General features: G+C 42.3%; 3 protein-coding genes, 1 long non-coding RNA gene, 1 other non-coding gene and 6 pseudogenes across 6 annotated transcripts; 8 read left to right on the plus strand and 3 right to left on the minus strand.

Annotated features, from left to right (window-relative positions):
- Positions 1–34,949: 34,949 nt before the first annotated feature.
- Positions 34,950–46,159, plus strand: EPCAM (epithelial cell adhesion molecule). Its single transcript, XM_016142182.2, has 9 exons — positions 34,950–35,227; positions 37,285–37,392; positions 37,664–37,904; positions 38,768–38,833; positions 39,922–39,985; positions 40,872–40,973; positions 41,658–41,858; positions 43,437–43,481; positions 44,724–46,159. Exons 1-9 carry the CDS (start codon positions 35,152–35,154, stop codon positions 44,763–44,765), a joined length of 945 nt encoding a protein of 314 aa, XP_015997668.2. The 5' UTR covers positions 34,950–35,151; the 3' UTR covers positions 44,766–46,159.
- A 2,595-nt stretch (positions 46,160–48,754) lies between these two features.
- Positions 48,755–111,206, plus strand: MSH2 (mutS homolog 2). Its single transcript, XM_016142181.2, has 16 exons — positions 48,755–49,033; positions 53,097–53,251; positions 55,832–56,110; positions 57,069–57,215; positions 60,401–60,550; positions 61,043–61,176; positions 71,965–72,164; positions 85,746–85,855; positions 96,631–96,754; positions 98,274–98,424; positions 100,576–100,673; positions 103,842–104,087; positions 105,155–105,359; positions 106,491–106,738; positions 108,522–108,697; positions 110,753–111,206. The coding sequence occupies exons 1-16, from the start codon at positions 48,823–48,825 to the stop codon at positions 110,921–110,923; spliced, it is 2,805 nt and encodes a 934-aa protein (XP_015997667.1). The 5' UTR covers positions 48,755–48,822; the 3' UTR covers positions 110,924–111,206.
- On the minus strand, positions 61,898–62,016 carry LOC118606030 (annotated as a pseudogene).
- On the plus strand, positions 75,802–75,920 carry LOC118605787 (annotated as a pseudogene).
- Positions 82,543–82,658, plus strand: LOC118606026 (annotated as a pseudogene).
- Positions 111,207–118,003: 6,797 nt separating the features above from the next.
- On the plus strand, positions 118,004–118,130 carry LOC118606349 (annotated as a pseudogene).
- Positions 118,131–130,309: 12,179 nt separating this feature from the next.
- On the minus strand, positions 130,310–178,076 carry KCNK12 (potassium two pore domain channel subfamily K member 12). Its single transcript, XM_016142180.2, has 2 exons — positions 177,664–178,076; positions 130,310–134,986 (listed from the first exon to the last, which is right to left on the minus strand). The coding sequence occupies exons 1-2, from the start codon at positions 178,052–178,054 to the stop codon at positions 134,088–134,090; spliced, it is 1,290 nt and encodes a 429-aa protein (XP_015997666.1). The 5' UTR covers positions 178,055–178,076; the 3' UTR covers positions 130,310–134,087.
- Positions 144,561–144,679, plus strand: LOC118605962. Its single transcript, XR_004952289.1, has one exon. It is a non-coding gene; the product is annotated as a 5S ribosomal RNA (ribosomal RNA).
- On the plus strand, positions 177,863–192,041 carry LOC107509553. 2 transcript variants are annotated; one of them, XR_001596551.2, is made up of 3 exons: positions 177,863–177,961; positions 186,996–187,297; positions 190,417–192,041. It is a non-coding gene; the product is annotated as an uncharacterized LOC107509553 (long non-coding RNA). The 2 variants fall into 2 exon arrangements; XR_001596552.2 differs by lacking the exon at positions 177,863–177,961 and adding an exon at positions 178,768–179,528.
- A 3,154-nt stretch (positions 192,042–195,195) lies between these two features.
- Positions 195,196–195,314, minus strand: LOC118606065 (annotated as a pseudogene).
- An 85,175-nt stretch (positions 195,315–280,489) lies between these two features.
- LOC118606167 lies at positions 280,490–280,608 on the plus strand (annotated as a pseudogene).
- Positions 280,609–282,403: the final 1,795 nt, after the last annotated feature.

A 282,403-nucleotide genomic window follows, 5' to 3' on the forward strand; every position in this document is an offset into this window, starting at 1 on the left:
CATCGGACACTCAATAAATATGAGCTGTAATCATTATATAATTTTACCACCCAGCTCCAGCTCACCAGGTCACAGTTGCGTGTGCCAAGTTTTAAGCCATATGCCCTTTCTTCACCTTCAAGGCCTTTCCAGATCTGCCGGTAGGGGCCAAAAAGCCATTGGCTTCTCCTGCAAAGTCTTTGGAAGGAAAACATATAGGACTGTTCCTAATAAGCAAAAGAAGAGGGGTTTTAACTGTGCTTTTCTTTTTCATCTAAAAATCTGCCCACTGATTTGCAAATGAGAAATTGCTTCCAGGTTCTCAGCAGTCATTTGCCACCACTAAGCCAGGAAGTGAACTTGGAAGTGGAGACCTTGGGAGAAGTACCTGTTCGGCAGAGGCCAGATGTTTCAGTTTATTTGTTTATTTAAAGGAACTTTCTACTTCAATGTTTCTATTTCTAGATACAGACTTACAACCCCTTCCACTCGTGCACATATGTGTGTTCTCAGCCATTTGCCAAGATGACATGGTAGCTTTTGTTTCTTTTGTGATTACAAGAGTGCAGGGAGCTGGAATGCACATGAGCCTCGACAGCTTTCCTTCCAATAAGAGAGAACTCACAGCTGGCCCCGCGTTGGACCAGCCCATCCAGGTTTTAGCATGAGAAGACAAGATGCACAGTCTTGGACTTCTGGAACAAGCCGAGAATGCCAGCTAGCACCCAACTCCCTGCTCCTGGGCGTGAGCCCCTGGAGAGACGGGATGAGGTAAGTGCTTTTGCTCTTCCTTAGGGCGTGCAGTATCTGTCACAATGCGAAATCGGAAGTTTGTAAGCAAAGGAGTTCCCATTTTCTTTTACACTTTGAACAACATAAATACTGAACATCTTAGTTGGGTTTTATTGCTGCTGTTTTGTCAGACTGTATTTTCATCCCTAAGTGCCCTAAAAAGCGTGCAGACAGTTTCGCCTATCAGGGTTGCTTTAATCCTCCCTTCACCTGTGGTTCCCTAGGTTTTATCCTCCTTCCTGCGCTGTCTGTAACCCCAGCCTGGTGGCCAGATGGCGCAGTTAGGCCATCAATGTCCCTAGGAAAAAGAAGAAACAGGCCTAGTCCAACATTATAAACAAGAGCCCTGAAGGTCACCCTGATTGGACAGCTCTTCTCACCTGTAATGTTCTTCCTGCAGTCAGTCTTCTCATAATGAAACGCTCCCCTTAAAGCTGAGCCCACCTAAAAGCCCCACAAAGAGGGGGCCTGTCCTCTGAAGCACATGGCTCCCTCCCTCGAGTGCCACGCCCTGGTTGTAGGGGTCTCCAGCTTGCTCAGGAGCAGAAAGCAGACCTGCTTGTTCCCTGATTCCTTCTCAGTCTCATCGGGAGGTCGTTACACAGTTATCGAAGGAGAGGAAAAATGAGCAAAAGTCCGCATGTGCACGACTCCCTCCTCTCTCCTCTCGGTTTGTCTCCACTTTCCCGTTCTGTTTCCCCTGTGCCCTGGCTGGACCGTGGAACCGAGCCAAGTGGCATGACTCACACAGGGAAGAGGCATGTGACTCTGGCTTCCCCAGTATGGGCCCTAATAGCTAAACTAACAGGGCCTGGAGCATGTAAGTGCAGTGGTCATGCTGACTATGTGTCTTTTTTACTCTCCAGGAGTTGAAATACATAACCGATTGAATTAATTATTAGATAGAAATGATTCCTTATCCCTCAAGTCACTCCTTTGGGGACCCTGACAGGGGCGCAGCCTTCAAGAGTCACACACCAGGTGGTGAGACTTCAACTGAAATAAATAAGAACCTGTCAAATGTGTCTTTTGTTGAATTCAACGCATATTGTTTGAGCCTCTGCTGTGTGCCAGGGAATGTTCTAGATGTATCAGCAAACAAACCAATGAAGTCGCCATCCTTATGGAATGTCCTTTCTAGAGGGGAAAGGCAGACAATAAATAAATGAGTCTATTATTTAGAATGCCTGATGGCGATAGTACTTTGGAGAAAAGTAAAGTTGAGGAATGGGATAGGGGATGAAGGGAGTAAAAGAAGGTTTAGAATGTTCAGCAGGGTGGTGAGAAAATGATTCATTGATGAGGCGACATCTGAGCAAAGGCTTGAAAGAGAAGAGGGATCATGTGCAGATAGCTGGGGGAAGAGCTTTCTAGGCAGGGAGCGAGTACGTGCAAAGTGCCTGGGGTGAGGACAGGGCCAGGTGATAGAGGAACAGCGGGGAGGACTCAGCAGCTGGAGCAGAGTCGGAGTACTTGGTGCCCAGGCCTGTGCTTTGGCCTTCAGAACAATTTGAGAGAAGAGAACAATGCAATCCTTGGCCTCAAAGAAGCAATGAGCATTTAAAGCCCACATGGCACATGCTGAAACAGCACTCCTAGGAAAGGTGGAGGCTGTGCTATGCACGTTCAGAAGAGAAAACTCAGAGTGCTGGAGCAGGCAGGGAGGTCTTCAAGGAGAAGTTCGACAGCGGTTGGAGAGGCGCTGACAGGCAGGGAGGAAGGGGGTGAGGACACAGTGCTCACGGTGGGGTATTCTGTTTAAATGTCAGCCACATTCTCTGTGCCCCGAGCAACTTGGAATCATTGCAGCTTTTGGAGACAAATTAACAGAGGTTCATAAAACTCAAGCATTTCCTCCCAGGAGGAGAAATTCTACATCAAGGCTTCTGTCCTTCCTATTACTAAGGTACAGTGAGCTTCTTCTAGACATCAGTATGAAAGCAGTGAGTGTGAGCCGTGGTAGATAAGAAAGACTGACCATCAGAGGAGGCAGGACTACCCAGGGCAGCCTCTGCTGGGAGGTTCAGAAGCTGCTCTCCGCCCTAAGACCCTGGAAGGCTTCCCATGCCACAAATTTTTTCTGCTTCGCCTTTGCCTCCTGTCCTAATGCAAATAACCCTAGGAGAATTATATTTTGAGTCCATCACACATTTATGCCTTGTGGTTTTCCTTAGTTTATTGTTGTATGTATTTATTCATTTTTTCATCATTTTATTCAGTAAATATTTATTCTCACTCTTCTCAGGTTGTCAGTGGCTACCTATGTGACCCCCACTCCAGAGAAGTTCATCTGTACCTATGAAAGCTTGATAAATCATCTTTAATAAGAGCGAGTAACTTGAAATGCTATATAGACAGAACCAGAAAGATGTTCCCTACCCTCTGCTATAACCAGGGATAGCTCCCTAACTTATGAGTGTTTGAACAAAAATAAAATAAAAATACAGAGTCCCTGGTTCAAAAGCAAGATAAAAGTGCCATTAAGGCTCTAAAATATGAAATTTTGTCCTTTCTTCGTGGTCTCTCTCACCCCCTTATGGTGTTTCTCATTTGCTATCTAATGTTATGCTTCCTCAGGCCCAGCAATATTTGCAGGATGAGTGTAGACCGTCACAGGTACTAGGGTGAGGGTGGGCTGCCCCCTGACTGCACAGCCCGCCGGCTCTGGGGGTCCTCCTCTGGCCAGCCACCACACTGACAGCATGGTGGAACCCATGGTGGATGGGAGAGCCCCCAAAGGATTCAACCTCTATGCCAGGACATATTCGGCACCTGGACTGGGAGTAGATGGGAGCCTCGTCTCTGCTGCTACCTGCCGAATGCACCGTGGCACAGCCAGCCCGGGGGAGGGACAGCTGCCACCATGCTGCCGCCCGAGGTGCTGCAGGGCACACGCGCTCAACCGCAATTCTGCCTGTGCCCAGACCCAGACCCCCAACAGGGGTCAAGGGTGGCGGCAGTGTGGGGCTGGGAGCAGGCAAGGGAAGCCAGGTGGGGCCAGGGCAGCCAGAAAGCAGGGACCCATCCCAGGGCGGCAAGGAGACGGTGAGAGGCAGACCAGGCATGAGCGAGGCTCCAAGGCCCTTCATTGTCCCATCACACTTCGCTTAGGAAATAAATTCAAAGGTAACATTAGGAATGGTAAAATTATTCTTAAAATTATCTTCTTTGATGATTTTTAAATAATTCCGACAATGATTAAAGGTAAAAGTAGCAAGACAATGCCCACAGAGCATTAACCCCCAGTGCAGGACCCTGTCGAGCAGGGAGCCCTTCAAAGTAAGCGCCTGTGTGACCACAATGATTGCACACCCACAGCTACAACTTCCAACGCACACATCTTCCAGCTTAGGTTCTCCGCAAAGTCTCTTGCCCCTAGTTGCTCCCATCAGAGCTGAGGGGCGTCCTCAGACAGCATTAGGAGAAGCGTGATGCTCCCCATGGTAGTAATGAAAACATGGAAGAAGGCCCGCGGAGTAGCGGTTGAACATCTTCAGATTCATATTACTGCCACGTTCTCAGCTTCTTCTAGGTGCTAAAAAGCACTTCAGGGTCTTGGGGGCTGGTTGGTTTGTGTCCGCAGTACCAGCTTACATTTTAATTTGCTTTGGAAAACTGGATATGCTGCTATTTGCCAGCCTCCAAAATCAGACTGATGTTTCAAGTTTCCCAGTGTGCTTTGAGAAAGGTCCATAAACCCATAAACTCTTTCTTTTCTCCCCAAGGCGAATTTTGGCCCTAATACTTAATATCACTGATTCCTGGAGAGTTGTACTGAGAATAGCTCCTTTAGGCTCCATTTCTCATCCTAAGAGACTGGATAAATATACACTCACACTTCATTATGGAAGGTTTTGAAGGGATCTGAAAAAATAAATAAATAAAAGCAGATTTTGCATTAAACATTATCTTTAAAAAGAAAAAAATACTAGTAAAGTTATCCCTTCAATTTCAGAATCAGTTTGTGGATATCCAGTTTCACAGAAATGAAAAAAACAAAAAATCTCCTAAGCATGGTAGCTCATTTTAATATCCAAATAAAGCTAGGCAACCAAAAGCATGAACTTCAGTTATCTGGTCATATAAGTGTATCTGAATAAATATCTAATCTGTGCTGGAATTTTTTTCCCCATGTTTGCACAGCAACTGGCACCCACGGGACTGGCAACTGTGGCAGAGGCCATTAGGAGTGCCAGGGCCACAGTCAGCAGTGTAGTGAGGACGTTTCTGCAAAGGATTTTTTGGCCAAGAGACACTGCAGGGCCAGGAGGCAGAAAGATGAGTGTGATCGACTCTCTTGGCGCCTACAGCCCCAGAGCTCGAGCCTCCACCCCTGAGAGCACTGCAGAGCCTCTGAAGGAGGCTGTGGGAGGGGGTCAAGATCCTGCAGCCAGGTGGGTGGGCTCAGAGCCATTGTTCTTTGAACATTTGTGCCAAGGTGACCTAATTTTCTAAGCACCGGCTGGAGAAGCTAGATATACCTGTTTAAAATCAAAGCCAAAGAAACTAAGGGGAGTTTTCTGAGGGGGCGAGGTCATTGGAAAATTGTTCCACCTATGACTTGCCTCTCATCTCATGCTGAGAGTCAGTGCCTCAGTCTTTCCCAGATACGGAAAAAGGACTTGGGAGTCATCCTTGTCTTTGATTAGCGATACCACACTATAGCCAGCAGAGGGCAGTACTACATTTCAGAGGGGGCAGTTTGAGCGCTACAAAAGAATTTAAATACATAAAGAATTTGAGCCCCCTTGTCACGCCCCACCCACTCCATATTCTCAGTTACTTGCCTAGAAGAAAGACCTTGTTTTCTTCTGTTTCCTAATTCTGGGAAACCATAAGGCCATTTTGAAATGACTGTTGCTCTTACAAGGGGGGGGGGGGGCGGGGAACCAGATGTCCATATTGGGATGGCCTTGAGCAAAATTATACCATCCTAGATGCCCTGCCCCAGGCCAAGCCAACTGGATTTTCTTTGCCTCCTTCAATATCACGTGTATGTAGTCAGTCTCTCTGTCTCTCTCTCCACCCTCCCACCCCCATGGTATTTTAGGCTTGCTCTTTAGTTTTGTAATGCAAGGCTTTGCTCCCCATTAAAAGGAATGTCAGGCATCGGTGAGCAGTGAACTAGGGAAAACATTTCAGGAGGTGGGGAGCCTTCCCAGCATACCTGACATCAATTGTACCTTGAAGGCAGGTCAAGCCAGGAGCCAGAATCTGAATCTTCGTCCCTGAAACACCAGCGTTTCTAACTTGAAGTCCTGCCTCCCAGCTCTGGACCCAGCTCTCTGTGGTGTTGGCGGTCATGGCTTCCAAACTGTTTGCTAATCACACCTATAACTAAACCCAATATAAATTTGCCTTATGAGTGCCAGAGAATTTCCTCTGCAGGACATGTCTTCCTTCGCCCCATTCCAGTTCACAATTAGCCAAATCTTGGCTCAAGCTAGATGTTGGTGTTTAGGTTTGAGAGCCCTCCTTGCCCCTTCACCTGCCTTCTGGGCTCCTTCTGGACACCAATGTCTTTTCACAGGCTCAGACAGAAGTAAACAGTATGGTTTCCTCCCAGTGTGCCTTCCTCAGATTTCACCTCTGCATCTCTCATCTGGTAGGGTGTGGATATCTAGAAACCCTACTGGGGAAAAAGAAAACTCATTCACCATTCATGACAAGGTATTCACATTTTAACAAGGGGAAAATAAATACCCAAAGGAACTGAATTCTAAAGGTGGGAATCCTGGGTTTGGGGGTAAACATTTAAGTGGAGGAGACTAGAAGACCACCACCACATAAACAGCTCACTGAAGTCAGCCTTGACACTAACCAGATAACACAGGACCAAACACACCCAGCCAGGTTTAGTAAGCAACTACCTCAGCCAAGTGCTGTTTCTCTCACAGAGCATCAGGTGACTTCATCACAGAGTCTGCATTCTCTGTCATCTGTTCCAAGCACAGACTCACGTCTGATAACCTTTGCAGGTGATAATCAGTTCATCCTGAGTGGCTCCTATATATGTGGATTCCATGCTGGGCTGAGCTCTGAAGAAGATACAGTTAAAGGACCCATGATCCCTCATAGAGTTTTCCTCCCCACTCCTCCCTAGAGCTACCCTCCCTCTCCATGTTTTTCTCATGGACTTTTCATGGGTCATTTCAATAGTCCCACTCCATTGAGCAACACTGCATTCTTAGAATGATGACATCAGACTTTATTACACACTCCCAATACAAACTCAGGCATGTAATATTAACCTATGTACTAGCTCTCACCGAGAAACTCAAAGCCATTTATGGGCCCTGTCTCATTAGCTTCCATGGGAGCCCTGAAGATAGAGAAGATGTGGAGCCATCATTCTCTCTGGGAACAGACGGGAAGAAACTTCCAGGCGTTCTCTGGTATAAGAAAAGAGTTGTCCAAGGTTAGTCATGGCCACCAATCTGTGCTTTATAGACAGCGATTTGAGTTGATAATCCTTGGGCCATTTTGTGAAACTCGCATGTACAGGATGATAATCCTCATTCAGGAGCCAGTGTTTTCCTGTTGCATTGAGGCAAATTAAGACATTGTGAATTCTGCGGCAGGGAGTCAGTATAAGGACTAAGGTCCTTATAGTGTGAGGGGGAAAAAACAGATTTCCTCGTTGAGATGGCTTCGAGCAAAATTATTCCATCCTAGACACATTCCCCACCCCACCCCTTCGGCTAGTAATAACCAGCCTGGATGGCCGTCCAGATCCAAGTCTTCGGCAAATTCCGGGGGATTAACACAGGGCCTCGGATTAAAAACAGAGATTAGAAGAACCTGGACAATTTTTTTTTTTTTAATGGTAAGAACCCAAATGTGTGACAGCATGCTTGAGGAAATGATCACAGGCCATGAGTTGCTGGGATACCAAAGGCAGGTACAGTGTGAGAAGCTGCTGGAGAACCAGGTGGGGGCCACCCCACACAGAGCCTGTGGACAAGGAGGTTTCTAGACTTAATTCTAATGGTTCTGCGAAAGGTTTAAAGAGGAAAGACACCTGGTTAGATTTTCTCTTTGAAAGAATTACTTAGGCTGAGATGAGGAGAACAAGAGAGGAAGGAGTAGGCAAAGGGAGTCCAGGCAGGGGACAGTCGCCTGGCACTTAGAAGGGTGGCAGTGGAGACAAAGAAAGTCAATGGATTCCAGAGCTATTTAAGAGAGAAAATCCCAAGGGAGTTGCAAAGAGAAAGGAATTGGGGAAAGGGTGAAGAAGGGGGGGCGTTCAGAACGAAACAATTTCCCAGTAGAAACTCTGGCATCTACTACAATTCGATATCCTTTGAGCTGCCAAGTATCAAGGAGGGAAATGGAGTAAAGGAGAGTCTAACATTTGAACTCTCAAATTCCTCCTATAAGCCAGGTACTGTCTCGAGTGCTTATAATGCATAGGTTAACATGGGCTTCGGAATAAGGGCAGCTCTGCATTTATCAGCTATTTGACCTTGGATGAGTTACTTAAACTTTGTCATCTATATAATGGGATTAATAATACCTTTCATTCAGAGTTGTCGTGACGTTCAAATATTTATGAGATAGTTAATATAAAGTACTGGGGATGAGGCCTGGCTCATACAAAGTTCTCAGCAAATGGTAGCTACTACTATAAGTATACATTATCTCATTTGAACCTCACATTATCCCTGGGATATAGAAATTACTAGTTCCATTTGACAAATGAAGAAACGGAGACTCAGAGAGCTTAAATAATTTGCCCAGGATTTTTACTTCTGGCCCATGATGGAGTAATAGGAATCAGATTTACTGTCTCACCATAAACAACCAGAAAACTAGACAAAAATATATGAAACAAATGTTATTAGGCATTGGACATCAGGCAGCACAAGTCTGTGATGCCAAGAGAAGGGAAACAAATGAAGTGGCACCTGCGATCGCCCTGGGTTCCTGCTCAAGGCGCATTCCAGTCTATGGCAAGGGAGAGCCCAGGGGTCTTGCTGGGTTCCTGCCTCAAGGCACATTCCAGACTATGGCAAGGGAGAGCTCAGGGGTCTTGCTGGGTTCCTGCCTCAAGGCACATTCCAGACTATGGCAAGGGAGAGCTCAGGGGTCTTGCTGAGTTGAGGAGGGAGGGAGATTAGAATTCAGGAGTAAAGAGTACAAGGCAGGTGGAATTTGTAGGGCAGAATTCCAGAGAGGATGGGGTTACAAAAGAGAAAGAGCTTAGGGGGTCCTCCTGAATCTTCGGTGTACCCAAATGGAGTGAAACTCCATGAAAACACCAACACAGTGAGAAGAAACATGAAAGATATATATATATTTTTTAATTTCTAGAGATGGAATTAACATTAAACTAAATACTGCAAAAGAAAAGATTATTGAACTTGAAACAAGCAAGCAAAACCAGCCAAAGGAAAGCAGCGAAAAAAAAAAAAAAAAGACTTTTACAAATGAACAGAGTCTCAGTGATCTGTGGGACAATGTCAAGTGACCTAACATAATTGGAGCTCCCCCAAAAAATGAGGGAGGGAAGGGAAAAATATTTGAAGAAATAATAACCGAAACATTTCCAAATTTGATACTGTTTAAAAATTTTAATTATAACAATGTATTATGGGGTTTATAATATACATAGAAGTAAAAATATGTGATCACAGTAGCCCAAAGGATGGTAGAGAAGAAATGGAAATATATTGTTAAAAGGTACCTAAATTTTATGTGAAGGGGAATAATAACATTTGAAAGTATTCTGGGATATATAGTTTAACCAAGGTTGCACATATGGTGGAGCTGGGATTCAGATCAAGTATTGCAGATTGTAGTGCCTTACTTGGAGAGAGAACAGGAGAACAGGCTTGCACAGCCTTAGAGCCTTGCATGCTCACGACGGAGATGTGCCAAAGGCTGTGGGAGTTAAGCTCTTTCATCCCTGTAGTGGGTAGAATTGTGTCCCCTCAAAAGATTAGTCTTAAGCCCCTGTACCTGTGACTGTAATCTTATTTGGAAATGGCATTTTCGCAGATATAGTCAACTTAAGATGCGGTCTGACTGCATTGGGTGGGCCCTAACACAATGACTGACGTTCTTACAAAAAGAGGGAAATTTGGACACAGAGAGAGAAGACACACTGGAGAAAAGGCCATATGACAGTGGTGGCAGAGATGGGAAAAATATAGTTATAAGCCAAGGAACACTAAAGACTGCAACAGCTACCAGAAGGAAGGACCTCCCCTATGGCCCTGGGAGGGAGCATGGCCCTGCCCACACCTTGATTTTGGACCTCTACCCTCCAGGACCATGAGAGAATACATTTCTAATATATTAAGTCACCAAGTCTGTGGCATTTTGTTACAGCAGCCCTAGGAAACTAATACAATTCCTAAAACTTACTTTTCCCTGATGTTCCCTGTCTTTACAAGTTAAAAAAAAAAAAAAGCAACTGAGGTGGTGCGGGGCCCAGGTGTGAAGTGAATGTTGATAGCAGGTCTATAAGTTGACAAAATAAGGCAGCCTCAGGATCTAAGAGCCATGAAGGAGGAAACTGGTTGGACCGGTTTTCACACAAAACTCAGTGACTTCAATCACAACCAGGTCGAACTTTAAAGTTAATTGATTCAGTGAGTAAGCCCCAGCAGCCACCTGGTGTGTGAGGCCCTGTGCTAAGCCCACTGGGGAAAATCAGATGAGTCAGAGGCCCTTCTCCTGTCTTTGAGGAGCTCTTCCTAAGACCGCCTCAGTGCCAGGTGTAATGGAATAGGTAAGTGATTAGTTAAGGTGTGAGTAACAGGCTGTAGGGGCTCAAAATCAAGAGAGCTATTCATTCTGCTTAGAGGAGAATCACAGACCTCTCCACAGAGGAGGCGCCAGAGACATTCACCAAATAATGCCTGATTGTGGAGTCCACAGCCCAGAAGACTGGTTTCTACCAGTCCTGTGTGTTGATTATAGAGACAAGCAGAGGAACGCAAATATGCCAGCAATCCTGGTGCTTTTCTGGGGAGTATTTCACAGATAATTAATAGTGCTCTCTGCTCAGCGGAGAGGTATAAAGCTGTGTAGCCCCTACTTGAGCAGGGGCCAATTCTCTAGAGGGTTCTCAGAGTCTCCTCTTTTTACTTCTGGTTCTCCAGCTGGAGCCAGTAGTTACCACTACCTTCTGCAGAGGGTGAGGAAGGCAGAGAAGGTCAGAGAGGATTTGGAACTGCTGATGATCTTGTATCTGCTGCATTTGGTTAGCAAGTTGATGGTGTAAGAAGGAGGAGGAGGCCCTTGTCTAACATTTGCAGGATCCAAGTAAGGGCATAGCCTGCATGGCCAAGCTCCATTCATGTAGCCAAAAAAGACCCCCCTGATCCCATGTGGGCCTCCCCAATGGTAGGATAGGACCCATAGTCTGGAAAGGGGACCCAAAGAAGAGGCCATGTCAGCACTGAAAACAGACTTGACCCTTTTGAGCAAGAAATTTTCGTGTCTAAGCACCGAGAATGGGATCGAGAAGGGAGGTAAGGGCTCGGATGGGCATATTTTCTTGGCCCTGTTGATTTTTACCCCCATGGGAAGGGACATGGCTGGAGCAGGCCTAGAGCAGGACCCACTAATGCCTGGGACCCTGAGCTTATGACCCTTAGATTTATTCAAGTCTAAGGTAGAACTGGGCAAAAGCACTCTTAAACTTAACATGAATGAGTTTCTTGGTTTTGTTCCAGTAGCTTGATGAACTTATACCAATTCTCACAATAGCTATGTGAAGAATTTTATAGAAAGTACCTAAGGCAGTGGTTCTCAACTGGGGTGATTTTGCCATCCAGAGACATTTGGCAATGTCTAGAGATATTTTAGTGGTAACATCTGAAGGATGCTATTGCCATTGAGTAGATGATAGAGGATGTTACAAAATATACTGTGATGTTGTTCTACAAGACAGCCCCCTACCACAATGAGCCAGCCCCAAATATCACTAGTGCTGAGGTTTGATAGTAAATTTTTAGTATCTTGAGCATGTGCATGTGGACTTGCTTGCTGCAGGATGCTGAGCCTGGAAAGTATAAAGGTCACAAGCATGCAGGGCTCCTAAAGGAAGACTGAGAATGATTGTTTCCAGAAAAATGAGTCAGTATCAACAGAGAAACAACTTGATGGAGAACTTGGGACTGTACTATTTGCCTCAGCAAAGGACTTGGGGCCCAGCAATTGTCCGTGCCAAGCTCCCGCATGACCAACGAACCCTGACCCGTTCACCCCTTTTTCCTGTGCAACTTTGCTGCCCACCACCCCTACCATCCTGCGGCTTTGGTTTTCACAGGGGCAGCTAGCTCTCCATTCAGGGAAATCTCCGATGCTTAGGTTCATTGTCTGAGTCTCTTTACAGCTGAATAACATGCTTCACAGTGTCTGGTTTTCTTTTATCAGTCTACACACCTCAGCACACTAAATTTGAACTTAAGTCTATAAGGTCAACTGAGCAATGAATACCACTTCCCTGGAACAGCCAGGGGTCTGGGAGGGATGCTTTGGGCAACATTTACCAAATGTTTCTGGCCTCCCTCTAGCCCAGAACAGAAAGCGGTGGTTGGGACACCGGAAACACCAAGCCACCTCCACTCTTTCCTCAGTTCATGACAACTTTTTAAGCTAAACATTCTGCAATCACTTAATTTTTCTAGGTATAAAATAACTAGTAGTTGCGTCCACTATGAGCCTGTGAGCAAGAAGAGTTACTTAACTATATAATACTACCCAGACTGACTCCAAGATTTAACAGCTCAGTTAGGAAAGGGAGAAAAGTGTTAATGAAATATTTGCTGTGCAATTTCACCAGAGTAAAAACAATGTCCCGGGGAAATAACTCTTTATATTTCAGTTATTTGGGTAGTATGTGAAGGAGGTTTTAAGAAAGTGGTGTTGATGCAGGATGTGGCAAGTTCTCTCGAGTGGGGACTCAAGTCCTACACACACACACAGAGAGAGAGAAAGAGAGAGAGAGAGAGAGAGAGAGAGAGAGAGAGAGAGAGAGAGACCTTGACTGTGCAGAAAAGAATTCATTCAACCACAGGCCAGAATTAGAGACAAAAGAAAAGTTTAGTTGAGAAGGAATAATGCTCCACGGACAGCCCTCCTCTCAAAGGCAGAATGAGAGAGACCCAAGTGTTTGAGGAATTCAGTTTAAATCTGTTTTCCTTTCCTGTTATGGGGTACAGGTATGCAGTGTGAAAGACAAGGGGGAGCAATTGTTAGTAATCTCAGCAGGGATCCTCCAGTCAGTTCCCTGTGGTCTGGCTATATGCATATCAACCAGGTTCCCGTGTCTAGGAGCACATAGTAGGCTCTGAATACAACCTGGTTTAATGTTTAGTCAATTTGTGTAGTTCTCATGCCAATTTCCTACATTAGTATCATCAGAGAAAGGGACGGGAAAGATTCTGGTGGCTGGTTGTTTTTAAAAGCACTTCTATTTGGTGCATTTCCTACAAATAGTATGCATATCTTTCGAGATCTGAGAAGTGCTAGTCAGCATTAGTTTTGAGGAGAAATAGAATAAAGCTTGATTTATGCGGTAAGAATATATTAGCTTAATGTTGCTTTTTGAAAAAGTTTCCACTGATCTTAAAAACACGAAATCTAAGAAATTGGATTCTGGAGTTTGAAGTTAGGGGAATCCCAGGGTCGTGGACACACAGCCTCAACAACAAAAGAAACAAAAGGAAAAAGGAAAAATGGGTCAGCTACCTGAAATACTAGGAATCCTTGTTCCAGGAGACTGCCTGAAACTCAGCCCCATTCGTGCCACGTGACCATTCTCTCGGCCTTCCCTGGCACCCTGAAACAAAGGAGAGGGGAGGAGACTTGGGGACAAAGAGCAAGAGCTGTAGAAATTAGCCCTGGGCGAGGATGTACTGTTACCGGGTCTGAGTTTCCGCCTTTGTTTTTTATCTGACACCAGGAAAGTTAAAAATCAACCCACGCTTGTAAAAAGACTCCTAAGTAAGCAAAGGGACCTGTGAGGACCTTTAGGGGCCATCCTCCAGATGAAGTAAGGCGAGCAGACTGCTCGGCATACTGAGAGCCGAGGGCGCAGGGTAACACTTTCCCGACGAGCTCCGGCCCCCAGCCTTCCCCGTCAGCTCTCCTTCCTCCCTTTCGGGGTCATCCCTCCCACCCCCTGCTCGGACCTCTGGGCAAACCTCCTCCCTCTGCCTGCATCTTGGCATTTACGCCTTAGGTTGCTATCCCTACGCCTGGGCTAAACGCGTTGTGGAGGAGAAAACTGCGCTCCCTGGCAAACGAGTGTCACCACACAGCAAAATGGTGTAAAAGGAAATCTTTTTTGTTGTTACTTGATGTTGTTTGGAAAACTGCGAACATCATAATAATGAGGCCAGTCTAAAAGACGTTTGGAAAGCAGAAGAGATTTAACTCCCTGCACAACCACGGAACCCATTCCCTCTGGGTACAGCGAAACGATATTCTCTAGCTTCACATTTATGATAACTTCTATTATTTATAATGATTGTGAGTCTCTCTCTCTCTCTCTCTCTCTCTCTCTCTCTCTCTCTCTCTCTCTCTCTCTCTCTCACACACACACACACACACACACACACACACAGAGCTAGAAGCAGTTTAAAAATCTAACCTCTATTGGACAAACTATGAATACACATTTTAGAGAAAAGGAATGAAAATCCCTGTTCTACAGTTCAAAGTTGAGTTCATCTGCCTAGGCTTTGTATTAGTTGTTTTGGTTTGGGCTCCTACTTGTTTTTCTTCCCCTCTGATTTCTCTTGTGGCTGAAGGAGAGCAACCTTGGAGTTTTTGCTCCTTTTCCTGTCTTAGAGTGAGGATGCCCATGGATCAGGCCAGCTTCTTAAAAGTGCCCAGTAGGCAGATGCAAGGAAACGACATGTAATATGTGTTCTTTGACTGCTTATTGGTCTGTTATTAGCTCTAAGGATACCGTTTTCCCTTACTTTCAATATTTTTTTTGAAATTGAGATACAGTTTACATACAGTAAACTACATAGATCTTAGGGGTACAGTTCAGGGAGTTTTAACAAATGCATATACTTGTGTTACACCTCTATCAGAACAAAGAACATTTCCATTACCTGCCCACCCCCAATTTCTTGTGCCCTTTCCCGGTTCCAACCCAATCCCTGTCCCAGGCAACTCTGTCCTGAGTCCTATCACTTTAGACTAGCTTTGCCTGTGGTAGAATTCCATACAAATGGAATCATAGAGCATGCACTTTTTATCTGGCTTTTATTGCTGAGCATAATGTTCTTGAGCTTCACCTATGTTGCTGCAGGAATCTGTCGTTTGGTTTAAGGGTACTTTTGATAACAAAACCCCACAGTTTATTAGGCATCCTCTATATAGGGGCTGATCTTAGGCACTGTGCTTGGTGCTGAGAGCTTGTGGAGGCTTTGCTCTGTATTAGCTTAGCTGAGCTGGAACTATGTGCCCCAGAATTCCCTTCCCTACATAGCCCACGTAAGTGTTGGCTATGAGAGAAATTTGTGTGGTATTTGGAAGATGTAAATGTAGCTACCACCATGTTTTCAATGCTCTGAAGATAGGTGCACTGAGGCAGTTCACATGCTCTGCTAGTTCAAGGGCTGAGGCAACACCGGGAACTGCAACTCTTTTAGCTTCCACCAAAACTCATTTAGCTTCTCCACAGTCTGGGTCAAGTGTATGTGGCTCCAGATGAAGGGTGCTAGCGTCCCTTGCAGGGCCCCCATGGCATCCAGGTTGGAAGAGGTGAAAATCAGACTTGAGTTTTAGTTTGTCTTCGTGAGTTTCTCTTTGTCCTCTCTTTCATTTAAGCCCAGCTTTCTTTTTTGACTGCTTGTATAATGATTTCTGGTGGCTGGAGGCTAAACACTAGATATAGAGGCAACAAACAGTCCTGCTGTCTTCTACTAGTTTCAACGATTCTGTAATTCTATATAATCTCTATGATAAATCCTTTATTCTATATCCTTCATGAAGTTTCTGCTTCTCTGGTCAAGTCCTAACTGAGTCAGGAAAGACTAGAAGTCAACATCCATGTAGACAATGCATCCTCCATGAAGCCGAGCCTCCTAGCTCCTTGGATTCGGAACCCAACATTCCCCCTGAGCAGTCCTGCTAGGGACTCTGAGAACCCCTAGAACTGCTTCCCCTCTCCCTCCTAGTACAAATTCTTGTTTTGCAGATCTTTTTACTCCCTTTCCCTCACTACACCTGTTCCTAGACACCATCTAGACTGCTTGACCTTGACTTTTCCCTTTTATCTCAGTCCATCACCTCCTTCTGGCCTCCCTTTATCTTTCCTGCAGTTTGCACCTCATAGAATTTACCTGCCAGCAGTTTCAGTATCTTTAGGAAAAATATTCAAACTTGGAAACAAAACAAGAGAATGACTACATGTACTCTCTCTCTCTTTTTTTTTTTTGTATTTATTTTTATTTTTTAATTTTTCGATTACAGTTGACATTCGGTATTATTTTATATTAGTTTCAAGTGCACAGCATAGTGGTTAAAATTTTATATAATTTACCAAGTGACCCACCCTATAAATCTAATACCTACTCAGCATCATACATAGTTTTTACAACATTATTGACTATATTCCCTATGCCGTACTTTACATCCTCACAACTATTTTGTAACTACTAATTTGTACTTCCTAATCCCTTCACCTTTTCCACCCAGCCCCAACTGCATGTACTTTCGATCTTTAGCATGGCTTAACAGGCTCACCCAAGATTATTTTGTTATCTAGAAAAAGAACCGAAGTTTGACTTTGTTATTTGCTATTGATTATAGTCCAGGCACTCTAAAGTTATGTGTTAGCATACAGATTTTTGTTTACTAGAAATGTAAATGATTTTTGTCCAGTGGGGAAGATAAACTATGGTTTTGTTGCCTTGTAGGACATCATCCAGTTTTGTATCTTAGCAAACATATTCTAACCATTCCTTTTTGTTTTTTTGTTTGAGAAACCCAGTTCCTCAATGTTCTTGGAACAAGCTTCATCATCTTACTGGTTCACTCATTAACTAATGAATCTTTAAAGCATGTTCATTTTATATTTGTATCAGAATCACATTTAAATTTTTGAAAATAATACTTGGACAATACCTTCACTCCCTGTTCATTTGGACATCAGCTCCGCAAGCCGCCAACACTTTATGCCTCCAGCCATTTGTACCAAACTGTTCTGTGATGTACTTTTCCTTCAACAGTGTCCAGCAAAGCCAGATTTGGATAAGGCTGATTATGGTTGTTCTTCAGAAGCTTCATTGACTACCTCTCTTTCTTATATCTTCACATTCTTCTTTGACTTCTTCTCCTCGACCACCAAGTGTGCTCAAATTTTGTCCATTTGAAACTATCTCACTCTTGACCTGAGAACATCCAAACGAAGAAGTAAACATCCTGGTTATTGTTTGGGTTTTCACACTCTTAAATCACTAGACTTTCCTCACTGGAATAGGAAGAGCCAAGATTTAGGAGGAGGAGGAAGAAGAAGAAGGAGAAGAAGAAGAAGAAGAAGAAGAAGAAGAAGAAGAAGAAGAAGAAGAAGAAGAAGAAGAAGAAGAAGAAGAAGAAGAAGAAAAGAAGAGAAACAGGATGAGGAGGAGGATGAGGAGGAGGAGGAGGAGGAGGTGGAGGAGAAGAGGTAGATTTGTTTTGATTCTTGACTTTAGGACACCATACCTCAAGTAAAAGTAGTTCCTCTTATTTTCTTTCTTTGTTTACCGGATTCTCCTAGAACCTGAGTTTTGAAGCCAAAACCTCACTTATAAAATTGTATTTTTTCGCTAGCCATATACCTCTGTGTATAGATCTTTTATGAGGACCTTCATTCATTTAATTGTTTATTTATGCATCACATTCATTGTCTACATAAACAATACCTTGCATTAATTGCTGAAGATATAATGGACAACAAAGACCTGGTCCTTGTTCGCAGAACTCAGTCTGGTGTGAGAGGTGAACATTATTCATCTCATACCATTTATTCCCACATACCTTCATTCTTTTCTCTGTTCCTCCTTGGTGTTCTCAAAATACCCTACATATACCTCTACTCCAACATGCATTTTAGTATATTATTATTGTCTCTTTCATTGGCATGAGCACTTCTCAAAGTGTCCTTCATTTCTCTCCCTTCCTCATCCCCACCCCCGAGTGTGTTTAGTTAGTCTAATACATAATAGGTTCTCAAATAAATGTTCATAAACCTGAAGTGTATCTTCTTTCAATATTACTCCAGGGTTAGGGAAAGGCCGTGCTCATTGCCGCTACCTCCTCATCTCCCATTCATTCCCACCTACTCTATATTCTGCCCCCCAACACTCCACTGAATCTTCTCTTGCTAAAATCACTACAACCGCCTCATGGCCAACCATGATGGACAATTTTACTTCTTGCCTCAGCTTGAACTCTGCCCATCAGTTTCTTTGAATTGTTCTCTCCTTTTTGAAAACTTCTCTGACCTAGTATACACAACCCTACTCTCTTATGGTACTTTAATCCTCTAATTGTTCCTTCTCGATATCCTTTAAGGACTCTAGTTCCTCTATCTGTCCCTTAAATATTGGTATTCCCAGAGATCCAGCCTCAGCCTTTTTGTCTTCACTTCCTGGGTAATTAATTCACACACACTTACAATTTCAATTATGACCTTCAATACTAATGACTCTAATATCTATCCATATATTCACCTGAAAACTTTTTCTTAGCTTTAGATGTGTTTTCAACAGTGCACTAAATATCTGTACTCATATGTACAACAAGCACCTCAGACTCAAATACGAAGTCATTTTCTCCTTGGAATCCACTGCCCAACCTGCCTCCTGCACTTTTCTCTTTGTTTTGGCAAATGGTACAACGATTTACCATTACCATGTCCAGAAAACTAGAGTCCTCCAAAATTGCTCCCTTTTCTTATCTCCTACATACTGCTGACTCTGCAGCCCAAGCACCCCTTAGGTCTGTGTCCTCTTCTCCGAGACCTCATTCCCACCAGTGTCAGTTCAGGCCCTTGTTTGTTCTCTGCTTTCGTGTGGTCTCCCTGCCTCAGTCTTCTGCCCCTCCAATCAGTCCTCTGTAGCACTTCCAAAGGAAATTGTCCACACACCTGACCATGTCACTCCCTGGATTACTTATTACTTGGATAAAATCCAAACTCTCTTATCATCCGGCCTTTACCTTCAGCCTATCTCCCATCATCTTCCCATATGTGCCCTATCATCTCATTGGATTCAACTACTTTTGGTTTCCTAAACTTGTCACACAGTTTCCCCACCTTTAGACCTATATATAAGCTGTGGCTTCTGGTTCAAATGCTCTTTCCTCACCTACTGTTCATCCTCAGGATAATTTGGGCATCTCCGCTTTCGGAGCACCTTCACATTTCTCCACCTTACCACTTACCTTCTCCTGCAGTCACTTCAGCCTGCCTGAGTCCTATGCAGATTGACCCCTCCTTGCCTTTTTTATCTTAAGACCCCCAGCGCACAACACTGTGGATATTTCAGTAAACGTTGATTGGAAAGACAGATGATTAAGTGAAAAGAAAGCCTCTTTTGTCAAGAAATTTATTATTGGGTAAATAAAACTAATATATAAATAAAAATGGAAAAAGAATGTATGGCCATACGTAAGTGAATGAAAATAATAAAATGCCATTCAATTAAGACCAGGACTGACTGATAAGACAGGCATCATAAATCTGTTGAAAAAGATGGATAATTCATTGAACGATGTTGAAAAATTGATTATTTTTAATGCACTAAAGTCCCGACCTCATGCCATGCCCAAGGTTAATTAAGTCCATATTAATTAAAGAACTGTTGTAAATAATAAGATCATTTTTTAGTCAGAAGAAACATTTACTGAGTAGTTGTTTGCTTTCTAATTGGGAAATCTCTAAGCATAATAAAAATGAAAGAAAAAATTTTTTAAAGGCTGATAGATTGACTATATGAAAATATAAAACTTCAAAAATATCATAAAAGTACAAGTCAAACAAACTAGAAAAAACACATCTATAAATACAACAAAAAGTTTTTACATAAGTGCTTATAAAAATTGATTTTAAAAACCACTAAGATTTTAATAGAAAATAAGCAAAGGACACTATACATAATTTAAAGAAAAGAAAGTGTAATGGTTAATAAACACATTAACATCAGTACTTATCAAAGAAATACAAATCAAAATGATGCTTAGATACTATTTTTTGGCCCATCAAATCGATAAAGATTTAAAAAATACTAATAGTCAATATAAATAAGGGTTCAGGAGCCACAGGCTCATGCCCAGCAGGGGAAAGCTCACACAATAACTTCCAGGAAAGCAATTTGTAAATAGGTATCAAGAGGCTAAAAGTGCTGACATTTCTTTTTACCAATTAATTCCTTTTCAAGAATCTACTTCTTTCTAAGGCTATGCTATCCTGAACAAGCCCGATCCGGTCTGATCTTGGAAGCTAACTAAGCAGAGTCGGCCCTGGTTAGTACTTAGATTGAAGACCACCTAGGAAGACCAGGTGCTGTAGGCATAAAAAATAAATACATAAAATAAGGAATTGTCAACTGACAAGGTCCTTGCAATCTGTGAGAGCAACCAAGGACTGCCTTGTCTAAAAAAAAAGAAAAGATAAAAAAAAAAATCCACTTTATGAAGAGAAATAGGTAAAAGTTTACATGCAAATGCAGTTATCTTGTCATCTTCTAGAATAGTGAAAAAGTAGAAGCAATCTAAATGTCCAAGAATAAGGAAATTACTGCTTAATTATGACAAATTCATACAATAGAATACTATGCAATATTTTTTTTAAATCATGTTTCTGAAGAATAAATAATGGCATGGAAAGTATTTCTGATATAATGTAAATTAAATAATTGGTGTATAAAACTCATACCATGTGTTCTAAATTTTCTTGAAAATAAATGTTCATATAACTTTTAAATATAAATGTGAACAAATATTCTAGAAAAATAAATGAATATATGTGAAACTATGGTCAATTATGGTTTTATTCCTTATGTTTCTAGTTGTTCCTCCAAGCATACGTTACTTTTACAAATCAGTTTTGAGTTTGGTTTCTTTTGTTTTTTGTTTTTGTTTTTTGACACATGTAGGTCCAAGGGAAAGCTGAAGTCCCTGTGGAGATGAGGTCCGTCCAGTAAATCTGACTGCCACACAAGTATTTGTGAGTGATTCTATGTTCACCTCTAGTCTTCTGAACCACTGAAGATTTACAAGTTACCAGCATCAGTTAGAAAACTGTGCCTCTACCAGCTGGGCATATATCTCAGGCAGAGCCAGTTCATGGGGAAATGATGTAGTACCACTTCCAGCCTGGCTCTGCCACTCTCCATCACTCTCTCTACTCTTGAGAAGCCAGTTACTTGATTGCCCTGCATGTATTTATAAAATGAAGTCGGTAATAGTAGCACTTGACCCATGACCTCCTTTTCAAAGAATGAAGGTATCCTGTAAAGATGAGCACCTACTTACATTAAGTCTTCACTTAACATCTCAATAGGTTCTACAATTTTTAAGGAAAACAATATATAATGAAACCAATTTTAGTAATTGACATAAATGAGTTAAGTTCCTACAGCATCTCATCAACATTATAACAGAACGACTTTATTTGAGGACCTGATGTACCAGCTGGAATCAAATGGGAAGTTATTAAGTACCAGAGTTATCTGATACACAAATAAACATTTCTCTCAGTTCTCATGACTTAGAAGTAAACTTTAAGGTTGATAACAGCATTCAGTGATGGAACAAATTATTGAAATATTGTAGCTTGAGCTCGAAATTGTTGCAATTTGTTAAAACTGGACTTGCATGAGAAATTAAAATAGAATAATAATGATGCTTAATTATTAGCCAAAGTACTCAGCTGAAATGCTTACTCATTGGCCTACCATGAATGCGTTAAAATAATAATCACTCTCTTTTTTAGGAGATCAATATTCAAACTGAACTTTGGAACCCTGAAAGAAAAGCAATTAAGTTCCCCTGAAAAATTCTTCTGGAGAATATCTTATGGACTCCCTAGACCCCAGTCTCATGATGGATTTGGGTACCATGATGTATTTTTCTTCTAAAAGGTTCGTTGTTGTACCCTAGTATTATTTTTTGTGTGAATAGGTAGCTCTTTAATTTTTAACTTCACCTGTGTATCTGATCTCTTCCAACTGGGCTGCAGGTTCTTGAGGCCTGTGTCTTTTACTTCCTGGACACCATTAACGCTTAGTACAGCATTGCATAGCTTAAATTAAGTAACTTAAGTGCTTAGTAAATATGTATTAAGTAAACAAGGTACACATTAATTTCATGCCATCTCTGGGATCCAGTGGAATCATTTGATTCCCTACTCTACTGTCTCAGATACTTCCCTCAATGGCATGCTTCTGTGCCTAAGATTCCCACCATCACTTGGCTCTTTTGGAAAAGAAGGCCTGCATTGAAATGTAAATATCTAACCTGGGAGATGTCACCCTCATATTGTCGTTGACAGTTTCCTAGCAGAGAGCTTGGGCCTGGGATTGTGTCCAGGGAAAGAGCCAGAGAACCTAGGGTCCCACTTTGGGGTAGGTGGAGCACTCCAGTGACAGCTATGACGAATGAGGGGTGGTGTATAGAACATGAGTCCACTAGGCTGGGCACCTGTGGGGTGGGGCACAGGAATGCCTAACTGGGCTAGAGTTCACCTTGATACAATCAGAATTGATCTGTCCCATTGAGCCTTTATAAGCTAACCCAGAGCTAACCCAGCACCTTTGGATATGAACCAAGTATTTGAGTGAATGAATTCCCTTCTGACCAAGGTGGACAAATGACTGATTCCAGGTCATACTCACAGTGTTGTCTGAGTGGTGACTAGGAGCTAGGCCGGAACTCCTTGCAATCTGTTCTACATTCAGAGATAACTGCTAATATCATTGCAATTGCAATGAGAACCAAAGCATAGTAGCGAAGAGAAATAATTTCTGGGGTAAGCAGAGGGTTTTATTAACTCGAGTTCTCATCTAGAATTGTCTCTCCCCGCCCCCAAATGATGGGGCGATGGATTGGTGTCATGTGGCCCTTGACCCACCATAAAAGCTTCTGCTTTCTGAATGATCTTTACATAAATATACCTATGCCCACATGTGATATACCTATGCCTAAGTGCCTCTGTGTATATAATTCCAAGATTTATTTCTATAAATTGTTTGGTAACATGATGAGCAGGAGTTAGAAGTCAGCAACATCCCAAAGTGAGTGGAGAGTTCGTGGTCGCCAGTCAGGGTCCTCTCTACAATATCAACCTCTAGCAGGAAATAGACAGAGAAGGTCCCTATGGTTACAAGGGCTTGGCTGCTTTATTACTTTCATTCTTATGGGCGTTTTTACAAGAAGTAAGCAAAGTACGAAATATTTTATAGCCTTTCAGATAGAAAGTAGGATACTACAATTCAAAGAGTCGAGACACCTGTAAAGATGAGCACCTAACTACAAGCTCCTTTGGGAATCAATGGGAAATTATTACATTCCAGAGCTTCTTATACACAAATAAACATTTCTCTAAGTTTTGACTGCTAAGACATAAATTTTCAAGTTGGATGGGGAGAGTTTAGGTTTTGACCTAGAGTCATACCTTGTCACCAGCATTCACCAACCAATAGGATCTTGGGTGTTGCCTAACTTTGCCTAACTAGTTCTCTCATTTGTAAAATGGAAATAAGTAATAAAGTCTCCAGGAAGATTAAATAAGATAATGAGAAGAAAGCACAGTGCGAGTGCTTACGAAGTGTTCATTTACCTTTATTTTCCATTCTAAATGATCAGCTGAATTAATTAACCACTAAGGAAGATTTCTGACCAGTAGCCAAAGAAGGCTTTGAAAAACCTCAAGGGTAAGAAGAGTCTGAAAAATTAGCTGTGAAAAAGAAGGCAGTCTGTTTTATTGACATTTACAACGATCTGGAACCAGGTGGCAGCTGGACCAATCCTGATTTTATTGATTCTATGAACTAGAGTTGCTTATGTGGATATCTGTCTCACCGCAGAAGCTGGAAACTCCCTGAAGGAGTGTGTGGGGACCAAAAACCAGAAGAACCTTGTCTTGTTCAACCTGAATCTCCACAGAACTCTGTGTGGAACCTCACAGTTTGATTGTTGATTAAAATTTCATCATTTGACCTCCCCTCGGCACCAATTAGTCCTGAAATACCATTCTTAGCTAATTTTAGATCTCCTTAAGGCTTACCCATAGGCCAGCTTTCATATTTTTGCCTCCCTGTTCTGCTCAACAGCATGGATCAAATAAATTTACTTGTGTTTTCAGACAGACTGTTTCTACAGGAGTGAGCCAGCCTGAGTGACAAGCCAAACTATGCCTGTGTCCTTATCTATAGTTGCATAATTCCACTGGCTAGCAATCTCTATTCAATACCGTCTATTTTCTCCCACAAAGCCTCTTGTACCTAAGGATAGAAGCAAAATGTGATGTCCTCATGTCAAGATGGCTCACTAACCCTTCCCCAGTCTAAGATATTCTCTGAGCTATTTGGAGCATTTAAACCCACATCCTACTTTTCATGGGCTATCTTTTTAACCAAATTGGTCAAAACTTGGCCCTTAACAGTTCTCCAACTGTGTAAGTGACTCAACACACCACCCATTAGTTGCTAGCTATATCCCGGCAAGTCTGTCAGCTGCAGACCTCGGGGGGAAATGCTTTCTATAAGACTTGATATCAGCATCACCATCATCGCCACTACCACCACTCTTAGGACCCCCTGCTAGTTCACCTAATAAATCCTGCACAGAAATAGAAATGTGGTCATTACCTTATCAGTTCACAAGACTTCCCTACAGACTCCTGGAAGTTCCCCTTCTTCTTTTTTTTTTTTTGCAAACAGGGAACCAAAAAAAGAAGTGACATATCTCCTCCCCCATTCTATATCCACATTCTCTATTTCCTTCTTCTTTCAGTTCCTTCTACCGATTCACAGCAATCATTTTTCCTCTTACTCACTCAATCTTCAGTGACTGCTGATCCTTAGCACCAAGACATGGGATGACCCAGACTCCTAGGAACATTATCAAGTTGGGTACATTCTGAGTCAGTATTGTACATAGTAATGTGTGTCATGCATGGTTCAACAGGACTATGATACTTGATAACTCACTCATCCTGAGTAGGAGTACCAATGACATTAAGTTTGTGACATTTAGGTCATTCTTATCGCACACTCTGATTTTTCTAGAGACATCTCAAGCATCCCTATTGGGACACAAAGATAATTCCAGAAAGGAAAGCGATCTAAGTGTGTGTATTTTTTCTTCGTTGTTCCCTTATCATGCCTTGCAAGCCACCAGTACAAAGTTCCCAACCCGCAACACGAGAACTAACAGGGACAGCCTTGTTTGACTCTGTCCAGTTACCAGGAAAGAGAACTTTCTCACAGTTGTGTAGCATGATTGGTCGCTTCAGAAATATCATTAAACAAGAACACTGGAAAAAAGCTCTCAGGTTTCAGCAGAAATGTTGTCTACACTGTATATGACCCATCATAAAGACCCACCCCTCTCTGATCCTGATAAGGCAAAGATTAAGGTCCACCTCTATTTGCCACATCCTATTTCCTTCTGTCTAAGACGGAACAATTTCTGGAACCAACTGCTTCCTCTCTCTGCTGACCCTAAGAACAATCTTCTTTTTATAGTGTTGAGTGGTTACATCATGTACCAAGTAGGTACCCAATAAATATTTATTAATGATCAACAATTCAGGTAGTCATTGAGCTGTGATTGGTCACCCTGTATCCCCTACTTTACCATATCCTCTCAGAGAGTATTTACACCTCTCCCTAGAAAGTTTGTCACCATCACTACACTCTGAAAGGGAGGGCAGTCATCCTGGAGCTCCTTGACCTTCCTACTAACTTCAGAATCCACTCAGCTCAGGCTCATTTCCCATCTCTCTCCAAGAGCCTGTTAGGCTAATCCTATTGTGCCCATATCCCCATTTACTTCAGTCACTGCCAGAAAAACAAGCTTTCTAGGTCACCCAATGTGACCATTGGATGCTCATCACTTAGTCTGAAGCAATCCGTCCCTGCCTTCCTGAAACTCTTCCATTGTGCCCTTTACAACTCCAGATCTGTCACCATCAAAGGTCCTGGTAACCGCTTCCTTTTCTCTGAACATTCCCTCCACCTCCTGGCAGTAAGTGAACCTGGCTGCCTCTGATTACTGTCTCCTGAAAAGTCCTCTCAGGTGGAAGCTGGTTTTACTTTTCACCTCATAACTTAGGAAACTCAGGGCCTAAGGGTGTAGTAGGTGTTTCCCTTGCCATTTCCAAACTATTTCCTTACTTTTCCTCTCTCTAAATATCCTGCTCCTTTAAAGCCCTGAAGCCCTTCCCCTTTCAATCACCAAATTCTAGTCCCATTGACCTCCTTTATGTACTTCTATCATACTTTGTGCATAGTCCACATTTTTCTATCTTATCTATAGCAGTATTGAATTAGGTCAAATATGTTGCTGGAATCAAGGTATGTTATACTATTATTTAAGGTAGTAGCTCTTAATCAAAAATGTAACTGTGTTCCCCAGAGGGCTGGAAATGTATGGAGGCCTTTTGGGGTTTTTCAAATGATTGAGGGGATTGAATGGGTAGAGGTAATCTCCTTAAAGTGTTTGGAAAAATATTCTACCCAAAATTCTAAGAGTACCCCATGTTGACACACCTAGTCTAAGACATTCTTGTGTCCACAAAAAGACTTGTACAAGAATATATATAGCATCTTCATTCAAAATCTGAAAATATCCCAGGTGTCTATCAATAAGAGAATAGATAAACAAGCTATGGCATATTCATACAATTATAAATTAAATATTGTTTGGCAATAAAAGAGAACAAATTATTGACATATGCAACACGATGAACCTTCAAAACAGTATTAAACATTAAAAATATGCTGAATGAAAGAAGCTTTACAGAAAAAATTGCATATGGTTTGATTCCATTTATATGGCAGTCCTAGCAGGACCAGCTACATAATTTCTAGGACCTAGTAGTACAAAATGAAAAGGTGGGCCCCTTATTAAAATACTTAGAATTTCAAAATTAGTATGGCATAGCATTATATCAAGTGTGAAGCCCTTCAGAAACATGTGGTCCTATGTGACTGAACAGGTCGCATGGCCATGAAGCTGGCCTTGAGCACTAGAATACGCAAACTAATTTATGGTGGGGAAAAAAAAATCAGAATTAGGATTGCATCTGAAGGGAGCAAGGATTGAATGGAAAAGGTAAAATAGAACTTTCTAGAAATGATGGTTATATATATCTTGATAAGAGTCTAGATCACAGATATATGCATTTACCAAACTTATTTAATGTTACACTTTATTATTTTCTTTTTATTGTTTTACTGCAAAAGGAAAAAAATTAAAAACACAGATCTTTAGTTAATGATATTCATGTTGAAGTAGAGAAAATTTTGTCATGAAATTTGTAAACATCTTGGGAATGCTTCAAAATAATTAGATAGATGGGTAAATAGATGAATAGGTATGTGGTAAAGCAAGAGTAGTAAAATGTTAATGGTATAATATAGGTCATAGGCATCTACAACTCAACGAAAAATACCCAAACTGCACACCAGCGCATCCGAGCATGGGATCTGCACATAAGAGCTACCACAGTTGAAGCTGTCATCCTACATTGACATAAAGCTGTGTATTATGATTCAGAATGGACAAGGTGGTTTCAGCAACACTGGGAACTGCTTGGAAAGGCCCTTTCCAGAGTCATGGCTCAGAAAAGGAAACCTGTTTTCCGAAGGACAACACAGAAGATCAGGTAATAGGCAGGTATTTTGTCTTAAGATTAAAGTGATTCTCCCTGGAGAAATAAAGGATCCTCAAATAGCTAGTAAACCCCTTCATTTTCCCCCAGTTTTATTGAGAGATAATTGATATATGACATTGTGTAAGTTTAAGGTTTACAATGTGTCAATTTGATATTTATATATTGCAAAATGATTACCATCCTGTCAAGCCCTCACGTTGTAGATAAGAAAACTGAGTCCAAGGAGATAGAGTTCCTCTGTTCAAAGATCACAAAGTGAATGACCCAAACTCCCAGCTCCTAGTTCGGTTTGGTTCTATTGTCCAACGCTGCCTCCCTAGCATTGAAATAAATGTCTGAGTGTTAAGAAAAAAAAAAAAAATGGGGAAGAGGAGCTTCTGGGTTGGTGAACACCAGGAGATAAAGGGAGAGTGGCACACCTGGAGAGGGCATGGAAGCTCTTCGCCTCTTCTCCATACTCTGCCCTATGCGTATCTTCCAAATGGTTGTTCCTGAGTTATATTCTTTTATAATAAACTGGTGATCTAGTTTTAAAAAGAGGGGGGAAAGTGCAGCAAAAACATTCTGTTTATAAAAATCTAGAGGGGAAACTGCAACTAGAACAGGCCAACACACTAGTTTTTGCAGATGAGGAAAACGGGATCGACAAAATTAGGAACTTTCCCACAGTCCCCCAGCAAGCTGCGGGCTGTTGAGTCCAGGATTCAGGTTCCTTCCCTATCTGGCCACCTCATGCTAGAACACAAGGCAGCCAGAAATCAGTGCTGAAGGCTTGGCTGGTAGGAAGGCTGAACTAAGTGGTGTATTGTTAAGTCTTTGAATTTGCGGCATCGGGTTCTGTTTTCCTTTATAAACCCCAGAGATAAAAGAAAAGATATCTCTATATATTCTACAGATATTAAAAATATATAACAGAATAGTATAAACAACTTTATGCCAATAAATTGAACAATTTTGATGAAATGGAAAAAATTCCTTAAAAGGCACAAATATCAAAACAGACACAAAAAGAAACAAAAATCTGAATTGCTTTCTATTTTTTAAAACATTGAATTTGTAATTGAATATCTTCCTACAAAGAACTTCCAGGCCCAGGTGGCTTCATTGGTGAATGCTAACAAATATTCAAGAAACATAGACAAAGAAACCAGACTTATTATCTGAGGTGAGTAGTGGGGGTGGGGATGGATTGGAGGAAGGCTGTACAAACTACCAGTATTAAAATACGTAAGTACTAGGATGTGATGTGCAACATGGTGACTGCAGTTACCACTGCTGTATCATATATGAGAAAGTTGTGAAGAGAGCAAATCCTTAAAGTTCTTATAAGAAGAAATTTCTTTTTCCCATTTCTTGTTATTGTAGCTACATGAAATGATGGATGTTAAGTAAACGTATTGTGGTAATCATTTCACAGTATAAGTAAGTCAAACCTTTATGCTGTATACCTAAAAATCATACAGGGATATATGTGAATTATATCTCAATAAAACTGGAAAAAAATTTTTCAAAGGAAATAATTAAAAAATCTACAAAAACTTTCAGAAATTAGAGAAAGAAAGAACATTTTCCAACTTATTTTGTGAGGTCAGCATTACCCAAAGCGATTATAATTAAGAAAAAAGAAAAGAAAAGAAAATTGCAGATAAGGATCTCTTGTGAACACAGTTGCAAAACTCTTTAACAAAATATTAGCAAATAGAATCACAATTTATAACAAAAAGAGTATATTAAAAAAATAATATATTAAGACCAAGTGAGATTTTTTCCCCAGGAATACCAGGTTAGTTTAGAATTCAAATAGAATAAAGAAGAAAAACAATATGATTACCTCGATAGAGGTAGAAAAAGCATTTGACAAATGTTAACACTCATTTGTGATTAAAAAAATAAAAAACTCTCAGGAAACTCAAAATAGAAAAAAAAAAAAATCAACCTGAAAAGGGTATCCACAATAAAGCCTGCAGCTAACATAATATTTAATAGTAACAATTGAATGTTTTCTTCTAAGTTCAGGAATAGGGTAAGGGTGTCTACTTTTATCACTTCTGCTCAATATTATACTGGAGATCCTAGTCAATGCAATAAATAAAATTTAAAAGAAAGAAGGAAAATTTTCTTTGAAGATGATATGATTGTGTACATATCAGATCCTAAGGAATCTACAAAATAAAAAAAAAGCTACTAGAACTAATAAATTTAGCAAGGTTGCAAGACATAAAGTCAGTATATAAAAATAAATTGTATTTATATATACTAGTAATAAACTATTGGAAAGTGAATTTACAATAATATTAGATGACATAAAATGTTTATGGTTAAATTTAACAAAATATGTGTAAGAGAGGGTCTTACACATATTTTGAAAATGACAAACATTCTGAGAGAAATTAAAGTGAGATCTAAAGAAATGGAGAGATAGGCCATGACATGAGCCAGAAAATTCAATATTATAAAAATGTCGATTTTCCCTATGTTGATATATAGACTCAATGTTATCCCAATCGAAATCTCAGTAAGCTTTTTTTTTTTGGTATAAATTAACAAGCCTATTCTAAAATTTATATTTAAATACAAAGGACCAAGAAAAACTAAAACAACTTGGGGGAAAACCCACTACACTGGAGAACTTCTACTATTTCATTTCAAGACTACTGTAATCAAGACAGTGTAGTACTAGAACAAAGATAGACAGATAGAGCAACAAAACCATAAAGTTCTGAAATAGACCCGCACACATATATATCAACTGATTTTTGATAGGCATGTTGACCTTTAACAAGCAGATAGCCAGAAATTTCTCCAGCAAAATTAGTTTATTCAGGAACAACACGGAATTGCAATTCTGGACATACAGTCTAATGGTAAATCATAAGAAAGTCCAGAGAAAAAGAAGAAGAACCTCTTTTCTGAATTTGAGGAGGGGCAGTCCATTGAAGGAAACTGGAAATTTGAAGTATAGAGACTTTTTGTTGACTAAGTATGGCAATTGGGCCATAGAGATTCGCGACACTGGGGCACAGACCGCAGGGGTCTGGAGAAGACGGGGTTGGACCCTCTCTTTCAAATAGAGCTGAGAAATTGCGAAGAGCATGAGAAGATTGAGAATGATGGATTCTATTCCCAAAATGGAGAGCTACTGTTTTTGTTGATTGAAACTGTAGATAATATGCTCCAGAGTAGGTAAAATAAATCGAAGTCTTCCATTTAAAAAAACCTTAAATTATGTACTGTACTGAAAGTACATTTTGACAAAGGGAACTCGGGTCTTGAACAAGACTAGTGAAACGATAAAAGGCCATGTATCCCTCTTTGATTTTAAAATTAAATATTTCCTAAAAAATATTCAGTGCAAAGACCCAATGTTTCAATTCATGGTGAAGAGAAATGCTTTTTTTCTTTTTTGCTTCCAATGCAGTAATTTAAAAGGTTCTAATTAGGCTATCTAAATCCTTCAATTCTAGGCATGTGCTTGAAGGAGCTTATGGGTAATATATATAAACACATTTCTATGTTGTGGGTAGCACTTAGCACACTTGGAGAATATTGCAAATTAGGTATGAATGAAAATATGAAAAATGTGAGAGAGAAGAAATGCAAGTATAGATTTCTTCTTTCTCATAAATGGACCCAAAACTATTCAGATTCTAGGTTATTAAAGGTCTATACTTCTGGGGGAAAAAAAAGTGTGGCAATCTCCCATTGGCTCAAATGCTACTGGGCAAAGAAGGAGCTTCTCTTTTTCCTGCGTAGTAGTAATGTAATATCTACTTCTATCCCAGAGAGAAGGTATGTCTCTTCCTGTTGTGGGAAGCAGTGTGGATTTTAAATGAGGTTACTGTTTATTAATTTTAAATGAGTTTACTGCTTATTAATTTTCACAGGTGGCAAAGTAATTCCGTGCAGAAAGGGTCATCTTTTCATCGTATGGTGCTGAAACAACTAGCCAGATATATGGGTTAAAAAACTCCTGACACCTTAACTTCTATGTCATACACAAAAATTAACTTGAAATGGATCATAGATCTAAACTTAAAAGCTAAAACTATAAAAGTTCTAGAAGACAACAGTGAGGAGAAGCCGAGAAGTGGGATGATTTCCACATAAGCAATGATGGGGAGATGTGGAAAAAGACCTTTGTAAGAGAAAAAGAACTGTCTTCTACAGTAGGAAGTGAATAAATATCATGTGGGAGAAATAGCTGAAGAAGTGGTTATCTCTGGAGGAACAGGAATCAAGATGGGGAAGCAAGCTCCCACTTTTTATTTTAAATTTTATGGTATTATTTGCCTTTTATACTATGCACATACATTTCTTTCTTTCTTTTTTGAAGCTTAAAACAACACCCATTTATGATCTCGCAGTTCTGTAGTCAGAAGTCTGGTGGGCTTGGCAAGGAACTCTCCTTCAGATCTGAAAATGTTGAAATCAAGGTGTCATCAGGGCTTTGTTCCTTATTGGAGGCTCTGGAGAAGAAGAATCTGTTAATAAGCTGATTTCGGTTGTTGGTCAAATTCAGATCCTGTGGTTGTAGGGCTGAGGTCCTGGTTCCTTTCTGGCTGTCAGCCTAGATGTACATGCATTTCTAAAAATTACTGTATTATTTTTAATTATAATAGATATTAATAAGCATCTACATATTAATGTACTAAACAGAATACTAAGTGCTTATAATGTAGTGCTTTATATTTTATATAAGAATTTCACATGTAGAAAGATATGAAAAAGGGTTTTCTTATGGTTAAGGGGTTAGAAGCTTTGCTTTTAGAAAGTTAATTTTTAATGGAAGATAAAGTGACACGATAAAAATCACATATATATATTAGGGTGGACCATTTTTAAAACCTAAACCCAAGTAAATAATAGCCCCCACTCTACAGAGAGTACTTCCTATGAAAACAGGTTCTTTAGCATATGAGAAGAATTAATGAACAGGTAGTATGAATATCAAACTGTTAACAATGATTATCTAGGAGACAAAGGGTCTTGTTGGGTAGTAGTCAAGAACTTTCATTCTTCATTCTGTATAAAGTACTTTTACTTTCTACTCATGAAATAATAAACATTTTAAGGACTATTAGCCCATTATAGTAAAGGTTTACACATTACATTTTCCTTTAGCCATCTACAAGAATAACATTCATCCCATTTAAATTTTTATTAAATTTCCACATTCTTCTGTGTCTATCTCTGTCACTATGAAATCTATGTAAAGAAACTGTAATATAGGAGGTTGACTAAGTCATTTTCTTAGATAGAACCCCTAATTGTTTCTTAAGGAACATGATACTAACTTTTCTCCAATACTGTTTATATTTAATGTTATGATTTTGATTTAGAAATATTCCTTAACATTCAAGAGAAAGATCATAACGAAAATCCTTATCCTATCAATTAATGCTTTGCACTACTTATTATATTTTAACTAGTTTCTCTTCTTTCCATCCATTCTTTGGCTTTGGCTTTTTAATTGGGATCTTAATTGATGGGCTGCAAGACTTTGGTCAGAAAAGTTTATAGTTTTTAATCTTGTCATATTTATTAGTCAAATACATATTAAACTTATCAAAATTAAAAAGCAACATCTATAAAATTTGGTGATAATTTTAGGAATATACTTGGTATGTAATCTTACAAAAATATTAAGAAATGTTCTCAAATATAGCACTGAAACTACAAAAGATTCACAATATCATCGCATAAAATAAGAGTAATTTTGAGCAGTGAGTGACAGATGAGTAGGTGTTAAAGAGTTATAAAAATAAATGTCTTGGATGTATACTCAGATACTATGAGTCAGAGCTTAGTGTGGTATTTTGTCATTTAATAATCATGTTACTCAATTCACTTTATTGCAACGAACAATTTAATAAACAGCTTTCAAGTTTATATGAAAATGAAGTTCTTCTTAATTAGGTAACAGATAATGGACCTGGCAATGGAACATCTTGCAGATAAATAACCAGTTAGATCATTCTTGGAAAAAGTATGTGTAGTTTTAGGATGGCTGTGCACAACTTCCTGAAAGCACCCAAAATACAGAAGACATCAACAATCTGGTTGATTACTTGTTCCTGATTTGACAGTATTATTCTTTTCTCTTAAATTGCTGAACAGATCACAAAGTTCCAGAACTAGGTCTAGCAACTCAAATTTACAGATTTAAAGCAGTGATAGGATTTCCTTAAGATGTCAATAAGATAAATTGCTTACTTAACGTCCAGGCAAAATCCAAATTATACAGGGACTTACCATAACAATGTGGCTATTTACAGTAATCAACCCGCAACTGGAGAGTACAGCACACTTAAATGATTGCTCAAGAAAAGCATAATTTTTTACCGGATATATACTTGAAAAAATTAATCAAATTTAGGTAAATCTTAAAATTGCTTTTCCACCTTTCCTCTAATTCTTACTCTAATGGCTTCTTAAGCAGAAAAAAAAGAAGCCTTTTAAAAAGATTATATTACAGCTAAAAATTAGACAATACTGTAAGTTATTAAATGCTTCTAGTTATTACAATTATTTTGACTGTAATAAAAGCGTGGTGTGATTTGAACTCATTGGCACTAAAATAAATTGTCCTTCAGTTCTACTTCCTTATATTTTCGAAACCAGTATTTTTCTCTAATATTAATCAAAACTGGAATAGTCTTAGCTCCCAGCATTTGGCTCAATGGAAACACCTTATATCTTTTGGGGCTAAAAATGCTAATTTTAAAAAGGAGAAAAGAATTATTGAGCATAATTATAAAGAACACAAGAATCTGTCATCCTCTGAAAGCGAGGGGGATTTTCTAGTTTCAAAGGAGTACAATTAAACTGCCAGGTAAAGATCAAAGGTCCCCTTTTTTTTGTGGTTCGACGGTTCTCCGCTTTTCTTTGTTTTCTCTTAACTTCCACGTAACTCTTCCTAGCTGCCTCTTTCCTCCGGGCTCCATTTCTTCAAGGTTTCCGAGTCGTGCTCCCTTCGGTAAAAGAAAGTCTCAGTATTTTCAAACCTTCTCCGTGGCCACCAAAGGGCCCCGCAGGCTGTCACCAGCCCATTGTCCTTCCCGCCCCCAACCGGCCACCGCAGGAAGAAGCACCAGGTGGCCGCTCGGGGCGGGGCGCGCACCTGGGGAGGAGGTAGCGCCCCGGAGGCCGCGCAGGGGTGGGGGAGGGGAACCTGCGCCCTTCCCGCCCTCTCCCCCACCCCCTAACCCTGGGCGGTGACTCATCGCTGAGAACCGGCGGGCAGAGGTGAGCAGCCCCCAGCCGGCGCCGGGAGGCGGGGCCGCCAGGTCCGGCTTGTCCGCTCCGCCCCGCCGCGCGCCCAGAGTGCGCAGTCCTTCGGCGAGCTCGCGTCGTCTGCCTGTCCTCGGAGCATCTTGCCACGGGCCTCTCGACGCGGACTCGCGCGTCCCACGCCTCGCGCCTTCCGGCCCGCCAGCGGGCTCCCGACGCCCCCCTCGTTCCGCGGGCCCTCCCGCGAGCCCCGGCCCGCCTTGCGTCCCCCTCCTCCGCCCGCGCGCAGCATGGCGCCCCCCCAGGTCCTCGCGTTCGGGCTCCTGCTCGCGGCTGCGACGGCGGCGGTGGCCGCGGCTCAGAAAGGTGCAAAACGGAATTGTGGGGTTGGCCATGCCGGGGTGAGGGTTGTGTTGGCCTCCGACGCCGGAGACAGAGATTGGGGGGAAGGGGCGGGCGGCCGCGCTTTCCAACCTGGAGACGGGACGGCGCCGGGGAGGCGGGGGGAAGGCGCGAGTGCCGGAGGCAGCATCCTCGCTTGGCCGCTTTGCACTCCTCTCTAGGGAAATGGCCCGGGTAAGGAGCGGAGGGCCAGACAGTGAACGGAATGGCCACGTCCAGGAAGTCTTCGGTCTCTGAGTGTGCGACGAGGGCCGGAGCGCACTGGGGGTTCCAGAGTGGCCGAAACCAGCTCGCGCTGGGACGGGAGTCTGTGGCGTCGACTTGCTGGCCCGCGCCTCTTGGGGCACCTGCGGCAGGCCGCGGATGTTAGTGTCGGGGCGGCGCTAGTTGGTTGCGGGAGACCGCCGAGGCCCCTACTCACCTGCGCGTGCAAGAAAGCCCTCCTGGACCTTGACTAGAAGGCGTGGGAGTGTTTTCCTTTTTCTAACGATCATATAAGTAATGCCAAATTTATTGCCAGGGGAACCCAGAAACATCGATAACCGGAAAGGGGAAAAAACCCAAAATCCGGCCACTTCGAGAGAATCTTATAATTAATTATACTTGGATATGTTTTTCTTTTAGATATAGATACTGCTCTGAACATTATCCTACGCTTAAGCATATAGTTTTATATTTTGATCCCCCCCCCACCACATCATATCCAGAGTTTTTCCACTTTCTTTAGTCTCGAAAAACAATTTAAATGGTGTCAGAACAAATCTATAAATCAGAAAGTCACACCATTATGCAAGTGTCAGACGTGTAGTTCGATTCCAGTTTTTCTTACTGTGATACACATCTTGGTTGCTAGTGCAATTTGTAAGATGGTGGCTAGAGGTGACATGACAATAGGCGAAAGATTTTTGGAAAGGCTATTATACCCTCACCAGCAGGGCAGGGCCTAATTCATTACACTTTTTAAATAATGCTGTTTAATCCAGTCGTGATTTTCTAGCTTCTGTCTGGGGATAAATACTTAAATGGCTTTAAAGTGATGATAGGTGCTATAGACCTGTGTTCAGAAAGTCTTAACTTGATTGGTCTGTTAAATTTCACATAGGGCATGAAAAAGGTGCTTTGAGCAAGTTTAGTATAGTGCTGCATAAGATTTGAACTTTTTGAGGACAGTCACTGTACTTCCCCTTTTGTGACTCTAGTATCGAGTTCAGTGCTGGTCAGATTATATAGGTGGTTCATATTGATTATAATTTAAACAGGGAAAAATTAAAGCCAACTTGGTACATGAGGGATCAATATTAAAATTCTTTGGTTATACTTGATTTTAATGATTGGACTCTCAGCTCTACAAATAAAAGGAATTAGGAGGGCTTGCCAATTTGAAGTTAAAGTAAACGTGAGATAGTAAAGGGTGTAACTGTTAAATTGACATCAATATTCAGGATGGGCAGCTTAGTATTGCTTTCAAAATTGAGTACCAGAGTTTATTTAGTTTAGTTAGGAAACCCACATACAGAGTGTGCCCCAAAATTCACTTGAAAGTATAATTTTTCTAAGATGCAGTATAGTCCAAGGGTTGAATATGTTCCCATTGAGTCCCAAAGCAAGCATCTCTTATTAAGAAAATGGGGGGCAGGGTGAGCTATTCACAAATCCTAGAATTGGAATTGTTGCTTTTGGGAAAAGACTGAATGACAGGTTTATCTCAGTAGAACGGAGGAGGGAAGGAGCTGACACTGGGAGTATCATAAAGGCAAAGCTGAATATGATGTTTGGAAGGCTGTATTCTTGGTTTAAAAAATCAAAACAATGCGTGCAAATTAGACTATATTTTCATATAATATATACAAACCGTTTAGTGTCAGCCACTCAAATTATAGCTGAAAAATAAAATATCAGTACCACTTTTTAAGACTTTGTAACTTGGAGTTTATTGTCAGAATATAATTTAGGTGGGAAACCAGAGTTGATAGTTGGACGCACATTTTAAAGAGTTTTTTTTTTTTTTTTTAATTTTCTAGAATGTATCTGTGAAAACTACAAATTGACCACAAACTGCTCTGAGAACATACGTGGTCAATGCCAGTGTACTTCACTTGGTACACGACATTCTGTCATCTGCTCAAAACGTGAGTAGAATATCCTCATTGCCTTTAAACTTTATTTTGACATATTTCTTTAACAGGCATGTTTTGAGTTGGGAAGCCTTTTACCAGTTCAAATCTGAATCATGTTATTTTGTCTAAATTACTGATACATGAAGCTTCTTATCTTTAGAAAGTGACTGTGGAACATAAGCCTACAGTAATCTTTGTCCTTGGGAGTTTGGAATTAACATTTTTTTTCCGTAAGCCTAAAACCGCAGTTATTTTTCAGTTTGACATTAAGCTTTCTTTGCAGTGGCTACCAAATGTTTGGTGATGAAGGCAGAAATGTCTCACTCAAAGTCGGGGAGAAGAACAAAACCTGAAGATGCTATCCAAAATAATGACGGGCTCTACGATCCAGACTGTGATGAGAATGGGCTTTTTAAAGCCAAGCAGTGCAATGGCACCACCACGTGCTGGTGTGTGAACACTGCTGGTGTCAGAAGAACGGATAAAGACACTGAAAAATCCTGCTCTGAACGAGTGAGGACCTAGTGAGTTGGGCTGCCTGTATTGTTTTCATGCTTTTCAGATTCGTTTAAACTTATTTTTGAATATAGAATTTGATTTCATGATTTGGAATTCAAAAGAGAAAAGAGTATACAGTGAAAAGTCTCCATCCCACCTTAATCCCCTACCTACCCAGTTTAGCTCCATAGAACTGATGTCACCAGTTTATTCCTTAACCTTCCAGAGATATTTTATAAATTTACTAGCAATATATTTTTAACTTTTTTCTTATGGTAGCATACTGAACATAATTTACTTTTGTATTTTTACTTAACACTCAATATTTTAAAGTTGGATTAATATGAAATATATATGAATGATTTTAACTGTGTTTACTCACCTGTGTTTTAGAGTGAGATGTGGTTGTTTTAGGGATTATGTAATGAAAAGGAACAGAAACACACTCAAGCTAGCATAAGCAAAAAAGAATTTATTAGGAAGGGCTAGAAACTAGAAAGGTATCAAGACCAAAGCAGGCATGAACCAAGGCAGGCACGCTGTATGCTTCTGTCTTTTGGAGCCTCAAGGTGACTTTTCTCTGTTTCTCTCAGTATCTTTCTGTGTCTTCACTTGAACGTAACCCAGTGTGACCAACTAAGCCTCGACTTCACGTGACCTTGTGTGTTGTGGCCAGAGGCCAGAGGGTCAGTGTTAGAGTGTTCTCTCATGGATGAGTTCTTTATGAAAGATGTATGAGGGCCAGGGAAGAAATGAAAGGCATATCTATTACATAAATCCTTTTTGTTAACTCTACAGTTATTCCACTTGGAAATTTTATTATTAACAGGAAAATAACGTAAAAGTCCGAGTTGTTATAATCACTCACTACTGTCTTTTTACTTTACAGCTGGATTATCATTGAACTAAAACACAAAACAAGAGAAAAACCTTATGATATTCAAAGTTTACAGACGTAAGTGCTATTAAATACATTATATTTGTACAGTTGGTGCTGAACTCTTCCATCCTATACTGTTAGAAAAACTAAAACAGTCTCAGTGCTTTCCATATTTCTGAAAAATAAGACATTATACATAATTTTAACCTTATTTTGAAATAGAATTGTGAGAGTAATACAGATTTTTGTAATATTTTTTACTTGGATTCACAAATGAACATTTGCCACATTTTCATTTTTTTATGTGTATATATGTATGCATATGTGTGTTTACTTTCTGTATTTATCTGAGCATGTATAAATATTTTTTTCCAAAACTATTTGAGAGTAAGTTGTAAACACCATGCTCCTTTACCCCTAAATATTTCAGTGTATCTTTTCGTAGAAACAAAAGGCATTTTTTTACATAACCACTATTCAGTTATCAAATTCAGGAAATTTAATGTTACACCATATTGTGCCAGTTTTCCCGATATTACCCTTTGTAACATTTTTTATCGTCTGATCCAGGACCCAGTCTGAGATCACACATTGCGTTTAGTTATAATCGTTTAGTCTCTTTTAATACAGAACAGTTTTGGTCTTTGTCTTTCATGACATTGATATTTTTGAAAAGAATGAACAAGTTGTTTTAGAGAATGTCCATCAAATTTGGATTTGACTGATTCCTCATAATTAAGTACAGGTTATACACTTTTGACAGAGAAACTATTTAAGTGATGTTATGTGCTCCTAAGTACTTCATATCAGGAGGTACGTGATGTCAGCTTGTCCCTTTATTAGTGTTAACTGTGGTTAAGGTGGTGCCTGCCAGGTTTCTCCACTATTTGGTTACCATTTCCTCTTTTTAATTAATAAATATAATCAGTAGGCAGATACTTGATACCCCTATTTTTAATCAAAGTGGAACTCAATAGTTTAACATCAATAGATGATTCTAGCCCAAGTCAATTATTATGATAGTTGAAAAATGGCCTAAAATTTTCAACAAGTTTAGTTAATGACAATTGTAGACATTGAGCCATCTGCTTAAAGAGTAGTGCTTCTTAATGTTGTGTAGTACAACCACTTATTTAAAAAACACAATTTTTAATTATTTACAGTGCACTCAAGAAGATAATCACAACTCGTTATCAACTGGATGCGAAATATATCACAAATATTCTGGTAAGGGTTTTTTTTTTTTTTTTTTTTTTAAAGTAAATGAGCTTTAGCAGAAAGTTGGAGTAGTATGATTTGAGTCTGATATTTGGTAGTGATTAAACTGCATTTGAGTAATAGTTTCAGCCTTGAGTGCTTAATAAAGCAAATTTCCTTTTTTGTTTTTCTTCCATAGCCTCAGTTTACCCTTAAAGAAAATGTAATAGCTCTTAGTATCCCTAACACATGTCAGTCTTCTCACCCTGGAAAACCTTTCTCGATGATTGCTTTTGGCACATACTTACTTGGGGTGATACTGAGCTCCCATCTTCTCTGGTTTAAGGAGCTAGTCCTTAACCAGTTAGTCCTTCCTTAACTTTTCTAATTCTGGTTGAAAATGCTCAAATAGTGTGATGGAACTCTTTTAAGGCAGTATGAATTTATTCTTAAATTCTTCTAGATTAAAATTGTTGTAATTTTTAAAAAGACTTTTTGGAAAGAATATGCTTATTTGCTTCCAAAAAGCAGAACATGATAAATGTGTGCTACATTTTGGATTGAATTTATTCAGCATTTTAGTTTTAAAGTAGTTCTAACCAAATACAGTGCTTTACTATCTTGTTTTAAAATCTTTTCAAGAATATAAAATTCCCTTGAAAAGAAAATATGCATTGTAATTTCCTTTATTTGCATTTCCATCTTATTTCCCTTGGATCAATTTACAGACCTCTCAAAGATTTTGTAATTAGTAAGATAAACTCAATTATCTACTAATGGAAAGGAACACTGACACATGTAGGTTAGAGAAAAACACTGAATGTTCTGATTATTGAACAATGATATTTTCTTATGATTTTGGTTATATTACAATTAATAAATGTATTTTTCAATTCCTTCCCACCCCCTTCCCCAGTATGAGAATGATCTTATCACTATTGATCTGGTGCAGAATTCTTCTCAGAAAGCTCAGAATGATGTGGATATAGCTGATGTGGCTTATTATTTTGAAAAAGATGTGAGTATAATCTACCTTATTTTATTCCTTTGTTTAGAAATGTAATATCTATCATGCCTCAGTGGATTCAAGACCTTTCATCATCTGTTTCTCCACTTACAGATCAACCATATCTCTAACTATTCTCCAAGTGGTACTTATGATGCAGTTAATTTTGTCTTTCCTGTCACTCCATGTACCTTTCTTATACACCTTTCTTACTCATTTGTATATTTATGCCTTTTTATCACATTGTTTTGCCTAAAATATCTTCTCATAATTCTTACCTATTAACTTACTGGTAGTTACTTAGTTTGTGTGTATAGCTTTTCCCTATTATTTCCGTGAGTAAGCAGCTATGTGAGAAATGTTTTCTAACTGTTGCGATGAAATAATTTGTTTATGCTTTAATATATTATTGGGGGAGGGCGGCAGATAGAAGAAAGAAGATAAAATAAGATTGGCCATGTATTTATAATGGTTGAATCTGGTTATAGGTACATGGGACTTCATTATAGTATTCTTTCTGCTTTTGTGTGTTTGGAAATTTCCCATAGGAAAGTTTTTTTTCAAGTTTCAAAGTAAGAGATTGTTACTGAAACCATGAAGATTCTTGGCAACAGTTCTTTTGGTTTATAATTGGCGTGTAATTCCATGTGGCCAGGTTTTCTTAAATATTTTAAATTGCTTTTCTCCTCATTATAGGTTAAAGATGAATCTTTGTTCCAGTCTAAGAGAATGGATCTGAGAGTAGATGGGGAACAGCTGGATCTGGATCCTAGTCGAACTGCAATTTATTATGTTGATGAAAAACCACCTGAATTTTCAATGCAAGGTCTCAAAGCTGGTATTATTGCTGTCATTGTGGTTGTGACAATAGCAGTTATTGCTGGAATCATTGTGCTGGTGCGTATAGAACAAGTAAAATTTCATTTAAGGGCATATTCTTTCAAGAAAAGGTGACAATATGAAAAAGCTACATCCATGTTCCAAAACATTAGTGAAACAAAAATCTCCATCTTTTTATAATTCTCTATAGTGAGTGAATTGGCCCCTTTTTATAAAACACTCACCTTATGATGCAAAGAAGGATACTAATTTGAGAAAAGCTTGCAGCTGAGCATCTCACAGGTCAGTTATGTTGTCATCAATCTGAATTGAAATAACAACACAAATTAAGGTTAGGATAGAAAGGAGTTAGAAGTGATAAATATGAAGCAACGATTCTAAATGCAAGATTAGCATTTAGCTTCACTTCAGAGGAAGAATGTACCACCTGAATAAGCAGGGTTTATTCTAGAAATACAAGAATGCTTTATCAAAAAATCTTAACAAACATAATAGAATACAGAAATAGATTTGAGGATATATGGGAACTTATATTTTCAGGTCACTGGAATTATCACACTTGCTATCCATCTGGAAGAAAACAAAATCCTGTTTCATCCTACCAGGGCTGACCATATTATCCAGCCATGTGTGGATGGCACATCCTGGGGCACAGGAATGTGAAAGGAATTAGGCAGTGCATCCATGTTGTACAAAATCCAGATGAATTGTTGTTAAAAATGTTTTTAAGTGTTAAAAAAGTTTTTAAAATTTCAAAATTAATTTAGGAAATATTTATATAACCTTGTGGTAAAGGAAGCCCACTAAAGCAAGAAATCTTTAATTCGTGAAGGAAAAGATATATATTTGACATCATTGAAATGAAATGTTTTGTACAGTAAGATACACTATAAGGTTAAAAAAAAAACCATTGATAGGCTGGGGGAAAATATTCATGTAAAACAAAAAAAAGTATTAAGCATAATATGTAAAGAATTCTTAATGAGGAAACTAAAGAAAGGATGTCAACTGGTATGGATAGATGATTTACAGAAGAGGAATTCCAGATGGCAAATTAATATGTGAAAGATTAATCATAGAAATCTAATCGTCCTGTATTAATGAAAGCACAGGTACATAAAGAAGCATGGTGAAGGTTACGTATTCCAGTTTTGCTGGTAAGGGTGAATCTGGAAACAACCTGAGCGTACATCAGTAGGAGAGTAGATGAGTAGATTGTGGTATATCTGGGCTGTAGAATAAAGTGGCTATTAAAAAGGATAAGTTCAATCCATAGCTTTTGATCTGATAATTTTCTATGATGATGCCAGTTGTGCAATAATATCGCATAATGTATGTTTATACATGTTTGTATTAGGATGGAACGAGGTAGAAGACTGCAAACCAGGCAGTTAAATTTCATTAAAGACGATTCATGGTTTATGCATTTTTTTGGTTCATTTCACTGGTTGCTGTCAATTTTTTTTTTTTACTTCAGTAGTGAATGTTAATTTAAGAAACAATGTCTATAGATAGTTTTTTAAGTTAAATTTGTTCAGATAGGAATTATGTCCATTAAAAGCATATATGTCAATTCAGACCAACTTTTTGTTTGGGTGGCAATCCTAAAATAGTAATTATTTTTCATCCATCCAGGTTATTTCCAGAAAGAACAGAACGGCGAAGTATGAGAAAGCTGAGGTAAACAGATTATTTAGTACAAAGGCCCTTGTTTAATCTCTTACTCCTAATAATCAGTGTACCTTCCTAGACACTGATAGGTCTCGGTTATACTGGGGTCCATTTATAGTATGGGTCTTAGGGACAATCTTACAATTAATTTTATTTAATGTTTAGTGGAATCTTTTAGAGGCATACTCTAGTGGATCCACATTAGCAAAACTCAGTGTTACTAATGACCTGACATTTTGTCAGTGAAATAACAGTCATCAAAAATGGACTTATCTGTGTCCTAGTAAATCTATTGTATACTAACTAGTTATGTACACTAGTGTGAAATCAGTGAGATTGCTAGTGTGTTTCAGTCACTTGGAATTTGATATGAACACTTGTCCCTGAACCCTATCAATAACATTTTCAGTATACCTACCACTTTTTGTACATTTGTGTGTTTATAACTGTATATGTGCTGTTTACTTGTATTATACCAAATAACAGAAATATAAAACTATTGAAAAAAATCTAATGGAACTAGAAAATCCTAACATTATCTTCCTATATTATAGTCAGTCATCTAGCTTACATGATTTGGTGACCACAGGTTTAGGGAACTGTCCCTGAACTGAATCATAACAGAAAGTCAGAATGACAATATAGTGTTGTGATTTAAGAGCATTGTAGAGCTGAGTTTTGACCACTTATTTGCTGGCCAAGTCATTTAACTTCTTTAAGCCTCCATGTTTCTTTACCTGTAAAGTGGGGATAGTAGTACAGACCTGTTGTGAGGAATAAACAAAGTAATCTGTGTAAAGTGTTGGTCCCATGCTTGCCATAGAGCAAAATGTCTGCTAACTGGTAGTTGTCACCATGTCTCAGTTCTGCCTATAACTAATTGTATGACCCGGAACTACTCACTTAATTCTGAACTTCAATTGCCTCACCTATATAAAGTATAAGATTGAGAGTAGAAAATGAATTGGTTCTTCTTAGATGTAAAAATGGTATACATTTAATAAAAATCTTATCCATTCTTAAAGATCTAACTTACCTGCTGCCTTCCCCTTGTCACATTATCCTACCTCTAAATAGCAATTTGGATCATCCATTCAATGTGTGCTTCCTTGTGATACGGCTTTTTAAAAAAATTTAAATAGTTATGAATATGGAAGAGAGTCATTTTGCTTTCCTCTTTATTTTTTGACTTCAGAATGAACAAAAAATTGGAAAATTATTAATTTTTTTTTTCTTTTTTTTCTATTTCAGATAAAGGAGATGGGTGAGATGCATAGGGAACTCAGTGGATAAATACTGTAATTTGAAAAGTAACTACAAGGAGGGAAATTAACAAATGGACTCAGATTACAAATATATGAGCGTGAGACATCTTTGAGGACTACTTTTGTTAACATATATTTGTAATGGTGATACCTATAGTCAGAATATAAGTAGCTTGAAATTGACTTTACCAATCTTAAAATTTGACCACAAATGTCATATATATGGAGATCTGATATCCCAGAATCTTTTAGTCCCAGAACTTTGCATAGTTAAAATTATTTATACATGACACTGAAGAGTCCATTAAATACGCTTCCACAGTATGTTTCGAATGACTACTATTTCATCCATTAGTGATTAAAACCTGCCTTCCTATTTACTTTAAGTCTTGTACATATACACCTTTTTTATGAACTATAAAATAAAACATTTTTAAAGTTTCCTAATCTCGTTTGAACTATATTGAATCAAATTTCCTAATTATATACATAATATGTAAGAAATGCTTTGAACGCTAACTCCAAATTAATTTTGCATGAGTACTTCTAATTGTGTATATTCAATATAATATGTATAACATGTAACTTCTACACAGAAAAATATGTTTTATTCTGAATGAATCTGAGATTCTGTTTTAGACAGATTGGCATTTTGGCAGACCCTAACACCTTGAGGCAGTTGTAGAAAATGTTGCGAACCATGAATTCTATGGTTGATTGGGTTAGAAGCAAATTTCTAACATCTTATAAAATGAATAATTATAGTATGAATACATTCTATATGAAGTTAAAGAAATATTTTCCTTTTGATAGGAAATTTAAAAAACTGAAAAGAACAACATTAAAAAATATGTAAAAAGTAGATTTAAACATGACTTTTATTCGCTCTATAGTAGACAGAATTCTAGAATGGACCCCAAGATTTTATACTCCTGAACCTCCCCTAGAGTATTTGCAGGGACTGTGAATACGATGGGCTGCCAAAATAAATTCCATTATGTGGCAAAGGTGAAGGGATTTTGCAGATGAAATTAAGAACCCTAATCTGTGGACAAAAGGGAGATTACTGTGCATGGACTTGACCTAATCAGGTGAGTTTTAAGAGTGTCTAAGAGAAAAGAAGTAGGAACAGCAGAAGCTCTCTGTTAGCCTTAAAGCAAATTCCTGTTGTGGACTGGGTTTCCTGTTAGAAGACAGCAGGCCTTCCAACTCTAGATGCTGAGGGCCTCGGTCTCAGATCCCCAGAAACTGAATTCTGCCAACAGCCAGTGAGCTTGGACGAGGACCCCAGTTCCAGATGACATCAAGCCATGGCGGACATCTTTACCAGTGTTGAGATCCCGAGTAAAAGACCCAGTTATGTATGCTATGCTTGGACTCCTAACCCTTGGAAACTGAGATATTAAATGTTTATTGTCTTAAGATGCAAAATTTGTGGTAATTTACACAGTGATAGAAACTACTATAGCCAGTAGAAAGTAATGAGAACTTTAAAGATAATAGGAATAGGTATTAATATGCACATAAATATTAATAAAAATTGTGTGCCTTTTCTCCTGTTAATCTGTCTTGTCAATTTAATTCACAAGCTCCTAGTCATTGAATCTAAGAAGATAAAGTTTTTTTCCTCCCTAACAACAGTTTCAGTAGATATAATCTCACAATTCTTTCCCATCATCTTAAAACATGTCCTGCCCCTACCACCTCTTTAAAGATCCCCACTGACTTATGCCTCTAAACTGCACAAATATTCTACAGGGGGGTGTTTAGCTCATAACCTGAAAGGGATTTTTTTCAACCTTGTTCATCTTTTAAAGTCCAGAATAAAATCCACTGCCCTCACCAAGATTAATAAAATCCCCCTCCTATAAGACCCTCATACCCCACTCTGTAAGCTCTTAAATTGCCTTGAGAAGCTTATGTGTTGACATTTTCTATAGCCCTTCAAATTACTTTATCCTATAGGATACGTGTCTGGGTGCTAGACAGATCTGAATCTTCAGACAGATCAGGGCAAGTATGGGAATTCTATTTTTAGAATTAATAGACTGAATTGATAGGGGGGGAAAAAAGTCTGGCTGGGGTTAGTGATGATAAACAGTATTAAGGGTGTTTACAAAAGGTTAAACAATACTTTGAAAGCTATTAACTCATTTGATCCCCACATGAACCGCAGAAGTAGATATTCTAATTACCATGCTGTCTCCTTCAGAACTTAAATTTAGAATATGAAATAGGGGAGAGACAGAATGACACTGAAGATCAGGTTATAATATAGAAGTGGTTATTGTGATGTACAGCTCATTCATTTACATACATTTCTTGCACACCTAATATGTGCCAGGCCCTATGGCACACAGATGGTTATGCATATAGAATCTGAAACAAGACTGAACTCTAGCTCTCATTAGCTCTGTGATATAAGGCAAGTCACTTCACACCTTCAAGTTTTAGTTTCCTTATTGTAAAATAATAGTTCCTAATTAGAGTTGCAAAGATTAAAACAGTAAATCTGTGAAAATAATGAAAACACCCAGGAGTCTAAATGCTGATGAACATTAGTCATTATTATTAACTAAATATACCCATCCCTGTCCTTTACAAGTGTTTAGTAAGGGAGACTGGTGAACATTTCTAAAACAACGCAGCAAATATGATAGTGATGTGAATAAGATTGTACCCCAGAAGATAATGCAACTAATTATACCTGGGGAGACTGGGCAGGTTTCTCTGAGACCTTTGAGCTGAGGACTGAAGGATGGCTGGGAGTTCGCTACACAAAGGGCCTGGAGAGCCAGGAAGGGCCATTCCAGAGCAGAGGGACAAGTTTGAGTCACACATGTTGAGAGGGAAGAGGAAGTTTATTGCCTTTGATCATAGAGTTTGGATAAGAGGAGGGAACACTGTAGGAGTGCTGATGTAGATGTTGCTGAAAAGGTAGTCAGATAATTTCAAACTTTTTCTGCTTTAGAAGGGATTTGAATTTTAACCTGTAGGCCAATGATTTCTAAACAGCGAATTATGAGGCACACTTAGGAAGCTTTTTAAAAGATCTCAAGACTCCACCTTCAGAAGTTCCAACCCATTGTATGTGCATAGGACCCAGAATTAGTTTGAAAAGCCCCGGGGTTATTCTGCTTGCTGAATCAGGGTTTGGGGCCGCTTCCAAGGGTGAAGGGTGAATCAAAGAGGAAAGTGCAATACTTTCTAAGGCAGGTAACTGCAGGACCTCTTTCAGGTCTTTGCTTAACATTTTTGAAAAGTTTCAACCCCTCTTCCCTTTTCCTATCTTTTTTGTTTGTTTGTTTTACCTAAACGCTTATCATTCTAACATACCATTTAGTTTACTTACTATATTATCCGAACTCAGTTATTAGAATGTAAGATGAACAAACGCAGTGGTTTTTCTTTTCAGTAGTGACCCTTAGATCCTAAAAGAGTCTGGCATATAGCAAGCCATATATGTATTTTCGAATGAATGAATCAATCAAGAAGTGAACTAAATGAGAGATAATTTATATAGTACAGAGCAGTAAGGAGATTGTGGAGAAAAAACCTGCAACCTTGATGTTGGCAGTTTGCTTAAATAGAAAAATGGTGGCAGTTGGGGGAGAAAGGGGCGCAGGTTTTAAAAAATACTGGGATGGAAAAGAAAGCTAGTTTTTCCTTCAAGTTTCTTTCTGATTCCATTCCTACGCTTCCGGGTACGTAATAAACGCGAAACTTGCTTGACCGTCCCACCTGATCGCCTACCCTTGCTACCCATTCACCTGGGTTCCTAGCCTGTGCAACCGAGAAAACGCGGAGAACTGAATCCTTTTAAGGATGGGCATCCGCCAGGGTCGGCGCACGACCTAGGCTCAAGCATGCGCAGTAGACAGTTACCAGAGTGCGCGGGAAGCTGGGCCGCGTCCTATTATGATTGGCTGCGGCGACGGGCTCCCACCCACCGAAGCGTAGCTCTGGACTCTGATTGGGCGGGCCTCAAGGCCCGACGCCGCACGGGGGGCGGGGGAGGGGAGGCGGGAAACAGCTTAGTGGGTGCGGGGTCGTGCAGATCCCAGAGGCTTAGGAGAGATTCTGAAATGGCGGTGCAGCCGAAGGAGACGTTGCAGCTGGAGAGCGCGGCAGAGTTTGGCTTTGTGCGCTTCTTTCAGGGAATGCCGGAGAAGCCGACCACCACGGTGCGCCTCTTCGACCGGGGCGACTTCTACACGGCGCACCGCGAGGACGCGCTGCTGGCCGCCCGGGAGGTATTCAAGACCCAGGGGGTAGTCAAGTATATTGGGCCGGCAGGTGAGGACTGGGACGGCGCGACCCCGGAGGGACTCTGCGGAGTGTGCTCCATAGTGGGGGGGGCGGGGACGTGGGTACCCCGTGGGGAAATTGGCGCTTTCTCAAGCGCTGCCTGGGTTGGATGGGGCGTCATCCGCCCCCTGCCCTGCCTCTTCCCTGAGTCTGTTCCTCTGCAGCTGCTCCAGAGCCGAACTACTAACGGACACGTAGGGTCCGTTCACTACGTGCCAGATGTCGTGCAAGGCGTTTTAATAATTTTTCTATTCAATTTTGTAGTAGTCGCATGGGGTTCTGATCCACGGCCCCGCCTGGGCCCAGGGAATCTCATCACAAACACCGGTTCAGAAGTGGGATTTAGAATAGAAGGGGGTTTGGGAGACCATTTTATATCATTAACTTTTCTCCCACTCTCGATTTATACCGCCGGGCCAGCGCCGGGGGACTTGTAATGGATTTTTGAGAGGCAGTATCGCCAAGCGTCAGGATTGCGTAGTGTGAACCAGATTGCTTGGAGGCAGGTTGCGGCTCTTCAGTTTACTGTGTGACCGTGGTATAGTAGTGTATGTTTGTGCCTCATTTCAGCATTCAGAGCCCTCTGTAATTCAGCCCTCTCTCTCCAAAATCATCTCTCCCTGGAAAGCTGCAAAGTTCTCACCCTACGTGGGTCGGGTGTTCTGGATGTTTTATGTTGCTCTCTCTTCTCCTGGACTCCATTGTGATAGCGGAACGAGCATTCTAGGGGGAGTAAGGAGTTTTGAGTTTCTAGGCATGCCTCTGCCTCGTGCAGATGGGATGTTAATGATAAAAGATGCTTAATTCATTAGATAGAAATTTATCGAGTGTTGCCGTGTCAGGGTTATGCACACTGGGAATACGCAAATGAAAAGGCAGTACCTTGTATAGCTTTCTTTTCCTGTTCCGCTTATTTCACACCAGTATGTCAATCCTACTTGCCATCTAGTTTAACTCAAAGCATATGGTCTAGCTCTTCACCAGAAAGTAGCTACACTTCAGATGCTCCTTGGTAAATATGACTTAACATGCACAGCCACCCAGTGAGTCATGAAAACACCTTCGAAAAATATGGCATCTTGGGGAGGATAACCCCGGAGGTTGGGCACCTACCTGTAGTAATGGAGGTAGGTGAGGCCATGGGAGGGGAAGGGATATCATCTTATTTGTGTTTTCATTCCACCATTACCACTGTTGTGAACTTGAGTTCTGTTTAATGTGTCAATAAAAAGACTGAGCTATTGCTCTGGAAAATTCTAATCAGTTCAGAAGTGGAATTTAGATAATGTTGATATATGGCAGAGTAGTCAAATGGGGTTTATATATCTGAGAGTGCTTGTTCATCCTGTAGGAAGCATTCAAATTCAAATGCTTTAAAACTGCCAGGCTGTTGTGTTGGCTTATCCTACTGGACTGATGATTTAAGAGCTGTTTAAGAATTACGCCAGATTAATGTGTTTTTTTCCCTTTCCCCAGAATTGTTTTTGCTGGGTTGAACTTTTACATTTTGCCTTCTAAATGGAAGGACAATATGAAAAAGTGTTTTGAAGCTCATTGCTGTGTTTATTGGAAGTAGCTGACAGTGTTCACAATGGTATTTATAAGTTTCTGGGAGAATTTCCTGTGATTTTTGTATTAACTCTAATTCAGTGCTTTCCTTGAGCGATTTTTTGTTGTTGTTGATGACAATATCATATAAAAAATAATGTTACATGCAGTTCAGCCAAATGGGCTAATAGGGTTTGCCAGTCATTCTGGTTTGCTTGGGACTGAGGGGGCTTCTGGGATGCTGGACTTTCAGTACAAAAACTGGGAAAATCTTAGGCAAACCAGTATCGTCACCTATGTGCTAGGCAAAACCAGGCTATAATTTAATTGGAGCCTACCATTTCACTCTGAGGTTCTGATCCTGAGAGAGTGTTAGTTGGGAGATGTGAATCTGCTGCAGCTTGGAGAGGTCTTAATTTCTGCACATGCCTATGAGAATATGAGCACATGTATTGCTGAATGGGATTCATTCATGCAACTTGTTTTTTAAATGCAACCTAAAGAAAGAGCAGTCTATTCAAGTCTAAGAAAATGTAACTGTCTTGAACTTACTGAGTTGAAAATTGATAGCCTAAATGGTATTTTGAATTAATTTTAATTTAAAGATTGGGAGATTTCATGAAAAAATTTAGATATTGAGCTTTTGAAAAATCTGCACAATTGGAAACCACAGAAATATTTCTGTGATTCAGCAGTGGGTTGGAGCTGAGTAGTTGCTCCTCCTGACCTAGTGAGTCTAGCTAGAGCCTTTTTTACCTGATGTACTTTCCTCATTTTGTCAGTTTCCACCATTTCATATGGTCTCTTATAAAGTTCTTTGTAATCTGGCAGCTCTTCTATTAGTCTTCCTTTGCTCATTTGTTATGCCTGAACTCAGTAGATAGTTGTTTGCTAGTCCCGGGTTGGATCATGAGGAATGTTCTAGGGAAGAACTTTAGGCAAGATTTGAGCCAGTTTTCACGGTGTCTGTGGCAGTGGGAATTCCTCTCTAACACTTATAACTAATTAACTGATACTGAAAGTGTCATCTGTGTCTCAAGTGCTGTACAAAATCTTATTATGTTATGTAATTAATCTTTATGCTTTTTTGTATTTGATGTGTACTTGGTACAATCTGTTAAATTTAGGTTAAATCTTTCATCAGATGTAGTATTGTTAGAATACTACAAGTATTATTGTCTTTAAGTGAATAATTGGTATATGAAAATTGAGTTTTGATTCCATTTGATGGTGAGGGTGATTTTATTTATTTTTGTAAAGAAATTGGTATTTGCAAATCACAGCTAAACCGAGATAACTATTTTCCATCTAAGATGGGTTCTTTCTCAGTATTGATATTTTGGACTGAATAATTAATCATTTAGAGAGGCTGTCCTGTGCCCGTTTAACAGCATCCCTGGCTCCACCCACTAGATTACATTAGTGTTCTCCCACCCCGCCCCAGTTGTGACATCCCAATTGTCCGCTATGGGAGCAAGATCACCCCTACCTAGTTGAGGACCTGTGATCTAAGATGAAGACCAGAGAGTTTGAAAATTGTTTTGACTAGATAGGGGAAATAAAGTATATGCAGTCATACTTTGTGAATGGTATCGTTAACTGACACAACCAACCAAGTCTGGTAATATTTATCAAAATCACACATATATTTTAATAAAATTAAGTTTTAGGACTTTATCTCACAGATATACTCACATGCTTGGAGAATGAAAAACATATAAGACTGTTATATAGCACTGTTATAATAGCAAAGACTAAAAACAATCTATATGTCCATCAGTAGGATACTAAATTATAGAACATACTTAGAGTCATTGGATTGTTTACAGCTATAAACTGAAAGAAGCTGTGTAAGTACTGCTAGAACAATTTTAACAATTAAAGTTAAAAATATCAAGATACAGAACAGTGTGTATAGTATGCAGTTATTTTTAGAAAAGAAAAAAAGTAATGCTTTATATTTACTGTGTGTGCATAGATTATGTTTGGGCATATATTTTATAAACTGATAACACTAGGGTGGTGAATGGAGCTACTGCTGTACTTTTTTGAACCTTTGAACTTTGAACTATGTGAATATATTACCTGGAACATTTTGTAATGAATAAGGACTAATTCATTTTGTATGGACCTTTTGAAAAAAAATTATACAAATACTATATAGTTATCGTATAAGACTTGTATTCAAACTTGTGAAAAGCAAAATATAAGAAAGAATAAGTAAGATTACTTATATATCTTTAGTCATTCTTCTGTCTTCATATCTTATCGATTTTTTATTCAGCTCATAGGTTCCACAGGAGCCAGGGGGGCTATGTCTGTTCACCATTTTATACTTAAGCGAAAGTCCCTAGGCTATATATATCATAGTGCTTGATAAACTTTATTGAATGAATGAATTACTGAAAGAATAGTTGTGGCTTGGGGAGAAGAACATTGTATTAGGTACTTGCAACACATTACTTTAAATCTGTAAAACATATTTTTAATATTTTATTTTTAGGAGCAAAGACTCTGGAGAGTGTTGTGCTTAGTAAAATGAATTTTGAGTCTTTTGTAAAAGATCTTCTTCTAGTTCGTCAGTATAGAGTTGAAGTTTATAAGAATAGAGCTGGAAATAAGGCCTTCAAGGAGAATGATTGGTATTTGGCATTTAAGGTAATTATCCTTTAAATTTATTTTTTTAAGAATAGATAAAAATTAAAATTCAAGGTAATTATACTGTATGTTTTAATATTTTAACCACGTGTGATAGCAAAACACTTTGAAAAACTTTAATATTCTTTAGCATTTTTTTTTTTTAAATTACAGTTTAATAGCAGCTCAGAAATTTGGTAAATCCTTATTATGAGTGCAAACACGATGATCTTTGTCACTGTTCCTGAAACATAAATGATACATAGCTGTTAAAGTTGAATACCAACATTAGATTTAACTTTACTGTTTTTGAAGTAATTTTATAAATTTACAATATTCTAAATATCCCATTTTTACACATTTATAATGTGTACATGCCTTTCTTTTCCATTAGATTATGATTTTTTGTCAGTCTGGAACTTTAATGGTTTATCGTATTCTGTGGTGTGCCCAGAAAGGCTCATTGACATGCATGCTTCTAATGCCTTCAAGGAGATAATGCTATTTTCTTTTATTTAATATCTGTCTTCCTTATTAGTCTGTAAAAGTCATACTTTCGATAGTTCATACAATACCTGCACGGAATAGGTTCTCAGTAAATACTGGAAGAAATTAATGGTTAAAATATTACTGGGAATGTGAGATTATTCTTAGAGGAAATAAGCGTGTAGTAAGGAGGACAATGCTCTGGGCTGTAGTTAGTGGTTTTCGTTTCTTCTCTGTTGCTCTTTTCATTTCTTCTCTGTTTGAGTGACCTTGGTAAATTTCCCAACCTTTTCCTGTATCTTTTTCTTCATAAACACTAAAATTTGGAGGTTTTTTTTAAAGAACTTTTTTATTATTAATTTAAAATTAGGAGTTTTTAAAGAAACTTTCCCACTTGAAAGTCCTGTGAGTTTTTTCTTGTGCAGTTTAATGCACTATTGAAACATTCGATGTTGGTATTGCTTCAAATATAATATTTTTCCATCTTCATTCCATATCCTCCTCCCCACCCCCCAATTTATAAATATAGACATTTACCGACGATTATATCTGGGAAAATTTAGCATTCTACATTATGGAAATTCTGGGAATTTTCATTGCTACTATACTGAGAAAAGTGGGTCTTTAAAAGTTTTAGCCTATGTCTTGAAAGATTTTAATAGAAAACTGAGGGTACCACGAAGTGGTGTTTTTTGTCTCATTCCTCAGAGAACTCAATTAGTAACAACAACAAAATGTGGACTCATAAGTTCAAATGATTACCATGAATATCAGTCTATCACACCTTGTTCCTTTATGTCATTAGAATCCTTCAAAATGAATTCTTTTTAATTCCTTTTAGGTTAGGGGAAAAAATGTTAAAATACGTATCAGGTTAAAAAGGTGGCATGTTCATCCTGACATTTAAGAAATTCAGATCTAAAACTTAAAATTAATTTCTTTTTACATTTTTTAGCTTATTGGTTCTATTGTAAAGTATTGGTGATACTCGAAATAGTTGATCTCCATGATTGATTTCTTCATGTGTTCACAGCAGGAAAGGACCTCATATACCATCTAGTTCAGGATTACCAGTCGTATCATTTCCAAGGATTCCCAATTTTATAAGCAATTTTCTTACCTACTGGTTCACTTTTGAGTTTTTTTTAAAGGTGTGCTTTATAACCTGTGCATGTAATTCCAAGCATGTATGTGAAAATATGTTTATATTTATGATCAAATCAGTGCTTTTTTTATTTTAATATCAATAATTTCCATTTTACTTTTGATCCAGATTTTAATCAACAATCCATAGTTATAAGAGATTCAGAATCATTGTGAAAAGATAAATTATTTTCATGGTTTTGATGCTAATGACATTTAAGAACTATTGATGGCTACTTGGTTGCTTAAGTTTGGCTGTCACTGTTCTCATTGGACTATTTGTACTATATCATGTTTCATACCATGGTTATCAATTGCCCCAGAATACCTCTTATTAACAGCAACCTATCAGTTGGTCAGGTTGAAATATTTAGTGTCACCTGCCAACTTGTTGAGACAAGAGCAAAGAACTTGACCCTGTTTACAATAGAGATATTTAACCTTTTTGAAATATTGAAAATAGGTCAAGGATCCTTTATTTAGAAATCACTGATTTAGAACAATCTGTATTTTACAGATACATATATTTATACAGAGATGTAACATTTCAAGGTCAGTATTTAAGTTAATAATACTGCTCTCCTATGTGGTATATAGAGCTATGTAGTGATATCTGATATGTGCAACCAATGGATAGTTTGACACAGTGTAAAAATTTAAGCATAGCATTGACAGGATTATTACTTTGGGTTCCTTCATGATTATGTGTGTATAAATCTAGCTGCCATGTTTTCAAACTGAAAATACTTGTGATACCATTATTTTTAGATATGCTCAAGTGTTCTGAAAATAATTGGAAAAGCAGGAAGGGTATTTTATAGAAAATTGATAATTATTGGAATATGTGGTTATAAGCAATTATCTTTTTGTAAGAAAACATTTCGTTAATAAAATCATCATCATTCTTGTTCACTAGTAAAATTTTAAAGTACATTCAACAGTTTCTTAAACTTTTTCTTTGTTTTTGCTTAGGCATCTCCAGGTAATCTTTCTCAGTTTGAAGACATTCTCTTTGGTAATAATGATATGTCAGCTTCTATTGGTGTTGTGGGTGTAAAAATGTCAACAGTCGATGGTCAAAGACAGGTTGGAGTTGGGTATGTTGACTCCATACAGAAGAAACTAGGGCTGTGTGAGTTCCCTGATAATGATCAGTTCTCCAATCTGGAGGCTCTCCTGATTCAAATTGGACCAAAGGAATGTGTTTTACCAGCGGGAGAGACTACTGGAGACGTGGGAAAACTGAGGCAGGTAAGAAAATAAAGTCTAATGATAGAGGAGAAGCCAGGTCTTAGGCTCTTAATTAACATGATACTGTTTTCCTTAAGGGAAAAAATTATTTAAAAGCCAAAAAAAAAAAAAAATCTAATTACAGTAATGTTTTGTTTTGAGGGATGTCTTGATGTTTACCTTTGACAGAAACTTTGTGTCTTTACTATGACTTTAGAATAAGCTCTTTCTTATTTAAGACTTGTTCTACCTCCACTCATTCCTTCTCCCTTCCTCCATTCTTTCCTTCCAGAATCCAGTCATAAAAGGTCTGAATAAAATCGTAATTGATAAAAGAAATGCTTTCACAGTTCAGGGGGCAAAAAGGTGATTTAGGACCTAAAAAAAATAAAACTTACCACGGTAGCATGGATTATTTATCAAATAAATAAGATCCAATTCTTCAGGATTATTTTTAATAGTTTGAGTGGAACTTTAGCCTCATTTTACTGATTCTTTTAACAAAATTCTGATTATGCCATTTGTATAAGTGTATGGTTTATTATTTAGATATTTCTTAAGGAGCCTTGTATTCCCTAAGGATTTTTTTTTTTTTTTTTTTTTTTTTTTGTGGACCTCAAATACCATGAGAACTGCTTGAGAGATAATAAGTCAATGATGGGCATTTTTAGGATAGATAATATCTAAACAACTTTCCAAGACTATTATTATTCCATTAAGAGTTTTTACTATTGTGACTATTTTTTGAAAGCTTTATGTGAACATAATTTTAAATATCCATGAAAATTTAGTTTGTAGATTTTAAAAAATATATGTTAATACATATATGTTTTATCACTGTCTTCAAGCTGTAGAAAACTTTAAGGTAGGTTAAGAATTTGTTATATGTTGTCACTTTATTTTTGTCATTGTTATAGTTTTCTTAATGATTTTCTCATTTTTTTCCTCATAGTAATTTAAAATATTTCTTGTAAAATAGGTTATTCAGAGAGGAGGAATTCTGATCACAGAAAGAAAAAGAGCTGACTTTTCCACAAAAGATGTTTATCAGGACCTCAACCGGTTGCTGAAAGGCAAAAAAGGGGAACAGGTGAATAGTGTTGTCTTGCCAGAAATGGAGAATCAGGTATGTGGATTACAAATGTGAACTTATCTTAAGTTATAATAGTGACTAGTGACTTTTTAAGAATGATGCTCTATCACATATATCTCAAACCTAACTGAGGCTATTATGACTCATGATTTTGCAGTGATTGCTTATCAGTTAATAGTTTGATCCTTAATAATTAAGTTTTTCTGTGATATAATCAGAAGCCAATATAGATGAGCAATAATTCCAGTATTAGAGAAATTTGTCTTACTGATGAAAATCTAAAGAAGCTTTTAGGGTTACTGAAAAGTTTTTATTTGTGCCTCCTGATGACATAGGAAATTCTTGTGACAACCTTATATATTTGGTAGAATTTGGCAAGGTCAGATACATTACTATGTTATTAGTTAGGAAAAATAATGTACATTTACACTGAATCTAGTATCAAGTGTATTTTAATAAGTTTAATTTGTCATTGAGCTGTCAATTTGATATCCTGAACTTCTTTTATATTCAGTACAGGCAGGCATATCTCAGAGATACTGCAGGTTCAGTTCAGACCACCACAGTAAAGCAGATTTCTCAATAAAGCGAGCCATGAATTTTTTGGTTTCCCAGTGCATATAAAAGTTATGTTTACACTATACTGTAGACTATTGAGTGCAATAGCATTATGTCTAAAAAAACAGAGTACATACCTTAAAGATAACTTTATCACTAAAATTCTAACCATCACATGAGCCTTCAATGAGTCATAATCTTTTTGCTAGTAGAAGGTCTTGCCTCAATGGTAATAATAGCTGCTGACTGTGGCAGTTTCTTAAAATAACACATTGAAGTTTGTCACATTGACTTTTTCTTTCACAAACAGTTTCTCTGTACCATGCAATACTGTTTAATAAATAGTGTTTTACCCACAATATAACTTCTTTCAAAATTGGAGTAAATTCTGTCAAACTCTGATGCTTTATTGACAAGTTTATGTAATATTCTAAATCCTTTGTTGTCATTTCAACAATCTGCACAGCATCTTCACTAGGAGTAGATTCTGTCTCAAAGAACCAATTTCTTTGTTCATCTATAAGAAGCAATTCCTCATCTGTTAAAAGTTTTATGAGATTGCAGCAATTGAGTCACATCTTCAGGCTCTACTTCTTAGTTTTCTTGCTATTTCCACCACATCTGTAGTTACTGTCTTCATTGAAGTCTTGAACTTTTCAAAGTCATTCTTGAGGGTTGGAATCATCTTCTTCCAAACTCCTGTTAATGTTGATATTTTCACCTCTCTCCATGAATTAGGAATGTTAATGACATATAAAATGGTGAATCCTTTCCAGAGGATTTTCAATGTACCTTGCCCAGATCCATCAGAGCAATCAATCTATCCATGGCAGTGATAGCTTTAATAAATGTATTTCTTAGATAAGACTTGAAAGTTGAAATTACTCTTTGATCTGTGGGCTGCAGAATGGATGTTGTGTTAACAGGCATGGAACAACATTAATCTTGTCAGTATACTTCTGTCAGAGCTCTTGGATGGCCAGGTGTATTGTCAATGAATAATATTTTGAAAGGAGTCTTTTTTTTCCTGAGCAGTAAGTCCCAATAGTGGGCTTAAAATACTCAGTAATCCATGTCGTAAATAGATCTGCTGTCATCCAGGCTTTGTTCCTTTTATAGAGCACAGGCAGAGTGGATTTAGAATAATTCTTAAGGGCCCTAGGATTTTTGGAGTGGTAAGTGAGCGTTGGCTTCAGCTTAGTCACCAGCCACTTCAGCCCCTAACAAGAGAGTCAGTCTGTCCCTTGAAGCCAAGCATCGACTTCTGTCTAGCTATGAAACTCTTACATGGACTCTTCTTCCAATATAAGGCTGTCTCATCTGCATTGAAAATCGGTTGTTTAGTTAGTCACCTTCATTAATTAATAACATCTTCCAGAAAACTTGTTGCAGATTTTACATCAGCACTTGCTGCTTCACTTTGCACTTTTATATTAAGGAGATGGCTTCTTTCCTTAAACCTTTGCTAGGTTTAGACTTTTCTTCTGCAGTTTCCTGACCCCTCAACCTTTTATAGACTCGAAGAGAATTAGAGCCTTGCTTTGGATTAGGCATTGGCTTAATGGAACGTTCTGGCTGGTTTGTCCAGACCACTAAAACTTTTTCCACATCAGCAATAAGGCTGTTTAATTTTCTTATCATTCTTGCGTTCATTGGAGTAGCACTTTTAATTTCCTTCCAGGACTTTTTCTTTGCATTCACAACTTGGGTTAACTGTTAGGTGCAAGAGGCCTCAGTTTTCAGCCTGCCTTGGCTTCTGACATGCCTTCCTCACTAAGCTTAGTCATTTCTAACTTGTGATTTAAAGTGAGAGACATGTGATTCTTCCTTTCACTTGAACACCTAGAGACCACTGTAGGGTTATTTATTTTTAAAAATTTATTAAGTTTATTGGGGTAACATTGGTTAATAACATTATATAAGCTTCAAGTGTACAGTTCTATAATTAACATCATCTGTATGTTGCATTGTAGGGTTATTAATTGGCTTAATTTCAATATAGTTATGTTTCAGAAAATATACCCCAGGAGACGGTGAGAGACCAGGAAAACAGTTGGTCAGTGGAGCAGTCAGAACACACAATCATAATTTATCTTTATTATTTAAATATACATATAGGAAAGTGCATATATCATAATAAGTATCCATGAAACAAAATAAGCACCTTAAAGACCCTTTTATGCTCCTTTAGTCATTACCCCCAACCCAGGATAATCCCAGTTCTTCTGGCAGTGTAGATTAGTTTATATAAGTGTAATCATATAGTATATATACTCTTTTGTGTCTGGTTTCTTTTTGCTCAATATTATGTTTGTGAGATTTATCCATATTGTTGTACATAGTTGTGGGTTGTTTGTTCCTGTATCTATTGTGTATTATTCCATAGTGTGAACATGGCAGACTATCCACTTTGCTCTTAATGGGCATTCAAGTATTTTTCACTTTTGGCTATTATAAACAGTGCTGCTATTATAATAAATTTTCACTTTGTAAAAATCATTTTTTAACCTAAAGAGATTTATTTAAACTTATTTTTCTTGGTTTGGAAGGGAACAGCAAGGAAAATAATATGTTTGGAATTTATTTTTATTTTGCCATTTATTTTAAAATCTCTAGAATTCTAATGATAGCAATCTTCCATTTTAAATTCTTAATCTTAGGTGGCAGTTTCATCATTGTCTGCAGTAATCAAGTTTTTAGAACTGTTATCAGATGATTCAAACTTTGGACAGTTCGAATTGACGACTTTCGACTTCAGCCAGTACATGAAATTGGATATTGCAGCAGTCAGAGCCCTTAATCTTTTCCAGGTAAAACAACAACAACAACAACAACAACAAAGACAAAAAGTACATGGATTCAAAATATTGAATGGTTAAAAAAAATGTTTTCTCTGATATAGGCTTCAGAATCTTACTAAGGAGCTTAAATGTTTTGAAATATTATCCTCAGATAGATAGTTCTGTATTGTTATATTTTTCTAGTTGTAAGCTATATAAATAGTATTTGTCCTGGCTTTATTAATAATTTTTTATATTAGAGCAGTTTTTAAAAATTACATCCTATTAAGTTTTATGTCTAAAACTACAGTAATTATAAGTAGTTTTGGTTTGGGGGAAAAATACACAGCAGAAAATACAGATTAATGAGTTGAAATTTTTATTTTTGGAAGAAATTTTATGCAAATTTCTCATTTAATTGTTGAAGTATATTAAGTGTTTTTGTTCCCCAAATTATTTTTTATGGCATAGTAAGATTTTCACTAATGAGCATGCTATTCTGTTTTATTTTTTGTTTACTAGGGTTCTGTTGAAGATACCTCTGGCTCTCAGTCTCTGACTGCATTGCTGAATAAATGCAAAACCCCTCAGGGACAAAGACTGGTTAACCAGTGGATTAAGCAACCTCTCATGGATAAGAGCAGAATAGAAGAGAGGTATATAACTAGAGAATACTTTTGTTAGCTTTGATGATACCACTTATTTTAGTACCTATTCCTGCACCTATATTTTAGCATCTATCTGCGTGGAGAGCTACATACGAATAGAGTGTTAATGACTTAGATTGATTAAATAACTTATTTTCTTAGTTATGTTTTTACTATAAAAATGTAAAACATTGGAGAGATGGCATGGGTGATGTTTCAGAGCATGAACTTGGGAGCCAGAGTACCTTGTTTCAGATTATGGCTTTGCCACTTATTATCTGTCTTCTTGGGCAAGCTTCTCAACCTCTGTGTTACAGTTTCTTCAATTTTAAAATGACAGTAATAACATAAACAATTCATAGAGCTGTTATGAGGATTAGATGATTTAATATATGTAAAGTAATTTGAACAAGGTCTGGTACATAGAAAGCACTTAGTCTTCATTATTTTAGAAAGGATTTATTTAAGGCAGCCTAAACATATATTTCAGAAAGTATTTAAAATTTGGAAAATAAAAGAGAGATATAATCCTCCTACCCTAATATGATTAGCATTTGAGTATATTTCATTTTTATTTTTATTTTCGATGAGTTTTAAAACATTTTTTATTTTTTTTAAATTTATTTATTTTTATTTTTAATTTATTTTAGGCAAGGCAACCCTTGGTTGACCTCATAGATTAAAGGACGTTGTCAGTTTACAGTTCTTTATTTTTTTTTTTTATTTTTTATGCCTACAGCACCTGGTCTTCCTAGGTAGTCTCCCATCTAAGTATTAACCAGGCCCGACCCTGCTTAGCTTCTGAAATCAGATGGGATCGGGCTCGTTCAGGGTAGCATGGCTATAGATGAGTTTTAAAACTTTTAAATGAAATGTATACATAGGAGCACAAATCCTAAGTATGCAACTTGATAGATTTTCACAAAGTGGACATAAGTGTAACAACACATAAGTCAGGAAACAACATAAATAGCATCCCAGAAATCCCCTCTTCACTCCAAGAGTAATCACAGATTAATTAATTTTGCCTGCTTTTGAACTCTGTATAAATGTCATGATCTTACATAGTAAATTCTTATGTTAACCAGTCTTTTTTAAAAAGTTATAATCCTAATAGTTTTGTGCCCTAGTTTTTTCCCAGTTTTTTTAGTATTGCTGTTTTATCTTCATATTCAGAAGTACATAATTTTTTATTGATTGAATCCACTTTAAGTTTTCCAATAATTAGGTTATTTCTAATGACCTTATTGTATACCTAGTGTTTCCATTTGGTAAGTTAAGATATTGCCAGAATGGGTAAAAGTTTCAATATTTTTATGGCTTCGATGGCAAATCATTCAGGAAATTTGTTGAATACCTGCAGAATACTGATGGTATATAAAAGCATAATAATCTCATGACCCTTTTGGAAGATGCCAGACAAACATAAAATAGTTGATCAGTATTAGACACCCTGTAAATAATAAGCAAGCTAAGTGTTGATCCTGTGGATTCCAAAAAGCCTTACCACAAAAGTAACTAATGATGTTAGCCAATTGTGGGTATGCTGATATTTTATTGAAAGTGCAGAAGTTGAAATGCTAAGGTAACTTTCTGAAGCCAGGTTTGTTGGGGAAAAAGAGTAGGGTGTAGTGACTTAAATAGGAAGCGTTAGATATTTGCAAGTAATTAAGGCAGTTTATAATTTTTTAGTTTTAATTATTTGAGTAAGTAACTACATTTATAGCTGTCAGTTTAGAACAGGAGTACTTACAGTGATGTTTGCTACCCTGGTCTCCCAGCTCCCCAGACCCTTTCCTCAGGTCCTCTGTGTTGTACTGCAGCTCTAGGGACACTTTTCTTATTGTACTCTATGTGAATTGCCACTACTGCCCTAGGAACAAACAGTCTTATCAGTTCCCTTTAGTACCTTCTAATGGAAAGTCTGGCTAAACAAGCAAAAATTTATGTCTTTCCTTTCATCTTTTAGTTTTTTGTTTGTTTGTTTGTTTGTTTGTTTTGAAGAAATAACAGATAATGTAAATAAGTCTCAAGCTCTGGAAAATTGGTTATATTTTCAACTTTGGGCTTGTGGGAGCAGAGCAATTATCAGTGGATGACCCCTTATGACTTAACAACTAGAGGATGTATGTAATTTATATTTAGACTCTTTAGAAACCTGAGAAGTCACTTATATATTATTACCAGAGTAACAAATGATTTAGGTGGCAAGATACCAAATTAGATTTTCTGTTAGAGGGTAAACAAAAGTTACTTTAACACCACATAACAGTAATCTCCAAAATCTAGTGGCTTTACTAGATTTATTAGAAATTACTTTTGTGAGGATGGCTTTATGAGTCAGAAGATCTTCACCTGTAGGATAAGAAGATATAGTTTCTCCTTTTTATCTTGGTGAGAATTTTCTTACTTTATTTTTATTTTTAAAGCAAGTAAGAAGGCCTGTGGTTTTCAAGGCTAACTGCTGAAATTCCACAGTAGGGAGAAAAAGTTATATAATCCTCATGCAGGCTTTTGTTTGGGCGATCTCTTTGTTTTTATCACCCTTTCTCAACTCTCACCTGCTGTGATAACTCATGTTACCTTCCTGGGGTTTTCAGGGCAAATCTGTGATTTCTTTCTCTTAAGCCTTTAGGGATTGATCTTTTTAAGGGTTACATGTCAAATCAAATTTTTCTGTTTCTTGCTGTCATCATTGTTTTGGGGTGACTTTCCAGAGGAGGATATAGTAGAAATCTCTAAACCCTGAAACTGCGAAGAGTTAATTTTAAAGTATATGGCTGTGGGGTGAATTCCATTAAGGAAAGTAAAGATTGTTCTATTTTTATTAGGGACCGATATGACTAGATGTTTGAGTTTGGTGCATATATCTTATCAAGGACTATAGCCCAGTGATGGATTCAGGAATAATGATGAAAACGGGGTTACAGCTGTCTCTCTGTTTACGCAGTGCTTTTATTATGCAAGTTTTTTATACGTGATAAATATTCCCCCCATTTACACGGACTTTTTATACGCGGTTTCCACTTACATGGTCTCGTTACGTGATTTTTTTTCCTTTCCATTATTGGTGATTATTCTTTCTAAAAAACAATAACTTAGCAATCTACAAAGAACTAATACTAACACAATTATTTGCTTAGAAGCTGAAAATTCTATGAAGGAAAAATGTATTTTAAAATAATTCTACTTTTAGATAATGTATCTGGTCATACACACAATTTAGAACATCCATATATAAAAGTTGTATATTTGCCACCAAGTACAACTTCCTTGATCCAACCTATAGATCGAGGCATCATATCTACCTTTAAGATTAATTATATTAAACAGAATTTTAGTGGTATTTTTAATAAACTTGAAGATAATGAATCACTTTCAGAAACCTGGAATAGATTCACAATTTAAATTGTATCAAGAACATTGCTTTAGCTTAGAGTTCTTTAAAGCTGTCAACTTTAAATGCTTATTGGAAAGCAATATAGCCAGAAGTGGTTGGACCAGGGAATATGGCTCCAAAAACTGAAAAGGGAGTAACTGGCATTATTAATTTATTAAACACATTTCAGGAAGAAGGTTCTGACAATTTGAATGTAGATTTTGACAAATTACTAGTTGATCATGAATTAATTGATAATTAATTCACTTGATATCTGAAGCATATCCCGTCCATGAATACAGCAGTGACCTTGAACCAGTTTCATTTACTGCAGAAAATATTTACAGCTCTTCAATCGGCCACAAAAACTAGAAACTGCAATTCTAGATATTTAGCCAAACATCCAGCAAGCATTAAAATGTCTAACAAATTTTTAAAAATGTTACAGTGGATATCAAGGAATTTATGAAAACTTAGCAAAAGATGGGATTGGAAAAAGAGCATCCAAAAACATAAACATAAATAATAAAACCAAAGTAATACTTCCAGATATTTAGCGTGATGAAGATAGTGACTTTCTGCCAATTAAAAAGAGAAGGTTGATAGCTTTAGATTATAGTGCAGACACTGACAGCAAATAAAAATTATTTTTATTTTTCTGAATTTTCATTAGCATTTTTTGGTGAAAATATGAAATATTTTTTACGATTTATATTGGCTTATTTCTTTAGCACTTTCTTTCATACTGGTAGACTGCACAGTTTTCTTCCATGTAAAAAAAAAATGCATGGAATGGATGGATAATCCGCATAAATCGAGGGAAGTACTTTTAAATAATTGTCAAGTGATTAGAAGGAAGGAGGGCTATAAGACTAGTATTTACTTTATTATGCCTGGCACTTCGCCAAGTATCTGATTTTTATCACCTGTGATATGATTGGGGCTGGATTTAAAACCAGGCCAGCCTGACCCAGAGCCCAAGCCCTTACTTAATTGCTGTACTGTATTTATTGTGTCTGTCTATCGCTTGTATTTAATTTTACCCAAATTGGATTTGGATTTTCATGAGAAATGAAGCTCATTATTTTGGCTTTTATTTAAGTTACGTCTGTGGAGTCACTTTATCTGTTGCACTGCTCCTCTTTCCAGTCACTAAAGCCTATTAGTACTGAGTCTGCTAATACTTTTTAGCTAATGGCTTAAATACTTTTTTCTCTACTGAGAATGTTGTTAGTTTTATGAGTGAGTTTCTAGGTATGTCCTCCTTTTTAGTACTTTATCTGTCAAACTAGAAATTATAGTAACTTTGTTCATAGTACTTTTTTTTTCACTTGTTTTCTGATAGGTCCCAAGAGTCCTCATTGTCTGCAAATACTCTAGGATTGTTGCTTTTAATCTTGTAGGGTAGTTGTGTGTGTGTGTGGTTTGTTTTTTTTGGAGGGGGTCTTTCCTTGGTAATTTACCCACGTTTTTTTCAGAAAATTCTCTAAAGAACATTGAAGGTGTGTTACCATGTGAAATACTTCACTCTTATGAAATTGTTGATGAAATAATTTGCATATATTAAATTTGGTATTATTAGTGCCTTCTATTTTAAAGTCAAATTTATTTTTATTAAATTCAAGCAAAAATTTTTTTGCCTGGCATTTAGATTGGATAAACAAATTACTGGACAGTTTTTGATGTTACTACAACCAACTTTGGCAAAGCTTGACTAGTTTTCAAGTGTTTTAAATTGGGGATAGGATATGGTAAGATGGTAACATAATTTTTAAAAAGGACAGCAAATGATGGCTCTTTTACTATGTGACTAGATAATCAGGATTCTGAATGAACTCATTTGGCATATAACTCCTGAACTCCTTTTGAAGATCAACATTCAGGAGAACTTGGAGAAAGTTCTCACCATCTGTGGAATGGTGAACCACAGTCAGTCCTCAGTCCCACACTAAACAAAATTAGAGCATATCAGATGGAAGAGAACCATGCCAGGAACAGTCTGTTCTTTCTATTCGTTGTTTTGAGTTTTTTAAGTTAAATATTGAATAACTACTATAAAATATTGTTTATGAAGTATGTAGAAGGTATAAAGAACATTACTGTTAACCTCTGTTATTTCCTATATACCCCTCCCTGTTCTTATTACTTTCTTTTCCCTTTTAGAAAGCACTCTCCTGGATTTTGTATTTTGCTCTTTTTTTATAGCTTTATCGCATATGTCTAGAGATTTTTGCATGTTTTTAGACTTTATCCTGTGGAATAGTATTACATGTCTTTTACGACTTGTTTTTGATCTACCTCGTATTCCTTGTAAATGTAATTCATTTTCATTGTTGAACATGTTCCATTAAGATACCATAATTTCTCATATCATTTTACTATTGGTAGACATTTGGATTGTTTTCATTATTACTAACAAAATGATTACTTTCTGTTGCTATTTTGTAGAAACCTAATTTTCATTTAGTTTACTAATATCTTAAAGAATGTTCACATCAGTGTTGAATGTATCTGGCTTATAATTTTCCTATTTTGCAATGACAACTTTAGGTTTGCTATCAAGGTTATTCTTCAAAATAAGTTAGAGAATGTTCCCCCCCTTTTTCATTTCTATAATCTGGACTAGTTTGTGTAACACTGGAATTACTTGTATTCTTGGTAGGTGGTAGGGTTTGTCTGTAAAACCATTTTAGCTTGGTTTTCTTTTTGAGGGAAGATTTCAAACTTCTAACTTGGATTTTTAAACTATTACAGGGTTACATATTCAGTTTTCCTGTTTCTTGTGAACATTTCTTTCTATATAAAATTTAATTTGGATTAATGTAGTGGTCTTATTAGAAACATAAGTCTAAATAAAAGTACGGCTCCTGCAAGTTTAGAGATCGTGGTGGTGCTTATATGATAGTATAACATGTTTTTTGAGCCAGGGTACTTTTGGGGTCTCTAGACTTTCTTGCAGGTTATGTTATCCTTTTGTGCAAGGATATCTTTAGTTAGTTAATTCATATTCTGTGGAAACAGAGAGGTATGGAGGTCATAATAGTGAGTGTAGTTTCTGTGAAACAGTGAGGTATTGCTCTGGCCTTTGAAGAACAAGAGGGTTTTCCGTCCATTGCTTTTCAACTACTATTGTATCTACTTCTAAATCAAGCTTAGTGGAGACTCCCTTATTCTGGTCTCTGGGCTGATCTGCTAGCTTCTTTGAATTTTATTTGCCGTTCTATGTAGCTTACACCACAGAGGCATCTTTTTTTCCCAGTGATTTCATGGGGACCATAAGATTTCTTGCTTCATTGGCCTTGTCATCTTGGCCTTTCTTTCCTTAGCTTTCTTTCCAATTAAATGTTGTTGGAGAAGGTCACGCAATGCTGAGTGGACCCACTGTATTTTCAAGCTATCTAGCTTTCATTGCTATGTGATACTACTTTATAACATGATTTATAGTGACCAACCCAAAATTTTTTACTTTTTCCCCGAAAGCCTTCAGCTGCTTCCTGCCTCTAAGTGATCATGTCCTCCTTAATCCTTACAATCTCAAAATGTATCTGTGTATTTTCAGTCTTTCACTCTTGACTTTCTCAGAAGAAGAAATCATGCTTTTTGCTTTCCAAAGCCAAGGGCCTTTCCGTTTTACCTCTGATTATCGTTTTTTTTTCCTATTTCTTCTCTGCTTCAGTTTTCTTTTCAGTGCATTCTCTGCTTTTCTCCTTTAAAGTCTTTGTTTTTCCCTCCCAAGTGTTCTCTCTAGAATCCTATCAATGTAAATCCTAACTATTCAGAATATAGGCAAATGAAATACCCCCAAATGAAGTTTCTCAGCTCCCATAGGGATTCCTTGCTTTCTTATTCACATCACATCTCATTGCATTTTGTATGTCATTGTTACTCAGCACTAACTATAAGATGGAGCATGTCCTTGTCCTCCACTGGACTGAATATTCCTTGAAAGCATGTTCCTCCAAATTTTTTTTTAATCTTCTCAGACCTTGCAGATTATCTGCTACTTAATGTATTAAATAAGTGGCTCTGATTGCATTAAACTATATGAAGAATAGATAAGAGACTCAGAATCTTGTAATGGCAGGTCTTTAGATACCACATTTGTTCTTAGCCATATTAATATGCTTTCATGAAATTCCAGGCAACTGTTTTTACAATGAGAGGCCAGAAATGCTAGTTTTAAAGAAAGGACGGAATGTTGATTTTTAAAGTATAAAAACATCCATTATTAATTTTATAATTTAATCTGTTAGAATTTTAGAGCTTAACTGACCCAGAACATCTTATTCCAGTCAGCTTGCAAATTCATATATCAAATTGTATGTAGCTGAGTAATTTAATTGGGTAGGATTGAAAGGTATACTGTGTTATGCCAACAGTAACTTTAGTACTTCCAGGATTGTGATGTAAAAGTGGCATTGTCATGGAAACAGCAGAGCAAGCAATCTTTAAAAAAAAGTCTATGTTAGCCAGAACATAAACTGAAACTGTAATTAATTCTGAAATGGCATACTGAATAGAGTTGTGAAACTAGCAATTTATTGTGTTTTAATAATGATAGCCAGACCAAAGACTGAGGGGGCTGTGTATAATGCCCTATTCTATGTGTTTTAGAAGCTTTGTCCTTCTCTTGATGTTTTACTTCTTAATACTCTTATTGGAACTTTAGACCCTTGCACAGTGTTAATTACTTATGATTCATTCTCTAGTCAGTTTGAGAGGGAACAGTGATAATATACCAGGAACAGGAAAGAAGCATATAATCTTGATCAGAAATATCTTTTCTATATCTTTTTACCATTTACCTGAGAGTGGTCTGAAAACTTGAGATTTTAGGGAAAGAAGAGAAAAAGAAAGATAACGGATCCGTCAGCTAGCATCAGGTTTCATCCTTTCTTTATCCCTTGCACCTCTCTTTCCTCTTTACCATGAGAACTCAGGGATTTCTTGTGATTGTTAGGACTCACTCTTTTCTCAAACTTTTGTGTGGATAAGAACCTCTTGAGAAGCTTCACTGAAATTTCACAGCCAGGACCCTCCCCCAGAAATTCTGTGTTATTACTCACTTCCAAGTGATTTTGATGCTGGTGATTTTGGACCATACTTAGAGAAGCCCAAGTAGAGACAGAGACTTAGCTAGGAAGGCCCACATTTGCTTTTTTTGCATTTTGTGACTTGGCTGCATCTGTCTCTCATTTTTGCTTTTTTTTTTTTTTTTTTTTTAAATATAGAGTACATGCCGTAGAAATTTTTTCTGGAGCAGTAAGTGCCTGAGTTATTCTCTATGTTTGTTTATAGCCCCAGTGACTGGTACATAATACAAGCTGGGTAGCAGATTATCTTCCCAATAATTTGGCACTTGCTACAACAGGTATGTCTGCTGCCAGCTGCCTAGATATTATCGTGACATTTTATAGTGTTTTCTCTTTATTTTCATCTTTTAAAAAGTGAATTTTTGATCAAGTTCTTTTAAACCAGTAGTTCCCAACCTAGGGCAGTTTTTCCCTCCAGGGGACATTTGGCAGTATCTTAGAGACATTTTTGGTTGTCACACTGGAGAAAGTATAATAGTGGGCAAGAAGCGAAGGATGCTGTTAAATACTGCACAATAGCTTCTTATAGCAAAGATTTATCTAGTCTAACATTGAGAAATAATTTGCTGGATGAATATTTTGGTGATGCAAGAATTGTAAATGTTGATGGAGAGACCAGTAAATAGTTGAAAGATTTAGAAAGCTGATTTGTTTCCTTGCTTTATTCCTGTGTAACTTGAAAGTTAACTTAGTGCACATAGTTTACAAATATAAGAGAAAGGTTGCTCATCTGATATCCTTTTGTCCATGGCCATTTTCCCTACCTTTGATTGTTAAAATTGACCTTTTAGCTAATTACTTCAGTAACATCTATAACATTATTTTTCCTTTTTTTGGGGGGGGGGAGTCATTTTAATATTTCACAAGGAACAAATGAGCAGAACAAGATTATATCAGCCTGTGTACAGTAGTTGCAGCTTACATACAACATTGTTTTTCAAACTGCAGGTTGTGACCCAGTAGTGGGTCGTGAAATTAATGTAGTGAGTGATAACCAGCATTTTTGAAAAGTTAAATATGAGAAAAATAAAATCACATATGGTATGTGTTGTTTCGTGACACCTATTTTAATAATATTTTTAAGGGAGGAACATTTTTCCTGCTACCCTCCTCAATTTCTCCTGCTACCCTCCTCCTAGGTTATCTGCCTGGGGCCCTGTGGATTGGACTTAAAAAAACAGATTAACAAGAGAAAAGCAAATTTATGCTTACACACAGGAAAACTCAGATGAGTAACTCCAGGGTTGGTTAGAACTTGGGCTTATGTAGCATTTTAGCAAAGGAAAAATAAATTTTTAGAGAAGCTATAAGAAGAGGAAAAGGATTTTGAGTTTTAGGGATGCAAATTATAGGAAGGCAGATATTTGGGAAAATAATGGTAGATAAAGGTTTGTTAGTAAAGTTTGTTATGTGGAATCTTCTGCTGCCATCTTTCAGCTGATAAGGGTCTAAAGTTGTCTGGGGTGTGGTTAACTTTTGTTTTTCCTGGTAAAGAAGGAAAGGGAGGGCACCTTTATAAATCTCTGTCCAGTTTTTATGCAAATAGGGAAAAGGCAAGGCAGAGAGCTTTTCTTTTTTCTGCTTCTTCTCAGTTATCTACAATTGAAAATAGTCCTTAAGACGAAGTGGCTTATTTTGAGATGGTATATTTTGCCCCGTAGAATATCTATGTATGCGTGTGCTGGGTCATGATGTAAAAACAATTCTTGCCGTGTATTACAGTGAAAAATAGAAAGCTATCAGTTCCAATAAATTGCAAAAGCAATATGAGCTGCGTGTGTTATAGTTCTTGAAATAAGCTAGATTTTATTTATTGACTTTGGGAAGCAACAAACTTATTTCAGTTTTTTAATTAGAAAATTTTGGCTTTGTCCTATGGGGGAATTTTAGAATGTATGCTGAAAATTTATATGACTTCCAATGGAATAAGTATTAGATTTTACAAACTTCTTAAACTTGTAATTCTGTTTCATTAAAGATCATTATTTACATGTATAGTATGTATCAGTAACAACAATGTCCCAATAATAAAATTCTTCTAATTAAGCAATATCAGTTTGCTGAAAGACAGACAAATTGGCTATTATTTCAGTATCTTATGATGCTACTTAACTAAACATTAATTTAGTTAATTAATTATCAGAAACTGCTTATATTATAGTGTTAGAGAACTTTCATTTCTATATAAAAGCTAACTTTTCAGAATAGGTTCAAGCTTCTTACTGGAATTTTTGAGTTGATTTAGTTGAGACTTATGTACCTAGTTGGCAAATTTTAATTTTATACTAAAATATTTGAGATTAATTCTAGTGTAATTTATTTCAGACTGAATTTAGTGGAAGCTTTTGTAGAAGATGCAGAATTGAGGCAGACTTTACAAGAAGATTTACTGCGTCGATTCCCAGATCTTAACCGACTTGCCAAGAAATTTCAAAGACAAGCAGCAAACTTACAAGATTGTTACCGGCTATATCAGGGCATAAACCAACTCCCTAGTGTTATAAGTGCTTTGGGAAAATACGAAGGTAATAAAATGATTTTGTTTTTTATTGTCCTTCACACTCTATATAATTAGCAAATGTGCTGTCCTTAAATAGCAAATGTGGTTCTGGTGACTCTAAGTTTTTCTAATAACAGGTTTGTATTGACCTATAGCTACATCACAGAAATCATGAGACAAGTTAGAATTTCTGTTTTTTAGAAATAAATGCTAGGGTTACTGAGTTTATTAATAGGTCTATTGCACTACCAGTGGCAGTTGAACAGGGTTCAGTTGCTAAAGAAGATTCTCAAAATAAATGTTTACCAATCTACAGTTTGTTACAGGAAAAGGATGCAGTCAGCAGCAGCAGGGAAGTAGGGATGTGCATGCCTCACAACAAGGGGGCCTGAGAGGTCAGGTGTAGGTTTCTCCCTAGTGTCCATCCTTTTGAGAAGGCTGTGGTGAGATGCACTTTCTCAGATCAGGGACCACCGGCATGTGCAGAGCTCATTGGAACCAGGGAGCCTAAAATGGAGTCTTGGCTGAGCTTTTTAGTATTTGTTTTACTGGCCTCATGGGCATATTCCTGTCCTATAACTATCTTTTACAAGTAGAGCCCGCTGAGTTTCTCACTGACAGTGGATACAGATCCACAGTCACAATAAACAATGCTGAAAAGCTGAATAAACCACTCTGAATATCTTGGGACCAGTCATTACAAAAGAACACAATCTGTATGTTTGTCGCCTTGACCAGGGTTTGTTGCTGTGCAGGAACTTGTAGAAAACTGCACAGGCTAATTCCAGGCCTGCCAGAATTCACCTTTCAGGCACATCTGTGAAAGAAAGTTAAGAGAAAGGGTCTTCGTGCTCTCTAACAGTTTAAGTCAAAGTGAAATAAGTTATCGGAATTGAGTGAGCAGTTACTTACAGTTAGTTAATAATGATAGTATTGGTAGGTAAAATCAACTTGCTTTGGAAGTGTAGCTCTTAAGTGAACATAAATTTCTATAGCAGATATTTTAGTAATTATAAAGTATATGTTTAATTATTGAGCATTTTAAGTTTCAGAGTTAAAAATCAGCATCTCTTAGAATATGAACTGACCTTGAAACAAACCTTTCAATATTATGCAAAAGCTTTATTCTTTTGCAAATAGACATGAAGAAACAACTTTATGATGATAGGATATAAAATAAGTGTAGATTTAATCTAAATTTAATGGTAACCTTTTATCTCTTAGAGTGTAAAAAGGTAAGTTTATCTTCTCAAAGTACCACTGTATAAAAACTATTCCCGTTCTAGTCAAGGCTCTTCATTAGACTGATGAGACTTAAATACCCATGCATTTAGCTCCACCAAAGTAGAATTAAAGAAAATGAGATTTTTTTTCTGTTTTCATACTTCTTTAGTGTGGCTTAGGATACGATTTACCTTCTTTGTTCCTCAGTTTCCTGATCTTATAAATAAATGTCTTCTACTACTATCTTTTCTGATCCATATCCTCCAGCCCTGTTTCAACAATACCAACCAGAAACACCAGTATTAGAGTTATAATCAGGGCACAGTTATGGAGATTGGCTCTCTGATTCACTCCTAATTATTTACATTGGCTTTTTTGAACCTTTTTTTCATATATCTTTTTCCTTACAGAGTAAATATATGACCTTTTTCTCCCTGAGGAAAGTACTGGCCTTGAATTAGAAACTCCTTTAATTTTCTGTCCTTCGTGACCCCACCCCCACCCCTTTGCTTCTTATCTCTAATTTCCTTTTAATTACTCTCCTGGCTTTTTACCACAAAGTATTTTAAAAATAGTTCATATCTATCCTATTTTTTTAAAAGGAATCTTTGTGCATGTGTCATCTTCTGGGACCACCTATATTTTTCTCTTTCTATTCCCAGGCAGATTTCCAAAGCCTGTATTTTTATCTTTTATTCACTCAACTCGCTTCCAGCCCTGACCACAGTACCGAGTTGGCATTTTCTAAGTGACTAAATCCAGCGAACATGGTCCAGTTCCCATCTTAACCAGATTTCATTGCTGAATGCGATGATCTTTTTTTTCTTCAATTTTTTGAAATGTATTAACGAATAACATATTTGCTTAAAGCGTACAACATAATGATATATTTATTGTGAAATGATTACCACAAAACATTTAGTTAACATCCAGCACCACACATGATTACAAATCTTTTTTCTTGTGATGAAAACTTTTAAGATCCCTTTTAGCAGCTTTCAATTTTTTTTAAATTATAATCACCATGCTGTATATTATGTCTTCAGGACTTATTCTTGTGATTAGAAGTTTATACCTTTTGACCACCTTCATCCATTTCTCCCACCCCCTGCCTTTGGCAACCACCAGTCTCTTCTGTTTCTGTGTGTTTGGTTTTATTAGATTCCACATATGAGTAAGATCATACAGTGTTTGATTTCCGTTATGTATATAGTATAGACACACACACCCCACATATTTTTTATTCATTCATCTGTCGATGGACACTTAAATTGTTTCCATTTCTGGGCTGTTGTATTCGTTTCCTTTGAATGTATATATCCAGAATTGGAATTGCTGGGTCACATTTTCCTATTTTTTGCCTTCTTAAGAAATCACCCCACCTTGCCCCAGTTCCATTTTTGGCCTTCTTTTCACTCAATATCAGGAACTTTAGAGCTGGGATTCTTGAGTGAATTCTTCAAAGTGTCCTGAAATTTTATGTAAAATTTTGGGTATATGTATTTTTTTCTGGGGAAAAGATCTAACTTTCATCAGATACCCCAAAGTATATGTAATCCTTGCCCCCCCCCCCAGAAAAGGTAAGAAAGTGGTGCTCCGCACATTCCTTGGGTAATCTTTCTCATTTCCTGGGATAAACGTGGAAGTTGAGAATTGGAGTTGAGAATGGCTTGGCTCTTTTCCTTAACTTTCCCGAAAATATATGGCCTAATATGTTTGATTAGAGTTTTATAACATGTCAGTAATTCCCTGCTTTTTTTGGTGTAACACTTAAGTTATATAGATCTGTGAGAGATCATAATATTATCTAAATCAAGTGCTTCATATTGCCAGTTTGGCAACTGATGTCCAGTTAAAGTACTTGAAATCACTTAGCCTAGAAAATATTAGAGGGGGAACACTAGACCATTCCAGATGTCATCGTGTTCATTTCTTTCTGTAACACGGAACATTTGAGACCCTAGGTGTACATGCTGGTCATTGGGAACCTAACTGGCCTCTTGAGTTTTTTTAAACAACAAAATGGAATTTTGCAGAGTTCAGCATAACTCCTTAGCCTACTGATTTCATAAAGAAAGCCAAAAGAAAGGGCTAATTTGTGAAGAAAATAAATGGAAGGTACTATCTTTAAAAGCAAAATCATGACTTAAAATTAAAAAATATATTCGTATGCTGCTAGAAATTGACTATGTTCTGATATTTTGTGATGTTTTTGGTTTTCGAGTAAGTCCACATTTAGTGATGTCTTAGTGTTACTCCTGAAAATAATAAATTCATAGACAGCAGAGGGCAGCAACAGTACAGAAAGTAGATTTGCATTGAGTGATGAAAGCTCTACTCTAACTCACCTTCTATCAGAAATAGCTATTTGAAAAATACCCTTGGCCTCCTTATTCCTCATTTCTTTTAAAAAGTTTAAGTAAATTAAAAAGTTGAGGGTCTACGGCCATGCCACCCTCAACAAGCCTGATCCCGTCTGATCTTGGAAGCTAAGCAGGGTCGGACCTGGTTAGTACTTGGATGGGAGACCACCCAGGAAGACCAGGTGCTGTAGGCATAAATGAAAAATAAGGAATTGTAAGCTGACATGGTCCTTGCAACCTGTGAAGTCAACCAAGGGTTGCCTTGCCTAAAAAAAAGTTGGTAAAACCTAAAATAATGGTATTATGTATGGATTTAGGGCAAATTTCTGATAGTGCCTAAAACAACAACTCTTTAAGTATGCACGTTATTTTATTGATGAATTTTATTGTAACAGCTATCATACTAAGGTACGTAAAACTCTTCCCTCTCACTTTATCCAATTAATCATATATTGCTATTTAATATACTTCTTAAATACCTCATATTAGCTATTCTCCCTCTCCTGGTCTGTGCATCCTCCTCAGTGAACTCTTAATAATCTTACTAGCTTATCTGATCATGTAATTTTTACCCATTTCAGTTTGGAACACTTTGTTTCCCATAAGGAAAGAGTCCTTCCTTTCCAGAGCCTGGCTGCTGCTTTCTGTTCAGCCTCCCTGAGAGTACTTCACCTACACCCTCTGCCTCAGTGCAGTAGTTTCAGCCTCCAGACATTCTGTGCCCTTTTATGCTTTTGTGCATGTTTTCTCCATCTTAAATGTTCTTTACTACCATGTCCACATGATGAACCCCTATGAATGATTTCAAGGTTGAGCTCAAATGTTACCTTTTCCATGAAGCTGTCTCCTACAGAGCTGAAAGTTTCTTTCTCTGGTTTTTATACCACCCTGTGCTTATCTCCATTGCTTTTTTAGCACTAGATAACATAATCAGTTAATCTAATAAGTAATCACATTTTTAACTTGGGTAGTTTTCTTCTAGATGGAAGATAATATAAAAGCAATTTATTTGGCATTTCTGGAAAGGAATCTGCGTTACTAATTTAGTATTTAGTGATTTTTTAAACTTCATCCTATGAAGCTGCTATTTGGAGTTGGTCGGAGTTTGTATTTGGGAGATATTTTCTTTAAATTTCATCTTTATCAGTTTATAAAAGCAACATAAATTATAGGTAGTTATTATACCATCCAAAGATAATCATCATCAAAGATAATCATTTTGTTATGTGTTGTTTCATTTTTTTAAACAAAATTATATATAGTCAGTTCTGCTGTAACACTTGCTTTGAAAGCATGGATTTGTTCCGGTGCAATTGGAATATTAGGGAACAATTTGAGCATAATGTAAATTTTGTAGAGCATATGTACACTTTTATCTGTGGGAAACACTAGGTGAAAGCAGAAAATTGCATCCAGTTGAATGGAACAATGTAGAAGTAAAGAAAATGTATACAGAGAGTCATACACATATTCACCTCAAACGTCAGCCAGTGTCCACAATTCTCTGTGTTATGAGCAGCTCTCATTAACATCTGGTGTTATAACTTTGAACCCCAATTCAAACAACTCACCATTTCACAATAGCTCACAAACTAATCCTTCAGATGTCCACCTTCACAAGCAAACCTCAGGTCTTTTGGAGAATAAAGTATAGTATTTATTATAATATTTATGTATTTCTTAACCATTTAGTTTAACATGTGAAACTGCAATTGTTTTTATTAGGTTTCTTTTTTATTTGTCACTAATGAAGTTTCTGAGTGTTTGCACTTAACCCCATTTTCTCAAACTCTGATTTTTATTGCAGGTTTGCATAGTGCTGTGATTTTTTTTAGGGCTACAAACATTGCATTATAACAACTGGCCGTTTGCAAAAAATGTAATGTGATATATCGGTGAGATAGATATGTCTATTGTACTAATTGTCAGTTGCTATAATTTAACCTCTATTGTTTGACATTGTTTTAATTACTAAAAATTATGATTTATATTTAGCTAACCTCTATTGTTATTTTAAAATGATGGGAGGTTATGATGCAGAAACTTTAAAGGTTTGTGTAACTCATTTTGATTTTGTTTTTTTCTGATACTAAATTCCTAAAACTAGAATTTTTTTGGCCATGCTATGCATTTTTTCTTTTAATAATAAAAGTAATAATGTCAAAATGCCAACACCAAGTTTAACTCTAGAAGAGTAACCACTGTTATTTTTTAGTCCTCTTACAGTTTTCCCCTCTGGTCTGCATTTTAGTGGCAGGTACTGACAAAATATTTTTCCAGGGAAGTTGTACTAATTTACAGTTCCATTTATAAGTTTCACAGGAAAATTTCTTACATTTTCACTAACAGAATATGGTGATTAGTACATCTTGTTGGAAATGTTTAGTGGGATCTGGGTGCAGGGTCATTCGAATGCAGTGACAGACACAGGGAAAAATATAACCATTAGCCCAAGAGTATAATTGTAATGTGAAAGTTTTTATCATTGAAGATGAAGATTTAAGATAGTGAAAGTAATGATCTAAGTCGTAAGGAAAGAGAAAGGACATTAAAATTGTGCTCTGTGAAAAAATAAGACGAGGTAATTGCTATAAGTTATAGGTGAAAGGAAGGAAATATCTTACAAAGTCGGGACTGACAAAGTGTAAAATGATACTCAGAAATGATGAATGGAATCAGAAGAAAAAGCATAGAAAAGTACTTTTTCATTAGAATGACAGTAGCAACAAAGGAAAAAGTACTATAGAGAAAGTATTACTTGTAATCTGGGGGAATGAGGCCAAGTGGCTTTGCTTAACAAAAAGGATGGATGTGAATGACCAGAGAATCAAGAAAGAGAAGATGAGTAAAGGAAGAGGGCAAGGATGATGAGGAAAGATGACAGGCCAGTACAGAGTGGCCGCGAAGGCAAATAGAGATGGCCTTGTGTTGAAGGTCATTATTTAGAGTGTACTATTTTGATATTTTACTGTGATTTACCTGCACTTCTGTTGTTGTTTCTATTGTTGGTTTCTTTGCTAATTTAGTAATTTATTGGATCCAGCTTCATATTTGTATGTATACTGTAAACTTTTGTTGATATCTTACCAGCCTTTTCCTCCTGCTTACATGGATTCTAAAAACTATTTTTCTAAGTATATTAAAAAGGTCAGATAAAGTTTAGTTATACTTAATAAAATGTCTAGATTGGAATTGCTATTACAAAGAATTTAGGGAGGATTAGTCAAGGGAACATGGGCATAGAATAAATTGCTTCAGTCTTCGGTAGTTGGAACTCATGTCCTTTACCTATTACCAAAATATTTAATAGAATAAAAAATGTTAATACTAACATCATAATTAATTTAGACTTTAGCTTGATTTTCTCAGTCATATAAACTATTTAGAAATTCAGATTCAACATACCTGTGACTAGTACCAAGTCCTGGATCTGAGGTTAGTGTCAGGAGGGCACCTATAAGGTACTCATATCTACTATCCAGAACTATTTTGTAGCTCGTTTTCATTTTAATGTTACTTGCTCATTTAACTTGATTAAAAAGTCTTAGTGTTTTTTTCCTAATTATTTTGCTAGTCATTTCCAGTTCTCAGTGATTTTAAATAAAATGATTTGAGAGAGGACAGTTACCAATAATTTAAGTGCAGTTACAGACAATTTACCTAGCAACCTCAACTTTGCCAAACAGGTCTAGAAAAGGCTTCTTTGAGGTGGGGAAATTGGGGACCTGTGACATAGTTGGGGGCCTCCTGGTGGATAAGACCAGGCATTTGAAGTACAGTTGTCGAAAGGGGCCCAGCGGTTTACAGATAAATGAAGCAGAATGGTGGACTGATTCTGATGAGCTTAGGAACTCAAGGTCTTAACTAAAGTGGACTGCTGCTTGTTAGACCATATAATTGTCACCATATAGGAATTCTGACTGATGATTTCCCAGATGGCTTCTGTTTCAGTATCTAATCTGAATTCATATCTCTAAACTCCTCTTTTAGAGTTCTCTGTCTCAGTAAACGGCCTCATTATTTACCCAGTTGGCTAAGCCTTACGAATCAGCTTTTACTCCTTTCCTGCTCCCTCGTTCATTGATTCAATCACCAAGTCCTACTGAGATCACATTATAAATATTCTTCATCTTGAACACCTTTCCATCCCCACTGTCAGCACCCGAGTTTAGGCTGCATTCGTTTCTTTCTTGAACAACTGTCAGCCTCCTCTTCTTCTTGCTGTTCCTTGTCTTGGTTCCCTCTAACCCATTCTCTTTGCTCCATTCAACTGTCTTTCTCAAATATACATTAAAAAAGTCATTAATCTGCTTAAAAGGCTTCAGGGATTTTTTTTTTTTTTTCACTGCCTTTAGGATTAAAACTTAAACTGGTTTAGAAGGCCCCTCATACATTGTTGCCCCTGCTTATCTCTGTATCCTTTCCCTCCTAGAACTCACTACCTGTGTTTCTTGGGGTTTTTTTTTTTTTTTTTTTTTTAACCACAACCCACAATAAGAAAGACATTATCATTGTGACTAGTGCGTACCCATGGATATGTGTGTATACATATACACACTGTATATGTAAAAACAAATAATTACACAATAAATTGTATAAAACATACAAAACACTTCTGTGTGCGTTGACACTTTTATTTACTGAAAAATACTAATATTTACTAAATTAATTTTATGATGGAGGAAGGCCTTCACTTTGAAAAGACAAATTGCATTTGTTTTTGCATTAGACCAAATAAACCTGCACGTCCATCAGATATCACATATACTATATACTTTCTTCTCCAGACTCAGACAGCTATCCCTGCTTGTCTTACCTGGATTTGTTCTCATCTTTGGCTTTCACTTTGGGAAAGCTTATCTTGTCCCTACATTTGGGTACACTCCTGTCCTGGTTATGTGTTTCCAAAGCACATATTTCCCTGTTGCTATACTTGCTGCCCTTCTTTGTTATTAGTTGCTGACTGTCATCTCTTAATGTATCCCCCAACGAGTGTACGGCATGTACATAAGGAATAAATGTGTATTCCAGCCCAGATCCTGCATTTAGTAGGCACTCAATACTATCTTTTAGGAGAATGAGGAAGTAGCACTTAATACAGTGGAGAGAGAGTTAATATGTGAGAAGGAAAACTGAAAATTAAGCAGCATAAGAATGGGAAACTAATGATGAATGGTTGTGTCAGGATTTTAAGATGCTTTGTCTTCCCCTTGTTATTTAGGAGATTCTAAAAGCTCGCAGTGTTCCATATTTTAATACTTTATAGTCTCTGTACTGATAAAGGCAAAATTAATTCTTTATTTATATCATAACAAAGGACCAGTATCCGCAGGCTGTTACAAAAGATAAGGAAATAGAAGCAGAAATAGCAAGAAGATTCAGCAAACATTGGAATATTCAACCATGTTCCTGATACTGCTGGTTGCTGAGGCTGTGATAAGGCACCAAAACAGTCTCATCTCTGCCTATAAATAGCAAGGGGAACAGACATAAAACAAGTTACTACACAAAAATAGAATTTTAAAAAGTTGACATATAATTGACATAACATTAGTTTCAGGTGTACAACATAATGATGTGATATTTGTATATGTAGTGAAATGATCGCAATAGTCTAGTTAACATCCATCACCATACTGAATTACAAAAATTTTTTTCTTGTGATGAGAACTTTTAAGATTTGCTCTCAGCAATTTTCAGATATACAATACAGTATTAACTAGTCACCATGCTGTACATTGCATCTTCCAAAAATATAATTTTGATAAATGTTATAAAAAGAAAATTCTGATGTGGTATATCAAGAAAGTACAACATTTTATTTTTTGGTAATGCATGTGCCAAAGTAGTTTTCAATGGTGTTTCACCACTTGGAAATTAGCCTTTATAAAATTCACTAAAGATGGTCTCCTTAGTATTTCTCTCAGTTTATGAATAAGGTACGAACATAGGTAAGATGGGGAAAATAACCTCCAGAATTAGTGTTGATATACCAGTTAAGGTTTAGATTCAGAAGCCGCTCTGGGCAGCATTCCAGGACTATATTTTAATGAACCACGTATTTTCAATAGGCTTATGGGCTTTCAGTTATCCTGAAATACGTTATAATTTTTATCTTAGTAAATGGTGATGAAACATTTAACAGTGATTGAATTATGCTCTAGGTTGTTATAAAGTACTTACGCTTATTGACCTAAACGCTGCAGCATTTGGTGAGGCACACAGCAGCATTCTTCAAACATGAAATCTTCAAGGAGTTATAAATGAATCTAGGGGCTGACAGTGAATCTGGAGTTCTTAGAAAGATTATGTAGCGATTAGATTTCTTGGCATTTCACATTTTAATGCCTTTATGAAGTTAACCATTGTTCTGTGCAATTTTTGGTATCCTTGCTTGATGAGTGACCAGTTCTTGATTTGATTTTCTCCCTTCCTTCGTGAAGTAATCCATTAATGACCAGTTCTTGATTTGATTTGCTCCCTTCCTTCGTGAAGTAATCCATTTAACAAAGTTACCAATGGCATTGTGCTAGTAGGAACAATAGTGGATATGACTTATAAGGTCCTTGTTCTTATGGAGTTTATGAAATAGTGGAAAGGTAGAGGGATACAAAGAAAAAAATGAATAAGAATTTCAGATAATAATAAGTACTGTAAAGAAAGCAGAATATATTGATGTGATAACAGCGACTTGTCTAGGAGCCAGGGAGATACTAGACTAGATCTGGTGGTCAAGAAATTCTCCTTTAAGGAAGCACTGTCTAAGGTAAAATTTGAATGATGAGAAGGAGCCTACTGTTAAGGTCTGTGGGGAAGGTCTATGGCCATGCTACCCTTAAGCCCGATCCCGTCTGATTTCAGAAACTAAGCAGGGTCAGGCCTGGTTAGTACTTGGATGGGAGACCACCTAGGAAGACCAGGTGCTGTAGGCGTAAAAAGTAAAATTAAAAAATAAGGGATTGTAAGCTGACAAGGTCCTTGCAATCTGTGAGATCAACCAACGGTTGCCTCTCCTATGAAAAAAAAAAAAAGATGTGTGGGAGAGGCTAGTGGGACCAGCTAGTGTAAGTACTGAAGGCTGGCACGTGGTCTTGACTTGTTGAAGGAGTGAAAGAAAGCTGGGTGGTCAGGCGTAGAGATAGAGAATAAGGGCGATGTTGGTAGGAGCTGAGGCCAGAGAGGCAAGGCCTGTCTGAGGTTTTTAACTTTTTTTGTGCCATGGACCCTTTTGGCTTCTAATGAGGCTTGTGAACTTCTTCTCAGAATGGTGTTTTTAAATGCATAAAATAAAACATCAGGAGTTGCAAAGGAAACCAATTGTATTGAAATATATTTATAAATATAAAGCAAATTCTTGATGAATATGTCATTTTTATTGACACATTAAATAACATGATCTGAATGGAGTTCTACTAACTTTAATTTTGAACTCATAATTCGTTTAGATGATACTTCATTATCTCCAAACACTATAATATGATATGAAAATATATCTGAGTTATTGATTGTCGACAAAGACACAGTTACTGCAGTACTACTGTGGTTTATTGCCTACATTAATAATGGAAGTAAGTACTAGATTTCAGTTAGAGGTTAGAGAAAATGGAGAATACATTTACCTCTATGTTTATGTACTACTCTGAATTCAGGTGTCTATGGTCCTTGGGTTAAGGGTAAGACCCTGGGGTAGATCGTGTAGGGCACGTGTAGGCTGAAGTAACTAGTGGAAAATGGAGTTTATCAAAACCCAGTTGGTGCCTATCAGTTGATGAAGGGATAAATAATGTGATATATCCATACAATGGAATATTATTTGTCAATAAAAAGGAATGAAGTACTGATGCATGGTGGTACAACGTACATGAATGGACCTTGAAAACATTATAAAAGAAAGCTGTCACAATATCATGTGATCCCTTTATAGGAAGTGTCCAGAATAAGCAAATCTGTAGATACAGAGGTGGACTAGTGGTTGCCTAGGCTTGCAGGAGGGTCAGGAGGTTGGAGACAAATGGAAAGTTACTGCTCATGGGTACAGAGTTCATTGTTCCTGTTGGGAGTGATGATTGTGTTCTAATAGACTGTGGCGATGGTTGTACAAATCTTGGATATACCTAAAACCACTGAAATTTAAAATGGGGAATTTTTGGTTATGTGAATTATAGCCCAATAAAGCTGTTATTTTTAATTTTAAAACCATAATCAATTGAAAAAAAAAACCAGTTGGGAATCGACTAGGATCAGTACACATTAGAGGGAAAGAATTTAAGATGCTAGTGAAAGCTTGCAGGTAAGGAGCAAGTGGGTGAGTGCAGAATGGGCTTTATGGTATCTGAGAAGAGCTGTAGCAAGGTGTGCCACTATGTGAGGGGCTAGAGGACATGTTGAGGATAAGCTCTGAAGCTTATAGTAGGTAGTTCTATAGTAATGCCACATGTGTATTCTTGGAAAATCTTACCTTTAAAATCATGTGATAGACATAACAGCTTATAATAAAAATAGGGTTAAGGTAGACCTCAAAATACATAAATTTTTTTAAAGGAAGCATTTTAAGAAAAATGGCAGCTTATGTAAATCTCCATTGCATTTGCATCCAGCACCAGCATTAGATGACTCTTTGCAACCTTAAAGTCTAGGGCTCTTGTTTCCTCCTTTGAGTTGCCCTTTGAGGGCATTTGCGTCTAATAAAGGTCAGTTTCATCAAAGTAAAAAATCTGAACCGGGGTATAGAATTCAAAGAAATGATTACACACTTGTAAATGTTTTTGCATATCTGAACATATTGGAAAACAGTGGTCATTAAGCCAGCTACTCTGAGGTCTATGTATAAGCTTACTCTTTAATTTTGTGAAAGTTTGCTCTTGATCGCTTCAAAACATGAATGGCCTGGAGAAAAATATTTATGAACTATATTGTACCTCTGTGTTTTGCTGTCATCATTTCCCTATTTACCAATAGCATATGAGCTAATTCAGAGTAAAGAACGAGGCGTAGCACAACAGACATTAGGTGGGCAAAGTGTTGTTTCTAGACTGTCTAAATAATGTTTCACACATATGTACTGTTTTCTAAATATGTGTAGATGCTGTTGTGATTAATAATAAAATGAATTCTTGTAAGATTTGTTGACTTCATAGTATTATTCATCATTTTCTCAATCAAGAGCTACTGATACTTTTGGAAGAGGTTGGGAACTGTTGCTTAAGAGTGAAATGCAGAGTGTTAGAGGTCACTTGCTGAATTCTTCTAAGGGAATTTATTAGAGATAAGAAAAAATCCTTACGGTATAACAATAATACATGGTAACTATTGGGCTTCTGTTAAGTGTCTAGCACTATAGTAAGTGTTGTGTATAGTTATCTCATTTGTCTGTCTTCTGGGTAGCTATTGTTATTAACTCTCATAGTAATAGACAAGGGAAAGGGGGCTCAGAGTAACACACTCCAGATCACAAAAGCCAGGAGGTAGCAGAGCTGGCCAGCCCTTAGGCTTGACTCATGTCTTTCACACTGAAGACTTCCGTTACTTCACTTAATCCTTACATAATTCCCCATTGTGTACTCTTAAATAGCATCAAGCAAAGTTCTAGTGTTAATACTTTGATTTAATCTGCTAACTGGAACATCGTAGTATTATCAATGGAAATTAGGGCTATAAGGTAAGTTAGAGGTGTTTTATTTTCATGACTTTGAGTTACTAAATCTACAAAGAAATGCAGTTTAGTTATAATAACTGTCACATCTCTGCATCTCTAGTACTCCTTATGAGGGATATTACAGGCAGATGGGAGAGGCAGTGTTTTAGAAGGAAGCTTTGGGTTCCAGATCTCCCTTTCTTTTAAATAAGTACTAAACACATTTGAATTAAAATACCTGGGTAAATAGTAACTTTGGAGACCTGCTTGTGCTATTCGTGCTTTTGGATTAAGTGATGCTCATTATCCTAGTCAAATATTTATGATTGTAATTTTGTATCTTTAAAAATAAGACCTATTTATTTATATTTTTTATTTCTTTTAGGAAAACATCAGACATTGTTGTTGGCAGTTTTTGTGACTCCTTTTGTTGATCTTCGTTCTGATTTCTCCAAGTTTCAGGAAATGATAGAAACAACTTTAGATATGGATCAGGTATGCAATATACTCTTTAATTCAAGTGGCAGGATATTTTTTAAAAGTGAAGGCATATCAGAAAACCAGATTTTTCTTTTTAGTATTTAATATTGGCGGGTTTTTTTGGCTTCACATTTTTTTAAAATTAAGTTTATTGGGGGTAACATTGGTTAATACAATTATATAATTTTCAGGTGTACATTATAATTTGAAATTTGTATATTCTATTGTGTGTTTACCACCCAAAGTCCAGTTTCCTTCAACTACCATATATTTGATCCCCTTTACCCACTTCACTCTCCCCCTATCTCCCTATATTTGACTCCCATTACCATGTCTACCTCCCCCATCCTCCCCTACCCCCTACTCTCTGGTAATCAGTAGTCTTTAGTCCACGTCTGTGAGTCTGTTTGTTTGTCCTGTTGAGTCTGTTTGTCCTGTTCATTTGTTCCTTTTAGGTTTATATCTCACATATAAGTGATATCATGTGATTTTCAGCTTTTTCTGTCTGGCTTATTTTGCTTAGCATGATTATCTTGAGGTCCATCCATGTCGTAAATGGCAGTATTTCATCTCTTCTTATGGTTGAGTAATATTCCATTGTATATATGTACCACAGCTTCCTTAGCCAATCATCTATCAGAAGGCACTTTGGTTACTTCCATGTCCTGGCCACTGTGAACAATGCTGCTGTGAACATCGATGTGCAAATATCTTTTCAGATATGGGTATTCAAGTCTTTGGGGTAAAATACCCAGTAGGGAGATTGCTGGATCATATGGTAGATCAATTCTTAGTTTTTTGAGGAACCTCCGTACTGTTTTCCACAGTGGCTGTACCAATTTACAGTCCCACCAGCAGTGTATGAGGGTTCCTTTTTCTCCGCATCCTCTCCAGCATTTATTATTACTTGTCTGTTGATTAATTTTGGCACTTTTGTGAGGGACCTTTGAGGTAGTGTGGATGTCAGATTAAATGATAGATGGGAAAGATTTTTTTAAAAAATAATCATTTCAGTAGGTGAAAATTAAGAAAGATTAGAAGAAGTGAATATCGGGCATAACTGGCTCAGTTAAAGGAAATCTCATGAATAAAAGATTTCGCATATATGCAGGCTGTATTTTGTTTTGTTTAATTCCAACTGAGAAGGGAAATTATAGTCACTGGAAAAGGGAAGAGAGGATAGAGGTAAATATGAAACACGGGGAAAGGCAACTTCTCTTTTGTTTACTTTCCACATAGGAAGTAAGGGCAAAGAGGCTACAGTATATGTATATCTCCTAAATATTTGTTGATATAACTAAAAAGTGAACCATGTCTTTAAATACTGTTTTGTTCCAAATTTCTTGTTAGTTGAGAACAGTTGGGGTTTAACTGATTTATATCCTCAAGTCTTTAATTTATGTATAAATTTATATATAAATATAGGGCAAGAATAGTTTTGAAATAAGTTGAAAATATCCTCTGAAAGTGAATTTGAAAGCAAAATTTATGAAATGGTAAATTTTTTGGTGTCTGTTAAGGATTGTGTATAGAACAAATTTAATATGGGGCCATTGAATAGTATTGTTAAATTATGTGACTTTCAAAATATTTTGAAAATTTTCCATTTTAAGGTTCTTGTTAAAAAATAATCAGGTAGGGACTATGTACTCACATTACTCATATTAAGGTAATAGTTTGCCTTGCTAATTGTTAGATTCTTTGCATTCTTCTTAACAACTAAATTTAAGTTAACATTTGTCCTATGGGATGTTGATTTGTTTTGTTTTTAGTGGATTATTTACTGAGGCTTAAAGTTAAACTTCATTTATTCCGTATTTGGATTTTATTTTATTTTTATTATTTATTTTTACCATTTTTTTTAGGCGAGGCAACCTTTGATTGACCTTACAGATTGCAAGGACCTTGTCAGTTTACAATCCCTTTATCTATCTATCTATCTATCTGTCTGTCTTTCTATCTATCTATTTGTGCGTGCATGTGTGTGTGTGTGTGCATGCCTATAGCACCTGGTCTTCCTAGGTGGTCTCCCTAAGTGGTCTCCCATCAAAGCACTAACCAGCCCCAACCCTGCTTAGCTTCTGAGATCAGATGGAATACGGCTTGTTCGCGGTGGCATGGCCATAAACTGTATTTGGATTTTAGAATTGCACGAGTGTGCATATATTAGTATAAATGCTTCACTTTTCTGATAATTTTTTGTCAGTAATAGGGCAACCTTCCATTTACTTGTAGGTTAAGCAACCAAAAAACTTGACTTGTTCATGTGTTTAAGAGGGCTTTCATTTTAGCTATTGTTTCCTTTGTCATGTTACTATTAGTGGAATAATTTTGGGTACACAACTTTCAGATCCAGGGGAGGCAGAGAAATACTGTTTCATCAGAGACATCTGGACACTGAAACCATCACCACCTCCCTGCATCTGAGGGGGTGGCCTTATCTGTGACTGAGCAGAATTAGATATTTGTAAACACTTCTTTAAATGAAAGCATGTAAAGGCATAGTTTTTAATGGTTAACTAAAACTGACTAAAATAAGGAGGTAAGACTGCAAGAATTGAGCCTTTTAGTGTCACTGCAGCTGTACACACTTAGAAACTTGGAAGCCAGGCAGAGTTCTAAAATGCTGCAGTTGCTTTTATCCTTTGTTCTTTATTCTTCCAGCTTGCTATCTCCTTCCCTTGATATTGTGGTTCTCAAGCTAAGTATTGTATTAGAGTCAGTTACCCGATGGTCTTGTTAATACAAATGTCTGAGCTCCATCCCCAGAATCAGATTCTTATAAGTCTGGGGTGAGGCTGGAGAATTTGTATCTCTAACATGTGCCCCCGTGGTGCTGCTTGTCTGGGGACTGCACTTTTAGAACTACTTGCTTGATAAATTAGGAGTGCAATCGGAAATGAGTTTTTGATTTTTCTTCCCAACAATTTGTTGCCTACCTGAAATACTGCACTCTTGGGCAATTGCTGGGCAATATCTGGCCCAAAACTGGTTTATATAGTGAAGCACATTTAAGAGTTTTAAAAAATGTGTAACCCCTCCATTAGTGTATAGAGTCTCTATTAAAGATCCCCCTGGAGCTATCTTTTTATCTGGGACTTCACATTCACACAATCACAGCCTGCCCAAAAGATGCCCTGCCTTTGAGAATCACCCTTTTCTCCCCATCCCCCACTTATAGACAACAAAGGCTGTCTTCCTGCAATAAACAGTTTGTTTTTATTATGCATAGGATATTAGCCACTATTATGATGATAAAATCTTGGATCCTTTTACTTTATATATCTTTTCATTTTCTTCTTTCCTGTCTCTTTCCCCTCCCTTCCTGTCATTCAGTATTTTGACTGTATAGATCTGACCTTTGGGATATATGTCTGCTTGACAGCAAGTAAACCAAACTTTCCATCACAAATGCTAACCTACCATTAGTGACTTAATGAGTTCCCATATTTAGTTTTCATTTAGTGTGCTTGTGGGTAGTTTTTCAAAATGATACTTAAAATACAAGAATATAAATTTTAAGTGTTTTTCTTTATTGATACTTTTCTACTTATATAATATTAGAACAAGTGATACAATAAAGTATAGAGATAAAGGTGACCATCATTATTAGTATTTCTTCCCTTTTTTCAGATGAACAATGTTAACAGCCTCAATTCTCCAATTCCATTATACTAACTTAACCCTATTGTGGGTTAAGGATTTTTTACTTTGATTTAAAATATTTGACACATATATGTTAAATAAGTATTTATCGTATTATAAAATAGTAGTAAGTATTCTTGAATGGTGCTGTGGGTTTAAAGTGTAAATGTCTGGGTAGAGTATGGATTTTGGGAAGGTAAGCAGTGCAATTAGATGTATTTAGACTATAAAAGAAGAGGTAATTTGTCCTAATTTTATTGCTGTCACTTTAGATATGACAAGCCTCCACTTCTTAATCTGAAAGTAGAACATTGAGTAGTTACCTTTGTAGGGGAGGAAAAACTTCTCTTCTGCTTTCTTAGGCTCAGTGTTTGGGGGCCTGTGAATTAAACTGACAAAAAATAAACAGATTAATAAAGGAACAGACAGATTTTTGAGTTCACAGAAAAATGTTGGTCAAGGAGGCGGTTAGAGTTTAGGGCTTTATGGTGTCTTAATTAGGGGAAGGGGACAGGGAGAACAAATAATTTTTAGGAAAGGTAAATGAGCCTTTTGGAGAATAGATGGGAGATAGGCTAGCTTTGACTTTCCTGGTTACAAAACTCCCTGGGAAGGGATTTATGACAGTTTAGTTCTTTGGGGAGGCTCTACTTGTAGGCAGATAAGAGAGTTAAGAAACAAAGTCTATTCTCAAATGCCTTCATCTGAAATTAATTTTTATTCTACAGTGTCATATTGTGGGCCCTTTACTGTTAAGTACCATGAGAGTTGTGGATTTCCTTTTTTTTTCTGAGTAAGACTGAGGTTAATATCAGGACTCTTTTATTTGGCAGATAATCTAAAACTCAGGTATATATATCATGGGCATGAAATTAAAAGTCTAGAGATAGGATAGATTTTGTTTAGAGTTGCTTGACACCAGGCAGCTCATTGACCCAGCAGCTCAGTGCTGTCTGTCATCCAAAGGACCTAATTCTTTATCGGTTCTATCTTTTGTGATTTTAATTTCGGCCTAAAGCTGGTCCCTCATTTGACCCTAGGATGGCTACCTAACAATAGTAATTCTTAAAATATTCCAAGTAAGAGTCCTGCAGTTTGTCTTGATGGGGGACCATTTAAGCAGTGATTGTAGCCCCTGAAAGAGTGATGATTGGCCTAAGATAAGCAGGGTTGGGTTATCCCTGTAGTTGGAGATAATGAAAAGGGAGGGGGGCGGGATTAACTGTTGGGTAGCTCACCAGCAGTGTCTACTAAGATATTACCCTGTAACTATAGGCTTTTGTGTTTTATGTTAAGATATTGCCTTTTAAAAATCAGATTCCTAGTTAAAACCTGTTCTAGATTCTCTAGGGAGCTGACCTAGTATATAATGTCTTCTTTATTATCAGTTATAAACCTTTAAACTTGTCTCAGGTCATAAGGAGAAGTCAACCCTTCACTGTCATTCTAGATATTTGTAATGAATTTAGGCATTTAAATTACATGACTCAGAACCACTTTGAGAAAATCTCAAGAGGATATCAATTGTTTCACGATTTCTGAAAGCTTCACTCATGTTTTCCAGCTGTGCACTTAGGCATTCATGTAATGAAGGGAGTGGTCATTTACAAGAGTGGTTGGGTTAATTTTTTTTCCTAGGCTTAGCTTTGTGCATTATACTTCAGGTGCTTTAGTGGCTGCTTTACATAAATCTTTCAGAAAGATTTTCTGTTTTTGAAGTAAATGTAGATCAAAACCATCCCAAGACAGTGTTCAAAAAAAAAGCAATGATTTTTTTCACAAAAATGTAAATAATTTCAGTTGCATTGGTTGATGCGGTGAGATTAAATTTTTAAACCTTTCTATATAGTATGTGGACCATTTTATCTTTAAATAATAGTTTTCACATACACTTATTGATTGATATTTTACCTATTGGAAAAGTAGTAACTTTAGATACATTTTTATTGAAAATGCTGGTACAGAAAAGATTAAAAGTTTTTAAAAACTGCAATGCATTATTCTGATACAACTATATCAGTATTGTATGAATATATGTAAGTCGTAAAGATAATGTACAATAAATCTTAGAGATGAAAAAGAAATACAAAAAAGGAAGGATTTGTACTTTTCCACCTAGAATTAACTCTCAAAACATGTCAATAGTTTTGCTTATAGTTACTGCTTTAATAAACAAACAAACAAAACACTGGTGTAAAACTGGTATCTGTATAAAGCTTTTAAACAATGCAGAAAGGTAGAGAGATGAAACTTTAAAATATCTCCCAGAGGTAACTATTAACATTTAGTCTTTTCAAGTATGGGCAATATTGAGGGTTTTGAGGACAGGTGTTGAAATTTTGTGCTTTTATTTCTTACAATTAAGTATTTTCCCAAAGTGCCAGTAGCGTCCCCATTGAAAGACAGCTAATGATCTTTTTATGGTTATATACAGACAGATGAATACATTAATTAGAGAAAGGAGCTTATACTATATAGATATTACTTTTAATTTTGAAAAGATCCAACTTAACGTTTTTTAGTATAACAAAATTTGGAAGGAATTGCTGAGCTTCAAGTGAATGCTTTTCACAAGAAAGAAAGAAAAAAAGATAGGTTAAAGAAACTAAATTAGAAAAAATATGAAGAGATTGGAAATTTGTTTGAATGAAATGTTCTAATTTTGGACAGTATTAATTCCCTGCTATGAAAGTTGAGCACTAACCACACTCATTTATGTGCTTCTACTTCTCCTCATACTTCTTGTTTTTTTAATGGTTATATTTTTACATTGTCCAGGTCTAAAATATGCACAATATGTCTGTAGGGAAAATTCCAATTTCCAGGGTTGTTTAATGTTTACATGTAAATGGATTCAGTGCTCACTAGCAGTTCTTTTACCATATCCTCTCCATTCCTGGGTTTAAAATTTTTTATTACACTTTTATTTGGCTAGGCTTGTTTTTCAGGTGACTTTGTTTTTTTAAAGAAAAGTTGATATATATTATAGTCTTTGAATTATTTCGTATTTGATAAGCGTATCTGGCTTTTAGTTTTATTTTTGAGCAATCTTTATTTACAGTTTTGCTAAACTTAGAGGGTAATGCACCACAATCCCCGGGCATTCGATATTAACGAAATGTCTGTTACCACATTGATTTACCACCACCCCTCCCCACTCCACATTCCAGGTGATTAGCTTTTTCTGCCTGGATGCCTCAAGAATTCTTTATTCTTCTCTTTCCTTCACTCCTTTGCCCTTTTCCCTTCTTTATCTTTCCCCACTTTCATCTTCCCCCGTCCTCTGTCTAGTTCTCTTAGCTTTTATACTCTTCCCCCCCTTTTTCCTTCCTTCTCCCCTTTTTCTTCCTTTTACATCCTTTTCCCCACTGATTTCTTCACTCACTCTTCTCCTTTTTGAGGTATTGAAAGTTTTAAAATTTTGGTCATAAAATACTTGTCATATAATTACTAATATAATTACCATTTGTGTCCTCACTACAGAGTCCTATTTGTACCTGTCCCTGTACAGAAATATATGCTATCCTGAAGTTGACGTTTATTATTATTTTCATGTGTTTCCTTACTATAATATGCACTCTTGGTTATTTCTAAACTTTATAAATAATGTCCTATCAGTATGTTAATTAAAATTGCATTTAATTTCAGAATTAGGGGAGAATATCGTTATAATATTGAGTCTCTTTCCAATGATTCTATTTTTTTAAATTGAAGTGAATTTATATAACATAAAATTAACCATTTTAAAATGTAATATTCACTGGCATTTAGTACATTCACAATGCTGTGCAACCATCAACTGTCTAGTTCCAAAATATTTTCATTGCCGCCAGAATAAAAATTCATATCGGTTAGCAGTCATTCCCTGGCCCTATTTCCCAGATGCTGGCAACCACTACTAATCTGTTGTCTCCGTGGACTTCAGTTCTTTTATTTTTCTTATCGATGGAAGCGTACAATATGTGGCCTTTCGTGACTGACTTCTTTTATTTAGAATAATGTGTTTGAGATTTATCCACATTGTTGCATGTATCAGTGCTTCATTCCCTTTTTATGGCTCATAGTGTGGATATATCACATTTTGTTTATTCACTGGTCAATGGACATTTAGATTGTTTTATCTTTTGGTTATTATGAGTGCTGCTTCTATGAACAGTTATGTACTTACCTATATTCCAGCCAGTGGGAGAGGACAAGAGGAGAGAGGAGGACACGTTCTGGAAATGGCACACATTATTTCTGTACGCCTGTCGGCTAGAATTTACCCATGCCCACACCTAGCTGCAAGGGAAGCTGCAAAATGTATTCTTCTTAGTTATGTGTCCTCTGAAAATCTGTCTGTTCTATCACTATAGAGGAGGAGATAATAGAAATGACCAAAAACTTAGCAGTTTTTTTCACTGCTAACAGATAGCAGACATTTGAAATCTAAACCCAAGTGAAGGGAGGCTTTTAGTCGCATGTTGTCAGGGAGTGGATTCTACCCTGCCTCCGCCTTTTCCCAGGGACCTAGGCTGATAGAGGCAGATTCCCCTTTTGTTTCTGTTTGTCATGAGGTTGGTTTATAAAATAACCCCATTGGCCTGGCTTTATTCTGGGGACTGTCCACTTTGCAGGAGCTCAGTCTTCTGGTTTTCTTTAACTCGGCTGTACATTTATTTTGAGAGGGGAACTTATATTTTATCTAGTATTTCTAGGAGCTTTTTTAAAAAAAGATAAAATAGTATCCTCCATATTTATTTCTCCTCTCTAATTACTTTAATCTCCAACTTTCATGTGAATTCTCTGATTATACTTTCTTCCTATTATATCAGTACAGGTAGTTTGATTCAGGAGCATCTCTTCTTTGCTTTGTTTTATTTATTTGTATTGTAATGCTATTGCTAGGACCTAAATTTCGTTCCTCATTCTTTTTATCTTTTTTCTTGATTTCATTATCCCATTTTGTAGTTCCAAACCTGAGTTTATTTTGTTCTATCTTCTTTATGGAGTCCGATGTAATGGGTGTGTTGGGTGGTATATTTTATTATCTCAGATTGTTCAGGAAGAGTGGTGTATTGCTGAAGGATACTCAGTTTGGTATGTGACCCTTACTTGTTTTGGTTAGTTAGAGCCTAGACATTCACTTTCCCTTGTTTTACTCAGGTCTCCCCAGCAGTGTTTTCAAAACATTATTCCCCCACCCAAAGAAGGAAAATGTAAAGATACCCATTCAGGTTTCTTCTCTCTAGATTTGGAATTATTAGTGAGACTTCTTGGGGTTTTGTTGATTCACCAGTGGGTTTCTGGAAGGTGGGGATGAGGATAGGAACTTAGCCTGGCTCTCTCTCACTTTTCTTAAATTCATTGGAAGAGGCACATTCAGTAACTGTCCATTCCCTACTGTAGTGCTTTTTTTTCCCTGGAATTATCATGTCTTGGTTCTTGTTTCTAGATCGTCTTCATTGTCTGTTTAAATAGCTGTCTAGTATCCTGTTGATGTACCATTGTGCAAATTTTGTGCTGTTTTATTATTCTGGGTTTTGCTGTAACAAATACATCTGCAGAGGTTTTATTCACTCCTGTGTTGTTTTGCTTCTTTTGTATTATTTCCTTAGTTTGAATTCCTAGAAGTAGAATTGCTCTGTCAAATAGCATAACAAATATCTGAGTCTTGTTGTTTATTGCTTTTTTTTTTTAAGGTTATACCAACTTAGATTCTCACCAGAAATGAATGAGTATACTAATTTCACTATAGCCTCAATTTGGTGGTGGGTTCCCCCCACCCCCTTAAAAAATGGCTGTAGAATAACATCAAGATGCTTAAATATTCATATCTTTGATTATTATGGCACTTTACCATTTGCCTTTGGGTTCATTTGCTACCTGTTTTCTCATCTGTGAGTTGTTTGTTTCCGTATTTTCCATTTAATAATGTTGCTGTTTTTCTTATTCAAGTGCTATTATAAAAGAAAATATTAAACTTTGTTTTGCAAAGCTTTTATTATTTTTTTACAAATGTTTCATCTTTTAAAAAGTTAGATTTAACCCAAAACTTAAATTTTAATATATTACCTATTTTTTCATTTTGTCGATTTAAATTGAGAAAGTTATTTTATAAAAGTTTTTTTTTCTTTTGTTGCTAGCTTTCTGTAATTTGATTTTAACTCTTTATTCCTGTGGTGGTCACGTATAGTATGTGTAGGTGTGCTCTGATTAAGTGTATAGTAATTGGGAATATATATATCAGTCCTCCTTACTGAATTTTTAAAAATCTCCTTGTTTGAGAAAACTTCCTTATATTATGCTTTTATATAGAATTCTTTTTAACAGTTATTAATATCTATAAAGATAGGCTTTATTCTTTTTAAAAAATATTCTTTCAGAATTTTGTGTGTTTAAGTTTTAGTCTTTTTTAAAAGCAATTCCTATTGGAGAGTCACTAGGAATATCTTAATATTTGATTGTTTTCTCTTTTCATAGTTTACTTCACTTATCAATTATTTTAAATCTTCTAATAAGCATATATCTTTATAAAAGTTCTGTATAAGTAAAAGTTTGTTTCTAAATATTTTGTGTATATTTTTACCATTGTAATTGAGGTCTGTTTTTCATTATGATTTCTTTCCGGTTATTACTGGTAAATTTAAGGAAACAAAGTACTTAAGAATATGTTTTTAAATTTTGAGATTTTGATGAACTTTCAGTTTGAAGAAGTAAAAGTCCGTAGTTCTTTTTCTTTTTTCTTTTCTTTTCTTTTTTTTTAGGAATGACTTTGAGAATAAAATGGATCCTTGGTTTGGGCATAAACTACACATTCTGTTATAGGCTTTGAATGTTGAACATTGTTCTGTAATGTTTAGGAAAAAATGTTTTGAACATTGTTTAGGGGAAAATGTAAATAAAAATAAATAATGACTATTAGTGTCATTTACCATTAAGCACTGTGATCGTGAATAATTTTTATACATCTAGAACTCTAAGCTCCTAATAAACAGAACTTTACATCTCTTAAAAAATAGTAACTCCTTATAATTGTGGCGGTCGATATTGAATCATTAACGTAAGACAGTGAAATTTAAGTAAGTACAAGAAAATACTTGCTTCATGACTTCTATCTTTATCCATTATTTATAAAATTTAGCCACTCTTTGGTCTGTCTGTAGGTGGAAAACCATGAATTCCTTGTAAAACCTTCATTTGATCCTAATCTGAGTGAATTAAGAGAAATAATGGATGATTTAGAAAAGAAGATGCAATCAACATTAATAAGTACAGCGAGAGATCTAGGTAAGAATTGGCTGTTGGGAGTCTGAATAATTCTTTTAATATCATATAGTATGGTATAATATTTCTACATAGTGTCCATACTGGTGCCAAAATTAACTTTCTGGAAGACAGCTGATCATGCCACTTCTTTGTTTAAAGTACCAGTCCTTTTTCCTACAGACTAAAGTTTTAAACACTTAATAGTCAACATACAGGGTACTTTACATTCAGAGCCTCGCCTCGCCCTCCAGACTCAGGTCTTACTAATTGCCCCCAACCTCGGGATGACTCCACATTCCTGCCAAACGCATCACCCAACAGGCCCTTGCATCCTATCTTTTGAATAAGACCTGTTTTATGTGTCACCTCTTCTATAAGCCTAATTCTACTAGTACTAGTTAATTAATTTGCCTTTGGGGTTCCCAAACATTTCATTAATTCAAGTTTTTTATAGTATCTGCTTTTCTTGCCAAGTTATTAATTCCCAATAGTCTCACTCTATTTACACTGTTCTATTTTGTTCTGAATTTGTAAACCTCTTTGTTCTGATCGTCTCTCACATGTGTGTTGATGAATAAATGAATCTTAGCATCAAAACTAGAAGACCCCTCAAAGCAGTAATACGTAAACTTTTGGAGAATCCAATGCAAATTATGGATCCTCTTCCCAGAAATATGCCTATATCTCCATACTAAGCGTGCACAAACTCTCTATATAGAGTCCACATATGGACTAAATCCTAGATTTAAGAATCTTTGCTTCTGAAGGATATTAAAATTTACCCTCCTCATATCATGGCTCCCTATGGTCTTTCTCCTGTCAAGTGAAGTCTGTCTTTAGTTGTTTGCTGCTACTAACGTTTGATAGCCACACTTCAGCAAATTTATAGATACTATTCTTCTGGGTGGTCTTAAGATCATATTCATGAATGATATTAAGGGGAGAAGACAGACTTACAAAACTCAAAAATCTTTGTTGATTAAGTCTGGCTGATCAGTCATTGCATGTTTTGTAAAGTTTCCTATACTTAACAGAAGATATGTGTCCTCGTTTTTCTAGAGTTTTATTGTTAGAGTCTCAACTTCTTTGGAAACTGTGTTTGTGCACTTTAATTTGCTCTGTCTTCCAGAGAAATGTTCTGGTTAACTAAGGAAGCCCTGTGCAGAACTCCTCAAGGGCAGGGGCCATATCTTGTTCACCCTCATGCCCCCAGCATCTAGAACAGCATGCGTGTTCTGTCTGCTGATGATGCCCTGCAGCCTAGCATGGGGTTACCCAGAACGCGCTTCCGCATCAGAAGCTCACATTGATAAAGGAGTGAAGGATTTTATAGATACCCTCAATTTGTGTAGTTTTTTAGTGACGTGAAATAGGGTTTGCATCTTTCCTTGTTAGATAATACTGATACTTTCCAGTATGCTATCATGTAATAAAAGTATATTTTTCACTCTTGGATTTAATTATTTTAAACATTTACATGGAAAAATGACTGGATATCTGTGACAGACTTTCTTTTTTTTTTCCCCCCCTGATCATGAAGGCTTGGATTCTGGCAAACAGATTAAATTGGATTCCAACTCACAGTTTGGATATTACTTTCGTGTAACGTGTAAGGAAGAAAAAGTCCTTCGTAACAATAAAAACTTCAGTACAGTTGATATTCAGAAGAATGGTGTTAAATTTACTAATAGGTTTGTAAGCTTATATTATATTGCTAAGCCTTCAGTAAGTAGTTCTATACAACTAAATTATTCTCTGATGAAATGTGAATGTTTTATGATAAGGAAGTTTTATTTATTGTTAATTGATATAAGGCATAAAGTAAGATTGAAGCTTTGCTTTCTTACAAGAGGCTAGTTAGGTGTCCCAACACCACTTGTTAAATAATCCCTCTTAATCACTCACCGAAGGGGCACTTTGGGTCTGTTTTTAAGAATATTTTTTTCACCTGCCTGTCTCACTGTTCTTTTATCAATAGAAATTGATTGTATTAAATTTATCTTATGTTTCCATATTATAGTTTCTCCTCACATCTCTGCTTCAGTTATTTTCACATGTTTATTTTTTCTAAGAAAACTTTGCTGTCATTTATTGTGTAAAAACATTCTTTTGGTATAGTAAGTAGCTGAATAAATTAGGGAGACATCTACCATCCTTAATGAGACCACTCATTGGATTACATACAGCTTTATGAAAATTCATGTTCCCTGTTGAAAAAAATCTTACCCAGTTTTTTCCTGCCTTTTCCCTTGCTGATGTTAGGAAGTTCCTGAGGCAGATTATTCATAGGTGAATAATAATTATTTTAATATGAGTCTTCTGTGACTTTGCGAGGAGGGCATTTTTGCTCTCTCCTCTGTACTGTACTAAAACTTACAGCTAGCCTTATTCCCATCTCCTGAATATTCCTAGTATTTTACAGGTAGCTTTTGTATGTATGGTCCCCATTTATCATTTTATTTAAAAGTATTTTGAGTGTTATGTGCAGATATTATTCTAGGTATTCAGACACCCCAGTAATGAGAACAGTCTTTTTTCTTTGTTCCTCATATTAGTTCTCTGAAATAAATAGGTTGGGTATATTTCTCGCATTTTTTAGGTGAAGAAACTGAAATTCCAGTTCCCCAGGGTTAGACAACCAGTAATGCTAGATATTCAGACCTAGATCTGCTGTTGCCAAATTCATAATCATTTTTCTACCATACTGTATCCCTGGTTCGAGAAGTATAGCATATATATTTTGGCTTAGATAAGATAGAACTTTCTGAGTGTTAGAATCATCTTTGAATCACCCATTTGTTAGTTGCAATGTATATAAAAAAAGATTAAGTTGAATGACAGTGATTTCAAAAGTGAAAATTTTATTTATTGATTTTTTCCAGCCGATCAAATGCTTGTTTTGTATCTGACTCTGATCATATAATTTTCCTTCTTAAAATCTTGCAATGTCTATCATCCAGAAAACTTAAAATGTTTATTATGATCTATCCAATCTGATCCCTGCCCCGCTCTGCTTCTATCTCTTACTGCTCTTTCCTTCACATAGCAATCAAACTTTTATAATATCTTTGCCTGTTGCTTTTCTTCCTGTAATTCTTTCCATTTTCCTGTTTCATAAGTCTTTTTTTTTTTTTTTTTTTTTTTTTTTGCTGCTATTTGCCCAGGTACTGTTCTTGAGCTACTAGCTGTATATATGTATTAGGTCATTGGCTAATTCCATCACGTTCACAATTATCATCTTGGTTTACTCTTCTTCAGAATAGTACTTCTCCCTCTTTTTATTCATTGTGTCTTTTCATTTTTAATTTCAACCCCTTCTTTTGATTCCAGTAATTTTTTTCCTTCACTTATTCTCATCTTCAGCATTTTTTTTATTTCAACCTTTGGTTTTGTTTTCTTTTTTAATTCCTCAATACAATTGTAGTGTTAAGAAACATTTTCCTTTGACAGCTTTCAATATCAAAAGACAATTGCACTATAATAATGAGAGAAACTGTGTATGTATATATGTATGTATTTTAAAGGGAGGGTGTGGTCTCCATCCTAACTAAGTATGAAGACTTATTTATATAAATATTTTAGAAGAAGCCACAGATCAGAATTTTATGCAATGGAATAATCGTTGTTATAGGAAGAATTATGCTAATGAGCTGTTGTAAACAGCATAAATGTTAATATATAATGAATTCCAGCCACATCTGCCCCTATGAATTGTTCATTTTCAACCGCTACTTCCATTTTAATTATTGTTTAATGCTTTGTAGGATCTGGCTATATTTTATGTAGTGCATATGACCTTTAATAGATGTTTTAATTTTTTAAATAATTATCTTGACTTGCAGTACATTAACTTCTCTCAATGAAGAGTATACCAAAAATAAAACTGAGTACGAGGAAGCCCAGGATGCCATTGTTAAAGAAATTGTCAATATTTCTTCAGGTAAATTTAATAGAGCCAGTGCATTAAATATTGTGAATATGACCTGATTTTTGGTAATAGAAAAACATCAAGATGTTTGAAGAGTAGTTTTTTAAAAAGATGTTACACACTGTGACTGTTTGTCATTTAGCCTACTTACCAAATAACGCATGCTGAATTGTGGTAGAAAAGTAACATAGTGTAACTTAAGGAATGGGAATACCCTAAAAAACAAAGATTTACAAAAAAAGCACAAAATTTATTGTAGTTATAACAAGGAAAAGAAACGCCAAGGGCTATAAGGCAGCAATATCTTAGATTATCTATGTGCTCATGCTCTAGGTTATGGAAACAAATTCCACTGAAAAGCAAATTGGAATTACTCATGAGACAAGCCTTTTTAAGTTCTTTGTGCCACTTTATAGATTTTCAGAGTCCATTCTAGAAGCATCGAAATGATTATTACAATTAAAGGGACAGCATGATTTGGCACTGTGGTGTTGCCTTTAGCATAGAATGAATGTATGTGTAGTACAGAGTAGGTTGGATGTGTTTAAGCTGGAAGCCTTTGCCTATCGTTATGTGTATATTGACTGTAACTTTTATTGTGACTTGCAAAAATATACCAAAGAAATACTTAAGTGATCAAAGTTGACATCCCCAATAATGGGATAAATGACATTACATGCTTTCTGATATGACACAGAGGGAAGGACACTAGATCACCTCTGTAGTATTCTTGACCAAAATGTTTAACCTGATTATAAACAAACAAACACACAAAAAATCAGATAAATTTAGATTGTGGGGCATTCTTTTTAAGGCCTGAAGAACTCTTTAGAAATGTCAGTTGCCATGGCAGCAAAAAAGAATGGACAGGATCTATTCTAGATTAAAGGAGACAGAGGACCAGATAGTTAAATGTAGTGAACGACCCTTGATTGGATCCAGGACTAGGGGTTGGAGTTGTGGAATAGCAATGACAAATTGGCAAAGTCAAATATGAGATAGTAAGGTATTGGTGTCGCATTTCTTGGATGTGTATTGTGATTAGGAGGATGTCCTTTTCTCAGGATATGCATACTGAATTATTTACAGATAAAAGTTATTTAAAAACTATGTACATGTAATTCGGTAAATTATTTTACTATTATGAATTTTCCTAGTGAATCAGAAACATAAAACTTGAAGGATCTAATACACTTTGTATATCAGTTGAGATGAAGGAGATTTATAAAGATTACATTTTTCCTTGGTGGTTGTCAGATAACCGTAGCATGATAATCTTGTTAAATTATGTTTCTTAGCCTAGATTGCATTTTTTAAGAACCCTATAAACACTATATATTCAAACTATGAGTCTTTCTCTTAAAAACAATATTAACTAATATTTATTAAGCATCTAGTAGGTTAAAGCTACTAGATTTTAACATTTAAATCGAATATTTTGTCTTTGGAGTCACCTTGAATATAAATGAAACCTCCTTGGTCTAACATACACATTTTAAACTATATTTTGAAATGTAATAGATCATTTTTATAGATTTCTGTCTTGCTGTTAAGCAAGAAAAGGTGCTGTTAAGAACAAGATGGTGTGAAATACCACACACCATACCAAGTATAGACTCTTTTAATTAAAAAACTTTAGGTTTTCTTTCTTATTAACCTATCCCTATAGTCTTATGAGTTTTAAAGTAATTATAGTAAGTGCTCCACTAATGTTTAAGTAGCTCTTGCAGGTTCCTATTTGCTACATGATAGGGTAGTCTGAACTCTTTTCCTTTTATTTTAGTGGTGAAACAGTAAGAGAATTATTCATATTTGACCATTCATAGTTAATTTTTTTTATTATCACTTATGAGGAACGGAGGAATCAAAAATGAGTCAAATTTTCTGCCATTTTGAATACTCATAATAATTGTTTTTCTTAAATTGAACACTGTTCTTTTGAATTCCCCTTGAAGCTTTTGACACATTGATGTTTGTGTGACAGTTCAACATGACACATGAGTCTGTTACACCAACTCCTCCAAACTATTAAAATTTTAAAATCTATTCTGAAATTTTAACTTTTTATTGACTAAACATGTTTTGCCTAGCATGTGTCAGTGACTTTTTAATGTACATAAGAGCTTTTAGGGTTTTTTTCATTCTATGTATTAAGATTTTATTTTCTATGGAACAAAAAATAGTTCTAAGGAAGTACTGAGAGTTTCAGCCCAGATAAAACACTGTAAAAAACTTAGGTCAAATCTAGTTCATGGGATCTCAGCTCTATTTACCTATAAGCATAAGAAAGACATGGTCTCTGATCTGCTTTTGTTTTTAGTAAAAAGTTCCCTAACCTTGTAAGCATCAGACTGGTGTCCAATATCAAACACAAACTGATAAATAAAGTCAGAGTTTTATTTACAAGTTCTAAAGAGGCAAATTGTATTTTATCAAGTGAGTATTTGAGTGAAGCTATGAAACATGTCTATTATTATTCTAAGGGACAGTGATACCCATTGATTAATTAGCTTTTAGTTTTAATGCCCTAGAAGAGCAGAATCTTGCTGAAAGTATTTTAAATGACAATTATAGATCTAAATTTATGCTAAAATTAAATTACATGTGATATTGATGGAGAAAAAAGACTCAAGTAAAAGTCTGTCAGGTTTACATGTGCAGGCCTGTTGGTCACATTATATCTTATTACCAGTGCTTGTACGTTTCGTATGATAATTGTGAAATGCCATCCTGGTTTTAGATTCTTGAAAATTTGAGAAAGATGTGTCTTAAAATTGCAGATGTGCCTCAGATATTACTGCTTTTCTTACCTTATCAATATATTACGAAAGCTTTTCCTTGTCAGGATTTTTTTTTCCTTCTTTTTAAATCTCTATTTCTTTATGAGCAGCTGTGCGCTTTTATGTTTTAATGGGTTTTGGTAAGGGAGGGGCATTACATTCCTTGTGTTTTTGAAATCTGTTCATAGCGGAGAGAGATAACAGTAAAACATTTTATCCTCATTAAGTTTTAGGTGCTACTTTAAGGTTTAGTTATGGCAAACATCTAGTAATTTTTAAAAACTATATAAATTAAGGAAATTTAATTCTCAAATGGGTAAGTTAAATTTATTCTTATAGCTGCTTATATGTATTTTTTTATGATTCAATATTCCTGTGGACATTTTCTGTTTTTATATAGGTTATGTAGAACCAATGCAGACACTCAATGATGTGTTAGCTCAGCTAGATGCTGTCGTCAGCTTTGCCCATGTCGCAAATGGAGCACCTATTCCATATGTACGGCCGGTCATTTTGGAGAAAGGGCACGGAAGAATTAAGTTGAAAGCATCCAGACACGCTTGTGTCGAAGTTCAAGATGAAGTTGCATTTATTCCTAATGATGTCGACTTTGAAAAAGATAAACAGATGTTCCACATCATTACTGGTAAATCTAGTTTATGGGCCTTTTTTTTCTTTTTATGTTGGAGTAGAAATATGTTTAAAACTGATGAATAAAATTGTACTTCTTGACATTAGAAAAAGAACATATGCATATTAGTGAGTAACATTTAATTTGGAAGAGGAGGAAAACGCTTATGAGAGAATATTGTATTTATATAAAACTTTGTTCCAGAGGTTCAGTGCATTTAAAAATGAACACCCCTTCATCCTCAAAGCTCACCTTTGAGCCAGACCTTTCAACAATGAGGTCATTGAAGGTCAAGCAGAATGGCTGCTGGACTGATCTCAGGTTAGGGTAGCAGCTCTTTTAAAGACATGACACTAGATTCATGTGAAACTATAAAAAAGTAGACTTGCTTAGAGGCTAATGTGGTGTGTCTTAAACTAAAGTGTTTTTGAGAGATCTTAATCAGATTCTAAGAAACAAAGTAAGGTAGTTAGGAGTCTTTGGGCAAATATATTTGGGAAATGGTCAATGATTATAGTCTGTTTCCCCACATGGATTTTCAGGTCACTCATGTAATTTGACCCAGACATGTAAATTGTACATTTTCCAAAAGGAGAGTTATGTCTTAGAGCTTTATTGTGGAGTTCAGGTGATTTGAAGAATTTGACCATACCAATCTATTCACTAATAGCCCATTTATTAATGAATTACAGTGTTTAGTTAATTAGTCAATTAAGCTTGTACAGCTTTTCTGGATGTCATAAAATTATCTTGCAAGCAGCTCTGTGAGCTGTGGGGGAAATGTCTATATAATCCTTCTAGGCCGTGGTCAAATTACAGGTAAGGTGTATATTTTTATGGGGCCTCTCCATGACGGGAACAGTGAGGTTTGTCTGAGGAGAGAATAGCATTACTTCAGGGAGTAGAGTGGGCAGTAACTTGGTTTGTCCATGTCTTTGGGTAGCTTATGGTTCTCCTTTTTGTATGCCATATCATACGACCTAGGTAATGAGTCACCAATGTGCAATTCAGGACTAACAGTCAATTTATTAGTAGCAGAAATAAATTAATAATCTTGCTTTTTGACACAATTTGTTTTATAGGCCCTAATATGGGAGGTAAATCAACATATATTCGCCAAACTGGGGTGATAGTTCTCATGGCACAAATTGGGTGTTTTGTGCCATGTGAGTCGGCAGAAGTGTCCATTGTGGACTGTATCCTGGCCCGGGTAGGGGCTGGTGACAGTCAGTTGAAAGGAGTCTCCACCTTTATGGCTGAAATGTTAGAAACTGCTTCTATTCTCAGGTGAGTGCATTTCCCAGTGTCCTGAAAATCGAAATGAATGTTCCTTTTCCATGAGAAGTACATTTGTAGATTTATCTGTAAAACATCTGAGAACTTCAATCAAGTTTAATAGTTTTCCTGTGAACTTTATGTAATTTATATTATTTTAAAAGGATGATTGTTGATAGTTGTGGAAAATTTCTTCGATTTTTTAAAGTTTCTGGTAGTTCGCCTTACAAATTTTCCTCACTGCTGTGCTTTTTGCCTGCACTGTTGACACTACCAGGAATGATCTCCTTGCTCTTTACTAAGTCCCTTCCAGTCTTTACAGGCCTTAATGACAGAAATTCTACTTCTCCAGTGATTTGTCATGAGCCTGGGGTCATGGGCGTTTCTTCACTGAACTCTTTGACAAGCCTGTCATTTATTAGGTTTTTAGTTTTGAGGTTACTGAAATCTGTTATTTCAGATATTAGGAGCTTCTTTGAAGGCCAGGGAGGCTATGCCTTCTGATTCTTGGTTGTCCTTAGTAAATTATGTGTTTGTTGATTATCGCTTGTTAATATAATAATTAGTCAACAAGGTGATATTCATAACTTAAAAGATTAAAGAAATAAGCAAAAGATGTCAGTGACGATTCACAGAAAAAAATAAATGACCAATAAGTACATGAAGAACTGTTAAATTCTCTAAAAAAAAATTCTCCTCACATTTAATGAGAGAGGACAAAAGAAAACTGATATCTGACATCGTGACAGACGCAGATTTTCGTGACCATCAGCTGTGTCTCCCAGTGTTTGTATCGTCCCACACAGTCACACCTTCAGGTGGCATTATTTTTGTTTAATCTCGACTGATTCGATTAGCAAGAAACAAATGATAGCTGCTTTATTTGGAAATTCGTTCATTACTACTAGTGTGATTGATAATTTAAAAATATTTATTCATCATTTGTTTCCTCTTCCATCAATTTTTCATGTCCATGCCCACTTTTCTACTGAAGTTTTAGTGCTTTTTATTGACTGTTGAATGCTTTTGTGTGTTAAGATAATGAATCTGTTATGTTTGTTGCACATCTTTTTCATTGTACTTTGTTTTTCACATTATCACATATTATGTCATGTGAAATTTTCACATAATCATGTGTTTCAGGTCTGCGACTAAAGATTCTTTAATAATCATAGATGAATTGGGAAGGGGAACCTCTACCTATGATGGATTCGGGTTGGCATGGGCTATATCAGAGTACATTGCAACAAAAATTGGTGCTTTTTGCATGTTTGCAACTCATTTTCATGAACTTACTGCCTTGGCAAACCAGATACCAACTGTTAATAATCTACATGTCACAGCACTAACTACAGAAGAGACCTTAACTATGCTTTATCAGGTGAAGAAAGGTGAGTGTATACCACTGGTCTGCTTACTGTGAATTCTGGGTGTGATAATGGGAAACTTAACTACCCTTGAAATCTTCAGTTATTACCTTATTCTAAGTTAATATGAATTATTGATGTTTTTATAGAATGCATTTCATAATTCACAGTCTGGGGGCAGGGACATGGTGCATTATATCTATTTCTGTGTCTTATGGTAGCAACAGTTATTCTAAAACAATCACAGAAAGAATAATTTATACTCTTAAACATCTTGACAGAGGGATTTTATACTACCTCTCCTGGCAATATTTTTCTTGTCAAATTCACTTAGAGATAGTAACAAATAAGCTTTGAAGTTCCAAGGCTCTAGCTGTTACCGTTTAATAAACTATTTATTGTAATAATCTTATGTTAAGGATGTGTTATGTAAAGAGGCTCATTCAAAGCTGGGGCTTCCAGAAATCTTGAAATTGTTAGTAGTTATCACATAAGGAATGACTTATTGTATGTTGGCATTTCATCCTTGCAGAAAAGTTTATCATTTATGGGTCTGGCAGCTGATCAGGTACTGAGTCGAGATTAATGTTACTATAAAATTTTTATTAAACATTTCACTAGTCATCAGAATAACTTTTTTATTGGCTTTTTGATTGTCTATGAACATATTTTTCTGCCATTAGTTGGTTGCACATAAATGAGTATTTTTCGTTCTTTTATCCTTTGTTACTTATCCTGCAGTGGGGATCCTTTTGAGCTACTGTATTTGCATTATTATTGACATAAAAAATACTTTTAGTTGGACTTGGCATTTGGCATTAAGTTTAGGTTTTACTTTTAAATCATTGTGTTTTATATGATAAAGAAATAATTCAAAATGTATTAAAAAGACCAGATGAAGTACAGAGAAGATAGAAATAAGAATCCTTCACAGTTAGAAATAAGAATCCTTCACAGTGGATGTTTATCAAACACTTGGCTTCTATTTTTATTTGTTTCTCTTAGTTGTGCAAAGGATCCAGCTCAAGAATGCATGGGATATGTAACCCCCCCCTCCCCCCATTTTACAGTTAATATATAATTGAGGCAAAAATGGAAGCTCCATAATAACTGCATCATTTGTAATAAACATTCAGAAGGAGTGTCTTAAGTCTATCTATTTTCTGCAAATAGGGGTGAAGATCAGCTACCTAGTCTATAAATTTACTAGTGATTTGGGTCAAAAATTCCATTATCATTTGCTTGTAGTAGTTTAGAATCAGAATGAGATTATTTAAGTATGGCAAGTAGCTTTTCTGAAAAAGGTATTGTAAATATTTAAATAGATTTATCCAGCTAGTTTTCCAGAGTTACCATCTCTAGAAGATGATGTAGGCAGATGTAGGCAGATCCAAAGGATAGATAGACCATTCCCTAGTAATAAGTCAGCATGTTTTAGTTACTTACTTAGTGCCTTATAAAATTAGAAAACCTCAGCGAGAGATTAGGTTGGTTAATTTTTCTTCATATTTAGATATTTCTCTAGGCCTTTGAGGATTGTCTGTCAAGGCTTTTCGGTGCTTTTTTTTTTTTTTTTTACTGTATTTGTCAAGGATAAAATACAGCACTGTGTGCCAAGTCAGAATCACTTTTAACTTGAGGTTTAATTAAAAATTTTTAATTTACGCTGAAACATTTGGCGGATATGTTTTAAATAACACAAAATTGAGTTTCTAATGACAAAGGAAGAAGGATAAGTTCCATTTACATAAATTGCTGTCTCTTCCTACCCTGCCTCTTACACTCCCCACCCCCAACTTTCTTATAGGTGTCTGTGATCAGAGTTTCGGGATTCACGTTGCAGAACTTGCTAATTTTCCTAGGCATGTAATAGAGTGTGCTAAACAAAAAGCCCTGGAACTTGAAGAGTTTCAGCATATTGGGGAGTCACAAGAAAATGAGGAAATGGAACCAGCAGCAAAGAGGTGCTATCTGGAAAGAGAGGTTTGTCCGACTGGTTTTGTAGTTATTTAACTTCTGTATTGTTAAATATATAAGGTCACCAAGATGAGTTTTTTTCCTATAAAATTGTAATGTTTACTTACGGATCATTCATTATTGGCTTTCATTTCCGTTTCTTGGCATGGCAAAGAATCTGTATCATTTTGATTTCTGCCCTATACATCTCCATGATCAAAAGATAACATTTTAAATACCAGATTTTAAAAGTAGGGTAGGTATACTAGTTTAGGTTTAAAATAGGTAATTCAGAGGAGTTAATAGGATGTCTAAGCAGATCTTTGATTACTTCATAAATGAATAGGTCAGTTCCAGTTAAGTTGCATATTTACTCAGTAATCAGTTAAGACAATACCAAAGGAATGAAAATAGTTGCTGCACTTCCATTGTTTAGAATCTAGTTGGAGAGGTAAGAATAATGAATATGTCATAGTCATAGAGAATAAAGTGGCATATGACAAATATGTATTCAGGAAAACTCTTTGTGGGCAGGATGTTTCATTTGTCATGGGCTAAATGGGTCTTCTCTGAGTGATGGGTGAAATTTAGAGGTTCACACAGAAAGGTACAAGCCTATGCCCAATATACTTTTTAAAAATCAAAGGATTATTCTCTATGATAATGAAAATAAAAGAATCTTAATTGAGTGCTAGGGCTTGGCAACATTTGCTGTGGTATGCACTGTGACAGCTTACTGGTCATACTTTTACCCTGTGAATTTTTTATTGTTCTTACTGAAGAATGCATGATGATTAAAATAATCAGCGATGTGTATGGTTTTTGAGCTAAAAGTATGGTTTTAGCTGTTGTACCTATGTAAACAGGAGAAATGTTATAACTTGTTAATAGTTTTAGGTATGGAAAATTGCCAACCTAAATATGAGATAGGCTTGGTATCAGCACCACAGCTATCAGTGACCTGGGATTAGGTAGCCTCTTGTATGTAATCCCTGGTCTCCAGTCCTTTTGATAATATTAATTAGAATGTATTTTTTTTTTAATTTTAAGCTTAAGGGAAACAAAAGTGCACTTGTTTAATAGAGAAGTATTTTTTTCTTTTTCTTTTTGATACCTACTTTCACCTTTAAGGTACCTAAAGGTACTTACTGCCAATGAGCTCCCTGTGTGAAAAGCAGACTTTTTAGCTCTGCTTCATATGCAGTGTAGACATTTACGTGGTGCTTACCCTTTGCCAGACACACACTTTACATATATTAACTCTTTAATTCTCAAAACAGTCCTGTGAGGTTGGTAATTATTATCTCCATTTTATGGATGAGGAATGTGGGGAAGGAATCCGGTCACATGGCAAGTAATGAGCATTCTCTAGAATGACAGTAACTGGGCAGTAAAATAAACATCCTGCGTATGAGTATTAAACTTTCAGTTACTGTATATGCCGTATAGTATTTGTAAACCTCGAGTTCTTTTTTTCCCAGAAGACTAAGTTTATATGTATCAGGAAACTGCTAAAGCATTCAGCCCTTTGTCATTAGCAGCTGAAAATATATTTATGAATATCCCTTTATGAATATTCTCAAGAAATATGGTCAACTAAGGGCTTTGCCATACAGTTGACCCTTGTTTGAACAATATGGGTTTGAATTTGTGCAGGTTCACTTACATGCAGATTTTTCTCAATAAGTACTGTGAATGTATTTTCTCATGATTTTTTAAAATAATATTTTCTGTAGCTTTATTTTAGGAATATAGTATATAACATATGTGGCATACAAAATATGTTTTCATTGACTGTTGATGTTATCTATAAGGCTTCTGGTCAAGAGTATGCTACTAGTAATAAAGTTTTGGAGGAGTCAAAGTTATACTTGGATTTGGTGACTGCCTGGGGTGGTCAGGACACCTGCCATCTGCTTTGTTCGGAGATCAACTGAATATTATTGATGGCGCACACTTAAACTTTAAAGAATGTTCTTTAAATATTGGATGGCATGTTTAGATGGAAATTTAATGAAAGAATTTATTACTATTCAATGTAATTTTTAGAAAAGACTAATGGTATGTTCATATGTTTTTCAGCAAGGTGAGAAAATTATTCAAGAGTTTTTATGCAAGGTGAAGCAAATGCCCTTCACTGAAATGTCAGAAGAAAACATCACAATAAAGTTAAAACAGCTGAAAGCTGAGGTGATAGCGAAGAATAATAGGTTTGTAAATGAAATCATTTCACGAATAAAGGTTACTACGTGAGAAATCCTACCAACGGAATGAAGATAAGATTGATAAGCTATTGTCTATCATACTTTTGTATTGTTTTATATTAATCCCTTTTTCCATAGTGTTGGCAATTGATGCCCAAGGGCTATCAACTTAATAAAATATTTAGTAATACTTTGCTCTACCTGAGTACATTTTTGAAGATCTTTATTTTGAAAAATGCTAGGCATAACTGAGGAATACTTAAATGGGCATGGGCAATGGTAGGCAATATGTTGAATTTTATAAATAAAATCATGTAGTTTGTAGCATTTGATATGCATTGTATTTCTTTGTAATAGAACTTCTACACATATTTATTCCCAAATGTTATGGAAGAGGCTTTGTAAAAGTGAAGGATCTTAAAGCTAGAAGAAACCATGGAAATCATTTCCAGTGATTTCCCGAGTGTCCCAGCTGTTGGCAAGAGCCAGGTTGGCTGCATACACATTAGCCAAGGAACTTACATAAGTCTAGAGTCCAGGTGTGATCCTCCACACTCTCTGCCATTCTCCCAGTCCAGTCTGTGGAGCGACTTAGAAATCTGGGTTTTAACAAAACCTTTCATATTGGGAACTCTGATTTAGTCTACTTCTTTTGTTTTAAAGGAAAGAGATAGGTTAAAAGTCAGTGACTGACCCTGCTATAAATATAGGGGGAAAGGGCACTTTTTTCAATAAATGGTGATGGGATGATTGTGTATCCATAGAGAAATAAAACAAAATTGGATTCCTACTCAATATCATATAAAAATCAACTCCAGCGAATGTTTGGCCCAAGTATACAAGATAAAACTTTTAGTGTTTAGTTTTATAGTTCTATAGAAAATAAAACAGGGACATTTTTATGACCTCAGCTTTGAAGGATTTCTAAAGTCACAAACAACATCTATAAAATTCAATACACTTAGCTATATTAAAATTAAGAACTTTTTGTTAAAAAGTGAAAAAACTAGATCCATAATGGGAGAGCATTGGTACTGCATAAAATATCAAAGGATTTATATCCAAACTATATAAAGAATTATAATAAAATCACTAAGAAAATGGACACTTATTAGTTTTAATATGACAGAATAACAAGACAACCCAGTTAAAAGGCAAAGGATCTGAATACGTTTCCAAGGAAGATATACGCATGGATAGGAAGCACATGAGAGGATGTTGGATGTCATCGGGGAAATGCAAGTTCATATTTTACTCTAAAATCAAAAGCTGGGTAACAAGTATTGAGGATGTGGAGAAATTGGAAACCTCACATACTGCTTGCTGGAAATGTAAAATGTTGCCTTTGCTTTGGAAAGTAGTCTGGCATTTCATCTCAGTTACCATATCACTCAGTATTTCCGTTCCTAGGTATGTATCCAAGAGAAAAACATGTTCACACAGAAACTTGTACCCAAATGTTTATAGCAAAAAAGTGGAAACAACCCCAATGTCTATCAGCAGATGGATATATTAGTGCCACACTCTAACCAACTGAACCGGCCATCTGCAACAGATACATATACGAGATGTGGGATAGCCATACAATGGAATATTACTCTGCCATAATAGGTACTGGTACATGCTTGGATGAATCTTGAGAACATTAGTGAAGAATCGAGTCACAAGATTGTGTGATCTATTCATGTCAGAGTCCAAATAGGGAAGTACAAAAACAAAGGTTAGCAGTTGTATAGGACTGGCAGACCGGGAATGGGTGGCTAAGGAGGTGACAGTTAAAGGGTATAGGGTTTCTGTTTGAGATGAAAATGATCTAAAATTGGTGACGGTTGTACATGTTTGTACATATACTAAAAGCCATTGAGTCTTAGACTTTATGTGGGTGCATTGTATGTATGGTATGTGAATTATATCTCAAAGCTTGTTTTTAAAAAAGTTGAGACAGGCATGTTACCCAACAGGAAACCTAAATGGTCCATACACATGAAAAGGCCTTCAATCACCAGTAAGAAAAGTGAAAACTAGGCTAGGTTACCCTGTGGGGCTCCTTCTTCAGGTTGACAATCTTTTAAAGTGCCTACTGTTGCTGAGGATGTGGAACATCTGCTGGGAATAGTTATCTAGCAAAGTGGAAAATACATGTATGACCCAGCAATTCTGTTCCTAGGTGCATATTCTAGAGATGTTTGCACATATATAAAAAATGTTTGTAATAGACCCAAACTGGAAAAAACCCAGCTATGAAAATGAACTACAGCTATATAAAATAACATGAATGGAATCTTAAGAACAGTAAGGAAATGAAGGATAAGGAATAGATGAGTTGCACAGGGCTGACAGGCAGGAAATGGGTAACTAGTCAGAGTGATTGTCTAGGGAGAAGGGGATTCTAGAAGGCTTCTGGAGTACAGCAACATTCTGTTTTTGACCTGAGTCACGGATTTGCAGGTGCTTGCTTTATAATTATTGTTAAACTATATAATTAGGTTTTAAGCACTTAAAGTTTGGTATGAGAAAAAATGAACATTTAAGACCAATGAGCCCTTTAAAATGCTCATCTTAATTTACCATGCTCTTTTTTTTTATCATCATTAGTGAGTTAATCAGTTTTTCCTGGGTATCAAAAGCACAGGAAGAAAACTTAGAGGAAAGATTCAAATATGGACATTTTTATTGATTTACAAAATCCTTAAGACTTTATGTAATTGAGAAAGCAATTTTAAGGTTCCAAAGAAATATTTCATCCCCTGGTTAGCTGTGAAAGTGTTTTTAGATTGCTGCATAAAAGCATGTATAAAATGTAAATTGATCCAGGGTTTTAGTTTTGAGGGCTACAGGAGTTGGGGGAAGGAGGTGTTGCTTCTGAGAAGTCATGTAGTCTTATCAAACTGATAAATCAGGCCACATTCATTTCTCTAAAAGAGACTTTGTTCTAAGATGTTTTTTAAAATGAAAAACATATAATCTGTTTAAGCTGTGCTTATAATGAATATGCTAATGAAGCAACCATGCCTTCAATTAGAGTCTACTTTTGGAATGTGGATGTAAAGCAAAAGATAAACTAATTTCTGATCTGTTAAAAGACAGTTGGATTTTAAATTTTTAATTTTTTTCGTTCAACCATGAATTTGGATAATAGCAGAATAAAGCCAAATATATAAATATCCAAGATTTCTAACTCAACCATACTTTATCATGAAATCTGTTGGCCACATAACCACTTTTTGGAGAAAATACATGATTTTTTTTTTCATTTTTTAAAAGCACTAGGAATCCATCCAAGATGCAATTGTTTTTGTAATTTGATTTTTTTTTTCCTTAAAATACTGTTTTGAGGGTAAAAATTATAAAAGAAGAAAGATGCTTTAGGATACATATATTTAGAGAATAACTTTTTCTCCATAAAATCTCAGTGTTCCACATACTAAGTACATCCTGTTAGACTTCTTGAGTATTAAATGCATCTTCTATCCTTGGTTTTTCTGCATTTAGCTTTTTTGGGAAGTATGTTTTTACCCACAGCATATGGTATGAGCTGCTGATTCAGTATTGAGTGGCTCTTTAAGCTTGTTAGATATATTCTGTTGATTAAAATGGTGTGCAGAAGAAAAACCAGTCCCTGGTCTAAAATAAATTAGCGTTAATCGGCTTATGAGGAAGGACAAGCAAGAGAACTTTCATATACAAAGGAAAGCTCTGTTGCTGCCTTCCTAGGCTCCGTTTGGGTCAAGGAGATGGGGTGTGGCCAGGGAAGATGATGAAAATGCCCAGAACGCTACATATTTTTAGACTAAAACTGGAAGTAGAGCCCCACTTAAAATAATAGTTTTGTGCCTGATGTCCTCTCCACTCTGATATTTGGAGTTGCTGCTTTCTCTGATAGTGCTGCTTCAGAAACTACTTGTTTTGCCGGTTTCCATGTCTGTCAACATTCTGGTGCAGTGCTAGGTTATATCGCAGAGGAAGGTGTCCGGTGTAGAGGGTGCCAGTAGCAGTGCCTGTCTGAGGGGAAGAGGGAGCTCTCGCCTTCGCCATGGCAGCTTCCCCACCTCTCTGGAAGCACAGCGTCCATGGTGTCAGACAACATTCAGAACATGGTCCAAATTCAATGTATGTAAAGCATATTTTTGCTTTGGCATGTGGTTTGTCCAAACAAAAGTGCCCACACATCTTTCATCAAGCTATGTGGGAAATTCAGCAGCGGTATGAATAATATGGGATGTTGGCGGCCCTCACTGGACCATCCTGCTCTTATTTCTAGACCTAGTGAATGGAAGACTACACTGCTGCTGCCTTTGGTTCACCTCAAGGGGGTAAACAAATTATAAGTTCCCTTAAATGGTTAAATTCAGAAGGAAGGGAAATTGTCAGTGGATAAGTTTTTTCTTCGTTTATTTTGTTCATAGATTCCACATATATATGAAATCACATGGTATTTGTCTTTCTCTGACACTTATAAGGCATAACATCCTCTAGGTCTATCGATGTTGCAATGATAAGATTTCATTTTTTTTCTTCTTATGGCTGAGTAATATTCTGTTGTATGTATGTACCATACCTTCTTTATCTAATTGTCTTATCGATGGCCACTTTGGTTGCTTCTATATCTTGGCTGTTGTAAATAGCACTGCAGTTAACGTAGGGGTGCATAAATGTTTTTAAATTAGTGTTTTGATTTTCTTTGGAGAAATACCTAGAATTGCAATTGCTGGGTCATAAGGTAGTTCTGTTTTTAATTTTTTGAGGAAACGCCAAACTTCCATAGGGGCAGTACCAATTTGCAATCCCAGCAACAGTGAACGAAGAAGATTCCCTTTTCTCCACATCTTTGGACACAACATTCTAACAAAAGTGCAATGGACAATGTATTCCTTGGTGTTTAGAATCAATCAGTAAACACGACAGCAGTTAACCTGTGTTAAACACTTGCTATTGTTTATTTCCTGAATTTTGTTGATACGTATCAATTGGTCACTAAGTTTATGAATAATGTCAAATGGGAGATAGCTTAAGACCAACTTAAATATAGTTAAATCTGATTAATACAACTATTTTCAGTTCGGCCACTGATCTGAAATTTTAATATGTATCATCCATCCAACAAGATGTATTTTATCCATTTTATCTTCATATTTGTTATCAATTTTAATGTGATGTTTTATTTCTAAACATTGGCTCAGCCACATCAATCACGAAGATGACTCCATATTGAATCCTTAATACTACAGTGTGGATGAACAGTTTGGCAACATTAAATACTTTGTATCAGAAAATGGCAAGGTAGTATGCTGGGCTCCTCAGAAGTCTCCTCCTCTTAAATGATACTAAAAGGCAGGTGTGTCTAATATTTACATTTCATACATGAGAACCCTTAGGCTCAGGTTAACTAACTTGTCGAGGCCACAGCCAATAAGTGGCAGAGCTGGGACTTGAATCCTAAAAATGAGTCTCTGAGAGCCATCCTTTTTTCCTTTTCACTGTAAGGCTTAAAATATAGTTAGGAATCTGAGATGTACACGTGATAAGTCTTTCTAAATATTGTCAAGACAAGTAGTGTAGGCGATACAACAGGAGTTAAGTAGAGGGGGGTGTGGTACAGATGTTAAGCATTTAATTCAGCTATGGAAGCTGGCACTCCTGAGGAAGGCTTGTCTCTTGGCTGCCATGGACACTGCAAAAGGCATCTACCTGCTGCCCACCTGGAAAACTGAGCAGTTAAGAAGCCGCATCGTTTCAGAGTCCACCAGTCACCAAATACTGACATCTAATCAAGTGATTGCATTGTACTGTGTCTGGACAAAAGATTAAGTTTAAATAAGAGAGCTAGGTGGTCAACCAGAAGCCTGGAAATGAAAGAGAATTAAATGTCAACAGTGTCTGGAACAAGATGTTGAAGCTAGTGCACCCAGATCTAGTCACTTGACTTGAAGGTTATGTATGTTCTGTCTTGAGCCGGGAATGATTTACCCGAACAATGGAGAATAACCCTGGAGGTTTTCTCCATCGCTCTGCTCTGAATGTATGCTTACTGAACCTGCACGGGCCTGGAAATGTGGTGTTAAAGTGAGCAGAAATGTGCTATATCAGAAAGGAAAGCTGTTTGAGTTGGGTTAGTCTTTGCTTTGCCACTTAGCTAGTGTCTCAAAACTACCCCTCCTTGGTTTTTTCCCCCCTCTTCTGTAATTAAAGAGGGTTTGATTGTTAGAGTTCTCAAATGCCACACCTTCAGGGCCAGGCATTTGCAGGATGCAGAGAATAGTGGGGTTAAGGTGAACACCCCAACCTGAAAGCATTGAAAACTTTAATAACACTTCTAGCTAAGAAAATAAGTCTGCAGGTCTGATTTGGTCCAAGGGCCACCGATTTGTGTCCTCTTTGGTGGTAGCTAATATTTCATGATTAGATGATTTTTCCGTACATGCTAATGAAAGAGCTCGAGCCCCTGTTGCAGTCTGTCTATACCAGCATCCAACTGGCCACCCCAAGGTAGTCCCCACCCTCATCCCACCCCTTTTAAGTGCCATGTTAATAATTACCTTGCTGTTCTCTAACCAGCAGCAGAGTATTTTGCTGCTTTATTTTTATTATTAGCTGTGATTTAAATATGTTGAGTCTTGGACATATTCACTGATAATGCTTTTCTCTGAAACCTTTTTCGTGGCCCCTTCACTAGACTCAGACATGGAGGAAAAAAACCCAATGAATTCCAAGCAGATAGAAGGGAGGAGGACCTCTGAGAAAGGCAGGGCGGTCGGTTAGATCAAAGCAGCACTTCCAAGCCTTTTTCAGCTCCATGAGCTTAAGTCTAGGTTGCGGGGAGAGCCTATCTTAATAGGTAGGGGTCTAGAAGTAAAGCAGGCTGTATCTTCCAGAACTGGATATGACTTAAGTAACCTTCAAGACTGAAAAACAGTGGCTTGAAACATCTAGACACCAGCCAGCAGGCGGGCAGGAGCCCCTGGAAGGATGGACGCAAGGAGAAGAGAACGAAAGGACCTGCTGTGTTTGAGTGCAATGAGAGGAGTTTAAGGTTGAGTTAATAAAACCTGCAAAGAAACAGGAATTGCGAAAAATGGGGGGTGGGATTAACTCCAGGAATAGCAAATGTTATTTTTAAAAAGTAAATATTGTTTATGGCCATGCTACTTTGAACAAGCGAACAAGCCCAATCCCATCTGATCTCAGAAGCTAAGCAGGGTCGGGCCTGTTTAGTACTTGGATGGGAGACCCCCTAGGAAGACCAGGTGCTGTAGGTGAAAAAAAATTTTTTTAAAGGGATTGTAAATTGACAAGGTCCTTGCAATCTGTGAAGTCAACCAAGGGTTGCCTCGCCTAAAAAAACAATATGATGGGATACTGCCCACCTCAACTGTGATTTTTACTCATTTAGTTATAATAATTTAAACACCAACAAACGATTTAAGAAAAATATTAAAAAAACAACTATGTATATTGGGATAGGGAAGAGGGTAAGACTAAATCTGCCACTTTCTGTGAGTTAATGTCTAAAGTTAGAAATTAGGAAACAGCAGTATAAGCATGTTATTTTAAGTAAATGCTAGAGGATTCTGAGAGTTGGAAGTGGCTTTCTCTGGGACCGTGGACACGGCAGTGCCGAGAAGGGCTGCTATTTTTCATTATAAACCACATGATACTATAATTAGATTTTTTTAAAATTATGTTTATTGCTTTGATAAAAATCAATATTAAATTGAAAATGAACACAGAAGAAGAAAACTTTCTAAAAGTATATTTAAATAGTGATCTTATTTACTTTGCATGTTCATCCCCAGAGAAAAATTCAACAAACACGTGACAGTTGTGTTCACAGTACTGTATAATATAAGGTCCTACCTGGAGACGATCTAAATCGACAGGGAAAATCTATCTTAAAGCAAAGAGTACCTAATATCACAAAACATTTTTAGTTGTGATGAAAGAGAATTTACTATTTAAAAAAAAAAAAAAAAAACATACCACAGGCTGGAGAAGAGGAAGGAGGAAATAGGGAGTGACTGCTAATGGGTACAGGGCTTTTTGGGTGGATGATAAAAACGTTCTAAAATTAGATTATGGTGAAAATTGCAAAGCCTAATAAATATGCTAGAAACCACTGAATTGTACCCTTTAAATGGGCAAACTGGTATGTAAATAATATTTTAATAAAATTGTTAAAAAATAGTAACTTAAATAAGACAATTATAGCCAACACTTTTATTGTGCTTTGTGTCCGGTACTCACTCAGTTTAATCCCAACAGCCTATTAGGTAGATACTATTATTGTTACTCTGTTTTACAAATGAGGAAACGGGTGCAGAGAAGCTAAGTGACTTGCCTAAGATCTTCATACGTGGGTAGATTACGTAGAAGTTATTTTTCCCTCGTGAAAGAAATCTGGAGGAAGGAGGTCTAGGTAAGGTGGCTCCCCGAGCACTGGGGACCCTGGGTCCTTTGAGCTTGCTTCTCTACTGTGTATGGTTTCTTTACCCAGGATCTCCTCGCGGCCCCAAACAGCTGTTGGGGCTCCAACCAATGCATCTGCATTTTAGGCAGCAGGAAGGAGGAACGTGCAAGGATGCTCTTTCCTGCCTTTAAGAGAACATGAAAGTTGTACACGTTGCTCCCTTTTGCATCCTCTTAGCCAGAACTGAGTCACATAGCTGAAAGACCCTGGGGAATGGAGCCGTTTAGCAGTCCTCCCTACTTCATAAGGGCAATCGACCAAAATGCATTTTGAAAACTGTTTTGGGAATGGTGAGGGATTTTTAATTTTTGGTACTTAGCAAATGCTTTGGGCTGATGATGTTCCTCTTCTACCCACTGTCTTCATAGCCCCATCTATTCTTTACTATTTATTTCTCCTCAAAGCATAACCAAAAAAAAGCTGTTCTTTCCTTCTCTTTCTCTCATAATTAACTTCTTTGGACCCCACTCTGTTTTGTGATCAGTTCCACTGAATTCAAGGCTTGCTCTGTCTCGCCCACAGTTCCTAGCACAGTAGACGTGGCGTATGTTCTTAGCAAACACTGTGACAGAGTGTCACCTCCCCTCAAACCTGGATTATTGACACCTCTGAGTAGGGACTCTGATATGCCCCATTGTATATACTTTTCCCTCTGGGCTGTCATGAAGGGCAGTGGAACACTGGAACATTGGCATGACTGGCACAACAGGTCCCTCCACAGAACAAACTGGTAGAGTCTTGAAGCCAGAATGCAGAGGGTGGGTGACCCGCCCATGTCCCAGGGCAGAGCTGGCCTGGAGAGTGGGCCTCCTGACCCTCAGGCATCTACTCTGGCCACGGAGCTTCTCAAACACTGATTTCCAGGCAGAGCCTCATCACACAAAGCCATTAAAATAGAAACGGGTAATAAATTTGAATGTATTCGGAAGTTGTTTCCTCCCCTCCTCTTGGGATTGATTAACTTAGCTGGAAATAATGAACCTGAACTGATTTTCTGAGCACTAGATCTAAGTGGTAATTACTGAACTTGCACCTTGTTAGAAAGACCATAATACTTACTCAGATGATCCTTTCTCTCATCCCCTCTCCCACTAGTTTTTTCCTTGGTGTGAGAACTGACAAGCCAGAAAATAAAGGAGCTGGAAGGAAGAAGTTTCTTTTTTCTAGGGAGTTGTGTCATATTCTAAAGGGCAGCGCTGTAAGTATCATACTCCTTTTGGAGAAGAAATCGTGCTTCAACGACACATCACCGGAGGAAGAATGACCAGCTCAGGGCTTAAATGGTTATTGGCCAAATTCCTTCCTTTCCAGAATCCTGCTGACAGAGCCTCAAGGTCACCTCAGAAGGTGTGTTTTGGTGCCATTTCTGCTTCTGACTTTTGATATCGAGACTCTTAATAACTTCATTCAGACCACTTAGAAGCAATCCATGTCTGCCTCTTGATTCCTCCTGATGTGAAGTAGACTCCTGTTTGCCTTCACCTGGCCTCACAACCTTCAAAAGCAGCCATTCCTCCGAGTCTCTCATGGGTTAGTGAGCAATTCCATCTACCTGTCTCAGGACACTTAGTGAGCTTGTGAAGACAACATAGTTTCCCTCAGAGCTAGTCTCATAGTGACTCCTGCTCAGATTCTGTGGTCACCAGGGGACCCAGGTGACAACTCAAGAGAGGGCACCACCCCCTGAGAGCCATGGACCCTTGGCTCTTTAAAGGCGTTCTCTCTCATACATCCCACCTGGGCCCTGACAGCTCAGCAGCCACATAATGAAAGGCCTGATCTCCTTGTCCTGAAGCTGAGTTGCTTTCACTCCTCATAGAGCTTTTACTCCCTCTGGTTCCTCTTTGGGGCTTCCAGATCTCTGCCTTCATGCCCCCAGCAAGCCTAAGGACCAGTTCCTAGGACACCCTGACCACTTCGAGTGGTCCGACATCAGTTCTTTCTCACCCAAAAGAAATCTGATCTTCCAGGTACGTCTGGGCCCTGCTGCTTCCTGCCTTTCCCTGAGTGGGCTGGCCTCCTCCGGTCCTGGCTTCAGTCCCTCCCCATGCCTGCCGTTGGCTGGGCCCCACTTTAATACTTCACCTCCACCAAGCTTTCTGCAAACTCTAATCTCCATTGACGGTGAGGTGATATCTAATGTTTTGTCTGTTCACCATCCCCTCCCCACGTTTCTTGGTGAAGCCCCTCTATGCCGATGGAAGCGGCTGCCAGTCACAGGGCCTGTTGTCCCGGCCACAGAGGTGGGCCAATGAGCCGGGCTGTGCCACCAGAGTTTACATGCTCTCCTTCCTCCGAGATTGTTAGATTGGGATGTTGCCTGCCAGGGGCTGTCTGTGGTCAGGCCCCTCACCTCCCTTTCCTTCCTCCGCCCCACCCAGTCATCGGAGGGAGCCACACAGAGCCCTGTATCAGCTGGCAATGACCTTGAAGAAGAAGAGTATCTCTTTGTGCACAGAGAGCTAAAATCTCTAAACTCAGAAAAGCCAGAGTCGGGACAATGATTCTGAAGTCCCGTAAAGGCATGCTGAATTGGAGCATGAATTTGTGGCTGGTGGTGTAGTGAAATGAGAACGGGTTTGGAGAAATTATTTTCTAGAAGGCGGAAGCTACTGAGCCTGAATTGGTTCTCAAGTGGAAATCAGCCTAAGATACCAGAGGCGTTAGCCATGGAGGTGGGCAGCAAACGATACCTGTTTGATCTTAGCTTGGGGATCCAGGGAGATCCTGTGCCTCTGGTCCTGGGCCCAGGGGAGCTCTGCTGAGTGTGATGAGTGAAGCTCTAGGAGGAGGGAACAAAAACCAGTGAGCACCTGCTTTACACCATGCTTCTTCACACATGATCTCACTTAATGCTCAGAACAAACCTGTAATCTATACAGACACGGAAATGGAAGCTCAGGAAAGGGAAGTCACTTGGCCGACCTAGGTCACTGAGCTAAGGAGTGATAGAAGGACTGGCTTCCCACCATGCCTTGCTCCACCTGCGCTCCCAGAGAGAGCAAAGTCACAATCAAACAAGCTGGTTAATGTGGGAAAGGCGGGCGATTTCCCCACTTACAGACTAGTAAGTGGAGATTCAGAGAGCTGAAGGGCCTTGCCCAAACTCATAGGAATGGTAAGTGACAGAGCTGGTTCTTCTGTCTCTAAATCCACAGCACCAAGCAACTCAACCGTCTGCAGCACAGGCAACATTTCCTTGGCAATGTCTCTGTAGGAATCCTGCAGTCAGACTCCTCCTGCAGGGTAAGTAGCAGCCTGGGGAGACTATGCAGTTTCATTCATCACGTTGATGGGTTCTTGTTTCTCACTGTGGCAACAAAATTGGTGGGACTTTCTGTTTGCATTTTATGAGAAATGTGGTTCCCTGCTGTTTATCGGACACTTTTCACAGGGAGATATTTTTTTCCCTAACTCTACTGAGGGTCAACCTAAGTGTGGGCAGGACTCATGGGGGCAAGGAGAGGTGTTTAAGGAGCTGGAGGTTGGTTCCTGATGCTGCAAAACTCTCACTTTACTGAGTCACCTGCACACAGGTCTGGCCAGGGACAGCTGTCTCAGTGTGTACATCATCTCCTCATTTAGCTTATTTTGTTGGCTTCAAAACCCCTCATAAACAGTCCAATTAAAACCTTGGAAGAAATCTGGGCTCTGTACATGGTCCTCAGTGGAGCAACTAAGAGCTAAACACAGTAAAATGGAAGGTGAGACAAAGCCCGGGTTAGGAAAATTAGAATCTGAGGCTTCTTCCTTGTGTAAAAGACATAAGCTTTATCAAATAAAATGTAATCCTGGCAATTTTCTTCTATTGGAGCTTGAAGAGAGGCCTGGGAGTATTTAATCTCCCTACACCTTCTCCGTGCCTCCCTCATGACACTTCTCACTTTCTGCCAGGTTATTTATATCCTGGTCTTGATAATCTTGCTTATAGGTTATATATTTCTCTGTCTAATTCTGTGGACAAGTTGCAGCAGTTTATAAATAGAAGGTACTCAATAAATGATGTAAAATAAATACATGGATGGATGGATGGATGGATGACTAGATGGGTGGATGATTGGATGATGGCTCCTGAGAGTTAGCACAGGAAAAGCAGAACCTGTGGATTGATGGGGGGAGGGAGGAGGGGAACTGATATTCACTGAACAAATGTGGTAGACACTGTGGCACTTCAAAACCATCATTTCAGTCAATCCTCACAGCAATGCAGTAAGGCAGGTTTGTTTTCTCATTTCGCGATGGTGAAACTGGTGCTCAGAGAGGTAAAGGAATTTGCTTAATGGGACCCTCATCTAGGTCAGTCTGAATGGAAAAGCTATACTCTAAAAGTCAACCCAGCACCAAGTGGACACCAAAAGCTGATTTTTATAGTGTTGTTTCCTGAGAAAGCGTGTTGATGCTGGATTAGAGTGGCTTAAAGTAGAGCAGGCTTGGGCGGGACCGAGGGTCTGCAGTAGGAGCTGAGGGAGGAGCTGGCGTCCCCAAGGCCTGGCTAACTTAAGTGTCAGCCTCAGAAGACTGTTCGAGAGGAGTCTGACAACAGGTATGGACACACTCTGAACAGACCCGTCCTAGAATGCTGTGTTCTGAAACAGGTGGGGCCCAGGCCAGACCAGCTGGCCCTGCCTCTCTCAGCCCTTTTCCCTTCCCACGTCCCCACAGGCAACTTCTCAATGTTTATTCCAGAGTGTAAAAGCTGAGAGAGGTGTTACCTGCATGGGGAGGCCTCAGAGGTGAGGAGAGATGAGGTCTCATTGCGGGAGCTGGGGACTGCCCAGGAACAAAGTTTGCCAGGTCCTCAATCTGATGTCGCTATTAGAGGAGACAGGGCTTGGAGCCAGTGGGGGCAAAGGGGTTCGGGAGCCTGGACTGTGGCTTTGATCCTGGAGACTGAATCCGTGTGACTGCCCAGCGTAATCCTGGTCTGTCCTGCTGGCACGTCCTGCTTCCAAGGCCTATCCCCACCCTGGCTGGGAGCCTGTCTCTCACAGAAGCCCTGTCTAGGTGACATGTAGGTTGAGGTTCCCGTCAGCAAGCCCCCCCCGCCCCCCGCCCCGCCACCTTGATGGAATAAGCTGCCATGACTGCTCTGTCCTCTTTGGAGCTGGGCTTCTGAGCTTCTGACAAACCCTACCCCCTCACCGCTAGCCCCCTCTGTCCACCCCCTGAGGTATCAGTGAGGCCTATTATTTCTGCTTTTAGCTTTGTCATAAACAGCCCTCTGCAGGGTTCTGTTGTCAGTCATTTATTTGTATGGCAGTATAAGTGGAAACCGCACTATCTTTTTCTCCCTAGTTATTTACACCTCAAATCATATTGTGGAGAAAAAAGTTTCTGTCAGCAAAAGCATAGTAATCCTCATTTCTATTCATATGGCCTAAATAGTAGATATTATTATTTCGCATGGATTATTATAACCCTGTTTTACTTGTATCCCTTTAGGCTGGACTGGCAGATATTTGTACAGGGAATCTCAGGGGTCCTTGTGACCCTTGGGTACTTGGTGCCTGGAACACAACTCCAAGATGGAGGAGAGAGATTGCCCCTCTCACTCAGCAGTGAGTTGACAAGGTAGAGAGGAAACCCCTTGTAAGGCAAAGACTTAAGGCACTTGCATTGGAGAAGTTGGAGAAGTTGGGACATGGAAGAGAGAGCTCTGTAAAGGTTGGGGTGTTTGGTTAATAGTCTTAGAAGAGGGAGGCAGGGGGAGCAGAGCCCCTGTCACATAAATGTGAGATGGAGAGCACTTGTTAGAAATGTATCAGGGAATGACTAGAAATTTGTTTTTAAGGGAAACAGTGTTAGGGCTTATATTCAGCTTCAGTTCTCTGAAGCCAGAAGTCAACAAAGTTGATTCGTGATGCCCTCAAGTGGCCTTTCCTGTGGCCTATATCTGATTATTGGGGTTCCCATCTTCATTCACCAGGAGCCAAGGCTTTTCCCTCCCTCTACTGCATCAAAACCTGGTCTCAGAAGAGGCTTCGCTGTCAGTCATTTACACTTTAGTGTGAATATGTCATTGTACTCTCTCCCAGAGATGTCTGCATTCCATGACTGAACTTTCTCATGAAAGTTGCTATTGATGTAAAAGGCATTTCAGCTCTCAAGGAGCAAGGATGGAGTTTATTTTGGGTAAAGGCACAGTGTTAGCCCCAATTTTTTCAGTTGCAAGGTAACCTAAGTCGGCTCATAGGCAAAGAAGGAAATTACTGGCTCACACTAGTGGGAAGAAAGCTTAGGAGGCTCCCAGGTTTGGAGGAAGGCCTGCAGGAGCCAGGCCTCAGGGACTGCAGCTGGGCTCAGTCAGTCAGTCAGCTAGGCCTGCCTCTGCTTCCCTTTGCACAGTGGCCTCCTTCTCTTCTTCTGTAGGCAGACGCTCGACACAGCAGAGGGGGACTATGACCTGGATATGAGAAGAAGGACTTTGGGAACCTGATCTGGAGCAATTTTAGGTGGAGGAGCAGAGAGGACGGAGTGTGGGTAGAAGAGATCTGTGAACTCTGGTGTTAACTGGCTACTCAGATTTTGACAAAGAATGGTTCTTATTCTTTGCCAGGTAGAAGGTGGAGGAGGAATGGGGGCAGGGAAGAGTAAAGCTGGGTGAAGTACAGAGCTACCCAGAGCTGTGTGTGGGGTTAAACCTTGCAGCAGCCTCTCTAGAATCTCTCTGATATACTTGCTTCTGCACCTGGCCTGGATGTACCTCCCGCTATGGTCACTTGCCTCCATGTTCTGGCTCCTAGACCACAGAGTGCCAGGTTCATGTCTTATTAACTGTAATCACCACAGGGTCTAGCACAGATTGTGCACACAGTAGTAGGTGCTCACATGCGTTTGTTGAATGAATGAGCACAAGATCAAACAATGGGTAGACAGAGCTGTGAGCTGTCAGGAAGGGTATCTGGCTTCTGCTGAAGATTAGATAGTGAATTTGCTATGTGACCTTCTCCTTGCTGGGCTTCATTTATCTTCATCTGCAGAGTAAAGCAAATGCTCCTTTTTTGTTTTCCTTCTGCCAGAACATTCCACAATTAATGTCTGAGTCAAAGAGAGGAATTCCATGAAGTTTTGCTTCATGTCTTACTTGTAGCAATATCTGGAACTAGGCTTTTAATATAAATGTTTGTGTGCCTCCGTGTGTGTGTGTGTGTGTGTGTGTGTGTGTGTGTGTGTGTGTGTGTTTGAAGCAATGTGTATAGGTGCATATATCCCAAATAAATTTACTCATAGCCCCAACATCTGTGGTGGCCTTGTGGGGGAGTCTCCCTCTCCCCCACTTTACAGGGAGATGCCCACAGAGCATGGAGTTACCCACACTGGTGTCAAGTGCTAAGGGAAGCCCTGGGGATGCGGGGGGAATGGATGCCTCATGACAAACAGCAGCTGGGGGGCTTTCCATAGAGGACCAGGGAGAAAAGGCCGCTTGGAGGCAGAGAAGACCACAGTGGTTCTTCGTGGCTAGGGGAAAGCTTCTGCTTCTACTTCTGCCACATGGCCCCAACTCCCAGCCCAGGTCACCATGGAGTTCGAGATTTCTGGTCCCAGAAATCTCTCTGCAGCAGCACTATGTATGAGATCTTGCTGCAATGACGGAAATGTTCTGTGTCCGTGCTATTCAATATGGTCGCAGTTAGCCCCATGCGGCTATTGAGCACTCGAAGTGTGGTTAGGTTAGTGCAACTAAAGAGCTAAATTTGTAATTTAATTTCAATTTGTTTAGAATTAAATAGCTGTGTCTGGCTAGCGACTACTGCATTGGACAGCACAGCTCTAGAAAATGGATTTTATTTGTCCTGGAGGAAGCAGAGACCAATGAAAGCAGAGACCTGGAGCTCAGGAAGGTTCTAGCAGGGTTGGTATGTGAGCCGAAGCCACAGCTCTCAGTAGGAAGCCTGCTTGTCCTCAGCAGGATGCAAATCCTTCCAGCCTGCATTCAGATGGCTGTTGTGCTCAGCTCAGTCCACAGAAAAAGAACTGGCACAAATTGTCCACGTCAGGTCAGGCACTTGGCAGATGTTTGCTGAGGGTGGTTCTTGATAGGGATCCCTGTGGAACTCTTACATTTCTCCTCCCACCCCAAGCCTCAGAGTGACAGAGCCAAAAGGACAGCCCCTCATTTTGCCGACAAGGGAAAGATGCCTTAGTGAGGGGAAGAGATCTGCTCACAGGCAGAAGCAAGCAGAAGTGAGCTCTCATTACCAAGCATTTGTTGCCTTATGGTTAAGTCTTTCTTTAGCGATTCTACCAACATCCCTTCTGTGAACATTTCTCTTAAAACGGAGTAGGAAGGGGCCAGGAATGTAATTTTCTTTGCCCAGACTCCAGTTCTTAGAATCAAAAAAGCACTGTGCAGGTTTCAGTCCTGTGGAACCCCATGCGGTTCCCCTCCCTAACCTTCTCACTTCCTGTCCCTTGGGCCTGTCCACTGACTGTTCCTATTAGCAAGCTCACTGCAGCCCTTTTTGGGCTCAGTTTGGACAACCTGCCTCTGTGTGCCTTCACTGACTGCCTGGGCAGGGTGGCTGCTTGTCCCTGGGTGCCCGCTTGTCCCTGGGTGCCCCTGACAGCCTAGACTACCCTGCGATATAAGGTAGTCTGAACTCGTCCTGCCGTACTGAGCACCCTGTCTCCTGTTGGCCTCTCAAGAGCCTGGAGTTCAGAATGTTTGTCTGTGTGGCCTTTCTCACTGTATTTCCAGCCCTTAACACTGGCGGGTCTGGCCCCACATTAGACAAGTTACTTACCTTCTCTGATCCACAGCAAAATGGGGGGACAGTACCAAGTTCCTAGGGTCAGTAGAGGACAGTGAGATAAATAATGCAAATCTCTTGTCCAAGGACCTGACTGGTAAATGTAAATTATTTTTTCTTACTTTCTTGTTAGGAAAACAAATACATTCATGAAAGGGAGAGAGTTGGCAGTCCAACCGGGGATGACTGGGAGTCTACAATGTTGTAGGAATCATAGGCCTTAGAATTTAAAAGGAAGGTAAGGACCACTTTGTGCAGCTGAAACACTCACCTCAGCTGATTACACAGCTGGGGCAGGAGAAGGGAAGAGAGAGAAGGGCTGATGGGCAACCAGGGCCCAGACCCACCCCCCTCACAACCCCCTGCCACAAGGGGCTAATGGGTCTTAGCTGGAGACAAGGTAACAGGAAGGTTTCTTTTCAGAAACATTGTAGGCCAGTGTTTTTCAAAGTGCTGGGAGTAATTCATAGGTAGATCATGAAATCAATGTAGTAACTGACTAGTGTTAAAAAGACCAGCCAGATCAGGATGGAAAATAATACACTGCAACAATGAAACCTTTTGGGTTGGGGGAGGCTAGAGAATAATTTTGCAGATTGAGGTAGGAAGTGTGGGGACTTGAGTGACCTGCCAATTACCTCTCATTTCATCATCGTTAGAGCAACCTGAAGGACAAGGATGACCTGGGGAGGGGGCTGTGGAGGGGAGAGAGAGCCTCGGTGGAGTTTGCACTGTTATGCTGATGATTAAGGCTGTGTCAAAAAGGAGAGGTTTACAAAGGCATCGGAGGGAAGCAATCAACTGGAGGAGCCTTCTTGCTCTGCTGGCTCCACAGAGAGAGTCCCTTGTAGAAGCAATAGGGGCTGCTTGGCCTCTTATTATGATGAAATGCCTCTTATAATGGAGACACTTCGCATTTATAAAGCTCTTTATACTCCTAAGAGTTCCCAGCCTCTCATTTATTTTTCTTAAGACTCCTGGGAGGTCGGTGGTGGGGTGGGGCCAGGAGAGACAACATCATGATTTCATTTTGGCAATGGGAAAACTGAGGATCTGAGCGAGAAGAGGGACTGCCAGATGCAGAACTAGGAGATGCTGGCCTCGCGGTTTCTAAGCGGGTGCTCTTTTCACACTGCGGTGTGTGAAAATACTCTGTGTGTAGTGTGTAGGTTCAAGACCTTGGTTGCCCATTAAAATCACCTTGGCATCTTCCAAGAAATTCCAGTGCTTGCCTGCACTCCTCCTCAGACAACCGAAATCGAGACCTGGGGGGTGGGGCCTGGGCATCAGTATCTTTAAAGATGCCTTTAGAGAGTCTAATGCAGATGGTGTTGGAAACCAGTGTCACAGTTGGGACCCATATCCCACCTCCCCAAGCGTGTTTCCTCCCACCTTTGCCTTCTTTCTGCCTCTGGCTATCAGAAGAAACTGGCCTTGACCCAGTCTGGTCAAGCTGCCTCTGAAGTCTAGCTTGGATGGATGCCACTGTCATTTTACAGAGTAATTCCTCTGGGGAGCTGCCCCCTGGGCCCCATCCTCAAAGCTACAGTCTCCTGGGACCCCCTAAGCAGAGGTATGAACAGGGAAGAGGGAGGCAGGCCACTCTGACAGACGGAAAGCAAACAGCTCAAGGGGTGGCAGGCTGCATTTTATTCATTGTTAATTTAAACACCCTTCAAGTCCTCTTTTGGAGTGCTGCTCAGAAAAATAAATATATTGTTTAAGAAACCCTGCTGACGTCCCACCCCCACTCTCCTCCCCACTCCCTACCGCATGCTCTACCCACCCCTCCTGAGAGAACATGTAGCATAGAAAATAAATTGTAAAGCCACAGGGAGCTTCCCTAGGGAGGAAGGGGAGGAGGGAGGAGAAGAGGCTGGAAGAAGGAGAAAGAGGGGCTTGGGCCAGGTCAGTGCAGAAATCTCATCGCTTCTCAACACATAATGTGCGCGGGGCTAGGACACTACACATGCCTGAAGGTGCTCGAACTGCCCCAGGGGCAAGAGTCCAGGCCCCAAGTCCTTGCTGACGAGCTGTCCTGGGGTCAGGAATGGTTTCAGCAGCCCTCCCATCCCTTCCCACCCCACAGAATGGAGCGAGCATATTATCCAACAACGGCGGCCACAAGGAAGCCCCAGCGCCTCTTCTGGACTCAGAAGTGCCCTAAGCAATCATCTGGATGTGCTTTCCAGACAGTGTGCATGTGGAATTGTGCTTTTTGTTTGTTAAGAATGTAAAAAGTTACAGTAAGACGGAACCCCCTGGCCCACAGCTTCTGTGGTCTCCGCCTCTGTGGACTGCCGTCTGCTTTGGTTGCCGAGAAGCTTCTCCTTTGGCAGTGAGGGTTAGTCACCCCTCACCTCAAAGCAGGCAGGAAGAGGGCATCTGTTAGGAGGCCTGACTAAGGGAGACAGGAGCCTGGATAAACATAGCAGCTATTTGCCAGAGTTTGGCTTGGGTTTGGACACTGGCTTCTGGGTAAAACGCAAATTCATGCAAAGTGTACATGAAGCTCCCACAAGGCAGAGAGGAATTTTCCAGGCTCTAGTGGATCCCCAGAGAATTAAAAATGGGAACTCTTTCTTCTTAAAATGGCCCAGACTAGGATTTTTCTTTTGGTAAAGGTAAAGGGGCTAGCCGCTCTTTGTAAGGCTGGTGTGTGTGTGTGCGTGCGTGCGTGTGTGTGTGTGTGTTGCTGTGATGTGATGTGTGACACTCTGGCTGCAGTCAGAGACATGGGGTCTGACCATTTGGCCTTATTAGCAAGGAAAGACCCTACAGGTGGCTTTTTTCACCTGCCTGCTCAGCTCAGAGAGAGCCCAGATGTTTGCCAAGACCCTGGCCTCGGTGTGGTTTGAGCTGGATGGTAAGAGGCTTCTTGAGAGCCCCTGCCATCTTTGCCCCACAGCCCCAGCATTGGAGGGGTGAGTGTGGGCCTAAGGTTAGGAAGTGACTCCTTATGCAGAGGGGAGTTGTAGACTCCAGTGAACAGACAGCTGTGGGTCAAACTGGAGCCCCTCAAACAGTGGGAGAAGCCACAACATCTAAGAGAATGGATCCCTTTCTTACTTAGCCTGAGGTTCCGAAGAACCTGTACCAAAGAAAGGGGTCCCTATCGATGTCACTGTTCCTGAAATGGTAGCAGGACTCCATCGCTGCTTATTAAGGAGTTCTGGTTCTCAATGCCCACCCTCAAGCGTAGTGTCAAATGAGCCCTTTAGGTGTGGGTCTAGGCTCCATTTATTTCTTGACTTTGAGAGCCTGGCTTTTCCCCAGGAGCATTCCCCAGCATCTGGGGCACTGAGCCCTTTGGCCTGAAGTGAAGATGGTGATGTACTCAGATGGGGGTGGGGGACCAGAGGAACATGGGCAAAAATAATACACATGTGTCGCTGCAGCCTGAGCTACCACTGTACACGAGAGAACTGGTGTTACTTTGGGAGGTTGGTGAGAAAGAAGAGTCCCTTCCCTGCTCCCTCAAATCACGCCTGCGGTTCCTTCAGAAACTTGCCCAAGCTGCCTACAGTCACCTCCTTTCAAAAGCAAAGCATAGGAATAGAAGTGAAAATAGCCAAGGCTGCAGCCAGAGCAATTTAGGATAGACTTTATGAAGTACTGTTGCCAGAAAAGACTTCCAAAGAAGGTTTCGAGTTTTCCTTTTTGGAAGGCAGGTCCCATTTTCCTCCTCTGGGGATGGGATTCTGTACGGTCCCGTGTACTGGTCAGCAGGATCACCCGGACAGCTCTTTGGCCTGTCTAGCCAAGGAGCCTCAGTGGCTGGGTCTTAAGCCTACTGTGCTGTTCCTGGGCCTCACTTCCTCTGGGTTGGCTACTATTTTGCTTGCTATTAAGTCCTCATGGTCTAGATGCCTCTGTCATGGGATCTCTACTTCCCCCTCCGGATGGTTCAGATTCTCAAGTTATTTCTCGTTGCCTAGGTGATACCTCTGATAGGAGGCCTTTTACTCTTTCCTTCTTTTAAAGGGATAAACCCGACACTCTATTTCTAGGTCCAGAGAGGGCTCTGGCCTAGAGAATGTGTGCCTCTCTGAGCATGCAGTGCCTTTAGAGTGACCGCAGATGGGGGTGCTTGCAAGCTGGCCTGAGTCGCAGAGGGTCCTGGAAGCGTGGCTCTCTGGAAGCCTACCCTTCAAGATTTAGCAACACTGACCTCTCTCCTGGCTTCACCTCCAGGTTAGGGCCTGTGTTGAAAAATCAATCCCAATCCAAATTAGAAATTACCAAAGTAGCTAAGAGTCACTCAGATCCCAACTCATTTTTTCCTTCCTGCTATGGATTGGAAGGGGAAGGAGGAAGCTGACATTCAAGCATGACTCTTAATGCTGTGTGTGTGTGTGTGTGTGTGTGTGTGTGTGTGTGTGTGTGTTTTCCAGGCACATGTGCTTCCCTCACTGCCAAGGAGGGAGATTTCACGACTTTCAAGGACTCTTGGGCAGACAGTGTGAGGCATCCAGTGCTTTTCTAAGACTTCCTGTCAGAAGCTATATATATTGGTGGGCCACACTGTGTCTGACTAGACTCTGGCATTTGTCCTTGAGAGTATCATCTTTTCAGATGAGGACATGGGCTGAAATGACGGGCATCTGGGTTTCCTCTAGGTCAGTGACCCCTATCTGGCAGAGGGTGAGTCTGAGAGAATCTGTCCCTCAATTTGAGGATCATGCAGAGCAAAACCTGAACCCTAAAACTGCTTCCATCTACACATTCCTCCAGCTCCCTCTCTCCTGCCTTCCTCCACCTCTGATACAGATTGTGCGAGGAGGAAACAAATTTGCTTGATTATAAGTGGGGACCAAACAAGGTTTAGAATGGGACGTGCGCCTCAAACATTATGGGCTCTGGAGCCAAATTCTCTGACATTTGTAGGATGGCTGCTTTGGGTTTTGGGTGCTGCAGACAGGCCCTGGTGCCCCACGGGTGCAGCTGGCACAGCCCTGATTCAGAGAAGGAGTGGGGCTGGAGGCTGCGCTCAGCACTCTCAGGCTCTGTAAAAGGGGAAAACGTTGAACTGATCAATGGGAGTTAGGGGGCGGAAATCCACACCAACAAAGCAAAATCTTGTCTGAGAAGATTCAGACATTCCTGGTTAATGAGGGAAAGCATTCTGGTGGATGATGCTGGTGAAAGAAAGGAGGGTTGGGGGATTCAGAGATGTGCCAGGAGCCTCAAAGAGCAAGCAGCTGAAGCAGAGCAGGGCTCCTGCAGCTCAGGGCTCCCCTCCCTGCAGGCTACTTGGGGTTCTCTCATTAGAAGTAGCTGCCCTACGTGCTGTGCTAAGCAGACTAACTCCAGGCTGAGAAAGGCCAACTAAGCCCCTTACCATTGCAATTTCCAAATCTCAGAGAAATGCCACAGTCCGCAAGTTGGTGCTATGTTTCATCTCATTGCATAATACTACACCATTCTCTGTGTGTAGCGGCTGTTCTATATATACACATATATACATCAGGAGGTAACAGATGGCTCTCCCCACCCCCACCTGTCAAAACTGTGACTATATCACTTCTGACGACCAGAAGGAAGCTGCTAGGCTGGGCCAGGATTCTAAATGCTGCGGAGGTAATTCAGAGCCATGAAAAGTTGCACCATATGTTTTGGGGTTGCCGGCTGCTTATGTGCATGGGGGGCCGAGTTTAATGCCAGTCTGCAAATCCCAGGGCTGGCACTCTCCTCGCTGCGGTGTGCACCGGGGCGAGGGTCTGGGGTGCCACTTTTTCTCTCCTTGGAGAATCTCCTGGGGCCACGGTTCTCCAAGAGGGGACCCACAAGGAAAACAGGCTCCCCCAAAACCTGCCCCTGATAACATCAGGCCTGGCCAAATAGTATTTCTTTAAAAAAAAAAAAAACTTTTTTTGGTTTCATTTTATTGGATAAAGATTAAGAAAGCGCCAGCGTCTGAGAGAAGGAAAGCAAGCCACGCCCAGTGGTGCGCCAGTCTGGCGAGGGTCTCTGGCGCAGCGGGGTGGGCCGCGGGCGATCTACCTGGAGGCGCTGGTCTCCGCCAGGCGGTTGTTCATGATGCCCAGCGCGCCAACCCCGCCCGAAAAGCCGTTCTGGCGCGTGTTAATGCAAACGCTGCGCGGGTAGCCGTTGGCCGTCTCGGACAGCTGCTTCTGCAGCAGCGCCAGCGACACCTTATTGGAGGCCGTGAGGTCACGCATGGAGATGAGCTCGCCCGACAGGCGGCGGCCCTCGGTGTCACTGTCGCCAGCAGGGTCGGCGCCGAGTGCGGCCAGGCGGCGTCGCAGCCGGGAGCCCGGGGTGATGGCGTTGCGCCGGGCCAGGGGCGCGCCGGGCGCCGGACAGCAGCGCGCGCAGCAGCGGCAGCTCAGCTTGCGCAGCATCCAGTTGAGCACCTGCTTGATGAGGATGGAGATGACATTGAAGAGTGAGTAAATGCAGCACACGCCGAGCAAGATGAAGAGGAAGTTGCCCAGGCGGTAGAGCCCCTGGTTCCGGTAGGCGGCGTGCTGACTGCTCACTAGGTCCCCGAAGCCGATGGTGCTGAAGGTGACAAAGCAGAAGTAGAGAGAGTCCACGTAGTCCCAGCCCTCCACACTGGTGTACATGGCTGAGGCGCAGCACGAGAGCAGCACGGCGAACAGGCCCAGGATCAGCAGCACGTGGTACACCGAGGGCTTCCAGCCAGCCAAGCAGTCGGCCTCTGAAAGCGCTGAGCCCCTGCGGAAGGTGGCGGGCAGCAGGCCGCTGCGGCGCAGCTGGCGCTCGCGGCAGGTGCGCATGATGAAAGCCAGCAGCGAGATGATGCGCTCCAGGAAGAGATTGAAGAACAGGATGGTCCCAGCGCAGCCGAACAGCCCGTAGGCGATGAGGAAGGCCTTCCCGCCCACCGTGGCAGGGGTGGTCATGCCGAAACCTGGGAAGACAGGGCAAGGGTCAGCGAGTTCCTGGCGGGGCGCTCGCTCTGTCTATGCAGGTGATGCCCTGGCTCCTATCTTGCGTGGCATCGCTCAGGTAGTGGGGAAACAGTGCTTAGACATGTCTCTCCTTTGGTGGCACTAGACATTGTTCCTGAATTGGTTGCGCCTAAATTGATGGAGGAGACATGGCTCCTCCTGTTGAGGAATCTGTAAATCAAAATGGGTGGGGCAAGATGGTCACTAGGAAGGACCCATCAGGACACACAAAACAATTTCACAGCACAGGTGCAAACCACTTGGATACCTACAAAGCAAGTATCACTTGCTCTCTCAACCCTAGAATTAATTTTTTAATATAACCAGTGGCACACGTGTTGGGTTAGAATTCCATAAAGGCTTCATCTTATGTGGGAATCTCTGGGGACCAGGTAGAGTGTGTTCAGTCCAAGTAGCTATATTTGATGGTCTCTGAAACAGGGTTTATGAAACTGACAAAAGGACTGTTGGAGAATGAGTCCACAACCTTCAGAGTAAATGTGGTTCTACCATTAGGTCTCAGCCCCTTCTTGCCCAAGGACCACCATCACCTTTGCTCACACTTGTGGCCTAGGGAAAGGTTTTGGCCCTGGGGGTCCTGTGCTGCATGTGTCTGGGGTTGCTTTTGTCCTGGGAGGTCTGCTCTGTGCCTGGGCAAATGCTTATTGCTTTGAACTCTTATAATTAAGTCTTAACTTACCTACTTGTTCAATGCACTGTCTTTAAGAGAGATTCTTTATCAATTGATTTCTGCAGAATGTTTGGCTTTCCACCAGTGTGCTCAGCCCATGCCATCCAGGGCAGCACAGAGTGGCAGCTCTGCCCCTCCAAACTGAGCTCAACCTGCAGCTGTCTTTAGTCTCTTTGTGGGACCCATGATTGCCTGACTCTGGTTATGAGAAGGGGTTTAATTTCTGGGTAGGAAGATTTACTGCTGCTTGGAATCTGAGCTGAAATTGGATCATCTGTCTGGGCAGCACTGTGGCACTTTTCAACACTTCTACAGCAAAAGGTCAGGGGCATCTTTGTTTACGTCATAACCAATGTCAAGAGGGCTACCCGTGTGCTATTAGTGGGGTGGAGCCGGCCCTGGGAAGCCTGGGGAGTAGAGTTTTGTCTCCTTTGGTTTACTATTTCCTTAAAAGGAGCAGAGAAAAAAATTTTTTTTCAGAGTAATTCCTTAAACCTACGTGCTAATCATTCTGTCGACTCTCTGGGGAAAATGCCCACTTGCCTGACCATAGTCTTGATCTTATACTGAATGACTCAAGGTAGGAGAAAATTTTATGATGACATGCACATTGAGGAAGACGGATTATATTCCCACATTCAGAATTTGGTCACAAGAAAGTGAAAAACCAAATTAGCACTGTAACTAAGTATTTGATAGAGGGATTTTGCTACACTTTAAAGCGAAATTTAAGTTCTTGAATTATTAAAAAAAAAAATCAGCTCTGAATCTACAGCGTTTCCTCTTTATCTACGGGTTCGCTTTTCATGGTTTTAATTACCCATAGTCAATCATAGCCTGAAAATATTAAATGCAAAATTCCAGAGATAAAATATTCATAAGTTTTAAATTATGTGCTGTTCTGAGTAGTGCGATAAAATTTTGTGCCATTCAGCTTCAGGCGTGAATCATCCCTCTTTACCCATTATTCATACTGTATATGCTACCTACCTGTTAGGCACTTAGTAGCCATCTTGGTTATCAGATCGACTCATGGTATTGCAGTGCTCGTGTTCAAGTAACCCTTATTTTACTTAATAGTGCCAAACTTACATAACTTTTATTACAGTAAACTGTTATAATTGTTATATTTTATCATTAGTTATTGTTGTTAATCTCTACTGTGCCTAATTTATAAATTAAACTTTATCATAGGTATATATGTATAAGAAAAAACATAGTACGTATAGGGTTTGATATTATCTGCAGTTTCAGGCATCCACAGGGAGTCTTGGAATGTATTCCCCATGGAGAAGGAAGGACGACTGTATATGGTTCTATGTGGAGTGGGAGTATTTGTATTTGTGTGTGTGTGTGTGTGTGTGTAAGAGTGCATTTATAAAAAGTCTAGATCAATAACCCATATGTGCTGCAACATAACTTACTCATGGTCTGGTCACACAAGGGAATACTATGTAGCAATGAAAAAGCATGAACAACAGCTACTTGCAACCACACGGATATATCTCACAATAAGAAGCTGGACACAAAAGAATGTATTCTGTGTTATTTCATTTATATAAAATTCAAAACCAGGCAAAACCAAATTGCAGTAATTTTTTTAGGGACGCACACTTGGTTGGTAAAATTATAAGGAAAATCAAGAAAATGATTTCAATAAAAGTCAGAATTGGAGCTTCTTCTGCGGGTGGCAGGGTGCGATGACTGTGAGGGGAAACAGGGGACTCTGGGGTGCTGGAAATATTCTGTTGACCTGGGTGGTAGTTACATAGATGTTATTTGGATAGTCATTTTCAAACTGTGTGTTTTATGATGGTTTTTTTTGGGGGGGGGGGCGGCTACCCTCAAGATAAGAAAAACTTAAAAGAATTACTAGACTGTTAGAACTATATAGGACCTTAATTCTGACCTACCACTCATACGTAGGTGAGGGAGCAGGGGCAGAGCAGACACGACCTACAGCCTGTGGGCGACAGGTGCCATATGTGTATCCTAGCTTCTTGCCTGGTGCTTAGACCGTAATATACAACGCTGCTTCCACTCACGTAGGGAAGACAGCACCTCTGGTAGAGGCATCGCGTTGCTAACTTTCTAAACAAGTAGAAAACCCTGAGCCTAGGAAGTTAATACTTTGCTTAACTAAGAATGTTGAGTGGGATTTTCTATTTTTTAGGGATTTTCAGCTCAAAGCTAAATGGGTATGCTATCTCCCATTATAAAGAGAAGTTCTAGATACCTCTATGTTGGATTACTATAATGGGAAAATGGGTCTGGCAACTAGTAACCCCCACTGCTCACCTCTAGGCTGTACTGAAAGGCTAGAAATTATCCAGGGATAATGGGAGATGGTCATGAAAGTAGGAGAGTTATAGTGGAGGGTGCTGTGGCATCCTCCACCCACCTCCAGGCCAAGCGATGGAGTATGGTCAAAGGAACCTCAGGCTACAGTAAGAGGTGAGTTGGCAGCTCACTTCCCAGTGGATGCTGGTGGAGCTGCAGACATTCACAGGCGCACCCAAGGGCACTGGAGTAGAGCATGGGGAGAGTTCTGGGAGAGCCAGAGGTGGCTCCTGGAGTCTGAGGATGCGCTGGAGGCTGACTGGCACAGCTCACACAGGCAGGGGCGGGGGAGGGCAGTAGCGGGAGCATCTGTACTTCTAAGGCTTGCCGTGTCACAGATGTATGAGAGTGACATGGATCAAGTGGACGCAGCAGAAGGCAGCCAGATCCGTAGAGATTCCGCCCAAAAGAGAGCTGCTCGTTGGATCGAGACGGCCCTAGCAATGAGAGGCTGATGGGTGCAGGGCTGGGGATAGCCTGCAAGTCAGTCACAAAAAAGTACAATGGAGAGGGCACCCCCCACTAAGAGGATGATGCAGGGCAGTGGTCCTTGTGGGTGTCTCCAAAGACCCACAGAGGGGCCCCATGAAAGAGCATGTCTGTCCTAACAGTGGGCATTGCTGTGCCACTAGCAAACACTAAGAAAGGATGATGGTGGTGCCAGTGACGTGAGACCAGGAGCAAAGAAACAGATTACCCTCTGGCACTGCAAGTCGCTGTAGGTCCCTGAACCGTGGGCCAGGCTAGAGCTGGAGGCAGAGGTTGAAGATTTGATTTAGATCGGATTGGACATTTGAAAGAGTCTCGATTTTAGAACTGCTGGTACTTTTAAAAAACACTATTTGGAAAAGCCTAGTTTCTACCCAAGATGTTGTTTAAAAATCCAAAGGAGAGTTCTTTAAGACAGTAGATAAAGAAAAAGCCACTTCTGGCATTGGCCCATTTAATAAACTGGTTCTACCTGGATTTGCTCTGGCTGTGGTGAAGGCCTACCACCTAGCAGTGCCAGCCCCCAGGTATTCCGCTTCATCTCCATAACAACCTGTGAGGGAGGCGCACTCCCCTTCAACAGGTGGGGAAACCACAGGTCAAGGGGTTAGTTAGTTGTCAAGGCCCCACAGCCTAGACATGGTGGGGCTGAGACTGCAAGCCAGGTCTGCTGACGTCTAATGACCATGTTCTTTCCTGTACCCCAGACTGTCTTCCGACAGCACCAAAGGGCCTCTATTCCTCTTAGGAAAACCAAACCGCAGTCTTCCAGGGCTGGCAGCCAGGAGAGCACTTTCGTGTGGCGGGGGATGGGAGGGAGGGAGTAGCTGAGGTTGACTCCTGTCCCCTGAAGTCCTCTGTCCTCTCGTGGCTATCCTTCATGGACCATTGCTGGGAAGAGGGGCCACTACTCCTCCCCGATGTTTGCCAAGGTGGATGCATCACCTCTCCCCCAGCACAGCTAAGAAAGGCACGAATCTTCAAACCAGACTTGACCCAGGGCTTGGGGATGGCAGGAGGAATGAGATGCATAAGGCACCACTGCTTTTGGCTAACAGTCTGGCTGATTGCTCCGAGACAGGGTGCTTACCTGCCCCTTGGCATCTCCATAGGACTGTCCCTGCCTGACCTACCCTCCTGAGTCAAAGGTCATCTTCATCTCCAGGAGCATCCTCAGATTCCTCCAAATTCCTTCATGTCTAGACTTTTGGCTTCTGCCCCAGTATCCTATTTGAAGTCTGGATTTTTTTTTTTTTTTTTTTTTTTTTTTACTGAGGATCTGTCCTCCTGGATGTCCCTGAATGACAGAACCAGAATGAGACCTGTTTCTTCAGCCCCCATTCTCCTTCTCTACAGAGGTGTGGCCTTATGCTAGGGCCTCTACATGGCAGTACCATAAGACATGCAGCTGGAAGATCAAAATCCACCCACTCATTCCTCAGCAAACATTTACTGGACACCAATTTTGCAGGCCTCTTGCTAGGCTCAGGAATATGGTAGAAACCAGACAGACGCAGTTCCTGCCCTCATAGCGTCTCTGGCCTGCCTTCTTAGAGGTTTTGTCTTTCTGCAGCTCATCGCTGGGCCAGGGCACAGCTTTTCCCTGCTTCCCCCACATGACAGCTGGGCCAGCACTTGTCCTAGGGTCTCCTCATGGCTGTGACAGCAGGCCCAAAATGATGCCGAATGCTTGACTTGCTGTGGCACTATCTGCCCAAAATGAAGTGGACAGGCAGGTCACGAGGTTTTCTGACGACACAGAGGGCACCCAGTGCAAGTGCCTCTGTCACTGCTCCTCGATCCCTGAGGTCTGACTCCTGAGCCTGCTTCACCTTCCCTTGCTTCCTAACTGGGGCAGCATGGTCTACCCTCCTTCTCCCACCAGTACGCTTGGCGCTCAGCGGGGTGCTGAGGGGTCAGGCTTCTTACTGAGGGCAGTAAGCCTGGGCTGCTGCCTTAGCCAGATGCTTCCTGGAGTGGAGGAGCTATCCCCCAAGCTCTGACAATCTGTGGGGATCCAGGCTGGTTCTGGAGAGGGGCCTCGAAGCTTCAGGCAGAGAAAAGGCAAACCCAGCCACCCTGAGAATCCCTTCCTTCCCCAATCACACCCTGCAGAGGCGTAATCTGTCCCCGGTTCTCACCAAGCCTGCTATTTTGTTTATGCCACAATTGATCTGCCATCCCAGTTTGCAAAGAGCAGACACTTGGGGGCTTTATTATGCCACTTTGACAAAAGCTGTGAAGCTCGTTCCCACAGCCTGTCTGGTGCCGCCTTCGCAAATGGGGCCCTAGTGACAGGGCCTCCGGAGTTCAGCTCGAAGAGCCTGGAAGCGAGATGGGGAGGCCAGCTGTAATCTCCATCAGGTGGCTCTGGGTGGAGCCGCTGTGCCAGTCCGTGGACACATCACATCCCTCCAGCCACCCTCTGAGAGTGGCATCATCAACCCCAACAATGCAGGCCAGGACATGGGCCAAGCGAAGGGAGGGTACTCGCCCGAGTTATAGTTTATAAGTGGCTAAGCTGACCCTGAAGCCCATCATATGCTGCCAGACAAATGGGAAGTCTTGGCTCATCACCTTGGGGACCTTTTCCGATTATCTCTTCCACGTGAGCTCTGAGGAAGAGAAATGTAATTGATAATCCAATTAGGATATTTTGGGGAGTAAAAGGGCACTACTAATAATTACCCCAGGACAACATGTATAAACCAGGGCTATTACAAACAATTGGGATGTTCGATTAAAATGCAAGGCAGGTGCCACTCCAGAGATTTATTTAGTGGGTCAGGAATCTGCATTTTAACAAATGTCCCCTGGTGATTCTGATGCAAATGAGCTAAAGCCCTTCTTTTAAGAAACAATGTTATAAAGTATCCCTGATGTCTCTTCTGGTTGGAATCTGCCCAGTTTCAAATATTTTGATTTGAATTTCTTTTTTTTTTTAAATTTCAGCTTTATTGATGTATAGTTGACAAAATTGTAAGATATTTAAAGTGTACATTATGATATTTTATTGATTTAAATTTCGAGTGACCTAAAACCCTTGTGGTGGACGTTGTACATGCCTGCCTACTCACCATCACCTCTACCTCTCACTGTGGAGCAGCCAGTCCTCTCAGAGAACTGACCCAACATCAAGGAATGGGCTCTATTAATCTAGGCCAGTCAAGGTTAGCTAGTCCCTTATTATGACTGACTCAAGGATGGATAGGCCTAAGCCAATCAGTGCTGGGTATTTCTGTGGCTACAGAGATTGGCTTAGCAATGGGCATGTGACCCTATTCAGGCCAATTAGATGAGAGAAGAGTTTTTCCGATCCTTTCTAGGTTAAAACCTTCTCCCTCTTAAAAGGAGCAGAAGGTAGCCCCAGGGTGGTTGGCAGCCATCTGTGGCCATGAGAAGGAGCCAGCCTTAAAATGAAGCTGATACTATAAAAGGCCAAGTGGATGTAGCCTGAACGAAATGAGGCCTTGATGACTCTTATGAGCTGTCAAATCAAACTGGCCATGCTGCCCAACCTACCTCTGGACTTCCAGTTGCATGAGCCCATAAATCCATTTTCCTGGTTCAGCCTTCTGTGACTTGTAACCAAACACACACAAACTGGTGCTGATGGCTAAGGGCCTGTTTAAGCAGCCCAGTGTCAAGGAAATAGTACCAGACACGAACTCAAAGGTTTGATTCCTATTGTGGCCTCTATCAGCCAAGTGACTGAAGCAAGTCACTATCGCTAACTCCTCTGAGTCTCGATTTCTTCAAACGTAAAATGTAAACCTCCCAATGTGAACCCTCTTTGTGAATTGTAATACATTCTGCCAAAGTGTGTTCCTTAAGATGAGATAATAGCTGAGATGATAGACCTGATGGGGGGTGGGGAGGAGAATTCCCATGATCTAAAAAAATGAGTTGAAGCGAAACAAGTTTATATATTGCAGGACTTTTCAGAGCACTTACTGTGTTGGTGTGACTTATGAATCCAAGGAGGTTATACTAACACTATCCAGTGTTCCTTAAACCAATTTGACCACAGAATAGTTTTAATCACCTCATGTGACTTGAGTGTTTCAAAGAGTTATTTCTGAGAAAGGCTATACTCTACCCTCATGAAGAATTAAGAATGGGACATTTAAAAACATGCATGAGGATTTCCCACATTTTTAAAAAGTCACTGCGACTCTGCAGTGTCTAGAACAGTGCCTGGAATGGTAGAATGTGCTTGGGCCAAGTTTGTTGTGTGAATGAACAGACTCTCACTCTGCTTGTTTGGAGCAGTAATTTTCAGACTAAACTGCTTACGACCCGCCTGGATATCTTGTTAGATTCTGGGGCGAGGCTCACAGTTCTTCATTTCCAACATTGTCCCAGCTGCTCAGTGAACTTCGAATCACAAGTGTAGATGACTTATTGTATTAATTATCTTTTGGGACCTGTCCAAAAGATAGACATGAGATTGAATACCCCTTGCAACTTAGGGCCACATCCCATTGGCTATTTTGAAGTAGGCTGCCCAGATTTGAATCCTAGCTCCATCACTCCCTAGCTGTGTATTTTTGAGCAAATTAATTAACCTCTCTGTGCCTCAGCGGTCTCATCTGTAAACTAGAGATGATACTATACCTACTTCAATTTTTTTTGTATTAAATTGAGTTAATATATGCAAAACACTTAGAATCATGCCTCACACATTAATAAGCCCTTAATAAAGGTTTACTATTATTATGAATCTACTCTCTACAGTGAATGAGGAAATCTTGTAAAATTAGGCACTGAGAGTTATTTATTGACTGAGTGATTGAAAGTAAAAATGTTAAGAACTTCTAAAGGCTGAGAATTAAATATCAGAGAGCGTGGGAAAGCTGAGGTGTGGCATCAGTGGGTAGGGGATGGGAAGGGACACATTAGAGTTGGCAGGTCACCCAGTTAAATATGCATTTCAGATAATGAATCATATTTTAGTGTAAACGTGTCCCATGTAATGTTTGGGACATTCGTTTTTATCTGTAAAATTTAACTGGGAGTCCTATATTTTTATTTGCTAAACCTGGCCCTCCTACCCATGGGCCCTCTCGTCTGCTAGGCAAGTTCCTCCGAGAATCCTTTCCCAGCATCCCTATCTCATCTGATCTTTCCTGACTGGCTGGAGGAAGGATTAACAGCCTCTTCGTAATAATCAAGAAGCCTGAAGCTCATTCCAGTCTGGGCCTTGCCCAAGGCCAGGCCAGCAGCCAGGCCTTTCAGTGCCCCTCCCTTTCCAAACAGGGGACAGAGAGATGTGGGGTGGGCTGTGAGGTGCTCTGTGGCTGAAGCTGAGACACTGACCGTCCCGGAGAAAGAGGGAGGCTCCTGGAACCCCAGGGCTGCCCATGTCATCTTTATCTAAGTCACTCCCCCAGGGAGGACAACCCGCAGACTGGAAAAGATCCAAACCTTTCGGGAGGGATGGGTCTGGAAGAATGGCTGGGAAAAGTCACTAAGGTATTCAGTGGGGAATGAAAATGTGGAGGGGATAATAATAGCTGACACGTGTTGAGTCCTCACTATTTCCAGGCCCCGTGCCAAGACTTCATATACATCAATGCATTTCGTCCTCACGACAAATCTAGGAGGCACCGGGATTCATTCATTATGAGCTGCAGCCTCTTCCTTTATAACATTCCTGAAATCGGGATTCATCTTACAACAAATGACCTGGATTAGTTTATTTGATAGCATCTTAAATTCTTTTCTTTTTCTCCTCTTTAATTCCCCTCGCCCCGCTTCCATCCCTGACCTCTGGATGTTGCTGTCTCCCCTTAAGAACTGGATCTCTGAAGGCAAGGCGTCTCCTCCCACGTGCTCACTGTGCACACCCGGGGCCTGGCACACCTGGGGCATGGTCTGTGGCTCCGCCTGGGGTGTAAACCCAGGACCTTCTGTGTGTAAAGCAGACGTGCTAACCACTACACTATGGAGCCACCCAGCATCTCAAATTCTTAATGATATGCAATAATGGTGCATTTAAAATTGATGGTGTTGTCTACGGCCATGCCACCCTGAACAAGCCTGATCTTGTCTGATCTCAGAAGCTAAGCAGGGTCGGGCCTGGTTAGTACTTGGATGGGAGACCACCTAGGAAGACCAGGTGCTGTAGGCATAAAAAATAAAAAGTAAGGAATTGTAAGCTGACAAGGTCCTTGCAATCCGTGAGAGATCAACCAAGAGTTTCCTCGCCTAAAATAAAAATAAAATTGATGGTACCTTAGATTTGATAAACAACCATGGGAATTATTATCATCCCCAATTGTGAGATTAATAAACAGAATTACATCTGATAGATAAAAGACACAGGTTAAATAATTTTCCCAGATTCCAGAAGCAGCAAGTGGCAGAACCTAGACTTGAAAGTAGAAGACAGAGCTTGTGATGTTATAAGGGAGAAAGTCAAATGCACAAGAATTTGGAAGAAAAAGAAGTATGTTGCTTCTCACTGGAGCAGCAGTTTTTCACTCCGGTTGCACAAAAGAATCACTTGGGAAACTTAAAACCACCCCCAAGACCCGTGGGCACCCAGGCAATTTAGGTCAGAATCAGGGCAGAGGTCCTCCTGGTGGAGTGACTGGGAAAGACTCATGGTGGAAGAGGTATCCTGCTCAGTCTTGAAGAGTGGGTGGGATTTCAAGAGGAAGGAGAGGCTTGGTTTGAGAAAGGCACGCCCGGTGGGAGAGTGCACAGGACGGGCTGTGGCGGGGTGGGGAGGTCAGCCTGGCTGGTTCCCAAACGTAGCTCAGTGCCTGGCCCACCAGCAGTGTGCAATAACTTGCTAATGGAGTGGGTGAACCTGTGGAAGAAAGAAGAGGCTGGGAGAACTTTCCCTCCATCTCGTACTGGAGCTGAACATACAGGAGCTTTGGAGGAGTGAGAGCATCACCTGGCACCTCTAGAGGCTTCTCCAGCACCTGAGCAAGGCATCTGACAACACGCTCTGTCTTCTAGAAACTGACAAGCTCTGGAAACCTCCAGCTACAGAAGATAAACTCAGCAAGTCTCCATTCCTGCAGCTTGGGAAGGGCTGACATCACCTTTCTTGGAGAGTTGAGAGCAGAAAATGGTGTCAGACTCTGGGACCTCCATTTGCTAGTGGAGTAATGTGGACATATTACTTCTCCCTCTAAAAGTGGCCTGATGACAGCCTTCCTCAGAAGGTTATGAGGAGTAAATGAGGGGGTGGTTCCCGCATGCTTCCCACAGTGCCTAGGACATGGTAAGTGCTCAAAACCCAGCAAGCTTAATTGGGAAACACCACAAGCAAGGTGTGATCCTTGATCCAAGATATAGACAAGTCATGACTAGGAATTTTGGCGGCAAGGAAAAGCTCCCCGGAGACCAACTCTACCGCCGACTTGCCGTCCTTTCACCTTCCTGGGTCTCAGTTTCCTCAGCTGGTCCAGGTGAGTAGCATCACCGCCTCTGGGCTTGGGTAGCGGGGAGGCCTACCAAGAGGGAGGCGCCACCTTTTCCAGTCCCAAAATTGAGTGTGGCAGCTGGGTGGGATACTGGAAATGAAACTGTTGTGGAAAAGTTGAGACTATGGGCTGCTCTCTCTGTTGGCGTTTATGAATTTGTCTAAATTGCAGATTAGATGGACAGACACCCTGAGGGCTGCAAGCCTGGTTTTCCCTGCTCCATAGCCAGCGTGAGGCTGGGCTCATACTGAATGCTCAGTGACTCAGGCCAAAGGGGCGCGGGCCAGCAAGGCGCACGGAAAAAGTGGGCCCCTCCCCATCTTCCTGTTTGCTTTTGGCTTGTTTTGTGGGGGCCTTTTTTTGGGATGATCTTCTATGTTTGATGAGAGCAGGAGGGCTGGTGATTTTTAACATTAGGAAAGTTTTGGTTAGGTATGAGCAATGGGAAGGTGACTCCAAGAATCGGCTTTGAACCATGGCACTGCTTTCCTTGTTGGTGGGGCTGGCTCAAACCTCCCCTCACTCTGCGCTTCGTCTGTGGGATTAAGGTTTTCTCTCCTCACCAGAAATCATTCAGCAAAATGAGTTATTAAAAGCTGGTTAACTACTCCTACCTCCGGGTAGCTCCTGCTTAACAACCTCTCCCGGGGAGCAGCTGTCAAGCTCAGGCCCCATGTAGCTGGCGGGAAGATGACTCATTTGCATAGAGCCTGTCCTCCGTCCTGTTCCCCCCACCCCCAGATCTGTCCCTGTCTCTCTGATGACTAATCCTTTTCAGGGATGAGATCACCACCCTTCCTGCCCCCCACAAAAAAGAGCAGAACCCTAGCCTCAGTCCAGAATTGTGGGAGAAAACTGAATCCAAGACCAAGGAAAGCAGGGACAGTCCCTGAAGGGACACAAGCCTGTCCAACAAGAGCCTAGAGTCAGGGCAGGGAGATGACTGCCTTGGCCCTGTTCCTTGCTCCCCGACCTCAGAATCCCCAAACAGGGCTGTGGTAGGGCACATGCCGCCTCTCAGAAAGGCAGACAGACCTGGCTGTGGGGAGACGGCAAGTCTATCCACCTCTGCTTGGAGGTGTCAGTACAATGTCAAGTGAATCACATTTTACCTCAAAGCATTTGTGGTAGATGAGCAGATTTTCAGAAAGGAAACCTATGGTGGTTCCTGTAAGCAAAGACTCCTGCTCTCACGTGGACAATTCCAACTCTGCTCAGTCAATTCAGTTTTTATACACCTGGAGAAGCACCCCACATCCCTGCCCAGTGGAACGGGGGCCTCTGTGCTCGGGCTGAGGGGAGACATAGGGAAAAGGGCCGAGAGCCTGAGAAGCTAGGTTCCAAGCCCTCTGGACAACTCCCTCAGGCCCGGGGACCAGTCCTCGGGCTCTGGACCTATCAGTCCAAGGAGCTGTCCCAGCACTCGCCTCCTGTCCCCAACCTCTTCTCACAGAAGGTGGCCTGGTTGGCTGTACCGGAGCAGTGATAAAGATGAGAAGGCAGGATGAAAACAAACCCATGCTGTAAAGCTGCAGCCAGGGAGGTACGCTAGAGCATCCATAGAGCCCTGTGTCTGCTCTGCTGGCCGGCTGACATGCCCGCTGCCTGAGGTCAGCGAAGGCTCTCTCTTGTCCTGGCTGGGTCATGAGACCCCTGGACTGAGGCTAAGGGGTGATGCACCCCCTCCTCCAAACCAGGTAGGGGCCAGTTCCTCCTTCACATTCTGCTCTCAGCTGCCTACAAGGAAGCGAGGTTGATCCCTGGCTCACAGGAAGTGAGGGGTGGAGGGGCTGGCTTTATGGAGCCCCTCGCCAGTGCTCAGACTCCGTGGGTGCTTTCACAGACGTATCCCCAGAGTGATTCCTGAAAGTGGGGGCTTATTGTCATTATTCATGTGAGGAAACCCAGGCTCAGAGAAGTAACGAGTAAAAGAACACCAACACGCGGTCTGAACCCCACAACCACATCTCTTTCCGTTGCACCTCGAGGCCTGATTTAGCCTTTGGTTTAGAGAACGCAGCTGTGATTTTGCTCAGAAACATGCAAATTATTGTACCAAGCCAGTGACTTTGCCGAAATGCCTGCCCTGGGTCTGTGGCATGAGTGTACCAGATCCTGAATGACAAGAGGTAGAGGCTGGGGCTCAGTGGTGTCACAGACCTCGTCCAAGGTCACAGAAAATGGCACGACCAGGATTCCTACGCAGGTGTGCCCAGCTCCAAGTTCTACTTCCTTTCAGTCATCACCTTGCCTTTAGCCTCTCCCCCTGTTTGCACAGAGAAGCTCTGATGGCCTTGGACCCAGACTCCCTAGTTTCTCTCTCCTTCTGGTCTGTTCTGCACATTGTTCTAGATCGATTGTATTAAAGCACAGCTCTGCCGGGATTGCTCTCCTGCTCATACCATGCCGAGCTCTTATTTGACAGGAGGATCTAGAATTTCTTAGACTGGCATTCAAGGCCCCGACCCACTTTTCTTGCATCATCTCCCCTCTTTGAAACTTCTTCAGGCCCTCAGGTTCCTTCACTGACTTATTCATACCCCTATACTTATTTCCCAGGCATTTACTAAAAGCCTGCTCTGTGTCAGGCACTGTGGGGATATGAGGTGAGCAAGACGGTCAGAACCCAAGCCCACACAGAACCTAGCATCCAGCAAATGTGCCAGGAACGTTCTCGCGTCCATGCCTGTGCACCCACTGTTCCCCAGCTTTCAAAGTCTGCAACAACTTATACCCTTTTCTCTTGACCTATCTCCATCCAATTCATCCCCTGGCAGCTCTTTCAGCCCCTCAGTCACTTAGCTATGTGCTGCTTGTGACCACTGTTCCAGAGCATTATTTAACCCTTTCAGTTTTTCTGTGTTGTCTTGTCAGTAGGACACAGCCAATGTCTTAGATGTCCTCTCACCCTCTATAATGCGGGTGCTCAGAGGACAGCTGCTAAATTCCTGACAGAACTGCCCGTTTGTCTAGCGGTGACAAGCAGGTGCTGTAAGAGTCATGGTTTCCATCTTAGTTTTAGTTAATTCATCTGACATGTTCCTGAGACCTGCTATGTGCCAGGCATGGAGCTAGGGAAGGAATATGATGATGTGTGATCCTGTCCACACCCTGCAGCCAGAGGCCACCACAAACACACCCACAGTTGGACAAAACTGAGTGTACTGACTCATGGCGACAGGGGAGACCGTACACCATGGGGAGCTGCAGGGCGTCTCAGTCGGCGAATGGCAGAAAGGACTTATTTAGGATTTAAGCTTGAGTTAGGTGATTTGGGGGAGAGCTCAAGAAGCAAGGCTTTGCTCTGGATGGGATGCTGCCAAGGAGCAGGGATAATTCTAGGGCTGGGAGTCTGGATACTTCTCACCTAGATGGGGGGACTAATGGAGCAAGTTTAAAGCTGTGATTGGTAAAGAAGCAGCAATCGGTCACATTAAACCAAGGGAAGCGTCTTGTCATTTTTTGTGGTTTGGATGGTGTTCTTATTTGGTCTATGTTCGGAGATGATTATGGGTGAGTGGTCTTGTTCTCATCTCACTTCATCATGGTCATAAAGTGGCTTTGTCTGATGTAGGCGTCCTGTGAAATGGCTCACATTCCACATCAGGGCGCCCAGTCTAGCTGTGAGTGCCAGGCTAGATCCCTGCTCTCAGGGGCTGCTTTTCTCTTCTCAAAATGGTTCTCCATTCGGCATTCCATCACAGCATTTTATTGGATGCCACCCATTATTTGTTTTTAAAGAAATTCTTTCCAAGGCTTCCAATGTATTTGGCTGTATCTGTACATGTGTATGCGCACACGCATGTATTTAATTTCGTAGGTGATAGACACCCCTAGGTTGTGGGTGGTTTTCATTTTAATTTTCTTCTATATGTTTTTATAAATATTTCGCATTTCCTGTGGTACAAATGGGGCAGTTGCTACTTTTGAAACCATAACTTGTCCCCCAATAAGCATTATTATGTTTAAAAATGTATAAATGAAATGAATAAAATAAGGCCTCTGTTCTCAAAAGAATGATCGTTATGAATAAGAGCCTGGATGATGTTGGGGGACACTGGGAAAGAATAGAAGAGACCTGGGAAGGCTTCCCAGAGGAGGTGCTGCTGGCTGAGTCATAAAGATGCCTTAGCCAGGCAGGTGGAGGTGGTGAGGGAGGGTCTGGGAGGTCCGGGCTGGGATGTGGATTCAGGGGTCATAGGATTAGACTTCCCAGGGGTCACATACAGTATGAGAAGAAGTGCCCCTGGGGTACCCTTTAAAGGGCAGATGAGGAGCCTGTGAAGGATGCTTTCATTCACTTGAAGAATACTTATTTATTTATTTATCTATATCTAACTATCTGGTTAGAAAAACTTATTAAATTTAATTTTCTTTAAATGCCTACCTTCTCCCTCCCTCGCCCACTCCAGCCAAATATTTATTGAGGACCTACTATGTGCAAGGCACTGTGCTAGGCACTTGGGACACAGCAGTGATCCAAATAGATATAGTTCCCTGCCTCACGAGGCTGTATTTCAGCGTGGGAGATGGATAATCTACAAGCATCATACACAAGTAAATGATGGGGTAGGAGTGTTTCAGGTCAGTCAAAAGCTGGAGTAAAGGCCCTCAGGCTAAGAAATGGGGGGATAGAGAATAAGAGAAGAGAGAAAGAGAAAGAACACATTAGACATAGAGATTAGTCAGCGACTCTCTCATGGACACGCTCAGGGCAAAGTTTAACTTACACCAATGCCCTAAAATATGAGAAAATGTAACATTCTCATTTTAATTTTGAATGAGAGATAAACAGATAAACCAGTGGTTTATGAAAAGAGGAAGAAATACAATAAATGATTCAAGTAGATTTCAAGGGGCAATGGAGATGTTAAATATAATTGATAACTGCCTTTCTTCTCTATCAGCAGAATCTCATACCATTCAAGAAGGAATTAAGATTATAAGAACAACCATTAACATTTTAAATAGCCCTGGACAGTACGTAGTGCAATTTTTTTTTGTCTGATTACATTTGGCCCTCACTATAACCCAGGAAAGAGAATGTCATCCTTTTCCCCATTTTATAGACAAGGAAATTGAATTCGTGGGAGGTAATGTGACTTTGAGTCTGAGCGAGAATTTGTACCTCCTGTCTCTCAACCTCATCTCTTAAGCCTAACATCTTTCGCTTGTAACAAAGAAAATATTCGAGGGCACATCAGTTTTATCTTGTATATAGTGTTTACATGCTCTCACTCAATGTTTACCTATTAAAACTTTATATGACAGTAATCATAATAAATAATGTGATAATAATAATAAAGCCAGTCTCTCTGGCTGCTATGTGCAGAGGTGGGATCAGGGAGTCCATTTTGGGGTTGTGGCATCTGACAGGTCCAAGTGGCCCAAAGCAGGGTGGTAACAGAAGGGGACTAAGGAAGGGTGGCCAAAGGAAGGACACAAAAGCAGGAGAGAACAAAGTCACTAAAGCCAGAGGAGACAAGTGGTTTAAAGAAGCAGGAATGAGAGGGCAAGGAAAGTTCTAGAAAGATCTAGTAAGATAGACACCTAACAGTTTCCCTGAGACTTGACAACTAGCTGGTTCTAGGCATGACAGGATGGGGCACAGCCTCGTGGATGGCAGACTGCAGGGGGCTGTAGATTGTGCTGAGGGGGGAAGAAACAGACATCGAGAGTGGAGACGGCCCTTGAAGCAGCTTTACCAGGGAAGGCTAAGCTTACACTCACGCCTGGCAGAGCTCAGGGTCCAGACAGGTGCTTCACTTAACCACAGGGAATGTCATGAATGGTATGTTTGTGTTCCTCCAAAATGTATATGTTGAAATCCTAACCCCCAAGGTGATGGTAATAGGAGGTAGCACCCTTGAGAGGTGATTAGGTCATGAGGGTGCAGCCCCTGTGAATAGGATTAGTGCTCTTATGAAAGGGGCCCAGAGAGCTCTCATTGACTTTCTACCACGTGGGGACACAGTGAGAAGGCAGCTGTCTGGAAACCGGGAAGACGGCTCTCACCAGACACCAAATCTGCTGGCACCTTGATCTTAGATTTCCCAGCATCCAGAGCAGTGAGAAAGAAATGTTGTTTAAGCCACTCAGTCTATGGTATATTTGTTATAGCAGCCTGAGTGGACTAAGACAGGGAGGTCGAGTAACTTGCCCTCGTATCAGAATATGGTGGTTAAAATTCCAGGCCCTGGAGTCAGAGATGTGGGTTGTATTTAGGCCCCACCACTCATTCAGAGCTACTCGCCACACCTCATCTAGCAAATAGAGACAAGTATTACCTCACTGAGTTGCTTTGAGGATCAGATGGGCAGCTTCTGTATTCAGCAGAGTGCTTGGCAGAGTAACTACTCGGTAAACATGCTTTTTATTAAGGTCATAAACCCCACAAACGGCAGAGAAAGAAGGTCTAGCTGGGCAGACCTCCGTCTTGAAGAAAATACAGACGATGGTTTGAAATTTCATAACAGTCTGTCAAGTATCAGATCTTGCTTTAAAGGCATTCACTCTCTGTCTTAGTCTGTTTAGGCTGCTATAACACAATTCCATACACTGGGTGGCTTAGGGTCCCTCTCGTGGGGACTCTAAGTGCCATCTCTATATTAAGTCAGGTCATCAGAAAATAGCAACCATGGACCATATTATCCTTGCTCCCCACAGAAATGCTTTCACTATGATTTAATGTTTCATTTCCTGCCTTTAAAAAGGGATGATGGAAACAACTTTTTGAAGATTATGTCAGGCTTCTGCAAAGCCAAAGGAAAAATATCATTGCCTATGTCCCTTATTTAGAGATGTATGCGATTCATTTCTCCTTGAATTAAGGATTTGAAGTGTTGGTTTCCTGGGGGCCCTTGTGCACTTGCTCCCTTTTCTTGAATGCTGAGCCCCCAGTTTGCCTGTGCAATGGATGCTCAGAGCCAATGTAGTGATCACTTGCTATAGGACTGTCCCAGCGCTTGGTACATTTCTCATCAGTTTTCAATTATCTTTCAGCTTCCATCATCCCTCCCTCCCCCTTCCCTTGTCTCCTTTCTCCTGTCCACAAGATTTGTTGAACACCCACTATGTGCAAGCATTCTGCTAGGACATAGCTCTACCCTCTTAGAGCTTACAGTTCAACTTATACTAGTTTTATCACTTAAAACTTGTTCAAATCCTTTGTGGCAGTAAGCTGGCTTTTAGTCATATTTGATAAGCAACAGCAATTTCTGGAAATCCTCAAGTCACAGCAGTCTCACCAATATATGTATCTCTTTCTCCAAGGTGGTCTTTAAAATGCATACCGACTATCCTTCACCCAGGAAGTTCTGACATGTTTCAGTCTGAAGGCAGGGAATGACCTCATGACCCTTTGTTCTCCCAAATTCATATGTGGAAGCCCTAACTTTCCGGTACTTCAGAATGTGACTATATTTGTTTATAGGGTCTTTAAATAGGTGATTAAGGTAAAATGAAGTCATATAAGTAGCCCCTAAATATGATTGGTGTGCTTATAAGAGGATTAGGACATAGACATGCATGGGAGAAGTCTCTGTGAAGACATAGAGAGAAGGCAGCCACCCTACATGGCAAGGAGAGAGGTCTTGAACTTCTGGCCTCCAGAGCCATGAGAGAAGAAGCCACTCTGTCTTTGGCACTTGGTTACGGCAGCAGAGCTGACCAACACCGCCTGTTTGCTAAGCGGCAGCAGCCTGTGTTGCTGCACCTTGCTTATTCTGTGTTTTGCAGCAGCGTTGGCAGCAGGGAGCTCAGATGCAAAGCTTAGTTGCTGAGCCCTGATCAGGAGGCTGTGTTTATATTTATCCTGCTAACTGCAGGGGACTGTTTATACCCAGAGCAATAACCTCCCAGGCGAGGTAGGGGCAGCGAGGAACCAGCTGCTTCTGTCAGACCTGCTGAGTTCCTCCGGAGGGGCACACTGCCTCAGGCCCTCGGCCCCTGGTTCTCCTCTCATGGGCCACCTCCCTTCAGGCTCTCTCTGGTGCTGGCTCTTCTCACCCCCACACTGGGCTCGGGCTCCAGGGACAGAGTCTAGTCTCCCTGCACAGGGGGATTGCACAGAGGCCTACTGCTCCTGGAATGTGCACAGCCCAAGGACTGGTGCCTTTGCAAATGAGTCACAATTCCAGTCTCACTCAGATCCAACACAATACCAGGTATTTAGTAGGTGCTCAGTAATAAGAAGGAATTTTGGTTTTTAAAAATTACAGTGGTCCACGTTTATCCACGGCTTCACTTTGGGCCGTTTCAGTTACCATGGTCAACCACAGTTTGAAAATATTACATGGAAACTCCCAGAAACAAGCAATTCATATGTTTTCAATTGCATGCCATTCTGAGTAGCATGATGAAATCTCACACCGTCCTGCTCCACCTTGCCCAGGACCTGAATCATCCCTTTGTCCAGCATATCCAGGCTGTATGCACTACCCACCCATTAGTCACTCAGTAGCCATCTCCGTTATCAGGTCAACTGTCCTGATATCGCAGTGCTTGTGTTCGTGTGCCCTTATTTTACTTAACGATGCCCCTCAAGTGCAAGAGTAGTGATGCTAGCAATTCAGGTATGCCAAAGAGAAATGTTAAGTGCTTCCTTTAAATGAAAATGTATGTATGTATAGGAAAAAACAGTATACACAGGGTCAGTATGATTTGCCAGTTTGGGCATCCACTGGGGGTCTTGGACCATATCCCCCAAGGATAAGGGGGGACTGCTGTCGTCTAGACTCATACCTTCATAAATGTAAAGCGACTCTGCTGCTGGTTCTCCCTTCTTGATCTGCTTCTTGGGAGATTTCAGGGGAGGGTCTCCTAGAAGTGGGTGCCAGCCACCGTGGGCTTGTCCTAAGGTTTTGCATCTGGGCTGAGCTTTCTGGAGCCTATGAGAGGTTTCAGCTGGACCCTGGCCACACTGCATAGATTCTCGTGTTATCAGAGAAATCACTGCTGCACAGTGACCCTTGAGGTCCTCAGCAGGGACGTGAGATGAGGGTACCAAAGACAGGTGAAGGTGCCCAGGCTTCTGCTGCCTGCAAAGAACTCAGGTGTGTGGGAAGCCAGTGCATGCCACAGTGAGCAGCCAGGAAAGACACAGAAAAGCTTACAGGTTTTCTGCACTGGCTAGAGAAAAACTTTATACTGGTGGGTGGATAAATACATGGGTCAGCGTACACACTGATACGTAATGTATTCTCTTTAAAGGAATTATTTCGGGTGGGAATTTTAATTTACTTGAGCAGGTGTGTTAATTAACTGAGAGAGCTGCCAGAGCATTACATCACAGACCCTGTCTCAACCACCACCACAGCCACAAAGAGCAACAATCCCCACCACTTTTTAAAACTCTGATCGCTACACTTTGCTTTCCTTACTAGGCTTCTATACTCTAGGACTGATGGTTTTAAAGGTTATTTTCACACATAGTTTATTCACCTTTCCTCCCAACCATCTATGAAGTGGGTGCTATTGTTCTGTTTCCAGATGTACCATCTGAGGCTCTAAAAGGCATGGTTTAAGGCAAGAAAGTTGGGGAGGGGGTGCCAAAACTTGGGTCAGTGACCCTAGGGTGGCTAACTCTCCCCTTGTGGGTCTCTGTTCTCTGACAACACGGTGTCTAGGGATTTCAGAGCAAGAAGCCCATTGGAAGCTCAGCTGTCCCACTAGGTGCTTCTGTCCTGCAGCCAGACAGGCAGCCCAGAAAGCAAGGGGGTGTATTTTCTCAGGCATCTGCTCTATGAGCTCTTAGGGAAAAAGGATAGAGAAAGGATCAGGATGGTTGTGAGGATGCTGCCCATGGACGGGTGTTCTGGGAGCTGGGCCAGCAAGATAGGGCCGTGGGAAGGGTCAGTCCCCACTTCTCCTCTCTGCCGCTGTGTTTCTGGAGGTCCGTAAAAGGATGTGTAACGTCTTTGAAGTCTTTCCCATCTCTCCATGAAGGAATGAAGCATTGTCCACCCAGCTTCAATTCTCATTGCCATTTCTGCCACTGATGGGAGGGGGGCAAGGGTGCTCGTCGCCAAAGAGCCAGGAGGATACCCCATCACTGCTGCTTGGAGCAGGGGATCCCCCGATGTTGTGTCAAGTCCCTAGGGCCTGTCCTCCCTTAGCTCTTGGTGGCAGCAAAGGCTGAGCAACATTCTAGACCCATCACCGTCAGTTTCACCTATCCTTCTTTTAGACTGACCTCCGCCTGGACGGACACACAGACATGCCAGTGCCCTGCCCCCCGCATCGCCCCATCCCCCCCCCCCACCACCCCTTAACTCACACGTGATGTCTGAGGTAAGCTAGGCCAAAGAAGTTCTCATCATATTAGATCTTAGTGAAGCCTCAGCCCATCCTTCAGTGAGGCCTCGCAGCCGGGGGAGCCCTGGCTCTTCTGCCCGGGGCCTCCACCGTGAATGTCATCTCTGAATGACGGATTGTTTACTGAGAACAGCAGCTGGGGAAGCCTTTCTCTTTCGAACCCTACCTTTCCAGGCCCCAGAGATGGCTAGCACCATTGTTCCCAGTGTTCTTACTAAAACACACCAGTCCTGTGTACCTTCCTGAGTAACTCATAGGCTGAGAAAGCTGTAATTTCATGGGATTTGTTTTAAGTGCTCTTTGTTGGCAGACGTGGGCTCAACATGAGCGCTCTGTAATTTTCCAGCCTCCTAATGGTCCCCCTGTGGCTAATACGAACCACGCACCAAACATAACCCACCCCCTTTCCACCCCCTAGGCAACCCAATTACTCACTCACATGGTCTTCACCAGTGCCCTCCTTGGGCGGGGGGCGTCCTGTGGGGGGTGCAGTCATGCTTCTGACAAACTATGGCACATCCTCTCCAAAGAATACTGTGCTTCCCCAAACAGGGATGCTTTAAAAAGTTTATTTCTACATTACATATCAATATATGAAAAGAAAGACTCCAAATTTTAGTCCAGAAAAAAGACTCAAAGGAATATCTCCATAGTTCTATTTTAGAGGAGGAAATACGGGAATTTTTTTTTTTCCCATTTCTTTGTGCTTCTCTTTTTCAAATGTTCAATAATGAGGATATATTATTTTGATGAATTAAAGACTATTCCTTTTGTCATTATTTTTTAAAAGCAGGGTCTAACAGTCTGGTGGGGAGAGAAGCCAGATCATCACTGGCAGAAGCAAAACAAAGGAGAAGGGTCGGTGAAGCCTGAATCATCACAGTGGGCTCTGCAGAGGAAGTGGCCTTTGAATGCTACGTGGATTTTGGATAAGAGAAGGGGAGAGGACAGGAGAGCATGTTCTGGGCAGAGTGTGCTGTGGTACAGACCTAGAGGTACATGATACCAGGTCTCGTTGGACTAGAGCTAAGGATGCAGCAAGGGGAGTGTTAGCTGCACTCAGGCTGGGGCCATCTCCAATTCAATCATTTAAGTATCTGTTACATCTCTAAATTCCTCATTCAGGCAGCACCAAGTTTGCCGCTTGGAAGGGTGTGGGGTTAGGGGCAGAATAGCAGAGGAGGCAGGGGCTCCTGAGTTAGAGTCTCAGTTCTGTCACTTGCTAGCTTTTCGATCTGAGAAAGCCCTTATCTTCCCTTTGGCCTCAGTTTCCTCATCTATGAAATGAGGCTATGAATTGTACCTACTTCCACAGGATGGTGGTGAGGAGCAAATGAGATAAAGTGTGTAAAGCGTTTTGCATAGGGCTTAGAAATGTTGACCATTTGTGCTATTAGAGAACAAGGAACAGAATTTCTAAAGATAGGGGATAAGGAAGTACAGAGAAGAGGAAGATGGTAGAATAAAAATTCCAGATTGAATTTCACTAAGCTTCTTTTGTTTTCTTTGGGTAAACAATTTGCTCAGCCCACAATTTGCTCAGGGGGCTGTTGGGGAGGAACCCACCCCACATTATTCTCCCAGAGAAAGAGAGCACCAGTGGACATGGAAAAGCTGTAAATGAAGCAAGAACTTAAGTGCCCCAGGAACAGCCCCTCCCCTATTCAAAAAACTGCTGTGGCTTCCCAGGGCCTACAGTTGTAGGGCCCAGTTCTCCGGCTTGGACTCCTACCATTCTGCAATTAGTGCAAGGGCGTCTGAATCTACTTATTCACTGAGCGTTGTTCTCAGCCATAATAACTTTCTCCTACATGCTCATGCTATTTGTTTCCAAATATATGTAAATGTAAAACCATTAATGCATTTAGGAGTGGTATTGAATTAATTCAGAGGACTTTGTATAAATATGTGTTTCTTCTACTAACAGATACTGAAAGTATATGTAACCTTTATCATATGTGTTCTGTAAAAATATTTCTAGCATTAACGTAATCCTCAGATTTCAGAAGGTTGGGAGACTTCTGGTTCATGATGACCATCTAATCACCTGAATGTATCTGCTCTCCTTGTAAGACCCTATTGAAATGATGGTAAAAGGTTATAAAGGTGTAAACCATGACACTGAGAACAGGGAGGGAGGCTTCCAGGAGATGAAGAATGACAACATATCCCTGGAAGGTGGACAGCAGATGAAAGAGTGGTGACAAAGGAGGTGGGTGCAGCTCAGAGAAGGAGACAGCTGAGGAGGGGAAGGAGATGAAGCGCCCCAAGGAACCCTGGGAAACACTGCGCAGGTAATGGCGGGCTGCCCACCCATCGACCTACAGAGAAACCTGAGTCTGTAAGTTTATGTACACTGAGTTTCCAGTTACATTTTTCTACTTATATGTGAATGGAGAGCCATAGTTCAGACATCTGAGGAAAGCCTGTGACCTCTCTCTTAGTTCTCCTTTTGCCTAGCCACTCCTTCATCTTTCGGAAACTAAGGCTCTGTCTTCAAATCTCTTCTCCGCTGGGTCCCATGATCACTCCCTGGGACTCAGTGGTTCCAACCTCAGCTGAAGAGTTTAACAAAATACTAATTCCTAAAATACCTAGGAATAAATCTAATGAAACATGTGAAGAGCCTATATAATGAAAACTATAAGATCCTATTAAAAGATATCAAAGAAGATACAAAGAAATGGAAAGATATTCCGTGTTCTTGGGTTAGAAGAATCAACGTAGTTAAAATGACATTGTTACCTAAAGCATTATACAGACTTAATGCAATTATCATCAAATTTCCACTGGCATTTTTTAAAGAAATAGAACAAAAAGACATCAGATTTGTATGGAAGCACAAAAGACCTCGAATTGCTAAAGCCATCCTGAGGAAAAAAAAATGAGGCTGGAGGCATCACTCTGCCTGACTTCAAGTTATACTACAAAGTGACAATAATCAAAACGGCATGTTATTGGCAGAAAAACAGATACATGGACCAGAGGAAGAAAATTGAGAATCCAGAAGTAAACACATATTTACACTGGCAAATAATTTTCAACAAAAAAGCCAAAAACATACAGTGGAGAAAGGAAAACCTCTTCAATAAACGGTGCTGGGAAAACTGGAAAGCCACCTACAAAAGAATGAAACTAGACTATTGTCTATCACCACACACCCAAATCAACTCAAAATGTATTAAGGACCTGAATATAAGACCTGAAACAAGAAAATGCATAGAAGAACACATAGGAACGAAACTCAAGGGCCTTGGACTTCAAGAGGATTTTATGAATTTGACTTCAAAGGCGAGGGAAGTAAAAGCAAAAATAAATGAATGGGCCTACATCAAATTAAAAAGCTTCTGCACAACAACAACAACAACAAAAACCATCAACAAGGTAAAGAGACAACCATCCAAATGGGAAAATATATTTGCAAGCAATACCTCCGATAAGGGCCTAATATCCAAATTATACAAAGAACTCACATGACTCAATAACAACAAAAAAAATGATCAAATCAAAAAATGGGCAGAGGACCTGAACAGACACTCCCCTCCATAGGACATACATATGGCCAACAACTATTTGAAAAGATGCCAACATCGCTAGCTATGAGGGAAATGCAAATCAAACCACAATGAGATACCATCTCACACCTGTTAGAATGGCTATACTCAACAGGACAAGTAATAGCAAATGTTGGAGAGGATGCGGAGAAAAAAAAACCCTCATACACTGCTGGTGGGACCGCAGATTGGTACAGCCACTATGGAAAACAGTATGGGGGTTCCTCAAAAAACTAAGAATTTATCTACCATATGATCCAGCAATCCCTCTACTGGATATTTACACCAAAGACTTGAAAACTCAGGTCTGAAAAGATATTTGCACACTGACGTTTATAGCAGCATTACTCATGGTAACCAGGACATGGAAACAACTGAAGTGTCCTACAATAGATGATTGACTAAAGAAGCTGTGGTTATACACACACACACACACACACACACACACACACACAATGGAATCTTACTCAGCCATAAGAAGAGATGAAATATCGCCATTTGCAACAACATGGATGGACCTCAAGATAATCATGCTAAGCAAAATAAGCCAGACAGAAAAAGTTGAAAATCACATGATATCACTTATATGTAGCATATAAGCCTAAAAGCAACAAAAGAACAGGACACACAAACAGACTCATGGACATGGACAATAGACTAGTGGTTACCGAAGGGGAGGGGTTGGGGAGAGGTGGGAGGTAGACAGGATAAAGCGGGTCAAATATGTGGTGACAGAAAGAAATCTAACTATGAGAGGTGAACATACAATGTATATACATATATGCCTTACTGTTAAAACGTACAGCTTAAACTTATTGGATTTTGTTAACCAATGTCACCATAAAAAATAAATTAATTAATAAAAAAAAATACTAATTCCTAATCCCCACCCCCAGAGAGTACGATGCAGTTGGATGCTGGGGGGACAACCTGAAAGTTAAGACTTTTTAAAGCTCTCTGGATAATTTTAATATGCAGCTGGGGTCATACCCACTGCCCTAGCTAATCTTTGGCAGGGCTTTAACCCTTGTGAGGGGCTCTCAGCCTGTCTGCCATTAGAATCATCTCGTGAACTTTTAACATATCAATTCCCAGGTCGGATCCCCAGATATTCTGACTGAATTGGCTTAGGGTCAAGTCTGAACATTGATTTTTGTTTTGAAGGCTCGCAAATCCCAGATCTGTATCTCAGCCCTAACCTTTCCCTTGAGTTCTAGACTTGCAGATCCAACTGCCTGACATCCGACTTGTTTGTTTGTTTGTTTGTTTGCTTATTGACCATCTTCCCCAACTAAAATGTTAGCTTCATACAGTGGGACAGTTTATCTATTTGTTCACTGCTGTATGTATATGTGAAACACACACACCCAGCATCTATACCTCACATTTTTCTGGAGCTCTCCAGTTCCAAACTCCTTGCATAAACACATTTTGGTGCCCTGTGCATTGCTCAAAGGGGCTGGAATGAGCTCTAAATGACATGTGTTTTTACTACAGTGTCACCACTCTGAGGATGGAAACACTGGAAACATTGTAAGGGAGAAAAGCTAGGGCCTCGTAGATGCTGGCTCATTCTATCATATTACATAGAGAAGCTGGGCCTCCCCTGCAGGGTCTGAATGCCTCCTTCCTCCCTTTTCCATCCTGGGGAGAGGGACAATGTCCGGAACTGGGAGAGAATTAATCACTACTCAACTCCAAGTTTGAAGCTAGGGTGCCCTTCAGCCATAAATAGCATGTGTGTGTGTATATATATATATATATATATATATATATATATATATATATATATATATAATTTTTTTAAAAGAAATTTTATGGGACAACATTAAAAAAGAAATAAAGCAGGAATTTAGTTGGAAGCGAAGATGATTTTAGGGACAAAAATGCCATGAATTACTGTCACTGCTACATACCAACCTTTGTTGCATTCTTGCCACCCTCCCCCAGTGCTTTTCTCACCTGCAGGACACAGGAGGCTGCCCTCAGTAATCTCTGAGCATCTTGGGGGAGGGGGGGTGGCTGCCTGCTGAGCCCAGCTTTGGAGAAGGGGCTTTCTCCTTCAGCCTCTGCCTGACTTCACTCCCCACCTCATGTATGGCTGCAGCCTCCTCAGAGGCCTTCACCATTATTGGACGTGCACATAATTCTCTGGATGCATCATAGAGATCCCCAGGCCCACAGTCAGCCCCTTTTCCTGGATCTTCATGTGTGGCCTTGATGTTAAGAAATGAACCAAGAACAGAGAGCAAGAAGACCCAAGATTAGTGGAGGCCATGTTGAGTCCTGTTGAGTGCTAATCACTGGATGCTGCCATATGGTTCCTGAAAACATCTCTCACAGCTTCTCTCCTGGTCATTTCCAAAAGCCAGAGGAGCCCGGGCCCCTCTCCTTATCCCCCTCTGCCCAATTCACTCTACGCACAAACATTAAGCATTCCGGGTTGCCACACAAACAAATAAACAAACATTTATTGACCTTCAGCCTATTATGTGTGAAGCAGACATCATTGTGAAAATAATTTATATATAGCTGCTATGTTTAACATGCCAAATTCTGCTCTTTGTTCAAAATAAAATTATAACTATCAAAGATCACGAGCCACTTACAGCTCATGAAGAAAAAACACACACTGGCAATCCTTTTGAATGAATCTGGAATCACATCACAGTTCAGAGCTGAATATACAAACTAAGTACACACTCCTCAAGGATTTACCACCCAAAGAGACACGTAAGTTCCCCACAAAGTGGAGGGGACAGCTGGTAGTGGGCCGATTTAAATGTTCGAGGTGAACAGCCAAAACAAGGGATTTCACAATTATCTGGTTGTTTCCAGGCAGTCTAGAGACCAACAATTTAGTCTAACTAGATGGCTGATTTAGTGGTGTAACTATATGGTGACTAATTAGCCAGAATGCTCTTCTAAAACACTCATCATCACATTACACTTCTGCTCAAGAACATATAATGGTTACTAAGCCTTATTACTCCTAATGGCCGAGTTGAAACATTTCTGTTTGGCTTTCAATGCCCTCCAATACAACCTAAAGCTACTAAAGCAGTGTTACCTGTCATTGTTCCTTTACATGCCTAAGGCAGGCTTGGTCCTGACCAAGGTCACACTGTTCCCCAAGCCTATCTACCCTGCAACCCCATTTGCACTGGAATGAGCAAAGGATCTGGACTCGGAGACCTTGGCTCAGGGTCCAGCTCTATCACTTACTGTGAGACCTCAGCCAAATCATTTATTAATAAAAACACTAGCTCACGTTAGAGTGCTCATTAAATGCCAAAGCCAGACTAAGCACCTGCATTCATTGTCTCATATAATTCTCCCAATAAACATGTGAGATAGGCACTACTATCATTCCCACTTTATAGATGTTACAACTGAAGCTTTGGAAGCTCATCCATTTGTTCAACAAACACCAGGTGCTGTGCTAAGCAACGGGAATATAACATTGGATGAGAGAGACAAGAACCCTGCTCTCATGGAGCAGGGAGTGGCCAATTAGGCAACAAACAAACAAATACATGAACCAGATGTTTACGAAAGTGACACATGCTCTAATAAGACAGGGAAGTTCAATGGACAGTGGCTGGAGGTGAGTGGGGGCACACTCCCATAGTCAAGGTGGTCAGGGAAGGCTCCTCAAAGGGTGACATTTTTAGCTTTAGACCTTGAGGCTTGAATACAGTTGAAAAGTCAGCCATGCTAAGCGTCAGGGAGCAGTGCTCCAAGAAGCAGGAGCAGCAAATTCAAATGCTCTGAGGTCTAATAAGTCCAGTTTGGCTATAGTGAGTTGAGGAAAAAGAGAGCAGTGCCAGTGAGGCTGAGGGTGGGGGGCAGGGGACAGGGCCAGATCATGCAGGGGCTGGTAGGTTATGGTGAGAAGTCAGGTTTCCTACAATGGGAAGTCACTGAAGGGTTTCAGGTAAAGGAAGGACTTGATCTGATTTATGCCCTGAAAGATCTCTTTGTTTGCTGTTTGGGGAAGAAACTGGGTTTAAGAGATGCTTTAGTTGCCCTAGCAACAGATGATGGTGGTGGATAGAGTAGACCAGCAGAGATGGTCATGGAGACAAGTGGAAGGAATCAGAATGTATTTTGCTGATTGAACTAATAGGATTTGATGATAGATTGGATATGGAAGGTTAGGGAGGAAGAGGAATCAGGACAGTTCCTCATGTTGGTGCTGTTTATTGAGATGAGGAAGACTGGGGTAGGACAAGAATCAAGAGTTATATTCTGGTCTTTTTAAGTTTTGACACATATTAGACATCCATACGGATGCCGAAGCAGTTGGACCTATAGTCTTGAAGCTTAGTGCTAAAGATTGGAGTTGTTCACCTGGAAGCCATTAGCACCAGCTGGGATTTAAAGTCATGGATGTGAAGGGATCAGAGTATGCCCACCTAAAATATGTGGCTTTGGCATAAGGATTGTTTAAACTGAAAGTAACAGAGAAACATAGACTCAGGAAAAGCTCTCTACCCTTTTCCTATCTGGCTAAATGTAGAATATTAATTTTCCTTTGTGAAGATGTCCTCACTCCCTTCAACTGTACCAAAAAGAGAACAACTCTTCATCACCAGAGACACTCTTACCACACTGAGACTGCATGAAATTGAGTCTGAAGAACAGACTTTACTAAAATAACTCTTATCTTTCATTAGTTTTCCCATATTTTTACCTATCCACAATTTACCACTCTTAGAAGCCCAAACTCCTTTTCCTTTGTCTTAAAATGTCTCTGAAATGTATAGCTTTTTGTTAAGATGGTATCCAAGCCCCTGGCCTAACCACTTCTTTGGGTATTCAGTTCTGTTCTGTAAAGGACTCCATCTGTATACATAATAAGCCCTTTCTCCTCTTAATATGTATTTTGTCAGTTTAATTTGCAGGACTCCAGAAACTGAACCTAAGAGGGTAGAGGAAATTTCCTCTCCCACCCAAGAAAAAGGTCTGAGGAATGATCATGGGGCCCTCCAACAACGAGAGGCCAAAGGAAGGGGTTCAGCAAAGGGAACTGAAGACAGCAACCAGTGAGGATTAAGGAGAATGTGGTGTCCCAGAAGCCAAGAGAAAAGAGGATTTCAGGAAGGAGGAATGGTTAGCATTGTCAAATGTTGCTGAGATGCTGAGTAAGAAGAGGACAGGGAAGTCATCACTGGATTTGCAGGAAGGAGGCTGCCAGGGACCATACTGGAGCAAATTCAGTAGAAAGGTGGGGTGGACTTTTGCTTGATGTGCATCCAGGAGAGAAGGGAAAGGAAGAAAGGAAATGTTGGTTACTCTTTTGAGAAGTTTTCCTGTAAAGGAAATGGGAAATGGGAAGGAAACTGGAGGGCAATGCTGGGGTCAAGGGAAGAGTCTATTAAAAAGGAAGAAAATGTAGCATGTTTGCATACTGATGGAGGACAAATTAACAATCTATAGGGGTTGGGTAATGACAAGCACAGAGTCCTCGAGAAAGTTAGAGGGGATGAGACCCAGTGAAGCAGGCATTTGAAAGTGGATAATTCATCTGCTGTCATAAGAGAGAAAGCAGCTCCACGTGATGAGCATGTTTAGGGGTATGCAGATAAGACAGTCCCTGTCTGATTACTTCTATTTTCTCAATGAAGTGTGAGCAGAGAGTGAGGGGTGTGGGAGTTTCAAGGTGGGAAGCAGAGGAGAACACAGTAGAAAAGGTAGTAGGAAGGCCTGCTAGTTGGAGCATCCAGCTGGTACCAAGGTCACTGATTTAAAGTTGCGCCAGTCAGCATCTTTGCATGGTTTTCTCCAACCACATTCAGCCACTTGGGTGCAGGTAAAGAATAGGTGAAAAGCTGGCATTTTGATGGTGGCAGAGTAGGGGTAGGAGTATAGTACAGGAGAGAGAGACAAGGAAGTTAAAGGTCCTTGAAAAGGGAGTACAGAAAATCTAAGGTGGATTAGAAAAGAAGTGAAGCCCCCCAAAAGATGATGGAAACATGAGAGTACGAGACTGCAGGTCTTGAGGGCCAAGGATTGTTGTACTGGAGCAACAGAGGAGGAGGGCTGGGGGGATGGGAGGTGGTGGTCAGAAGAAGAGGCGTTTGGAGTTAACGACTTTGAAAGTAGTGCAGTTACTGGTCATAGCAACGACACAGTTAAAGCAAAGTAGCTCCTGTAGTGGGATGAAGGAAAACATTGTTATAAATGAGATGGTCAAGAAGCATAAGTCCAGATCTTAGATGGGTCATGCATGAGAGACTGCAGGGGAAGGCAGTGAGCACAATTTCTTCAGTGAATGAGCAGGAGACATGCCCTGGAAACCCAGCTCCCCTCGTCAATGACAGGGCTGAAATTCAAACCCAGGCCCAGGCCCTTAGCACCTCTCCTTAAGCGTTCTATTACACAGCACCTGTCTCTTGGTGATGCAGATTTCTTCATTCTTAAAATGGAGACATAAACAACACCCACCTGCCTAGTGGAACAATGAACATCAAAAGGCTTTGTAGGACACTTTCCCGCATTCCATCCCATTCCATCCATTCCATCCCATTCCATCCGTTAGGCCTACATTCAGGCTTCAGCCCACCTGACCAACTGCGCTCAGTACCCAGAACTCTACCTACTTGAACTCTTGTCATACAGCTTCTGAACTGCCCACTGGATCGCACACTAATTTGACCATAATCTTTTGACATTAAGGACTGTGCTGCCTCAGTAACTGGAGGGTTGTATGAAGGTGGCAATGGCAGTCAAGGGACTATATGCCCTGCTGGGTTCTGACACACTGGTTGCATGTTGCATCTCACTTTAAATGCTCTTGGATGCCTGGTTACTTACAGAAAAACCCTAGAAGAAATTCCTTAGCAAACCGAAGCTTTCTTTTATAAGGTAAATCATCATCTGATTTGTAAATGGGGATTTTCATATTTTACTTTTTCTTACACTGGTGGTGTCTAGGGAGAGTTGAGAATCTGGGAAACAGCCATTCGTACCCCAGATAGTCTAGAGCCCCTCGCATGTGCCAAGCCCTGTGCCAGGCATCGGGAGATATAGCAGAGAACAGAACAGCCCGGGTCCTGGGTGCTGGGAGAGCCAGGCCCTGCAGTTTCTCTTCAGGCAGGCCCTCTTTCCCGCCAGCCCCCTGGGACTTCCAGACCTCCCTCAGAACTGGCTCACCTGTCTTCTTAGCTTTCCTTCCTCGCCCTTCATTTAAAAATAGAATCCAACAACCAAAAACTGCATGGTTTCCAAAACGCACTCTGCCCCCATAGGAAGTGCCAACAAACTCGACATAGGCAGAGTTTTGTGTTTTCCTCTCCCTCTCTGCCTGGGCTGTCCCTGCAGCATTTCTGGCAGGTCCTGGTGTTAGCAGCTCAGAATTCAGAACACTTGGCAGCTGGGAATGAGATCGTGGCCATTTGGAAAAGTTGAGGGAGAAGTCACGCGGAGTGGGATTTGGGGTTTGTGTTTATCTCAACTGTAACTTTCCAGAAAGCTGAGATGCCCGATTCCACTAAAAGCCTCCCCAAGTATTTTGGGAGGCATTGTGATGGTGCTGGGTTGTGTGGGTGGTGGTGGTTTTTCCTGGTTTGTGGAATTGTGTTTATTTACTGATAAAACTTCTCTACACTTTGTGAGCCAACATCTGGTTTCTAAGGAGTGAGCCATGGGCAGGTGATGGAAATGGCCAGGCAAAGGGGTAGAACTCAGCAGGGCCTCTTTAGGGCTGGGGGCTGTGGCCAATGCCAGAGCCAGATGGGGAATCTGACCGGGTGGGAGAGCTAGGACCAGAAGCCTGTCCTCCTTGTTCGGAACTGGACTTTTCCCTCCACTCCTGGGGCGACAGGGCCTGAGGCTCAGAATCGTCTGGTTTCCTTTCACTCCAAGGGGCCCCAGGCAGGGTAGGACAAAGACCAAGCTGACTCAGAGAGCCACGGAGACAGCATTGTCAGCCAGCGGAGCCCAAGCCAGAATGAGCTGGCTGCCTGCTGCGCACCTGCCAGCCACTGACAGATCATTAAACCAACAGTCCAGCAGAGGGGCCAGTGCTCAGCCAGCCGCGGAGACTCCAGGGGCTGGGAGGGAGAGCGAGGCGCTGGGAGGTTCCTGGAGCCCCTTCTGGGCCCTGCCCTATTCATTCTTTCGTTCTTTTTTTTTTTTTTTTAATTATTTCCAGCAGTCCAAGGTTTCCAGTTACTCACACTAATTTATTTATTCTATCCATTCGACATACATTGATTAATCACCCACTTGGTACCCAGCATTATGCTTCATGATTTACAGAAATTACCTCTTTGCTTTAATTATCTGCATCTCCAGACACAGCACCCACTTCGTAGTAGTCATTCTGTGCATGGCTGCTGCCATTATGGCTATTATTGTTATTAATGTGGCAGTGACAAGCACTAAGAGACAGAGCTCCTGACCTGGAAGAAGAGGAAAGGAAAGGAATTTCTGACGCCTTACTATGCACTGGGTCCTGTGCCAGCTCTGACACACCTTACTTGCATTACTGCCAGGAAAACTAGCATAGACACAAATAATTACCACAACTCTGGGGCAGCAAGATGGACTTCATAGGAGGTCTCACTCTAGTGGCCCCATTTGAGCTGGGCCTTGAAAACCAAGTTCACTCCATAGAAAATCGAGAGAAAGGGAAGGGTATTCTGGGTGGAGAGAACAGCATGAGCAATGGCCTGGAGGCTTAAAGTGCCTGGGGTTTATGGGTGGGGGCTCTGGGGGAGAATGAGAGGGGTTGGGTGGAGGTAGGTGGTGAAGGGAATGGCCAGAAGTTAAGAGTGGCTAGAGAGGGTGATGCATGGGCAGGTGCTTGGTTTCATGCATTTCCCTATCATCTAGGCAGGTGTGCATGCAGCACATGACCTTGGGCAGAGTCTCACAAACCTTCTGGCCCTCAGAAGGCCCAGTCCTGAGCTGGCCGTGTCCCCAGACTTTCCTGGCTGGTGTGCTCGAGTGCAGACCTTCTGGTTTAGTTTTCTGTTCCTGCCTTTCCATGTCCACTGCTGCTATCCTAAAATGCAAGGCTGTGGGCCCTCGGGTCATGGGGTCCCCTTTCTGGGCAGGAGCTTAGTGCAATGAACTTCTAAAGCTCCCTTCAGAGGCTTCAGAGCTCTAGACAGCTCTGCACAAGTACCATGCTCGTTACCCTCTTTCATCTGCCTGGCAGCCTTCCTCACAGAGGTGCACGGATGCAAAGGATGGAAAGCAGGCAGCCCTTGGTTCAGGGTAGCCCTTGAGGCTGCAAGGAGCATAGCACAGCCAAAGCCAGGTCCCTGAACTGTGCTTCAGCTCTTGTTTCACACCCTCTTCTTTTCCTCCTTAGCCCCTACCACCCACCAGACCTGACTGGGCCGTGACTCTGCCCTCTCTGTGGCAGCAGAGAGGATGCTGGGCAGTCAGGAGCGCTGACTCCTCTATCCTGCCGTTGACTCACTTGCTGTATGACCCCAGGCAAGTCGCTTAATCTCTTTGAGTCTCTCTTCATCTATGGAATGGGATAACAGCACCCTCACTGCCGTGCCAGGGTTTGGGAGAGGTTCCTGAGTAAACATGGATGAAAACACACACTGGCAAGCAGGACATATATGTGGGGGGGTGGGGGGGAGCATCAGTGAGAACAATGATGCTTCTGTCATCCCTTCTGCTCCCCTAGACGAAGGCCCCGAGGCTGGCATGGTACATTCTGGTGAGGGGAGATGCTGGCAGTTCCTGCAGACTCCTCTGTCCTGTGCCTGGAGGCCTCTGACCGGGAGTGCTTTTCCCATCACTCAGGGGAGTTGCGGTAGCTTCAGGGTGCAGGGTGCAGGGTGCAGGGCGGAGTCTAGGCCTGGGGTCAGGAGCAGTACCCTGGCTCCCATCACAGTGGGGCTGTTTGCCTCGGTGCCATCCTTCAGCAACCTCCGCTACAGTCCCAACGCCAAATTCACCTCAGAGGCGTGTGGTAGGGCCTGACCTCAGCCGTCTCTGGCCTCTCTGCTGGTCTCAGCTCCATGACCTCTCCCTAAGTCAAAACATGGCTACGAGGCCCAAGCCCGCCTGGAAGCCAGCATAGCGGCAGGGAGTGGCTTCCCGGGGCTTTGCTTTTGAAGCGGGGAGCAGAGGTGCACTTGCGAACACTGGTTTAACCCGCTGCTCAGTCACGTGTTCAGTTATTCCCCACATATGTTCTTCAAAAAGATTAAAGAGCACACACGTAAAAAATTAAGACATTCTAGTTGAGAAAACATATTTTAAAAGCACCCTCCCAGGCCAGTTACGTAACAGTATAGGACAGCAACATGCCCCAGAGACAGTGGCCAATGACAGCATGGCAGATGCCACACTGCAGGGGTGGCTGAGTCCCAGAGGGCTGCGTTCAGAGTGGTGTGGCCAGGTAAGCTGCAGGGGATGAGCGCTGCCTCAGTTTCCCTCCTGTGCACCGAGGCAGCACAGGGTTCGCTAACGGGGCTACCCCAGGTCTGGACAGCTAATGCTTACTGAGGGCCTTCCAGGCACTGTGCATGAATTAGCTCATTCGAGTCACCATTGGCATCCTTGCTTTACAGAGGAAACCGAGATGAGGAGAGGCACATTCACTTGTCAGGAGCACATGGCTTGTAAGTGGCAGAGGTGGGACTGGAACCCAAGCCCAGAGGGGAGTCAACACACACAGACAAGGTCCAAAGCATCCTCTACCATAGCCACCAGTGGCTAAGGAATAGCGGGGTTTAGGATAGAACTTCTGGGGCCAGAGCCTGATAGCAGTGGTGGCAGCTGTGAGCTGGCTTGGGGTGAGGACCAATGGGCTTTGGTTTTTTCTCCACTCTTTCTCAGCAACTCCCGTATACTGTAAGAAAGGCTTTTCTCCATCCCATGGAAAGTCCTATGACCTCACAGACTCAAGACCCTTCACCTCCCCAACCTTCCCTGCATCAAAATCCTGCCTTTGCCCTGGGTGAGGTCAAGGACCAAGACTACCCCGCATGCCCACAGCCCCACACATTCTAGTTTGCTGGCTGACAGCCCTTGTCCCAGCCCTGGACCCTGGGAAAGTCAGTGGAGCTGGACAGATGCAAAGGGAGGGTCAGAAGTCTGAGGAAGACCCAGAGCCGGGGGTGACCGCAGAAGCACAATGGCCTTTAGCTTTGTCTCCCAGCTCCTCTGAATCTGAGGCAGACACTCAAGGGCAAAGAGAGTCCCACTGTAGTTGATGGGGTGGTGGGGGCACTGAACTCCACCTTCAAACAGACCCAAGGCTTCCCCACCACCTTCACACGGAGCAGGACCTTTTCCCTGAAGGATACCTCCAAGACACTCCACTTACTCTGCTGCTCCTCAGATGCCCTGCCTCCTCTCTACAAGCTCTTGCCCTTTCTCCCGGATGTATGGCTTAGTCTCAACCCTGCTGGGAAGCCCGGGACCTGCTCAGGAGAACCATGGCTGGAGGTACTGGTTCTGTACTTGTCCCATTAATTGGGCAATGATAGAGAGAGAGATTGAGAGAGAGAGAGAGAGAGAGAGAGAGAGAGAGAGAGAGATTGAGAGAGAGAGAGAGAGAGAGAGAGAGAGAGAGAGATTGAGAGAGAGAGAGAGAGAGAGAGAGCGCGCGAGCGCGTACTTCAGCAGTATTCAAGAAACTCTTCCAGGGCAGGGCAAGAACTCAAGCCTTGAGGTCAAGGACCTCAGAATCCATATAGCAGGGTTCTGGGTGAGCTCTGGATCTCAGCAAATGCCCCTCTGACTTGCTGTGTAACCTTGGGCAACCTCTCCCTTCTCTGAACTTTGTGTAAAATGAGGAACAAAGCTAAGTTAGCTGCTTCAGGTTGGTCTTGGGTGATCTCTAGGCCTCCTCAGAGAAGGCTTTGTGGAGTATGCAGTGTCCCGGGGGAGCCTGATGGCCAGGGCTCTGGCCCCCACCCCCAGTTAGAGCAGCTCTGCTCCTACCTGTTTTCTAAATGGGCTGAGTGTTGGCTTTTGTTGACAAAATGACCTAAATGCTTGGGGACAGTTCTGGAGGATTTCGATTGTACTACCCAGCTGGCACACTCTAGGAGTAGATTTTTGCTCTATGTGGCACAGTTCTAAGCTGTTTCATGCTGGGGCTCCTAGGCACAGTCAGGACTGAGGGGAAAACGCTCTCCCTCAGCTGTCTTGGCCCAGGAGTAGGGGCAGAATATCCTGGGAGCAGAGGAGACAAAAGGGGAGAGGATCCAGGTGCCCTTCTCTCTCATTTTTGATGGTCTAAAAGCTGCTGCAGTCTGTCTCTCCTTGCTGGAGACCTTCTCCACTCACCCGAACTCCACATAGGAAGTGGCTCTCATTAAAGCAAGGGAGACTGAAGACTGGAGGTGGGGGGCTCCGCCTCTGGGACCGAGTACAATCCTGGAGAGATCCAAGTGGATCTCTGGCCCGTTTTCATGGAACAATTAGCTGGACAATAGTCCAGCCTCTGCTAGGCTTTGTAGAGGCGTAGGCTCGGCTCGGAAAGACCAGGCAGTCCCTCATTCCAAAAGGTGCCGGCCACAAGAGTCCTGCAGACAGCAGTATTCATTGACTCAGCAATGTCACTGCTGGGAATTCAACCCAAGGAGATATTACAGAAAGAAAAGACTATCTGCATAAAGATGATCACTGTGGCATTACTCAAACAGCCCCAAACAGGGATCTGCCCAGCTACCAGTAATAGAGGTAGTAAATTATAGAACATCAACAAAATGGGATACATATTAAGCACCTACTAAAGACTATGAAAAAACATGTACACGACATTGATAATAAAATTTTAACAAAAGAAAAGCAGCTTGGCACAGACCAGTTAGTTCCCTTTCTTTTCCCTACAAAAAGTATGATAAAGAACTACAGGGAAACATGCAAAAATGAAGAGTTGGGTTAGGGCAGTTGAATTACAAGTTCCTTGTTGTCTTATTCATTGAACAAATAATTATTGAGTGTTTACTATATGCTGGGTCCAGTGCTAGGGCTGAAGATGGAGCAGTGAATGAAAATGCATTTCCTGCTCTCCATCTAGAGTTTCAAATCTAATGCTATATATATTTTTTTACTCCTAAATACCTTTCAAAGTTGTCATAGCATCATCTTTCAATAAAAAATAGTTGATATGGGAAATAAGTGAAGAAAGGTGCTCCCCTCCTTCTGGGTAATGTATTTCGCTCCTGGTATCAGAACTGCTTCCAGCTGGATTACATACATATTAGAAAAAGTCCAATGTAAATGTGGTAGTGACATTTTGGTCTCATGTTTCTTTTGAAGCAAAAAACGTTTTTAAATCCACGTTAAAAAAAGAGGAAAAAAGTTAGGACTTGTTACTAATCTCGTGGTTGAATAATTAAGTGTGCCTAATTCTGAAAGTAGCAAGCTAAATTATGCAGTGCCAAAAGTGACAACTCTCATACCTACACCATCCCATCTATAGCGGCATGGTTTTAGCTTTATAGCTGAAATATGCTGCCAGAAAACCTAATAAAAGGAAGCAAAAATATTTCTGTTTATATCAAGCTGCCATTTGAAAAAGACTTTTAAATATGTTCTTCCCTATGTGTAAATCTGACAGCAGTTGCATAATTAAAACCCCAGTGGAGAGTTTCCTTTTAATCTTTTCAAAGTAAACCAATAAAACATCCTTTAGGATGTCAAACGACGGATTAATGCTCTTTGGATTATTTAAATATCTTTGAGCTAGAGCACTGCCTCCAAGAATACTGCTTAGTATTAAAAGAACACAACCACCATCTTTAGCTTTAGTTCATATAGTTTCAGGGGATACAGATAACAACCTGCCAAAGACCACACATGCATCTTTAATGAATTATGCTTGTCTTGGATTTTGTTAAGTGGGGAGATGAATAAACGATACATTCACATTAAAACAAACTTGATTTCAACCCCTTGGGAACATGTCACATAGCATAAATGGAAGAAATAATAATTACCCAGGATTTCAGTTTGGTGTAAGCAATCAATATGAATAATTTAGACTACAAAGTAGATTTTTATTTTGCTTGAGTTATTCAGATTGACTTTCTATACAGTCTTAGTTACTGCTGAACAATCACTGGCAAATTTTCTCACTGGGTCTGTGCCATGTGGACACACATGTATGTCTACACAGTTGCAAACTGCCTAGTTATGGATATGGGACCCTATTCAAGCCAAATGTCAAAACAAATATTGCATCTCATCATGATGTTCCATCTAAACCTCGGTACATCTAAAATTTTCTTCTGTGCCTCCCTCTAGCTGAAGGCCCATTCCTTCCCTTTCTTCCCCTTCCCTACACACACACACAAATGAAGATGAGAGCAAGTGGCTTCTGCCCTTGGATCAGAGCTTACCAGAATGTCTACCATTTGCTAGCATTCCAGTATCTGATCTTCTTGGTTGGACCTTGCCTTCCTGGCTGAATAAGACCTGCCGGATGTTTCAGGTCATTGTAACCTCGAAGATAAATCTGTTCCCTTCAAGTTTTCTCTGGATTTAATCAGTTGTTGGCCTGATCAACAGGCCAGTCCTCTGGTCCAGCCTTGCCCTGATATCTCTCTCTCTCTCTCTCTCACACACACACCCTTTAAATACTTCAGTCTCAAACAAGAATATGCCCACTAATTATATGAAATTGATAGAACAAACACTGCATAACTTGGATTCTTGGTCCAACCAGCTAAACGCAGAATTAACTATGACCTAAGACAAGTCCTTTAACATTCTGTGGCACATGGGATTGGACGAAAGGCCCCCTCCTTGTTCTAATCATATTTAGTAAGAAGAGCCAAGATATGCTGCCCATAACTGCTGCAATCCTACAGCACACACAGGAATACGCTTTAACTTTTGCCTTGTAGAATAACCTTCAACTTTTTAAAATATAGAACCAGGCCTGACATGCACAATACATCACATTTATGGAATGAATGAAGGGTTTGCAATACTAAAGTTTAGATAAATCATTTAGCTGGGTCTACAACACACACACACACACACACACACACACAATGTCCACACTGCTGCATAGACCATTCATGCTGTGATATTCACTGATCAAATAAAACTGAGTGCATGCTAATTTTCCTCTTCACTGGATGAAGTAGCAGATAGAGAATCCTGACTGCCCATTTTGGACTGATTTTTGGCTCCCTGTGATGCTGAATCCATAAAAACACCAGTAATAATAATTGTCTCTGAAGAGTCAGGGCATTTAAGGGGTAGGAACTGTGTAAGCAGAAGAGAAACTGACATAAGTAGGTCTTTACTTAAACCTCATCCAAGTATACTTTGCAAGAGAAGGCTGAAATGACAATCATGCTACTTTGAGATTCAGCAGAACTTAGCTGACCAATTTGAACACTCCCCTAGACCATGATAGCAGGTAGATAACTGAGAGAGCCCCCACTACCCATGAGGCTATCTTGGCACCCCTGCAAGGGGCTAGTTCTGGTCCCTGAGTGCAACTCCCCTTTGAGATGAATGTCTTTCTGTAGCAGATTTTGGAAACAATGTGCCAGGTCATTCATAACACAGCCACACACTTCAGCCCTCCTACACTGCTTGCCTACATCCAAAAAACACAAATCAAGAAAGAGAACATAGTTCTTTTCCACTTGACTAAAGAACAGCCATTCCTGCCAGTAGATTAAAGGCTGGGGCTTGGAACAATTTACCAACACACGGACTTGATTTTGTGCAAAGAACTGAGAGAAGCTTTAGAAGCTGTGGCTGAGCGCTGAATAAAGAAATCGATGGGAGCTCATCCCAGAGGCACAGAGACCACAGGTCACTGGAATGGGGCCGCATCTGGATTAACTCTCAGCCCAAAGGGGCAGACATTGCTAACACCTTTCCTTCAGGCTCCATGAGGAACCCAAAGCCAGAGCATATCACTGGGAGAGAAATGCTATGGCACCCAATATGTGCACAGGTGTGTCTCTAGGTGGAAGAGAGCAAAAGGGTGTTTATAAGAGGAAGAGCACAAATCAATAATGAGTTATGAACACATGATGTCATCTTCCAGGACTTAGCATCCTTAGTACTTTTAAAGCATTAAAAAAAAAAAAAACTCTAGTTGCTATAGCAACTTGATGCAGCTCTTAAAAGGGGAATTTTTTTTGAGGGGGTCATTTTATATCTTCAATCACCATAACAACATGATATAGCTTTTAAAGGGTATTTTTATCCAATCTGCATGTGCTTTGGAATTGAGCCATATTTGCCTCTTTCATTTCAAATAATCAGATAAAGCATGACACATGAAAAATCATTGAAGAAAAGGAAGCACTTTAGTAGACCATACAAACATACTCGGAGAGACATCTCTAGCAGCTCACATCCTGCACATGGATGTGGTCTTTCTCTCTGCCTCCCAGTGGCCATCTGTGATGGCTTACACTGGTCAGTTAGTCCATGCCCTACTCCCAGCTGGCATAGCAAGCCAACCCAGAACTCACCCATGGAAGGAGCATCTATGAAATCCCTCACTTCTCAGCCCAGTGAATCCAGCCCCCTCCTCCAAAACTACCACCAGTGGAGTGACTCAAGGTTCAACCAGCCAAGGGCCTTCTCCCACCCTGGGACTCCGGCAGGAACAGATGGGACACATATAAAGTCTTGCCAAAGTGAAAATCTTGCATTTTTTTCTGCTCTCTGTACAGTAACTGGGGAGGAGGTCTGTTTCATGTTGACACCCAGGGCCCGAGGAAAGGAGAGGGGAGAGGGAAAGTTGGTGAGGGAACAAGAAGCGGCAGTAGAGGTTGGTGTGGCGAGCAGTGGCGGCTCCAGGATCTCTACAGACGCTCAGAGCAGGCGCGAAAGTGGGAGAAGTGGGGGGCTTCCACTTGTATTTACCAAGCCTGTTCTTGCAAGGTTGTGGAACTATGAACTGTTTACACCAAAAAAGTGAGAAGGGATGCTGGAGAGTATGACGAAACTAACCCCCCCACCACCATGGGGCTACCCCTTGGTGCCACTATTCGTTGGAAAAAAAATGGCAAGGGAACAAAGAAAAGAGGTGAAGAAATTGAAGGGAAAGTTGAGGGTGGGGCAGCGAAAAAGGGGAGAGAACCAAGGGGAGCCCAGAACAAGAGCAGCGGAAGTCTTGGTCTCCAAGTCTCAAGGGCTTTTCTTGAGGAGGGGTCGGTGCAGACGCTAGGAGAAGCGGGTGGGAAGGAGATCTAGGAAAGAGATTTTGGGGAAAGTGGTCGCACTCCCCCGGGGGGGAGGCGGGAAAGGGCTAGAGGACACTGAGGGGAGAATGTGTGGGAAAGAAAAGAGAGAGGTGGAGGGAGGGAGAGAGGGAGAAAAGGAGATAAAAACGCTGTCGGTGGAAAGAGAAGGAGGGGCTTTCTAAATCATTTGTATGAGGCAGCTGAGGCCCGGGGCGGGGGGGGGGGCATGAGAAATAGGAGAGAAGCAGCAGGCCTCTGGTACATGTGTTCACAAGTCCTTTTATAGAGGAAAACTGAGGCGCACAGAGATTCGGTCATGGATCTGGCAAGTGTAGGAGCGCGGGCGGCCCCTGGATCTGCCCAGCGCCTGGAAGAGGGTTCTCCCCATTTGGCCGCACTGCCAGGCCAGTCACCGCTGGGTGAGCGCCAGAGATGGGCCCTTCAGGCCACCTCCCGCGCGGAAATCCAGTTATGAGAGAGAAGCGGCAGGAGGAGGGGGACGGGCGGAGAGGAGGGGGTGAGACCAAAGTGGGCAGTGGGGCGTTAGAAGAGAAGGGGAGCGCCCAGAGACGCGGACCCGGCCGCCGAACAGCAGCAAGGGCGGCGCGTGAAACGCTCGGAGAGGAAACGCACGCGGGGCGCGCCGCTCACCTATGGTCGATACCACGGTGCCCACGAAGTAGAAGGCGCCGGGGAAGTCCCAGCGCGGGCGCAGCGCGTCGGCTCGGACGCCGGCTGCCAGCGCGGCCTCGTAGTGCCGGAGGAAGGCGCGCAGCTCCGGCTCCGCCACGCCGTGCGCCGCGCTGAAGTTGCGCAGCGTGGCGCCCCAGCGCGCCCGCGCCTCCGCCTCGCCCGGGCTCTCCAGCGCGGAAAAGACTGTGGCGCCCGCCACCAGGTAGAGGCCGATGAGCGCCGCCAGCAGCACGAAGCGGCCCGTGTCCTCGTTAAGGTGCGAGCGGCGGCAGCAGCAGCAGCAGCAGGAGGGGCGCGGCAGGCGGCGGCGGCAGCGGCGGGGCGGGGGCCGGGGGCTGCGGGAGGACATGGTCCGGAGCTCAGCCCCGGGGCCGGGGCGGCGCTCGTGGCCCGGGCCGCGACATCCCCCCCGCGGGAGCAGGAGCGTGAGGATGGTGGCCAGTGGTCTGGGGCCGCCGCGGAGCCCCTCGCCGCCTCCCCAGAGCACGGACGGCGGGGCGCCTCCGCCTCCTCCTTGGCGCTCAGGCCGCACACGGGTCCCGCGGCCCTTCCAGCGCCCGTGCTGAGGCGCTTCTCTCCCCGCCCCGACGCCTCGCCGGCTCCCGTGGCTCCTCACCAGCCACCCGAGGGCGCGGGGGTCTGATGCTAGGCCCCTGCCTCCCTGTGGCTGGCGTCCGCGGGGCCCCGGGCCTCATACTCCTCTCCAGACAGGCCGCGGACTGCGGGCGGGGCGGGCTGTGGAGCCCGGGCGCCTAGGACTGGGACGCGGCAGCAGGGCACGAAGAGAGCCACGGGGGGCATCCCATGAGGCGTTCCCGGCTCGGCGGCTCCCAGGCGCGGGCTGCACCCGCAGTCCAGCTCCCGGCCCAGGGCCTGAGCTAGCGGCGTCGGCTTAGGAGCCTCAGAACCGAGCTGCGTCCGGGGAAGCGCTCCCTTTCCAGCTCCAGCCGGAGAGCCGCCCGGCACAGAGAGGCGGAGTCACCCGCGCCCGGGGCGGGGTGTTAGGGTGTGGGGGGGGGGGGAGTAAGGAAGGGGTGGGGAGATGGGCTGCTGCGACGCCTCCCGGTCGTTCTGGCGGCACTAAAGCGGGACACCAAAGCAGGTGTCCGGACTGCGGTGCTAGCTAACGCCCCGCCTGGGAACCCCATTTGGCCCCTCTCTGCACTTCGGTTCCAGAATCCCTCCCTTATCTACAAGCTGCCTCCAAACTTTGTTCAACTTAATGGTGCCCGATGTCTCAGGGGCTGGGGGCCGCATGGCACGAGTCCCCCCGACACCGGGTTTCTCCAGTTCGAACTTCAAGTTCCCTCTTGCCCGCTTCTTCTTCCTAAATCCATCCACAGCTCCAGGTCTCGGAGGGTTCCTTTGAGGGAAATGAGCCCGCTTAGGAAGAAGTGGGGGTGGGATCATTCGGCTCCGGGCGACTGGGGAATGAGGGCGTCTCCTCCCCCTCTCGACTGAGCGGGCTGCCGGCGTCAGCACCGCGGACAGCGCATCTGTGCCGCAGCCGCGGGGCGGGTGACTCCAGGGCTGCGGGGGCCCCGCGGCGCAGAGCGAGGCTGGTCGCCCTGCTGCGCAGTGCTCCCCAAAACGGTATCTTTCTACCTCTTGTGTGTCCCCCCCAATCGGAGGCCGGTGCGGTCACTGAAGCTGCGCACTGACAAGGCGAGGATGCTGCAGAATAGAGACAGGGGAGGAGTCAAGCGCAAGTAGGGGGCCCAGGTGCCACCACAGAAGGAAGCGTCCAGGCCCACCCTGCTGCTTGGACTTCCTCTTGCCACCCTGGCTCCCTGACACCTCCAGCGCGGGTTTGGAGAGCCTGGGTAAGAAGCTGGCTGCGATAGGGTGGGCAGAGGAGGCATAGGGGGAGCTCACTGGCTGGCTCCCACCTCCCCCTCAGGCCGACGGAGTTAGGGGGAACGCTGTCGGGCACTGAAGGAAATTATTGCCCTCTCTGCCCTTCCACCACCGGAAAACACAAAGGGTGCTCTGCACTCTCGCGGGAGCTTTGCTGCCGTGGGTCGCAGGCTGGCTTTGCCTGGGCCACAAAGTTCTGTGGTGAGGAATACCCTTGGTGCAGATGGAGAACTGCCCTCTTTGGGCAGCGAGCCCTTTCTCTGCCTCTTCCCCTTTTACAAGAAAGGGGAAATCTGATGAGATGATGATGAGATGACACAGATGACAGAAAATCAAAAAGTAATAATGGCGACTGTGCTTCGAGAACTTAGGTGGGTGAACTATGGCAAAATGCACACCCACTCCCCCCCACCCCAATACGTGGCTATTTGGCCTCCACCATAGAAAACACTCAAGCTAAGGTAGACCCAAAGTGCTGGCAGCAGTGCCAGTTCCCTGAGGGTCAGGATGCTCAAAGTGGTGCCTAAAAGAGCCTCTACCACTCAGTGAGCATTTCGTGGCCTGGAAACCAGGGCCCTCTGACCCCTTGCCCCAAGTGGAGTCTGGGGGCGGGGGGGGGGGGGGAGTGGTGCAGAGAACTATAGGAGAGCTCAAAAGCATCTGACTCAAGATGCCGATTTTCCCAAACCAGGGCACATTGGAGTCTTGAATCACCCTAGAAATGCTTCTTCAGTTTGTAGGTAGAGCCAAGTGCACTCCCCTCTGTGTTAGGGAGGGGACAAATGGAGAAAAAACGCCACCACCACCATAGCCAGAACCAGGCTTCCTGGCACTGGGTGGCATGTGGCAGTGATCTTAGAAAGGGGCAGGGGATCCTCTGTGTGAGGGGGAGAACATCTCATTGACCAAAAAAGCAGAGCAACCCTCCTCCTTTATCAGAGCATGGTGGGAGCCTTATACAAACACAAATTATTGCCATTGCAAACTATTGTTACTATTGGCAAAATGCACTTCAACCTCTCTCTCTCTTTCTCTCCAAGACTTTGCCTCCCCTGGGCTCTGCACTGGTGTCACCCCAGCCTGTTCTCCTGTCCCTACAATACCCCCATCTGTACAGCTCCTGCAGGCAAGAAGGATAGCCTAGCCATGGACCTCTGGGGCTTGATTCCACTTGACTGGTCAGCTCTGACAGAAGCCCTGAGAAGTGTCATTTCAGGAGTTGGCTCTGGAGTCTCCAGATGCAGCTGAAAGGCGCTACCAGACCTCTCAGTGGTTTTCTTTGCCTAGACTCTCAGGGCAGGGACAGAGTGCTTCACTGCAGTGTTCCGTGCCTCTGGATCAGCTCCTTGCCCAGTTGGCAGAGGGCCTACTTTGTTCTCCAACTTGTTATTTTAGCTTGATTAGCAGCAAACCCCTGGCATTAATCTCCACTCTGAATGACCTAATCAATTTATATAATAGCAAAATGATGAGTTCCCTGAACATAGGCACAGGTCCTTTGGGGAACCAACTCTATGATGAATGCCACTTTTGCCCACTGAATCGACATTTAAGTCACTGACTTCCAGCTGGCTCTCCTCAAAGCCTTTACCTTAGCCATGAATTGTTATACAGCCTCCTGAGGATGGAGGCTTGCTCTCTCAAATATGTCCCTACTTAGGCCCATCCTGCCTGCACCTGCCTGTCATTGTTGTGATCATGACCATTTAATCTGATTATGACTAATGTCCCTAAAACACAGTCTCCGATGGTTCCCCTAAAGCTGTAAAAATTTAGTCTTTAACCCTTTGAGGGTGTGATTCCCAACAAATCATTCCAGGTTCACCTTCTACTGCCTCTTACTTATCCTCCAGTTACATCATACTCAGCCCAATCACCAGCCCTTTGCTTGTCTTATGGCTCTTGCTAGAGTGCCACTTTATATTTCCTTCTCTCTAGTTCTTCAAATATATAACTCAATTCAGGTTAGGCCTTTTTTTCCAGTAAACTACTCCTTTGTATGATATTTTGACTCAATCACTTTGATGCCATCGTTTCAACTCGAAGATCATTTGATTCTGTCATGCTCTTGAGAAATTCAGACAAGATACTCAAGCAGGTACAGCCTTTCTCTGTCTTTCTTGTTTTCTGTCTTTCTGTCTTTTTGTCATTTATAAAAGACCACAATAACAGGAATGTTAGCCAGAAAAATTAGGTAAGGTCAAATGCAATCAACTGGCAATTCAAAGTAAGTGAAAATATACATCACACAGGAACTTATACATGGATATTCATGGCAGCATTATTCATAATAGCAAAAAGTGGAAACAATATCCACCAGCTGATGAATGGATAAGTACAATGTGATATGGTTATACAATGAAATATTCAGCAATAAAAAGGAATGAAGTGCTGATACATGCTAAAACATGAGTGAATCTTGAAAGCATTATACTAAGTGATAGAAGCCAGTTGCATAAGATAATGTATGATTTTGTTTGTATGAGTTGTCCAGAGTAAGCAAATCCACGAAGACAGAAGTAATTAAGTGGTTGCTAAGGGCTGGGGGATTGAGGAGGAACAGGGTAACTGTAACAGGTATGAAGTTTCTTTTGAGGGTGATAAAAATTTTCTAAAATTGATTGTGGTGATGATTGCACAGCTCTGTAAATATGCAAAAAAGTATCAAATTGTACATACTAAATAGATGAATTTATGGTATATGAATTATATCTCAGTAGAACTGTTAAAAAACACATACAAATGCAACTAATTAAGCCAGTCTTTTTTTTTTTAAAGAATTTATCCCAAAGAAAATTATTTCTTTATAATAAAGATAGAAATAATTTAGCTTTGCTAAAAAGAAAATTGATTATGAAATTAAAGACATTTGCTCCAGAAAATACTTTCTCTTAAAATTTAATCTGTGTTGACAAAATTTTGATGTAAAATTATGCATTCCAGGTAGCAAATTCAAAATGTCTTGGGTGCTTCCAAATCTCTTTGATCTTCCTGATCTAAGAATTCCACTAATAGTCATTGAAAATTAGTTGTGTAACAAGATATAATATCATACATAAATAAAATATATATATTCTGAAGAAGCTGATTATCTCTATTAAGTGAAGGGTCACTTAAGCTGCCTTCTTAGTTATACAAATTCAGAAATCCTCCTTTTCTCATTATCCTGAAATTTGGGTTTCATAAGACCTTTTACGTCTTGTGTGATATGAGAAATTTCCTCATACCATGTTTTCTAGAGCTCGTGGCCAAGGAAGAGTGAACCAGTTTCACCCAAGGCCTTCTGGATTGGAAGGAAAGATATCTAATCTGTCTTCCTTAAATTTGAGGTCAATGAGTGGTGTTAAGGAAAGGTAGAGGTCAATGTTTAAATACAGCCCAAGAAGTTGAACAAAGGTCCCTTGGGATGAAATTAATCTGCTGAAGAGAAGTCTGACTAGAAGCTAGACTCAGACAAGTATCTAGATGCTTTGGTGGCATGGAATGTAACCGATGCTGGATGGCTCATAGGCCCATCTTCCTGGCATTGTGTGGGATTTGAAGACAAGAATTGAACCTGGACTTATGACCTGAGATGAGGGCAGCAGCCTTGATGCCTAAAATGGCACTTTATGGTAAAATGCATCTGAACAGTGATAGATAAATGATGCCTCAGACAATCCAAAGGTGCTTACTATTTTCTTTCCAATTGGCATTTGGAGGAGAGGGTTCCTTTTGGACTGAATGCTCCTCTATTTTCTTACTTATTTCCTATCTAGATGTTCTATCCATTATTAAAAGTGGGTATGGAAGTCCCCAACTATTATTGTAAAACTGTCTATTTTACTCTTCAGCTCTCAGTGTTTGTGACTCTGTTGTTTAGTGCATATATTTTTATAATTGTTATAGCTTCTTGATGGATTTATACTTTTTCAATATATAATATCCTTTTTTTGTCTTGTTACAATTTTTTACCAAAAGTCTATTTTTTCTGATGTTAGTATAACTACTCTAACTCTCCTTTAGTTACTGTTTCCATCCTCTCACTTTTAATCTATTTTTTGTCTTAGGATCTTAAGTGAGTCTCTTGCAGACAACATATAGTAGGATCATTACACTCTGTCTTGCAACTGAACTTGCTAAGAATTCCTATGACTATTCATCTACCTCCTGGTATATTTCCCAATAAATCAATGAATAGATATTTACTGAGAACTTACTAGGTACAAAACAGTGTACTATGAAGTGTGTGTGTGTGTGTGTGTGTGTGTGTGTGTGTGTGTATGTGATGAGCTCTGCCTTTCCTTCAAGAGCCTAAAGTCTGGTTGAAGAGACAAGACACACATATACAAAGCAGTGAGGACTATGACATAGCACATATAGTTAGGAGCTGATTATGGTAGGTCAGAGAAAGGTACCTGTGGTGAGAGCTATAGGAGTCAGAAGAAGCTTTGGGTAGAAGGCAAGATGTGGACTGCTTCTGAAGGCTAGATAGAGTTCAACTGGTTTGGAAGAGAGGGCACATCCCAGCCAGGAGAATTGACCTGGGTGCAAGTGTGGAAGCATGTTATGTCCAAGTAACTGTGGCAAGCAGTGAGTGGATATAGGTGCAAGGAGAAGGAAGAGTCTCTGTCTATTATAATCCATGACCTCATTGGCTGGCCTCTTAGCCTCTCAATACAACTTTAGTGCATGCAATAACTGACTCCATGAAGCCCACAGGTTACTGTTTTTCTTCTAAAGAGAGAGTCAGATATCTCATATAGGTGGACTTAGGCTTAATGAAGCCAACTTTATGGCAAACTTTCAGTTTCCCCATGTGTACCACTGCATTGGAGGGGTGGTGGGATCAGCTGTGTCTGCAAAGAAAAAGACAGATAAATGAGGCTCTAGTATTAAAACCTCCTGGGGTTCCAGTTTCCACATCTATTTTTTCAAAGATACACTATGTTATCTTTATGCGATGTCAGAGGATTAACAAAGCCACTGATGTCTGTCTGTTTACAAGGAGCTTGGAAATGAAGCCCAGAATCCTATGGCGAGGCGTGGCCATGAGACCACTGGGGACCACTTCATGCCTCCCAATTCTCTTGTCTAGAAAGCTGTGGGTTGCTTGTCTAAATGTCTTCATGAGCCCTCTATTCCAGCACCAAATCACTCTTTGTTAAGAAGTGATTTTTAAATGTCTTCTTTTAATTATTTTTTATTTTCTTTTTAATTATTTCAACTTTCTTATTTTAAAATCTGATCCATATTTTTTGTTCTATAATTAAGGCCATACATGTCTCAATTTTGTACCAAATGAATTTTGATATAAATTTTTAAGGAGTATATAAGTAATGTATAATTAACTTAGAATAACTGGAAAATTCAAAAGAGCAAAAAAGAAAACAGAAATTGCCCAAAATTCCATCTCATTAACAAAATTACTGTTATCAATCATTTTAATAGGATCTCTTGCTTCCTTGGCTGGCTTTATCTGTCTATCAATCCATCCATCCTGTCTTTCTATCCACACATTTAATTTTATTAAAATTATGGAATACTTTACATACTACTTTAAACTTACTTTTTAATTTAATATTATAGGTTGTTCAAAAATATTTCAAATATTTCAATTCAAATGTATTCGTCAAGGACATACTATGTGCCAAGAACTATTCCAGGTACCTGGGATTGATTAATGAACATGGAGGTTCCGTTACTTTCACATATATAGAGAGAGTATTATTTGCTGGCGCAGTACCTTCCCAAATGAAGTTTTAGCTGAATTTCACATTGCAGGTATTTCTGAATTTTTTAGGTTCCTTTTCTTTCGTCTACCCTATATTTTTTCCATCATTCTTCCCTTCCCCATTAAAATGTCAGTAGATATTTGTGTTTGGCTTCTCAGTGAGATTGCTAGCTCCCACCCAAATTCATTCTCTGCCTCTATTTCAGCAGCAGAATAGCTATTTTACTTGGGGTGTCACTGTGCCCAGTTAAAAGAATACATTTTCCAGCTTTTTTTTATAGTTAAGGTGAGACTGTATGTTTAAGTTCTAGTGAAATATTATGTAAAACTTCCAGGAAGGCTGTGCAGGAGGCTAATTCCACAGGAAGGAGTGCCCTTTGCCCTTCCATCATTTCCCAGTTGCTCTTCCTCAGTCGTGCCTACTAGAATGTGGGTGTGATAGGTGGGGCTCCCGCTGCCATTTTGAATTACAGGGTGACTTTGAGGATAAAAGCCACATTGTGGAGGAGCAAGATGATGAAATGGGCTTGCATAACAGAGGAAAGACTATCTCTAGTCTTCTTTTATGAGAAAGAATGAACCTTTTTATACATTTAATTCACCATTGCCCATTCTCCTTCACTAATATTCCTAATATTTGGAAGTTCTGCCTTGAAATCAGTTTGAGATTAGACCTTCAAATGTTGTGAGGCAATTAAAAGCATAACTCATTCATCTGTTTCAATTTTCTCCATCCATCCCTCAATCTTCCCTCTTCTCTTAGGTTTCTTGTACCCTATGGTCTGATTATGGTTGACTTTCCAGTGTGGTCTTCCCTCCCACCCCCACCCCCACTTGATTCTTTCATGTTCTTCAATTGGAAGAGTTTAAATGTCAGCAACTTTTCTAATTTAAAAGCACTAGGTTACCAGAACCAAAAGCAGAAACAAAGCAGCGGAGGAGGGCACAGGGAGAAAGATGGGTTGAGTATGCCATAGCTAATTGTTCAAATGAGAGATCTAAGAATATTGAACTGATCTTTAGAGATTAGAGCATTTGTTTTAGCTAGGCAGCTCTAAGAAAGAGGGTGGAGCCCAAGAGGAGAGAGGAATGGAAGGCAGCGCTGGAGATCAGGCAGTTTTGGAAGCAATTGTTCTCAACCAAACCATTCTTCATATTATTAACTGGCTTGTGGGTTGCAAAACACATGCAAAGACAACAGATTTGTTAATTACACATCATTAAAAATCCCATGCCGAAGATAGATCACAGTTAACTGTCTCCCTTGCTAATAGCCCAGAAATGAGCTTCAATGTGTAGAGTGATTGGAGGCAGAACGTGGAAGTAGGGGTGATATCCAGAGGGGTAGGATTAATAGAAGTTGGTGTGGGGATGGGGTGGGGAACAGAATCTTTAGGACCTCTTTCTGGGTATTACATAAGTCAATAGGGCTTCTGGGGAAAGCAGTGTTCCTTTTGGAGAGAAGGTCTTCTCTATAGATGAACATGTGTGCGTGGTTGGCCTACGCTTATTCCTTCCCCTGTTCCTCTGTCCCTCCATCTCTTTTTTCCTCTCTCCCTTTTTTTCCTCCTTCCTTCCTCCCTCTTTCCTTCCTTCATTTCTCCCTCCCTCCTTTCCTTCCTTTCTTCCACCTATGCCACAAATATTTCCAAACTTCTGCTCTGTGCCAGGCAATATGCTATTAAGGGTTCTGACTCATTAAAAATTGCCTTTATTTTAGGATGGAGCAAGAAGGAGGATGGAATGCATTGAGGGCAGTTGGAATCACAGAAAAGGAAGCTCTTTTCCAGAGAGGCAGGCAGAGCCACTTATATCTCCAGTGCACCTGCAATCTCCAAACGCCCAGTGAACTGGCTGGACTTGAAATGAATTTCTAGCTCTGCGTGGTCCTGGTATCTCCAGCATTCGAGTTCCCGGGGGCTTTTGCTGAATATACAATGTCTAAGGCCCCAGCCCAGAACTGCAGAATCCCAATATCTTGGCATTTGGCCTGGGAATTTGCAGGCTCAGCAGACTTCCCAGGTGAGTGTCCTGTACCCTGGCATTTGTGGAAGTTGGGTTTGGGCCCTTGGATCAATTTGAATGGGCTTCACAGTGTTAGAGTCTGAAAAAATACTTAGCCATAATTCCTGTGTCATGAGGAAAGGAAAAAGAATTGCAAAGTGAGGTCTAGGGCCAGTTTTACCACTCACTTACTACGTGGCTTCGGCTATTTGCCCTCAGCCCTCCCTTCATGACATCTATGGGTTATAGTTCAAGCCAGATGTACCAATAAACATCCCCTTCCTTGTTACAGTATTCAATGGTTTCTAGGTATCCTAGATGCTCAGCTCAGAGGCAGAGAGGTGATATCATTAAAAATCTTCCTTATGAGTGACTCGTAGGAGACACCTCTTCAGAGTTTGAAGAAAATTCCATTTCTATCCCAGACTCTTCTGTCTTATTATCAGGGAAGTTCCCGAAGGCCTAAGAACCCAGACTTCGGCTTTCCCAGGAGCACAGCCATGAACACATGTCCGTATTACCTCCTGGGCCCCTGAGGAGGTCGGTCTAAAGCCCCAGGGAGGGAGTCTATCTTCTCAGTGGTAGAAAGCAGCCCCTCTGTTCATCATTTAGTAAATCAGATCCTTGTAGGAGAATGATTGAGATTTTTCAGGCAGAGAGATGAGGGGAAATAAAAAGGGAGAAAAGAGAGACCAGCTTTGGAAAGATTTGCCAGAAAGTTCCAGTCTCTCCCATATTGCTAAGGAGGGAGGGAAGTGCTGAATAAATGCACTCTTGTAGGTTGATTACAGTCTAGGAAATGTTTTCTCATTATATGAGCCCTCATTATGTTATATGTAAAAAGCATAATATACTGTAACCTGAGAGTAATACGCCAACGAAGCACTGCTGGATTTGCCTTGGGACCTTGCGGCTGGCCTTGGCATTTCTTGGAAGCAGATTTTATCAGGAGAAAAGCCCAGGCAGGAGTGTGGGGAGGACCCCATGAAAATGCCAAGATTCCAGTGGCTTTCTCCTTTTCCCACTGCCCTGGACAGAAACTATATCTCAAAGGGCCCCAGGTTCGTAGGAAAGATCCTTGCTTCTTTTTCATTTGCTCATTTCTTTTTCCCACAACTATTATGGGGAACCAACTGCATACCAGGTAAGGTACTAGGTGCGGATTCAAGAGTCAAAATGGACCGTTCCTGCCTTCACAGAACTTTAGGCCACTGGAGAATCAAAAATTATACAAGTAAATGAAACACGAACATGTGACAATAGCTATGAGGGAGAACTGTATGGTTCCATGAAAATTCACATAGGGAGAGTTGATCAAGGCAGGGCCGAGATGTGCAGGCGTTGACCAGGAAGAGGGTAAGAAAGTGCCAGAGAGCAACCATGCAAAGATAACAGAATGTGCAAAGGCCTCTCGGCAGGAGGGAAGAATGGAAGAAGGCCACTGTGGAGGCACCTGAGGCCAGGCGGAGGCCTGACCCTTTAGGACTTTAAAAGACCTATAAGAATGAATGCCTAAGAAAAAGGGGGAGCCATTGTCATATTCTAAGCAGAGGGTGCTGGATTCATTGGCTGTGTCTGATTCTCCCAAAGTCTCATTGCAAGTCAGGAGGAATGTGGTCCAGAGTAGGAGTCCCCAACCCCTAGACTGCAGACCGGTACTGTTCCATGATCTGGTAGAAACCAGGCCTCACAGCAGGAGGTGAGTAGTGGGAAAGCAAGAGAAACTTCATTTGTATTCACAGCCGCTCCCCAGCACTAGCATCACTGCCTCAGCTCCACCTCAGATCATCAGGCATTAGATTCTCATAGGTCCCTGGTGCCAAAAAGGTTGGGGACTGCTGGTCCAGAGTCTCGATTCTACCCTCTCACCTGATACATCTAGGCAGACACCCAACTCCTGTCTATTCCACCTTAGAAATTGCTCTCAAATAGATCATCCTTCTACCTGAGCCCACTGCCACAGTGGAAGTAGCAGCCTTCCCTCTCCGGGATGTTGCAGTCCTCCTGGAGAATCTTCCCTCTGCAATCTACCTTCAATGGTGGCTTCATTCCTAAAACACACACCTGGCCTCTCCCTGGCCTCTCCTACCTAGGGGAGCAATCCCAGTCTCTTTAAGGCAGCCCTCAAGATTTTTCTCTTTCTGACCTAATCTACCTACTACCTCATCTCCTTATTCCCCAGTGTACCCCCACCTCCCTATATACCAGATCCTATAGCCCCAAGGAACTTCTCAGCCTTCCCTAAACATACATATCACATTGTTTTGCTGTTCCCTCTCCCTGGAATGCTTTTTCTTCCTTACTGGAAACTTCATTTCCTTTGTCAACATAGCAACAGACTTGTCACCTCCTCTGCCAAACACCATCAACTCCCCAGGCAGGAAAATTCTGCTGCTAGAGGTCCTATTCCTGGCTATGGAGGGACAAACCTCTCTTGAGGGCAAACACTCATGATGAATGCTCAAGAAATGAAAGTACACATATTATATAATTCCATTTATATGATATGTCCAGAATAGGCAAATCCATAGGAGATAGAAGATAGATTCGTGGTTGCCAGGGGATAGGGGACGGATGGAATTGGGAGATATGAGTTTCCTTTTTGGGGTAATAGAAATGTTCTGGAACTAGATAATGGTGATGGTTTCACAATGTTGTGAATATATTAAAAACATTGAATTACATACTTTAAAATGGTTAAAATGGTGAATTTCATGTTATATAAATTTTATCTCAACAAAAAATTTTATAAAAGAAATGATATAAAGATACATAAATAAAATACCTTTTCTTATGTTCTAATTTTCTTTCATCTCAAATCCATTCCCCATTCCCTATCTACTACCCCATTGGCAACCATTTTAATTTAAATGAAAGAATTTATCTAATCACAGACCACAAATGAATTATAATAAAATACCAGTTAGTAGTGTTTGATCATTGGGGTTTACTTTTTTCCTGCTCATGTAGAAACTCTGAAGGAGAAGAAGCTACTTAGCCTCGGTGTATGTCATCTTCAATACATCTATCCTCTGCCTTGTGAAAGACCATTTGGACTAAAATCAGTGAGAAAAGTCATCATTAGGATTGTTTCTAGTTAGACTGACTAAAAGAACTTTTTAAAACCTTTCATACAGATGGGCTTATTGGTTCATCATGAGTATCCTTTTGATGGAGAGGAGCATCCTTTTGATGGAGAGAGAGCACACATGCCCTGCACAGCTAGTGAGTACCCTGGGTGGGGGTCGGGGCCTGAGCTGAGCTCTTTTGGCCTGTTGCTCATGTCTGCTGGTGAGGGAGAGAGAATGTGCTAAACATTTTTCTACTCGTGACTCTACTATTTGCTACTTGGATTGCACTTGTTACTATTGAGTAAAGCGCAGCATCCCTAGAGACACCAGAAAACACTTGAAGGTACAAGCATTGAAGACAGCCTTGTGGCTACGTCAGCAGACAATGACAAAGATGAGTACCGACTAAGGAGGTTGCTTATGTTGACGCCACTTCAAACAACTGACTCAATTTCTCATCTTTAGCCCCAAGAGACATATGAGGCATGCCATTAAAATGTGGAAAGTACAGCAATTCCCTTCACCCCTAGATGTGACAAACATCCTTGTGATGAGAGAAACTTAAAATGTGATTTGCAAAAATGGACTGGGGAATCTGTTAATCTATGAAAACTTTTGTAAATATTTCCCCATGAATTATTAAAGAAATTGCCACTCAAATTATGAAAGTGGATTTCGACCAAATTGTAGACAAATTATGTAATTTGTTATAAGCTAACATTTTCTTGGCACGTACTATGTTGTAAACACTATTATAAATACTTAGGTAGATTGATGCATTTAGTCTTCACAACAACTTGATAAGGTAGGTATTACTATTTCCTCTATTTTATAGATGAGGAAATTGAGGCACAGAGAGGTTTGGTAATTTGCCCACAATTATACAACTAGCAAATGGCAGAGCTGATATTTGAACCCAGGCAGCCTGGCTCCAGAGTCTAGCCAACAAATGGGGACCATGGGGCTGTAATTAGTGGGATGGGCAATCAGTGCCAACATGAGATTTTGGCTGAAACATTGGAGGTAGAGGACATAGCACACAGAAGTAAATCTGCATTTAACAGGATCTCACAGGGGGTTAATTTGTGGTTATAGAAGTCTTTCTGTTATGCAGTTTGCTTTTTTCCCCTGGAGAGGGAACAGTTTGCATGGGTTATTTTGATATGTTTGTGAACTCGCCAGATGAGCCAGGTTAAGGGTTGGGAGCTGGTGAGGAACCGAGTGAAGCTTAGTGGGCTTAGCAGAGTAAAGGAGGTAGAGTCAGCCTCCTTGTTCAGCTTCCATCCCTACCCCTATCCTACAGAACACTCTCCAAGACTATATTCTTCATCTCCTTCCTATCCTTTCCTCCAGCACACTAGATTCCTCCAACATTTCAGAAAGATTGCGAATTACCTCCCTTATCCTTTAGAGAGAAGTGTCCTGTTTCTTAGGCAAAGAGCCAGACAGAGGTGGTTAATTAAATTTTCAAGCAAGTAGGCAGTGGCTTCCTTGGTTCCCTGACATGGGGGAGTAAGGACTAATTCATTAAAAAGAGCATTGTAGAGACTCAGCAGACTTTGACTGTAAGTTGGATGCCTGCCTGACTTGGACCTGGAGGGAGCCTGGTACCCACATTCTCCCTGCTCTAGCCCTGCTCCTACCTCCTTACTTCCTGAGAAGCTCAGCTACTGCAGATGGACACTGGAGCTCCTGCCCTTTACCTACTGTCGATATTGGCAAGGGGATGAGGGGTGAGGTGGGGGCAGGGGAACGACTAACTAATCCTCAGGTGGTTCCTCACCTTGAAATCCCAAGCTCTGTGAAAACACTCATTAGGACTGCAGCCCCTGAGGATTGTGTGCCATGTGGTTTCCCGCTGCCCTGGGAGACACTCCAACTATCATCTCTAAAGCCGTCTGCATCTCCCCAACAGATGTGCTCTTTCCCATAGAAGGTGGCCCAGGGCAGATGCATAGTGTCTACAAAAAGGACTGACTCTTGATTGATTAGTTGACTGTGGATAGCAGTGTCAGGAGTGGGTGTGTGTGTAAGAGATCCCTGCCCCCAGCATTATCCTTATCCCTCTGGCCCCCAGGCACTCTGCCAGGCACAGAGCAGGACAGATACAGAGAAGGTGATATTCTTTGTGTATGTTGGGACAGGAGATTGGGGAGGTGTCCATCCATCAACCCAGCAGGCTCCTCTCTCGTCCTTCCCTGCTCTCTCTGTCCCTCAGGTCAGGAATATGGAGTGGCCAGGACCAGATGGATCCGTACTTAAGAGGAAAGAGCAGAGCCCATCTAACCTTTCTTCCCATTAACCAGGGAGTCAGAAGTCTCTGCCCAGTGGAGAATTCTCCAGTCATGCCAGTCGGGAACCTGTGTTGCCCTTTTGCCCAGGCGAAATAGACAGCTGGCTACGTGGTATGAATTAAGAGTTAGAAAAGGCTCCAGGGCCACCCTCAATATATTTCTCTTTTGTGCCTGATAGCCCATCATTAGCAGTTCTCACCTTTGAGTTTTAATAATTTAAAAGGGGAGAGTGTTGCACTGGAAGACCCCTCTCTTCTGCATTGTATTTCTCCTATGAGAGAAGGGCCCTAGGGTGGCACAAATCTCCCCTTCCCCCAGGTCTGGAGCAGGCTCAGGGCGGAGGTCGCTCAGTTGGGGCAGATGTGTAGAAAAACAGTGTTCTTGACTTCCTTCTTTTGCTGCGAGCATCACAGCAGTGCACCAAGGAGCGGACAGGCAGGGCACAGTGGTAGGTTTGCTGTGAGTGGCTGCTGTGAGTGAATTTTAATTCAATTCAGTCTGGCTGGCTTACTGAATCAATGTTGGGAAAACACAGCACTCTCCTGGGAGGAGAGGTGTTTGGTATAAATAGAAGGTATTATCACTGCGAAGCAATTGGGGGATGTCACGTCGCTCCGTAGATCTCAAGGCAGCAGTGAGAATCGTGAGCAGGGCTGTGAGCAACTTGCTGTCATTTGCTTGTCCCAACAGAAAGAGACCTTCCTCCATTCAGAGCTCCCCATCAGTGTGACCTGAGCAAACCCAGCGCCCTCTCTGAGCCCTTAGCCCCTTCTCTGCTGGGCACATCGAGCCACCTCCGTGATCAGGGAGCACTTGGTAGGATCCTAACCCTGCCAGTAAACTGACAGCAATAAGAAATTACCCACTCTCCACTCAAACTCTGAGCAAGAGCTGTGCCTTCCCCTGGCATGCCACCGTGTTCTTTATTTTAGATTTATTTCAAATGTTATTGAGATATAATCTACACACCATACAACTCACCCATCGAAGTGTATGATTCAGTGTTTCTTAGCATATTCACAGACACATACAACCACCACAATTTTGAAACATTTCATCACCACAAAAAGGAATACTGTACCTTTTAGCTTTCACCCCCACCCTGCCATCTCCCTGTCAGTACCCCCAGACCTAAGCAACAACTTCATTTCTGTCTGTATAGATTCACCTAATCTGAACATTTTGTATAAATGGAATTGTATAACATGTGGCCTAATGTTTTCAAGGTTCATCCACGTCGTAATATGTATCAGTGCTTCATTCTTTTTTATGGCCAAGTAAAATTCTATTATGGGATATACCACCTTGTGTTTATAAATTCATCACTTGATGGACGTTTAGGTTGTTTCTAGCTTTTGGCTATTATGAACAATTTTTTTATGTGGATATGTGTTTTCATTCCTCTTGAGAATATACCTGGGAGTGGAATTGCTGGGTCCTGTGTTAACTCTATGTTTAATTGTTTAAGAAACCCCACCTCGTTCTTAACAATTATCAGAAAATTACTATTAGTTGGGGGCCTGCTAGACATTAATTCCACAAATACTTTTTTTCCCCTTTCTGTGTTGCAAGCACTGTCCCGGAAGCTGCGGAAACAGCACTAGGAATAGAGGTCAGTCAGCCACTTAGCACTGCCACTGCAGGGACTTTGCCTTTTAAGCTGAATGAACTTGGAAGTTTGTTTTTCCCCAAAAAAGATTTATTAAAGTATAATTTACAGACAAACTGCACACATATGAAGTGTATAATTTCATAAGTTATAAGGTGTTTATATGTGGGAAACTATCCGCATAAGATAGCGAATGTCTCCCTAAAAGTTTCCTTGTGCTTCTTTGTAATTCTTCCCCCCTATCCTCTCCCTCCCCACTACCCCAGGCAATCACTGGTTAAACTACAAATAAGTCACATGAAGTGTGCTCTCTTTAGCGTGGCTTATTTCACTTAGTGTAATTATTTTAGGTTTATCTATATTCTTGCTTGTACTAATAGTTTATTCCTTTTTTATTGTTGGAGTTGTATGGATTTTTCATTGTATGGATGTATGACAATTTGTTTATCCATCCCCCCAGCTGATAAACATTTAGGGTATTTCCAGTTTGGAGTTATTATAAATAAGGCTTCTATAAATATTTATGCACAAGTCTTGGAATGGGCATATACTTTAGTGTCTCTAGAGTAAATACCTAGGAGTGGAATGGCTGGATCATATGGTAGAAGTATGTTTTACTGACAAGAAACTAACATACTACTTTCCGAAGTGATGGTATCATTTATACTCTCAATGTATGAGAGCTCCAGTCACTCCACATCCCTTCCAACACGTGGTATGATCAGTCTCTAATTTTACCTATTCTAATAGGTGTGTAAGGATATCTCATTGTTATTTTAATTTGCATTTCTCAGTGTCTAGCGATGTTGAGCATTTTTTCGTGCATTTGCCATCTGTATTATTTTTTTTTCATTATTATTTTTTTAGGTGAGGCAACCCTTGGTTGACCTCACAGATTGCAAGGACCTTGTCAACTTACAATCTCTTATTTTTTATTTTTTACACCTACAGCACCTGGTCTTCCTAGGTGGTCTCCTATCCAAGTACTAACCAGGCCTGACCCTACTTAGCTTCCACGATCAGATGAGATTGGGCTTGTTCAGGGTGGCATGGCCGTAGACCTGTATCTTCTTTGGAGAAGTGTCTGTTCAAGTCTTTGGCCATTTTTTAAAAAAATGTTTTGCTTGTTTTCTTACTGTTGAGTTTTGAGAATTCATTATATATACTAGATACAAGGCCTTGATCAGGTATATGATTTGTGCATATTTTCTCTCAATCTTTAGCTTATCTTTTTGTTCTTTTAAGTGTCTTTCAAAAAGAGGAAAATTTTAATTTTGATTAAGTCCAATTCATCAATCTCTTTCTTCTTTGGGTCATGTTTTTGGTGTCATATCTAAGAAAACTTTGCTAACCCAAGGCACACAGCTTTTCTTCTGTTTTCTTTTACAGGCTTTATAGTTTTAGACTTTATATTTAAGTCTGATTCTTTCTGAGTTAGTTTTTGTATATGGTGAGAGGTATGGATTGATGTTTACTCTTTTGCGCCGTTTGTTAAAAACACTATTCTTTCTCCTCTGCATTACCTTTGTACCTTTGTTGAAAATCATTTGTCCATATACATTTGGGTTTATTTCTGGACTTCCTATTCTGTGTCATTGATCTATTTGTCTATCTTTATGCCAATATCTCAGATTTCTAATAAACTTGAAGTCAGGAAGTGTTCCTCTCGCTCTGTTCTTTCTCAGAGTTGTTTTGGTTATTCCATGTAAATTTTAGAATCAGCTTGTCAATTTCTACAAAAGAGCCTCCTGAGATTTTGATTGGGATTTATTTCACTGACTCTATGGAACAATTTGGGGAGAATTGATACCTTAACAGTACTGAATCTTATGAGTCATGAACACAGCATATCCCTACATTTGTTTAGATCTCCGGTTGCTCTCTGAAATGTTTTGTAGTTCTCAACGTCCAGGTCCCTGCAGGGTATCTGTGCTCTCATGTATCTTAACATGGAATGGTCACCTACTAGGTGAGTTCCAGGCCTGTAGCATCAGTTGTTCTGCTGACTGATAGAGCAAGGTCCTCATGAGACTACTTGCTGAGAATATGGAGGTGGTTGTTAACAGGTGGTATAAGCCAGTGCCCTGCCAGAAAGTACCCTGTGGTTGCCACTTAGGGATTGATGAGCATCTTGGCTGTCATCCTGCAGACCTGCAAGATCAACTCAGGTTCCTTGGACCTTCTCTCCCAGCCCAAGCCTGACACCCAAATCCACAGAAGCAGTGTTGAGCCTGCCTTGCAGAAAGCCAACTCTTCCTTGCACTTAGCTTTGTGAACATCCTTCCTAACATGGACTCATCATCTCAGGTCTGCATATGTCCACTGAATCATTTTCTTGGACATTACTCTAAGTTTTTCCAGGAAAACACCCACAGATGATAAATAGCCAGATTAGTGGTGTTGATGCCAAAAGCCAAGAAGTAGTGGTGTCAGGGTGAGTCTGGAGCCCAGAAGAACTTCTGTAGATTCTTCCACTGGGTATTTCTAAGACTAGTCAGTTCCCTTCCCCCAGAGCTCACCAACTCGTGCTGCTTTAAGGCCATAGATGCCAGGCTGGCCTCCTTGCCTCTAGAATATCAACTGAAAACAATTTCTACATGGGATAGGCTAGATTTATCCGTATACATCACTATATTCATCAAATTGGTCTGCTCAAGAACCATCTGTAACTCCCCAGTGCTCTTAGGATAAAGTCTAAACTCCTCTGCCTGGCAGTCAAGGAAGCCCCATGTGTTCCAAATACTCCGTTCCAGCCAGACCAGTCTATTCACTGGCTCTAACATTCTCCCACCTCTAAGCAATTGCTCACGCATGTTCTGTCCTGCTAGACCCTACACTCACCTGCCAAAATCTCATCTCTCCTTAAAGATTAGCAGACAAGGCTTGAGGGCACCTCTGTAGCTGCAGACATAGCTCCTGCTCAGCCTTCTGCACGTCAAGCCACTGGCATTTGAGCATATGCCCGCTTTGCAGTGCTTGGGCTAGCACCCTCTCCAAGGCTGTGCTGCCCTGGACTGGGGTTTTTCCTGTGTGTGCAACTGGAAGAAGCATTCCCTAGCTGCTTGGATTTTTCTTCATCTCTCTTTGGATTCTTCAACTTCCATGCAAAAAGTGCCACCCATAGATGTGAAGGCTGATTAATTCTAGTTCTGAGGCTGGTGCTGGTACAGACACAGCAACTAGATACAGAATTAAATGACCACTGAAGTCCTTTGCCGACTCAGTACCTGGAGGAGCAGGTGACAAACCCTTGTGCCTTCTGGAGAACACTGCCTGACCAGGTGTGAGATTCTCTTTCAGCTTTCTATCTTCCCTGAAAATGACTCCTAGCCATTCTTGCCAACCTGTTTGTTCACTAAGCCAGAGAATACATCTTGTTGTGAGGGATTCAAACACAATTTTTTACTTTCGAGGGACCTCCCATGGCATGTCTAATTTTCTGTCCCTACCCATGACTCCTGAAACCCACTGTCAGAGCATCTTTTCGGTGAAGTAAGGCACTGCCCTCTTTATGCTTCTGGTCTCTAAGTGCCAATGGGTGGCTATGAGGGTGGTGAGTTATAATCTCTACTTACAAATAAAAACACTGACGCAGCTTCCACCCAAGTCCACCAGCTTCCTCTTCAACCAGGTGGGCCTCCCTAAGCCCTCCCTACAGAGACATCCCAGGGCCGCCTCTGACCCTTAGTAGGAATGGGTTTACCTAGTCTTTCCTTGAGTAGAAGACAGATTGCAGGCCTGTTCTAGGAGCTGGATTTCTGCATCTCAAGCTCTTGGCACAGATGTGAGGTAAGTTCTTTGCCTATGTCCCGTGTCTCTGTGTACCTGCAAGCAGGAATTCAACAAACAGGTATAGGCTCTCCCCACCCACTGGTGTTCACCTCTCCAGATAGTTGTTGGAGTTTGCTTCTGGCACTCGGCACTGGCTTATGGAGCTGTGTAGATTATAGATGCCAAGTGCTGCCTCTCACTTGAGGTCTCCTAGGCCTGGAGAGACCTCTTCCCTTGCTGCATTATCTCGAGTGTAACCTAACTGAGAGTCAATAGTTTCTTTGCTGGGCATTTCGTTTGTTTCCAATTCTTAGGCTGTTATAAATGATGTGCCAAAGGTCATCTCTGTGCATTCTAACTGTCATTGAAATGGCCTCAACGGGAGCCAGACAAAAACACAAGGGATACTCAGAATCCAATTGGATTTAAATACATTCCAGAGATGTGGCCCTGACAGTTTGGAAGAACATGAGGAGAATTCAGAATAGCAATAAGCAGTCAAGAGAAGAGTTTCAGTGGAGTGAGGAAGGAATTTGGAGAGAGGGGGTGCTAACTCAAACCAAACTTGATAATTATGGAAGGTGTAATCTAAGGCACAGCCTGAGACCACCTGATTTAGAGGGTGTTAACTGGGAAATCTCAAAGCTTTAAGCAGAGCTACTCTATAATGGGGCTCAAATTATCCCTATTTTCATGAGAAAAATCTCCTTAAGGTCTATAGCTCTAGGTCTCATGTCTCTGCCAAAAATGTGGTCTAGGGGAACCTCAGCCTAGCAAGAAAGTCACCCTAGTTTGCTTAGACTAGTGACTTCGATTTTTTTGGAATGGTAAAATTGTTGTTCCCTTAATGAGTGAATGTTTTTAACTGTAAGAAGGCCTAGAATGAAATTTTAATATGAAAAAGCAAATTGTAATCATATTACTAAGATTTTTAAATTATTATTAAGTTTGGACATAATCTATGTATATTTGTTTTTTAAAGTGTTTATTTAGAGTGACTGACAGATCAGCCCCATGAGTCCATCTTTCCCTTCCCTTCCCCTGCAGTGGCTTTAAAACAACGATAGTATTAATTTTGCTCTCTTTCATCAGGCAGAATTGGGCCTGCCCAACTTCAAGGGAAGGAGAAACAAAGCCCCATTTCTTCATGGGGAGTGTCATAATTCTGGAAGAGCACATGGAACTAGAAATGTGTCTGTGGACCTCCAGGGCCACCCAGCTCGCCCTGACAGTCCCTTTGAAGCTGTTTAGGTTTCCATGAGCCATTTCCTCAGGGTTCTTCCAGCCTCCATCCACCCTCAGTGCCAAAGCCCCATTTTTAAAGCCTTATTAGAGTAGCAGCCTACTTCCAAGTACCTCAATCTATACCAGGTATCTATTGCTGCTGCACAGTAAACCATCCCCAAACACAGAAGCTTAAAACAATGACACCACTCATTTTTCTCATGAGTCTTTAATTTAGGCAGGGCTTGGTGAGGACAGCTCTTCTCTTCTGCACTCTAGGTCAGCTGAAGCAGCTGGAAGGCTAGGCCTGGATCCTCTGGAGGCTTACTCACCCACACGTCTGGCAATTCATTCCAGCTGCAGTTAGGCCGAACCCAACAAATTCACCCATACCTTCCACATGTGGCTTGGGCTTCCTCACAGTATGATGGCTGAGTTCCAAGGCTGCATGTCTAGAGAGAGAGCGGGCAGATGGAAGCAATATTGCCTTTCCTGGGCTGGCCTCATAAATCATTACAGCATCACTTTCACCATATCCTGTATTGAGGAAGCCAGAGAGGTCCACTAGTTTTAAAGCAGAGGGAAATGGGCTCCACTGCTTGGGGAGATGGGCCGGGGTGGGGTGGGGTGGGGAGGGGCGGGGAAGGTTCTTTTTTTTTTTAAGCTTTCTCAGTCTGAGTCAGATAGTTCTTTCCCCTTTTTTTTTTTTTTTTTTTTAAAAAAAAGATTTATTTTATTATTAGTTTCAAGTATATAGTACCTTGGTTAGACAATTATATAGTTTATAAAATGATCCCCCTGATTGCTCCTTCTCTCCTCTGACTCTCCACCTAGCTATTACATAACTGCTAATTGCATTCCCTATGCCGTGCTCCCCATCCCGTGACCATCCATCAACTACTAATTTGTACTTCTTTCACCCTTCACCCTTTTCTCCCAGGCCCCCAACCCCCCTCCTCTCTGGCCATCACCAGATTGTCCTCTATATTTGTGAGTCTGTTTTTGTTTAGTTTGTTCTTTTTGTTCCTTAGATTCCACATATAAGTCAAATCATATGGTATTTATCTTTCTCTGTCTGACTTATTTCACTCAGCATGATAACCTCTAGGTCCATCCATGTAGTTTCAAATGGTAGGATTTCATTTTTTTAATGGATGAGTAGTATTCCATTGTATATATGAACCATCATTTCTTTACCAGTCATCCACTGATGAGCATTTAGGTTGCTTCCATATCTCGGCTATTGTAAATTATGCTGCCATGAACATACGGGTGCATAGATCTTTACAAATTATTGTTTTGGTTTTCTTTGGATAAATACCCAGAAGTACAATTTCTGGGTCAAAAGGTATATCCATTTTTAATTTTTTGAGAACCCTCCAGACCGTTTTCCATAGTGGTTGTACCAATTTGCAATCCCACCAACAGTGTATGAGACTTCCTTTTTCTCCACGTCCTCGCCAGTACTTGTTCTTTGATTTATGGATGATAGCCATTCTGATAGGTGTGAGGTGATGTCTCATTATGATTTTAATTTGCAATTCTCCGATGATTAATGACCTTGAGCATCTTTTCATATGTCTATTGGCCACCTGTATTTTCTCTTTGGAGAAATATCTGTTTAGGTCTCCTGCCTAGTTTTTAATTGGATTGTTGTTGTTGTTGTTGTTGTTGTTGTTGTTGAGTTGTATGAGTTCTTTATATATTTTGGATATTAACCTCTTATCAGATGTACCATAAGTGAATATATTCTCCCATTCAGTTGGTTGTCTTTTTGTTTTGTTGATAATTTCCTTGGGTGTACAAAAACTTTCTAGTTTGATGTAGTCCCATTTGTTTATTTTTTCTTTTGTTTCCCTTGCCCGAGGCGACATATATGAAAAGAAATTACTGTTAGCAATATCAGAGAGTTTACTGCCTAGGTTTTCTCTGCTCACATCTATATGCCCTCTCCCCACTGGTCTTCGCAAATGCTTCATTCTTCAGGGAGAAAACAAATCATTGGAAAGAAGTCCTTCGCTGACCCATGCCCAATGCCACCAGTGCCTGCCTGCCTCTCACTCCTGTCCCCATACCTATCTGAGGCCAAACCTGAGACAGAAATCCCTTGGTCTGTAAATCCTACACCCAAACTCAGGGGTTGACATCTTCAGCCCTGCCTTCTCCTTGAGCTGAAAACTCGATATGGGGCGTCTCCATGTCGGTGTTCAGTGGGCAGCCCTGGGGCTGAGGAGGGAGGCACAAAGCCAGGCTGGCCTAGCCACCACTCAGGTCAGTTGTGGGGGAGGTGCCCACAGAGAAAGAACACTCCCTTGCTCCCCCTGGCCTGTTAGAGAAGAAGTCATTGCTGAGTTGGGGAGATCAGTGAGGGAAGAATGCCATGAGAGGTCATTGGCATTGGAAGGAGATTTCCTACCAAACACCTCAGACATGAGTCACTGCGGAATGGACTGAGAATGAGAGGGGTTCTGCAAAGGCCCCTAGAGTTCTGCTCCCAACAGGCTGTGCCAGTGGCTGCTCTTTGACCTCAGAAACGACCCACTTCTCTGGGCGTGATTTCAAGGCTGACCTTTTCCTGGGCAAGTAAGAGTGGGACCAGGCTTGGGTGCTTGTCCTGCTCCATCTCGGGGGTGTCAGGGAGGATTTGCTGACAGCCTCTGTCCTAATATTGCTTCTGGGGAAGGGATCGAAGTGCTGGGTGAGGAGGGAGACCCCTCCTTGTCTCCCCAAGAACTCCAGGTTCCCAGCCCGTCAGCAGAGGCACCTCTTTAAGAAGCTGCCTAGGAACAGGCTGTTCATTCACCCTGGTCACTGACCCATCCTCTTTCCAACTCCAAACACTATCCAACCAGCTTGTTCCTTGGACAGTATTGGAAGCCAATTTATTCAGACCCTGAGGTTTGTTTTGATAAGGACTTTAAAATGTATTAAGAAATGTGCAAAGAGCTTTGTCATCACTTTTCACTTTCAAATGTACCTGAGCAATTGGATCAGAAAGTCCCTGCCTGCCTCTTCCCCTGGCAAGCCACCACAGGTAGCTGGATATCCCAGGGGCAAGTAACTGGGGACTCAGTCCCCTTCAAGCTAGCCCTCTGGCCACATATCCTGGGCTATAACGATCTGAGCCAGATGAGGTGGAGAAGGTTGGAGAGGAGGAGTGGCTTCTCTCTGTTCTCTGCTTCTTCACTCCCTGTTTTAGAGGAACTGTAAATTCCCGGGAAGCACAGCCCAGGACTTTGGGGCCCCCAGCACCCTGAGTGCCTCTACGTGGCACAATAAAGACTCGAGCCATGGTGATGGACTGAGAAAGGAGGGCAAGGCATGCATCTACATCCATCTCGCTGGGTCTGTCTTGTGTCCCCCGTCTCTGCTGTGTCCTCAGATAGGCTGCAAGGCATGGACCAGAGGTCACTAGGATCTCTCCTGGTGCCAGCAAACATCACAAGCTAGAAGAAGCAAAGGATTCTCCCCTACAGGTTTCGGAGCAAGCATGGTCCTGTCAGCACCTTGATTTCAGGCTTCCGACCTCCAGAACTGCAAGACAGTATGTTTTTGTTCTCTGCCTCCCAGTTTGTGGTACTTTGTGAGGGCAGCCCTTGGAAAGTAAGACAGAAGTAAAAGCCACTTCGCTCCATAATACCCATTTATACAGACAGCATTAACATTGTCCAAGCCCTGCCAAATGATGGTGCCAGTATGGCCTAGAGGCTCCTCAGTCATCCTTCCTGAGTTTGCTCCACTTCTGGAGGCCCTAGATAGGGCCTGGTTATAATCAGGGCAAGGGGACCCTGTGTGATGAGCCCCACTGGGATCTAGGGCAGAGACTAGGGCGAGGGTCAGGGTTGGTGGTCTGTAGATCTGGATCCTATTCTGGATCCTGGATTCAAATATCTCAGCTGCAAAGCCTCATTAAAGGTTATTCCTGGGAAATCTAAATGACGCGATGTCTCACTGAGTCAATGTGGTTCAAATGAATGTCTCGACAAAACAGAAATTATTATAGGTCATGAACCTTCAGAGTCTATCAGTGGAGAATAGTTGATGCACTGAATGTTAAATGTGTGAATGCTGAGGGCATGGCAATGAGCGAGATGTCCCCAAGCCATGCCATCATGTCTCCTAAGTGCCTAGGTGGCCCTGGACATGCAGACCTGTCTCCTTGCCATGTATCTTGCCTGTGGCTCTGCTGTACTTCTCTTGTGCTTACCATCAACCCCGAGAAAACTCAGCTCTCCAAAGCCACACCTGGCCAATCTGAAAACCAAATCCAAGTCCTTGGTAATAATAAAAAGCTGCACTTGTTCCTCTCCTAAACCCTGTTCCAGGCACCAGTCCATTTTATAGCTCCAGGACATGGCCTTTTATCTCCTCACTGCAGACGAGGACACAGCGGCTCCAAGAAGCTGAGGACTTGACCCCAGCTCTCACAGCTGTTGCTGGGCAGAGCGGAACACAAGCTCCAGTCTGTTCAACTCCAAAGCCTGGACTCTCTCCCTTCGGTCCCCATGGGGCTTCACTCTGCCCTCTTTCCAGAACAGCTGCCTCTTTTCTTCTAATAGGAGCCTTTTAGAAAACCATAACCCTTAGAAATTTTAGGCACTGTGACATGCCACAGATGGAAAATGTTGGAGCAGCAAGTCCTTCTGGGGCAGCCTTTATGCCTATGAATTCAGAAAAGTCTCAATGCTTAGTTCTGGGTCTATTTTTAGTTCCTCTCAATTTTGCCAGCGGCCCAGGCATGGCTTGTAGCTCTGTTGGCCTCCTTGGGTAGAGGTGCCAAGCAGATTGAACTCTACCTATTGAAATGCTCATGGCATTTGAGATGAGGTACTTTCCCCAGTTAATTCTAACTTGTCAGTGTTCATTTTTTCCTTTGAAGCCCAAATAGCAACGTGTCAGCTCCCTAAACAAAGGGCCGGCATTGACTTCCACGCCCCTCTTTGAGTTAGAGTCGTGGACGGTGCCAGGATCAGGGCATTGGGGCTGGTGTTTGTGTCTGTGTGTGGGGTGGGGAGGGGCAGGACATCATGGGGTTACATAAATTATGGGACACCTGTTCCATGGAAAGCAGTGCAGCTGTTAGATATGCTGATGTATTTATTACTATGGAAAGGCATTCCTAATATATTGTGGAGTAAAAAAGAGGGGTTACAAAACTGTGTGTAGCATAATTCGTTTTGCATTTTAAAATATATCTACATATAAAAAATTATCAGGAAAGCATATTCTTAAATAATTATAATTGTTATCTCTGGATCTTGAATTTCGAGGTGATTTTATTTTCTTTTATTTACTTTTCTGGGTTTTTTTTTTCTAATTTTCCTCCTAAATTCAACCTATATATGTTTAATTTTAAACACACTAAATTTTCTGATAAATGCGGAACTACAACAGCAAACCCCCTACCCTGCTTTCAGTGGATACTAGCTTGTTTCAAATTAGGTCACAATAAATTTACATTTGAATTGATTCAGGGCCGTGTTCTATTCAATTTTTTTAAACCTAGTTTTCTATTTTTAAAAACTTAAAACCCACAGAAAAGTTGCAAGAATTGTACAGTCAACACCCAAAGTCCTTTCACCAAATGGATTGGTTGATCTCATTTTTGTGACATTTGCTTTATCTCTGTATGTTGCTCCATGTATTTCCAACACCCCAGCACCTGACACTGTTTTCAGTGACTGAATGAATGGCTGCAGTGGCAGGAAGGCCAGTCCCTGAAGGGCAAGATGGCGTGTGCAGCACGTACACCTGAGAGTCAGCCGGTGGGCAGAGGAGAGCCAGAGAGGCAGAGGCAAAATGGGCCCCTCCAGGCAGAGAGCAGCGGAGAGCAGAGGCCAGAGGGACAGCAGCTCAGAACTTCTACAGAGCTAGTCAACAGGGAGGGGGAAGGCAATGGAGGTGATGCTGGATGCATGAGTAGTGGGGAGACCCCAAATGTCTCAGCCACCACCCAAAAGTGTCCAAGTGTAAGGGGAGTAACACACTCCGTTTTGTTCATTTTAAAGATCACTCTGCTGCCATGTTGCAGATGGACCTAAGGGGTAGTTACAGTAGTCTAAAGCAAGGGTAAGGAAGCCTGAACAGGTGGGAGGGGACAGAGGAGGTAGAGTCCATAATTCTAGAAGAGACTGCCTGGGTATGGTGATGTAGGGAGGAGTCAAGACAAATGCCAGGGTGTGACTTGGAGCATGTGAGTGGAGGCCAGAGCTGCTTCTCTGAATGGTGAACGCAGAAGAAGGAAAACCCAGTGGTGAGGGGAGATGCTGCCTTCAGTTTTGATACATTACGGTTGAGTAGTCTATAAAATATCCAGATGGATATGCCCAGTGGGCAACTGATTCTGGGTCTGGGGCTCAGAGCCTAGGTCAGGCCTGGAGTTGGAAATTTTAGAATCATATGAGTCATATGAGTAGGGTGACTGCCATTCTGGTTGGCCTTGGTGGCCCCTTTTCATGCCTATATTCCGGCATATTTATTTAATAAGCTCTTCTTTTCACTTACTTTGTTCGAACCACAATTTATATGGTTGCCCTGGGAAGCTGAGACTGGCTGCTTCCTGAATTCTCTTGATACTCACCACTCCCTGGCCAGGCCTGCCTGGCTCTGTGGATGTTTTCTATTGTGTGTGGTTTATTACTAGATGTCTGTGTCTTCTAAGCTTGGGTATCCCCCACTATGCTTCTTTATGTGATATCTTTCTGGTAGATAGTGCCTAAAAAAATTCATCTGTCCTGTGGTTGAGAGATCCACAGGTCCCCATCCACTGGAGGGAGAGAGGGCAAGAGAGGTTCTGTGGATTATCGTTATGTGGATTATCGTCCCCACTACTCATGCATCCAGCATCACCTCTATTGATGCCCGCTTGGACCAAGCTTCTTCTAGGAATGGGATTTAGGAAATGTCAGTGGGCGAGGAAACTCTAAAACACTCACATCCTGCTTCCTTCTCGTAACCCTGCTTGGGCTGTGAAGGCTGGAGTGTTGTATGACCTGTCCCTACCATGCCACCTCAGAGGCCATGGGAGCCCAGCCCTGGAGCAGCCCTTCTGGAGCCCACCCTGTGGGTGAGGGCCACGCCCCAACCAGCCTTTCCATTTCCACCATCTGCTGTTCTCTCCATGTGGACTGTGCCTCATCCAAACAGCCCCCCAAAACAACCTGAACACTTCTGACTTGGGGACCAGGAATGACCTTTTCCCATGCACTCAGGCTTCCCACTCCCATGTCTAACTGTTCAAATCTGTCTACTCTTCGGGACTGACTCAAACGTGACGTGGTGGCCCAGGAGACCATCTTGGATTCTTCCCTGCTGAATGCAATGCTGACTTCATCTGGGATGTCCCATTGGCACCCACTGCCTCCTCATTGTTTCATCCGGGCTCTTGTCTTACTCACTCTTTGAAACTCAGAGTGGAGACACTTTCTTTTGCATTTTTGTGTTTCCCCACGATGCCAAATATGGGAGTAATTACTTCAGGATGAATACACAAAGTGTGTAGAATCCATTGCCAGGGATTCATTCTGCAGATAAGAGGGGACCATTGAAGCAGGGGATAGCAGGATGAAAGCAGAATTTATACATATTCATTCATTCAACAAATATTTATTGACAACCTCTATGTACTAGACACTATGTTATATAGTGGATTTAAAGAAATAGACATTGCTTTCAAGGACCTTATTATTTAGAGGTGAGAGGAAAGAAGACAAACACGTAAGCAGTGTTCCCAAGCAATGCTACATGTACCGCAACAGTGGCAAGGTCAAGTGCACAGCGGAGTTGAGAAGGGCTTCGCCCAGGAAGTAACATGGAAGCTGGGTCTTGAGGCACACACAGGAGTTGGCCAGGCATCAGGGAAAGGGCACTGGTGGCAGAGGGAACAGCAAGAGCAAACGCACTGAGCCCCAAAATGGTCGTATTGGGAATTGGACGACATTCCGTGCAAGGGATGAGGGGGACAATAAGCATGTGGATGGAGGCCGGGGAGTGCCAGAGAGATAGGGCCAGGAAGGAGGAAAGGGACCTGACATCGGAGGCAAAGGGCAGATTTTTAAAGAGGGGAAAGTTGTGGTGACTGTTGCAGTGAGGAGTGTGGAAGAGAGACAGTCGTGAACAGGAAGCTTCTCTCCATCCTCTGTCTGGGGCTGCCCTGAACTCCCCCGGTCATGGCTGCTTTTCTGTGGACTGTAGGTCCCTGCAGGGAGCTGACTGCCCTATACCCCCAAGATGCCAGCAGCTGCTACAGATCCCAGCCACCTCCTCACCTACTCTCCTACAGAAGCACTTCTGGGGACTGACCTCGGCAGGGCCTCTCTCTGGACTGAACTCTCCCTCACCACCTGCAGGGAGATGCCTGCCCAACCTTGGGACTGGGCAGATGGTGAGGCCTGCCCTCCCAGCTGGACAGCCACACTGGGCTGACAGTGCCCTTTTGAGTGAGCAGGAGATGGCAGGAGCCCACAGGCCAATATCCGCCCTCCCAGGTGTCCACTCTTGGCAGCTGCACCTGTCTCCAGCCAACTGTGTCTTTCCTTGCAGATGAAACTGGCAGATGGAAGAAGCTGGGCTCCTAATTGGCTGAGTTTTTAAAAATTACACCTTTGATGTTTCCTGTTCTTTTCTGGTGACACTGTTAGTTGTTTGTTACTACCTCTTAGTGCTTCCTACATGCTCTTGGTCAGCGTGGGGTGCAGGGAGGTCCCCTCCCTTGGTGCCCGACACTTACCCAATCCCTGGTCCTCACCGGCCCGTTTGGAAAGGAGGTGGGTCTTCTATTTCGTCAGTGTTTACGCAAATGTCCAAGTTCAATCTATAAAGGAGCCCAGGTCCGGAAGTTCCAAAGCAAATGCCTGATGGTGTAGGGTGTTTCCCCTGAGCATGGGAAAAGCTGGTGTCATGTCAACACGCATCCTCACGTTTGTTTAGCACCTTCTGTGGGCAAGAGCCTCTGGAAGACTGGGAAAGCTCCCTGCCACCACCTCACCCTCCAAGCTTCCAAAATAAAGACAAGTTCACAGGCTGTTAAACCCAAAGTCAATGTCGCACTGCTGTGCAGGGCTATCAGGCAGGTGGGGAACTTGCCCTGAGCATGGGCAGGTAAGTGTTGTGGAGGAAGAGCTCGCTGGGAACTGGGCCGGGAACTGGGGTGGGGAATGGACCGAGATGCTTCCAAGGGGAGGGAGACATGAAGAGTGGTGAGGGCATGTCAGGCTGCAGTAACGGTACAACCAAAAAGCTGAAAGGAGAGCTCAGGGACATGGGTGGAGGGCCTGGGGATGTTGGAGCCTTGAGTGTGCATCCAGGAGTTGGGCCCTTCTGTGAGCAAGAGAAGAGGCGTGGGCTCCTGGTCCTGCCATGAGTCAGCTTGAGCCATGGGTGAGTTATTTCTCCCTGTGGGCCAGGTGAGAGGAGTGGGCCAGAGCAGAGGTTCCCAACCAGGAAAACAGGGGTGCACTTTGAAAAACTCACATTTCTAGTGGTAAACCTATTAGTGGATATATCTGCAGCACGACTTGTACCTGTCTGCATTTTAAAAGATGCTAGTGCTGCTTCTGTGTATCACTGGAGGAGTTCATGTCTAAGATCCCATTAGCTGTAAAATTGATACAGGATATCACTTGTACAGTTTTTAATCTTTTAGCAGGAAATGATACAGGACATCTCTTGCAGAGTTCTTGATCTTTTTAGTAAACCTAGCTAAGTTTTCTTCCCTCTTTTCATTAGGAAAAAGGCCCTCTCCCTCAAATCCCAATAATTGCCCCAAAACTGGTGACTCAGATCCTCTGGCTATTGATAAGGGTCATTGGCCATTGTTAGCCAAAATAGTGTTAGGCCAGACAGGGCATTCAGAGTCCGAGAGGGAAGGGGACTTAAGGCCAAAGGTCTTTTTTTAACTCTTTAATAAATATATTAACCAAGCCTGTTTCCCTTTACTCGCTTAATAGGAAAATCAATAATGGAAATTAATAGATATATGATTTAAATAGCAAGTTTGTATCTTCTTTTCCTTGACTAGGGACTGAGGTGGCACTTCAGCAGGAAACCCAAGACCCTACCCTAAGGCAGAAAGAAATAGAACTCCAAGAAATCCCAGTAAGCAGGGACAACAACCCTTCTCAGCAGGAAGCAGATACAGGAGACCTCCTGTCCCTCAATATCCATACTAATAATAAGGGGGTTCATGGCTCTTAGAAAAGAGTTAGGCAGGAAAGTTAGTTAGAGGTTTTGGGGTCTTCCTACAGACGCTGAGATCATCCTATCCTAGAAGGAGCCCGCCCTAATCCGCCCACAAAGCTAGAAGGCATTTTTAGGCTAAAAGTAACTTCCACAAAGAAACAAGTAAGCAGAGATTTAGATACCAGTTTAAGCCAGTCACTTGCACCTGCTCAGCGAAGACCCTAATGACCTTCAGTTCACCTGAGCCTCATTATACCATCATTATAATTGATGCATATGCCCAGAAGAACTTAATATCATTATAACAGACTGAATTCTGGGAATGAACATGCACAGAAAGCAAATGATGAATCATTGTGTCCTGTCAATCTTAATTGTCAATCAAGGAAGCCCACCCCTCTAAGAAAAGTAACCACCCACAGCAAATAGGGATAAAAACCCCAAAGGCTTTGCTATTTGGCCTTTTGAGCCATGCTTCTTTTGCTGAGTTCCGCTTCCACATCTGGAAGTGTACTTCCGCTTCTAATAAAGCTTTTTTTCTGCTGTATTTCAGGGTCTTGCTCAATTCTTTGTTCGAGACATCAAGGACCTGAAGAGAGGATCTCCACTCTCTGGGAACAAAATGACCATGTTTCCTAAGATATGAGAGGATGGTGACGTAGTGGAGGAAAAACTTTTCCTCTACCCTCAGTGCTGGGAACTGCACATTAAAATGACAACAGACATTATTAACAGGAAGAAAATGTTTATTTACATATGCATCACACACATATATAGGGAATGCTCAGTGTTGAGTAACTCGAAAGGGTGGCTAGAATTTGGGGCTTCTGTACCTAACTTAATAAGAGAAGCGGAGGCAGGCGAGAACAGGCTTTTGTAGGAAGAACAAATAGGTTTCTTTAAGAGAATAAACTGGAGATAAAGTTTGTGAAAATGTTTGTCCATACAGGTATGAGTGGCTTTTTCCTCTTCTTACGGGCCATAAAACTCCCCCAAAAAGGGAATTTATAGTAAATTTGCTCTTGGTTTCTCTTTTAGAAGCAGACCCACTCCAAAGAGGGCATTTATGGTAGTCCTGACTTTGCAGAAGTTTCTGCTTTTAGGCACATTAAGGGCAGCTCCAAAAAGGCTTCTTTCTGTATCTGCTGAATCGCAAATGTCTTCAGCTGAAAATAATCTTTATACCAATTCTGGGGTTCCAAGTGGCCCCCCACAATAAAATGGCTAACCTGCAAGAATCGCTGGCCAGCTCAGCACTGACCTTCATAATCAGAGGGATTCAGTCTCACTGTGTAGACAGACCCTACATCTGAATCGTTGGGGTTATGCAGACAATTTCAGAAAAAGCTGATTCTGGGGGTTGGAGAGACTTTTTTGGGGACTAAATGATCCAGATAATTGTGGTTGTGGTGATGCTCTCCCAGCATGCCCTGGGGGGTGGGAGCACATTAGTCACGGGTTGGGGCGGGAGAGGCGGGAGAGGGGGTTGGGGAACAGGGAATAAATAAAAGGAGTGAGCGGTTGTTTTTCAGGCAGGCCTGCAAGGGCGGACGATGGCTGCTAGTGTCCCAGGCAAGGAGACATGAGTCACACCCTGCGATGCTGACCTGCCAGCACCCAGCCTCTCTAGGAGGAGGAGAGAGGAGGCAGGCGCTAGAAGTTCCAAATGTCAGGCTTTGCCTTTGGCGATAGCCTTGGGCTTGAGATCTTCGTCATCCCTCATCCTCAACTTTTGCAAAGCTGCGCGGCTGGCTGACCTCTGTTCTGAGTTCTGCTGCTCTTTATCCTTAAACCATCAGAAGCTCTACTTTTTGCCTTAGGAGTTATAACCACCCAGTCCTTGTTCTGGGCTGTCTCAGCCAGGGCATTTGTGCCTTCCGAGCTGCTCCACGGGCCTGTTCTGTTTTACGCAATAGGGGATGTTTTGTGACGATGGGAGGGAGGAATGACTTTTGTTACTATCTTCTCAGCAGCCTGTTTCTTCCCCCGGGCCTCGGTTTGCACTCATTTCCTTCTCATGTGTGACCCCGGCCCCTACAGGAGGTGTCTTTCCCAGAGAGGAGGACTTCTTTAATGTTTTGAGGAGACGATCTAGACCCCCACACACCTGGAAAGTGTGGGCAGTTCCTTAGGACAGCTGGAAAGCTAGCTGCTGCTAAGAGGCATTGCCGGGTACCATGTCCTGCCGGGAGGGCCAGGGCCACTCCAGCTGGAAACACTACCCTCTGGGACCCACCTCCCAGGGAGTCCCAGACCAGTAACTTTTGGTCTCCCACCCTTCCAGATCCTCCCAGTGTGGAGTGAGTGACCCTTTTGTTTTTCTCAGCTCTGTGTTCTGTGACCTCCTGGGTCACAACCTCAGCCCCACCCAGCCCAGCCCCTCTCCCTCGCCCAGGTCTGCGTCTGCACGCTGCTCTGTGCCTGGCCTCAGGCGGGGTGGGACTGGGGCCGAGTGCCGCCCGGCCAGGGCAGCCTGGTGGTAGCTGAAGTTGGAAGTCTTTGCTGACCTTGGCAGAGAAGTGCCAAGTGTCTGAAGTAATCGAAGGCCATCCTCTGCCTGTGGAAGAGATTTTTATTCCTAGGGATTCTGCGTGACCCCTTGGGGCAACCCCATTTGGCTAGCTAAAGGTTCATATTTTTTTCCACAGCAGGATGTTTACGGTGGCTATGCACTTGCCTTTTTAAAATGTCATCATCTGGAATAGTTCTCTTTTATTTTATGTTTGATCTTCCTTTTTATCTTTTTAGTGGGAAGTGGGGAGACAGTGTAAGGGAGCAACTGTGAGGCTTGCCCAGGCTCTGAGCAAGGGACACGAAATCCCCTTTCCCCCAGTTTGCCCCTGCATGCTCCTTCCACAACTACAGAACAGTTTGTATCTCAGCCATGAATGAGGCCCTTGACTTTGAACCAGGTGAGGCTGACAGCCCTGGAATAGGAGTGGATACTGTGAAATAACTCGAAGATGTCATCCCAGAGCAGAGACTGCCCTCCTTCTCAGAGCAGCGAAGAGGCTGGAAGGAGACAGGATGCTTCCCATGCACAGCCTCTGGCTAAAGAAGCAGCTAGACCTCCTGGGGTGGGGAAAAGCAGCCATTTCACCCAAGCAGGACCGCTTGGTGAGCTGCCTGCATCCCAGCACGGAGATAGATGTGCTTGATAATTCAAGATTCTCAGTAGGGTTGGCTATCCAATACAGAAGTCCTAACTGTGCGAGGCTGTTTAAACCTAAATTTAAGTAAATTAAAATTAAGTAAAGTTTAAAAATCAGTTCCTAGTCACACTAGCCACATTTTGAGTTCTCCATAGCCACATATGGCCAGTGGCTGCCTCATTGGATGGTGCAGCTATGGACCATTTCCGTCGCTACAGAAGGCCTTCTTGGAGAGCACTGTGGGTGTTTTGGAGAGAGGCCTGGCAGAACCGATCAAACCTCCTTTACACCGACTCATCTATAGAATTGATGTTGCATACATGCCTTTTCGACCTTTCGGTGGATGTTTAGAGGCTTCATTTGCTCTGCAAACTCTCTCAGACTTCTTACTCAACCCAGAGAACTGCCTACGTGGCCTCGTGAGGTCTCCCTTCTAGAAAGAACAGGAGGCAAGCCTCAGGAATCCCAAAGATAACTAACAACTCAGCATTTACTGCCCAGATGAATACCTTCTGTGTCCAGCAGTGACACTTCTCACTAGGCTGTTCTGCCTCAGTGCTACTTAGTACTAACCGGTAGACACTGGATGACAAGACTCATCAGACACTCCAGTGTCTGAGAATATTCTCTTCTGAGATCCTCAGTGTCACGCCTTCGTTCCCCCAAGCATCACCGTCACCCCAAATAAAAATGTCTTAATATCCTAGGTGTAGTTCATGAAGCCCTTTTGTTAAAATGGGTGGGGAGAGGCTTGGTTAAAGCACAGATTTCTTGGCCTCACACCAATCCAATGGAATCAGAATCTCTGGGGTGGGGCCACTGAATTCGGGAACCACTTCTAGTGTGAAAGTAGCTCAGAAACCGGCTTCGGAGTCCCTGGAAACCAGAAACCAGCCCTCTTTGCATCTGGGGTCCCTGGTATATTGTAGACCACACTGCTGGGGCTGAGAGCCAGAGGCTGGGGGCTGGAGTGCTGGTGGGATGACACCCTTCCCACCCCCGCTTGTCCTCCTGACCCCACTCCCCGGCCCCTCGTGCATGCACACTACTCGCCCCATAAGGTTTGCTGGGTAAGTAACAGACCTTGAGAAGCCCACTCAAGGCCTGGCCTTTGGGGGGCAGGGATGGGTTCCTGGCTCTCTCTCACGGGCCCTGCTGCATGGACCCACTGGGACCCTGGGCCTGCCTCACAGAGACCTTTCTTTTCTCCAAATCGGAGTTTCACAGACTTTATTGGCCATTGCCCCACTTTGATGAACATAAAACTCTACCTCTGGGATTCTAATGTGCCTCCCCGCCCCAAATATCCTGTAGTTTGTATTATAAAAGTAATGTTTCCCCTCGTTTTCTAAATGTAAAATTACATACACCTAATAGTGAACAGATTATGAAGGTATTGTTCATTACTGGAAAGAAAGTCGTACTATTTAAGCGGAATTTCTCTAGCATGAGTAGGTGTCTGAATCCCCCAAAGGGCTTGTTAAACACAGGTGGCTGGGCCCCACTCCCGAGTTTCTGAAGTCTAGGATAGGGTCTGTGAATTTGCTCTTCTAACAAGTGTCCTGGTGATGCTGATGCTGCTGGCTGGGGACTCACGCTTTGAGAATTACTGATCTAGGATGATTTTCCTCATATGCAGCCTCTCTGCAGCCTAAGGAAAGGCCAAGCCTTTCTTTCAAACACAGATAATTCTGTGGGTTTGCTTCTGTCTCTGGTGCCCCGCCCCCTTCCGAGTGGAGCATCTGTAAGACAGATCAGCCCATTCTCAGTAACGCTGATGGCCTCTGCGCATGAACCTGCACTGTTATCTCTGCCTCCACAATGGCTCCGTCCACCCGGGCTAGCCATGAAGGGAAAAAGGAAAGGAGGTGAGGAAGGAAGAAGAACCCTCTCTTGCACAAGGAATATGGAACACAGATTTTCAAACTCCACATCCAAGAGGTGTAGGGGAACAGTGATAATAGTATATGGGGGGGGGGGGTGCGTGCCCATGCGTGCACATGCGTGTTTATTATTTTTTAGATTTCTGGGCACAGAGTGTAGTAACCAAATAGAAAACATACAGTGAGTCTGAATGGCCTTGATGGAGAATGCAGGCCCCCTCTTCCAGCCAGGACTCAGAACGGAGCAACTGCATAGCTTGCATATTTATTCAGGGCTTGGTGTCTCAGCAATAAGTTTGTGGAGTAAGTGAGCACAAGATGGAGGGCTTTTTTGCTGTGTTTACAGGTTTAGGCTTTTCCCAAACAATCCATCTTGAGTACTCTCCATAAATCCAGCAAGCAGCCCTGACATTCTCATCTCGTGAGAAGTTTTACACTATTTATTTTTTGCCCTAGGAAACTATCTAGTTTGCTCCTGAGGCTGCCAGGATGTAACAGAGTGCCTGAGCTCACCTGATGGTTTATGTGGCTTTCTCTGAAATCTTCAGCCCCTTCCACAGATGGGAAAAGCAGTGGAATACCTCTTAGCAATAACCACGAGTGGCTCGTCAGTCCTCAGCCATCCCCATGTCACTCATCGTTTAGCATCTTTTACATTCTCAGCTAGTTTGCTCTGGGCTGGTCACACGTGACTATTTGGTGATGGACTCTAAATTATGCCTTACAAGGAAAGACATAAGGAACTTGGAAGTTATAATCCAGAGGAGGATTCTCAGGCAGACACTACCCTGTTTTCAAATATCCAAACAACTATTAGATAGAAACATCTCGAACCTGCTTCCTGTGCTTTAAAGGAAAGTCCTAAGTTGTCAGCCTGTTTGCCAGGGTTTCCTCTTCTCTGGTGTCTAAAGTTAGTGTCCCTTGGACCCTTCTCCCTCTCCTCCCTCACTCTCTAGGCAATCTCATTTCTTCTCATGGCTTTAAATGTCATCTTTAGGCTGATGACTCCCAAATGTCTATCCTTAGCCCAGATTACTTTTCTAAAATGTAAACTCGTATATTCAACTGCCGACACACATCTCCACTTGATACGTCCCTGACATCTCCAACATGACATGTGCAAAAGTGAACTTGTGATCTGCACCCCCTAGCCCAAATCTTGTCCTCCCACAGTTTTCCACATCTCAGTAAATGGCACCAGCCTCCATCCAGTTGTCAAGTCAGGATTCTGGGAGTCATCTTTGGCACCTCCTTCTCATTCATACCCCACCTCCAGTCCATCACCAAGTTCTGTTCATTCTCCCTCCAAAATATGCACCTACCTCCTCGGCTTCTCCCCACCTTCACATCCACCACCCTCATTCAAGCCACCATGGCCTCTCGCATGGCTCAGCAACTGGTCTTTCCTGCCTCTACCTAACCTCTCACACACAGCCATAGAGACAGCGGAAAGCTGCACATCTGATCATGTTATGCCTTTGCTGAAAATTCTTCAGTGGTGTCCATTGCAGTTAGAATAAAGTCCAGGCTCCTTCTAAGACCTACAAGGCCCTATGTGGTCTGGCCTTGGCCTCCACCTCTCACCTCACTGATACCACCCTCTCCATCACTGCACTGGGCCACACTAGCCTCTTGCAGTTCCTCAAATGCACACGTTTTTTTCCTGACCCCTCTGACTTGGCTTGCCTTTCCCCAGCACCCGCCCCCCAACGCCCACGCAATCTGTTAGTTCTCATCTTACATGCCACCTTTCCAACGAAGCCGTCTATTTTAGTTATCTACCGCTGCATAACAAACCACTCTCAAACCTGGTGGCTTACAACAAACACTATCTGATTATATCTCAGAGTTCTATGAGGTGCCCCGGGGCTTAGCTGGGTGGTTCCTCTGCTGGTCTTGCTTGGGCATCTCTCAGGTGACCACAGTCAGGTGGCAGCTGAGGCTGAAACAGTGAAGCTGCCTTGACTCACCAGTCCAGCATCTTGGCAGGAACATCTCAGCTGGGACGCTGGGATGGCTGGGACTCTTTATCCCAGGGGCTTGTGATCCTCTCCACGTGGTCTTTCTATCAGGCTGACCAGACTGATTTGGACCCGGAATGATCCCGTTAAGAGTCTTGTTAGGGCATTCTTCCCTGAGACAGAACCACCACCACAGTCGCTGTTTCTGACTCAGCTCAGCAAGTCCCACCTCCGCGACTATGCCCCAGGGTGCCGCAGCCTGCGGCCCAGCCAGCCAGCCAATCAGCCGCACTAGCGCACCTTCCGCCCACCCAGCCTCACACCCACCGCCCTGGGTCGCTGCCTGGGCCCCTGCCCCGTCGGGCCAGCCAGGTCTGATGGTGCAGATGGCGTCCACTTCTGCTAGGATAGCCGTGGGTTAAGGCTGTGGGACATGGTGCAGGGAGCAAGGGAAGCTCAGAGCCTGCTCAGCCTGCTACTCAGCAGGACCCCACCTGTGCTGCCCTGCCCACCCCTGACCCTGCAGATGGTGCCGTGCACCTGTGAAATCAAGCAGTTTCTGGACTGTTCCACCACCCAGAGTGCCCTGTCCCCGTGAGAGGACCTCAGCGAGGCCCTGAAGCAGCCAGGGCAGACTGGGGCAGACTGGAGCAGATTTGTGGGCTGGCCCTGCACTCACCTCCATCCAGTCACCAACGGCCCCACCATAACAGCGACATCAGTACCCATGTAGCTGGGAGTAAGGAACACATTTCTCACCCCATAGATGGACCAAGGACACAAATGAGCAATTAAAAGAGTTTATTTTAGACCAGGGGTGGGGGTGGGAGGGACTTTGTTAGAATAGAAAGCCATGGGTATGTATGTTAGTGTGAATAAATAGTTCTCAGGAGTGGTGGTGTGGTACAGTGGAAAAGAACAGGACTTTGGAATCTGAAGTTCATATACCGCCTTTACCATTTGTGATTCTTACTTATTAACTAAGGCTTTTTTGGTTGCTAGCAATAAAAATGGATTCTGGCTCAGTTAAGTACAAAAGGGGAATTTCCTGGAAGTATCACATCACAGGGTTGACAACTACAACCCAACAGTAGAAGTCGCTGGCCCTTTCTCCAGAGTGCTGCTCTTACCTGTCTCGACCTCAGCGATTCTTTACCTTTATGTCTCAGGCTTTAATTTGAAGTTTCACATCTCTCAAGATTCTGTTTGACCCATCTTGGTTCTGGTATCAAATTCCTGATCAGTCAATCAGCTAAGGCCAGGGGACAAAGTCTCCTGGTACAGACAAGATTGCTGGGGCCCTAAGAATGGGGTACCCAGCCAGAAAAGGAAATCAGTATGATGCAGTTGGGGACCCCAAGAGGGGTCAATGACTAGGTGAAGTTATTTCTAAACCTCAATTTGCTTCACATAAAAGGTAGGATAATCTATGTCTTAAAGTTGTTTTGTAAGGGTTAATTAAAATCACATCCAAAAGTGTCTAACACATAGTAAACACTAAATTTATGGTGTCATTAATGTTTTAAATACAGCAATTTTAATACTGAACATATTTAATGCTGAAAAATTGAACGACCCGATACTAGCTTCAAAACATCATCAGAGTCCTGAAGGAGGGTTCTGAGACCATCTGGAATGTGCCTTGCTTCAGCCCTGGAATCTGCCATTTCTCCAAGGACTCCTCATTTTTTGTGCGTGGAAATGGTATTCAGAAGCCAAGATCTGGCCCCTAGATGTGCTCACTGCTATTGGGATGTTGCTGCTTTTAGGGGCTCTCAGGGGACAGATCTAGAGAACACACACACACACACACACACACACACACACGTGTACATTTATTTTTATCATTCTGTATAAGGAAAATTGTGAGTTCACACTAATACTTCCAATTCCAATCCAATACCACAGGGTTTATATTCTAGTTTTCTCTCTTTCCATATTAATTTCCTGATTTTGATGGCTATATATATATGGTTAAGAAAGAGAATGTCCTTATTTGAAAGAAATACACACTAAAGTATTTACCCAGTGATGGGGCATGAGTGAGTAATTTATTCTCTAACGACTCAGAGGAAAAGTTCTTCAAAACATACTTACAACTTCTTTTTAATAAATGTATTAAAAACAAAACAAAATGAAAAACCCAATCATTCAATGAATAACTCCGTCTGTGTATCATTTCCTACACGGGCAGGTAAAGTCCTAAAAGGAGAAATGCTGTGTTAAAGGTCTGTTGCCCAAATTGTGCTCCAAATCTTACCAATTTGCATTGGCTCCCACCTGGAGGGAATACTGAGTCCTCCCCTGCCCAGTACAGTGTCTGCTCAAACTTAAAAGAAAAATTTTAATTGGTGAAACTATTCTTTCATATTGTTTTAATTGCATTTCTCTCACTGTGATTGATTCTGAGCATCTATTCAGAGAGATTTAGAAACCAGTTTTGTTCTTACTGGCTTATTGTTCCTTTGTTATTGTTGCTGTTGTTATCATCATTATTGATTTAGGACCTCTAGATATGATGGAAAATAGCCTTACAAGTCCCAGTTTATCACTTGTCTTTCAATATTTTTAAAGATGGTTTTTGTCATGCAGATAGTTTTTATTACTATGTAGGCGCATTTATCACTTCTGTTTTATAGCTTTCTGGGTTTGTTTTATATCAAAAAATTATTATTTTAAAATCTGTTCCCTGTGGTTTCTTCTAGTCTATGCTTTAAAAGTTTAATTATTTCAACACTTAGATATTGGATACACTTGAAATTTATTGTGATCCAACTTTACTTTTTTTTCTTCTTCTTCTTCTTCTTCTCAGACAGCACCCATTTACTGAATAATTCCTCTTTCCACACTGGTTTGAAATTTTCTGTCCACTGAATTCCTCCAAGAATTAGGGTCTGTTTCTGGGATTTCTGTTCTGATCCATGGGTCTGCCACAGCCACTCTCCGGAGACACAGCTGGAGGGAGCTTTTTCTCTCTTGGCTCTCACCTGCGTCTCCGGCCACTCCTCCTCAAGCCTCCTTCTCTGGCCCTTCCAATACTCCCCTCCTGCTCATGGCATCCCCTCCTGCTCTGTCCTGGTGCATTTTCCCTTCTATCTCCCAAGCAGATCTCATCCAGCATCATGGCTTAAACATCAGTGGTACATTGAAGGCATATGGCTTATTTCTCTGGCCCAGACCTCTTTCTTGACTTGATGTGGCTGGCTGTCCTTGCAGTCTCTACTTGGAGGCTTAATCTGCATTCCAACTGAACATTTCTAAACCCAAACTCCTAATCTTCCCCAGAATCTGCTTCTCCCACAATGTTCCCCACTCAGGAAACAGCAGCTCCATTCTTTCTGTAGCTCAAGTCAAGTCTTGACTCTTCTCTACAACCACAACCTCCATCAAGTCCTATCAGGTCTACCCTCAAATATATCCAGAATCCGACCAGCTCCCACCAACCACCTCCACCACTACACCATCATCTCTCACCTGGATTATGGCAATAGCTTCCTAACTGATCGTTCTGTACCAGCCTCAGTTTCACTCTCTTCAACAGCCAGAGTGATCTTTTGAACATTTAAGTCAGATCATGTTCTCCTCTGCTCAAACCCTCAAGTGGCTCTCAAAGTCCCGCAAAAGTCCCCAAGGCCTACCTGACCTGTACGCCAGCTACCTCTCAGAACTTTATCCCCTTCCATGCACCTTTTCCCTTGCTAATCTCCAGCCATACTGGTCTCCTTTATATGCCAAGAGGACTCCTGTCTCAGGGCCTTAGCACATGCAATTTCTTCTTCTTACAATCCTTTTCCCTCAGCTACATGCATGGCTCTTTTTCTTGTCTTCGCCAGGTCTCTACTCAAACGCCACTTTCTTGGAAGATCTTCCCTGGCAACTCTATATAAAATAGAACACCCCTCCATATCCTCACCTTCTCTCCACACCCTATATTTACCAACCCTGAAATATTATATACTTGTTCATATATTTATTTATTATCTACCTACTGTTGCTAGCATGGAAGTTCCCATGAGGACAGGGACTTATTTTCTTTTATTGACATTCTTCTACATCTAGAAGGATGCTTGGCATATACTAAGTACTCCATAAACACTTGTTGACTAAATGAATGAATGAATGAATGAATGAATCTCTTGTGCTCCAGTATTACGATGTTTTAATTATTGTTGCTTTATAACATCTACTTTTCACTTAATCCGAGATGCCATAGATTGCAAAGTCCACTGCTATTTTATGTACCACCAAGAATAAAAACAACGACTGACAATTAAAACATGACACAGTGTGAGGGAGGAAAAAAAACAGTGTGGATGGCAGAGGCTCCGTTCATCCCTCTGGCGACCAAATCAAAACTGTGAAGGAAACGAGGAGCAGCAGCAAGGAAAAATCGCCTGGGATCTAGATGAACAAGCCATACAACTAAGGAGATGTCCGGGAAGTCACCCTGCAATAGCGGAAGGTGGGGTGGGGTGAGGACACAGGGCTGCCTGGTCTCGAGTGGCTGAGTGAGACGGAGGCAGCGGCAGTGGCAGCGGCAGACGCCTCTTAAAGGGGCCTCGCCCACGAGCTGATTTTTGCAGTGATAGACCTGCTAGCTCTGAGCATCAGTGCCGATTTGGCTGCACACAGGGGCACCAGGGACTTAACGGGAGGGATGCTGGAGTAAGGGCCAAGGCGAGACTTGCTCTGTACAGAAGTGCCGGTGGTATCCATTGTTCCGTGTTGAGCTCTCCCTCCTCCTGGTGTGTGGGCACAGCCGCACCATAGCCAAGACATCATCAAACTGGATAACAGAAGTCGCTCCACGCAGAGGATTCCCTGAAACCCCGCCTCCCCAACCCAGGCCCCCCACTGAAGCCACATCCAGGTATATCCTCAGTGAGTCAGGTGTTCCTTGCTGAGCAGTGCCTAGTCTCACACTGGAGGCAGCTGGCCTTGGTTTCTGGTCTGGCCCTTTGAGGCAACGACAAGCACAGCATCTGTGGATTGCTTGCTGAATCTTAACTTGTGGCCCTGGAGGGGCAGAGGCTTGGGCTAAATTTGGCCTGCAGCTGAACCCCTCTCAGGACTATTCCACTAGACACCTACCTCACAAATCTACATTAATAAGACCAAGAGACTTAGGAGCTTTGCTTAGTACACAGAAACAGACACAGAAAGGCAGCCAAAATGGAAAGACAAAGAAGCAGAAACCATGTGAGAGAACAGAGCAGAGATCCAGATATAATGGAGTCAAATAATCTAACAGATGCAGAGTTCAAAACACTGGTTATAAAGATCCTCAATGAACTTTGGGAAGTGTAGATAAATTCAATGAGAACTTCAACAAAGAGATTAAAAAATACATAAAAATGGAAATGAAAATTATAAAAGGGAACCAGTCTGAAATGAGGAACATATTATCTGAGATGAGAAGTATATTAAATGGAATAAACAAAGGAATAAACAAAGTGAATAAAGAAGAGGATCAAATACCCTATCTAGAGGATGGGAAAGCCAAAGACACACAATCAGAATGGCAAGAGATGAGATGCCAAGACTATTAAAATAACTTAAGGAGCATGTGGGACGCTATTAAGGGTCCACATAACCATCTGATCGGCGTAACTGAAGAAAATCAAGATGTTGAACAGCTGTTTGAAGAAATAATGATGGAAAAATTCCCTAACCTGGTGAAGGAAATGGACACAAAACCCCAGGAAGCTCAGAGAATTCCAAAAATCAAGGATCCAAAGAAGTCCACACCAAGACACATCATAATTGAAATGACAAAGGTTAAATACAAAGAAAGAATATTAAAAGCAGCAAGAGAAAAACAGATAAGGGAGTACCCATAAGACTGGCAACTGATTTCTCAAATGAAACTATGCAGGACAGAAGGGGTTGGCAAAAAAATATTCAACAGGATGAAGACCCAGGATCTACAACCAAGAAGAATTTATCCAGCAAAGCTATCATTTAGAGTTGAAGGACAAATAAAGAGCTTTCTAGAGAAAAATAAGCTAAAGGAATTTATCATCACCAAGCCAGAATTACAGGAAATGTTGGAAGGACTTCTTTAAGAAGAAAAAACATGTATCAAAAATTGTATCTTTGTATCAGTTGAAGAGTATATAAAGACTTCACAAATGCCAGGCCAGCTGAATTCAGAGACTGATTAGACTACCCATGAATGGAGTTGTGTAAGATAAATCTTTGGCAAACCTGAGAGGTCAGCAGCTACTTTTAGTTTCAAAGTTTTCTTTTTTCTCACACTAAGGTATTTTAGCAGCCTCCATAGGATTCCTCATTCACACTCAGGAGTAAATGACTACTATTCCAGTCAGATCCCCAAGCCCTCTCCATGCCCACCTGGAGCCCAACATCTTATTCTAAGTAGTGCTTCAGAATCATCTGGGCACCCTGTTACGATGCAGGCTCTGATTGGGTGGCCCTCAGGTTGGTATGGGCGGTGCTAATTCAGACTAGAGAAGCCAGGTGCTAAGTTTATTAGCTCAGGCCGCCGTAATAAAATACCACAGATTGAGTGGCTTGAACAACGGAAATGTATTTCTCACAGTTCTAGAGGCTGGGAAGTCCAAGATCAAGGTACCAACAAGGTAGGTTTCATTCTGAGGACCCTTCTCTTTGCTGGTAGGCTGCTGCTGTCTCGCTGTATGCTCACTGACAGGACCTGCCTTCCTGTGAAGGCAGAGTGGGAGCTCTCTGGTGTCTCTTCTTATAAGGACAGAAATCCTATCGAATTTGACCTCATTTAAGCTTAATTACTTCATTAGAGGCCCTATCTCCAAATACAGCTAGCTACATTGGGGGTTAGGGCTTCGATATACAAATTTTAGGGGGAAACGAACATTCAGTCCATAACACTAAGGAACAGAACACTGGGGAGGAAATGTTCCACTTTGTCAGGTCACTGGGGAAAGAAGTATTCCCCAGACATCTACACCGAGCCTGATCTCAGCACCTTAAGCAACCAAGCTGAAGGATTTATCAGTGACCAAGGCCCGCAATATTGTGTTGCTGGCAGAAAAAAAAAAAAAATCCATTGACTAATTCTGAACCTTGGCATCCTAGAATTGTGGGGCGAAGCCTGTTTTCAATTTGTTTTAACAGAGCTTCTCTCTGTGGCAATTCCAGCCAATTAAGCCAACCCTGCAGGTTTTCAGGCAGAGAGGGCTTTGTGTATGGGCTATATTTAGTGCCCAGGTGGCAGGTGGACATCTGCCATGCTGAGCCCAGCACTACTGTGTTCACCACCCAACTGGTGTCAGGATGACTCCCGAGGGCTTGTGTGGCAACATGGAGGCTCCCCACACCCTGCACTCATCCAGGCTCTCCCCTCCCTGCCCCCAGATGGCTCTGGAAATGCTGCCTTGGTGGCGCGGGGCTCTTTATGGGCACCATGCCCTGGGCCTGCTGACTTCTTATGGGTCTAAAGAAAATATTTGAAACCTGAATTTAAAATGTATCAGCTCCAAGAGACAAAATTGCTAAATCGAAATTAGTAAACGTTAATTAATTGCCTGTAAAATGTCAATGACACCTACAATTCAAGTCTTTTGGTATATATGTTTAATAAATATGACTTATAGTATTATATAATAGTATTTACATATGATACGAAAAATACGGACCATTTATCTTAAGAAGCTCAAAAGTAAAGAAGTTCTTTCAAATTTTCTCGAGCAAAGAGATATAGTTAATATCGGCTATGGGTACATTTGAATGTTTGATGTGATGTGGAAGGTCCCCTAAGGTCAGCACACCCAGGGCCTGGCCCAGGTGTGTCCTCTAATGACCATGAAGACCGTGGCCACGAAGATCCCACCCTACCTACTGCCACGTTTCTGAGGACGCTGAGCGTGACTCAGTATGATCCGGCCATCACCCAGGCCCCAACGCTCCACATCAGAGCTTCCCACAGTGTTATTCAGAAACCACCTGCAGCATTGGAAGTGCTTGTTAACAATGCAGTTTTCTGGGCCTCAAACCCTGTGGGATCAGGGAGAGGGCCCCAGGTGTCTGTAGTTTCAACAAGCTCCCAGGTGATTCTCATACACAAGAAGGTATAGGAACCAGAGCTATAGAGCAGTGGTCGCCAGCCTTTTCGGCACCAGGGATCAGTGCTCTCGTGAGAATTTAAGGCCTGATGATCTGAGGTGGAGCCGAGGTGGTGATGCTAGTGCTGGGGAGCGGCTGCAAATACAGATGAAACTTCGCTTACTCACCTGCTCCTGTGCGGCCCGGTTCCCAACAGGCCACAGACTGGTCCCGGTCTGTGGCCCAGTGGATGGGGACCCCTGATCTAGAGGATCTGCTTCCCATTTGGCAAAGAGCTGAGCAGAACTGGTGAGAAGGTGGTCTCGGGATATGTGTACTGGGACGGACCCCCTGAGGTTCTGTGGTGGAGGGCGGGGGCCAGAGCCGAGACCCGGGGAAGAAGCCTAGGGCTGGAAGGGACACTAGGTAAGACCAACAGACCAGGGCTTGTGCCTCTTCTGGTTCCTAAATTCTTCCACCTGCCCTAAGCCAGTCCACAGGGCTCAGGGTTCAGGCTCTAGCAGGATTAAATATCCCAAGCAGGGTCAAAGGGATAGGATAGATATTGGGGGTGTAGAGTGGGGAGAACAGATATGTACTCATTTGTTCATGTATTTGGTGCACATTCATTCATACAATAGTAACTGAACACCAGTTCTGCATCAGACACTGGGCTAGGCCCTGGCCATATAGCAGTGAGCGAAAATGAGTATTGTTACCGGCCTTGCAGGGCACACTGATCTGGCATGGCTGCAGGGCAGGTGCTAACAGGGCTGCTTGGGCCTGGCGAGAGCTGGCGAAAAGTGAAGGTGGGGCAATGGACCAGAGGAAGGGGTTCCATTTCTCTCCAAGTTAGAAAAGGCCCCAGCCAAGGCAGCCTGTGTGGAATGCCTGTCGAAGGGTTTTGCAACCAAATAGTAAGTCTTAACACTTGCCTCTTTCCCCTCTTCCATCCACCGCTAATTCCTGTCCATTCTGCTTCCAAAATATCTCTTGCAACTGTCTGCTCCTCTTCGTTCTCACTGCTACTAGCCCCAGCCCAAGCCACTGTCATCTCTCTCTAGGAGGATGGCAGGAGCCACTGACCACCGTCATCACAGCCCATTCTTAACCATCTCCAAAACATCATCCTCACAGCTTCCTACCAGTCACATGGATCCCCTGCTTAAAGCGCCCCCAGGGACTTTCCTGTTCATTTAGAACAAAATCCAAGCTACCTCACATCATTCATAAGACTCCCGATGAACTGGCCCAGGGCATCCTCGCGGATCTTGTCCTATGCCAATGTCCCTCTGGCTCATTCTGCTTCCTGTCTGTTGGCCCGGACGACACACACAAGCCTGGAACGTCATCCCTTGCTTCCTTTCTTGTTGCTTGAGTGATTGTTACTTATCCTTTAGGCTTCTTGGATGTCACTTTCATAAAAAAGCCTTTCTTGACCACTCCACACCCCAAAGATAGGTGAGGTTCCTTGTCACTTTTACTTTTACTTTGTATTCATAGCATTTACATGATCACGATATATATTATTTGTTTAATGACTGATTCATAAGCTCCTCTAGGAAGAGAGAGACCTTATCCATTTTGTCTCTTTTGGTAAACACAGTACCTAGCACCTTGGTGCTCAATAAATACCTGTTGAATGAATGAATGAACGGCAGGGACAGCTTCATATGTGCGTGCTCTGAAGTGTCCATCTTTGTGTTAAGAGCCATGGGGAATGCAAGGAAGAGGGGAAAAATTATAGTCCTTAAGTTTTAATATATTTGAGAAGATATTTATTGAACAAGACATTTGTTAGTTATCTACTACTGAATAACAAATTACCCTGAAATTTAGCCACTTAAAACAATAAGCATGTGTCACCTCACACTATTTTGGTAGGTCAGATATTCGAAAGCGATTTATCTGAGTGGTGTGGCTCTGGTCTCTCATGAGGTCCTCAGCACGTTGGCCGAGGCTGCAGTCATCTGAAGGCTTGACGGGGGAAGGGAGGCCCACTTTCAAGATGGTTCCCTCACATGCCTGTCATTAGTACTGGTTCTTGACTAGAAGCTTCAGTTCATCACCACATGAACCTCTTCTGTGGCTGCTTAAATGTCCTCCTGACCCTAACATGGTAGCTAAATTCCTCCAGAGCAGGTGATCCAAGAGAGCAGAAACCAGAAGTGACAATGACTTGTATGCCCCACTTTGGGATTCACACCACGTCATTCCTGCCACATCCTGTTGGTCACACAGGTCGGCTCCACTCACTGAGGGAGACTGTCTGGGAGCATGAACGCCGTAAGGTGAGGCTCACTGGGGGCCATCTCGGAGGCCAGCCACCAAGTGCTAACGTATAGCGCCCTGCACGTAAGCGTGAATTCAGAGACGGGAACAGTCTCCGGGATAATTACGGTTGGTTTTACGAAAAAGGTTGACGACTTGCTCTGTATCCTGAAGAATAACTCGCCGCTGGAGAGTTGTCCACGAGTGGAGGGAAGGCAGGCCAGGCGCGAGCACGGTATGAGCGAAGGCACCGAGGCGGGGGATGGGCAACAGACTGCGCTAAGCAGAGAGCAGAGTGGTCTGGCTGGAGCAGAGAGTGCACGTGATGAAGTAGAGGTCACACAAGGTGGTTGGGTGGCATCGGATTAAAAGGGCTTTGCAAGCCAAGCAGTGGCATTCATGTTTATGGGCTGCTAATGAGGAACAAGGCTGTGTGTCATGATGACCAACTACGGCGAAAGCAGAGCTTTAGGAAGCTTAACCGAGGCGCAGCATGTTAAATGGCTTGGTCTAGGGAGAGGCTGAATTAAGATATTAGCTTCAGGAGTGGAAAAGGAGGCAGTTTTAAGTATTTCAGAGGAAGGATCGACACTACACAGAAGGCCTGGGAAGTGGAGGATGAGATAAGGAGAAGGCTGTGGGCCTCGCTTTTCATATGCAAAATGGGAGGGTTAGCCTGTCCCCCGGGACTGAGTCGAGCATCATCTGATATGATGGATATGAAACCTCTTCAATAGAAGTTGTCGGTGCTGAAGGGATTGCTATTGTTGTAGGAGCAATTTGCTTGGTAAGCAGTGTTTATTTTAAGACAGAGGGAGGTAAGGCTGAGAAAAGCATAGAAACTATTTGGGGACATGTCTGCCAAACTCCCCCTCCCGCTACCCTCTCCACTGCGACAGATCTAAAACCCAGCACATCTCCCTTCCCCTCTTTGTCTGTGCCCCACTGCTCTCCCAGTCACCCAGCTTCCATCTGGGCACTTGACTCCATGTGTCCCGGGGGACCTGAAATCTTCCCCTTCCCCTCTACCCCACTACAAGCATGCAGCAATAGGAGACTGTTTCAGGGAAGTACATACCCTGGCCAGCCCCTGAGCAGCTGGAGATCCTGGGTCTTGGGGAGCCTGAATCTGTACCCAAAATGGCCTGCTTAGAGAGAAGGCTGGCCCAGCCAGCAGACTCTGACCTGTAGTGACTTCACCTTCACATCTGTTAATCTCTCCTGGTTCTCTTAGTTCCTTACCCCAAATCAATCTGCAGAGAAAACTAAGCTGTTTCCTCCTTGCTGTGCTCGTGGTACACACAGCCCTATAATTCCTTAATTTCATTCTGTTAATAATGATGAGATTCTGGATTTGTATTGTGCATATCATTTCCAAGTACTTTCAGAAACATTGTCATAAGGAATAGCGCTATTGTGTACTAAGCATCAGCTTCATAACTTACCAGCTGGTTACTTTTGTTCTGTAGGCCTTGGTGTCCTCATCTGTGAAATGAGATATCGACCCACCTACCTCATTGAGTGACTGTGAGGACTGAATGAGGTTGAGATGCCCGGAAGGTCATGGCCGTAGAGCAGAGCTCCCACTCAAAGTGACTGCAGGCTGGTTGGAGTGACATGTGAAAAAACTCTGGGGGCCTGCCTAGGCTTTCGTTAATAAATTTCCAACAGGACGTTTCCGGCACTTGCCTTTTTTTAGAGACATGAAGAGAAGAGAATTGAAAACATTTCCTATGTTGAAATGAAAGGCACTATTTAATTTTGTCACCATCTGCCTTCCCTCCAGGCTGGGAGCCCACAGGCCCATCTCCGTTTCCTAGCGACAAGGCAGACACACCTTCCCCATTAGAGAAAAACACCCACTGTAGGGATTGCTCCTGCCCCAGGCAACTGTGAACGAGACACCCCAGACCACCTCTGGCCCCACCCCTCCACCACAGAACCTCACATTCTGAGGTTCCAGGTGGATGGATATTTTTTTAGGGGGGCCACAATTCAACCCACTGCAGAGGTGATTATGTCACCTGGGCTTTTCCTATCTGGGTTTGGTAAACTACTAGGGATAGTATATGGGATGTCCCTCGATCCGCAGCCAGGGGGCATTTATTTTGAAAATGAAGCTTGGGACAGGGCAACACCTTAACTAAAGAGGATTAGCGCTCAGGGTGGCACGTCTGGTACAGCGATCCCCTAGGAAATGCTGTCCCACAAGGTGTCTTCCTGGTGACTCTGCTCAGCACGGGGCAGTAGTGCTGCCTTTTCAGCTGTGCAAATAAGAGAGTCACACCTGCACTTTTCCTCCTAGCAGAAGGGGCTCCTGTATCACCTCCTGCTTCTGGCAGGGCTGTTGGCAAAGGGCGGAGTAGGGGTGGGGAATCAGTGGAGCACCCCGCTGGTGGCTCTTGTCCACTCTGGAAGGATCTCCCTTCCCAGGCTGTCAGACCCTCCCTGTTTACTTATCATTCAAAAAATAAGACACACCTGCAGATCTGGGAGGGTTTCCTGTTCCCCAATATCCTTCTCACTGATGGCTGAAACCTGACCACCTGAAATCCATTCCTTTTAGTTCTTATTTTTAAAACATCATATGCAACAACAAAAAAAGCATCACGTGTGATTTTTTTCGACGAAATAATACATTCTCATAGTTTCAGATTCCAAAGGAACAAAAAATATTCTGTGAAAATTCTCCCTCCCACTCCCATCTCCCCACCATGGACAGGAGAGTTCACCTCTCCAGAAGCCGCCGATGTTTGGGTCCTGTGTATTCTCCAGAGATGCATACAGTCATAGACCCTTTCCCCTTCTTTTCTGCATAAGGGGTAGCTGTAACACCTAGTTTTGTAACTTGCTGTTTTCACTCACAGTACATTTTGGGGGCCTTTACCTATTAGTCGTAGAGAGCCCGCTCATATTTTAAATGGCAGAAGGACCCTCAGTATGGAAGTATCCTAATACGCTAGCCAGTGCCCTGTTGATGGACACATGAGCTGTTGCCTCTGTTTCCTGCCTATGACGAGCAAGGCCACAGTGAATAACCTTGTGGGTTCATCGTGTCACACGTACCGGAATAAACCTCTAGGGCAAAGTGTTAGAAGCAGCACTGCTGGGCTCCCCGTCCCTCTGCCAGAAACCGTCCAGGTTCTCAGGCCCTGAACTGAATGGCACAGCCTCCAAGGGCCCAGCTGGCTTATTTTAAGATAGTACACACTCTGCAGGTGGATATGTGAAATCTGCCTTGACGTACACAGCACGTTAATTCTGATGAGATCCAAGACCATGTAATTTTTATAGTGTATTAAATCTGCCGCAAGCTGAAGAGGTCATTCGGGGTGGACTGGGGCCAGGGACTGCAGGCCCGAGTGTTACCTCCAGCTCTGTTCCGTGTGACCCTGGCAAGTCACTCGCCCTGCCTGAGACAGGAGGTACCTTAATCCCTGTCACTCTTTTCTAAACTTGAGAATGGACAGGAAAATGTGTTCCAGAGTTCATTGCAAGCCACACCCCAAAGGCAATCACATCCTATTTATTAATAATTACAGTGGCCATGAAATAGAGTGAACCCCATTTCATCCTTCCGCTGTATATTTATTTCCAATTTGATGTCTTTGGCTCTCTGAAAGACAGAGATGGTTGAGGGAACACCTGCATTTTGGAGTTACCTGGCCTGCTGGGGTAGTGCAGGCTGCGGGGGGTAAAGGGGTGGGTGGAGGGGGGGTGGGGGGGGTGGGCAGGTCTGTGGGGTCTGGTCCTGCAGACCCTGAGGCGTGGAGGAGGGTTGTGTCCGAGTGCCCAGGGCAGGTGAGGGGTTTGGGGCGTATGAGAGAATTATCTGCCTGGAGGCCTTGAATATTGACAACTAACATTTTCCTGGTACTTTATACTTTGCAAAGTGCTTTCTCAGTTAATGTGTGATTCAGTCAGATTCTTAGTAACAGAAGATTTAAGCAGAAGAATCTAGTGACTATTTTTAGAGGTAGCTCAGAAATCAGGCGGGAACTAATGAAAGACCAAGCAGCCAGAAGCTCAGCTCACTCACCGGGAATGCGGAGGTGAGGACCCCACAGTCAGACACCCGATTTCACAGGCAGCATGGCCACTGCCCAGGCTGGGCACAGGACACAGAGGCTCAGGGGACCTGCTATCACCAATCGTCATCCCCATTGCCCGCCTCAGCCACGGTGGCGGGCCCATGTGCTAGCTCTTTTGTCACTTTCTGCAGGATTAACATCGGGATGTCCGATGAGTCAGCCCTTACTCTGACCACCAGGGAGACGGAAGAAAGTGGGCAGACTTTTTAGCTTCCCAAGAGGGAAGCCAGCCACAGCCATAAAGACAGAGAGGCAGAACCCTCAATACTGAGGAGGGGAAGTGTTCACGACCATTTGCACTACAGCCTCAGGGTCTGGGTGGGTATCAGCACATTCTACTTGTTGAGAGATGCTGGGGGTGGGCGCTGCACCTGGATCACGGCTACTGAGATCCTCAAATTGAGATTTCTGTGCAGATCTAGCCTGAAATTGCAGTTTACCGCTCAGAGTCAGTACCTTTAAGGGGTCATTGGCTGATGCCCCATCTTCTCACCATCCTTGCCAATGGTGCTAATGGAGGTGGTGCCTGGAGCACACCCCACATCTATTTGAAACTTATGCTCCTTAAGCTCCCATAGTAGCCCCTTTTAACCAGGAAAATAATGCCGTTTGTCTTTTGTGAGGAAAAAAAAAAAAAAGGCCTTCAGTAGAAAAACAGGATGTTAGAGAGCTGGGAGATGTAGCCAAGGGCCGTGAGCCAGGCTGGCTGCTGGGGGCTCAGCCACTGACAAGGGGCGGTGGCGGCTCAACCTGGTGCTCCGCGAAACCACAGGGAGTCGCTCTGCAGGGACCCGTGAGGGAGGCGCACCCGGGTGTCACTGCGCAGATGAGGGGCACGGCTCTGGCTGCACATCGCAGGCCCCCCAAAGAGGTGGTGTCGTTCGTGGCTTTGTCCCACTTCTCCTTATTACAGACAAGGAAAACCAGGTGCAGAGAGAGGGGCAGTGAGTTGCCCAGGGTGACTCAGCGTGGAGGCAGAGTGCTTTGACGCTCTTGTCACCCTGGTAGGATTCTGATACAGGAGATGGTAATTGGTCCCTTGAACTTTAATGGAAATATGGATCCCTAGGGGATCTCATGGAAGTGCAGACCCTGATTCACTAGTGCCTGGGGGCTGCTGATGCCCATGCTACTTGTCCCGAGGGCCACACTGGAGAAGTGAGCAAGGCTTTGGAGCAGTGGTTTGTACCCCTGGTAATGCATTAGACTCGCTTGGGAGGTTTTACAAAGTACTGATGCTTGGGACCAGAGAGTCTCATTTAATTAGAGGTGAATAGTGAGTCTTCTGTGCAGCCAGGTTGAGAAGAGCTCTTAGGGGCTGTCTGTGAGAAGGGGTTTTAGGGGCATAAGCAAAACACCTCTCCTTCCAGGTGGTCCTCCTAAAACACCTCAGCCCACAGTCCCTGCTAAGTTTAAACGTGCTAATACCTCCTGCAAAGGTGTACTCTTTCCTGAAGTGTGGCTCCTTACAGCAGGGTCATCTCGGAGGTGCTGAGTACCTGGTGCATCCAGAGGGAAAAGCCAGGAAGGAGGGAGGGTGTGCAACAAGGGGAGGCTGCAGCAAGGAGGCAGACCCCATGACTGCACGGGTTTGCAGCTGGCTAAGGAACCACCAGTTTCGGTGAGAGAAGACCGTGATGAGCACACGCAGGGAGTGACCTGGCTTAGGTCTCACACAGGAGGCTGAGGGAGGCCTGCAATGAAGAAGACTCCCCAGATCAGGCCGCTAGCCCCCTGAATAGTCCTGCCTCTACCTCCCTGAGCTCCGCCTGTCCCTCAAGGGCCCTTCTCTGGCCACCACTGCCACCATGTCACTCTCTTCTCTCAGGGGGCCTGGCTCCACTTTAAGACTTTCACTCTAGCCTTAAGGTGAACCTCCTACCCCAGTACACCTGAGGGACGTCGTTCCATTCAAAGGCAGAAACGAGGAAATAAAGAGTGCAAAGGAAAAAGCATAGCTTTGTGTACACTGTCTCGGATGGGCTCCTGCAGGGACTGCCAGCCCTGCCTGGGGCTCCCGGACAGGCGGGCGCTTGTGGTCGGAGAGCACACGTGTCTCTTACAGGTTGATGAGACCCAGAGGCAAACAAAGGTTCTGAGAAGCCCTGTGGGAAATAAGCCTGACTACTTTTGTTTAATCTAGTGTTTTTAAGCTCATTTGCCCTTGGAACGCTTTTATTGTAGAAAAACCACCAATGTTCTTCAGGGCCCATTATGGGGTTGGGACCCCTTTCTTGGAGGCTCCGGGACAGAACTGGTACTTAAATGCCTCAGATCTGAAGGTACAGGGCCAGCTGGAGGCTGAGGTGTGGTTTCCTCCCCTCTCAGCATTCCTGCAGTCCAGAGAGTACTCCTAGAGCCTTTGGAGGGAGCATAGTTCAGCCAACATATTGATTTTGAACTTCTGGCTTTCAGAACTGAGACAATATATTTCTGTTGTTTTAAGCCACTAAGTCTATAGTAATTTGTCATGACAGCCATTGGAAATTAAAAAAGATAATGTGCTGTGTCCTCAAGGGCCTGAATCTTGCAAGCCTCTCCAGGCCACCTCTCCCAGCAGAATCTCCTCACTAGGCACACTCCTTGGGTGGGGGGCTGGCAGCTGGGGGCAGGTTCCAGGCCATGCCCTTTGGGTTCCTTCCCACTGGGCTCTTGGGTCCCTAGCACCCATGCCTATTTGGGGCCCTGTCCCTCCTTGGATGGCTCTGCTGATTCCTAGCACAGATCTTGGGAAAAGGAGCTCTTTGTGACTTTCTAGGTATTGCAGTGGTTGCTACCAACTGGGAAAATCAAAGCGGTAAGACTAGCCTGTGAATGGGTCTCTGTGAGCCATGGGGCTGGGATTTCCTCCATCCACCAGCGGCCAGTGTCCTCCAGGCTACAACCCCCAAGGTTAGGCACCCCAGTCCTCAGAGGCATCCTTGAAGTTGGGGGCAGGCTGGGCCTCAGGCGAAGTCATTGGAAGGGGCACTGCAAAGGTGAACCTGCTCTGGAAGCCCCGGCCCCTCCCTGGAAACTGTCCCTGGAGGGAGGGAGGGACGGAGAGAGGGAGAGAGAGGGAGAGAGAGAGAGAGGAGAGAGGAGAGAGAGAAGGCTCCAAATGAATGGCAGCCTCCAGGAGCCTAGACACCTGCGGCCAGGCTGTGCCAGACCTCATGGACTGGGTGACCACTAACACATTGTTGAAACTTTTCTTTGCATTTAATTCCCACAAGTTCAATTCCAGCACCAAGATCTGCACAGGATTCAAAAGTAAATGAAACACCAAATCTGCCCTGGACTGTGCGCAGTCTAGTGAGGAGAGCTAGATGGACACTCGGGGTGAAAGGAGTCCTTACGAGATGACAGAGGGAAAGGGGCCCCTCTCCCAGCGTTGGCTGCACATCAGGATCAGTAGCCCGCACCCCAGATGAACCACCAGGGGCCCTGGAGTAGAACCAGGGAGTCCTGATATGCAGCCAGGGCAGAGCACAGCCAGGAAGGGTGACTGGAGGGCAAGGGGCAGACCTCCTGGAGAGCAGGGGAAACGGGCAGGTACCTAAGGGAGGACAGACTTAGCTTCACATCCTGTGGCAGTTTCTGGACTCTTGCAGTGTAAATTGGTGTAGAGTGAGGCGGAAATTGATTTATATTGAAAAGGCAAATGGCCAGGGGGAGCCCCCTGCCATCTGGGTTTTGAGAGTGTGTAGAGTAGGGCAGACCTGGGGTAGCTGATGGGCAGGAGATACATTCATCAACCAGCCTATGATTATAATGTACCTTTGGTATCTATCTTATCTGATGACTGTAATAAATATTTACATTGTTTTACAGTTACTTTTGGATGCCAGACTGATGATTCTTTAATGGTGAGTCTGACTTCAAGGTAAAAATACAGCGGAGGCTTCTAGGGGTTAAGATGGGTGGAGCCTGCCTAAGAGGGAGAAGGTGGAGGGGGCACGTGGGGAACAGTGGAGCAAAGATGGAGAGGCAGCCAGCACTTTATGTGTTCAGGGCTGAGGAAAAGCAATTTGATCGAAGGTGCCAGTTTCTGGGGCCAAAAGGAAGGGCAGGGTGAGAGGTAGCTTGGGGGTTACCTTTCGGAGGCGTTTTGATGCCAGGCTAAGCGGGGCTCTACTTGGATCTTGGGGCACGATGACATCACCGTGGAGACGTGTGATGTCATCAGTGTTTTAGGTGTTTTCAGACCTGCTTGCCTTCCTAGTTTTCCCTCCTTTCATTTCTTCTTCCCATTGAAAACAGCTACTGAAAATCAGTCTTGATGGAGGTTGCAAAAATCACATTGAGACCCAGACCCACCTTTTAGAAGCTCACATCTGGCTGGAGAGATCAACAGACAACAAACACCCTTTAATATGGTGTAGCGGAAGCACAAGACAAGTTGCTCGGAGCACAGAGGAGGGAGCCGCAAACTCAGCCTGGGTGCTCAGAGCTCAGGTCACCCGATCTGAGTTTTGAGGAATGAGTAGTTATCCTAGGCAAAGAGAGGAATAGAAAACACATCTGATGTGGGGAACGGTCACTGTTAGGGGTCCTGGGACGCTGTAGTATGTGTGTGTATGGACGGGTTGGGTGGGATGGTGGAGATGAGACTGGAAACGCTGGGCAACACCAGATGGCAAAGGGCCTTGAGGACCCCGCGAGGGGCTTTGCCCTTATCTCGTAACCATGCCACGATCAAACATAGACCTTTTTCCCTTTGCCTTCACCAGCTTCCCAGTTCTTTGTCTCATGAATGATTAGCTAAGATTAGAACTGTTCGTGACCCTGAAACTAGCTAGACACAGACAAATATTAACTGTTCAGCTGGGACTTCCCCTGACTGCAAACACAGCCCCAACGACAAATTGTTCCACCTATAACTGGTCGACTCCTTCCTATAAAAGGCTCAGGCAGTCCACTGAGACACTCTGATCTTTGCATCTACCTTATTACAATAGCCTGAATAAAATCAATCTCCTTACTTGTCTGCTTTTTGTCTTTGGCACTTATGGTAGGCTTTTTCCAACTTCCTATCATTTTATCTTCACTCCTAGGAGGTGGATGAGAAAGATATTCTTTATTCCTATTTTATTTTTCAGGGATAAAAAAATGAGACTCTAGAATGTTAAAAGCAACTTTCACAAGGTCACAAAACAGGTATGAGTGGACTTGAGACTAGAGCCTGGGTTTCTAAGGCTAATAATCTCTGTCTCCAGCTTGAAAACTAGACCCAGCCCAACCAGATGGGCAACTTCTGCTCCTGAATTCAGGGTCTGAGAGTTGTGGCAGGATTCCCTCCCTCTCTGGCATCAGCCTGGGGCTGGATCATGTGTAACAGACCTATACCCTAGAGCTTCTAAAAGGGTTCCCGAGAGGTGATGGGGTCTGGGCTCTACTTTTCAGAAGCTGCATCAGACTCATGAGATTTAGTGACTTGTCCAAGGTCACACAGCAAAATGGGTCCTCCAGAGCGCAGGCGGGAGTGGTGAGAGTGGGGAAGACACCTCAAGAAGAGATGTGACTCCTCACCTTACAAGTTACTCGCTGGCCCTTGGATCCACTGCAGGGATAGGACTTTCTTTTGGTCATTCCTCAACTCATTCCTCCCAACCAGTTCTCAGGGTTTGGAAGAAAGCCTTCCTTCTAGTTTGCCAGTTCAGCTCACATACATAAGCTGCCTGGCATCTCCCAGCCCCATGACTGCGTAGTAGAGTCTACATATATACACACACTGAGACCCCCAAACTAATTGGACTGTTGAAGGGCCCAAAACGGGTTTGAGACGAGGAAGGGGGTCTGTGGTAGGCTCATGAATAGCCCCGAAGACGTCCTAATTCCGAGAAACTGTGAATATATTACTTTGTATGGGAAAAGGAACTTTGTAGATGTGATTTAAAGTCCTTGAGATGGGGAGATTATTCTGGGTTATCTGAGTGCACCCTAAGTTTAATCGCAAATGTTCTTATGCGAGGGAGGCAGGGGGAGATTTGATGATGGAGGAGAAGGAGATATGACTACAGAAGAAAGAGGTTAGAGTGAAGCAAGGAAGGGGTCATGAGCCAAGGAATACAAGTGGCTTCCAGAAGCTGGAAGAGGTAAGAAAAGGCTTCTTCCCTAGAGCCTCCAGAAGGAACCAGCCTTGCGGACACCTTGATTTCAGCCCTTGAAGAGTCATTTTGGACTTCTGGCCAACAGAACTGTAAAAGAAGAAACTTATGTTATGTTAAGCCACCACGTTTGTGGTAATTGGTTACAGCAGCCCTAGGAAACTAATATAGGATCCTTCTAGGGGTGTTCAAACCACATAGCATGAGTAGCCACCGCTTTCCTTGTGGGTAAGGCCAGCTCTAAAAGGAGAAGATGCCTCTGGTTTCCTCTACCAGGCCTGCCATGGAGGCTCAGGGGAGGCCCAAACAGAAGCAAAGATGCCTTTCACCTAACCACTGGGTGGCTTCAGGCCTCCTGGTATATTCTCTTACAGCAGTAATGCATGTGTCCATCCCTGCCCTGGGGCCCCTTTGTGCTCTGTTCCTCCTTCCCGGCCCCCTGAAACATTCTGCCTCAGCCTCTCTATCCTCAGCTTGGCCTCCATCAGAGTTCCTCCTTTCTCCTATAACCGTCAACCACTCAAAACCCAGATTCCAGTCTCATTCTTCTTGGGTTTGTAGCAAGCTGAGAAAACAGTAAGGGTCATTTTAAAAGGCAGTACCAGAATCCTGCTTAGGGAGGGAATTGCCTTTGTCCAGAAAAATATTGTTGTGGGCCATTTGGCTGTGAGAAGATAGGCTGTGGGCAGGATCTGGAAGGACGAACTGAAAGAAGTGAAAGATGACTTACTTTTCACAAGACAAGTGGCATTTGCTCACTCAAAGAAAGGAACAGAGACCCAATGACGTGACAGGAACCAGGTTGGTAGATGCACAATTGGGACTTATACCTTCAAATACAGGCTGTCTAACTTTCAAGTTTGTGTACTTCAAGTTCAGTGCTTCAGCAATGTTTTCTGTGACCAAATGGCCTTTATGTGCATGTGCCTTTTTACTTTCATTTTTTGCCTTTATTTGGGTTAAAATAAGCCAAGGGGCCGTGTTCTATGGTTGGCACAGAGTAAGGCCTGCAAATTTGGGATGGAGAGATGCTTTTCTATAAGCTGAATCTCTGTTTAAAAGGAATTCTCCCCAGTGGCCCTGCACCAAGAGAGAGGGTTCTCTAAGCGCAAGAAAGAATTAAAACGCACGCCAGAGTTAGAGTCAAAAGGAAAGTTTATTAGAGAAGGGCAACACTCTGTAGACAGAGCATGGTCTCTTCTCAGAGGCAGAAAGTGAAAGAGCCTTAGAGAGACTCAGAAAGACAGAGAGAGGGACAGAGACAGTGAGAGATGAAGTAAAGAAATTGAGAGTGTTAAGGGTGGAAAATTTTCAAATGGCCAACTTGTGCTTCCATCGTTTAATGTTAAACAGAATGTAGTTCTAGGAGATATTCTGTGCAAAGATATGCTAATGTCAAGGGTGTAGCTATCCTGTGTAAAGATATGTTAATGGGCAGCCTCTGCTTCTGTAAACCTGCTTGCTTGCTAGAGGGGGTTTTGGGGCTTTTTAAGCTATCCCTTCTAGAGACTCAGATCTGATCTCTTCTAACCCTGCTTGGTAGAGAGTCAGTCGCTGGCCCAGCTATTAAAGGCTCACAATTCTCAATTGGCTCCGTGGGTCTTAGATTTTATCACACCATAACAAGAGGACAGAGAAAAAGGCACTTGGGAGGGATCTTGAGTGTTTGGGGAATTCAGTTTATATGTCATTCTTGGTTTCTATGAATTACAGTTTAAAGACTTTGTTTACCCATTTTCCTTTGACATGGGCGTCCTGTGAGAAAGAATAAGAGTATGTAGCCTGAATATGGAGCATGAAAGGGCTGCTGGCAATTCCCAGTCTTTGATCCACAGGTTCCCCATGATTTTAGCCATGGGGAATGAATGATTTTATTTTGTGTAGGAGCTGACTTAAAGACTCTGTTTTCCCTTCATGGAGTGGGGAAGTGGTTTGTTCGCAATCCCCATAGTAATCTTCCTTTGTTCTGCAGTTTTCCCTGTGGCCTGGGTACAGGGCTGATCAGCATATTGCAGTCTCTGAATACAGCTCGATTTAACATTTAGTTTTCTTGCCTGCTCCCTGCATTACTGCCACAGAAAACCTAGAACTGGACAGTAGTTAAAATGGTGCAAACATTATTTTTAGGACTATCGCAAAAGGGGAAAATGACCTCGGTATAGAACTGGGCTCAATTCTGTATACAGCCAAGGCAAGCGAGAATTTATAGCCCAGGAGCTGGGCGGGGGTTGGTGGATGGAAAATCATGAAGATTTAGGACTAAGGCAGGTTTCTGGCTAAACTGACCTAACAGGATTCTTGCTGAAGGTAGACTGGGGTGATGAGATAATACCTAGGGATGCTGGCTGATGAGGGACCTCTTCCAATCTTGAAGGTGATCAGATATCGAGATGAGGGGTTTTGGTTAGTCTGACTTAGCAGGGTTCTTGCTAAAACTGGATTTTAGGAAGGAGGCGCACAGAGGTACCTAGGAGAAGGTTCAGAAGCCTAACCGAAGTTTGGTCAAGGAAAGAATCTGTTAATCCTCATCACAACAATCCACTGAAGTGTGTGCCGTTATCCTTATGTTACTGATGAGGACACCAAGGCACGGAGAGGTCACCTCAGTTGCTTAAGATCTCTTGGTGAATTAGCACTTCAACACAGGCAGTCTGACTCCAGAGCCCCTGTTCTTAACCACGGAGCCATACTGCCTCCTACTCCCCCACTTACTACAATGAAACTGCAGAGTCTGCCCCTTCCCTCAAGAATACAGAGAAACCCTGTGGAATAAAAGTTCAAGGGCATCACAAGATGGATCCTTAGTGGACAGGGTGATTCATTTCACACCTGGCTTGTACCTTTGTTAAGAGGGGTGAATTTTCAAATGGCCAACTTCTGCTTGTTTGTTTAATGTTTAACCAGGGTATAGTTCTAGGAGATATTCTATGCAAAGATATGCTAATGTTACGGGTGTAGTTATTCTGTGCAAAGATATGCTAATGGCTAACTCCTGCTTCTGTAAACCTGCTCGCTTCTTTAATGTAATTGTAGGCTTTATGACCTCCTCTGAAAGCCCAGGGCTGATTCTCTAGTGGGGAGAGTCAGTTGCTGGCCCCATAATGGAGGCTGACTCTCTAGGGGGAGAGACAGTTGCCAGCCCGCTAATAAAGGCTCACAATTCATCTCAATCAGCTCCACCACCTTGTCCTGTGCCCTCTCCCCAACCAGGCTGGGCTTCCTGGAGAGTGGAGTGGCACAATGTGGCTTTGCAAAATAATACTACCCCCGACATTTGTAGAGGGACCTATACTTTCTCTGTGTACTTTCCCATGTATAATCTAATTCAATCAACACAATTGTCCCAGGAAGTAGACAGAAATTACCACCCCCATTTATGGATGAGGAAATTGGGCCTTACAGAAGCCATATGGCTTGTATGGGTCACTTAGCTGGTGAGTGTTAGAATCCTGAACTGGAATGTGAGATTTTTTTTCTTTCTGGCCCACTGCGCTTCCTCATCAGGTTAACTACTTTAAAAAGCAGTAGCACTACCCCCTCAAAAAAGAGCCCACTGTCCAATTTTCTTTCCATTTTGAAAGTGCTGCCCGATTTGCAGATGGCCTTGAGCTGGAAATAGCACAGTCAGGATGATTTCCTGCGCTTCGGGCAGGGCTCCTCTGATCAGGCATTAACCACTGTGTAATCTTGGGTTTGTCCTTCCTAAAAGAGACTCCAGTTAGGGTAATTGTTGCATATTCATCCCCAAGACTGCTTTTCTATAAATGCAGAGCAGAAGGTCGAGCTCTCACAGTTCTGATTAAACATTAAACTGTAGCTCCTTGCAGATAAAAACAGCCTTCGATTAGCTTACTCCAGAGAGAGGCCAGTCTAATCAAAAACCACTTCAGCTAAGGCAGAAACAAATGCAACGAAATAGCAATCTCCCTGATCCTGACTGACTTCCTTTCCAATTGCTCTTTTACTTAAGAACCTCTTCTGTGAAAGTGACTGACTGATGTCACTGTCCTGTGTGCTGGGACTTTCTCAGGAAATGCATCCAAGGCTGAGAGTGAAGGGCAGCTGTCCGTCTGTCACAAGCTGTGCTGCCCTCTCTTACAAAACCTGAATTGAGCACTTACTCGTTCCCAGGGCATGCTTCAACCCCAGCTTGATGCCAGTGGAGGCCAAGACACGGTCCCTGCCCTCAAGGATCTCACAGGCAAGCAGGGGGTGGAGGGGGTGGGGAGGGAGAACTAAGACCAGGAAGAAAAGCAAGAAAACCAGTGCCTGCGGCTCCAAGAAGGGAGTTAAGGAAGGATGGAGTATAGGCAGGCTCCATGGAGGAGATGAAGCATCCACTGAACTCTGAAGGCTTCCTCATTTGTTCAAGAGAGTTCCCGAGCGCACTCCATGTTCATGCCCTGGGTGGGAGTCGGTGGATGGGAAAATAGCAGTGGACGGGAAAGATAAAAATTCCTGCCACCCTGGAGCAGAGACAGTAACTACACTATAGAGCCAATTAGATGGGGCGGGGGCGGGGGTGGCTGCGGCAATCTAGCAAGACTTGGGGAGTAGGGTAGGAAAGCGTTGTGATTTAAATGGACTGTTTTAGCCAAGCTCTAAGGGAGGTGAGGGAGTGAGTCCCTAGGCTATCTGGGGGAAGCCTCTGGGATAAAGAGACAGAAATGAAAAGAACTGAGCTGGGAGTATAACTGCAGAACAAGAAGAAGATACTGAATTGTTTTTCAGAGACAACAGATGAAAACCCTAAGTCATGCAGTCGAAGCATGCCCAGAGGAGAGAACTTTGACTTCCGGCTGTACCTGGAACCAAAGTCTGGTCCCCACTCCCAACCACATAACTAAAGGACCAGACATAACCAAAACTTGAACACCAGAACCTTAGGGTCCGTTGTCCAGGAAGATCTAGGCCAAAGTGAGAGGACATTAAGAAGGAGCAAAGAGTAAGTGCCAGCTGCCCTTTAAAGAAGGCTTCGGGAGCTGCCTTCAAGGGTTCTGTCCACATCTCGTGGATCAGAACTTAGTCACCTGGTCTCTCCCAGGGGCAAGAGAGGCTGGCAAGTGCTGTCTCCATTTTTGGATAGCTATGTGCCCAGCCCAAATCAGGGCTCTGCCAGCTCAGAAGGGGAAGGGGACATTAGAAACAATTCTGGCAGAGATCTAATCTGGATGTGGTACCCTGTCCCCTGGGATGCCCCTTTACCATAAATGGCCAAGTTTCAAGGTCCTCCAATTAAAACTTGCCCACCAGCACTTCCATATACCTGTTCTCTCTAACCCCTTAAAAACGCTTGGCTTGGCCCAGCCAGCAAGGTGGATTTGAGGCACCATTAAGTCTCCCATTTCTCAGTTGGCTATTTCTTGATCAATGAACCTTTGCTTACTCCAAACTCTGACATTTTGACTTTTGGTTTTTGTAAGTGTTGGGCATCTGGACTTTGGGCTGATAACAGAAGCATGCCTAGAGTTTCTGAGAAATGGCAAGGTTGGAGATGGACTCTTTCTTGGCCAGAGGTTATGACTGGGGAAGTGTCATTTCTAAAAGAAGTTGCTCTGGGCAACAGGCAAGCATCTCTGAACCTTCGCTTCAGTGGCCCACATGCTTGCCAGTGCGTCTGGGAGGATGGTGTGCTGTATGTGGGGATGGTAGGTGATGGGTCACAGAGGTGAGGAGGGACAGATCCCCTCCTTGACTTCACAGCCATTTTGCTCTTCTAGGGCCACCAGTGAAAGGTAAGAAGAAATGTAATCACATGTTACTATGTTTTAAGAAAAGTCTATGGGGGCCAAGAATAGAGGCAGGAGGACAACAGTACAATAGAGGTGATAAGTGTATGCTTAATTTAAAAGAAACTGCCAAACCAGTTTCCCAAGTGGCTAAATATTTTGCATTCCCACCAGCAATGTGTGAGAGTCCACTTGTTCCACATTCTTGTCCATACCTGGTATTATCGGTCTTTTTAATTTAGCCATTGAATTGCGTATATAGTAATATCTCATTGTGATTAAAATTTTTATTTCCTGGATGACTGATGATGTTGAGCATCTTTTCATGTGGTTGCAGTAGAAAGTTGACAGTGGTTTGGAGTGGGTGGTGGCAGTAGAGATGATTCTGGAAAAAGTGATCTGGAAAGAGGATGGGAGCCAATGGGCTTTAGAGCTGGCATCCTTCCTGAGTCCTGTGGGAGAAGGAACCACATCCAGATTAGATCTCTGCCAGAATTGTCTCCAATGTCCCCTTCCCCTTCTGAGCTGGCAGAGCCCTGATTTGGGCTGGGCACATAGCTATCCAAAAACGGAGACAGCACTTGCCAGCCTCTCTTGCCCCTGGGAGAGACCATGTGACTAAGTTCTGATCCACAAGATATGAATGGAACCATTGAAGGCAGCTCCCAAAGACTTCTTTAAAGAGCAGCTGGCACTTAGTCTTTGCCCCTTCTTGACGTCCTGTCCCTTTAGCCTTTGCCTGGACATGAGAACTACCAGCGATGTATTCTCAGAGTGGTAGATGCCAGAGCCAAAACCCTGAGCCCTGGGCACTGTGGAGGGCTCTGTCGGCCATAGACTGTCACCTCTTGACCTCCTGAGTGAGAGAAGGAGGGAAATAAGTTTTTAGTTGGCTTTAACCATTAGTGTTTTGTGATCCTAATCTGGCTGATATGACAGGCAACCAACAGTGTCTGCTGTCAAGAGCTCTTTGGAGAAAGGAGCACATAAACTTAGCCTCTGGATGGGTAGGATGTAGAGAATCAGAGGCCAAGACGGTGAGCATTCTGGTCTGAAGCAGGATAAGAAGTAACCTGGCTCAGGGGTGAGACTGTAGAGGGCTAGGGGGCCCAGAAGACTTTGATCACCCCACTGAGTCTGGGGCTGGTGCTTCTAAGCCAAGAGAATCCGCACCATTTAGAATGGCCCCTGCAGAATGCGTACCCCTGTGTTTTACTTAAATGTATGGTGTTACACTTTAAGCCCCCCCTTATTTGCCGGGGAATAAGCCTGTCTTCACCGATGGAAAACCGAGCCTCTGTGTACCCCCAGACATTATTCAATGCCTCTCTCTATTGCCACACAGGCAGGCAGAGCTCATTCCTTAAAATGGTTAAATCAGCAGTACCCACCTGCCCCTCTGGTTCTCTAAATGTGTTCTTGTTTTCTCCAAAGTCCACCTCCCACACCAGACTGAATGAGCCGGCCAGGATAGGAAGCCCATCTTTTGCCTCAGCACCTGCCAGGGCCTGGCCCTCTGGGCTCTCCCTTGCTGAACAGCCTGTGCTCCCTCTGAGACAGCTCCCAGACTTTTTCTTCCCTTTGCTGTGCACCAGAGGAGCCAAGCACCAAGCACAAAGGCCTCCAGCAGCCGAGCCAGGCTGGATATGTGGTAGAACAGCCCAAGGGGGTCTGAAGCCTTCTCCCTCCTGCTTCTCAGAAATCTCCCTGTTGTCAGTGATCTGAGACGCAGGTCCATAAGCCACTGGAACACCCAGTCCCAGAGTCCAGGGAACATCTTAGCCCTCCCTAGATGCCCAGACCCCGAAGCCAGCTGCAGGGGATTTTCTGTACCTGGAAGTGCAAAACAAAAGTGTTCTCATTTTCACGTGGACTCCATGACCACACTCTGCATGCATTGCACTGGGGCTTTGCGAGCGTGTTACTGAAAACAAAGAACTTTTTCCCGGAGGTTGATTGATGTGCCTTGAACCCCGGCCAAAGGCACCTGGGTGCTGGTTCTGTTCTGTAGGGAGATGGTGGAAGGAAGCAGGAGGGAGCGGGGGCTGCCGCCCTCCACCCAGAAATCTGTGATTCCTAAGACGAGTGACGTTCCCAGCCTTTCTTCTACCAAGGACGCCTCTAGAAGGCAAATTGGATTTTTTTCTAATACTCAATTTTCTTCCAAGTTTCGATTACTCAGAAGTCATTCTAGTCACTGATCTGAGATTCTGGCGAGTATGATAAAAGCAAAAATGTCACACAGATGATGTCATTCCAGCTGAAAATAAAGAAACTGGGGCTTTAGTTAGCAGTGGAGCCTCGTCTCAGGGAATTTTAAGCTTTCACTTAGGCTTTTTGAAATATTGTAAGTGGCCCAGCTTACCCACATTACCCACCCTCACCACAGCACCACGCCAACTCTTGCCCAGGGCCCAGCATGAGAGCCAGTGACTTGTGTTTAAAAAATGCTTCTCGTAATGCAGCCCTTTGAACATGCTGGGTATCGTCAGGTCCTCCAACCTTCTGTAGTGTCTCAGGGTGAGTCCTGACCTGGGGTGGCTCATGCCTAGAAATTCCAGTGGGTTCTGCATAGCCCCTGATATGCCCAGTGGGAAAAGTAGGTATGTGTGCGGTTGAAGGGCAGGGAGAGGGGCTCGGGTTTCTTAATTTTATGACTGTTTAAATCCAGAAAGATGCGGGAATCCTAGCGCAGCTTTGGGTTACCCCTGAGTGTTGTTTTTATAGGAAGAGGAGCAAAGCAGGCTTGAGACTTTTTCCTTCAATGAGAGGGAGTAAGGATGCTTGGCTTTCCTCAAGTCCCTGTCCCTCTCTTACTTACCGTGTGACTCTGGGCACATTACTCGACCTCTCAGAGCCTCATGTTCTTACCTGAAAAACAATGCTCTGAAAATCAAATGAAAAGTTCACGTAGAGCATTTACTGTCTCTGAGATGTAGTAAACACCCAAGCGGTGTGAGCCTGTTACCGTACGTTTGTAATGTATATTATCGGCCTTCACTGCATCCCTCACCCCATCTCCTCCTGAGAGGCTGACACGGGACTCCTGGGTGTGGCCAGGAGCTCCCTCCACGTGGGGTCAGTGCCTTCCCTGCTGGGGCAGGGACTCCTGCCGGGCTGAGATGGCCTCTCCTTCCTCTTGCCACCTACCCCCACTCCTCCACTCCAGGCCCAGTGCCAGACTCAGCATGATGATGAAGGGGGCCAGAATATGCCACTGTACAGAAAGAAAAATAATTTTCCCTCTACCTTCGAGTTCTTGGCTGAGACCTCTGTAATGAAAGACAGATTAAAAAGGGAGAAACGAACAGAAGTTTATTAATGTGTTTACCTCATGTGTACATGGGAGATACCCAGGGGAAAATGAGTAACTCCCTGAGGTGGCTTAGAACTCAGGCTTAAATGTCATCTTACTAGGCCTCTTAGGGAAGAGTGAGTGATTTTTAGGGGGAGGTGGATGGACTCTTAGAAGAATAGATGGGAAGTATGATAGTTTGTGATAAAGTTTGTCTGGGTGTGGTGTTGACTTCTAGCCTCTTCTCCTGCGATGAGGGTCAGTCTTCCCTGATTGATGAAACTCCTGAGGAGGAGATCTGATGATTGAGTTCCTCCTGGAGGATCTGTCTGCATTTATAAGGGAATTAAGAGAACGCCTCTTCCTGTCTTTGCTGGTTTTCAAGGGTCTATCACTCAAAATAATCAAAATCCCCAAATGGCATATTTTGGGGTGGTGCAATCTGCTACCTTTCACCACAGTGAGGATTATTTTGAGCTGAAGACATTTGAGAATTAACAGCTGCAGGAAGAAGCTTTACTTGATCTTTCTTTCCCTTCCTAGAAGCAGCTTCCCCAAAGAATTCCATTGTCAAAAATCCCCTCTCCAGGGCTTCACAATAGGGAAGATGGACCTTTATTATTAATGACAAGAAGTCAGCAAAAGTCGGCCCCCAGATAAGAAATCAACTAAACAGATACTGTCCTAAAACTGTCACAGTTCCCATCTAGTCTCCCACAGGCCCATCTATTTTTCCTAAAAGTCATTTGTTTTCTCAGCAGTGCCCCTCTGTTCCTCTCATCCTCTATTAAGATGGTATATAAGCCCCAGATTTTAACCATCTCCTTGAGTCACATTTTTCTGTGGACTTCCTTACGTAGGGTAAGTGAAGAAAAATCTGCCTCTTCTCTTGCTAATCTTTCTCTTGTGAGTTTAATTTACAGGCTCCCATCTAAAGAACATAAGCGGGTAGAGGAAAAGTGTTTCCTCCCTGACAGTGAGGACTCGCTGGCTGACTTACTGGCCGATGTCTTAAGTAAGAGCATCGGGGTTTTCCTCCAGGAACCTTTTAAGGCTGTGGTGGATTGAAAAAGGCCAACAATTCCAACCGAGAGAAGTTGCCCAGGGAAAAGCTAATGGGAGGCAAGACCTCCATGAGCGCATCACGTTCTCAGCTGGTGCTTTGTTTTCTAGGCTCCGAAATGCATTTGCTTGTGCACCCAGTGGCGACCGATTTCTACAGAGCATCTGATAGTAGCCAAGCCCATAAAGACTGATGGATAAGGCCAGCACAGGAAAGCCAAGCAGTCACCAGAGGTTACTTCATGAATATTGCACTCTGAGTAGGTAGACAGTGTTTGATGATCCTAATGGCTGGGACCAGCAAGTAGCCCGATAGAAGGCCATTATGTATGTTGACTATGCTAAAGAAGCCTTACCCTTCAACCCCTACCAAAGTGTGCAATGCACAACCATTCCAGGACCACAATCATCTGGAGGTGTGTCAGTTGCAAATGTGGAGTTTTGGACACCACTCCAAACCTAAGAATTCATCATCTCTGGCATTGGACTCAGGTAACTGCAGGTTTCACCAAGTCTCCAGGTGATTCCTGTGAAGCCCAGGGAAGTCTGAGGGCCTCAGCTCCAGGGATACACCTGCGGGAAACACGCTTCCCTGGCGCCTTTGTGGTTCTTACTCCACGCGCAGTCCTTCTGATCCAGAGTCCTTCTTTAGACATGTTAATTCTCTCAATGAGGGCATTTTAGGAACCAGGGAGCTCTTGAATTTCTGTAAAAATTTGTATGTCTCTGCTCTGATGCAGTAAATAGTTACAGTTTAGCATCAGAGGTCAATTTGATTTAGCTATATCTGGTGAGGACATTTAAAAATTTTTTTTTAATCTCATTAGCTAGAAGCCTCCCATGGTAAAGCTGCCCAGGGCTCCCCCGTCAGTGTCACGGTGGGGGTCCCTTGGTTGCCCCATACAGAGCTATGCTGTTCCCTCTGCTATGGAGGTAGGTAGTAGGTGCACTTTGTTCTCGGTGAAAGAGGAAAACCAGTATGTTTTGATGTTTGTCTTTTTTGTTCTGTTAGACCAGAGTTGGCTCTACGCCTGTGCTTAGGTGTTCTAAGCTTGACTGCTGGTGGGTATGGAGCGAGCCTGCTTGCACGGGGCATCTGGGTAGGGCGGCTGTACTTTTGGGTTTGGGCTGGACCATCCAGTTTGTGCCGCCGTGCTAATGATGGATGGACAATGTCTCCTTTCCACTCGTGTGCTTGTTTGGACAACCAATTCTGAGGTCAACATTGCAGGAGCCTCTTTGGGAGCAGCATAAAGATTCTGACCTCTTTCCTTTTGAGGGTACCCTGATTGAGATTGGACGACAACACAGGGGATCCCAGAAGGAAATGGGGAGGCTGGACCAGGAACCACACCCAACATGACGTGGTCCTGGTGCTGCAAACCTCTTGTAGCCCCCCAGTCCCCAGCTCATGTGCATGCATGTGTATGCATGTGTGCACAGCTATGTTTCTACGCATTCATTCATTCATTCAGGCATGTTTATTGTACCTGCCTTATGCTAGGTTCTAATATCACTGTGGGATACAGCAGTGAAAAATGTATACCTTACCTTACTGGAGCTTATTTTCTAGTGAGGTTAGAAAGACAGTTTTTTTGAAAAAAGGAGTAAGTCAAATGTTCTGTGGCATTAAGTACAAGTGAGGAAAATGAGGCGGAGTAAAGAGAATGAGAGGGGCCAGTTGTTTTATTTGCAGTGGTCAGGGAAAGCCGTACTGATCAGGTGACTTTGAGCAGAGACCTGACGGAAGTGAAAGAGCCAGTCATGGGAAACGGGGAAGAGTTCCAGGTAGAAGGAACAGCATGTGCAGAGGCCCAGAGTCAGGACAGGCTGATCTAGTCACAGGGACTGGGGGAGGGGCGGGAAAGGGAAAGGGAAGGTTTCTCTTCATTCTGCAGGGGAGGAAGACCATCCCTCTAGGTTCTCAGCTGGGGCTCCTGTAACAGAAGAGATTAAGACACACAAAAGTTACTAATTTATTTAATGTAAGTTTATATAACACAGGAGCCTTCATAAGGAAATGAAGACCCAAAGTAGTAGTTTAACCTCCATGTTTTTCTGCTAGGTTTGATGAAGAGTGGAAAATCATGTAAAGATGAGCTAAGGTTAATAGTTGGGGGAAACTTAGCAAGGCCTGTTTGTGAGGACCTTTCTGAGTGTCCCTCTGTCTTGGAGATAGATTGTAGGGAGGCGCCTCTCACATAAGGGTCTTATAACCTGCTTCAGGGGAGGAGAGCAGAGGAATGAATCGGCCCTTTTTCTCAAATTTCTTTAGCTTAAAATATTTAAAGTACCAAGGTGCTATATTTGGGAGGAACATGTTCTGTCAGTACTTATCAGAAGTTCAAGCAGAAAAGTAAGTTAACCTAACTTATGTTTATAATCATTTCAAATTTTTATTAAGATTTCAAACTACTTAAAAGTAAAGAGTAAAATGGACTCCCATGAACTATTACCCCAATTCAACAGCAAACAAGATATTGTCAGTTTCTTCACTGATCTCTTTTCTTTGCCGAAGTATTTTGAAGGAAATTTCAGACATCATGTTCTTTTACTTCTACACACTTCAAAGTGCATCTCAAAAAAATAAAAATAAAAAGTGGCCATTTTCTTACATAACCACAATACTATTATTTCATCTGTATCAAAGTGACAGTGATTCTTTGGTATCATGTAATATCTAGTCTGTAATAAAATTTCCCAGATTGTCTGAAACATATGTTTAACATCTGATGTTTTAATCGGGATCCAAACAAGAGTCAACCAATAGATTTGGCTGTTCTATGACTTACATTTAAAATGATGAGTTTAACTGCCATGTTGTGGGTAAACTGCAGCAGGACCAGGCAGTGCCAGAAAGCCGGTTCCGAGGCCATCGAGAGAGGGTGGGGCTCGGGCCAGGAGAACAGAGGCGACGGCGAAAAGCGATGGATTCTGCATGTATTTTGAAGATAATGCTGACAGCATTTGCTGGAATGGAGTACAAGAGTAGAGATCACAGTTTGGGCCTAAAGATAATTTTAAAGTGGCCTTTGAGCCATGCTTCTCTCACTTAGGCCTGCTTCCACATCTGGACGTGTGCTTTCCCTTCTAACAAAGCTTTTCTTTGCTGTGTGTGTGTGTGATTTTAAAGTGAAAACATTTGAAATTGTTTCTGAATTTGTCTTTTCTGACTAAAGCAAATAAAGATCAAGAGCTGCTAGCTGTGAAGGTCACCAAAGCCTCTGTGAGGGTCAACCAGAGCCAGAGGGACTGAGGCTGAAAGACCCTCTGGACCCAGACAGGCTTGTGTAACAATGAACTTTAGGTAAAATGAAGAGATTCATTCATTCTAGAGATTCTATAATGGGCAGAACGCGACCTGGGAAGCTGGGTGTAGGGTGTTGTGAGATGTGGGCCAATGGCAGCAGGCAAGCTCTGATGGTCTGGGCAGGACTGCCTTTGACAGCAACACCAAGTAACATTTGAAATAATTTAAGACAGAGAAGATGCTGGAGGAAGATAATGGATAATGGATTTTCTGCTAATAAGGGCAAGTGAGAGCTGGGAAGATTGATTTGAAAAGAGACCAAAGAGACAGAATCGTATTCGTACTTCACGCTCATAAAACAGATCAAATCAGTTTCAAAAGAGTCTAAAATTGGACATATGAAGGACAGTCTCTAACCACCACAGCCCTAAGTTCAGCATCTCTTAAAAATCACAATAATTTTAAACAGTCTCAGAACGGAATTCTCTCTTTTCCCTTCCTGACCATCTTCGGGGTGTTGCCTCTGCCTATTGATTTTTCTCTCTCCATCTTATTCAGAATTCCAGGTGGAGTCTCTTCAGGTGCAGTCAGAGTCGCAAATAAACAGGCATGGAATGATCATTCTGGACCAAAATCTGCCATTCCAGCCACCCCAATCTAGTCACCTTAGTTCTGTGAGTTTGGAATAGTTAGGGAAGTTCTCACAGACACCACATAGATGCATTCTAGATGGTTGAGGAGTTTGAGATGTGTTTGGTCTCAGAAGACAGAAACCCACCTGAAAGGTAAATGCATGGAGCTGTCAGCCTCACAGACATCTCGGGACTGGGAAACATGCAGCCAGAAAATCCTGGAGACTGGAACAGGGAGGTTAGGAACCAAGGCTGTTCCCCTGCCGTCTCCCAGGGAGCTGTGTGGACTTGCAGAGCCTGTGCCATCCCTCAGCTCTCAGCTCCCCCATCGTTTCTCTGCTTACCAGTGACCTCACATTGTATGTGACTTAACATGGGCCGTGAGCAGGAACGGCTCCCTGAGAGAGGCAAACTCGCCTTCTGCTTAGGGACCCCTGGATCTACAGGTAGATTCTCTTTCCAGAACCAGTGATCTGGATTAGGGACAGGTTCTCTGCCAGCTCCTGGCTGGCAGTCTCCCATGTGTACTTTGAGGGCACTGGGAACCTTGCATATAAAATTTTTCCACCTCCCTGCCCAGAAATTCTACTACTAGAGCTCCTTTTATGTTAAGCCCTGTATAGGCAAGGCTTTGGTGCTGGAGGAGAGCAGAGATGGACAGGAAATTAGCCCCTGAAGAACTGTAGTAAGAGACAGCATGTGATAAGTCACAGAAGAGGATCTCGCTCTGTTTGTTGAAGGGAGACGAGTTGTTGGAACTGCGATGAGTGCCATCAGAACTGTAGGCAGACTCAAAGCTGTGGCCCCTGGGCCGGGGAGGTCAGACTAAGCCGAGTTCCTGGAAGGAGTTGGACTGGAGCTCGCAGGCCAGTGATGGGCGGACTCGGCTTTGCTTAAGGAGGAAGGGGGCCCAAGGCATTTAACTTCCGGCCTGAAAACTTTTTGAGTCTTTAGAGTGTCAAAACAAGATTTAAAGATTTAAAAACAAGATTCATGCCAATATAAAATGGACATATGCTAGAGATTTTATTCAAGTTTTTAATGAGAAAGAAGTGAGATGGTAAGGCTGATAAAGAGAACATTCTAATGGGCGGGGCAGGGCAGGAAGGTGAGTGTGGCTATAAACAGGCAACACGAGGACTTTTGCGGTGATGGCTTTGTTCTGCATCATGACTGTCCCCGCGTCATAGCGACGGGGCTCTATCATTTTGTGAGGTGCTACCGTTGGGGGAAACTAAAGATTATGTGGAATCACGATTATTTCTTACAATGGTGTGTGAATCTAAAGTTGGGTGTTTATAAGTAACTTAATAAAGAAATGTTAGAATAAGTTTGCTGAGTTATATATAAAAATTGGTTAATGTCCTATGAGGCAATAAATGATAACCTTTGGAATTATCTTCCATGTGTAAATCATATGCATTTCTAATTGACATGAATCTTCGGGTTAACATGCAACTTCACAGAATATGAGCCCTTAATAGTAAATAGCAAAGCCAAACAATGGTATATTTTCTTAAAAAGTAATCTTTAAAAGAACATGCTATGGTCAGGAAGGAAAAACTTTTCCTCTACACTCTTAGGCTCACTCTTTGGGGGCCTGTGAAATAAACTGGTAAATGGCAGATTAGGGGGGAAAAAGACCTTTTTATTTATATATACGCAGGAGTTCGTAGAAAAATGTAACTCAAAGATGTGGTTAGAATTTGGGACTTATATACTACCTTACTAAGGGAGGGGATGAGGAAAAGGGGGCTTATGGGAAAACAAATGACTGTTAAGAAGGATAAATAGGCGGTCAAAAGTGTACATGAAAGATATGAAAGCTTTGTGACAATGTCTGTCTAGGTGATTTCTTATCCCTGATTGCAAAACTCCTGGAGGAGGGGCTTTATAACAATTGAATTCTTTTGGGAGGCTCTGCTTTTACGCAGATTAGGGGAGTTGAAAAAAAAAAATAATTTCAGTCTAGATAGTCTAGATCCTTTCACAGATATCTTGGCCTTATACAAATTTAAAACACACACACGTCCACACACACGTCAACACACACGTTCACATACATATACACATGTACACACAATGCATACTAATACACACAAACATACACCCACATAAACAGTAATCCCCCCTGAAACTGCAGAGTTTCAGTTCTCTACAGTCCAAAAATATTACATGGAAAATTCCACAGATATATAATTTGTAAGTTTTAAATTGTGCACCATTTGGAGTAGCCTTATGAAACCTTGCTCCGTCCTACCCCATCCTGCCCAGGACGTGGATCATCCATCCCTTTGCCCAGCACCTCCACACTGCGTACTCTCTCCGCCCGGTAGTCACTTAGCAACCATCTCGGTTATCAGATCACAGCTCTCAAGGGATCGCACTGCTTGTGTTCAGGTACCCTTATTTTACTTAATAATGGCCCCAACGTGCAAAGGTAGTGATGCTGGCAATTCCGATACGCCAAAGAGAAGCCCTGATGTGTATCTGTGTATAAGAGAAAACAGTATATCTAGAGTTTGGTACTATCTGTGGTTTCAGGCACCCACTGGAGGTGTTGGAACATGTCCCCTGCAGAGAAGCGGGGAGACTACTGTGTGTGTGTCTATTTTTTAAACACCGAGTGCATTTGGATTTCCTAAAATTCCAGCTTCGAGGACTGCCCACCTCCCTCACATTGCCTAGTTATTACAGGCCTATCTCTGGCCCCCAGGATGCTCAGCACTCCCTCCCACCTCCCTTCCCCACAGACCTATTATCATCACCCACAGGTGACCCTCCTCATTGGAAGTCTATCTGGTAGTGGGGCTGGGTACCAACAGTCCTCTCTGCAGACCCTTTTGTGCTCAGGAAGGAGAAAGTGAAACCCTTTTCTCTTGCTCTCTCATAAGGAAGGTAATATCAGTGTAGCAAAATATGCATCACCATCTTCCATCGGGAAGATCACTACACAGAAATCACTTCCTCATTCTGCCCTCTCCCACCTTCCCTTCCTTGCCCCACTCAGGAAAGTACACTGGGCTCTCTGTTCTGCCCTGTGGGAGCCTGGGCATCCTCATCACTTCTCCTCAGCATCCATGGCAACACTGGCATGCTGGCCTCTGGGGCATCCCGGGTCTGCGAGCAAAGAGAATCGGTGAGAAAAATTAATGCATCCAATAACTGCCGCCTCTATTTTTATTAGAACAAACTTGCTCAGGAGTGCGGAAGCTGTCCCCGTGGGCAGCTTTTCCACACAAGCATACTGTTTCCATCTTGTTTCTTAAATTAAAGTGGTCTCTTGATTAGAAAAGGGTGATTCCAGTAGAGGCTTCTTCCTTCAGCACCACTGATATCCAAAACGTCCCAGGTACCCCACATCTGACCCCCTCAGACTTCAGAAGGAGGAGGGGGCGTGAATGGGAGGCAGAACCGCTGGCCTTTTGCTCGGTGAGTCCTGAGCCACCCACTGGCCTGTGTTCTATGCATTCAGGGGCACAGCATCTGCCCTCAACTTTGCTTAGGGCCTGGTAAACAGTAGGCACTCACTAATGAATGCTCAGATTTTTCTGACATGTACCCAGTCCACTCCTGCATTCTTTCCTTGACTGTCTCTCAGCATCCACCTTCTGTGACATCCCTCCAAAACAAATGACTCCTCTCTTTGGGGAGGTTCTATTGTATTATAAGGGAATTTATAGGGTGATGTATATTGTCATTATTTGATTATGATGATGGTGTAAGAGAGGAAAAAGTTTTCCTCAAATACTCTTAGTGTTCCTGGCTGGGTCTGAAAATTTAACTGACAAAGAGATTAACTTGAGAAAAGCATACAAATTTATTTAATATAAGTTTTATGTGACATAGGAGCCTTCATAAGAAAATGAAGACCCACCCTCACCCCCCCACCCCGAAAAACAGATGTGAGTATTTTAAAGCTAGGTTTGATAAAGAGTGAGCAGTTAACATTTTTCTGCATTCACTCACCACCCTCAAAGAAATATGTGAGGTTAGAAATATGAGATAAGTATAGAAAATTGGGGAAAACTGAGCAAGGCGTTAGGATTCTTCTCTACGTCTCTTTGTCTTCAGAGGTAAGGATGTTTCTTTCCTCCAGGATGTGGAGGAAACCCGCACATAAGGGTCTTGTGACCTGCTTCAGGAAAAAGGGAAAAAAGGGTGCCATTTTCACGAACTCCAGCTTAACATGTTCAATATGCCAAGGTGCCATATTCTGGGGTCAAGCGTCCTGAACCCTGTCACCAGCTTCAGAGGAATATATATGTGAAAGTTCTCAGTCTGAACATTTAAAATATATTCAGTTTATTGTATGTCATTTATACCTCAACATAGCCATCTTTATTTTTTTATTAATTAATTATTTATGGTTACATTGGTTAACGAAATCCAATAAGTTTCCGTTGTACACTTTAACAGTAAGGCATGTACACACACACACACATATATTTACACTGTATGTTCACCTCCTATAGTTATTTGACCCCCTTTACCCCGTCTACCTCCCCTCTCTCCCTACCCCTTCCCCTCTGGTAATCACTAGTCTATTGTCCATGTCCATGAGTCTGTTTGTTTGTCCTGTTCTTTTGTTGCTTTTAGGTTTATATCCCACATATAAGTGATATCATGTGATTTTCAACTTTTTTTGTCTAGCTTATTTCACTTAGCATGATTATTTCAAGGTCCATGCATGTTGTCACAAATGGCAATATTTCATCTCCTCTTATGGCTGAGTAAGATTCCATTGTATACATGTACCACAGCTGCTTTAGCCAGTCATCTACTGTAGGACACTTTGGTTGCTTCCATGTCCTGGCCACTGTGAATAATGCTGCTATGAACATCGGTGTGCAAATATCTTTTTGGATATGAGTTTTCTAGTCTTTGGGGTAAATACACAGTAGAGGGATTGCTGGATCATATGGTAGATAAATTCTTAGTTTTTTTGAAGAACCTCCATACTGTTTCCCATAGTGGCTGTACCAGTTTGCGGTCCCACCAGCAGTGTTTGAGGGTTCCTTTTTCTCCGCATCCTCTCCAACATTTGTTATTACTTGTCGTGTTGATTATAGCTATTCTAACAGGTGTGAGATGGTATCTCATTGTGGTTTTGATTTGCATTTCCCTCATAGCTAGCAATGTTGAGCATCTTTTCATATATTCGTTGGCAATTTGTATGTCCTCTAGGGAGAAGTGTCTGTTCAAGTCCTCTGCCCATTATTTGATTGGATCATTTGGGGTTTTTGTTGTTATTGAGTCATATGAGTTCTTTGTATATTTTGGATATTCGGCCCTTATAAGAGGCATTGTTTGCAAATACATTTTCCCATTCGGGTGGTTGTCTCTTCACCTTGTTGATGATTTCTTTTGCTGTGCAGAAGCTCTTTGGTTTGATGTAGGCCATTTCATTTATTTTAGCTTTTACTTCCCTTGCTTTTGAGGTCAAATTCATAAATCCTCTTTAAGTCCAATGTTCCCGAGTTTCGTTCCTATGTCGTCTTCTGTGCATTTTATTGTTTCAGGTCCTATATTCAGGTCCTTAATCCATTTTGAGTTAATTTTGGTGTGTGGTGATAGACAACAGTCTACTCTCATTCTTTTGTAGGTGGCTTTCCAGTTTTCCCAGCACCATTTATTGAAGAGGCTTTCCTTTCTCCACTGTATGTTTCGGGCTTTTTTGTCAAAAATTATTTGCCCATATAAATGTGGGTTTACTTCTGGACTCTCGATTCTATTCCACTGGTTCGTGTATCTGTTTTTCTGCCAATACCAGGCTGTTTTGATTATTGTCCAAAGCTGTCTTTAAAAAAAGTAAGTTCCTAAAGATTTTACTGCATTCATTAGCTACCCTTAAAGAAACCGACAGCCTTGATGCTACCCACTTAAACATTGTCCTTCTCCCCGCCCCATTACAGCTTTCCTGCTTTTTCATATTAAGTGTTTTTACTTTTATAGACATAGTAGGCAGCATAAATTTTCTTTTTATGTTTTTATTCAACATAAAATTTGCCAACTGTACTGAGAAAGTATAATTGTCAAAAAGTTAAAAACATGAACCTTAAGCAAATAAAAAATGAGCACATGGCAAATATTTATTTAACTCATTATGAGGCAATCAGCAAGATGGTAAGGCCAGTTCAAAGAGAATCAGAGAGAGTGAATTCATTATAGTGGCTTAAAAACTTTGCCAAAGTTTGCTAACTTAGATACAAGACTAGTGTCTATTCTATGTTAGCTCAGCACGATCCTAAAAGGAAAGATAGTAATAATCCCTTTTTCCTATTTCCAAGTTTTGGAACATTTCACTTAGCATGCCTTTGGTCGCCTAAAGTTTTGTTTATTTCTTTTGTTTTATTTAAAAATTTTACTGATCCTCCACAGAACTTTACAATTGCCAGCTCTGCAGAACATATATATGTGTGTGTGTGTGTGTATGTGTGTGTGTGTGTGTGTGTGTGTGTACACACACACACATATATATATATATTTAATGTAAGGGCTAATTCAAGAGAAATTAAAATGTTTGTAAGCAGCATTTACTGTTCATTCAGTACCACTCCTTCCTGTATCCCTTGGAAACGACGTACATTCTTATCACTTCGATAACCTGCTTTCCGGGAATAGAGAGATATTAATGGGAAACAAATCTACTTTTAACAGCCGAGCCTTTTCAAGAAGCATTTTTCTAATCTTCATCTTGAACTGTGATCTCTGCGCCCAGTTTATCCTGCTCAGGCAGCTCTTTTAAATGCCCCCGTTGAAGGGATTTACTGGCAAACCCGACAGGAATGGAAACCCAAGAGGCTGGTAATGGGATAAGAGCTGGGGAGCAAACAGAGGAAGAGCCCAGAAAGGAAGGTGGAGTTTGTGGCGTCGTAATTCTGCAGAGGTCCAGGCCAAAGTCCAAGACTGCTCAAGCGAGGTCCTTCAGAGAGCGGGAGAAAATTTTATGGTACCAGAAACATGGTGTTCTCAAAGCAGCCAACTGGGCTTAGAAAATTTAAAAGAAAAGCATTTAATTTAAAGAGCTAGTCCTTCCTAGATCACTGATGGCAGAGAGGAAAAAGTCATAGCAGTCCTAGTCTGCGTCCAAGTCATTATAGGTCCAAGTGGGGTGGTATGTTAATGGCATAGTCTACTGTCTCAGTGTTTTAACACGCTAGACAGCACATAACCTTCTGAAGATAACACTTCTGAAGATAATGTTTCCATCCACAGAAAGGTCACAGTGGGATTTCCAGACACTGCACCAGGCCAGTAGTATTGCTATTACTGAGTGGGACAGTGGGTGGCCTGTTGCTATTCCTACTCTGTTCAATATAGTAGCCCCCCACCCCGTGCAGCTACTGAACACTTGAAATGTGGCTGGTCCAAACTGAGATGGGCTCGACGTGTAAAATGCACATCCAACTCAAAGATTTATTAGCAAAAAAGGTATGCAAAACATCAATTATTTTTATATCAGTCACATGTTGAAATGGTGTTTCGATATAGTGAGTGAACTAGATGATTAAAAATAAATTCCTCTGTATCTTTTTACTTTTAAAATGTGTCTACTAGAAAATTTAAAAGTACACACATGGCTCATATTACACTCTATTGGCCAGTGCCGACCTGCTCTACCCTTTGCCTTCCCACGCAGTTCTCGAGCAGTGGCCACTCCTCAGCTGTCGTTCCTCCCACCTCTCGACAGGAGTTTGCAGCTCCTCTCTTATGCTCATTCACAGGATGGAGGACTCTTGTCCACAGATAGCAGTTATTCCATTCATGCTCCCTGTAATCAATGATGCAGGGCCACAGTCTAGGGAGGGGGAGTCATGAGACTTGCAATGTAGAACCAGCGTTGCCACTGAAAGGTAGCAGAATATGCCACCCCAAAATATGCCACTTTGACATAGGGCTTTTTTTTTTTTTTTAGCTTAAGGAAATTGAGAAGAAGCAGATATAAGAAAAACTCTCTGCCCTTCCACTATTTGCCTAAAAGTAGAACATAAATTTGTAAAGGTATCTCGACCTCCTCTGTCAACCAGGAAGAATTGAAGTTAATCACTGAGGTGATTCTAGACCCTTATCAGCCTAGAGATGGCACCAGAGGAATTAATATATGTAATACTAACTAGCCCTCATCATCCATTAGTTACCCCATATATTTACCTTCCCCAAACTTGCCACACCTAGAAATTCAAAGTCCTTTGTCTTTGTCACTTATCTACAAATTTCTTGTTCTTTTTGTTAGGATGCTATATAAGCCCAAGTTCTAACCACCCCTTTGAGTCACTCATCACTGGGGCTCGCCGTATGTGCTAATGAACTGCTTGTTTTTCTCTAGTTAATCTATATTTTATCAGTCTCAAGTTCATTGGCTGTGGCCTTGCAAATAAGAGGAGTAGAGAAAAAAGAGAGTTTTTCCTCCTTGACATCACTGACTTTCTTTGGGACTAGGGCAAGTCCCTTAAGCTCCCTGGGCCCCACCCACTGACCCCACTACCTGAATAATACAACCTGAGTAAGATCCATGCAAAAGTCCAATATAGCTCTAGGGCTTCTATTTGCCTGAGGATATAAGGAGCGAAAGGGGCTTTTATTATATTGTTATTACTGTTTGGTGACATTGTCTTCTTTATGTAGAAGAGCAACCACAGCAGGTACATCTGGCCCCACCCTCTATCCTTGGGCCGGAACTGATTGTGACTTTTAGACTTGCTGCGTCTCATCTAGGAGAGGTGGCTCTTGCAGCCATGTTTTTGCCTACATCATTCCCTCTCCCTCCATCAACATTAACCCAACCAACTTACATTGATGCTGAATATGTGTCAGGCACTGGGATACAAAGATGAGGACTCTCTGGTTAGCTTGAGCACTCATCCATTCATAGGACATCCACCCACAGACAACTGTAATGCAAGTGGATAATTTGGTAGGAGTTCTGTGCTTGGGGAAATAAAGCAGTGGAGACCAAGCATGGGCTGGGGGTCAGGGAAGGTTTCCTAGAAGAGAGACCACCTGTGCTGTGTCTTCTGGGGTAGGTGGGAGTCAGCCAGCTGAAGAGAAGTGGGAGAAGGAAGGCATTCCAGGTGGTGGGAACAGCTTGAGCAAACGCAGAAGCCAGGCACAGCTTGGTGTGGGATGGAATCACAAGTCGTTTAGTCATTGGAGCTTAAAATTCAGTGGTGGGAGAGGAGGCTGGAGAGGTGAGCAGGAGTATCTATCCCATGGCAGCACTAAGAATTTGTAGGGTATCAGGTCGGCTTCCTCGTTCATCATTCGGGCCTCTCCCTTTCCTCTTTCCTGGTTCAGTGAAGATGCAGCCTCTTTTGGACTCTTGCTTCTATTCTCTGGCTGAAACCCACCCGCACCCCTTCAAGTTATTAGCCGTGATACACCTGTGGGTTCACGAATGCTGGAAGCTTCCATGGTGTGCCAGCAAATGAGTTCTGAGTGGCTGGGACCAGTCCCTTGCTCTGGAATTTGGGGTAGGGAGCATCTTTTCTGTGTGGTGGCTCCATCCATCATTGCTGCCTCTGGACCTGTAGTTATTCCAGCAAACCCCAGATGCTCTGCAGTGAAATGTTCCAAGTAATTAGTATTTCTGCAGGAATTACCTTTTAAAAGTGTTATGAGCCTTTAAAAGATTGGTTATTGTACAAATGTTTTTGACTGACTTTTGTAGCCAATTATCTCTCCCAGCAAGATCCATGTATAATTTTAGATAAAAGCAGAAAGGGAATTATGATTCCATAATCAAGAGTCTAGTTTTAGCAAGGCACCTACATCAGAGAATCTCAACCTCCCTGCAGCATGCCCTGTGTGCAAAGAGCAAAGACATTGGATTCAGGCAGGATATTCGGGCAGGACACTCACGGGATTCTGGCAGGTGACTTTCTCAGGCCTAAGACATGTTCTACTGCTGGGAAAAGTAGAGCTGTGGACAGATCTGCTGCTGTTGAAAGTGTACAGACAGATGGGGTACAACCAGCATAATTGCTCAGATATTAGTCTGTGGCCATTCTATTTTCCATGGCAACTCACCTCCCTTCTGGGTTTCCTCTCATCTGAGAGCCTGTCATGGCCACTGCCAATGACTCACTATATCCAGAAATCTCAGTACCATCAGTGCTCACAGAAGCAGGCTGGTGGTTTTCTCCCTTTTGATGGTTTCCCATGGCCAACCAAGGAAAGGACCCAACGACCATTCTCAATGCCCATAGACTGACCTTCACTTTTATTGTTATATTGTCTTTATTAGTTCCTTTGCCCAGAGAAAAGGAAAAGGATCTACTATGTACTAAATTTTGCCCCTCCCCTCAAATTCATATGTTGAAGCCTCAACCTTGGATGTGACTGTATTTGTGATAGAGCCTTTGTGAAGTAATTAAAGTGCAGTGAGGCCATAAGGGTGGGCTCTAATCCAAAAGGGCTGCTCTCCTTATAAGAAGAGGACAAGACGTCAGAGTACTTTCTCTCCACCATGTGAGGGCACAGCAAGAAGGAAACCAGCTACAAGCCAGGTAGAGACCTCTCATCAGGAACCAAATCAGCCAGTTCCTTGATCTTGGACTTCCCAGGCTCCAGAACTGTCGGAAAATTAATTTCTGTTGTTTAAGCCACCCAGACTATGGTTTTTTGTTATGGCAGCCTGAGTAAATTAATACAGGACCATTTATTCATTCATTCTCCATTTCTTGAGCATCTCTTATGAGGCGTATGAGGTCTAGCTTAGCAGTCAGCAGATCTGGATCCACTTCTGTAGGAGAGGAACTTACCCTCCTAGGTTCTGTGCTGGGAGCCCTAAAAATCAAACTGACAAACGATAGTTTCACAAGAGAGAAACAGAGTTTGTTAATGCATGCAGTGTGTATATACATTGGAGAAACTCAGAGAGACTAACTCAAAGGGGTGATTAGAATTTGGGATTTATATAGTATCTTAACAAAGAACAATACATTTGCAGAGAAGTAACAAGACAAAAGAAAAGGAGTTTAAGCTTTTAGAGGTGGCAAACTGTGGGAAGGTAAATATATGGGAGGAAAGTAATAAAAGATGAGGGTTACTTAAGTAAGATTTCTTACATAGATTCCTCTTGTCTTGTCTCTTGGCTGATAAGGGTCTAGAAATGCCTCTCGCAAGGAGTCTAAGAGTTGTCCTCCTCTTTCTTCTATGGAAGAGGGAGGTACCTTTACAAATGGAAATTAATATCTTGATTTTAGCCAGATAGGAGGAGGGTGGAGAGCTTTCCCTCCCTGCATCTGTTGTTTCTTAATTGCCTTCAACTCAAAATAGTCCTTATTCCAAACTGGCATTTTTTGAGGTGATGTATTCTGGTCCCCTTCACTCTTGAATCCACTAGCTAAGTGACTTTCACCAGTTTACCTGGTGTATCTAAGCTCCAGGGAGGCTTATAAAAAGGGTTCGATTCAAGTATTTTCTTCATAGAGCTGTGATGAGCTGAAATACTGCATGTAAATCTGTAGACCAGAACCTAACATAGTCTGTTAAACTGAAGGGAAGGAAGCTATAGAAGTTGAGCACCTGGACTTTGGAGCCACATTGCCTGGGACTAAATCTCAGTTCTGTCACCATGTAATATTGGGCAAATTAGTTAACTTCTTGGGGACCTCAGTTTATTCATCTATAAAACAGGAAATATACTTAATAAGGCATTGAGTTATTTTAAAAAATGACTATATATAAAACATTTCAAACAGGACGTGCACAGAGGAAGTTTGATGTAAATTTTAGCCATTCCCACCACCCTGGGCTCAGGGGAGGGGAAGTAAGCTGGCTGCGCAGCAGGTTGGCATACCCTCTCTGGCTGAGCTATGGGGCGGGGAGGGAGGCAGTGCCCCCAGCTGTGAGTCAGGATCCCTAAGTGAATGTTCCCATCTGCCACCCAGAGTGTGACCTTGGGACACCTCTTCATCTCCCTGGTCTCTTTCCCCTTTTGTAAAAGTGGAGGCTGGATGAGAGGTTCTCAGAGGCTCTTGTGTTCAATGACTGGGACAGAAGCAGAGGTCGAGACTAAAATGACAAAGCGGAAATCCAAGGTGACTTTTTGGAGTGCCCCAAAGGTGGACCAGTGAGCAGAAAGAGTGCTGGCCTGGTGACAGCTACCCATTCACACTCTCGGGGAAGGCTGGGTGCTCAGGTGAGGGCCCTGATTTCTGCACTGGCCTGGAAGAGATGAGAAGCCTGCTCCTCTCCCACCACCTCCACACCCAGCTCCTCGCCAGCATGTAGCAGTGTGGCACAGACGACTCCTTTCCCTTGCCTTAACAATCTAGTTTACTGCAGAAGTGTAAAATATTCATGCTGCGAAAGGCTTGGAAAGCTTTAGTAAATGCTTCCCAGGAGTTTATTTGTGCCAGGGGCTTGAATTCAGGAGGAAAATGAACTGCATCTTTCTCTGGGAAATGGGGCTGGGAGAAGCAGGACATGACTCTCGGGAAGATACACTGATGCCCCAGAGACCTCTGATCAGTGGTTCCCTGAGGAAGAAGCTGACTGAGGGTCACGGGGAGGATCTGTGGCCCCTAATCAAGATATCTTCTGAGACCACATTTCATTGTGACCTGGAGGATCCAGGAGATAAGTGGGAGGTGGCTGCCTCTAATGGGGTAACCTGCTGGCTGAACCAGAGGAGGCAAGGATTAAGTAATATGTTAAGTTAAATTTGGAGAGACCTTTCTTTGCTGGTGGTCCTGTTGGAGAAGGGTCTTGGGCCAGGCCTTTATAGAAACCACCTTGTGGACTAGAATCCAATTTATTACTTTTTGAATATGCCAAGAACAGATATACAACCAGTTGCTGGATATACAACCAAAAATAAAACGCAGCCCTGTTTTATCCAGTTAGATTGAAAACACAGACAATTAAGATACAACTTAGCCCAGTGGTAAAAGGCAACACCAAACAGATGTTCATCAAGAGAGGACTAAAGTAATACCCCTGATGCATCCACACAGAGGAACACCAGGCAACTATCGAAAAGAATGAGGTATTGCTTCACGAACTGATCTGCAAAGCTTTACAAGGCTCATGAAGTGGAAAAAGCATTGGATGCAATGATTTGTAGAGCATGGTTCCATAATGTAAAACAAAAAAAGAATATATGTTTGGGGTGTGTGTGTGTGTGTGTGTGTGTGAGTGCTCATGCGTGCACATGCACGCATATGCATGCGTGCACATGTGCACATACTTTCCTAGGCATATAATATTTCTTGGAAAAATTGCAAGGAAATTAAAATGGTTATCTCTGGGATGGTGTCAGCCTGACTAGGGAAGAGAACAATAACTTCTCACTTATACTCTCTTTCATTGCGTGAATGTTTTCATCATCAACATATTGTCTTCATCTGCTTGAACTGCTATAATAGGTTATTGCAGACTAGGTGGCTTATAAACAACACATTTATTTTTCACTTTTCTGGAGGCTGGGAAGTCCAAGATCAAGATACCAGCGAACAGTGTCTGGTGAGAACCTGCTTCCTGGTTCATAGATGACTGGCTTCTTGTTGTGTCTTCTCACGGTGGAAGGAACAAAGGAGCTCTCTGGGGCCTCTTTTATAAGGACATTAATTTCAATCTTGAAGCCTCCACCCTCATTTATTAACTACTCTTCAAAGGCCCTATCACTTAATACCATCACCTCAGGAGTTAGGATTTCAACAACGGTTTTGGGAGACACAAATGTTCAGTTCATAACATATGTATTACTTTAATGATATAAAAATTGTTTAAGAGATTAAAATAATTTGATAAATACAATGACAAAAATGTACACAGAGCACATTTTGATGGTACAGAAGTGGGAGGTAGTGAGACTGGAGGCTATAAAAAATTTTTTCTAGGAAATTGAAGAGGTTGGGTAAGAGCTTAAGGTAAGGACGTTTTGTCTTTTTCCCCCTATTGCATAGAAGAGTTTGGGCAGACAATAGTGTTTGGAGAAGTCAGGGGATGAAGGATGGAGTAGATTACCAACTTCATCAGGTAAAAGAGTTGTTGGAGACCCAAAGGCATAACTGAGCCGGGGTATTTGTAGGATCCTCAGGATGCAGGTTACAGTCAGGACCAGAAATGCTAGGGTTTTCTATTTTAACCCTTAGAGCGACTTACAGAGAGGTAGTATCATCTTCGTTTATCAAAAGACAGCATTAAGTAAATGAAAAGGCAAGCCATAGACTAGCATATGTCTATATCCTGCTCCATATTTGTAACTCATATTCTGACAAAAGATTTGTATCCAGATTATATAAAGAACTGATACATTAATTTAAAAAAACAATAAAAATAGTGAAAACACTTAGACATTTCAAAAAGACAAATGGCAAATAAGCATTGATATATAGCATTATCAACCATTGAGAAATACAAATTAAAACCACAATAACATTATACCATTTGAGATCAACCAGAATTAAAACAAGTGTTAGCAAAGCTATACAGCAACTGGAATTCTCATAACTGCTCATGGGAATATAACCACTTTGGAAAACAGTTTGACAAATTTCTTATGAAGTTAAACAAATACCTACTCTATGATCCAGCAATTCTACTCCAAGATAAATACAACTGTTCATTCATAAAAAGATTTGTGGCCAAAAGAACCCAAACTTGGAACAACCAGCTGTCCTTCAGCAAGTAAATGGATAAACAGATTGTGGTATATCCATACAATGGAATATTATTCATTAAAAAAGGAACAAAATGTTGATACATCCAACAACATGGATACATCTCAGAAACATTTTGTATGAAAGAAGCTGGAGACAAAAAAAGTATATTGTATGATTCCGTTAGTCTAAATTCTAAAAAAGAAAAAAACTGGGTCAGATGATTGAAATCAGATCAATGGTTGCATAGAAAGGGGTGTTATAGACTGACTCCAGAGGAGCAGAGAGCAACTTTCTAGGGTGATGGGAAAATTCTATACCTAGACTGGGGTGCTGATGACATGGGAGTATGCATTTGTCAAAATTTAATGAGTATAAACTTTAAATGTTCATGTTATTTATATATTATACCTGAATAAATTTGAGTTTATAAAAAGATTTATTAAGCATTTATTGAGATGCCAGATTTGTAAACTGTGAAAAAAGAATGAACAAAGAGGAAGCTGTTGAAGATAGACAAGAAGAGAAATAACAGACAGGGTCCCCACAGAAATGGAAAGGACGGAGATCCAGAGCCCAGATTTGAGGAGTTAGGTGTGGCCAACGCTGTGCACCCTGAGACACAAGAAGGAGGGCAATGGAAGAGAGAGCTGCTGAGGAGCAGGTGGAAGGATCTCAGATCAAGCCACGACCCAGCTGAGCCTGGCCACCTCTGCTCTGTGATCTGCCCGAGGTGGCATTTCTCCAGCATTCTCTACAAACTGGAGGAAGCGGCAGGGAGAGGGTGCAAAGTCTGGGGTCTTTAGAGTAAGTGGCCTGGAAGGAACACATGGGCGGAGTTGAAGACATTGGCAAATTAGTTAAGATGATACACAGGGGCTCAGCTGGGAGGGGACGGAAGCAAAGCCGGGAGGAGAGCAGACAGGGAAAACGGAAGGCTGGAGGGGCAGGGGGAACGGGAGAGGGAGCGGGAGCTCGTGTGGAGGTGGACTTGGAGCTGAAGGTCTCTGTTCCTCTTTCACTTACAGCCAAAGCACTTAAGATTTCGTTGGCACTCTTCATTTCAGTGAATTCCACACATTTCTTGAAAGCCTATTGTATAGCCATCCTGCCTGTCTTGTAAAGGGAAGTGTGTGTAGGTTGTCTCCACCTAGTAGAAGATAACTCTCAAGAGGCTGTATTCATACAGCTATCTGCCCACCTTGGCAGCAAACTTCACACTGCATTTTTAAATGGAGAACATAAATATTCAAAACTCAAGTTCTCACACACTTTTGCCAGTAATTTCGCTTCTAAGAATTTTTTCTTACTGGTGTGCTTGCACGTGTATGCAAAAACTTCTGTACAAGGCTTTTCATTTTAACGCCACTGGTAATGGCAACTGTAGGAGGGATAACGTCACTGATTAGATGAACAGTGGTCCTCCCATGCAGTGAGTTACCATTGCATCCATAACGAGAACAGGAAGTCTTTAGGTATTGATATAAACTAATTTCAAATATGTTGTTGAAAGTGAAAATGAAAATAAGGTATAGAACAGTGTATATAGCATTTTGCCATTTGCGTAAAATAATAATAATAATAAAAGCACATATACACATAGAGATTGGACACTAGTCACCACTCCTGGGGCAGGTCTGCAGCATTTTACCTTTGTTATGATGTTGTGTCATTTTAGCCTTAAAGTTGGGGTGGGGGAGAGAGAGAGAGAGAGACAGAGAGACAGAGAGGGTCACTTGTTAGTGTCTGGAGGATGGGGGAAATTTCAACCTAAGGAATAAAGCTCTAATGGTGTAATTTAAGGACTTGACCCTCCCAGGATCCCTCAGTAGTCATCGTGCTGCTGACCTTCTAAGTACTTTCTGGAGCTGACAGAAGACATGTCTCCAGTTCTAAATGACTGGACTTCATAGGGCTGGCCTCTGGAAATTGGGTCCACAGCTTGTCTCTGTAGACATCTAACCTATCCACTACTCAGCTACCTGGTAATGCTGCCTACCCAGAACACAGCTAAGAATCAGAATATTTTTTTAATGACAAGTATCACCACAGACGTCACTGAGGCTCATGCATTTCTTCGATACTCACTCAGAGCCCATTTTCCCTTTGTGGGGACCCTCTTGACCCTCTAGAGTTGGTATGAAGATTATTTTAAACTGTAGACAATTGAGATAGAACAGATGCAGAAAGAAACGTTTTTGGAGCTTCTCTATCTGACTGAAAGGCAGAACTTTTGGAGAGTGAAGGGGTCATAAATCCCCTCTCTGGTGGAGCCTCACTCCCAGGAAGAAAGACCAACCACTCTCATCCAATGAGAGTCTGCAAAAATGAACATCATCATAAACTGTCATGCCTTCCATTTGTTTCCTTAAAAATCCATTTGTCTTACCTAAAAAAGGTCCATTTGTTCTTCCCATAGAAGCCCTTTCTCTCCCTTTCCCCTATTAAGTTTGTCTATAAATCCCTATTTCTAGATGTTCAGTGAGCCCACATGCATATGAATAAAACTTTTCTTTTATCCTGTTACTTGTCTACTGGCAGTTAGTTTGCAGGCTTCTGACTACTGGACCTAAGTCAGCAGAGGAAAAGTTTTTTTCTCCCAACACCCTTGTTGAGTGTTAGCCAAGCTTAGTTAAACAGGTTTCCAAGCCCAAAGTGGGGAAGAGCAAATTACAAGGAGGGAGGGATGTTATTTCAGGTAGAAGTCTTCCTTCTGCTTCACGAAATGACAGATGACAGCCTAAATGTTGAGGAAGAGACAGGAACATCTATTTAAAAACAAAAACAAAATAACCTCAAAGAGGTCCAAGTCATGTGCCACTCCACATAGCTTCTCAGATGTCATGAGGGCATCTGGGGTCACCCCCGAGTCCAGCCACCGGTGTCTGTAACCAAGGCTCTTACTTTAGCACAGAGCTACATTCTCCTTGGGGACCTCTGATGGAGATGACAGACAAGAGCAGTGCGCTTCAGGAAGAGTTCTATAAAACCTTTAAAGCGGCCCGAAGCTTAAAGGAATAAACTCCACTGCCTAGAAATCTTGGCTTTTATAGAATGACTCATTCCCCTGAGGTTTCATGTCAGATAAATGGCAGGGAACAGGATGGGGGTGGGGACATGCTCAGTGTTTAGAAAATTATAAGGTCACAGAATTCAACCAAGTAGACAAAGCAGCAGCAGCAGCAGCAGCTTGCCTCTGTGGGGTTCTCCAACGAGCCCAGCAGGGGAGGAGTCCATCCTGCCCAAGAGGCAGAGGGACTCAGAGACAGGGTACAAATTCCTGCTCTGCAAAAACCTTGGGACAAACACGGTCACTTCACTCTCTGTGCCTCTGTGTTACCTTCTGTTACCTTTCTCTGCAATGGGAATAACAATCTTGAAGCTCCCACTGTTGCCAGATCATTGTGATGATTTAACTCATTTTTAACAAACGTCTGTTGAGAACCTACTTTGTGCCCTGCAGGATGCTAGGTAAACCTCCTGGGGAACAGAAGACTGAAGAAAACCTGGTCTTTGACCTCAAATGGCCCATAATCTGACTGGATAGTCTGGCAGGGCCGAATTAACGAACAGAAGGGAAAGTGCTTTAGAAAGGAAATCCTTCTCTACAAAAGAAAAGTGTCAATACTTTTTCTGGAAGCTTGGAGTTTGTAGTGACATTCTTAACAAAAGAGCAGCATAGCTCAAAGTCACATTCAGCAAACTAGGTCCCATGGACCAAATACAGCTCATGAGTTGTTCTTACAAGTGAAGTTATAGTGGAACACAGCTGCACCCTTGTCTGTGGGCACCTTCACATTCTAAAAGCAGAAGTGAGTAGTTAGTACAGATACCGTATGGCCCAAAAAGCCAAAAATATTTTCTGTCTGGCCCTTTACAAGGTGGAAATAAGCAAGGTACTCAGCTACCATCACTTGTGACTGGCAGAGACTCGAAAGCCAGCAGAGGAAGGGCTTCTCCAGGTGTGCCCAGACCATTGGAGGCTGTTAGCGTGGGGAGGCTGAAGATGAGCTAACTAGAAACGAGCAACCTGTGTGACTGGTTAGGGACCCATATTTGGCTTTCTCTGATTGGCCCTAAATTGGAAGAAGGGACAAATATTAGGGAAGCTGTCAAAATTAATCAGATCTTTTCCGTTTGAGGCCATTGTTGTCAAGGTTATCATTTGGCTCCCTAAGCTGATTTTTAGAGAAAGTGGTCTAACTTCTTGCAAGTCTGACTTGTGGATAGCAAGCTGGTTTCCTGGACTGGTTACTACAGATAATAGATTAAGGTTCTACTTTTTTATATGGTCTGGCCATTGTCCATTTGTATACTGAGTCTCTTAACAGAAAAGGTTTGCCTATTTCTGGATTTTAGGTTAAGTATTTAAGTGAGTGGATTCTGACTCTTGGGCAACTTACTTGAGGTCTCTGTGCCTTAGTCTCCTCATCTATAAATTGGGGATCATGATAGTTCCTACCTCACTGGTCCTGTGAGGTTAAGTCCACATAAAATTCACCCAGCAGAGTGCCTGATACACAGTGGGTATCAGTGAATGTTATTCACTGTATTATAATCATCCCACAAAACTCAGAGCTCCTTCGAGGCAAAGTCTGCGGCTTTTGTCCCAATAGTCCTAGCTTCTACAGAGGGTTTGGCACCTAGTAGTTGTTCAGTAAGTATTTGATGAGTGAATGAATGAATCATGGGAAACCAAGGGAATCTTGGCAGTCCATCTCAAAGGATAATCTCTTTTATTAATTAAAAAAAAAAAAGCCTAGGTTTGGGGTCCTCCCATCTCCACCCTGAAATCCAAGCCATAGCCCTGTCTTGAAGCTAAGGAAAGCCTGCTCCCCATCCACTCTGCCCAAGGAGGCCCACTGAGGGGTCAGTCTCTGACTCTCAATAATACTCTGACTTTGCTAAATAGTTCAGGTGTTTTTTTAATTACCAAAGGTTTTAAACTGCCTCTCTGTCTTTTTGGGAAGCTTCCCACTCCTGCAGTTGATACTGTAGAAATTGGTGTCAATATTTACAGTCTGACTCAGCAGTTTTCAAAGATAACATGACTTTTCAAGTTAAAATAAAACAGCAGCCAGGCAAGATGTCTCTTCAACCTGCATCTTTGACCTTGACAGAGCCTGCTTTGCAGGGAAGTGGGGCCCTGGAATTTAGTAGCTGCTGCAGGACCCTTTACCAGCCTCCAGTCCCCTCTGCCCAGGAGCAGCACCCTGTCCAAGACACACCACACAAAAATCCATCTTTCTTACAAACCCCCCCAAGAAAGAGTTACAACTCCACCCTCCAAAACCAAGAGACACTTGGTCCTGTTGATTCTATTCTTTTAAAACCTCAAGAATCAATCCCCTCCTCACTTATCCTTCTACCTTTGCCATATTTCAGACCCTCATAACTTCTCACTCGGCTACAGCAATGTCCTTCTATTTCCAGTCTTCCTCTGCTCCAGTGATATGACCCAAGTCACTTTTCAGTTCTGTAACCCTCCAAAGAATTCCCAGTGCCTACAGGTTAAAGTTCATCACCCTTAAAATGGCATCTGTGGCCCTTCGCTGAGCTCTTCTGGCCTGCTTTGTCCCTTACCGCTCTCTGCCTCGTACTTCACTGCCTAGAGCCACCGCACACGCATACAGTAGCCACTAGCTGCATGCAGCTCCTTAAATCTTAATTAAAATAAAATAAAATTTAAAATTCAGCTTCTCAGTTGCACTATCCATGTTTCAAGTGCTTAATAGCTAGAGATTACATAACAGACAGTGTAGATAGAATATTTCTATCAATATGGAGTTTTATTGGCCAGCGCTCCTCTAGAAAAACTCAAAGGTTTATATTTCTCTGTACGCATCATGCTATTTCTCCCTGCCAGGTCTTTGCTCGTGCCTCTGCCCAAGAGCCCCTTCCTCCCTACTTCCCATCTGGGTAATGCTTTAAGACTCGGCTCAGCAGTCACCTCCAAGAAGCCTTGTTTGAAGCCCCGGGCTGGGGAAAGTGCTCGGCTTCTGGGTTCTGACAGCTCTTCAAGCTGGCTCATCTCCACCCAACCACTTACCATTTGCTATCACATCTGTCCCCTCTATGAAATTGGCTCTGTGTCCCTGGTGCCTGGCACAAAGCAGGTGTCTGTTACTATTGGCTGAACACATCTGAACAGACCTCTCGACAGTACACAACCACAGGGCAGTATTCAGCTGTGTCAGTGACAACTCTTAGGTAGAGAGAAATTAGTCAAGAGGAAAGGGGACTTAATGGCTCAGTAATTGGGAAGTTCACGGGTGGCCCTTTCTTCCTGCATGACTGGATCCAGGGGCTTCATGCTATCAGGGTCCTCGCCCCCTTCCCATCTCTCAGCATTGTTGATTACTCTCTCTACACAAGATGACCACCACCAATGCCTTAGTTCTAATTATCCCCAATTTTGCAACTTCCATGAAGAGAGAAAATCTGTCTCTTAAATCTATTTAACGATCTCCAGGAAGATGCTGTTTGGCCTTGCTTGGGTCGTTGTCCTCCCTAAATGAGTCATGGTGGCCTGCGGAAAGAGTAGTTGCTAGGCTGCATAACTCTGGCTCCTGCATCTATTCTTGGTGTTGGGGTGGGATGGGGTACAAGGTCATCATGATTGACAGCTCCTCTTGGGAAGGAAGGAGTCCCTCAGAGGAAGTAGAAGAACAAGTTGGAGCAATGCTGGGAAGCAGGAAGGTCAGCTGGCCTGGCTGTCCATTGCCCTTTGCACTTTCCCATGCAGAACAGACCCTCGGGAGAGTCCAGTCGTCCTCAGGTTTCAAACCACCAATCGGTATGCAGAAAAGCACCTTGTGTTTAGAAGGTTTTTCTGCCCTGGAAATACAGTTGATGGAGCTTCTAAGGACACTGGCCATACCCAAAAGATTCCTTGTAGAATTTGCCAACTGTACAAGGGTCCCTGCCCCACAACCTCCCTTTTTTCCTTCCATTTTAAAAATTAAGGTATAATTTACATATAGTAAAATTCACCCTTTTTAGTGTACAGTACTGTGAGTTTTGACTACAGTCATCTACTATAATCAGGCTATAAAATAGTTTCATCAGCCACAAAAAAGCCTCTGTGTCCCTTTGTAGTTAATCTTTCCCTCAACTCAGTCCCTGGCAACCATTTTCTGTCCCCAAAGTTTTGCCTTTTCCCAAATGTCGTATAAATGGAAACACAGTATGTAGCCTTGAGTCTGGCTTCTTTCACTTAGCATAAGGCAATTGAGTTCCACCCATGCTGTTTTCATACGTCAATAGTTCATTTCTTTTTATTGCTGAATAACAGTTCATTGCATGGAGGCACCACATTTTATTTATGCTCCATTTGAGGGGCACTTGGATTGTTTCCAGCTTGGGGCAATTATGAATAAAGCTGCTATAAACAGATTTTCGTTTCTCTTGGGTAAAATACCTATGACTGTGTTTTCCGGGTTGCATAGTAAATGTCTAACTTTCTGCAAAACTGCCAGATCGATTTCTGAAGAGGCTGTGCAGTTCTGCATACCTGCAAGCAACGTCTGAACCTTCCAGTGGCTTTGCATACTCACCGGAACTCGGTTTTGTTGGACTTTTAATTTTAGTCATTCTAATAGGTGTGTGGTGGGGCTCACTGTGGTTTAAATTTACATTTCCCTAATGACTATGTTGAACATTTTTGCTCGCGCTTTTTTGCCGTTTATATATTGTCTTTGGGGAAGTGTCTGTTCAAATTTTTTACCCATTTTTAAAAGCTGGGTAGACTAATTTTTTTTATTGAGTTTTGTGAATCCTTTATGTATTCTGTATTTGACTCTTATCAGATGTATGTTTTGCAGTCATTATCTCCCAGTTTGGGACTTGTCTTTTCATTCTTTAACAGTGTCTTTTGAAGAACAGAAGTTCTTAATTTTGATAGAGTCCAAGTCATTAATTTTTTCTTTTATAGATTATGCTTTTAGTGTTATATCTAAGAAATCTCAGCCTAACCCAAGGCTGCAAGTGTTTTCTCCTTGTTTTACAGTTTAAAGTTTAAATTTATGTAGAGATCCATTTCAAGTTCATTTTTATGGCATATAAAGTAGGGATCGAGATTCATTTTTTTTGGCATATGGATATCTAATTGTTCCCAGAACCAGTCCTTGAAAAGCCTATATTTTCTCTATTAGATTATCTTTGCATCTTTGTCAAAAATCAATTGACCATATTTATGTGGATCTATTTCTGTAGTCTTGATTCTGTTCCATTTATCTCTCCCTTCTCCGATACCGCTGTGTCGTAACTACTATTGCTTATGTATATATGGATATCAGGTATATCCAACATTGTTCTTTTTCAAAATTGTTTTGACGATTCTAGTTATTTTTGCCTTTCCATGTACATTTTAGAATCAGCTTGCAGCCTCCACTTTTCTTGGAGGCTTGCAGGGGCTGCCTGGTCAGGATCCATACCATTGTTCATGACTGATCAAGAAGTGTTTCTAGAAGAGAGGAATGGTTAGTGCAAGACTCTGGGACCAGACTGCTTGGGCTCAAATTATAGCTCCATTTCTTAGAGCGTGGGAAAGTTACTTGACATCTCTGTGCCTCATTTAATTCTGTAAAATGAAGAAAGTGATACCTGTTTCTTAGGATTTTTGTGAAGATGGTAATAACATGTGGAAAACAACAGTGCCTGGCGCGTAGTAAGCCCTCGATGAGTTAGCTATTATTTATATTATTTTACTTATCTAAGCTTTCCCCTTCTCGCCACTCTCCTGCTAACTAACATTCCATAACCACCATCGGAACTATGCTGATTTTGTTTCAAGGACATGTCTCAGGCTTTTAAGCCTTTTAAGAGCCAGCTTATCACATTGCCATGGCCCTCCCGGAAGTTCAATGTACAGATATTCTTTGCTGTTTTGCCTTAGCTGCTTCCCCTCATTATGGCATCTTGTAGAAAATTGCTTTGCGAGCCACACTCTTTGGCTGGTAGTCAAAGGCCAGGCTGAACGCTGCCTACTGTGTCCCACACCACCCAGGCTAAAGGCTAAGCCACAGTTCTGACCCCCACGACTGTCGGCAAGCGAGGCCTGTGCCTCCTTTTGGACCAGTTCCATTCTTTCTCCATCAGCCCAGCGTATCCCCAGGGGCAGGAACATGATCTGTCTGGTTCCATCAGGGACTTCTCAATAGTGAAAACTGCCTTCCCCACAGGACCAGGATTGCACGAGATGAAATCCCCGTGTCCCTGATCTACCACGGATCCCCAGGGGGATTCATACCTTTGCCACTGGAACAGGGTGTCTGAAGGTTGAAGGGCTATACCTACTCTAATGCTGGGAACTTTCTCACTGAATATTTCGATGATTTTTATAATCATAGTTCTAAAATAGATTGCTTTTTCTCTACTTTCTTTAAAAGAACTCATTGGGTCTTGAAACTTATTTAATTTTACTGATGTTGCCATAATAATTTTACTAAAAAGAAAAAAAAAAAAAAGAAGAACTCGCTGAGTATCATTTAAGCTTTCCTCGATAATTCGAAGCCATAATGGCTGTACAGTGATAGCACGGCTGGGGGCATTTAAGACACGTAGGTTGTTTACCCTGTCTGCACATCTCCCATGCCTCCTACAGATTAAGTGTTCGGCCTTCCTCTGTCAACGCTTACCCGTTTCAGGGCCCATCCCTTTGGTTCCCTAAGCTGAGACATGAACCTAAACACCAGCAAGATTCCATTATGGCTGGCAATGACAACAAAAAAGAGAGAAGCTGCCCCTGGGAGCCGGGTGCTGGCCTGGCACCCAGAGCGAGGGCGGGGGGGGGGGAGTTCTGTTGTCGTGCATAAATGCTCTCACAGGACACCCACAGTGGACAAGATGACTCTGTGAGCCAAGTCAGAGCTGACCACAACAAGACTGCTCACCTGTAATCATGTCTGAACACAGACCAAACAAGAACATGGTCCAAAACCACGAAAATAAGCAAACATTCCTCCTGTTTGTCTAATCCAAGTGACTGCTGATTCTCTACCAGTTACAGCTTTTACCTTGCTTCATTCCTCCTATCATCTAGTTAAGAAATATTAAGATTCCTAATGACCGAATTATCTCCATGTTCTGACCTTATCTACTTCCGGGCAAAGTACCACTTCTTTGAATATTCCTCAAAATCACCTAAAACAAGCCCAAATCCTTAATAAACCCGTAGGCTACAGTTCTGTGAGGTGTGAGATATGCTGCCTTAATTCAAAACGGAGGATCCCCATGGAATTAGCAGAATGACAGCAAGGCCATAGGGAAGCTTTCTGTGCCCCTCAGATCTCAAATGTTTGCGGAAACTTGGATACGCCTGAAATGTGGATGAAGAGTAATCTGTGAACCTATTTATACATTTTGGATCAACACGCAATCCATTTAGAAATATGATCTCTGCCTCTTAGCCGCCCACCCCTGCCCAAGCTCCAGATTATCCTGAGAGGGATGTGCTCAATTCTATTGCATTAAGGAGAAGAAAAAATTAACTGCTCAAAAATTATTGGTAGAATAATGTCTGCCAACAGAAATTGCTCCAATAATGGAGCCCAAAATAGAGTGAACAAATAAAGCTGTTGAGACATCTATGGGTTTAGTTTCAGCAAGTGTTTCCTGCTATTTAGAAGACATAAAAATGATCTTTGCAATGAGCAAGTAGTGTTTTATTTCCATAGGGGAAATATTTCTCATTTAACCTATTTCATTTCCTTTATGAAACAGGAAGCAAATATCTCACTCCTTTGGAACACCTTCAGAGCATATATAAAAACACATTCAAATGTAAATGCAAGGCTTTTCTGTTGGTTATAATTAAAAGTTTGGAATTTGGGCTAATGTTGCAAATACAAGAAATGAGAATGGATAGTCCAGACTATGTGCTTCATTTCAGTCTTCTGTTCCCAGGGTCATTCAGAAAGAATTTAGGGTCCTTTCATAAGAAAGGAAGTTTGCATTTCATCCTGAGTTGGGGCCGAGAGCAAGTCGGAACCCCACAGCAGGGGGCGCTGCCCGCTCTTCCTTCTCGAGCTGACTCAGGATCTCAGGGGATCGGGAAAGAAGCCCCGGAATGGAAGCCCGTGGTAATTTTCCATTCTCTTGCAGCCTGTATTCCTAGCTGCTAGGCCTGTAACGTCCCGTATCTGCCTATGACCACGAGAAAATAAAAAATAATTATTTTCTCCTATATGGCAGCTTTTTCTTTTTCGTTCTTTATTGAGCTATCATTACGTTATGGAATTCTCTGGGGGAAATCATTTTACTTTCTTTGGGGGTGTCTTACAAGCCCCTGAAGGTAATTTAAGTACATCCAGGCAATATTTCACTACCGAATCAGAGAATGAGCTGCTGGAAAACTCACTTGCTCTTTCACTTGAATGTCTCTCTCTCTGGAGAGGTGGCCCTGAGCTGAATGGCCTGGCTGACAGGCACAGCTGCCTCCCACAGCCCGTTCCCCTCCTGCTGCCTCTGAACAGCTGCATCCCCCGTTTGTGCTGCGCACAGGCGGACTCCCAATTCCTGCTGCTGTCTTAACAGCCTGCGGCCTGGAGGACCATAGTGGAGCCTGAGACCCCTCCCTTTCAGTGAGTTCTGCAAATAAAGACACAAGGAAAGCCTTCCAGAGTCAAAGGTATTGTGATGGGTTGTAGAAGAGGAAACATATCTTTTCCTTTCTGCCCTTCCAGGTTCTCCTCTGGGTCTCTGTAACAAGATATTCACGTGGTGTCAGTTTTACAAGACAAGGCAGTCTTTCTTCACAAGGAGATGATGACCTGAAGAAGCAGTCCATCCAGAGTTTTTTATTCTAGGTTTAATGAAGAGTGGAAAGTTGTGGGAAAATGAAAGAGGACAAAGGTGTGAGCTAAGAGTTGTGAACTGGGGGAAACTTGGCAAGGCCTGAGCATTTGGATTCCTCTCGGCCGCCCACTCCCAACCTCCCAACCCCCACCTTAGGAGGTAAGAAGGCTCCTTCCCTGCAGGCATAGGGAGGACAACTCTCACGTGAGGGTTTGATGACCTGCTTCAGGGGACCATCAGAGTCCCTCCTGTAATCCCATCAGCTTAAAATATTCAATATACCAATATACCAAGATTAAAAAGAAAAAACTGCTGTATTTTGGAGTAGTGTGTCCTGAACCCCACCAGAATTCCAGGCAGTGGGCCTGATGCTCTTCTGCAGGAGAGACCGCACCAGGCATCAGGGCAGTATCTGTCTGTCTGTCTGTCTGTCTGTCTACCTCTCTTTGGTTTGCTTTCCCAGCTTTCAATCATGAGCTCGGCATTAACTTTTTGGATACGCAAGGCAGCCAAAAATTCCTTTTAAACAGGGAGGTTTTCCACCCATCCAGAAATTTTGCCTACACAGACATTTGCTGAACAAAATTGTTAAAAACACAGAGCTCCCTATTACAGATTCTGCCGGCAGCTGGACTCCTGGTTGTCGTCAGGATTGTTCCCATTCTCAGTTTCTCCATCAGTGAAATGGAAGTAATCGAAGGATGGGACGGCCTGCAGTCCTTGCAGGACCTTTAACTCGGAGGGTGATGGGAGCCAGGATATTTCCAGAAGGTGGAGAAAGACCCTTTATGAATGTTTTTCCTTGAGGTCTGAGAATTTAACTGTATACTCCTGGAAATAACTATTCATATACTCTGTTTTCCCAGAGCAACATTATAGAATCTCTGTTTCATTAACCTGGCTCAATCAAAGCTCACAGATCATGAGAGTTGGAGGAGACCTCAAGGACCATTTAATTCATGGGTTCTCAACCGTAGCTGTTCTTATAATCACTTATAAAGCATTTTAAAAAGTACCTTGCATGGGCCCCGCCCCCAGACCAACGACATCAGACTCTCTGGAGGTGGGGCCAGAGTTGCCTTTTGTTAAACTCCCCGGGGACTTCAGTGTCCCCCTGTGGAGGTGATGTAGGTCAAACCAGAGCCTATGGGTATAGGATTATATGGCTCGTGGCAGCCAAATGGAGGCAAAGTTCACACAGAGAGGAGGAGGATGGAGAACGGCAGGAGAGCCTCTCACCGTCACCCAAGCAACCAGTTCTGAACACCCGCTCTGTGCCAAACTCTGGACTAAGTACTGGGGTGAAAAGGATACAAAAATGAATTACACTGCTCTTAAGGAGCAAAATACTTGCTGACAGACTGCACAATATACCAGTAGAATATACCTGGAGAATGGGGAAAGTGGGCCTTATGCTCAAAAATGTTCATCACAGTATCAGTTGCAATGGCGGGAAGCTGAAAACAGTCCAGTCGCAGGAGGATTCTTCAGCAAACACTAGGTTCTCTCTACTAAGTGCAATATTTTGAAGCCATGAAGCTTAGTTTTCCAAGGAGATTTATCATCAAAAGGAAATATTCTCATTATAAATGGGGGGAAAAATTGACATGTGGGGTGTACAACTTTGTACATAGGCTATGATTCTAGGTTATATGCATAACTGAAAGCCTAGAGGAAAAACATGCCAAGTGTTAACAAGTGCTAGGAACAGGGTGCGTCCTCTTTTTTGATTTTTCCTTCCTTTTCTCTTTCAATTATTTTTAATTGCGCCAAGCCAGAGAGTTGGAACTCACTAGGTGAACAATGTGGTAAATTCCTTGCCTCTGTAATCTTCAGAATGCTCTGCAATTTGTCTGTCATCAGAGCAGGGATCCTCACCTGCAGACATGGCTCAGAGAGACCTGCCAGGGGCTTGCCACTGGGTGAACTGTAAAGTCAGAGATAGAACCCAAGTTTCCTGTTTCTTAATCAGGCGCTTGATGGATCTGCATAGTCTGAACATGTGGGCAGACCCAAGGGGCAGAAAGGAGGCTGCGATGATGCAGTGTGCTCATTTGGGGGTGGGGGTGGGGGTGAGAGTGGGCGCTGGACCGGTCCTTGGAGACCTGGGCTTGCTTTCCATCCTTTCACACTGCCATGCAGGAATGGAGACCCAGGAGCAGCCAACCTTACAACCAAGTGAGGCAGGAAAAGCCCCTGAGGGACACTGGCCCCTTGAAATGATCACCAAAATGATCTTTAAGACCAAATTAAGCTTGTTCTCCCAACGGCAAGGCACAACACCACCAGACTTTTAGAAGCACCTTGGAAGAGGGAGGGGAAAGGCTGGTTGAAGTGGATATTTCCATGCAGGGACTTGATTAGAACTGAGGATCATAATGTAATAGTTTAGAATTGATGGACACAGCAAGGCAAGGGTCTTGAGGAGTAAATTGTCTTTCCATTTTTCAAACTGTTAGAAGATAAAATGAGGCATGTTGAAAAATTTTAATTTATTTGAACAAAACCGATTCGAATCAGGCAGAGCCAAGTCGGCAGTGGTTACGAGCCTTCTGTGGCTGGGAGCCGGAGGAAAACTTTTATAGGAAAAGGTGGAAGCAAACTAGGAAATTATTGATTGGCTATAACTTAAAGCCTAGTTGCTGTTTGTGATTGGTCGTCCTTAGGTTTCCATTTCGCAGCCTGGAGGTATTTACAGGCTTAGATTTTGGTTTGCTTCAGTAGGCTGCATCAGCATTAGAGCCACCTCAGCCTAATGGCCTCTTTCTTTAACCCATTTCCCATTTAGAAAAAAGAAAAGTGCAGCTCACTGCCGGCATCAATTTAATTTTACATAAACATGCCCTTTGAGGCTGAAGCAAATCTGACTGGTTTTCAAAGTGAAAACAAAATATAAAAACTGCTTTTAGAGTTATTTCTAAACAGAACTTGTCTCTAACCCTAATGTAGCAGAAATGTATACACTAATCGGGTTCATCAAATGAATCTTCGACTAACAACTGTTCGAGAACAGTGTTAACATCATGGGAAGAAATGCTACATTTTTATAGGTTTTCTTTTGATTTGCAGTACTTGAGAATTACTATATTTTGTAAAAGGAAATGCCACTACTAAAAATAGAATGCTATAAATAGAATGATGTCATTTGTTTCCAAAAACTATCGATATACTAGAGAGATGGAAAAGTAATAAAAATGAGGTCTGTGGCCATGCTACCCTGAACGAGCCCAATCCCATCTGATCTCGGAAGATAAGCAGAGTCAGGCCTGGTTAGTACTTGGATGGAAGACTACCTAGGAAGACCAAGTGCTGTAGGCATAAAAAAAAAATTAAAAATTAAGGATTGTAAACTGACAAGTTTAAGGTTCAACCGCTCAACAGAGTCTGACTCATGATTAACAGGTGTCCTTTATTGAAAGGCAAGTGGTCCTGGGCGAGGTTCTCTGCTCCTGAGGAGAGGGGCGGGAGAAGTCGCACCCGGGTGGGGTCGGGGGAGGGTTTTTAAGGGTCGCGTCCAGGAAGGGGAAGATTCAAAAAAGGCAAAAGCATAGCGTGGGGCTCTTTCGTTGGTGCAGCGGTGGCGCCACCGAGTGTAGTCCTGGCACCTGCGGACTGGTCTATGGGCTTCAGGTGGCTAGCAGGCGAGAGCTAGGGGCGGGGACCTGACGTCCCTGGGGCCTTCTCCGGGAGCACTGGCCTTACAACAAAGGTCCTTGCAATTTGTGAGGTCAACCAAAGGCTGCCTTGCCTAAAAGATTCAAAAATAAATAAATAAAAGTGAGATATTTCATGGCAAACTTTGGGGGTAGGGTCAGGACTGTGTGACCTGTGAATTATCGCGGAGTAAATGCTGCAGCTGCAAGCTCAGCTGAGAGTAGTCTCGCGGCAAACAAGAAATCGGTTAATTGACAACACTATTGAGGAGTAGAACCTTTTGATGTTCATTTAAATCAGAGTTTCTTAACTTCAGCCCTTTTACCATTTGGACTCAATAATCCCTTGTTTTTGTAAGATATTTAACATAATCCATGGCCTCTACCTACCAGATGCCAGTAGCCCTCCCTGCCCACAGTCCACAGTTGCAAAACAGTCTCTTGCATTGCTAAATGTCTCTTGGGGGATATTTAAATTTAAATATCTTTCGAAAAGTTCCTAGAATGAACAATAAAGTTATTTGCAACTTTTATCTTCTTTGTCAAGTTTCCTATAATACTAAAGTCAGGTTGATCAAGACAGTGGAAAAGTCACGTTAATGTAGACTGTAAGCCTGGGGCACAGCAGGTCTGGCTTCTCACCAGGAGTCCAGCCTTTCACAGCCTCCTGTTCATGATCAGTTTTTAGCTAGAAGATCCTACATCTGTAAAATCAGAATCAGCAGGTCTAAGGAATGAAAGGTGAACTGAGTTCAGGTTTACCTCACCTCATGAAGAACTGTCATTTTATACTTAAACACACACACACACAAACTGAGGCTCAGAAAAGTGAAGACAATTGCTCCTGTCACTCAGGGAACGGTGAGGTTGGAATGTGAATGCAAGGATCTGCCTCCAAAATGGGTTGCCAGATTTAGCTAAACTATTGTGTAGGACATATTTATGCTCAAAAAGTATTCATCGTTTATCTGAAATTCAAATTTAATTACGCATCCTGTATTTTATCTGGTAACTCTACTTCAATATCCGGTCTCTGGTTCCAGGGAATCAAAGCCAGAGGTGTGGGGGTGGGGCCGCTGAATAGTTGGGTTGGGGGACAGGCCGAGGATGCTCAGGGAGCGTTGGCTAGGGAGGAGGTGAGAGGGCGGTCTCTGATTTGAGCGCCTGGCGAGGAGTGCCCTCTGGTGGCCACACGGCGCCCTGCAGCCACAGTCCAGCCGCTTCGCTGACCTCTACCGAGAGCGGTGGCCTGGCTCGTTACTGCGGGGAAGGAAGCCAGAAGCGGGGACCAGGCTCAGAAGCAACAAGGAGCTTTTTCAAATCCAGCCAGGGCTGAGTCAGCGAATCTGTCGCCCCCAGGCGGCTGATCTTCAAAGAGCAGATCCTCAAACTCCTAAAACTTAAAGACCCAAAGTAGGGACTGCTGAAATCCGTGCCTCCCTACCACCCACATGGCCTCC

This window comes from Rousettus aegyptiacus, unplaced genomic scaffold (genome assembly GCF_014176215.1).
Source record: "Rousettus aegyptiacus isolate mRouAeg1 unplaced genomic scaffold, mRouAeg1.p scaffold_m13_p_7, whole genome shotgun sequence".
Classification (NCBI taxonomy): Eukaryota; Metazoa; Chordata; class Mammalia; order Chiroptera; family Pteropodidae; genus Rousettus; species Rousettus aegyptiacus.

What these genes read in the sequence shown, in the direction of transcription:
- EPCAM (XM_016142182.2), top strand. Translation starts at nt 35,152, where the DNA reads ATGGCGCCCCCCCAGGTCCTCGCGTTCGGGCTCCTGCTCGCGGCTGCG. An exon ending in TCTGAACGAGTGAGGACCTA is followed by an intron (nt 37,905 to 38,767) that starts GTGAGTTGGGCT and finishes TTTACTTTACAG; the next exon opens with CTGGATTATCATTGAACTAA. An exon ending in AATATATCACAAATATTCTG is followed by an intron (nt 39,986 to 40,871) that starts GTAAGGGTTTTT and finishes CCCCTTCCCCAG; the next exon opens with TATGAGAATGATCTTATCAC.
- MSH2 (XM_016142181.2), top strand. Translation starts at nt 48,823, where the DNA reads ATGGCGGTGCAGCCGAAGGAGACGTTGCAGCTGGAGAGCGCGGCAGAG. An exon ending in AATTGTCAATATTTCTTCAG is followed by an intron (nt 100,674 to 103,841) that starts GTAAATTTAATA and finishes GTTTTTATATAG; the next exon opens with GTTATGTAGAACCAATGCAG. An exon ending in GAAACTGCTTCTATTCTCAG is followed by an intron (nt 105,360 to 106,490) that starts GTGAGTGCATTT and finishes CATGTGTTTCAG; the next exon opens with GTCTGCGACTAAAGATTCTT.
- KCNK12 (XM_016142180.2), bottom strand. Translation starts at nt 178,054, where the DNA reads ATGTCCTCCCGCAGCCCCCGGCCCCCGCCCCGCCGCTGCCGCCGCCGC. An exon ending in CACCGTGGTATCGACCATAG is followed by an intron (nt 134,987 to 177,663) that starts GTGAGCGGCGCG and finishes CTGTCTTCCCAG; the next exon opens with GTTTCGGCATGACCACCCCT.